This window comes from Prionailurus bengalensis, chromosome D1, assembly GCF_016509475.1.
Source record: "Prionailurus bengalensis isolate Pbe53 chromosome D1, Fcat_Pben_1.1_paternal_pri, whole genome shotgun sequence".
Lineage (NCBI taxonomy): Eukaryota > Metazoa > Chordata > Mammalia > Carnivora > Felidae > Prionailurus > Prionailurus bengalensis.
In genome coordinates this window covers 39,684,036-39,972,393 of record NC_057346.1, presented here as the reverse complement: position 1 = coordinate 39,972,393, position 288,358 = coordinate 39,684,036, and the positions used below count along the sequence as shown (strand labels likewise).

Below are 288,358 nucleotides of genomic sequence, written 5' to 3'. Positions count from 1 at the left end.
CCCGGCAAAAGATCAAGGCCACACGGTGAAAATGAAGACACAGGTTTATCCTGCAGGCCCTGCCAGTCTCTAATCCTGTGATTTGCTATAAATTGTATCTGCAGTCCTTCATTTAAGGACGTGCAACGCTTCTGTACACGTTAGTGATCAGACTGAGGTTTAAGAAAGCATATACCTCTCTATCCTAATGCCTAAACTTCCTTTAAGCAGTTTATACAGTGCATGGGACACTTCAGTGCGCGTTTTTGGAAAATTCACTGAGCAAACATGTTGAGTGTGAAATCAGTGCACCGCGTCCTCTCCCTTCTGACTGTACCACCGTAGTGGAAGGAGAGCCTCATGTCTTGCCTGCAGTCTCTGCTTTCTTCAATCCATGTCTTCTCTTCTGTGGGGCATTAATCTACTCTGATTGCCCGGTTCTCCCTCTTTTCCACAGCTGACCATTGCATAAAGCCTGTCCTCTTTCGTCTGGCATTCAGCACCTTTCTCCATCCTTTGTGGTCTCACCTTCAACCTCGTCTCCCAGCCCTCCTCACCCCTCCCGTCTCCTAGCATTCTTCACCCCCCACCACCCTCACCCCGTCTGCCCCAAGTTCCAGCCCACTCCACACCGTTTCCCATCTGAAGAGCATGCACCCTCTGCTTCTCTGACCGCTGCGGACAGCCAGTCACGCCTTCGTCCTGCAGCTCTCTGCTCTTGCCTGGATGGCAGTGCTTACCCAGTCGTCCAGCTTGGTCTGGAAAACTTAGGTATGTTTCCCCAAGGCTCACCTGGCCTGCTTTTCATGTGGTCACTCAGCCTACAAATGCACCCACGTCTAGTGACCGTATGAAAACCTGGCCTGTTAATCTATAAATATTGACACAGTTAAGCGCTCACTACTTACAAAGAAGTGTACAGGAATCGTTTTAGCATTTTACTTAATATTATTTTTTTAAGTTTATTTATTTATTTTGAGTGAGAGAGACAGAAAGAGACTGTGCACACGCACGAGTGGGGGAGGGGCAGAGAGAGACGGGGAGAGAATCCCAAGCAGGCTCTGCCCTGTCATTGCAGAGCCCAGAGTGGGGTTCAAACTCATGAACCGTGAGATCATGACCTAAGTCGAAGTCGGACACTTAACCGACTGAGCCATCCAGGTACCCCAGCATTTTACTTAGTATTCTTTCTTTTTTTTTAATGTTTATTTATTTTTGAAAGAGAGAGAGAGAGAGAAACAGAGCGTGAGCGGGGGAGGGACAGAGAAAGAGGGAGACACAGAATCTGAAGCAGGCTCTAGGCTCTGAGCTGTCGTCGGCACAGAGCCGGGTGCGGGGCTCAGACCCATGAATTGTGAGATCATGACCTCAGTTGCAGTCGGACGCTTAACCAACTGAGCCACCCAGGCACCCCTTCGGCCACATTCTTGAAGTAAACTCATCGGTCCATTCACCAAATACATTCGGAGCATCTCCTCTGTTCCATACACAGCTAGACACTGGTGATAGAGCAGTGAGAAAGGCAGCGGTTAGCAAACTGCCAAAATGGAGCTTACAAAACTTTCTAGGTGGGAAAACAGACAAACACGAGAAAAGGATAAACATGACCCTGGCAGGCTCTAATAAGTCCTCATCGGCAAGGACTCATCAGCAGGGAAGGACATGGTGATTGCAGGGAGCTGCTTAGATGGGTGGCTCAGGACAGCCTCTCCAAAGAGACGATATGTGCACTGACACCCGATGAAAGCACAAGGCCAGCCATGGGAAGAGCAGGGGCAACAGCATCCTGGGCCAAGGGGAAGGAGATGCAAAGATCTGGAGGGGGGAAAGGGCGCTGTGAGCATTTGGAAGGGAAAGGAGCAGAGTGAGGCTGCTCAGGAAGCTCGAGAGGAGGAGAGCTAGGGCTGTCGTAGGGTTAAGTTAGAGTAAGCATGTGGGGGGCGCCTGGGTGGCGCAGTCGGTTAAGCATCCGACTTCAGCCAGGTCACGATCTCGCGCTCCGTGAGTTCGAGCCCCGCATCAGGCTCAGGGCTGATGGCTCAGAGCCTGGAGCCTGTTTCCGATTCTGTGTCGCCCTCTCTCTCTGCCCCTCCCCCGTTCATGCTCTGTCTCTCTCTGTCCCAAAAATAAATAAATGTTAAAAAAAAAAAAAATTAGAGTAAGCATGTGGGGTGTTAGCGGCTGCTCAGTGAATGCTAGTGGTCTGTCAATCATCATCATCATAAGTCTGGGAAGACAGAAGGTGGATCATGCAAGTCACTACAGCGCATCGTAAGAAATCTGGGTTTCAATCTAAGAGCAATTGTGAGTCACTGATGGGCGTCTAGCATTGCTCCCCTGGCTGCTGGGTGGAGAGAGATCAGAGTAGGACAAAAATGGAAGGGGGGAGATGAACTAGGAGACCCTTATAATAATGGGACAGGAACATAATATAGAATGTTTAAGCACTTACCTTCTATTTTGATCTTAATATGAGTCTTAAAAATGAAACTGTGCTTCTGAGTCAGCTATACTCTTGTGACGGAAGATGCGTGTACCTTCTGATGTCCACGTTTAACGATGGACAGATTTATGTTGCTCTCTCAAGAACGCCACTGGCTGTTTTCCAATGGCAACTACCAGATCTCTGGTTCTCCGGTCACTGTCTGGATGTCCCACAGTTCAGTTCAATTCTGACACTAACTTCCGGGGGTTAGGATCAGACCCCACAAATTAAACAGCTCAGTTTCACCAGACTGCCCTCACTTCAGACGTCAGTCACGAGTCCTAAGGCGCCTGTACTTCTGACCGGCCGGCCGTAAGCTGGGGGTTCCCACCCCCACCCCCCTCAGGTTCAATAATTTGCTAGAATGGCTCCCAGAACTCAGGAAGACACTATTCTTACTATTATCAGTTCGTTATAAAGGATACAGCTCAGGAACAGCCCAATGGAAGAGACGCATAGGGCAAGGAAGTGGGGGACAGTGCATGGAGTTTCCATGCCTTCCTCGAACATCTTCCAGCACCTCAGTGTGCTCACCAACCTGGAAGTTCTCCAAACCCTGTCATGTAGGAGTTTTATGGAGATGTCATCACGCCCTCATGATCCACGCAATCTCCAGCCCTCCTACCTCCCCAGAGGCTGAGGTGGGAGGGGCTGAAAGTTCCAGGCTTCTAATCAAGGTTTGCTCTTTCTGGTAACAAGCCACCATTCTGAAGCTATCTGGGGGCCTACCAAGCGTCTCTTCTTTACAGCAAAAGATATTCTTAGCATCCCTAACACTCAAGGGATTCCAAGGGATTTAGGATCTCTATGACAGGAACCAAGGACAAAGGCCAAATATATATTTTTTACGATGCCACACCCACCATTGGACTAATTTAAATATTTTATCTGAGAAGAACACTCTTGCTTATTGCATCTAAAATAAAATACATGGATAAATAAAGCATGTTAATTTCCAGTGGCATTTTTTTTTAATTTTTTTAACATTTATTTATTTTTGAGAGAGAGACAGAGTGTGACTAGGGGAGGGGCAGAGAGAGAGGGAGACACAGAATCTGAAGCTGGCTCCGGGCTCCGAGGTGTCAGTGCAGAGCCCGACACAGGGCTGGAACTCACAAACCGTGAGATCATAACCCGAGCCGAAGTCAGACACTTAACTGACTGAGCCACCCAGGCACCCTTTTCCAGTGGTGTTCTTGAGAGGGCAGCATAAATATAAGTAACTGCTAAGATCTACCTGAATGACTTATGTCATGCCCAGTAGACCTGGTTGTTTTGTAATAACCCATTGACTTCCCTGTACATTACCCTCATAGCCCTATTAGTTCATAAAAAAACAGATTTGGTTTTTTTTAATGTTTATTTATTTATTTTGGGAGAGAGAGAGAGAGAGAGAGCAACCCCTTGCATGAGTGGGGGAGGGGCAGAGAGAGAGAGGGAGAGACAGAATCCCAAGCAAGTCCCTCGCTGTCAGCACAGAATGGTACGCAGGGCACGAACTCACAAACTGTGAGATCGTGACCTGAGCTGAAACCAAGAGTCGGACGCTTAACTGGTGCCCCCAGGCTTGATTATTTTCTGTGTGTGTTTGTATAGACAAATATTTAACACAGTCCTTGGCACTTAATAGGCGTTCAGTAAATGTTTCCCAAGTGCATGAAAGAAGACTGTGGGTTGTGAACTGAATGTTTGTGTCCCCTCCGCAATTCACATGTTGAAATCCTAACCCTCAATGTAATGATTTTAGGAAGTGGGGATTGGGGGAGGCGATTAGGTCATGAGCATGGCATCCTCGTGGACGGGAACAGTGCCATTATAAGAAGATCTCTCTCTCTCTCTCTCTCTCCCTCTGCAAGAAGCCACCAAGGAAGGCCATGTGAGTTCATAACCAGGGAAGAAGGACCTCACCAAGAACTCAACCCCGCCGGCATCCTGACCTCCAGCCTCCAGCACTGCTAGAAACAAATGTCTGCGTTTACACCTCCCGGTCTGTGCTATTTGTCACAGCAATCCCAGCTGACTGAGACATTACGGAAGCACCTCCACCTAAGACGGTCACTTCCCTCCGGAAGCTTCTAATCCATTTGGGAAGAGAACGGAGACACGGACACTTAAATAATAATTATTTTCACAATCCTCATGGGATAAAGGAGCTGATATGTGGTTGGAGTTAACCTGGGCTCCCAACATACTCGCCGTGTGTCCCCTGATGTGTTACTTGTCTCTTACACTTCCATCATTTTCTGTTAATGGGCGGTTGTGAGAAGTAGATAAACCACAGAGAACGCTTAGAGCAGAGCCCAGAATGCAGCAAACGCCATCAATCTGAACCCCAAAGAGGATATAATTTTTGCGCTGAGTAGCACGAGGGTAAGGCTAAAGGGATTGTTTGGGTTAATAAGAAACAAGATGCATAATGAGTTGATGGAAAGCCTGTGTGATTTGGCATCCTGTGAACCTTGGAGGCTTCACCTCAACCCGGCAGAAATGTCTCTGGTCTTCAAAAGAGCAACTCTCGTTGGCAGCCCCTTCTACGACACCGGGACCTTGGCCGGGTCCTCCGCGGGTCCCTGCTGTGGAGTGTCAGCTTGGGCAGGATCCAGGGCACGCTGTGACTGAACCGTCTCCAGGAAGCCAGCTAGTCTGCGTTCGGCCGCAGGGAGGTTTGGGAGCCCACTACTGCCAATTCCAGCCGAGTGCTGGCCACGCGCTGGCAGTGAGGCTCTGGGAAGCTGTGACCTCTTATTTTATTAGATTCCGCACAGGCCCGTTTCCAAAGCTGGCTTTTGGCCCCCGCCACGGAGCTGGTGCAGAGCAATGAAGCAATGGCTGCTTCACAGGGAAGGGAGATTGATTCATTACCCGGGGGTCTACACAGGTGATTTAGTGGCAGGCAGGCTACCCTGCCCACCTGGCTGCTCGCCCCTCTCCAGCTGGAACGCGGCGCCCTCCCGGCGCTCCACCCCCCCCCCCCCCCCCCGGCCTTGGCAATACCATGGATTTAAAACGCTGGGAACACGACTCAGAGCCAAAGCGCTACTCTTCCCCCTCGCACGCCTCACCCCTCCCACGCCTCACCCCTCCCAACCACCACTATCAAAGGCATGTCACACTTCAGAAAACCCAACTGGAGAAGCCCAGCAGAAAATAAAGGTGATGTGCCAAGCCCTTGACACGTCAGATTCTTCAACTGCACTGAAAATGGTATCTGACACATTTCTAGAGCATGACATTTTTACGTAAGACTGGATATGATTATGAGACTATCTGCCCATCTTCTAATGCTTCCCTTTGCTGCCCCATATCTAGTTCAATGACACAGTCTGTTGCTCTTGCTCTCCATTATCTTCCACTTCTTCTATTTATACAGCATAATCGTTTACATTGGAATTTATCATATATTTTATCGTTATTGGAGGGGGGCAGAAGATCACAGCGACAGAGTCTTGATTGCCTGGGTTGGAATCGCCACCTCACCGCCTACTCGCGGGTGATCATAACCTCTCCGTGCCTCAGTTGCTCGATGTGGACAAATGGGGTTTCTATGGGGCACAAATAAGATCATACGTGCAAAATACTTATGGGAGCGTCCGAAATGTAGGAAGCCCCTCCCTCCCTCCCTCCCTTCCTCAGTGAACGTTTGCCAGGGATCTCCTTATCCCCAAAGCCTCTGGCCAGTTACTCAGGTCACCACCTCTTTCCTTTGTTAGCTCCACTCATTACAAACATAATGGGTATGTCATTCGTTCATACAACTTTTTCAATAGAATTGTTAAGTATCTTAACTTCTGAGGATTATAGAAATAACACGAAATGGCAGCAGTTAACATATACTTAGTGTTTCCTGCATGCTGGGCTCTCTGCTCAGCTGTTTACACATATCACCTCATTTAATCTGCCTCATTAATAGTTTCCAAAGGCTGGACGTGGGCTCGTGCTAGCACAAGACTAAACTTGTCACCAGTCTCAGATAGAGACATCAGAAGACATTTTTTCTTGGGGCACCTGGGTGGCGCAGTCGGTTAAGCGTCCGACTTCGGCCAGGTCACGATCACGCGGTCCGTGAGTTCGAGCCCCGCGTCAGACTCTGGGCTGATGGCTCGGAGCCTGGAGCCTGTTTCCGATTCTGTGTCTCCCTCTCTCTCTGCCCCTCCCCCGTTCATGCTCTGTCTCTCTCTGTCCCAAAAATAAATAAAAAACGTTGAAAAAAAAAATTTTAAAAAAAAAAGAAGACATTTTTTCTTAAAGATATGTTCATTTGAAGAAATTAATCCTTCCTCCCTTTTTTGGTCTTAAAATACTCTTTCTTTTATGGTGAGGGTAGATGACAGTTTCTTTTCTGGAGCATTTCTAGTTGGAAAAATAAAAAACTGGCAATGATGTGTTAGTCACTAGACTTCGTTTGGTTTTGGTCCATTAAATCCAACAGTCCCAAACTGTTCCTCACCACAAATCGGACGGGTAGATATTATTATTCCCATTTTAGAAAATGAGAAGCCAAGGCCCAGAGAGTTTATGGGACTTGCCCAGGGTCACACAGCTAGCAAAAGGCAGAACTCAGCATCCTAGCTCTTAAGTTCTTGGCAACAACATTTACTGAATACCTCCCACATGCGGGACACATATCTCATTTCATTCTAATAGCTGCTCTGTGAGGAGGTATGAGTCCCCAATTTATAGAATAATGGAACTTGAGGAGGTTAGGTATCTGCCAAGGCCCTAGAGTCTGAAACATGAAAGCAGGATCGGAGCACACTTCTCTGATTCTGATTCATTCTTTCTGCACCTACCGTGTGTCAGGTACGGAAGCTAAGTCTTTCACAAACAGCTAAAAACTGTGCTCTGACCTCAAGAGGCTCATAGTCTGAGCCAGGAGACATTCAACTTATCACGACGCCCTCTGATAAGCACTGTACTGAGGTGTGTCTAAGGTACTTTGAGAGCATTAGGGAGGGAGAAGTTTGTTGTGACAGACATTTCTGGCAATATTGTAATATCTTGCCATATTGTATTTTAAAGCACGCTTTATGAAACTCAGGATTTCAGGTATCTACTTTTTATGAACATTTGCCAGGAAATCTTTTCCACTAAGAGCATATTTCTTGTGTTAGATATAATAGGATGCTCTTGGTGAGGATTTTCTGAGATCCTATAGACTAACACATTTTATTTTTAAGATTGAAAAAATACTTATAACATATTTAATTTTTGTTAATTTAATAAATCTTATTAATTTAATAAATTTAATTTAATATATACTTCATATATAATGTATTATATATAATAGGATGCGTGGATGAGGATTTTCTGAGATCCTATAGGCTATAGGCTATAGATCCTATAGGCTAACACATGTGTTATTTTTAAGATTGAGAAATATTTTGGGGGCGCCCAGGTGGCTTAGTCAGTTGAATGTCCGACTCTTGATTTTGGCTCAGGTCATGATCTCACTGTTCGCGGGTTCAAGCCCCACGTCAGGCTCTGCGCTGAAAGTGTGGAGTCGACTTAAGAGTCTCTCTCTCTCTCCTTCTCTCTCTCCCCCTCTCTCTATGTCCCTCCCCTGCTCATGCTCAAAATGAGAAAGATCTCAAAATAAATATTAAAAAAAAAAGATGGAAGAATATTTTTAATAATACAAAAGACATAAAACACTTTCAATCTGAAGCCTCTATTGTATCCTGAAGTGCCAACATGTTTCTCCCTGTGCCTTTAACTGTATCAGTTTGGCACTTTTGCAAAAGACTGAAGAGCACTTGATTCTGTGCCCCTCCCCCGGTCCCACCGCCTCATTCAGATTTTTACCTAACAGTCTACAAATAGTAAAATAGGAGGAAGCACGAACAGCAAATGAAAGTTACATTACATTGGGGCAAGAAAAAAAAGTATTCAGGCTGAATTCCACTTTAATCCCCACAGAGGTAGCAGGTGAGATGTCCTTAGGCCAAATTCTTCTCTCCCAACTGCACTGTGGAGGCTGAGTCAGACACACCGGGCACAAGGATCTCCCACTGACGTCAGTGCACATTTGGAGAACAGGCTATTAAAACCGCAGGCAGGAAGACAGCCTTACAGCAAAGTCGTGCCCTTGGACTTTGCCTTTGCAGGTTAATGTATCACCACGTTTTCAAAAGTGTGGGCCGCCAGCTGGCTTCTGACATAGGGTATTGACATAGTCCCAGCCTTTGGGGAGGATATTTCTCCTGGCCTATCAGGGCACATGGTCCACAATTTACGGTGTCCTTGAATCCCGTCCTTTCAAAGTAAATGATTATCCAACCCAACATTCAGAAGCTGGGCTTGCATCATCCTATAGCTCCATTTTTTAAATACATTTCCCAGGGGCTCATTCACTCTTTAGCAAATACTTATTGAAGGGCTTGCTATAAGAAAGGTTCAAATGCATGGAAAAGCAAACATAGACATACATGGTTCAATCCCGCATCAAGTTTAGAGTCTAGTTGAAAGCCAGACGATCAATCAAATCAATCACACTAGTGAATCTGTAATACCAAATAGGAATTAATAGACTCAGGAGGAGAAGAAAGCTCTTTGCGAGTGAATAAGAAGGGAAGCTGAGCTAGATTGAGGAGTTAGGTGTGAAGAGGGCAAGGAAGAGATCTCAGGCAGAGGCCAGGATGCAGGAGGGACAACGAAAATGGAGAACAGAGACAGCTTGGTGAAAAGCCAAGAGCTAGGCAGAGCCAGTCCAGGCGGGGGGCGGCAGGGCAGAGTTAAGGATTTGATCCTCATCCTAATAATAGGAGCTTCCAAAGAGTTCTAAGGTCAGGGTCATATTTGATGTGGTCAGACATGCCTTTTAGAAAGATGTCCCAACGGCTGTGTGAAGAAGAGAAGGGAAGGAGGGTATCAGATAGTACAAAGACCAGTTAGGAGACTACTGTGGTGGTCCCATCAAGACCCAGTGGTACTGCCTGGGATGGTGACAGTGGAGGGAGAGGAGAAAAGATACCTCAGGTAAATGTGACTGGATGTAAGCAGGAGAGAGAAGGAGATTTGGGGGATGGTGCCTGACTCGGCCTCCACAGTGCGGTTTGGAGACAAGAATTTGATATGTAAGATACATATATATTTTTGGAACATGTTCTCTGCTTACACAGAGTTGGACTACATCTAGTTGAAGATTTATGCAGGCATATTCCTGAAGTCACCCATTTAAATTAGAGTTACATGGGGGCACCTGGGTGGCTCAGTCGGTTAAGCGTCCGACTTCAGCTCAGGTCATGACCTTGCAGTTCGTGAGTTCTAGCCCCACACTGGGCTCTGTGCTGACAGCTCAGAGCCTGGAGCCTATTTTGGATTCTGTGTCTCCCTCTCTCTCTGCCCCTCCCACTTGTGCTCTCTCTTTTCTCTCTCTCTCTCTCTCTCTCAAAAATAAACTTTAAAAAATTTTGAAAAAAATAAGTAAGTAAAATAAATTAGAGTTACATGTATCAACACGGATCAGTGTAAAAATATGTTGAACAAAACAAAAAACAACTTGCAGAATATGTGTAGAATTATATTATTTGCATAAAGTTTTAAGATATGTAAAACAATACTATGAATTATTTATGAATTCATCCATACATGGTTTAAGAATATGCAAATCAATGATAAACACCAAATTTAGGAGAAGGATTGCCTTTGAAAGGGAGAGAAAGGACTGGCTTTGGGAAGGGGTCCTTGGGAGCCTTCCATTGTATCTATAAATGTTATATTTATTTAAAAAAAATTTTTTTTCAACGTTTTTTATTTATTTTTGGGACAGAGAGAGACAGAGCATGAGCGGGGGAGGGGCAGAGAGAGAGGGAGACACAGAATCGGAAACAGGCTCCAGGCTCCCGAGCCATCAGCCCAGAGCCCGACGCGGAGCTCGAACTCCCGGACCGCGAGATCGTGACCTGGCTGAAGTCGGACGCTCAACCGACTGCGCCACCCAGGCGCCCCTATATTTATTTTTTAAAACATCCGCGGCAAACAGAACAAAAATGCTAAGATTTGACAAGGCGCTTAAAATTAAGATGAAGATTTCTAGATGCTGAAAATATTTCAAATTTTTTTAAAGCTCACAGGGCAGTGGGGAAATAATAAGTGATACAAGAGAGGCATTGGTAAAAGATTACGGAAGGATTGGAGAGGAAAAAATTAACTCTAGCAGGAGAATTTATGTCGCTAACTTTATCGTCAATAGAAATACGGGCAATGAATTCAGTAAACATTAAGTGCCATCGCGTTAGCTCTCAGAGACAAGGTGTGACTATGGCACTGTCTGAAACATCAAGGCAGACGCAGACTTCACAGACACAACGAAGTGATACCAGCCAATGCTATGTTAGGCTTGAGTGAAAGGTTCTGAGATACCTATGTCTGCCTGGATACATGGCAAAAAGCTTCACAGAGCAGGAAATCTCTAAGAAATAGAAATGCATAGGAAGAGAGAAAAGGAAGGCCAAGAGAGGTGGCAGCTACAGAATGTACAAAGGCGTTAAGTTGTGAACACGCAGCATGACTAAAAATGAGCCTTGAAAGGGTCCAGTTTATGAACGGCTCTGCATGAAGTGCTAAATGCCTGCCTCTTCCCAATAAATATTGGTGGGAGGGAAGGAGGAATAAATCTGTATCTCGATCTTTGGACAAAAGGCAACCAGTGGAAGTATTCCATCAAGGGAGTGGCAGGATATGATCGGGAGCGCTAAGAAGGGAAAGCTTGGCCGGAGTTGAGGAGAGCAGGGGTGGGGAAAGACAGGAGGCCCTCACATTGGTGCAGGGGGAGAGCTCCTGTGGACCTGAAGCCAGACTTGGCAATGGAGAGCGAGAGAGGTGAGAGGGAGAAGATTCTCATTTGACAGCAATGTTGAAAGTCTAAGTCAGGAGAATCGAATAACTTATTAGTCGTGGGAGGTGACAGAAAGGAAGAGGTGCAACACCCTTTTTTTTTTTCCCAGCTGGCTGGTTAAATCGACTTCCTAAAGATATGCTTTTCATAAGATAAAACTGCATCTACTTTAAGTATACGGTTTGATAAGTTTTGACAAATGTATACACCCACAACCAAATGTAACCACAAGCAAGACAGAATATTTTCATCATCCAAAAAGCCTCATGCCCTCTGCGGTTGGTAAACAACTCCCCCACCCTCCCCCACCCAGGTAACCACTTACATGCTTTCTGTCCCAATACATCAGCTTTTCTTTTTTCTAGAATTTCATATAAATCGAATCATACAGTGTGCGCTCTTTTCTGTCTGGCGGATTTCATTCGGCATAATGTTTTTGAAATTCACACAGGATGTCGTCGATATTAGCAGACCGTGCCTTTGTTCTGCTGAGTATTATACTATTGTGTGGCTGGACCACACCTTATCTATTCAGTCACCTAGTGATGGATGTTTGGTTTGACTTCAAGTTGAATGAAATTGTTAGGGACATTTCTGTGAATGTCTTTGTGTGGGTTATGTTTTTATTTCTCATGGGGGATATAACCAGGGGTTGATATTGCCAGACGATGTGGTAAATGCAAACTTAACCTTGTGGGAAACTGCCAAACAGTTCTCCAAAGTTGTTATATCCTTTCATAAGCCCCACTAGCAACATATATGTTCCATATCCTTGCCGACACTTGCACTGCCCACCTTTTTTGTTTTAGACATTTTTGTGGGTATATAATGGTACCTGGTGGTTTTAATTCTCATTTAAGACCTGGTGATGGTAAGCATCTTTTCATATGCTTGTCCATTTGTATATATTCTTTTCTGTGTCTGTTCAACCTTTTGGTTATGAGTTCTTTTTTTTTTTTAATTTTTTTTAACGTTTATTTATTTTTGAGACAGAGAGAGACAGAGCATGAATGGGGGAGGAGCAAAGAAAGAGGGAGACACAGAATCGGAGGCAGGCTCCAGGCTCTGGGCCATCAGCCCAGAGCCCGACGCGGGGCTCGAACTCACGGACTGCGAGATCGTGACCTGGCTGAAGTCGGACGCTTAACCGACTGCGCCACCCAGGCGCCCCTAAATTTTTTTTTTAACGTTTATTTATTTTTGGGACAGAGAGAGACAGAGCATGAATGGGGGAGGAGCAGAGAGAGAGGGAGACACAGAATCGGAAGCAGGCTCCAGGCTCTGGGCCATCAACCCAGAGCCCGACGCGGGGCTTGAACTCTCGGACCGCGAGATCGTGACCTGAGCCGAAGTCAGACGCTCAACTGACTGAGCCACCCAGGCGCCCCATGGTTATGAGTTCTTTACATATCTTGAGAGGCTGGAAAGATGGAGCAAGCATCAACTGAGATAGGGAGCAGTGGGGGGAAAAACAGTTTTGAAATGGTGGGGGAGGGAGGCAGGGGCAAACACAGTTTTGAGCCCCCGTGGTTAAAGCACAGATAAAACATTTAGGTTGAAACGCGGGACGAATACTGGAAATAGCCTTCTGGAGCCCAAGACAGAGTGACCCAGAAACATGTTGAGTTGCAAGAAGTAGAGGCCCATCTGACAGCGTCAAATGTCACGAAAAGGTTGAGTGAAGAAGACTGAAAAAGAAAATGGACATTTGGATTTCAGCCATGGTTTTGCGATTGTGGGTGAGAATCTGTTGGAAATCCATTTAGTGGAGCTTTACCAGCTTTTTAAAAAAAAAATGAGATAGAATGGAAAAGTACATTGCAGGTACTAAGGTTAAGTGTAGTTTCATGAAAATTTTTGTTATGTGTGTGCATTACATACTGGATTAGAGTGCAACATATATTTTTTACCTTGGACTAGGACAAAAGGAGACCTTGGAAGAAGGAAGTAAGCTCCAGAGGTCCTTGCCAATGTTATCCTAATATCTGGTAGTAGCCAGGGATCTGGACTTGGTGGGATCTGGGTTCATCTGGTTTCTTCCTCTTTGTTAGATGTTGAATAAAGTACAGAAATTCTTCAATTCTCATTTTCTTAAATTAGATTGGGAATAATGATGATATTTACCCCAAAGTTGGTGACAAAGCTGATTTGTGCACACTGGCGCCCTCCACCTCTCCCTCGAGACAGAAATCTTGGCTGCTTGTCAGCCCCGGACCCCTCTGATGGGCTGCCTGGTGTGATACCAATATGTGCAGGTTTTTGCCTCATGAGGATTAAACGGGGTCATGCTTGTAAACCACTGTGCACAACGCCTGGGACAGGCAAGCTCTTTATAACCATCGGTTGCTGTCATTCGATTAAGGAAATGGAGACAACGCATGGGGGTTAAAAAGCTTGGTTGAAAAAAATCCAAGGCAAATGTCTATTAACTAATGAGCCAAATGTGGTCCACCCATGCGATGGAATATCACTCAGTCACAAAAAAGCAGGGAGTGCTCATAGGAACCGGATGAACCCAGCGAAGTGAGAGAAGCTAGTCACAAGAAGCCACAGACGGAATAGGACATACTCAGAATAGGCAAATCCAGAGAGGCAACACGTAGATTAGCGGCGGCCAGGGGTTGAAGGGAAAACGGAATAGGGAGTGACTGCTCCACGGATGTGAGGTTTCCTTTCTGGGTGATGAAAATGTTCTGGAACTAGACTAGTGGTGGTGGTTGCAGGGCATTGTGAATGTTCAAAATGCCGTTAAAGTATGCACTTTAAAATGGTTAATTTCAGGGGCGCCTGGGTGGCTCAGTCAGTGTCCCACTCTTGATTTCAGCTCAGGTCATGATCCCAGGGCCAAGGGATCAAGCCCCACGTTGGTGTCGGCGCTGAGCGTGGAACCTGCTTAGGATTCTCTCTCTCTCTCTCTCTCTCTCTCTCTCTCCCTGTTCCTCTCCCTACTCATGCCATAAATAAATAAATAAATAAATAAGGCTAATTTTATGTGTATTTTACCACGATTTTTTTTTTTAAAAGCCTCGTTCAACTTAAGGAGGCTTCACGGCCCTTTTGGCATCTCCCCAGCCTGTTCCCAGAAAACACAGTTCGGTTGGGAGCATGATAGAAAGCATAGCTCACGAAGACAGTAGTGCTGAGAGAAGGTTTGGGCAGAGGAGGGGAGGGGAACCAGGAACAGGGAAAGTGTTTGAGGAAAAGGGAAACAATTTCTCCAGTGCAGAAAACGTCTGGCCGTCTCCCCCAGCGGCACAAATTTCTGTGCAGCTCTGAAGGCTACTTAAGGGCCCAAGTTATCTGCTGAGCAGCCTTCGGTGACAACTAGGACAATCCCTCTGTCAGAAGGACCCTGGGAAGTGAGGTGGTCACGAGTGGATCCTTCCTGCCCTCATTAGATGTGGGGCATATACTGTTGGCGTTCCTAAGGGAGAGAAGAATAATTGGACAGATAATTAATAATAATCCCCCATGGCCGCGTCTCTGACAGGTGTTTGGCTATGGCCCCAGGAGCTTGGAAGCTAAATAAATCTTTATTATAAACTGATTTCTCAGTGAATGGGACTATTGGTATTAATAATTAGAGTCAATTTACCATTACGTACACTATTGAGTGGAACAACAACGCGTATAATCTGGAGCACAAGGTGATTTCTTTTAATGCTTTGCATTGTGTTACAGGTATTTGATTCTCCTTCAATGTATTTACTTTCTTAATTATGTCTGACTTGAGACCATTTGAAAATCATTTTGCATTCCTAGAAGCGGGCCTTCTAGATGTCCTTCTCCTGGCTACTTTCCTCCCCTAAACGTGCTCGGCCCTCCCCATCCTAAGATATTTTGACCTTAAGAGTAAAAACCGGTTTTTAAAAATTGTCTAGACAAAATCACTAAGAGCAGGATATGTTAGAAGGATCATGGCAGAATTCATGATTCTCGGCCAGACTTGCTATAAAACATGCTGGCAATATCTCCCAGTCAATAATATTTAAATCTCCTTGTTAGTCATTCATTCAGTAAACAATTTTTGAGGGCCATGTAGCAGGTGCGGAGATGCAGAAACAAACAAGATGTGATCATTGCTCTCAACGAACCACGTTATAGTAGAGGGAACAGACATAGAAACAAACATTTGCTCTCAAATTTAATAAATATAAGGAAAAAAAGCAATCAATTCAGCCGGGGGTCAAGGCCTTCAATAAAGATGTACATGAGAACTATCTCAGAGTATTGCCTTCTGTAGCCTTGAGATTTCACGCCTATAGATCCACCCCAATCAGAGATTAAAACTCACCTGTGCACCTCAGACTCTCTCTGTTTAAATTATTGTGGATATTTTCTTTCTTTCATTTATCGTCACTAGTTTTATTGCCTTATTGTGGGTGCTTTGACTGAACACATTCCATTGTTGGTGGCGCCTTTTTTTTTTTTTAGTGTTTACTTATTTTTGAGAGAGAGAGACACAGACAAAGTGTGAGTGAGGGAGGGGTAGAGAGAGAGAGAGGGAGACACAGAATCCAAAGCAGGCTGCAGGCTCTGAGCTGTCAGCACAGAGCCCGACGCGGGGCTCAAACTCACAGACCGTGAGATCATGACCTGAGCCGAAGTCGGATGCTTAACCGACCGAGCCACCCAGGCGCCCTGGTGGCACTTTAACTGAACACATTCCAGCATCTTTCCATCAACCTAAATGAATAAGTTAAAAAGCGTACCTGCTTATGTAGTCCCAGCAAACGTCTGAGGCCTAGAGTTTACAAATGAGTGTTTTTGGCCATCTGCAAGAAGACTCAGGACCACACCCAGACTCCAGCTGTGGGCTCATGTGGACTTGGGACATTTGCCGCCCTCTGTCCATGACCTACCTCGGGTAGTAGAGTCCAGACACTCAACGCCCAGGGCCTACTAAGACATTGCTGGGATGGCAAGAGAGCATACATTTCATTGCTCCCAGGTGTCCAGGTAGATATCATGGGGGGGTTGGTGGTCCACACATTTTATTCATTCCCTCTGGCTGGGAAGAAGCCTCTTAAACACCATCCCCATGGAAGAATAAAGAAGGAAAAAGCGGATTGAATCTGAGGGTTGGAATGGACCTTAAAGGTCCTCTCGACTCCTCTCACTTATTTGGTCATTTGTTCACGCGGCAACAGTTACTGAGCGCCTACTGTATGCCAGGCACCGTGTATGGTACTGGGAACAAAATGTACTATGTAGTTCGCTGATCTATGGAATTTACAGTCTAGCGGGGGAGAAGGGCAGGAAATCAGGAAACAGATAAATAAATGAGGTAATAACATATCAGTGTAGGAGGTGGGGGCGGGAAGTGGCAGGCACCTTAAAAAGAGTGGTAAAACCAACAAGGGCCAGGAGATTAGGGATTAGGAGATTAGATATCACCAGAGTAGGGCTGGGAACTTGGGCTAGAGATGTGGAGAGACTATAAAAATAAGAGTTCAGCTGTCCCACAGTAGTCTATAAGCAGACTCAAAGAGGAGCCTGGGCCTGGAAAGAGGTATTACCTAGCTTTCATGGGTCACAGAATTTTGGAGGTTATCTAAATTTAGAGATTATCGGATGTTAGAGGCTAAATTGTAACTCCCCCCCCCCCCCCCCCCCCCCCCCCCCCCGCCCAGGATCCGTACGTTTAAGCCCTAACCCCCAGTAACCTCTGAACGGGATGGTAGTTGGAGACAGGGCCTCTAAAGATGTGATTCAGTTAAAATGAGGTCATCAGGGTGGGTGGTGATCCGATCGGCCTGGTGTCCCTCTGGGGACTAGGACACTCAGAGGCTGTGCACCTCAGGCTGTCTCTGTTTAAATTATCACTGACATCAGGGATATCACACAGGGACGTGGGGATGCCCACCCAGAAGAAGGGCCCTGTGAGGACACAGCAAGAGGGCGGCCTTCTGCGAGCCAAAGAGAGAGGTCTCAGGAGAAACCAACACCGTGATCTTGGACTTCTACCCTGCAGAACTGTGAGATTAATCTCTTGTTTAAGCCACTCCGCCTCTGGTATCTTGTTACGGCAACCCAAGCTGACTGCTACACCAGCCTAGCGTCATATCAGACACTTACTAATAAACAGAATCGTGTTGAGGGGGCACCTGGGTGGCTCAGTTGGTTAAGAGTCTGACTCTTGACTTCAGCTCAGGTCATGAGTCATGATCTCACGGTTCCTGAGATTGAGTCGCACATAGCGCTCTGTGCAGACAGCACAGGGCCTGCTTGGGATTCTCTGTCTCCCTCTCTCTCTGCCCCTCCCCCACTCATTCTCTTGCGAGAGAGAGAGAGAGAGAGAGAGAGAGAGAGAGAGAATTCCCAGAGAGAGAATCTTGGGTCCTGTGCCCCACTCCAGACTAACTAAACAACAACTTGTGTGGAGAAGGGAATAGAAATCTGGATTTGAAACAAGTGCCTCTCCAAATGATAGTAATAAATAGTACATGATTCTCATCCACACTGAAGTTGGAAAACTACTAGCACGTAGACCCACTTGTTCATTGTATGGATGAGAAAACTGGAGTCCAAAGCAAACAAGGGAAAGCAACATGTGGCCCAGGACCTGCAGGCCCGGTCTCCCAATACTGAGCTCGCTATTCCGTCGGCCGCCCCGGCAGGGGCCTGGGAAACGTGCTGTTGGAAGTCAAATCTAGCCTCGGAACATAGACTTCCCAGCAATGTCCATTAGGCTCCAGTACTCTGCCTGTTGGGAACTCAGATTGAGCGGGTCTGGATGTGGTGTAAGGAGGGCAAGGAATTCCCTTCTCTCAGCCCTTTGCTGAGACAGCCTAGTCACATGACTCTTAAATATTCTTTGGGGCGCCTGGGTGGCGCAGTCGGTTAAGCGTCCGGCTTCAGCCAGGTCACGATCTCGCGGTCCGTGAGTTCGAGCCCCGCGTCGGGCTCTGGGCTGATGGCTCGGAGCCTGGAGCCTGTTTCCGATTCTGTGTCTCCCTCTCTCTCTGACCCTCCCCCGTTCATGCTCTGTCTCTCTCTGTCCCAAAAATGAATAAACGTTGAAAAAAAAAATTAAAAAAAAAAAATTCTGTAACGAGGTTCTGTTCTAGCCTCTAAAGTCTTCCTGCTGTGGGTGAAAGCTATTTCTTATTCTGCCTGGCAGAGGAAAACTATTGTTTATTTTATTTTATTTTATTTTAATTTTGTTAACGTTTATTTATTTTTGAGACAGAGAGAGACAGAGCACGAACAGGGGAGGGGCAGAGAGAGAGGGAGACACAGAATCGGAAACGGGCTCCAGGCTCCGAGCTGTCAGCACAGAGCCCGACACGGGGCTCGAACTCATGGACCGTGAGATCATGACCTGAGCCGAGGTCGGAAGCTTAACCGACTGAGCCACCCAGGCGCCCCGGAAAACTATTGTTTATAACAACCTCCATTTAATTAAAGACATGAGTGATACCTTCCCAATTTTTTTCCTTGAGCCAACAACCATCTTTTTGGGGACTTGAAGCAAAGCCCCTTGCTTTACCCTTTCATCTATTGGTTTGTTTTTATAGTTTTCCAAATTCTTCCTATACTGTGGGTCCCCAAACTAGCTATAATAGAATGTGATACATTATTTTTAAATAATTAGATGAACAAATAAAGGAAGGATTATCCCTTTTTTTCCCCTCTTCCTGTCCAGGTTATGAGTTTCTGTGGTCAAAAAAAATAATAATCTGTAAGAACAAAAAAGACCTCAAGCAGTTACTCACAGAAAATCTGTCATGCAGAATGTTAGCTTTTGAGAAATGCAGATACATTGCGTCAGTCTTAACACATAATTACCAGCTGTGCTGACCCGGCATCTCCTGGCCTTCTTCCGTTCTCCAGATGCCATGTTCAGTTTCTATCTTCTGATTGCCTTGTCTTTTGCCTCAATCTTGTTTTCATCACCTTTCATCATAAAGCACTTTCTTTTGTCTTTTAAATAATGGAAATTGTAGTCATGGGAAAACCTCAGTTCTGCTCTTAGCTGTAGCAGGGGCTCATGGACAGGGAGGAAGGGATCTTTAGGGACAGGAATAGATCCCAGGCACATGATAGTAACTATGTAAATAAGCAAGGGCCTGAATGAGATCAAGCTGGCTCTATATTTAATGATTTACCAAAATATAACTGGATCCTGTCACTCTCTTGCTCAAATACACACACACACACGCGCGCGCACACATAGTTTAACACAGATCTTGGCATGGGTAAGTATTAAATACATGGTAGCAGGGGCGCCTGGGTGGCGCAGTCGGTTAAGCGTCCGACTTCAGCCAGGTCACGATCTCGCGGTCCGTGAGTTCGAGCCCCGCGTTGGGCTCTGGGCTGATGGCTCAGAGCCTGGAGCCTGTTTCTGATTCTGTGTCTCCCTCTCTCTCTGCCCCTCCCCCGTTCATGCTCTGTCTCTCTCTGTCCCAAAAATAAATAAACGTTGAATAAATAAATAAATAAATAAATGGTAGCAATCAAATATGAGAAGAAGGAAAGGGAGGTGAGGGGGAAGGAGAACACTTTCCAGGCAGCCAGCGCATGCTTTCAAAGATAATGGAAGAATTTGTTAATGCACACGTCTGTGAGGGAGAAAATGCTTGATGAGGGGTATTTTCAGGGGCTCTAAGGTACGAGACTCGAGGCGTGCACCATCGAAATCCTAAGTCCTCAGGATCAGGAAAGCTGGTAGCTAATATCATCAGACAGTCCATCAAGCATCAGTTCTGCCCACCAAGAGCTGCCCGGCTGGATCTGTCGCCTGGTCGTAGAGTCACAGAGTCGGAAGGGGCTCTCGAAACCACTGCACCCAGTATTCCACCCAGATGCAGTAACAGTACCACCTCATTGGATTGTCATGAGAATCAATGGGTTAATGCAAAACACTTGGAATAGTGTCTGATACACAATAAGGCCTTTGAGAGTGTCAGTTAAATACCATTTGTCGAGGTCTCTCTAAGTGTGGGCGCCAACCAAGATACTGCGCATACTTCTCAACATGTAACCTTCTGCTGGACCCTTACCCTATTTTATACGTGGGGGAGCTCAGCAAGATGAAGTGACTTGCCCAATGTATACCCTTAGTATGTGGAGTCGCTGGGATTCAAACTCGGTTTGATTTCAAAATCCGTGGTGCTCTTACTGCTAACTGTGACATTCCAGAGCCCACGACAAGGAGCATCCCCAGGCCTGCACACTTTCACAGCCAGAGAATTCATCCTTGTAAGAGTGGCCCATCTTAGGGGCGCCTGGGTGGCTTAGTCGATTGAGCGTCTGACTCTAGATTTCGGCTCAGGTCGTGATCCCAGGGTCATGGGATGGAGTCTGCGTTGGGCTCCGTGCTCAGCACAGAGCCTACTTAAGATTCTCTCTCTCCCTCTCTCTTTCTCCATCTATCCCCTGCACTGCTCGCATGTTCTCTCTCTCTCTCTCTCTCTCTCTCAAAAAACAAACAAAAAAGAGTGGCCCATTCATAAAAAGTCTTTATACTGAGCTGAGATTTACCTCAAATGGTTTGTTCCCTTTGGGCTACACAGACTGAGCATCCTGCTCTTCCATTCCACAGGCCATCAGATACTTGCAAACACTATCAAGAGAGTTAACAGACCCCGAGCCTGGAAATCACTCTTCAGATCAGCGTTTGAGATTCTCCCGCGTTGTAACTGTGGGTTGGGTCAGACTGGAAGAGAAGGGTTTGAATGCCAGGCCACTGTGTACTTTAGTTTTTGCTTTCCACACACTCGGGGGGCCCTTCTCCAGATGGTTAGACTACAGCAGGGACCGGCGATTGTTGCTGTGGTGTGATGGGGGCAGAGCGAGGGGGACTCCCGAGGACATGGCTCCTGCCAGCTTTCACCTGCCAGAGCCATAAGCTTTCACTAAAACGAGCCCAAGGCTCCACAAAGGACGGCCTGCGCTATCCCACTGGTGTCCAGTAGGGGTCGACAGAGAAACCACCGGCAGGAGGTTTTCTCTCTGAGAACGTTCAGAGAGAAAATGAACCCTCGCTGGCTGCCAGTAGGATCCTGGTTATAAACCAGAGCTCTGGAGACGAACACATTGCATCCTGAACCCAGCTCTGGCACCTAAATAACCACTGACCTCAGGGATCTCTGCTTCCCCACCTGCCCCCTTCCCCCCTCTGCATAAGGAGGGTGGTAATAATGGTTCCTACTCCCTACAGTTGTTTTTAAGGATTTCCTGACATAACCACATCAGGTGTTTAGAAACGTGCGTGGCATTGCCCAAGTGCTCGATTAACATTACTTGTTGTTACCTGAAAGTTTCCTGTAGATGTAATTCACAGAGACACTTGGAGCAAATGTTACAAGCCCCATTTGATAGCTCAAGAAACGGAGGTTTAGAAAATGAAGTGGCTTGGCCAAAGACACTGAACTACGACGAACTGAGGAGTGCCATCACGGAGAAAGCTAGCAGACCCAGGAAATCAGCCCCACCAGGTCGAGGGCTGAGGTGTGGAGAAGAGGGAAAGGGGGAGGGAGGAGGGAACAGGGAGGAACCTCATCCTGGCAAGCAACCAGGGAGCTCAGTGAACAAGAGGCCAAAGGAAAGCCTGACCGAAAGAAGGCATGTTCACTGGCCTACATGAAACCATAACAAAAGGGTCACCCGGAGGGTGTGCTGGGCAGATGACCAGTGACTTGTTCCAGGAAGAAAGCCCCCCAAAGCCTCCACTCCCTTAACTCCCTCATCCGGGCGGGGGAAGTAGTCCTCGGCAATCCAGTCTGCATGCCCCAAATACCCCCACCCCAGCTGTAGGGCGGGCTGTACGAGAGTCCTCTGATAAAGTACTGACGGGGATCTGAACACGCCATCCCCAAATAACGCCTCATTAGCATAAGGAGTATTTTGAACCGAATGTTCTCCCCCTATCTACAGGAATGCAGATCAACATTTCCCTTTGTGAAGGCATTCTCCCTCCTGTCTCCCATACCAGGAGAACAATCCTGACTGGAGGCAGAGAGTCAGCACCAAGATGAATCTACACACACCTTACGAAACTAATCCTCATCAGGGCGCCTGGGTGGCTCAGTCACTTGAGCATACGACTTCGGCTCCGGTCATGATCTCACGATTCGTGGGTTCAGGCCCCACTTCGGGCTTTGCACTGACAGCACAGAGCCTGCTACGGTTCCTCTGTCTCCTTCTGTCTCTTCCCCTCCCCCACTCATGATGGCTTGCTCGCTCTCAAAAATAAACATTAAAAATTTTTTTACTAAAAATAACAAATAACTAAAAATAAAATAATCCTTATCTTCCATTATATTTAACCTTATATTTACTTTCCCTCAATTTACTGCCCCCAATAGTCCTTTTCCTTTGTCTTGTTTCTTTTCTTCAAATATATTATCTTTGGGGTGCCTGGGTGGCTCAGTCGGTTGAGCGTCCAACTTCGGCTCAGGCTATGATCTCACAGTTCGTGGGTTTGAGCCCCACGTCGGTCTCTGTGCTGACAGCTCAGAGCCTGGAGCCTGCTTTGATTCTGTGTCTCCCTCTCTCTCTGCCCCTTGCCTGCTCACACTCTGTCTGTCTGTCTCTCTCAAAAATAAACATAATAAAAAAATTTTTTGAATATATTATCCTTGTTAAAGTGGCATATAAGCCCCCAGGTCTTTAATGCCTCTCTGGGTCTTTATTTCTTTTCTATGATGATCTAAGCACACATAAAAATTAAAATAAAATGTGGGGGCTCTTGAGTGGCTCAGTCAGTTAAGCATCTGACTCCTGATTTCGGCTCAGGTCATGATCTCACAGTTCGTGAGTTTGAGCCCCACATCGGGCTCTGTGTTGATAAAGCAGAGCCTGCTTCAGATTCTCTCTCTCTCTCCCTCTCTCTCTGCCTCTCCCCTGCTTGAGCTGTCTCTCTCAAAATAAACTTAAAAAAAATTTAAATAAATAAATAATGAAAACATAAAATGTATTTGCATTGTCTCCTGTAATTTCTCTTCGGTCTATTTAATCTGCAGGCCCCCATAATATTACTTAAGAAAGTAGAAGAATACATTTTTCCCCTCTCCTAAAATTGGAGGTATTTTATTCTGCAAACTGAGAAAATTTAAAAGCAGATACCTTGTGGAAGGCAACACATTGACTTCAAAATTATACTTTTGAACTGTAAATATACATAACTACTTTATTGGTGAAATGCCAGCACATAGCCTGGCACTTAAAAGAATATATATATTCATTTGTAAATTGACAAATAAATAACTGATCCCAAAATATTGTCTGAAAACAGGTTCTCTGGTGTGAAAGACAGTAAGTTCTCAATAGATGTGGAAATTAAATGCTCTTGTTATGGGAAGGGCCCCTCATGAAGGCAGAGAAGATCAGATAAAACCAGCTTCACAGTTTTGTTGAACCAGTTCAGGTAGAACTGCTCTTGGCTGTTTGTGTTAAGACTTGACTTCTGTGCTTTCCAACTGTGTAGGAAGAGAAAAGAGAATGATGAGAAGGAATGGTATACTTGATTGTTGTTATATAAAAGTAATGAAAATGTGTGTGTGTCCAAAGATTTGGGGAACTAATTAGCAAGGGATAGTTCTAACAGATCACATAGACTGAGTAGCCTTGCATATTGTAGGGCTCAATAAATGTCTGGCAAGTTAGCTGAACAGAATTGAATATGTACATGGAACTGAATTTTTTTTTAAGTTTATTCACCTAGTTTTTTTTTTTTTTAATTTTTTTTTTCAACGTTTATTTATTTCTGGGACAGAGAGAGACAGAGCATGAACGGGGGAGGGGCAGAGAGAGAGGGAGACACAGAATCGGAAACAGGCTCCAGGCTCTGAGCCATCAGCCCAGAGCCTGATGCGGGGCTCGAACTCACGGACCGCGAGATCGTGACCTGGCTGAAGTCGGACGCTTAACCGACTGCGCCACCCAGGCGCCCCATAAGTTTATTCACCTAGTTTTGAGAGAGAGACAGCAAGAGTAGGGGAGGAACAGAGAGAAAGGGAGACAGAGAATCCCAAGCAGACTCTGCAACTGTCACCAGAGAGCCTGATGATGCGGGGCTCGAACTCTCGAACCCTGAGTTCACGACCTGAGCCGAAACCAAGAGTGGGACACTCAACTGACTGAGCCACCCAGGCTCCCCTATACATGGAACTGAATTTAAAAGAGAGTTCAGGCTGGTCTTGTCCACTTCTTGGGTTAGCGCATTATTTTGGTCAGTTGAAGAGTTTGTTTTTTCCTGAGCTCAGAAGTAATTGATAAGCACTTGCGTTGCCATGACCCGAGCCTCACCCTCCTCTTCTAATCCATTTCCTTTCTTTTCTTTCTTCTTTGTTTCCTCCCTGTTCCTTTTCCCTCTTATTCTTTTGAATCGATAATATTGCCTCCGTGATTTTTCTGTTTGCACACGCAACATCTGTGTTAACCGCAAGAAGTATTCATTCACTCACAATTGACTGTTTCTCAGAAGAACTGCCTCGGGTTGTGGTTCCGTTCTCACGGACACTCTGAAGTTGCTCATTTCCCTTTCCTCAGAGACACATTTCCCCACATTTCATTTGGGTCTTGAGAGTTGCTAGACTTGTAGGAATGATTTAAAATCAATTAGAAATCAGGCCATCTAACACGGCGGTATTTCCCTGATGTCTTCATCTCGTAACACCTCAGCCGCATCAAATTTTGTTGGATGGATAAAAATAATGAACACGTAAATGGTTGATGAAAAGAATGAAATAAAAAAAAAAAAGAAGAAAACAGTGGGTTTTTTTCTGGCTCTGCCTCAAATACAATTGTCCTTATTAATAAAACTGAAAGGCAATGGAAACTCTACTCCAAAACATTTTGATATTTTAGATATTTTCTCCACCTTAACATAAGTCCATTGGACACAAATTAATCTTTGCTTGATTAGTCAGAGTCCTATTTCTCTGTGCTACAATGTAGAAATACACTTGGGGATTTTTTTTAATTTTTTTTAACGTTTATTTATTTTTGAGACAGAGAGAGACAGAGCATGAACGGGGGAGGGTCAGAGAGAGAGGGAAGACACAGAATCCGAAGCAGGCTCCGAGCAGTCAGCACAGAGCCCGACCCGGGGCTCAAACCCACGAACCGTGAGATCATGGCCTGAGCCGAAGTCGGACGCCTAACCGACTGAGCCACCCAGGCGCCCCTTTTGGAGCCCTTTATCGTCCGCATGCAGGCATTGAGTCTAGGTGTTTGCTAGACGTAGTAGATTCTATCTCCTCCTTCTGTTAGCAATTACAGCCTCCACGACCAGCTCCCTAATGGAACAGGTTGCTTCTAATCTCCAGCTGGCTAAGAAACCAGTCATTCAAGCAAGTTAAAATTGTGTCCAATAGAAGAGTAAATCGATTCCGAGTGAAGAGTCATGAAACTCTATCGTAAAAAAATACACGAGCTTAAGTTTGTTGATTTGAGGCCATCTGTTTTAGTCGCGCAGTATTTGATTTTGCTTCCGAGTTGCTGTTGTTGTTGTTGTTGCTGTTGTGGTGGGGGTGGCGAAGTTTTTGCCTTGATTCTGGGTCACCTACTTTGTTTCAGTTGGGCGAGGCTACCTAAGTGGTCCCTGACTCCTTTTCTATCCTAAGGGCTAGTCCCAGCTTCTCTTTCAAGGAGGCCCATTTGCTTAGTACAAGAATTAGATGATTAGAACATCAGACTACGAGAATTCCTGGACTGGGACTTAGAACTCCTGGCTTCAAATATGAAATCCCCCAATTCTAGTGCCCAGAACATAGCATATATTCAAAAAATGTTAAAATTTAAAATAATAATAATAAAAACAAATGTAATGCTCAAATTCACTTCCCTTGAAAGCATTCTCGGAACTTATATGACACTGTGGCCTAGGATTTAACATTTCTTTTCCTCCCTCCTGGGTTAAAAATACAATGGCTTCTGGGGCGCCTGGGTGGCGCAGTCGGTTAAGCATCCGACTTCAGCCAGGTCACGATCTCGCGGTCCGTGAGTTTGAGCCCCGCGTCAGGCTCTGGGCTGATGGCTCAGAGCCTGGAGCCTGTTTCCGATTCTGTGTCTCCCTCTCTCTCTGCCCCTCCCCTGTTCATGCTCTGTCTCTCTCTGTCCCAAAAATAAATAAACGTTGAAAAAAAAATTTTTTTAAAATACAATGACTTCAAACACACATACACATATGCAGGTATACAAATCAATCCTACCTAATTGAGGTCCCACCAAATTTGAATTCACGAAACGGGGACATGACTGAAATTTATTTCTGGAAAGTTACTTACTAGGGTAAACAAAGTCCCAAGAAGAATGTTGGAGATTGGAAAGTAAACAATGTGCTGAAAGACCACACTTTAGAAGCATCCACTCACTGCACACATAATTGCTAAGCTAATTGCGGATCATGGTCAGCTCTCTTCCCACAACTGGCCCTCCCAAAGCATTCACTTGGCAACATCTGCACCTGGTCTGAGCTACTATCTGTATTAGGAGTATCAAAAGTGCGTTTCTTTGGAAACATTCCCTAAATCAGACGTTTCTTCTCCCTAGTTAGTCTCAATAAACAAGGTTTGACAGAGCAGCCTAGAGAAAGGAATTGAACCAGAGCAATGCCGAGTCTACATTTATTCTTTTTTTTTCCCCTTTCATTTTACAAAAGGAGAGGGATTCTAATCTTTTGATTTGCCTGATGTACTTTGACAGCATGGACTCCTCGCTGCTCTTACAAAGATGCTAAGTCCCAGGACGGTCCTCCATTCAAACCATTAGTCCTTTCCCCCTGCTCCTTCTAAGCCTGGCATCCTCCACAGATAATTATCCTTCTAGATAAAGCAGGCTATATTTTAAGAATTTCTTACGTAGTTCAATCGACATAATGGGTATACTGCCGGGGAGATGCATTTTAAAGTATTATTACCAGGAGAGAATTTCCCAAATCCCTAAGTTATAAGGATAGAGACAGCAATTTAGAAAGAGTAGAGCAGAAAGTCTTTATATGTGCATTTCATAAAATGGATTGTACTTCATGAATTTCAATGTGGCAGGATATTCACTCTGCTGTCCTGCCATTACCAAACAAGATGCTTGTTGTAAAAAAGAAATATGCGTGACTGTTCAGGATGTTGTGTTATTAATGACTGTGTTCTGCACTCTGTAAAATACTTCATTGGAATGTTGTCACCTGCACGGAAAGATATGCACAAACTTTCTTACCTAAATTATCTTCCTGAAGACATTCAGAATATGCTAACTCCACAAATCCCCAAATAAAAAGCCAGTTTAACAAGCCCCCACGTCCTTAAATTTAACGTAGGAATAAAATACCAGAATCCTGACATCTACGGATGACTCTTCTCCAGTGAGTTGCAAGATATTTCTTTTTATTAATTTGCTCCATGCAGTTAGTTTTAATAAGCAGAACTGGGTAAAAACCTTTTTTTTTTTTAAGTTTGCAACTAGGCAATTTGCTTATGAGGCAGTGTTCGTGGTGAAAATGGTATGGTGCTAATCAGTCTGAGGATAACGTGTACGACCTCCACAGAAGGGGCCAGGATTTCCTCTGCCGGGCACAAGAAAGGGGAGTGTGTATTTGCGAAAAGAATATATGGGTCTTTTTTCTAACACTAACCGCTCCTTCTGTTGAGCTCTTGATTCCACCTCTTTCCACCCCTTTCAGGAATGTGTTTGTTTTAATATGTCAATCTCTTCTTTTTCCACTGGCTCCTCCTTCTGGGCGTATAATTCTACCCAAGTCTACCTCTGGTTGAAAATGTTTCTCTCGTTCCCGATGCTGGTCAAATTGCTCTATTAGCCTACAGGTGCACCCCTCACTTTTTTAACCTGCCACTCATTACTGAATGCCCAGAGACCTGCCTTCACCTCTACCTCTCATTAGAAATCACACTATGCAAAAAAAACACAAATGGCTCTGTGCTCCCAAATCTAATGGTAATGTCCTAGCCTCTGTGGAGCATCGAAATCGCCGGTGTTTCCCTCACTGAGACTCTATTCCTATCCCGGAGCTGCTCTTGGCACTCTGTGCTCATGGTCCTCTGCACTCCTTCTATCTCTGAGCTATCCTCTGTGCCTTCCCTCTTCGAGCCCCGCAACGGTGGGCACACGCCTGGATTAAATCTGTCTCTCAGAATCCACCTAGTCTCGTGGCTCCCAGAAATCCTTCCACCTGTGTGGCCATCCAGACTTTTCTCTGAGCTTTTCCCAAGAGCCTGTGTAGTGTTCCCAGCTGCTCATCCCTCCAGGACCTAGGACTGATCAGGTCTAAAACTGGATTTGTGTGCTGTCCTCCAGAGCAGGTCTCGTTTCCAACCTCCCTCTCTCGTTCTCTCGAATGTACCTCAGAGACTAGATGAGACATGGTTTGACCTCATCTATTTTGCCCCTTCATCCATCTAGCCACCAATCCCTGCCACTTTGTGCCTTTGTGGGGTGTTTCTCAAGTCCTCTGCTCATCCCCGCTGTCACTGACAGCAGCAGTAAGTGCCGTGTTGATTTGGTTAAGCCAGAACTTAATCCATTTCCCTCCATGGTTCCAGGTAAGAGGTAATGAAGAGAAGAATAGGGTGGTCATAAGAGTGATTTCCAAATAACCAACATATTCACACCTCCAAATGTAGGGAGTGAATTAACTGGCCCCAACTGCTGCTCTCTGATATCCATCACCACATAGACACCTGGCCACAATTTCCATGAACCGTCCAATGACTGAGCGTGACAGGAATACTGAGATAGGCTCATACCGAGGAGATGGGACATTCCTCAGATGGGCAACTTTGGCCTGACGACTCCCCAGTGGCCTTGAAAAACTCTCTTAGAGTTGCAATGATCCACCCAACCTTCCTTTCTTGTCTCTCCCCTTTTCCCAGGATGAGACCTGCACTGTGGTCTGATGGCTCTTTCAGCCTCCCTACTACCCTTGTTGTCTGTCCATTTTCCTTCACAGATGTTCCCCTTAAAAAGTCTCTTGTGAGGCACCTGGATGGCTCAGTCGGTTGAGCGTCCGACATTGGCTCAGGTCACGATCTCGCAGTTCGTGAGTTGGAGCCCCGCGTCGGGCTCTGTACTGACAGCTCAGAGCCTGGAGACTGCTTCGGATTCTGTGTCTCCCTCTCTCTGCCCCTCCCCCACGTGTTCTCTCTCTCTCTCTCTCTCAAAAATAAACATTAAAAAAAATTTCTTTTAAGTATTTTGTATAGCAAGTCCTATTTGGCTCCTGCTTTCCCAAGGACCTAGAGCTACACAAAGAATTTATGCAAGTTTTGGAAGATAGAGTGTATTAGCAGCCGTTACTCTCTGAAGGTCATCATGGTTAGAAGTGGCCATGATGCGGCAGACAGATGCAGAGGGGCAGGTGCATTCCAGGTTGTCCCTGCTCTCCCTTACTTGACATTTAGCTCTCCTTGCCAACTGCTGGCCCTGATGACTAACAGTAGCCCATGCCCACTACCAGATGTTTGGCTGCATACTTACAAAAACAGGAGATACACAGAAGCGACAACTTTCCATAGGCTTTTCTACTACCTCTCCTTTGTGGTCCCACCATGGAAGCTAGACATAGCTACCCTCCAGATTCCCCAAGAAGCTCCAACTTTTCCACTCATACCAGTAACAGGAGACCTAGTTAGAGACTCTTCTCTGACCTTCTAACTTTCCTTCCAGGGCCTTACTTCCATAGCTTCTCTCACAATAGTGTGAGGTGTATTACTATAGTGAACCCTCATTCCACAGTGGGTCTGCCTTCCTGATTGGACCCTAACTGACCCACCAGCCCTACATGCGCCTTTATTATCAACACTCAAACCACCGAAATAATGGCCTAACTCTCTCATCTTGACCAGCTCTGCTAGACTAATCTTTATAACTATACTCAAAGGATGAAAGGTGACTCTCCATTACCTGCACAATAAAATCGAAAGCATGGACGGGATCCTCCACAAGCTAACTCTCCTGGTTTATGTTCCTCATTCTCCCTACATGAATCTTTCTCTGCCAAATTAATCTACACACTTTCCCCTGATATTCCTTGTTCTTACCCATTCTATCTGTTCCTTGACTCCATGTCTCATCTTTCTCTTTCCCTGATCCACTTCTGATCCATTTATTCAAATCTGATACATTCTAGACAAGTCAGTTCAAACCTCACCTCCTCTGCAAAGACTTTTCGATCTCAGCTAGAAGTGATTGCTATTTTTACAGAGCAACTTCCTAAAGCAATTAGGCCTTCTCTTGACATTTCTCTTCTATCATATGTACCAGAATGTGGATTCTGAAAACTCGTTCTCTATTTGACATAAGATGAAATGAAACTATAATATGCATTTCATTTAATAGGCCTTGGTAAAAAGGAAACAAGCATCATATGCTGTTGAAATTTATATGCAAACCAAATAACATATATTACTTATATGAATTTTTATAACTCCTATCTTATGAAATTAATTGGGCTCCCCTTTCTCTTGTTCAGTGCTGAGGATTCAGCTGAACAGCCATTGAAGTCGGCAGGGCTAGGGCCAAGGATTAGGGGAACAGGGTCAGGGTGATGGGGCCAGGTGTGGGAAGACATCCTGCATGGTCAGAAAACTACTTACATATGGAAGGATGGAGAGAATAAGTAAATATATTAAGGATGGTGGGAGAGGAAAGACTGGAATAAGCCCATGATGATTAGATGGAATTGGAAATAATGGTGTGGATTCACATATTTATAAGTATAGGTGCAGATGTCTCTGTGTGTGTGTGTGCGTGTGTGTGTGTGTGTGTGAAACAGAGAGAGAAAGAGAGATGAATTTTTGAGTGTGGTGTGTTTATTAGAAATCAAAACCTGTGGAAGGAAACAGATTGGGCACAAGGGGACATCGAACTGCAAGGCAGACCTAAGTCACTCTGGAGCACACGTGGCCTGTCAGAGTTCCTCACTGCACCAAAATGACCAAGCTTTATACCCTTCCCTTGACCAGTCACTAGAAGTGGGCTGGCTGCCCCCAGAAAGGTGGGACATTAGGCAAGAAAGTTCTCAGCGAGTCTTTCCTTGAAGCGGAACCTGAGTGGTACATTTTCGTGTCCATCACAATGCTTGCATGCACGCGCCCATGTGTGAGTTTGTGCGTGTACATATACAGTAGAACCTGGATTGCAAGTAACTTGTTCTGTGAGTGTTCCAAAGACAAGCAAGCATTTCTGATAAAGTTTAACTTGATAAATGAGTGATGTCTTGTGAGACAAGTCGGACGCGACGCCAAACATCACATGATCACAACTGAGCCAATGGTTCTTCTCTCTCTCTTTCTCACTGTGGGATTGTGACTGATCATCAATGCACTGTCACATTTCCACAAAATCCTCAAAAGGAGGCAAAAGCAAGTGTCATTGGATAGGTTCCTTGTTAAAGTTGCACAAAAAGAAAGATTCCATTGAGCCAATAGACAGCAACGATTCCATTAGTGATACGGAAAGTCGTTCCTACACAATAACCCTCCTCTCTCTTGTCTCCCTCACACCAGCCCTGAAGGTTTTCAAAGGTAAGTGCAGGTTACTTTGTTTGTTTTTCTTTATATCTTGCATTGTCTTCATTATTTTTTACCATATTGCAGTATTAGAATCATTTTCATGCGGGGGCGCCTGGGTGGCGCAGTCGGTTAAGCGTCCAACTTCAGCCAGGTCACGATCTCGCGGTCCGGGAGTTCGAGCCCCGTGTCGGGCTCTGGGCTGATGGCTCAGAGCCTGGAGCCTGTTTCCGATTCTGTGTCTCCCTCTCTCTCTGCCCCTCCCCTGTTCATGCTCTGTCTCTCTCTGTCCCAAAAATAAATAAACGTTGAAAAAAAAATTTTTTTTAATAAAAAAAATAATAAAAATAAAAAAGAATCATTTTCATGCGAATATTTTTGGGTCGTGGAATGAATCATCTGAGTTTCCATTATTTCATATGGGGAAATTCCCTTTGATATACAAGTGCTTTGGATTACAAGCATGTTTCTGGAACGAATTATGCTTGCAAAGTAAGGTTTTACTGTAGATGTCTTCTACGTGTATCTGAGAAGGCCCAGAAGCAATAAGACCCCAGTAGAATGATCATATTTAGTACCCAGATCTTGGTTACTAAATACCATTCTTTGCTCACCGGGCTCCTCAGAAAATGGCTGATTCCAGAGCTAATGTAGTAAAGGTACAAGATGCACCTGGGCCAGTTTGTACCACAAAGCCAAGATTGATCCAAGAATGATGAGAACCTGTCAACAGAACATAGGCACCATCTTGAAGAGGCCTAATCTGGCCAAATATGCAGTATTTCGGCATAAAAATAAATAATGACAGCCAGAAATTATAAATCACTGAGTAAAATAGGGATCCATGAGTCCATACTAACATAAAGAAACTGAGGGAAGGGGAAGGACCTGACTTAAAGTCAAATGACAACTAATAACAATTATAAAGGATTGACGGAATTAAAGAATCACCATTTGGCAATCATAACAGGAACAGTCAAGGCAAGGGTCAGCAATGAATGCTAAAATTAGCAAATAAAACTTCATGGAGGAACTAGGTATTTAAGTAGCCTCAAAATATCACCCCACAGTCAACTATACTGCAATTTAAAAAACTATCTCCCTGGGCACCTGGGTGGCTCAGTCAGTTAAGCATCTGACTTTGGCTCAGGTCATGATCTTGCAGTTTGTGGGTTTGAGCTCGGCATCGGGCTCTGTGCTGACAGCTCAGAACCTGGAGCCTGCTTCGGATTCTGTGTCTCCCTCTCTCTCTGCCCCTCCCTTGCTCATACTCTGTCTCTCTCTCTCTCTCTCTCAAAAATAAATAAACGTTAAAAATGTTTAGAAAAAATTTTTAAAAAGTATCTCCCCATAAAATGCTTATTAAGTAAAGGATAAAATACTATTTATCTTTACAGTGGAGAAACCTGGTCAGACACTATCTTACCACGTGATAGAAGAATGGGGTAACTCTTTTATCATCTCTAGTAATGGGGCTAATCAACATCATGTGCCTCTTGATCTGATGCACAGAGAAGAGCACAGCATTACTTCTGCAGTATTCCTGCCGCAAAGTGCATAAACTAAGTGTAAACATGAAGAAGTATCAGACGAACCCCAAATGAAGGACAGAGTAACTGGCCTGTACTCTGAAAAAAATCCCATCAAGTCACAAAATAGGAGAGACAGAGGAAGCCAGTGGTATATTAGAGCCAACTGGTATTGGCTCAGACCCACTTGAGAAAATCAATTGTGCGCATCTCTTCCTGACTCTACACTTCAGTGATAGTGACATGAAGTTGGTAACTTGAAATTGGCCAGAATGGGAATATTGACACCATAAAAACCAGCAGCCACTACAAATCAGGGCTTCTTTTTTCTCCCAGTGAGCTGGTGTAGCAGCACAGCCCTGGGACGTGCCAGATTAAAGGAGACGAAGGAGACATGACCGCGAAATACAGCACGTGAACCTGGATTTGATCCCAACTGTAAAGGACACGATTGGGACTCTCGGAGAAATTTGAATGAGCCTTGGGAATTAGATGATAGTACTGTGTCAGAGTTTATTTCCTGATTTGGATGGCTACACCCTGGTTTACAGTATAGCCTTGTCTTTAGGACATTTACATTGAAGTATGGAGGAACAATGAAGCATCATGTCTGCTTATCCTCCAAGGTTCATAAAAAGCCTCTAACGCGAACTAGATGGAAAGAGGGAGAATCACAGGGCAAACATGGTAAAATGTTAATACCGTGTCAGGGCATTAGGGATTAAGGAATAGCGTAAAGGCTGTATGAGAGTTTTTGTACTATTCTTGCCTTGTACTTTTCTGTAAATTTGAAATTATTTCCAAAAAATTTCTTAAGGACTTGAATTTTAATCAAATAGTGTTCAGTCAGCATTTGGTTCCTCTCCTTTTCGTCTTGGGTTGGCTAGGGGTTCAATCCCTTTCACATTCAGCAAAGTTAGGGAAACACTAAAGGGGAAAACGGAGTTTAGTAAACCTTCACTTGCGATGCTGTGTAACTAAATGCAATCTCTACGGGGCTGTGCCCCTTCCTGGGTCTGCAGAGAAGTGGGAAAGCTTCTGTTTCATTTCTCTCCTCAGAAACTCGCGGATTTGTGGATATGGGAAGACTTTTATTTTACTGCCATTATAAACAACAAGGACAAGGGCCACCTGGGAGGCTCAGTTGAGCCTCCACCCCTCGATTTTGGCTCACAGTTTGTGAGTTCAAGCACTGCATCAGGGATGCTTGGGAGTTCAAGCCCTGCTTGGGATTGTCTCTCTTCCTCCTCTCTCTGCCCCTACCCTGCTCATGCTCTCTCTTTCTCTCAAAATAAATAAACTTAATTTAAAAAACTAAAAACAGGGGCGCCTGGGTGGCTCAGTCGGTTAAGCGTCAACTTCAGCTCAGGTCATGATCTCGCGGTCCGTGAGTTTGAGCCCCGCGTCGGGCTCTGGGCTGACGGCTCAGAGCCTGGAGCCTACTTCCGATTCTGTGTCTCGCTCTCTCTCTGCCCCTCCCTGACTCATGCTCTGTCTCTCTCTGTCTCTCTCAAAAATAAATAAATGTTAAAAAAAATTTTTTTTAAATTAAAAACTAAAAACATAAGCAATAAGGATGAGAAGGTGGGTAAAAGAGGAGCTTTTTAAGGGAAACGCTTTTGTTTGTTTTGTTATGAGCAAAATAGGTATTCAGATATTGGTAGTATCATGTTCTGAACCCTCACCAGTAGGTATTAACTGTTGTTTCTTAACAGGCTAAGAATTTATTAGTGTAAAAAATTAAGCATGGAGCCTCTCGTAAATTCCTTTCAATTCAACGTAAAAATAGTGAACAAAGATCACGTAGAGAGCAGTGATTTTTATTTCAAAATCACCCCCCTTTTTCCTTCCATCCTTTCTCCGTGGCACACGAGCACCGTGTGAGGTGTAGTCCTCTTGGGCAGGTGCAGTGCTCCCTGAGGTAGGGACCACGGCTTCCACTTCCTTTGTCCCCCATAACACGTGCCAGTGCCACCAGCCTTTGCCATGGGTGAGTGGGCTGCTTGATGAGACAACAAAGTGTTCCGCTAATGCTGCAAAAGACAGCGAGTCCTTCTCAAACGATAATCTGAATTGTCACCATAGTTGATCTGAGAGTCAGGATGGAACCAAGAGCCTGACAAAGAGCCTCCATCGCTTGAGTGGGAACAAAGGTCTTCACCCCTTCCATCGTCACAAAGCGATTTATAATGGAAGGCGGGATGCGAGGCACTGGCTGTGAACTCATTTAGCAACATTTTTTCTCTTGGCTGTTCAGATTTGCCAAATGCTCTCAACTTGACATTTTAATGTTTCTCTTTAGGGAAGATTAATAATGCCAATCAGGCATTTCTATGCCTATTTACCTGTTGTCAGTTAAGTTCCATCTCTATCCTAAGTTCTAAAAACAGCAAAGACTCAGAAAGCTCGCAGTTGGTTACCTGAGTAACAGTAAGTGCCATTGGGCGAACACCACAGTCACCTACAGGGACAGGGCAGGGCCTGGCGGACTTGGATGCGTGCTCTCTGATTCCAGCCGTGCCTTTTCCCAGCTTGTGGGACCAAATATGGACAACCAAGGGGCCTTGGACTTGAGCATCCAGGGAAGGATTTCTAGCAAAAACAAATAAACTCCCACTAACATAGTGTGTGGACTAGTCTAAACTCATAAATACATACATTAAATCAACTTACTTTTTTCCAGTCTATAAAATGCTTTCCTCCGCATTTTGGCAACTCCCTAGTGACATTGTAACAGAGATGCTTTTGCACATAAATGGGCCTTCACTTAAATGTTGCTCAGGGAGCAGGAAGAAGCATTTGGACTTCCCTTAGCCTCTTCCTCCTCCCCACCAAAATATTGTACAGACATTGACCAACAATTAAAACTTTTACTCGCAATATAATTTATATGCAGTGAAATCAACAATTGAAAATCTTAAATTATTTTAATTGTATTAAATAAATACAACAACAAAAGGGATAATCCAGGCATATTGGATTTTATCTTCTAAAACACCATTATTTGGTAGTCTCAAAACTTACCCTATTTCCCTAAAAATTTATACATATTAACCAGTAACTTTTGGTAAATACAGTGTACAGTAAATTATTGTTTTATGTAAACAAAAACGCAGAAACTGGAATATAACCCTTTCAGTACGCCCTAGGGATTTAATTTTAAATGTTTAATCAGATGTTTTACACGTATTCTAAATGTGTCTAGCTTTTAAAAAATTCCTATATTAAAATTGTTCCTCTCTGCCACCTTTTCGTAGCTGGTAATGTTTAGTAGCCATTTAAAGCAACTTTTAATTACATACTGCCAATCAAAATCTTGGCACCGTGGGCTGTGTTTTAGTCTCAGGGAAGACACCACTCTTTAATTACCGGTGCATTGTTTCTAATTCCACTTCCAGAGTATATCCTCATCTGGAGTGACAAGATGTAAAAAAAATTCTTACATTTCACATTTGGCAATTACAATCTAAACCGCACAGGACACAATGGTAATCAGACTATATTGTTTCAATCCTACACATAGCAGAAGTGGGAGATGGGGCTCCTAATGGAAAGAATTAATCACGGGCTTTTTTGATATTCATGGAAGGGGGAGACAGTGACATCCTTTTGAGGGAGCCCAGCTTCTGGCTGTGAAACCCATTCCCATGTGATTTCTTCCTAACAAGCCGAGGAGCTGCTTTAATCTTTAAACATGAAGCATCGTGCTTACAGTATCAAAGGTAGACAAGTTCTCCCACTGAGGTTCAAAAGCAGATAATAAGAAGAACCTGGTTGCTAATGTCAGGCTGATGTCAGCTCTGAAATCACTTTTCACTTGATTGAGCCATTTTGTCCTCAGAATCGCTCTGTTCTGTTCCACTGAATTTTTTCCAGCCCTTAATAGTAAGCAGTACATCCAATGCTTCCCTGGGGGACTTTCTGTCAGAAGTTAGAGCCCCTGCGCCATAGACGTGTTATTTCATATCTAAACTCGCGTAGCCCGGGGACAGCCGAGCAGATCCTCTCCACGCAGCCCCAGACTCACTCTTCCGGCTGCCTCCCAGGCGCCGACACCCCCCTAGTCTGCTGAGGAGACTATGTCCACTCCCACCAGGCAGACCCCCCAGATCGCCAGACTTTCCTTTTTGCCTGAAAGGCCCACCAAGATGCTGGATTTCACAAAGACTTTCACGGTTCGCTTGTGCCATTTGAGGAGCCATCCTGGAAAAAGTCTCCTACTAAAAACAAAGGTAAGTGAAACAGAAAACGATGCTCAAAATGACGTTCCATTGAGACTCTTCAATACAGGAACAAACTAAGGGTTGATGGAAGGAGGTGGGGTGGGGGGGATGGACTAGTGGGGGATGGGCTCGAAGGAGGACACTTGTGATGAACACAGGGTGTTGATGTAAGTGATGAATCACTGGGTTCTACTCCTGAAACCAATATTGCACCATACGTTAACTAACTAAAATTTAAATAAAACTTTGAAAAGAAAAAAAAGAATAAAACCTTTAAAACTTTGAGGAAAAAAATGAAGTTCCAGGCGAAGCTGAGATAAAAGAAAGTCAAAGTGAATCGATGCCTCCACAGACCATTAGCATCCAACGTTTTTGCACACACACAACAGCAGACAGAGAGATTGCACAACCTGCAGTGTGGGCATCATTCAAGTTTGCGGGAGTCCCCAAACTTCTACCGTCAGGCTCAAACTTACCTTAATTTCTTTAGCAATTAAGCAAACAAGTTGTCTGGGACTGTCTTTTGGAGCCCAGTTTTGGACCACAGTTGCATTCCTCAAGTGAGTCAGATCCGGCACAGCTGTGAACCCTCCTCTCTGCCCCTCATACCATTTTGCCTCCCTGTTTCTATTGGTTTCTTAGGGCTCTTATACCAAATTACCACAAATAAGTGGCTTACAGCAGCAGAAATTCATTCCCTCCCAGTTCTGGAGGCTAGACGTCCAAAATCAAGGCGTTGGTGGAGCCATGCTCCCTCCAAAGGCTCAGCAAGAATGTGTTCCTTGCCTTTCCAGCTTCTGGTGGCCGCTGGCATTCTTTGACTTGTATCTGCGTCACTGTAAGCCCTGACTCTGTTGGCCACATTCCCTTCTCTTATCTGTGTCAAATTCCCCTCTTATAAGGACCCAAATTGCATTTAGTGCCCCCCAGATAATCCTGGATCTCCCCATCTCAGGAACCTTAATCTAACCCCATCTGCAATTTTTAATTAAAAAAAATTTTTTTTGCCATATAAGTAACATTCATAAAGTCCACTATTGAGACAATAATATCTTTTGGGGGGGTGGGCGGATGGGGGGTATTACTCAGCCTACCACACTGTTACTGGTTGCTAAAACAACTTTTTTTGTCACTTGAAGGCAGGAACTGGCCAATAGAAGAAAGCTAAGTAGTATATCCCAGCTTGGGACACCTCACAGAGCATCCCAGGCTCCTAGGGTCCTTTATGATTAAACTATCCAATAAGACAAGATACTCAGTTTCTAGTCAGGTCGAGAGCCTCCAAAGAATAGAAGTAAATTATAGAAAGTTTTTCAAGCTACCATAAAACCTTCCTTAGTTGGATCCACAAAGAGCTATCTAAACTGGCCTGTGTTTGATTCAAACAAACATATCATGTAAACTAAAAAAGTCCCAGGCAGTGTCCACATCTGAAGATTCTAGGAAAACCATACCATATCATTTCATTATCTTTCAGGTAATGAAAGCAAATCCTTAATCATAAAGGGACTCAACAACCTTTCAAGGGGTTGGACCAGAGGCTGGTGGCCTTCCAATGTTTAGATTTGGCCCATGAGTCTTGGACGGTCTCTAGCACGACCTTAACCTAAAATCCACTCTGACCTAATTCACCCAGCCTGCTGGCCTGTGCCAACCAAATATACTGGGTAATTATGCAGTGTTGGACTTTGTCTCAGTTGGGTACACACATTTAGCTTATTTAATCAAGAGCGGTAATGCAGCAAGGCAACTTGGAAAAGAAGAAACACCAGAGCTCGGCTCAAGTGCTGGATTTAATGGACAATGCATAAGTAATGAGAAAGGCAGTACATGAAAAATAAAAGCAAGGAACCAAAAAACCTTGCTGGTGAGACTTTGAAAACTTTCCTTACGAATGTCAAAGCCTGTTTGTTTTTCTTGCAGCCTAGCTCCAGCATGAGCTGCTTGGCAGTAAAATCTACTCTGTATTAACTCTGAGTCCATTCATATCGCAAAATGGCCAATAATAATGATGTCCCTGAGCTGCTAATTGATTGTGAAATGCTTTAAGAGCTTTATGACAGCAGGAAGGTACAATTAGTTATTATTAGATCATGCAATTCATTAACTTAAAGGGCAAACAAAACTTCAATGGCAAGTGTTTCTACATATCTTCAATGGCAAGTGAGAAAACAGACTTGTCAGGCCACTGTTGTCTGCTATTAGCAATGTCACTCCTCCCCAGAATGCAATTTGCATATTTTGTCACAATACGAGGTTTTCTTACAAACATTTTTCGGAGCAGAGATAGAAGTGTGTTAATCTAGATGGGATGCTTTATCCAAAACATAATTTGGCCATCATATCTAATAACCAGCACTCAGTTGTAAATGCTTTTTAATTGCGTTAAATATCTGATAGTTGAAAGCAAAAAAAAGGAAGTCATGAGTTGGACACTGTTAAGAAGCCCATCGAAGAAACTCCACATCTATAAAGAAAAAAAGGTTCAAAGTCACAAGGTTACTTTAAAGAGAAATATTTAAATGGCACTCACATAATAAATTTCCTGTATGAATTAATATTGATACTATCCCATTTTCTGTTCCCTAAAACATCTTACCAATGAAAGGCACAATATTTTCCTCTAAGAACCACTGGCCCATAGCTATAGACTAGCTGCTGCTCTAAATAGGCTCACTAAAATTTAGGGAAACACAACTTTAAAAGGGCTCCAAAGAAACAAACCTAGAAATGTAAGCTTTTGGTCTGTGGTTCATTATCCCACCAATTAGATAGAAAGTTTGCTGAACGTGTTCGCATTACGTCTAGTGGGGGATCATCTGGATTCTTTGACTGCCAGTGACAGGCACCCAACCCCACCATCCAAAGCTAGGGGATGTACTGGATTACATGGTCATGGAAGGAGTAAAATGGAGCTGGTCTTAGGGACGCCCACAGTCCGGGACTCAAGTGCTCTGGACACTTCACTCTCTGTCTCTGCATTTTTCTGTATTTTGGCTTCATACATTTTATTGCAGGTGGAATTTCTCCACATGGCAAGGGAGACAGGAGACAAAGCACAGGCTGCTCTGGGCTTCCAGGCTTCTAGCTTAACGATCCTCAAGGAAGGAGAACTTCCCCGTCCTGGAGGTAGTTGAAAACTTCCATGGAAGGGCGCTGGTTGGCTTAGCTTGAGCGACATGACTATGCATGAACCAGTCTCTGAGAACAGGGGAACAGGCTATTATAACTGCTCCAGACAGAGTCATGTGCCTATAATACTCCCATGATTAGTAGGGTAAGGTCTGCTTATTTCAACATAAGTAAACTAGTGAGTGAAAATAAGAGGGGATAGCATAACGAAAGCCACAGCAACAGTCACTAAGGAAATCGTGGTGAGGTGAGTAGGCGAGTACCATGCACCCCCAGTTTGTACCCAACTGCATTCCCTGTGCACACATACAGTGTGGCCACTCCAGGCACACATCCCTATTTTGCAGTGGTCTCTGACATCAGACAGAACAGCGTTCAGTCAGGGAGAAGAAACATCTTCTTGGACAACAGCCCCCTCAGAATTCATATGTGAAAGCCCTAACCCCCAATACCTCAGGATGTGCCTCTATTAGGAGATAGGGTCTTTAAAGAGGACATTAGTTAAAATAAGGTCACTAGGATGGGCCCTAATCTAATGTGACTGGTGTTCTTATTAAGAAGAGGAGGACTTAGACACAGGCCAAAGAGAAAAGCCTGGAACAGGTTCTTCCTTCAAAGCTCTCAGTAGAAACCAACCTTGCTGACACCTTGATCTCAGTCCTTGAACTTCCAGATCCATGAGAAAATAAATCTCTTCCTTTTTTTTTTTAAAGTTTTATGTATTTATTTTGACAGGGGAGGGGCAGAGAGAGAGAGAGAGAGAGAGAGAATCCTAAGCAGACTCCTCATTGTCAGTGAAGAGTCCGACTTGGGGCTCAATTTCATGGTTCAGGAGATTATGACCTGAGCTGAAATCAAGAGTGGGACGCTTAACCGAATGAGCCACCCAGGTGCCCTGAAAATATATGTCTCTTATTAAGCTATCCCATGCATGGCACTTTATTATGGCAACCCTAGCAAACAAGTATATCTCCACATTGTCACCCCTGTCACCAGCAAATGAGCCTCTCTGCCTCTTTCCAAGGAAGAAGAACCCACGCAACAACTAGTTGTTGTACGGTAACCAGTAGGATATCAGGCACTGTGTGTAGGCACAGGAGCTACAAAGGAAAGTGATATAAGGATGTGTGTTCTTTTCTTTCTTAATTCCCCACCTATCCAGGAATAGCAAATTCAAGGTATGTATATATACATATCATTATACCCCAACTCTCATGACCATGATCAAGATCCATAGTCAACCCTTGCACTCTACCCACTGAGCCCAGATTATTGCCTCAGAAGCTTGCTTCACACAGTGCTCTAGGAAATCACTAGAAAGAAATCAAAATTGCCACTTGAGGTGAAACTTATTTACTCCAGGAGGAAGAAGCCGCTTATTGCCTACCCAGTATCTAACTATCTTCTTACTTAGTGGGGCAGCCATGTTTTTATTCAGTAAAGGGAATATTTTTCACCTTCTCCTCTAACACTAGTCAATAAAATATAATGGGAGATAGTGATTGGAAGACTCCTCAAAAAGACAATTGCCTGGGGTGTGGTATGTTGCCTTCCCCTTCATCCTTCCTGCTTTCTGGAATGAAACTGTGATGTCTAGAGCTTCAGCAGCCACTTTGGTTTATGAGACCACAATGAGAATGGAAGCTAACACCAAAGATGAAGGAGAAGAAAGAAGGAATCTGCTATCTTAATGATTGCGGATCCTCCATATCAATCTTAGATTATCTACATCCAGACTCTTATGTGTTTAAACCACTATTATTCTAGTTTTCTTGTTGTATGCTACCGGACCTTGATTTAGAATGATGGTATTTTAGAGGTATTGTAGAATGGCTTACTCAACACCAGTGATCGACTTCTTATTTGTGTTTTTCTCTTACAAAGGCTTGAAACCTATGTATACAAATACCTATCTCCCTTCCTTGCAGCTAGGAAAGCCATATGAAATGTAAGCCAGTTCTGGCCATTGAAATCAAAGGAGAAGTCCACTGGTGATTTTTGAGAAAGACTACCGTTTTGTTCCTTCCTCTTTCTGCCTGGAAGGCAGATGTGTAGCTGAGTGGCTCCATGGCCATCTGGAGATCATGAAGCAACAAGGATGAGAATAAAAGGTGCTGACAAAGCTAGAGACGGAAGGGTAGAAATATGGGACGGGCCTGGGTCCCCTACGGCATTGCTCAACTACACAACCCCCAGACTGCTTTCCTCTGAACTTTTTGTTATGTGAGAATAAATGAACACTGTTTGCTTAAGCCACTTTGGATGGGTCTTCTGTTATTTCTGGCTGAACGCATTCCCAGCTCTGTCTCTACACAAGCCCACTAACATTTCGGCCCTCAGCTGAGGCAACACCCCCACTGGAATCACCCCAAGCCTGGTGAATATTTTGCTTCCTGGGACAGCCAAAACAAATTGCCACAAACTGGCTTAACACAACATAAATCTATTCTCTCATAGTTCAAGAGGCCTGAGGTCCAAAATCAAAGTGTCAGTAGAGTTGATTGATTCTCCATTGATTTTTCAAGAGGCGCTGAAGGAGAAACTATCCCCCAGGCACTTTGCCTAACTTCTGGTTACTCCCAGCAATCCGTGGTGTTCCTCAGCTACAGTTATATCACTCCAATCTCGGCCTGTGTCCACACACCCTTCTTTCCTGTGTGTGTATTTCTGTCCTTTGTCTTCTTAATAAGGACACCAGTCACTGGATTTAGGGCCTACCCTTTACATCTGCAAAGATCCTATTTCCAAATAAGGTTACATTCACAGGTACTGGAGGTTAGAGCTTGAAACCGTTTTCAGAGGACACAATTCAACCCACCTACAGTGATGGACTCCCTCCCATTGCCCCCTTGGGGACCCATAGTATTACATTACCACATACGGCACTCAACTCATTATTTCAGAAAGAGCCTCAAGCTGGGACTTCGGACCAAGTTCTAATTTCAGTCACCTCACTAATCATTTCAATGCCCTCGCCAAGTAATTTAGCTCTTCGGTGACTCGGTTTCTTTATCATAACACAGCAATAAAAACACCTGCTCTGTCTACAAGCTTGATGAGAAAAGCCACTGAGATAATGTAGATGACACAGCCTTGAAAACCACGAAGATTTTCAAGGAGTAAGGCCTTCTGGACTTCCTCTCCTTCTTCAAGAGCATCATGATCATTCATCTCTGGCTTTCCAATGTCTAAGGGTGAAAAGGAAAAAAGGAATGAGCTTGGGGAGCTGGAATCAGTAAGTCGAGACATCTTCTGCTTGCGGGGGGTGTTCCCGAAAACAGAGCAGGTCAGGACAAAGGAAGAGAGTGGTTGGACCATGGCTGAGTCTGCAGGCAATGACCCCGAGATGGAAGGGCGGCAGGCCACCAGGCACTGCACAAGCTCTTCCAAATTGAAGCTTCCATACTGCCCTGGACCTCACAGCCTTGTTATCATTCTTTAGGGATTCTAAAAACATTCACTTTTTAAAATGTAAGAAACATATAATAAGTTAATGAAAGCACATGTAGCCTCTACCCAGATTTAGCACGTTAATATTTCACCATCTTCAATCCATATTCTCTTTAAGAAACAAAATATAAAAATGCAACTGAAGCCCCCTACACATAAAATCCCATTTTCCTCCCTCCTTTCCATTACTTTGAAGATGGTGTGTATCTTGCTTGCATGTTTTGATGTGTTTCTCCAAATGTCGATAGCTAGATTAAAAAATGCTCAATGTCAGGGCACCTGGCTGGCTCGGTCCGTAGAGTATGCGACTGTTGATCTCAGGCTTGTGAGTCTGAGCCCCACACTGGGTGTAGAGATTACTTAAAAATACAAACTTAAGAAAAATGCTCAGTGTTGTTTCCTACACTGAAAACTTTTCATAAAAAAGCATCATTCTGTGCATATCCTCTTGGACTTGTTTTTTTTCACTCACCATGATTTTGAAATTTATCCGTGTGGCTACATAGAAATCTATTCATTTCAACTGCTAAATATTATTGCATTACATGAATAAACCACAGTTTGTTTTTCCTACTCCCCTGCTGAGGAACAATTAGGCAGTTTCTAATTTTTTATATTATAACCAACGCACCAGTGAACAACCTTTTGTGTTCCTTCTCATGCCTATGTATGAGAGTTTGTCTAGATCTACCCATAACCCAAATTGCTGGGTTATAGGTATGTGCATCTTCAACCTCACAGACATTGAGTGTTAATGCCATTTGAATTAATCATTTTCTTCAAGAAGGTTTGAACTGTAGGGTCTTATTTAAGAAATCCTTCTCAACACTTATGGTTCTAGAAATAGTCACATATTTTTTTTCACCTGTTTACAATGAGGCCTTTAATCCACCTGAAATTTATTTTTGTGCCTGGTGCAAAGTTAGTATCTAATTTTGTGCTTTTCCATCTGAATGGCTGGTTGTCCAGAACCATTCCTGGAAGTGTCCATTCTTTCTCCAGTGATTCGTGCTTTAACCTGAGGGGTAACCGTTCTAAAGCAGGGGTGATGCTCACCTTGAGCTCTTTATTTGGTCCCACTTGTCTTCTTGAGAATTCATAGCACATTTTTATTTTTTTTAAGGTTATTCATTTTGAAAGAGAGAGAGAGAGAGAGAGAGAACACAAGCAGGGGAGGGCCAGAGAGAAGGAGACAGAGAATCCCAAGCAGGCTGCACGCTGCCAGCACGGAGCCCAGTGCAGGGCTTGAACCCACGAGCCAAAACCAAGGGTCAGACGCTTAACCCACTGAGCCGCACAGGCATCCGCTCATACCACATTTTTAAATTAATGTAGTTTCATCATAAAGCCTTTTTAATGTTTATTTATTTTTGAGGGAGAGATAAAGAGCCAGAGAGGGGCAGAGACAGAGGGGGATAGAGGATCCAAAGCAGGCTCTGTGCTGATAGCAGAGGACCCGATGTGGGGCTCAAATCCACGAACCATGAGATCACGACCTGAGCCAAAGTTGGTTGCTCAACAGTCTGAGCCACCCAGGTGCCCCACTTTATAATAAGTCTTAATAGCTACATAGCAAGTTCCCTTCTAACGTCTTCCAAATTCCCTTGACTTTTCTGGGCCACGTGACTTCTTAATAAAGAACTTTAACTCAGTAATTCAAGAGTAACTGACAACTTAAAGGAATAACATATTAGATGGAATAAGTTTAACTAAAAACCCATTAGTACTTCTTGTCACTGAGCAAAAAGCAGGCTTAGAAAGAGTCTCAGGGCACCTGGGTAGCTCAGTCTGTTAAGCATCCGACTTCGGCTCAGGTCACGATCTCACGGTTCATGGGTTCGAGCCCCGTGTTAGGCTCCGTGCTGACAGCTCAGAGCCTGGATCCTGCTTCAGATTCTGTGTCTCCCTCTCTCTCTGTCCCTCCCCTACTGTGTGCACTCGCTCTCTCTCCCTCTATCTCTCTCTCAAAAATAAATAAACATTGGGAAAAAAAGATCCTCAACATAAGAGGCCTTCAGATAGGGACCGGTGACGAGAGTCAGGCAGGTGAAGAGCTGAGATGGGGCAATGTGGAAAGCTGGTAGGGGGTTGGGTGGGGGAGGGGTGCAGATGACATCCAGCCTGCGCTGCTGGAGGTGCAGAGGGCCTGGGGGATGACACCCCTGTGGGGAGACAGCCTACACAGACAATCAGAGGCGCCCTTGCTGACAGTCAGCACCCACACCCCAGTCATGTGAGAGAGGCCTTCATGGACCTTCCAGCCCCATCCATCTGCCAGCTGAACGCAGCTGCAGGAGTGACCTCAAGCAGCGCCACATGTGGCTGAAGAATCGCCCAGTCGACCCACAGGACAGAGGAAAATAATAAATCATTGTTATTTTAAAACACTAAGTTTGGGGTGTTTTGTTACCTCGCAATAGATAACAGAAACCATCAGAGACATAACCACTTAAATATGATTGCTGCATTCCCCCAAGACTAGCAGGAAAGCCCGGTTAAATCGCTAAACAGGACGCACTTTGCAATGCGAAATAACAGAAAATTCTATGTACTGATCCAGAATGGCGAGAAAATTCAGGAGGGCCCTGGGTTTTGACATGCAAATGAAGACAAGAGCACTCCCCATCAGAATCAGACAAACTAGAAAAGTATTCACAATCTACTTGAATTCCTAGTCATTGCCCTAGAGCAATCTGCTTTTTAAAAAGAGAAGAAGAAAGAAAGGATCTTTAAAAAAAAAAAAAAAAAAAAACCACCCTTCAGTTCCACTTTTCAAACTTAGGCAGAACGACTTTCACTGCTTCACTCAAGTTTGTCAAAAAGTAATTTTCTACCTAATTTACTTTCACAGGACGAAGACCTTCTCAGAGGCCAGAGGAAAAATCCCTTTCCGACAAGGGTGAGAATGGAACTAGATTTCCTCCAAGGTTCCTTTCCTTCTGTCTCCTGGGCACGTGTCAGGGATCCCAAGGACAGGCCTTGCTTATCCCCGCAGGTGACCCGGTGTGTGGGAAGCATGGAGAATCCCTCCGTGGCACGGCCAGGAGCCTGCTTTTGATTCCCCGCCATCACTGATCTCTTAGCCCTAGAGTCATGGTCAATTGGAAACAGAAATCCTGGTTTCCTGGGAGCTGTTACACAGCTAAGAGTGTGAGAAAATCCAGTGTGGTTTCTTGTTTACACAGGGGTCAAATGGAGGTGGAACGAACTGAAAACCAATTTTGACTCCAGCTTTACTAAGTAATTTACAACAATGCCAACAGAGATAAAAATCTTCCCAGGAAAGGAAAGCAGGCAGGTAAATTACTGTGGCTTTCTAAGTGAACTGCAGGGTTTTTGCTTATCTTCTCTTTCTGCATTCTTCTTCAAACAGCTGCTCCTTTGCTTCATTATTTCCGTATATAAATGGGAACACTTTTTATTAGCGAATGACTCTGAAGGGTGATACCATTTCCCAGCCCAGACATCTCTGTGTGTGGTGTCCCCACACATACCAGCACACCCCAACCTTTTCCTTTGTGCCCCAGATCCAATTGCGGGCTGTCATGAAACATCAGTGATTTTTAATTACGGAGTCTAATTACAGTGGTAGAAATTATCATGCAGAGAATAAGCTGGCGCCTGCACCAGCCCACTCAGACCTTTCCATCGTGATTCTACTCGCATTCTTGGACTCACTTATAATTTATGTGCTGTGGGGAAACGTTGAGAAGGTGGCCAAATTCCCTTGCAACCTCCGAATTAAGATGCACGGAAGAGAAGCAGTTTCGACATAGCGGAGAAGGTAGGATCTTTGCCAGACCCTGCACTTACATGGCCCGTGGGGAGGCTTGCTAAGTCCCAAGCTCGGATTTGCCGGAGAGGAAAGTCGGAGAGAACAGCAGGGGAGAGGGACGGGATGGGGCTCCTCTGCTACGTTCGGCAGCACCTCTTGTGGACTGCGCTAGACACTTTGTACAGAATCTTCACCATTACTTTCCACGGCAGCGCTGGGAGTGGGGTGTTCCTAGCCCCGTGCTCTGAGTGGTTACCTCACTTCTACCAGGAACACCTTCCTCCTTAACCAACCCGAGTTCCCTTCACCTGGTTAACTTTTTTTTTTAAGTTTGTTTGTTTGTTTTGAGAGAGAAAAGAGCGCGGATGGGGTGGGGCAGAGAGAGACAGAGACAGAGAGAGAGAGAATCCCAAACAGACTCCACGCGGTCAGTGCAGAGTCTCTTGTGGGGCTCGAACTCATGAACCGTGAGATCATGAACTGAGCCGAAATCAAGAGTCAGACACTTAACCGACGGAGCCCCCTAGGCGCCCCCCATCATCTGGTTACCTTTATCCTTAAGGACTGGCTCGGCCCTTACCACCTCTCCGCCACCTCCTCTCGCCTGGGCCTCTGAACACTACAGCAGTCTGCGTTGAGCACTATTAAAACCCTTGTTTTACGCTCTGAGGAAATTCCTTGTTTATTTTTCCGCCAGACGCTACTAGAGCCCTGCAGAGAGGAATTTGATCTTACCCATCTTTGTGTCCCTCAAATTTAGCACAATGCCTGGCGTATGGTCTGTGCTTGGTAAGTGTTTCGGGAATGGACTGAGTGAATTGCCCATAGGTACACAGTTAGTAAGGGGTGAGGCTTCTAACACACCAGTTCAGGTCCGTTTGATTCCAAAGCTCTATTCGAGGCTTTCTATCAAGGAGTAATAGTATGCAGAGCATTGTTTCAGCAAAAAAAAAAAAAAAAAAAAAAAAAAAAAGAGAGAGAGAGAGGAAAACTCATTATCCAACTTTAAATTGAGGTAAGAGGTCACGGAATCTTCTGGCATTCTTGGAGAATGGGCATTCAGTGATACGTTGCTGGTGAGAACAAGGATTTGGCGGTCTTGTGCAGGATGAATTGGCTGTTTGTGAAGACACCAGAGCAATTCTGTCCCCTTTCTAATCCTTCTGTGCCCCTGGGGGTCACTAGGACCGGGGGATGACAGCATCTCCTGCCGCTGATTTCAGAGGCACCCTGAAAAATATCCAACACAAGAATTTAATCTTGGATTAAAGATTAAATTCATTTGGATTAAATAAATGGAAGGAGTAAAATTGGTCTCCCCCCTCACCCCAGAGCTCGTATGTGGGAGTCCTAACCCCCAGAATCTCAGAATGTGACTGTATCTGGAGATTGAGTCTTTAAAGAGGTAATTAAGTTACAATGAGGTCGTTAGGGCGGGCCCTGATCCCACCTGACTGGTGTCCTTATAAAAAGAAGAAATTAGGACACTGACACAGAGAGAATATGACGTGGAGGCACAGGGAGAAGGCAGCCATCTACACGTCTCAGAGAGAAGCCTCGGAAGAAACCACTCTCGCTGATGCCCGGATCCCAGAATTCCAGCCTCCAGAACAGAGAAAATAAATTTCTTCTATTTAAGCCATGCTGTCTGCGGTACTCTGTTATGGGAGTCTATCAAACCGATGCATTCCCAAAAGTAAAAACTGAACAACTTTAATTTTCAAACACGGGCGAGGTATTCTGAGTGAGTGACGGCCTCTAAGTGGTAGATGGCCATAATGAGTCTGGTTTCCTCTGTACCAAGAAAGCATAGGAAAAGGAACTTAGCCTGACCAAACTCTTTGTAACGATAGAATGTTCAATCGTCATTGCATTTCAGTGGGCCATATTGCAATAAAAAATGTTTTGTTTCTTCAATACGGATTTTTTTTTAATGTGTTATTTATTTTTGAGACAGAGAGAGACAGAGCATGAGCAGGGGAGGGGCAGAGAGAGAGAGGGAGACACAGAATCTGAAGCAGGCTCCAGGCTCTGAGCTGTCAGCACAGAGCACGATGCGGGGCTCGAACTCACGAACTGTGAGATCATGACCTGAACTGAAGTTGGACGCTTAACCGACTGAGCCACCCAGGCGCCCCTTCAATACGGATTTAGGTAGGTGTATGTGTTATTAGTGTGCAAGTGTGTCGTTAGTGTGCAAGTCCTCAGAGTTGTACGTAGGGTCTCTCAGAAGACTGAAGAGGCCCCTCTGCACCTCACCTCAGCTAAGAGAACTTGGGAGGGCCAGTTAAAGTCCATCCTGAACTATTCCGTTGAATTTGAGACCAGACCACACAACTCAGAGCTTGTGAAATGTACTGATGGGACTTCCACGTTGCAGCTTTTTCAGGGTCAGGGAACTGATCTGAGAGCCGGAAAACCCCTAAGGGTGATGGTTTTGTGACCTGGGAGTTTTGAAGAAGAGAGTGTGCTCCACCTCAGGATGGGGATGACAGCGGGGAACTGGGGCGTACTCCTGAGCATCCCCTTGTGACCGAGTGGACTTTGTTCATGCTTTCCCATTGCCTTTCAAGACAGTCACTTAGCAGTTTTTCTTTAAGATCTTTTCCCCTTCCGGGTGCCTGGTGGCTCAGTTGGCTGAGCATCAGACTTCGACTTGGGTCGTGATGCCGTGGTTCATGAGTTCGAGCCCAGCGTGGGGCTTTGTGCTGACACTCAGAGCCTGGAGCCTGCTTTGGATTCTGTGTCTCCCTCTCTCTCTGCCCCTCCCCCACTCATGCTCTGTGTCTCTCTCTCTCTCAAAAACAAATAAATATTTTTTAAAAAGATATTTTTCCCTTCATGCCCTATTTATTATAATTCCCTTTCGTTATACCAGCTCTTTGGTAATGTCTGACACACTCACTCATCGACCTTTGGGTGATGGTGCCGTGGGTAGCAAAGAGTTGGACAGTAGAGGGGATAGGTACACTACCCAATCGTACCCCTCTGTGGATGCCCACACAAAGGGGTGCGTCCTACTGGGAGGACTGTACTCCGGGGGGGGGGGGCAGGTAGACAGCCCAGTGAGAGGTGACCCACACCAGGGCTGGGAAGCGGTGAGGAAGGATGGGTGACACAGAAATGAGGATCTGGGTGACTCCGGGGCATGACTGGAGGGAAGTGGCCTTCAGGACACGAGCCTGGCTTTAGGGTTACAAGTGTGAGTTGCAGGTGGGGGGGGAAAGGAATTGTCCTAAGTAGTCTTTTCAAAAGCGGGCTAAAAATTCCTCATGAAATGATAATTAACCTGAATTGCTTTTGTCTGACTGTTACTTGTCATCTTGAATGGAAAGAGCTAGATTTAACGTGGATCATTTCTGCTGCATGCCGGGCAGTCTCGGCCTGGCGGTCCTCAGGACACAGCTCTGTTCAGGAGAGGACAGAGACCCACAGAGACGTGCTGTTCTCCACGACCGTGTGCGGACCCTTCGGCCGTCATGGGCGGTCAGCGGGGTCCACTTGGAGCCCTCCACTGAAGTCTATCGAGTCTTGCTAACAACACGAGACCCAGGGACAGCATCTACTCCCCAGGCACCCTGGCAGTCTTCCCAGCCCTGGCCCTGACTGCTAGGGAATTCACAAAGATTTATTCTGGCTCACACTGTCCGCCGCTGCTTTCTTTTCTCTTTCTCCTGCCGTAAAATCTGCGTCATCTCATGTAATTCTGGCCCTCGATAAACCATATCTTTTCTGTCCTCTGTTTTCAGGGAAAAGAGGTAAATCACTGCTAAACAGGCTAAGATTGGGAATTTACTATTTTCATCATTTTTTTGCAGGGCACAAAGGGGGGCAGAAGTAAGAGGTTACTTTACAAAGCCTTGGCAGAGTGTGATTTCATGTCTGTTGCCTCATGGTCGTCTCACCACCCTCCACGACAGGAAGGTCAGGTATTACCTCCAATTACAATGAAGGAAACTGGGCTTTGGAGAAATTGATTTCGTCCAGGCCGTGTGGTTAGAAAGTGATAAACTGGGCCTCAAAGCGTCGCTGTGACACCACGGTCCACACTCTCTAACAGCCAGTCGCGTTGGCATTTATTGAGCGCCTACTGTGTCCCAGGCTTCACGCTGAGGAATGAGCTTTAATTCTCTACACTCCCTGCTGTTAAAAAATCTCCAATTCACCTCCACATGTCTACATTCAAGGGGACCAACACTCGGAGAGGGTGCCGCATAGGTCCCTGTTCAGAAGCTTCTCTTCTGACGGCTCAGGGCAAAGAAACAATGCCAATTATAGTGGTTCCTGGATTTTGGAAATCTGTTCCAGACTTAGGATGTTGAAGTTGACATGAAGTCAATCCCTCACTTTTAGAGTCTAGACCCGTGCTGAACAATAGAACTTTCTATGATGATATGGAAATGCCCTAAATCTGCCCTGTCCAATACGTTAGCTGCTAGCCACATGTGGCTATTGAGCGCTTGAAATGTGGCTAGTGGGACAAAGCAACTAAATTTTAAATTTGTATTTAATATGTTTTTATTTAATATGTGTTGCTTTATTTTATTTATTTATTTTATTTATTTTTGAGACAGAGAGAGACAGAGCATGAACAGGGGAGGGTCAGAGAGAGAGGGAGACACAGAATCTGAAGCAGGCTCCGGGCTCTGAGCTGTCAGCACAGAGCCTGACGCGGGGCTCAAACTCACGGACCGCGAGATCGTGACCTGAGCCGAAGTCGGCCGCTTAACCGACTGAGCCACCCAGGCGCCCCTAATATGTGTTGCTTTAAAGTTACGTTTAAATACCCACACATGACTAGTGGCTACCATATCGGATAGCACAGGAGTCTAGACAATCGCATCAGGCAGACTTGAATTCAAATCCCAAATGTGTGTGAGCTAACTTCTCTGAGCACCAGTATCCTAAAATGGGCATAATAAGATCTACTTAACAGAGGTAGTGGATGTGAAGTGTCCATGAGAAGGCCGAGGTGCTTTTTATAGGTCACAGCGGTGTTCTCTTGTTAATGTCTCCAATCCCTGCCAGACTATAAACTTCATGAAGGCAGGGACTCTACCTTATTTACATATGCATCCCTAGCAATAAGAACAGTATACAAAGTAGGCGTTCAGTAAACATTTCTTGAGATGAATTGAATAAAAGTTGGCAAGATGTCCTGAAGCAAGGCCAATGAAAAGAGAGTGGTACCCACTGCCCCTTTGTCACCTTAGGCACTTTTCCTGAATTACCTGAATAACACCATCTGCCTGTATCAGAAGATAATACAAGAAACAAGAAAAATTTGTGGTAGTGCTACTATAAAAGATGTAGTTGAGGATGTTGTTCACTGTGTTAAGCAGTGAGATTTTATGAAGATGTTCAGAATAAATTTCTTTCTCTGGGTAGACTATCACTACTTGAGCAGTAATATTCTGCTTTATCCCATGACCTTCTTATGAACATATAACGAGGAAGTTTTCACATTTGCATCAGCTACCAAAGGATGTCTGAAACATCTGAAAAATGTGGGATAAACTTATTTTTAAACAGAATGTTAGTTACTTTTATTTTTTTTTTTCAACGTTTATTTATTTTTGGGACAGAGAGAGACAGAGCATGAACGGGGGAGGGGCAGAGAGAGAGGGAGACACAGAATCGGAAACAGGCTCCAGGCTCCGAGCCATCAGCCCAGAGCCTGACGCGGGGCTCGAACTCACGGACCGCGAGATCGTGACCTGGCTGAACTCGGACGCTTAACCGACTGCGCCACCCAGGCGCCCCTGTTAGTTACTTTTAAAAACAATATGCTAACATGGCTTTGTGTCCAAATTAGACGCACCATAGAATATCAGACTGTTCATGTGAAAAAAAATTATAAGGACTACCCTATTGTCCTGGTGTTTTGAAATGGTTTTTTGCCACTTCTGCTGTATATTTATTGTATTTTCTTTCCAGGCTAACAATTGGATCCACTGCTTAAAATTTAGAGGTACTTCACCTGCAAAGGTGTCTGGAGGTCGAACATGTTATGTGAAAATGTAACCGATGTACTGTATGAAAATAAGCTTACTCTGCATTTCCGGACTTTGAACATCCTGTGGAAAGCTGAGAACCAAATCTGATGTTCAGATTTACTCAAGGGTTGTTCTGTTGTAAAGAACAGGACCCACTCAAGCTAACTCAACTGAGAAAGAAAGTTTCTGCAAGGAAATATCATACTGACATTAAGAACTGTCTCTCTCTCAGGAGACAGAATCTGATTAGCTCTATCCAGCCAACATTTTGCCCACCCTGGTGCCCAGTTTAATCTGCACTGGCTGATTAAATACAATACAGTTGGCCACACAGCAGAGAGCAAGGGAAGAGGTGCCTGAGACTGGTTTATCGTTCAGTAATGTCTCCTACAGCGTAGTGTCTCTTTATATTCTAGGAATCCTTGGAAGCTATCTTAAACACTTTTAGGAAGGGATGGGAGAGAGTGGGTAGAGAGGCTGAGTATGTTGGGGAGCAAATATACAATGATCATTTATTTAACAAATGTTTACTGAGTGTCGACACTACAAAACGGGATAAGAAACAGTTCTAATAAATCCAAAATTTAGTCTTGGTGCCACCTTTGGCCCAGGTCACAGGCTGCCCATATCTGCTGTTCAGATTTTATATTTTCAAGCCTGTAGGATAGAGGCCAGCCTTCAGAGCCATGACCCAGGTACCCAAAGAGCTTCTATCACCAAGAAAGATAAACTTCCATGTCCATCGAACTGTCTGAGGGTGGGAAAATGCACTTATCCAGTTGGAAATAATTTTTAATAAGATCAGGACGAAAGAGGCTTCATGGTTAATTTTCAGTTAACCTCTTACTAAACAGAACACTTTGTTACCCCATCGAAGCCCCTACTGTAAAAGATTTGCGTCAATGGGAGTAGACAAGCAAAAACAGAACAGTAACAAAAAAGAACCTCATGGAACAAGATAGTTTGATAGTACATACAATCCGATTAATTGCTGCCTGCGTGACCTACAGGCACCTGTTAAACTGTGTTACGACGTCTCAAGATAGGGAAACACCAAACCGAGCCTACTGTTTTTATGCATCTGACTGAGGAACTTCGGGAAAATCTTACCGGGGACCACGGCACAGTAATTATAATGATAGTTAACACACCAGGCACTACAATGTTAGGTACTTAGTATATAATATCTTATGGAAATAAGACACATATAGACATATACATATATATACACACACATATACATATACACGTACACATACATATACATTTATGTCTTATATATAACTCTGAGAAGTAGGGGTTATTGTCACCCTCAGTTTACAGATGAGAAAACTGAGTCTCAAAGACTGAATAAAACCTTTTGATTACCCAACCCAATCTGATTTTAAGGACTTTTTGTGGCCTACTAAGTCAATGTTTAAAAGGCAGAAAATAAAAGTGAAAAGTGTCCAGAGACCCCACCCAGATGATTCTGACCCAGAAATGGATTTTGGAGGGTCTGAATTAGTCATTCCTCTAAATGGGTTTTAATTTAAATCAGCAACAACCTCCACCCCCAAATCATGCAGAGAGGTGATGACCACTTATAAAAATCCATAGGGAGTCTGACTCTTGAGTTCAGTTGTGGAAATAAGCCAAAAGGCGTTTTAACTCAAACACACGTGTGGTGGGGGTAGCATAATCATACCGAGTCAAGATCAAAGCTGACAACAGGGAAAGTCATCTACTAAAGGAAATCATTCAAAGATCACAGCAGAATTGCTTGTTAAAAGCGATCATAAGCCATGGTGCAAATATTGATGTTTCATAACATTTTTATTATTGTCATTTTAAACGGATGGCTTAGCAGACTATTTATTGGTCTGTTCTGGGGTCTCCCGACTTGCCTCTAATGAGTTGACCTTATAAAATTAGTGAAATCAGAGCATGCTGTAAAGTGAAATCAGACCAGTCCTGTGAGGGCTTCCCCACAAAATCAACAAGCGAGAAACGCTGTGTCACTGGACGGGGACAGCGCCATGTGGAATGGCAGAAGGAATGAAGTCACCTTTGGCAAAAATATAAGATTAGGTAGTTTGGGGCAACAGAAGAAAAAGCATTTATGCTTTCAGCTTCGTTCTCACCAACCTCCGTGAGTGACACTCTGTCCCCTGCATTTCCTTCTGCCTTCTCCGTTGAGCGTTTCCTTTCCTCGGCCCAACAGACCTTTTCCCCAGGCTCTTAAACCCAAGGAAACACACCTCCATGCCTCTGCCCACTCACTCCTCAGCACGAATGCTTGCTTTTCTGCCTCTCTTTTCCTCACCACCGTGTTGGCAGAATTTAGAATTATCTCGCTTCACTGAGGTCTGGGTCATAGGGAGTGAGGGGATCAGAGGGCAGGAAGCAAACGTCCCCGGTGGGAGAGCCGGTGGGCAGACCGCCCTGGCGCGTGGGCAGGACACTCAGCAGCCGGCCCGCTTGCGGCTCAGGTTCGTTCCTCCCTACTCCACGTTCTTGTGTTGAATGCTCCCCAAAGCACAGTGCCCTGTATTTCTGAGCAGCTGGCCGAGTCCTAATTGGACCAGCTATGACAGCGTGTGGAAGTTTTCAAAAAAAAAAAAAGTGTGAAAGTGATTTCAGACTAGAACCCTGAGAATACATGTGACTATATAAGAAGTTGGTTGTAGGGGTGCCTGGGTGGCTCAGCTGGATAAGCATCCGGCTTCAGCTCAGGTCATGATCTCACCGTTGGTGAGTTCGAGCCCCGATCCGGCTGCTGCTGTTGGTACAGACCCCGCTTCAGATCCTCTGTTCCCCTCTGTCGCTGCCCCTCCCCCTGCTTGCACGAGCACGTACTCCTTCTCAAAAATAAACATTAAAGGGGCGCCTGGGTGGCTCAGTCGGTTACGCGTCCGACTTCAGCCCGGGTCATGATCTCGCGGTCTGTGAGTTCGAGCCCCGCGTGGGGCTCTGTGCTGACAGCTCAGAGCCTGCAGCCTGCTTCTGATTCCGTGTCTCCCTCTCTTTCTGCCCCTCCCCTACTCATGCTCTGTCTCTCTCTGTCTCAGAAATAAATAAACATTAAAAAAATTTTTTTTAAAAAATAAACATTAAAAAAATTGCTTGCAGTGGTTGCCTCTGGGGAGAGGAACTGGAAGACTCGGGGGTGGAGGCAGAACTTGAATGTCAGTGTCTTTAAATCCTCTTCCAGAGCTCGGATTTTGTATTGTGTGTTGGTCTTTTTCTTTTTTAATCAGGTTTTAAAGGACCTCGAGGGTCATTTAGTTGAAGCTAAGATGTCAGGCACGATTTTTTAAAAAGAGGATCCTTGACAACTGTTCACCTGCCTCTCCCCTAGACCTCTCTGAAGTCCTCTCGAATGGGGACAGTCCACCGGCCCAAGCCCCGCATTTGCCCACAGGACTGTCTCAAGAGTGGGGGAGTGGGGGCGTGGGGGGGTGGGCTGGGGTCAGGGTCCTTCATGCGGCTGCCAAATCATTGCTTGTGCATCTTCAAATAAAAACTCGCCCTTCAAAACTCTTGCACTCTTGCTCATATTATTATGTGCCAATAGTATCAACATTTATTGAGATTTTACTCAATGTATAGCATTCTGAATGCTCTAAATAATCCAATTTATTCTTATTTATAGATGGGCAAGCTGAAACAAGTAAAGTTAAGTGACTGGCTGGCTACCGTGTGCTAATACTGGGGTTCAAACCCAGGTGTATCTAACGCCTGCACTCCTAATTCCATCATGATGCTCCCTTCCCTTCCTCGTGGGTTGTTTACTGCATCACCCCCACATTCACTGAAGAGTTTTCCGGGTGACATGGTGTTTGCATCTTCTCCTGACCTCACCTTTATCCTGGAGTGAGGGACGGGAGTGTGGAAGGGCCGGGAGGGAAGGTTGGAGGGCCACTCTGGATGGAGGGAAGCAGAATTAAAACAATAAGGAAAAAAATCACTACTACGAATATCCAAGCACTGCCTCCTCATTGTCTATCATCACATCTTCCCCAACATGCGCACGCACATGCGCACACACACACACACACATTCATAATCACAAACACCCACGCTGAAGCCCGACATCCATAGGTTCCACTGTTCAGACTTTTGTTTCCCTTCTTCCTAGGAGTTTGTGCTTTGACTTTTTATTTCATCTTTTATCAGGAGCATCACGAAAAGACTCCCTGGAAAGGGGAACAGAAAGACATACCTGGTGGATTCCCGCTGAATGGACCAAAAAGAAGACCTCCTCACGTGGGGAGGCTGCGCGGGATTGGGAGCAGGTGCCGTCCAGAGCAGAACAGGGCATGGAAACAAAGGCTGGCCAGCAAGAGGTTAAAACAGGAAAGAAGAAAAGAACCGGGGTCTGGGAAGTTCAACCGGACAGAAGGAGGAAAGGACATCTTTTTCTGCCTTCCAAATGTGCAAATTAATTCAAGACATAAGAAAGTTAATCATCTTCCTCCCCTTGCCCCCTCCCTAATCAACAAACTGAAAATAAATAACTGAAATACTGTCCTCTCAGCCTTTACACAGTGAAAAAAAACTACAAGCAGAGGTTACGTCCTGGAAAAAAAAACAAAAAGCAAAAAAAAGCCCACCGAGTTTATCTTTGGTTTTCAAACTCAGAAGGGGTCATCACAACCCTACTAAGGAACATGCACACCACAGAGGACTTAAATACAAGTATCTAGATAGGTATCTTTATATCACTTAAGTTTCCTATAGCTTGTATCTAGGCAGAAGAGGGGTGTCAAGTTTCTGACGGGGGACTGGCATACAAGAGAAACTCTGAAGGATTTAAACAGCTTTCTGCACAAGGCAAAACTCAAAACTGTCAAGAAGATTTACATTGTTTTTCTTTCTTACTTTCCCTCACCCTTCTTTTCATTTCTCTTTGCTTTTTTCCTTTCTTTTCTCCCCCAATGCACGCCCTTCTCTTTCCTTTTTCTACTCTTCTTCTCTTTTTTCTTTCTTTACAAAAAAAAAAAAATAAGACAGAACAGCCAATAACATTGCTTTCCCTCTATCACAGTGTGTGGGAATCAGAAAAAAATAAATGCCATACCTCATTAGGAGACCGTCAGCCCAGAAAGAGGGATCCAAATAAGAGACCTGGAAGCAGAATACCAGGAGCTGTCAGAGAGCCACTCACAATCACTGGGATGGGAAGGGCTGCATCCTTGGGGGCCCTTTTGTTTCATCGGCTGAGGGGATGGAAACAGATATTCACAGATCCTCAGAGTATGTTAACCGAGGTTAACACCATGAGCACATGGCCAAGCTTGCGCCAGTTCTCAATAAATAGTATTTCATTCGGATACCTGGACGGAACATATACGCAAGGTCTCCAACATGATGCCGCTGATCTGCATGCCAGTGTGACCCTTGTGTCAGAGACGACAGTGACAAAAAGAACCCGGATAATTTTTAGCAGTATGATTTCTGTGGGTTTGAGCATCCGTGTGGAAACCTCAGGGGGACAGTAAAGAATACCGGATTGGGAGTCAGGTAAAGCCAACGACGTGCGCTGTGTGCCAAATCTATGGGCGCAAGTTTGCAGACCCTCGCCCTGGAAGCTGCAAACTCTGCTGGGGAGGTAGCATGTTAATAGATATAGATATAGATATAGATATAGATATAGATATAGATATAGATATAGATTATATATATTATGTTAATAGCATGTTAATATATATATATATACACCTTTATAAATACACACAAACACACTTATATGTGCAACAATAAAATTAAGAAAATATGGAGACGAAGTCACTCTGCTTCAATGAATAGAAACAGCTTCCTAACCATCTACGGCCCCCAGTCTTCTGCCCTAAGCAGCTGCATTCCGTTCTCACCTCCAGCTCCCATGTGTGGGCATATACCCACCCAAATGCCATCATGACTTCTGCCAAGAGAGCTGCAGGTTCCTCACTTCTGAGGTCTCTAGCCTGTCCCTGACCCTGGCAGCTGATAGCCCCTTGGCCTCTTGTGGTTCCCCAGGCTTTTCACTTTTAGCATACTTCTAACCAGAATGACCCATTCATTCCTTGGCCCCTGCCTGGACGTTAGGGACGGCTGACTTCCGGCTCTTCCTGTCCACTGATATCCCACTCTCGCAGATTTTTGGCTCACCCCCAGCTAGTGATCTGGCTAATGCCCAGACTTCAACACTTCCTACCTTCCCCTGCCCTCGGCCTGATGGAGTCCGAGTCTATGGCTTGTCGGTGGAATGTCAAGATCCAACCTTCTTGCCCCAGTTAAGTGAGGTACATGATAATAATGGAAAAATAGGGAAATTACCCGACCAACCAATCCCTTGAAGATTTGGCATCCAGAAATAGGCTTCTGTGGCTTTAAGAGACCAACCAAGGAGTCACCACACCAGAGTGAGTCTCTGCCTTTCTCTAGTTACAAAATGAACTAACACCACAGAGGAAGTCAGCAAGTATTGCCTACCTTGAACTACACATTGAAAAAGTCCGAGAAGTACCACAGCTAAAGCCCTCTAAATGTTTAGGAGCTCGAGCAGGCTGGGTTTAGTGAGGTCTGATTGTGTGGCTTGGGTCTGCATGAGGAAGGAACAGTGGAGCCAACACGGGGGACAGTCCACGCTAGCTGCCTTCCTTCTCTTTTTCCTGATAGGTACACTAGATATAAGAATGCGGGACCTACTCTGCAGGGGGATGCCGAGGAAATATTGTCAGTGTCCCCACTGGATTAGAAGCCACTAGGCTGGAGGCAGCAGCTTACATATCTCCATACCCCCATACTTAGGCCAATACCCAGTATGTAGTAATAGCTTGATTAATGTTTGATGAACAAATGATTAAGACTCTGTTTCACTCCATTCTGAATCTTCCAATTAAGTATTCCTCCAATTAATACTTATCAACTCGAATTCAAGTATCACTAACAGAGGTAGGGAGCCTTTCTAAAATCGTGGCTTAGGAGACCCAAAATGTTTAACTAAAGCAGTGGTTTTCCTTCTGCTTAGGAAGCGTATATCTTCGTTGGCACAAAATAAATTAATTTGGATCCAATAGAGTCTGGATCTTAAGGTTTCCTTTCGTAAGGTTGGTGTCACTGAGCTGTGACCCTCAGATAATAGTCTAGTATTCAGAGGTCGGAGCCTCAGGTCCAGCTAAGGTTAAGAGCAAACAATTGAATGGAATTGACTGAGAATTTTTCATGTGGACAAATTTCAAACAATGATGTAAAAATTATATTGTGTTTCCTGCTAACACGATGGGAATGTTAATGGGGAGATGCAGGACGCGCTCTCTCTCTCTTCTCTCTCTCTAAAGAGTAATTCCGAAGCACTTAATTGGATTCTTGAATAACAACGATGACTTGGATATGGCTTCTAGAAGCAGGGGCAGTGCCTGAGAACCACTTTATCTGAGACTGAAATGCGTCTACCTCTTTCATGAAACCCAGACAGTGTTGCACACGTACAGGGGACCCACTGAATATTAGCGGAGCCAGGACCCTATCCCAGGGGGAAAAGCTGTCATATTTTCCTCAAAATATCAAGCTGTTCTCTCAGAGAGCATGCCCAGATCCAGGGAGTTAGTCAGATATTTCCTAACCCTCCAAGTGATCTGCCATACTGCAGTCTAGTCTGAAAGATCCCCTCTGCTTACCAAGACTTGGCTGCTTCTTGGTGCAGACTGACTCCAGGTAAAACTGTAAAGATGCCCAAGTTTGTCTTTGTGGCCCCTCCAACTCAACTTTCTAGCCCCTTCATGCCCCCTCCCTCTGTCCAACCACCCTTAAATAGGCCTTCAGATACAAGTCCCCAGGAAAGACTTGGTATGCAAACTCAGGTGCCTAGATTTCCTATTCCAAACAGTGTTCTCTGTGTAATGAACGACTTTGTCCCTTCTAATTTAGGTGAAGAGATGTGTATGTTGTTGTGGGCACATGCATGTGTCTACGTGCCTAAGGAAGTCCTTTCCCAGGACCTTTCAATTTCAACAAATGTAAGCACTTTGGAAAGGCAGAGCGGTGAGGGGAAGTGACTCTCAATCTTGACTACAGATTAGCATCATCTGGGATGCTCCTGAAACTTACCAATATCTTGCCCTTACTCAGTCCAGGCAATCAGAGTCTTGGCCAGGGTTTAAAACCACTGGCACGATGGAACACACTTGGGCGTGGCGGGTTGTAGGTTCAAATCCCATCCGTGATACTGACGCGGGGCATGATTTTTAATAAATCATTTAACTTGGGTATGTCTCAGTGCCTTCACCAGGAAAATGAAGTAATGGTACCAATCTCACTGAGGTGTAGGGCAGTTAAATGACAAGCAGGGCACCAGACCCATAGTAGGGGTACAGTACCTTTGGTTCTTTCTTTGCCACTCTGCCAGGGGTCGAGCTAGATGCTAGAAATCACACGTACAAAGAACCAATTACCATGACAGTATCTAGCCCTTCATAAAGATACCTCCCTTTGGATGAAAACATTTTTCCCCCTAGCAGTCCTGAAAACTTCTACCGGAGCAGTGACTTCTCACTTCTGGAGGCACATGAAAGTCACTCTCGGAATTTTTTCTTTTTAATGCAGATGAATATTGGCTCCATTTCAAAGATTCTGACTTAATTGATCTGGGATAGGACCTGAGCATCAGGATTTTTAAAAAGCTTCTAAGATGAATCCAGGATTGAAAAGATACTGTCCTAGAACAAGGACAGATATATTATTCCAGAAAGAGTAATAAATAAAATGGTTCTGCCCTCCAGCTCTGCCACTTTCAGTATGACCTTGGACACATCATATAGATTCTCCAAAATTGAAAATGGAGATAATATTATTTGGCTTAAAGGGTAGTCATACAGATCAAAAAAGATAACGTAGGCGAAAGTGCTTTTGAAACCATCAGACCTTGTGCAATTTTAAGTTATCATTCCGGAGGCGACAAAGTCTTGGGTTAGCGTCATGGTTAACTACAAACCTTCCCAAGATTGTCCAGGCCCTGGGGCCAAATGGAGAGTTGGGATGGAGAGTCTGGGAATACAGGGGGACATGGTGTTGACTGTAATAAGACTTTGAGAAAGATGTTCTCCAAATAAGAAAAGAGTAATTTTTTTCTCTGGGTCAAAAATCCATCAGACTTCAAGGCAAATTGAAACAGCAAATTCCTCACCGTCCCAAACAACGATTTATCTGATACATAAACAGCTAGTGGGACTTTTTGTTTTTGCAATACGGTTTCTGCTTCCCAAATTTGGCTTCCTCCAGCTCCTACAATGCTCCCCCACCAACAGGTCTTTGAGGTAGATTGGAATGGTTCATTATTCTAATCACGCAGGCCCTGGGTATTGAGTTTAATTTAGCTGCCTGTGCGGTAGGATGCTAGGATATTTTCAAATCTTTAGCCCCTGGCGCTGTAAATCAGCCTGAATGTCAGCCAAGAAAAGTGTTGCGATGTAAGCCAGCCCTGCGTTCACAAATACTACCCATTACTTCTGTTATAAGGGAAGACAATAAATGTCGCATTTAAACACTACTTTGTGGAGGGTCTTCAACAGCCAGAAAGTTGCAGTGAGGGACTGTCACTGCACGCTGTTCCAACATTTCCTTAGACAGTGGCACTCAGTCTTGGCCCCATCGCTTGGGAAGTGGTAGGAATCAGAGTCTCAGGCCCCACCTCTCACGCTTAGAGTCTCCGAATCTGCGTTTTTAACCTGTATTTCCCCACAGGTGATTCTTATGCCAGGAAGCCCTGTCTGACAGAATTGTCTCATCAAATCCTCACAGACCACTGTGGCAGTTATTTCTCCATCTCACAGATGAATCAACTGAGACTCAGATGGGAGCAGCTAGGTCCAGGACTCAGTCAGCACCACACCATTATTTATGGACAAACCGAGACTGTCCCAGATCTGCTGATTCCAACAGCAGAGCACTTTCCGGCTCATGACATTGACCTTGTTGTAGGGTTTATTTGTTTGTTTGTTTGAACTATCACTGAGGGCATGGTGTCTATAATTTATTTTGCATCCTCTTTAGCGCGAAGCAGCTTCGCAGGGATTATCCTTAACAGATAAACTGCAAGTGGAAGTAAAAGAGAAAAGTTGTGGGAGACACAGCATCCAGAAAATAAAGATGACAAAAAAGTAAGATTTTCACCAAGAAGGACCTCTACAAGAAAGCTGGAGAAAGGCTTCAATGTATGGATTTCTGGTAACCCTGGAAACCTGCACCTCTATAGAGCAAGGATAAAAACCCTCAAAGGACTGGGATGAAGATTAGTAACATAATTAGATAGAAGGCAGACGGAACCCTTTGAGAAAGAAATCAATACGTACACAGATGCAGAATACCAATATAGGAAACACCCTGCCCCCCTCACCCCTGCTGCTGGGGTGATGTTCTGCAGCAAAACACTGGCCAGGTCCTAGTTGGGCCAAACGCGGGGCAGGGGCTCTGACTGATGGTATCACCCCCACCATCTTGAGTTTTTGCCCTGCCTGATCCAAACTCTAAGCACCCACGATCCAGGCAGTGCCAGAGGCTGAAGGAGTAGCACTGAAAAGCACTGGAACAGGTATGGGAAGATGAACTAGCTGTGTGACCTTAGATAAGTCACTTAATGTCTCCAGATCTGTTTCTGCATCCTTAAAATGGAGGGTAACAACCCTGTCTTGTCCGCCACAGATTCTTTGAGTGTTAACTATGTTAGATTCTTTGAGTATTAGCTATGTTAATCCACGCAAAAGTGCTTGGGAGTTCATGATTTTATCATCATGGAGTCTGATAATACGTATAGCATTATAATTACTACTTTTTTCTTGGCCATGCAGGCACAGACACTTGAAATTCACACTGGTGCTGAAAAATGGCCCTGCGCTATGCAGAAGCCATTAGCCTCTGGGCTGCTTGAATTGTGTGTCAGACTAGGTGCTAACAAACACTAGAGGGTGTAATAAACACAGGTTGTTTAGAAGGGACAGGGAATAATCCAGAAAAGCCCCCTAAGGCAGCCCCACTGCAAGTCACATTGCCTCACATTCCACTATTCTGGTGGTATTTGCTTCCCTGAAGCATTGTCCTTGGGAAGCTTTGAAATGCAAATATTCCCAGAAAAGGTTAACATATTAACTACTCTCTGGCACTTTAGTCTGAATTGGTCTATCCACGGATTCCGCAGATAATGTTCTTAAATTTCCCAACGAAGGGAATTGAATGGTGATTTCGATAGTGGAGAAAAGAGAGAATTTTGGAGGCTGAGACCCTGCCTTGAGACCCACTACCTGAGTAGGGATGCGAGGGGCCCCTGGGTGCCTCACGGGAGGTAAAAGCCCCAAACCATAAATAAAAGTGTGTAGAGAGTGCTGAGCCGAATTCACCCTATACTTTTTCTCAAGGTCTAAAAGGAGAAGAATTGGATCCTGTAGTCCCCTGCCTGATCTGCCTCCCTCTTTGGGCCAATTATTTGCCTTTTCCTCTTTGTGGCAGAGTTTAGCTTGCTATTGCTCCAGAAAGTGGGAAAACAAAGCTAATCTAACAATCCCGACTGTTGCTCATTGTAAATCATTATTTATCGCGGACGAGCAATTATCTGTTAAGACTTGCCAAGTGTACCTTGTTTTTATCAAAAAGTTCTTTAAAGTGGGTTAGAAGGCTTTGGTCCAATATAAGTTACCTTCAAAAAAAAAAAAAAGGCATCCAGGGTTCTAAATGATCCTCAAAGGCTGTAGGCATGGGAAGTGTTCTAGAACCCTTTAGGGGTGTAACATGCTACCTCAGTTTTCCCAGGGTGATCAGTGTCTGGCGAGCTAAAGATCAGACTACAGAGGACATCACTGATCCAAGCAAACACAAAATGAATAGCTCACACTTCCCTAATGGATGGACCCTAATGGGTTCTGTCCCCCAAACCTGCACACTTGTGAACCTTTAAATCAGCCAGCCAGCTCCTCCAGGTCCCAGCCAGTCGCTGGTCATGAACACAAATGATCCAGGGTATCCATGGCAATCACCCTTGACCCCACTGTTGCTCCAAATTCCTTTGCTCCTCCAGTTCTGGTGGGTTCTAACCTCACTGGTCTTCCCTCCCAATTCTGGCCTTAGAGTAACTCACTTGACCTCTGAATTGAGATCCCAAATTTGATGCTCAGAACTCTGCACTCATTGTAATATATTGGATTTACTCATCACCCAATATTCTGATTCTTCTCCCCGAGAGAGAGGATTATAAAAGCCTGCCCTGTGGAACTCCAGAGTAGCTATAGGCTCACTTGGCCCATAAAAAGTGGGCAGAAAGGACACTAGGAACATTCCCTCTGTCTCAGTGACAGGAAACATTCAAGGGAGAGGCAATTCCATCAGCCTGGTCTCAAGATGCAGATGTGAGAGTGGCAGCTGATCCATGTAGGATACAGAAATGAGAAATAAACATTTGTTATCATAAACATTGAGATTTGGGAGTCTTATTTGTTACTGTAGCATAACTGATTCACATCCCTTTGGATTCCCACCACTTATGGCAACTTTAGACAGATTGCCAGACAGACTGTCAGACTTGGCTCTCGCCCCAGTGCACGATGATATTCAGAAAGGGAGGATAGACCCATCAGCCAGGGAAAAGCAACCTACTCATGTATTCTATGACGGTTCAGCACCTGGGTAGCGGTATGTAATGTTCTGAGTCCCTGGATTTCATCTGTTTCTCTGGGTTTAAGTCCCTTAACAAAGTCTCATCCCAAAATCTAGAACCCTACATGATACTAAGGTCCCCTGTGGGTGAGCTAAGGTAGAATGTCATGGCATGGGTCTCTTTCAGGCTTTATAAGAGGGAATCATCCATCTGGCCTTGCCCAGACCATCTACTTGTCTAGAAAATTACCAAACTCTATCCGACGCTACAGAGATGAATTTTCTAAGAACCCAGTAGTAATCATTAGAGGTGTTCCTTTCTATGTCAAGTTTTCTTCACGTATAGATTTTCCTTTCTTCTCTTTATCACGTTCTCAACCATAAAAATAAGGTGGCAAGGTCAAAAGACCATAGCTCTAGGATCTGACAAACATATGTCTTGATTATGCCATGTTCCCCCAGTGTAACCTTGAGAACATCTGTACCTTCCTGGGGCTCCCGTTCCTTGCCTGTAAATCTGGGGTAACCGTTCAGAGACTTGCTGGGTGGTGGTTCTGACACCGAGTAAGAAGGCATTCCCAAAATAGGGGCTGCTCACTGTACCACATTTTCCAAGCCCTGCATTTCCTCCTTACTGTCAACAGATAAATTCCAAAAAGCTATCTTTTAAGGAGACCTTTCCTTCATTAAGGTAATGTGTTAAAATTGTGTATTTCAGTATTTTCTCTCCTACCCTCACCCCACACCTCAGGAGGATAGAGGCCGTAATAGACTCAAGTAGCTACCAGATGGCTCAGAGTGTAATAAATGTTCAGTACGGGCTGTGAAATAAAATAACGAATGAATGGACCCAGAATGGTGAGCCTTACAAAATAATATGCAACTACTTATTCCTTCCACTTCTTCACCCTTAGTTCTCCTTCTGTTCGTATGTCAATCCTGTGTTCACTTGTGTCAGTCATCAAATGAAGGAAATGTGAATGTGTGTGCATGTGTGTGTACGTGTGTTATGCCCTGAGCTCTTCAGGAGAGTCTTGTGTCAAAAAGAAAAAAAAGAAGAAAAAAGGTATGTCCAAAAATGTATTCTGTTAAAGTAAAATTGGAGAGGAGAGCCCCTGCACCCACGTGGCGAGTCACAGCCTACCCCACTTCGACTCCTCCATGTCCCCCGGGTCCTGCAAACAACACATCGATTCTGCTGTGTCGGCTGATCTTTATTGTGTTCAGAGTGTACACAATTTATTAGCAGGACTTACAGCCATCCAGTGATCTAAATTATACATGAAATCATAATAAAAATTTAAAAAGGTAACCAACACCCCTGCCTGCAATTTTGTAGATTGTGAAAAATACCAAGCGTTTGGTTTTGTTCTTAAATAGATCTCAGATCTTCCCTGGCCTCGGTGTCTGCCCGGCATCCAACCAAACCCTGCTTTGGTACGTGTGTTCAGCTGTAGTGGGACTCTTCCACGCTCTCTTCTGAAGCGCGGCATGGGTTCCAGAGGCTTCCAGGGGATCTGGGTCCATCTAGGTGGGAAAAAAGTCTTTATCACAGTCAGCCAAGCCCTCGTTTGGAAGTGCTTTGGAAAAGCGCGTTGGAAATAACACGGTGGTTCTCTCCCCAAGAGCGCATTCAGAAAGGAAAGTGCAGTGCTTTGCAAATCGTGTTCCTTGACCACGTGCCTCAAAATCCCTGGGATGGGTGGATTTCAGTGCTGATTGCTGGGCCCTACCCCAGATGGGCTGGTTCAGAATTTTAAGAGAAGGAAGTACAGGGATCACTATTTTGAATAAGCATCCTAGGGAAATCTTCAGCACATGCAGTTGTGAAAATCATTAGTATATCTGTTTGGAGCCTGGGTTCCAGAGTCAGATGGGACCTAGTTTGAATTCTTACTAGCTACGTGACCTTAGGCAAGTTACTTAACCTCCTTAGACCCCAGTGCCCAAACACCCGAAAAAGTGCCCCACAGTGTGTTGGAAAGATAAAATGAAATGCAATTGTGCATATTGTACTTCTCCAACTCCACGTAGATAGAAACATCATCTGGGGATCTTTAGAAAGTGCAAATTCTGACCCAGGGAATGTGGGTCGGAGCCTGAGATTCTGACTTTTTCTAATAAGCCCCCTGGTAAAGCCAACGCTGCCGGTCCCCCCCGGGCCACACTTGGAGAGACTGCCCGACAGAGTACATTCTGAATAAATGTTAACTGATCCATTTCAATTGCCCCCTTATTCATTGTTTCGCTTTCCAGGGTCTCGGTTATCTGTGGTCAGCTGCGGTCTGGAAGCAGGTGATCCTTCTGACCTATGGTCAGAAAGTCAATGGTAGCCGAACGCCACGTCACAGTGCCTATGTCATTCGCCTCGCTTCATCTCATCACGTGGGCTTGTTATTATTTCACGTCATCGCGAGAAGGGTGAGTACAGTACCATAAGATACTTTGAGAAAGAGAGGCCACATCATATAACTTTTATTACAATATACTGTTAGAATTTTTCTGTTATGCTTACTTACTGTTGTTAATCTCTTACTGTGCCTAATTAATTAATTACACTTTATCATAGGTATGTAGGTACAGGAAAAATATAGCACATGTAAGTTTCAGTACTATCTGTGGCTTTAGGCATCCACTGGGGATCTTGAAACATATCCCCTGTGGCTAAGAGAGGCAAGGGCCACCGTACAAGAACTCGCTGGGCAAGGGTGAAAAGATGGAGCAGTGTCATTGTGTTTTAAACCCTGATCATCCATTATAATCACCCGTGGTGTTTTGAAAAGATCCCTGGGCTCCCATCTCCAAAGATTCTAATTCAGTATTTTTATGGTGGAACCTAGGAATCTATGTTTTCAAAGTAGGACAAATGAAGGGTGCCTGGGGGTGGGGGGATCAGTCGGCTGAGCGTCCGACTTTGGCTCAGGTCATGATCTCGCGGTCTGTGAGTTCAAGCCCCGCGTCGGGCTCTGTGCTGACAGCTCAGAGCCTGAAGCCTGCTTCAGATTCTGTGTCTCCCTCTCTCTCTGTTCCTTGCTGCTCATGCTCTGTGTCTCTCAAAAATAAATAAACATTAAAAAATTTTTTATAAAGTGCAGCAAGTGAGCCAGGATTGAGAAATCTTGTATCTGAAGTTGTAAGTATCTTTGATGAAATTTATTTTGCATCCACTGAGAGAATGTCAAAATGTCCCCCTAGAGTCTTATTCACTCTTGCTACAGATTGAATGTTTGTGTCTTCCCCGACATTTATAGATTGAAATTCTAATTCCCAAGGGGGATTGTATTTAGAATTGGGCCTTCGGGAAGTGATTGGGTCATAAGGGTGGAGCCCTCATCAATGGGATTACCGTCCCTTACAAAAGAGGCCCCAGAGAGTCGCTTTGCCCCTTCGACTGTGTAAGCATACAGCAAGAAGACAACCCAGAAAGAGGGTCTCTACCAGGTACCATAGCTGCTGGTGCCTTTGTCTGGACATCCCAGCCTCCAGAACTGTGAGAAATAAGTTTGAGTTGTTTATAAGCCACCCTGTCTGTGGTATTTTGTTATAGCAGCCCAAACATACCGACACTATGATGCCAGTCTAAAGTGTACTGCCCGAGTCATGGCCATTAGTAGGGAAAAGAGGGAAGAGTGGTCATAGCCCCTAGACTGTTCTGCAATTCGTTATAGGGCCGGTCTCAGTTCCTTTCTGTGCCTTAAGGTACAAAGGAAGAGAGGGCCGCAGGAGGCAAACACCACAGGGCGGCCAACTCCATCACTTAATAGCTATGGCATCTTAGACACGTGTTTCAACTCCATGCTCCTCAAACACCTCATCTATAAGCTATGGAGATAACATCTAGTCTACCCACCTCATAAGCTCGTTATGAGATTCAAAGGAATACTCTAAAGCCTTGCTACTCAAAGTGTGGTCCGTGGACCAGCAGTATCAGCATCACCCAAAAGGTCGCTTAAAATGTAGACTCTCTGAGCTACCGAATAAGCCTCTGCATTTTAACAAGATACCCCTACCCACCCAGTGATTCCAATGCAAAGTTTACAAAAGCCTGCATTATGCTGAAAAAAAAAAAAATTGGAGGGAGATATTATAAGAAGAAATAGCCCTACATTCTCATTGGAAAGGAACAAGCCTTACATTATACATGAACAATGAGAGATGAGGACGAAGCCACCCAAATCAAGTGCTCGCTAGTGTCCGTACGTTTCCAGAAAACGACAGCAGCAACAGCACCATTAGCTGACATTCTTTCCAGCTCTGATTATAATAGTCAGCGCTTTCCACGTGTTTTCGCGATCGAGGAGCAAATAATGATAATAGTTACACATTGCGGTGGGATAAAAGGATGGGATTGTTCAAGCCCAGATCAATTGTCTTGGGCACAGCTTCTGAAAGTTAAATGGGCAGGCAATCACTAGGTGTCTTGCAAGAATGCAGATTTTGAGATGACGCTTGAAGCGTTGCATTTTGTACAAGCTCCCAGATGATGCCCGTGCGTGGACAGTACTTCAGGGAGTAAGCTGTGAGGACCCAGGTCCCCCAGGCCCCATACCGGCGGCCCTGAGGGCCAGGGAAAAAGAAATATCTGAGTACACCTTAACACATCCGGGGTACAACGGATAGGAAGCTGTATCTTCACATTAATTTGAGGGTCGCTCCTGCTCCTGGGAACATCTTTCGTCCTAATGCACACAAGGTGAGGGTGGCTGGCTGGGAAGACACCTGCCCGGTGCACAAGTATAAGCACCACTTTGTGGTGAGATGCATGTCCGTCAACAGCGCTGACAGGGAGGGAAATAGCCAGTGATTACATGGCGGTGCCATCTGGGAAACCCGTCCAGGTAAACGTTTCTGGTTCCCCAGAACCTCGTACTTGGGTTCATTTGCATATGTTTCCTTGGAGCAAGACCATAAGTGCACAGTTTCCAGAAGCCGCGCGAGGTTCTCTCCCTGGCACCTGCTGTACGCGTAGATGTTTAACAACCGTGGCAGCTCACCCTTCCGCGAACTCCCTAGGGAACTGGTTTCATGACACTTGGCCTTGGTAGAGCGTTCCTACTTCCCAGGTTCCTGGGGGTATATGTCTGATGGGCCGGGTAGTGTCGTACCACCTCCTTCTACCTGGATTCATAATACTTTAGCAAGAAATTGACCTCCAAGAAGACAATGTCCCGAGTAAACACTACTAAGAAAGCCTCGGCAAGCTCAATATTCAAACATTCATCACATAACTATATTCTTATTGGAGAAATCAAAAACCACCAGGGAAAATGAATACATGTGACTGCATAATATATCGTTAACTTCTTTTTGTCAAAAACACCTAAAATAAGGATGAAAGGCAAATAAGAAACAGGAGAAAAGGTTGGCAATTTAAAAAAGATTTAATACACAAAAAACAAATCAATAAGGGAAAGACTCCTCGTGGAAGTGCAGATGAAGGACATCACCTAGGAATTCACACAAACAACGCATGTACAAATGCTCGATAAATCTATACCTAAAATATGCAAATAATCCCAAAATGCAGGCGGAAAGAAAATATTTTCCCTATGAGATTACTAAAGATGAAAAGTATTGACAAAACCCTTTTTAATGAGCATCGAGCCTATGGCACTGTCAGGTCCCGATGGGAACATAAATTGGTCAAATATGTCAAATAACGACGAAATGTGTCAAATGTGTCTTTAATATTCATACCTTTTTTAAAAAAATTTTTTTAACGTTTTATTTATTTTTGAGACAGAGAGAGGCAGAGCATGAGCAGGGGAGGGTCAGAGAGAGAGGGAGACACAGAATCTGAAACAGGCTCCAGGCTCTGAGCTGTCAGCCCAGAGCCTGATGCGGGGCTCGAACTCACGGACCGCGAGATCATGACCTGAGCCGAAGTCGGACGCCCAACCGACTGAGCCACCCAGGCGCCCCATCATACCTTGTTTTAGAGAGAGAGAGGGCACACGTGAGAAAGGGGCAGAGAGAGAGAGAGAGAGAGAGAGAGAGAGAGAAGCAGAGCTCACCCGAAGTGGGGCTCGTGTTCACTAACTGCGAGATCATGACCTGAGCCGAGGTCCGATGCTTAACCGACTGAGCCACCCAGGGACCCTAATATTCATACCTTTTGAGTCGGTAATTCAACTCCTAGAAATCTACCCTAAGGAGATACTTGCACTACAAGATGAGTATTCATTCATTTAACAAATATGTATCGAGCTCCTATAGTTGTCAAGCATTAGATGAGGAGTTAGAGTTATAACCAAAAAGAAAACAGACAAAATGCCTGCCTTCAAGGAGCATATGTTATAGCCAGGGGAGACAAACGACAAATAAATTGTGTATGTGTTTGATGTGCGTGTGTGTGTGTGGGGGGGGGGGGGGTGGTGGTGATAATGGTAAGAAAAATAAAGCAGGGCAAAAAAAGAAAAAAAAGGTAAGGGCAACAGACGGTGGAAAGTATTGCTCCCAACAGGGTGATTAGAAAGGCCTGTCCGGCAAGAAGACACTGAACACACCCTTGAAGGAAGTAGAGAAGCAGGGTGTACGGATACCTGGGGAAAGATGATTCCAGGCAGAGGGAAGGGTGGCAGCAAAGGCAGGCCAGTGAGGAGGCCAGTGAGACGGGAGCAGAGTGGGGGAGGGGTAAAGATGTGGAACCTTTACCAGGTTCCACAGTGCCAGAGACAGGGCAATGCTCTGAAATCACTCAGGGCCTTGTCAGCCACAGTAAGGCCATTGGGGTTTTACTGTCAACGAAATAGGCAGAATCAGAGGGCTTTGAGCAGAGCGATGATGGTCAACGACATGAGTTTGTAAAGACTCTCTCTCGCTGCTGGGTGGAAAATAGGGTGCAAGTGGCCAAGAGCGTGAGCACAAAGACCACTTGGTTGTAATTGCAATAAACCAGCTGAAATATGATGGGGGAGGGGACAGTGGAGGCGGCTGAAGGTGGCTGAATTCTAGATACGTTTTGGAGGTAGAGCCACCAGGATTTCCTGACAAAGCAGATGTGAGTTAGAAGAGAAAGGAGTCGAGGGTGACTCAAGGTTTTGGCTGAAAAGTATGATATTTATCAAGATGGGAAAGCCGTTAGGGGGAGAAATTAGGTGAAATGAAGTCAGAGAAACAAAGGGCTTTCAACTCAAGTGTGTGGTATGTATTAGACTTTGCAGTAAAGACGTCAGGGAGGTAGTTGGATTAGGAATCTGGCGCTCAGGGACAGGTCCGGGCATATAGATAGCATTTAGTCCTGAGGCCAGATGAGATCACCTGAGGAATGAATGCAGACAGAGAAGAGGTCTGAGATGTGAACACTGGGTTGCTCCAAAATTTAGAGATCAGGAAGGCCAGGGGAAACAAGCAGTGTGAAGAGCAGTAGCCAATGAAACAGGAGCAAAACACTCCTACTAGAAGTGGTTTTCTGGAAGGCTGGTGAAGAATTCCAGGAGAGAAAGGAATGGTCAGTAGGTGAAATGTTGCGAGAGAGATATAAATGGAGGACCAACCACTGGGTCACCAACTGGGGACCTTGACAAGAACTGTTTGTGGAGGAAAACCCGATTGGAGTGTATTCAAGAGAAAGTGAGTAGAAAGTGAGTAGAAAGTGAGGCTGGCAAGTATAAACAGTGCTCTCAAGAATTTCTAGGTGTCTAGGTAAAGAAGAAAACAGGCTGTAGCTAGAGGGGGGGTGACATCAGGGAAGGTTTTTTTTAAAAGATGGAGCTATTATCTGAATCTTGCTCCTAAAGAAATGATATGACAGAGAAGAAAAATGACAAAGGAATTCAGAGAGATAAGATGGGATCCAATTAACAAAGGTGAGACTCTCTTGGATAGAACTAGACACAAAAAATGGTTACGCAATTATTTATAATGGTAAAAAAAAGGAAAGTAATGAATAGTTTATCAATAAGAACTGGATAAGTGATTTAAAGGATCTAAGTACAATAAAATAAAACACAATCTTTAATATTGATAGTGAGGATTCGGTATTTATCTACATGATAACATATCCAAAAAAACCCCCAAAAAACAGTATAGTAGGATCCTGACTAAAAATGATTAAAAATGCTTTGTCTGGATGATAAGATTTAAAGGTTGTTTTCACTTTATTCTTTAGATATTCTGTGTTGATAACATTTTTTTTTTTTTACAAAGAACACATATAATTTGCTCAAAGGTATTTTCTCCACTTAGAGCTGCTAAAACAGAAAATGCCCTGCCCTGAAGCCCTCTTAGAGGCTTTGAATGGTGATTTACCATTTAATCTCAGGCCCTTTCAAGACTTCTTTTCCCACTTAACTCCTTCCGCACAAACATCAATTCAAATCTGTCATTTATTAGCTACTTGCTTTTGAGCAATATTTTTTAATCTTAATAAGCTTATTTCTTTATTTGTAAAATAATAACTTAAAAATTGCTGGTTTTTTTTAACGTTTATTTTTGAGAGAGTTTGTGTGCACAAGTTGGGGGGGGGGGGGTGGTGGCAGGCAGAGAGAGAGGGAGACAGAATCCCAAGCAAGCTCCGTGCTGTCAGCACAAAGCCAGATCTGGGGCTCAAACCTACGAACTGTGAGATCATGACCTGAGCTGAAGCCAGACGTTCACAGACTGAGCCACCCAGGCACATCTCCTCGGAAGTCTGTTGTGAGGATCAAAGAAGATAATGTAGGTAAAACGCCTATTATGGTGCCTGCATATGGGCATATGGGCATATGGATAGTACATTAGGCTATTATTATCTGGTGTGGTCCGGTTTCCTTCCCTAGGGCAGTCCAACTACGCTATACGCACTTAGAGAAGAAGATGATGAAGGGGACCCACTCTTATCCATAACACTGGCACTGCCTTTGCTTCTTCCTATTTCTGGTGACCCTGCTCTCTCCTCTGTCTAATGCAAGGGGACTTGTGAAAGGAAGAAAAAAAATTCCTAGTTTCCCATTGTCCGCAATCATTTCAAAATTTGACAAATCCGCCCTCTAGTGGCAGACATTATAATTTCTACCACTTACCCCCCCAAATTGGAGTTGAACTATCTGAGGTGCTGCCTCTGTCCTTCCTGACTAAGGCACCTGAGAAGGTGCCTAAAACTGGCTCATTGCTCCCTTCCTTGGGTTCAGGCTTTGAAAGACCTTAAAATGCGAACCTGTGCCTACGCCTTCAAGGAGTGGTCCGCCTGTGAATCTTTGAGCTTGGATTAGACAGCCAGAGGAATGAAACCTAGTAATATAAGGGTCGAGAAGGTCTATGGGAAGTTAGCCATTCAGGTGAACCCTAAAGGGGACTGTTGGCTATTCAAAGGACGGAAAGCAGGAGGCATGATTCCCCCAAATGCTTCCTCTGTTCCCTCAAAAATTGTAATTGTCTATCTAGGAGTAATACCTCAAAACAGGAGTTAATGTAATAACACTGGAAATTAGGTCTTGAAGGAAAGGGATGCAAAACTTACCTCGCCTGGAAGGTGACTGTCTTTACTATGTTAGTGTGCATTCGTGCCGGCATAAAAGGACCTATGCTACTCATCCCATTGACAAGATGTGTAATACCAGGCAAGCTATTTAGTCTTTTTGAGCATGAGCTTTCTCATCTGTAGAATGGGGACAATGGTGATCACCGTGCTCTCGGTGAGATACTTGGCAAACCATAGATCATGTAATGGTTTTGTTTGTTCCTTTAAGTCTTCCTGAATGTGGTATGTTTGTGACCAGTGTTGAAGATGGGGGCACGTACCAGAGAGGGGGTATGCACACCTCTTCTGACCTGGGCCTGGTGCCTTGACGACATCAGGGGATAGATTATGAAGCCCTTAGGCTCTTGGAAAAACTAAGGAGAGAGAGTGTAAGATGAGTAGATCTCTATTAGAAGATTTGGGTGCAATTCCAGTAGTAGAATCCCAATAGTGAAGTCTTAGGAGCAAAGATGGGAGGGAAGAGAAAGAAAAGGAGAAAAAAGAACACGGAAGCTTGAAATCTAGGAAAAGCTACTGGAGATGAGATTCAACTCACAGAAATAGGATAAGGGCTTTGTCTACAGAAGAGTCAACAAAAGCCCAAATGTGAAACCCACAGACATGGTCTGAGAGAGATAGAAACTGCTGGAAGGGGCTCGGGGAGCTCCAGAGAAGGTGGTTCTGTAACAAGTGGTGTCAAACTCATTCTTAACTGATCTGACGGAATAATGGGTCATCAAATGCCATTCACTTACAAATAAGTCGAGGAAAAAGTGGTATGCCAGAAATGGTCTCATGGTCAAAGTTTTATCACATGAGAAATATAGAGGGAAATATAGCAATTCATTGCTAACCAATGAATTAAAGCCCAGTTATTTCTGAAGCTAGATCATCTTATAATAATCAGAACACAGAGCTGAAAACAGTCTCATATCTAGTGTTTGTGGGTGCATACTTTCTTTCACTTATTTATTAGAAATATATTTAGGACCACCAGTGGTTTGAACCCTGTGCTCTACCCAGCCCCATACAAGTGCAAAATAAATTAGACGTGGCAGTTTCCTCCAAGATGTTTGCAGTCCACCAGAGGATATGGCACAGTTATAAAATAATTATAAAACTAGATAGAAGGGTTGTTAACGTCGAGCAGAGAAAGTTTGGGATACAGTCGGATCATAGCTGGCTAGAAGAGAAACACAGGAAGTACAGAGCATCGTTTACACAACTACTCAGTAAATATGCACTGAGTGATTAGAGAGGAATGGAAAACATGGCATTAACAGAGAGGAATGGGAATATGGATTTGGTGTTGGAAACATCTGGGTGAAAACCTCAGTCCTGTGACTTAAGCCACGTACTCCAGGCAGCATAAGGGCTCAATAAAATGGTAGCTATTAGGATGTTGTAGCCTACGGGTGCCTGGATGGTTCAGTCGGTTGAGCTTCCAACTCTTGATTGCTCAGGTCATGATCCCAGGGTAGTGGGATCGAGCCCGGCATCAGGCTCTGTGCTGAGCATGCAGCCTGCTTAAGATTCTCTTCCTCTCCCTCTGACCCACTCCCGCACTCGTACACTCTCTCCCTCCCTCCCTAAAATAAAAAAAAAAAAGAAAAAGAAATACTAAAAAAAAAAAAAGACTATCTTAGCCTTGAAAGATGGGCAGATTATAGATGAGTGGAAAAGAAGGGAAGGGCATTTGTGTCCCATGACTTATCAAACATACACTTGTCTTGATACTCGGAGGAACCATCCTTGTCGTCGAGATGTTCATATTATAAGCTAGCAACACAGAGGCATGGTAGGAAGAGGAGATCAGCCCCGGAAGTCATACAACATTGGTCCCACACTACTAGGGAACAAGGAATCCCGCACCACACTTTGCACCTCTCTAATGTTGTGATTTTATCCTGTGAACCCCTGAGTGATGAGCCAATGAAGAGAGTTGTCTCATGTATTTCACACCCTTGCACTAGCTTCAGGAGGAAGCATTCTCGGTTGTATTGTACCCCCCAAGCATATCTGTGTTGAAGTCCTAACCCCCAGCACCTCAGAACGTGACCTGGTTGGGAATAGGGTCATTGCAGACATAACTGGTTAAAATGAGGACACACTAGGGGTAGAGTAGCCCCTAGTCCAATATGGTGTCTTTGAGTGGTGTCCTTATGAAAAGGGGAAATTTGGACATAGACACACACACAGGGAGAACACCATGTGAAGCTGAAGGCAGAGATCAGGGTGATGCTTCTACAAGTCAAGAAACTGCCAGAGGCTAGCTGAGAGGCATGGAATAGCTCCTTCCCTTCAGAGGGAAGATGGCCCTGCTGACACCTTGATCTCAGACATCTAACCTCCAGAACCACGAGACAAGGAATTTCTGTTGTTTAAGCCACTCAGTTTGTGGTTCTGTGTTATGCAGCCCTAGGAAACTAATACTGAAAGGTGCCAAGAATTTGAGAAAGGGGGGCGCCTGGGTGGCTCAGCCGGTTAAGCATCCGACTTCGGCTCAAGTCATGATCTCACTGTTCGTGGGTTCGAGCCCCTCGTTGGGCTCTGTGCTGACAGCTCTGAGCCTGGACGCTGCTTCAGATTCTGTGTCTCCCTCTCTCTCTGCCCCTCCCCCACTCGCCCTCTGTCTCTCTCTCTCTCTCTCAAAAAAGAAATAAACATTTTAAAAAAATGACTCTGACTCTGAACAGCAACAGGTAACAGTACTACCAAGATAAGATCTGGAAACATGAGACTGGCACTGAGGAGTCTGCCATAACCCAATGTCAGTTAGGAAATGACCATCAATGGATCTGTTGATTCCAAAAGATACAGTATAGCATCAAGCTTAGGTGTTTCACTTTGGACTAAAAAGTCCTAACTTGGAAGTCTGTTGTGCTCACTTGCTAGGATGTGACCTCTCTGAGTCTCGGCTTCCTTGTTTGTAAAATGGGAATCTCAAGGTGACCCATTTCCTAAATAAGTAAGTATCAGAGCTAGGGTAAGAACTCCAAACCCAGTATACTCGCTCGACCACCCACCTGCCTGTACCAGCAAGTGGCCAAGGTCTACATCAGTAAAGGAAAACACTACCCACGTTTTAGATAGTGTCATGATCTACCTCTATCACTTATTCATATTGGGACCCATTTGCTTCCCCTTCTCTCTTCCTACTTGGGACATAATAAATTGCTCTGTCGTAACTTCACCTCACATGGGGCCCTGTGTAGGGCAGCGCTTCTCAAATTTCAATGCGCGTACGATTGCCTGCAGATCTAGTTCAAGTGCAGGTTCTGAGTCAGTAGATCTGGGATGGATCCTGAGGGTCTGCATTTCTAACAAGGTGATGCCAACGCTTCTGATCTTTGGACCACAACTTGGGAAGCATGGGTGTAGATTACTATTACGTTCACAGGTAAATGAAAATGATTTGGGATGAAGGGAACTCTGAGCAAATAGTGATGATTCGTATGTATAAAGCTAGATCAGTTAAAGCAGGTCAGGGGCGAGTGACTCAGTTGGTCAAGAGTTCGACTCTTGATTTCGGCTCAGGTCGTGACCTCACGGTTCATGAGATCCAGCCCTGAGTTGGGCTCTGCGCTGCCAGCATGGAGCCTGCTTGGGATTCTTTCTCTCACTCTCCCTGTGCCCCTCCCCCCTCTCAAAACAAATAAATCAACGTTAAAAAAAAAAAATAAATAAAGCAGGTCGAATGGCAGTAACAAAGAAACCTGTGAAAATTGCCTGCCCCAAGCCTGTACAGGTGGCCAAGCTGCAGTACGATGTTTTTAGAGTTATGTTTTTGCTTTTATGTAGGATGTTTACAACTTAAATTTTAGAAATGTAATTTTCACAACTTCTCCGCAAGATAGCATGGGTGCTAACATTCCTGGCACACAGAGTGCCTAATAGACGTTGGGTATTTCTATTTCTATTTTATATAGAGAGGCTGAGCCTCAGAGAGTTAACTGTTTGTCCAGCAGATGGTCAAACCCACATCAGCTGCTTCCAGCTGCAAAACTCTTCCCACGCCATCTCCTCAACTGCTATGTGCTTGTCTGGGTCGTACATAATCTCCTTCCCACTCACCCCACAACTTTTCACTTAGACTTCCCTCACTTTTTAGGTATGTAACTCACAGTCTACCCACTAATGGCTTAATAAACATTAGTATATTAATAAATACTGTATTAGCGATGTGCTAAAAAAGACTGAAAATATGAAACGCGACCAATCAACTTCCCCAAACTCTCCTCTCCTTTCTCACTCTCCTCAAATAAATGGCCCAATTCCTCACCACCCCAGAACTACCCACACACCTTTAAAAAAAATATTTATAGCTTTTAAAAGCCTTTCTCAGCCCATCTTTCCTCTCCCGCCGGGCACTCTCAATCTCACCGCTGGTAGCAGTTCTAAATTATCCTCTTGAGATACTATCACTTGTTAAACTCTCGTGGTGTTTATGCCAGAGAGAGAGAGAGAGAGAGAGAGAGAGAGGGCAGTTGGCAGATGGTAGGATGGTTAATTATTTCTGTTCTTGCAGAGATTCTCTTTCTTCCGGAGTTGACACGTGACAATTATTGAGAGTGTCCCTGCTCCCCACTCACCACCACTGTAATTGACGTTCCACTCACACTGGATGTGGGCAAAGGTTCCTGTGCATTCAGAACAGTAAAGCTCCTGACATCTGAGAAATGTCTTAAAGGGCTCCAATCCTGGAGGGCTCCAGCTGCGTTTTAAGGAGGGGCAGCATCATACGGCAACTCACTAGACTAACTCAAGTCATCACTGCCTACGGCCACTCTTCCTCTTGATCACCGCACACTAACATTCATTCCTGATGCCGAACAACACTCAAGAAGCTAAATACACATGCCTCTACCCCACAAAAGACAAAAGGACCTAATTAAAAATTAAGCCCAAAACACCAATAGACACTGAAATGCGGTTGGGGTTTGTGTGTGTGTGTGTGTGTGTGTGTGTGTGTGTGTTTCTGTTTTTGTTTTTTGCCTCCTGTCGTCTGAAATAAATGTATTAAAATAGAAGCCAAAAAACTTAACGTTTATCGCATACTTTGTGCCAGGCATTGTCTCAAGAGCTTTAAACCTCACAACAATACTACATCCTTTTTAAAGCCGAGCACATTGACTTTTGAGGAGGTTCGGGAACTAGCTCAAGGTCAGAGAGTTGTTAAACCAGAAATTTAAATCTAGGCAGTGGGACTCGAGGTCCAAGGTCTTAACTATTATTCTATACTATTTCCTGGGATGCCCAGATGTTGTTTGTCCACGAGAACTTAAATATAAATCTACAGGGGCACCTGGGTGGCTCAGTCAGTTAAGTGTTCGACTCTTGATCTCAGCTCAGGTCTTGATCTCAGGGTCGTGAGTTCAGCCCGCGTTGGGCTCCACACTGGGTGTGAAGCCTACTTCTAAAAAATAAAATCAGGGGCTCCTGAGCGGCTCAGTAAGTTAAGCGCCCAACTTCAGCTCAGGCCATGATCTCACAGCTCGGGGGTTCGAGCCCTGCATCAGCCTCTGCATGGACAGCTCAGAGCTTGGACACTACTCTGGATTCTGTCTCCCTCTGTCTGCCCCTCCCCCACTCATTCGCTCTCTTTCAAAAAGAAATAAACTATAAATAAATAAATAAATAAGTCTACAGGCTCTTCCAATTTGCATAAAAGGGGGTGGATTTAATAGCTCCTATCAGTAAACTAGAGAATGAACTGTGTCCAGGGACTTGAACATTCAGGATTCTCTGTGTTTGAGATGAATGTCAGTCTCATTCTTTCAACTACCGCATGTTAGGAACCTCGCTGGAGAAGCTCCAGTGTCATATTGTTTTTGTTTTTTAAGTTTTTTATGTTGTATTTTTTATATTTGAGAGAGAGACCGAGAGACAGAGAGCGAGTAGGGAAGGGGCAGAGAGACAGAGACAGAATCGGAAGCAGGCTCCCGGCTCCGAGCTGTCAGCACAGAGCCCAACACGGGGCTTGAACTCACAAACCGTGAGATCGTGACCTGAGCCGAAGTCGGACGCTTGATCGACTGAGCCACCCAGGCGCCCCATCCAGTTTCATATTCTAAGATTAGCCCAGAGAGGAAAAAATTCATCCCCTCTGGCTCCAGGAAGAAAAATTCCTGTGAAAGATTCTGACTGGCCTGATTTAGGTCATGTACTCATCCTTTCATCAATCCCAGTGGCAAGGGGCAGAGAGGACTGTAGTTTGCCCAATCTGGGTCACTTGTCTCCCCCTGTGGCCTGGAGGGGTGGATATATACCAGAGGAGGAGAGAAAGTTGCTAGACAAAATGTAAAATAGCTGTTATATTACGTAACTTGGGGATACCTCTTTGGAGTGTGCAAAATGCTCTCATGATTCCTGCCTTTTGAGTCTCACAACCAGCCTACAAAGAGGGCACGCTGAGTATTACTTAAAAAAAAAAATTGGTGATGGGGGCGCCTGGGTGGCGCAGTCGGTTAAGCATCCGACTTCAGCCAGGTCACGATCTCGCGGTCCGTGAGTTCGAGCCCCGCGTCAGGCTCTGGGCTGATGGCTCAGAGCCTGGAGCCTGTTTCCGATTCTGTGTCTCCCTCTCTCTCTGCCCCTCCCCCGTTCATGCTCTGTCTCTCTCTGTCCCAAAAATAAATAAACGTTGAAAAAAAAAATTTTTTTTTAAATGGTGATGAATGGCATTAATTCTTTATCACTCTCTCCATTGAGAGACAGGGTTCACTTCTCTTCTCTTGAATCTGGGCTTGCCCTGTGATATTTAATAAAATACGGCTGAACTTGCAATAACTACTTATCGGTTTTGTCTTTAAAAGGCCCTGCACGCTCCACTTTCTTTCTCTGGGAATACTCACACTTACGATGCTCCCTTTTAAACTCTGCTAGTAAGAAGTCAACCCACAGAGAATGGCCGCAAAGAGTCATACCATTCACCAGATCCAGCTGAGCCTTCCACTGACAGCCAGAGTCAACTGCCAGCCATAAAGAGTGAGCCATTGTGGGCATTCTAGGGTGGTTTGGCTAGCAACAACAGAGAACCAAAACAGAAACTCGGGCTCATTGGCTTCGTGTCCTACAGTTAGAAAGTCTCAGAGTTGTAATGCTAAACCAGATGCTCTGACTCTAAGCCCACTGGGCTTTCTTTGATTCCTAACTGCCTTCTATTGAAAACAGAACAAGCCTTAATTTAAAATCTCCGATTGCAGAATTTCTGCCCAGGATGCAGGTTGGGGAAGTGAAGCATATAATTCACTCAGCAAGCATTTAAGAAGATGTATGTGGCCAGCAACTGAACAAAATGCACTACTGGTTCTTGAGGAACTCAGAGTCTAATCAATAGAGAGGCCTATTGACAGCTCATTTCAATAAGAACTGGTAAGTGCTATGATGGGAAATGTACAGAGTACTTTTGAAAAACATGGCAGGCACTAAACCTACCCAACAGCATGATATAATGGGCACATCTTTTGTTGGGTGTAAGAGGGTATCTCTGAGTCTATGTTGAGGATGTTGAAGAATATGTTTAGAATGAAGCAACTATTCATCATGATAACTATGACAGGAAATGGAAAGGGAGGAAAAATTCTAGTATTTAGGAAAAGGACATGAATTCTAGTCCTGGTTTCACCCTCCACGCACATGTGCTTTTGGCCAAGTCACTGAATTTCCCCTTCACTTAGCTTCCTTATTTGCAAAGCTGAGGTGGGATCACACTATTTATTCTTTGTGTCCTTGGACAGTTTGTTTCTCTAACTCCCTTTAAGTTTTGATGTTCCTCAGAGTTTGGTCCTTAGTTCATTGTTCTTCTCACTCTGCAAACCCTCGCCAAGTGATCTCATCCTCTGGTTATCACTCTGCTCTGGTTGTCACTCATATGGAAATGAACCCCAAGTCTATATGCTAGCCCAGCTCTGTGGGCTCTCTACCTCTGTAGTCATCCACTACTGCCCATCACTAAATGTTCCACAGGCAAGTAAAGTTCAATGCGTCCAGAGCTGAGCTCGTCTCCTTGCCCACTTTAACTGACTCCCACTTCTGATTTCTCCCTTCGTTGGTGGCACCACCTATGAGATTAATTTCACTCTCAACTTTCCCCCCAACCTCACCCATAGTCCTTTGTCAGTACTACTAATTTTGTCTCCGAAATATTTCTACAATTCATTCCTTTGTCTAGATATCCCATAAAAAGCTCAAATTCAAAATATTCAAAACTGAACTCATTGATTCCCCCTCAAATCTGCTTCTTCTCCTGAGTTCAGGCAGGATGTTATCCTTATCCACTCACTGCATGTTGCCAAACATACATAGAACTTAGGCATCATGGTTGATTTCTCCCTCCCTTTGCTTTCCATAACCAGGTAACCACCAATTTCTGATGTTTGGCCTCGTTTGCTTCTTAAATCTACTCATTTCTCTCCATTCTCATTATGATCATCTTTCACTTCCTGTAGTAGTATCCTAAATTGATAGTTTTCAGCCTTCAGTCCCTTTGGCCTCTTCTGCACAATGATGCTGAATCTGATCATGGCAGCAACTTCCCTCTTCCCCACTCTCCATTTTCTAATTGTTTGATTTTTCGTGTTTTAACTGCAGCCTACAAAATCTAGGAGAGGGGCCATAATCTGTTTACCCTGGTCTCCCCTGCACCTACCACACTGTACCTGGCACATAATAGTTGCTCAATAAATACGAACCTGGACGCATTCCTTTTCTGATTACAGGTTATTTATAGTGAGTAAATTTGTAACATGTTCTACATGTATCGGACCTTTGGAGGCACAGAGTGTCATGATACGGTTCAGCGTTGTACAAACTGGAGGCCTTGAAGGAACGCTGTGAGACACTGCAGCATAATGTACCGAATGAGTTGTGTAGGCAGTGCACAAAAGGATGTATATCCCAAGGCATCTTCATAACAGGGCTTAAAACTAAAGTCACCCTCAACGCTCTGGGCAAATATTTTCCCCTTTCTGGACCTCTGCCTCCTGATCTATAACAAGAGCGCATTGAGAGAAAGGCAGCAAACTTCAAACCCGCGCCAGGTATGAGGAATAATGGACCGATGCGTAGGGTTTGACGCGGGCGCGGGCGCGGGCGCGGGCGCGGGCGCGGGCGCGGGCGCGGGCGCGGGCGCGGGCGCGGGCGCGGGCGCGGGCGCGGGCGCGGGCGCGGGCGCGGGCGCGGGCGCGGGCGCGGGCGCGGGCTTTTCCGGCGCGGCAGTCCCGGCTGTCCTCGGGGGAGGCGGGACTAGGCCGATTCCCGCGGCTTGGCCCAGCCATTGGCGGGCTGTTTGAATGACGGAAGTGACGGGAGGTCGGCGATGGCTGCCCCGCAGGCGCACAAACGGCTGTTGGGAAGCTGGTGGGCCCCTGGCGCCGGGGCCTTTTCTGTCTGAGCTGTGATTCCTGACCCCGGGTTTCTGGTTCACGGGTGAGTGACGGACGCGCCTGCTTCCCGCGGCCCGGCCGTGCAGAACTCCTTAAGCCCCGGAACTCGAGGTGTGCTCCTCCGGAAGGGGATGCCTTGAAGGCCCCGGGCCCTGCCTGGGGTCGGGCTGGCGGCGGTGAGGAGTGGGGGGACTGGAGGTGCGTCCGGACGCAGACCCGCTGCTTGCTGCGAGAGGCTGCTCCCGTGACCTTAGGCGCGTGTGGCCTTGCGCCCCCTTCCGGGGTGCTGTCGCGCGAGGTCCTTGGGCTTGCGAATCGGGGGCAGCCGGGAAGGCCTCCGCGGTTGCTGCTGTAAACGAAACGCTTTTCGGTGCGTCCTGCCCTCCCTTCCCGCGTGTCAACCGCGGACTTGGCCTGAAACCTTGTACCCGTTTAAGAGCACTGCCTGGAATTGTTTCTTGCATACAGCGTGCTCTGTTTTGGTGTCTCTCACCTTTAATTTCTCAGGTAGTAAGTCCGGCCGCAAGCTGAGCTTTTAAAACAGTGGGGGAACGTTTGAGTCTTTAATACTAATACAGTATTGGCGGTTTCACATTCATTAAGTCACGTAATCATCAGAACAACCCTTTGGGGTAGATGCTGTGATTTCCAATATAGTTTAAGAAAACGAGACCAAAGTAACGTAAGTGACTTGGCCAGTGTCTTCCTGCAGTAAATGGCCATGATGAGTCTTGAACGCAAATCTTCTAGGGCTAGTATTTTGTGACTACAGTATGTGCCATTTAATCCTCGGGACAAATCCTTAAAAGATAAATTAGTGTCATCTCTGTTACTGGATGGTATTAATACGCAGAATTTAAAAATCCATATTGATAGGAATAAATGATTTAATGAATAAGAGAAGGAGCAGGGGAAACTTCCGTACAGTAGGATTGCGATTGGTAAGTGTAGGAGGAAGAATGGAAATAGAAAATGCTTCTTGGCAAACGCCACAGTTAATGTTTCAAACAGCCATCAGTGGTTACTCAGGAGCAAACGTATAGTAAGGAACATGATACTTATATAGCCTCAACTGTCTCTCCACCAGATACTTAACAAAGGAGAAGCGGAGAGACCTGGTAGACACCACCCAACCAAGTGATCAAAATTAACATCAGCAGCTGGCAGTAAGACATGTTAACACAATTTAATACACCGAGAAAGGTCGCATCATCACTTCTGCGGTGTTCTTGCCAAAAATGCATACTCTCAGTGCAACTACAAGGAAAGATTAAGTGACTCCATATCGAGGGACGTTCTACAAAATAACTGACCAGCAGTTTAAAAAAAAAAAAAAAATCAAGAGGTTGAAAAGAAAGGCACAGACTCAGGAACTGTCCCAGATTAGAGGAGTCAAAGGAGGCATTATGATTTCAGCAGTGGTGAAAATGTAGTTCACCGACCTTCAGCTCCCGTATTCTGAATCCATTTGCATGGCTGCTTCTGGCCAGTGGCTGAACATGGCATGGACATTAAGGCAGGCCTATTCCTGAGACACAGGGACTTTCGCTTAAGAACTCCTCAGAGGTCTTACTGAATCAGTCTCTTTAGGCTGCATGGTGGTCATCTGCCCAAATTTCCCTCTCTCCATTAATTGTCAGATTTGCATGGAAGTCTGTCTGAAGTGCTCCCAGCTTTTACTGGCTCCCTCCCATTTTACCTCACACAGGCATCTCCTAACAAAATCTTTGTGGGTTTAATCCTGTCTTTGTCCTCTGCTTCTTGGAGGATCCAGAGATCTACAACTGTTGAAAGCAATGGGTTGTCCTTGAATTGGGTCCTGGTTCGGAAAATGGACATTAGTGGAGTACTTGACAAAATTTGAATAAGGTCTGTAGATTAGTTAAAAGTATTGTGCGAATGTTAATTTCTTGGTTTTGGTCGTTGTGCTGTGATTGCCACTTAGAGGAGCTGGGGAAAGAGTACAGTATATGGGAATTCTAAGTCTGAAATTACTTACAAATAAGTTAAAAAATTAAGAAAATTATATGCAAGAGAAAAGTCACTCTATCACATCTAAGGAGGTAAAAGTAACCTATGTTTTCCTATGCTCCTGAAGCAAATAAGATGAGAAATACTCAAAGCAATCTGAAAAAATAGTGTCACCCCCCCCCGTCTTTTGAGGTTTAACTTAGAATGAAGTATAACCATCCAAATGTAACATGTGAGGAATTTTTACATATGTATACACCTGTGTCATCATTAGATCAAAATACAGATCATTTCTAGCACCCTTGCAGGCTCCTTGTGTCCCATCCTAGTCATTAACCTACAGAAAGATGACCCCTATTTTAACCTCTCTAATCATAGATTGGTCTTGCTTGTTTTTGAGTTTCATACAAATGGAATTTTGTAGTGTGTTCTCTTTGTTGTCTTTTTTCCCTTGATACATTGTGAGATTTATCAGGTTTGTATATGAATTTTCAGAGACCTTCAGAAAAATTGTGAGGACTGAATTTAATCTTGCTCATTTTTTCCTTGTTTAGTACTTCCTTGTTCATCAGTCCCCACTCACAAAAAATACTGGTTTAAGCCAAAATTTCCTCATTCCACATGTTTTAGCATGTCAGAAAGTTAGGAGCCATATGGAATAAGGAAACCAGATTCTTCCTTTGGATCTGCCAACAGATCCTGTCGCTTAGGTCAAGTCCTTTAACCCAAAAGGCTTTTTGATTCTTCATTTGTAAAATGAGGAAGACAGGGTCGCCTGGGTGGCTTAGTTGGTTAAGCATCTTTAAGCGGTGGACTCTTGGGGTGCCTCAGTCGGTTACGCCTCTGACTCCCGCTCTGGTCATGATCTAACGGTTCATGAGTTCAAACCCCGCATTGGGCTCTGTGCTGACAACTCAGCCCGAAGCCTGCTTCAGATTCTGTGTCTCCCTCTCTCTCTGCCCCTCCCCCACTTGCACTCTGTCTCTGTCTCTCTCCCTCTCTCTCAAAAATAAACAAACATTTAAGGGGCCGACTCTTGATTTTAGCTCAGGTCATGATCGTGTGAGATCAAGACCCCTGCATCAGGCTCTGCACTGACATCGCAGAGCCTGCTTGGGATTCTCTCACGCTCTCTCTCTCTCTCTCTCTCTGCCCCTCCCCCGCTTGCAAAAAAAAAAAATGAGGGAGACAGCACTTCACCTACTGTTATCAAGGCCCTGTGAATATCAGATAAATGGGATGCATTGGAAAAGATTTTCAAATGCAAGCCATTATTTCTTTTTGGACTCAGAGTCCTATTAGATAACTTTAAATCCTCCTAGCCCAAAACAATATCCATCCATAGCATGTGCAATACTGCCTCGTAGTTATTTGTTAAATTAGTTTGAATATTAAAATAAAACGATAACCTCTGTCCTTCAGTTGTTAGGAATCTAGCTAGAAAGGGCACACTGTAATAGATGAAAAACTAGAGGAAGGTAATACCAAGACAACATTAGATTGGTCCCCATGTGAGTGTAAAGGTAATATTCATCATAGGTGAGCAAGTCAGGAATGGGGTGGTGGGTGGGTAAGGCAAAAATTGATAGAGTCTCATGAAGAAGTGGGTCATAAGCTAACTTCCGAAAGCTCTGAGTATCCATGTTATAACCTAGGGTGGAGAGTGACAACACCTGGTCAACGGCATTAGAAGAGTAGATCTGAGAACCTAAACACCTGACTCATCCAAACAACAGAATTATGCTCAGAAAATTTTTAAATGGTTGTTGATTTTTAAAAAAATCACACCATAGTAATTATTACAGAATTGTTGAAGGTTGATGTGATTCCATATGATACAGTGACACTTGGCAATCAAGTGACTCACAGCAGACTGAGAGTTGAATCTAGGGAGCAGGAGTCTTTTACAATTACAGCAGTCTTGCTGGTTATGAACAAGTTATCAGCGTTCTCGAGTGTAACATTGTAATTGTGAAAACATTTATGCTAACACATTTTTTTAAGTCTTTGTGCTTTTTTTACATTTAAGCTAGGTAAACTCCGTAAATCTTGATCAGAAGTCAGGTTCCAGATACTCTAGATAAACACACTGCTGTAATGGGGGAAAATGTTTCCAAGTAAATGCTACTTGTAAATATAAATCGACTTAGTCTATCTAAATTTTTTTTCATATGTATATAGTCCTTTAAATATGAACTGTTAAATACATTTTAAAAATTGTTCTAATCTTTGCTACCCTATTTTAATAGACATTTTTTTTTCTTTTCTTTTTTTAAATTCAGAATCTCTAAAGTACCCAGAAATGAAAAGAAAGGTAGGGAATGCTGGCAAGCTGAGATTGAGTCCTAATGAGGAAGCTTTCGTTTTAAAGGAAGATTATGAAAGAAGACGAAAACTAAGACTGCTGCAGGTAAGATTTCATTTAGAACAATGTTTCAAATTCTTTGTCTTCCCCAAATTATTAGTGGGTTTATAGTAGAGAGTTCTAAATGTTGCATTTAAAGCCCTTTCCTGGGGCGCCTGGGTGGCTCAGTCAATTGAGCGAGCATCTGATTTTGGCTCAGGTCACGATCTCACAGTTTGTGGGTTTGAGCCCGTGTTGGACTCTGTTGACAGGTCAGAGCCTGGAGCCTGCTTCGGATTCTGTGTCTCCCTTTTTCTCTGCCCCTCCCCTGCTTGTGCTCTGTCTCCATCTCTCTCTCAAAAATGAATAAACATTAAAAACATTTTAAAAAATAAAGCCCTTTTCTGGCTGTACAAGAGCCCTGGTTCTTGTGTATTAACTAGTTTTGGAAAATTCGAAAAATAGGCTGTAATAGTAAACAGATGAAGAAGAGTTTGAGGTTAGGGATTATTTGACTTGATAATTATTTGAAAATCATTCTTTAAACATTTTTTAAATTATGTGTTATTGATGAGGATTCGAGTAGGAAGATTAGAATGGCTTTGAAGACTTACTGGAAAGATTATTAGCTGCTGCAACAGACTGATTAAGAAGTTGTAGATTATTCTTTTCTAGAGGTCTTCTCAGAGTAAGAAATTTAAGTCCTCGCGAAGCGTGTTGTAGGTGCCCTTCTGTCTAGAATTGGGGATGATGTACCACAAACATGGACTTCTCATCCAGCTCTGTCTGTATTCACCTGGACTGGAAATTTTGTTGATCATCCTTACCTTTTTAACCTCTTATAGGTTATTAAAATGACCATGGTAATCCTGTTAGTGCTTAGATTGGAGAGGAGAAGATAGTAGCTAATGAGTTAGAACTTTAGAAGTAGTCTTGAGGGTTTAACTTCTTACATCACTTGGATTTTCTGCTTTCCGTAGGCCTTACCTAATATATGGATATTCAGGAAAATTGATATACCTGAGGAGAATTCATTTAAGTTCCTATTTCCAAGTGGCTTTTCAGAAAACTTGAAGTAAGCCTCTTTTCATATAATCTGTTAAATATGCATTCTTTAGGTTCGAGAACAAGAAAGGGATATCGCCTTTCAGATAAGAGAAGATATAAAACACAGGAGAAATCAGCAATTAGCCCGTTTGGCAGAGGAACTAAGGACAGAATGGAAAGAATCACAAACTCAGAAAATAAAGACCTTGGAAAAACTGTATTTGGCAAGTTTAAGAAATATGGGAGAGGGACACCAACAAGCCATAGAAAATGTAAGTGAACACTTACCGCCTGTCTGGTAGTAGTAGTGGTTAGAAGTAAGTTACAGTTATTCAGTGTTGTCTGGTATAAATGTTTGCACGTATAGAATTTATTTGGGGCAGCCTAAACTTATGTTTTCTACAGTCTTTTTCTTTATTTAAAGAGGTTGACATACAATATTTTATTAGTTTCAGGAGTACGACATTGTGGTTCAACAATTACCTTATGCGGTGCTCACCCTGATAAGGGTAGTTACCGTCTGTCGCCTACAGAGTTATCGCGATAGTGTTGATTATATTCTCTATGATGTATTTTTTCATTCCTATGACTTATTCTATAGTGACAAGTTTGCACCTCTTAATCCCCTTCACCTATTTCACCCATCCCCCACCCACTCACCTCTGGCAACCACCAGTTTGTTCTCTATATTGATTAGTTGGTTTCTTATTTTTTTGTTTGTTCATTTGTTTTGTTTTTTTAGATTTCACATACAAGTGAAATCATAAGGTATTTGTCTTTCTCTGTCTGAATTATTTTACTTAGCACATTACCCGTAGGCTTTCCATGCTGTTAGAAATGGCAAGATCTCTTTTTTTTTTTTTTTTATGACAGATATTCCATTGTATATATACATACACTATAGTTTCTTTATCCACTTATCTGTCAGTGGACACTTAGGCTACTTCTGTATCTTGGCTATTATAATAAATCTGCAGTAAACATAGGGGTACATATATCTTTTCAAATTGGTGTTTTCATTTTCTTTGGGTAAATACCCAGCAGTAGAATTACTGGTATTTTTTATTTTTAATTTTTTGAAGAACCTCCCTACTGTTTCCACAGTGACTGCACCAATTTACATTTCCACCAACAGTGCGCAAGGATTCTCTTTTCTCTATATCCTCACCAGCACTTGTTATTTCTTTTTGATACTTGCCATTCTGACAGGTGTCAGGTGATACCTCATTGTGCTTTGGATTTGCATTTCTTTAATTAGTGATGTGGAGCATCTTTTCGTGTGTCTGTTGGCCAGCCATGTGTCTTCTTTGGAAAACTGTCTAAGTCCTCTGCATATTTTTAAATTGGATTATTTGATTTTTGTTGTTTTGGGTTGTATGAGTACCTTATATAGTTGAGATTAATGCCTTATCTGATATATCATTTATCAGTATCTTCTCCCATTCAGTAGATTACCTTTTCGTTTTTTGATGGTTTCCTTCACTGTGAAAAAGCTTTTTAGTTTGATGTAGTCCAGTTGCTTATTTTTTGCTTTTGTTTTCCTTGCCTAAGGAAACATATCCAGCAAAATAATGCTGAGGCGGATTTCCAAGAGATTACTACTTATGTTTTCTTTTAGGAATTTAATGGTTTCAGGTCTTACATTTAGGTCTTTAATCCATTTGGGGTTAATTTTTGTATCTGGTGCAAGAAAGCGGTCCCGTTTTAATCTTTTGCATGTGGCAGTCCAATTTCCAACACTATTGAAGAGACTGTCTTTTCTCCATTGTATATTCTTGTTTACTTTGTCACAGATTAATTGACCATATAAACATGGGTTTATTTCTGTGTTCTGTATTCTGTTCCATTGATCTGTGTGTGTGTGTTTGTGTCACTACCATACTGTATTGATTACTATAGTTTTGTAATACAGTTTGAAATCAGCAAGTGTGATGCCTCCAGGTTCCTTCTTCTTTCTTAAGATTGCTTTGGCTATTTGGAGTCTTTGTGATTCTGTACAAATTTTAGAATTATTTGTTCTAGTTCTGTGGAAAATATTGTTGGTATTTTGATAGGAATTGCATTGACTCTGTAGATTGCTTTGGGTAGTTTGGACATTTTAACAATATTAATTTTTCCAGTTCTTGGACATTGTATACCTTTCCATTTATTTGTGTCATCTTCAGTTTCTTTCATTGGTGTTTTATAATTTTCAGAGTATAATTCTCTTCACGCCTTGGTTACATTTATTCCTGAGTATTTTATTCTTTGTGATATAATTGTAAATGGGATTGTTTTCCTAATTTCTTTTTGTCCTACTTTGTTATTAAGGTACAGAAATGCAACAGAATTGTGTATATTAATTGTGTATCCTGCAGCTTTACTGAATTCATTTATTTTAATAGTTTTTTGGTGGAGTCTTTAGGGTTTTCTATATGTAAAATCATGTCATCTGCAAATACTGACAGTTTACCTGTTCCTTTCCAGTTTGGATGCCTTTTATCTCTTGTGTGATTTCTGTGGCTAGGAATTCCAGTACTTGTTGAATAATAGAGTAGCCGTCCTTGTTTCTGATCTTAGAGGAAGAGCTTTCAACTTTTCACCATGGAATATGATGTTAGTTGTGGGTTTCTCATAAATCGCCTTTTGTTATGTTGAGATATGTTCCCTGTGAACCCATTTTGCTGAGAGTTTTTGTCACGAATAGATGTTGAATTTTGTCAAATGCTTTTCCTACCTCTGTTGAAATTGATCATATGGTCTTTATTCTTCATTTTGTTAATGTGCTGTATTATAGTAATTGAGTTGTACTTTTTGAACATCCTTCATTCCTGGTATAAGTCCTATTTGATCATGGTAAATAATTCTTTTAATGTATTGTTGAATTCAATTTGCTAATATTTTGTTGAGGATTTTTGCATCTATGTTGATCAGGGATTTTGGCCTATGATTTTTCTTTTCCTGTAGCTTCTATCTGGTTGTGGTACAGGGTTATGCTGGCCTTATAGAATGCATTTGGAAGCATTCCTCCCTCTTCTATTTTATGGAATAGTTTGAGAATGGTAAGTATTAATTCTTTTTTAAATGTTTGGTTAGAAATTCACCAGAAGCCATCTAGTCCTGGACTTCTATTTTGGGGGAGTTTTTTTTTTTTTTATTAATTCAACTTTAATGTTAGTAATCAGTCTGCTCATGTTTTCTCTTCCTGATTCAGTCTTGGAAGATTGTTTCTGGGAATTTATCCAATTTTTTCTAAGTTGTCCATTTTGTTGGTGTATATTTTTCATAGTAGTCTTTTCTAATTCTTTGTTTTTCTGTGGTGTAAGTTGTCTTTCAGATTTTATTTACGTAAATGCTCTTTCTTTTTTCTTGATGAGTCTGGCTAAATGTCTCTCAATTCTATTTATCTTTTCAAAGAACCAGCTTAGTTTCATTGATCTTTTTTTTAAATCTCTATTTCATTTATTTCCACTCTGATCTCTATGTCCTTATTTTTACTAACATTTGGCTTTGCTGCTTCTTGTTTTTTAGTTCCTTTAGGTATAAGATTGGTTGTTTATTTGATATTTTTCTTGTTTCTTGAGAGAGGCCTGTATTGCTTTTAACTTCCGTCTTAGAACTGCTTTTGCTGCATCTCAGAGAATTTGTGTTTCCATTTTCATTTTTCTCTATTTTTTTATTTCCTCTTTGACTTTTTCATTGACCCATCTGTTGATTATCTTTAGTGTGGTTGGTTTTTTTTTTTTTCTTACCCCCAGTTTTTTTCTTGTAATTGATTTCTAGTTCCATACTGTTGTGGTCAGAAAGGTGCTTGATATGATTTCACTTCTTAAATTTAATGGGACATGTTTTGTGGCCTAACATGTGATCTATCCTGGTGGATGTTCCATATGAACTTGAAAAGAATGTGTATTCTGCATTGTTTTTTGTTTTTTGTTTTTTTTAGATAGAATGTTTTCTCTCTATATTTTAAGTCCATCTGTCTGGATGATCTATCTGTGTATGTAAGTGGCTGTTAATATTTACTTTATATATTTATATGTTCCTATGTTGGGTGCATATATATTTACAGTTGTTATAGCCTCTTTTCATTATGTAATGCCTTTCTTTGTTTCTTGGTATAGTCTTTGTTTTAAAGTCTGTTTGTCTGATAAAAGTATTGTTACCTGGCTTTTTTTCCCTTTTTCTTCCATTTGTATAGAATATCTTCTTCCAGCCTTAACTTTCAGTCTGTATGTGTCTTTAGATCTGAAGTGGGTCTCTTGTAGGCAGCATGTAAATGGGTCATAGTTTTTATCCATTCACCCCATGTCTTTTTTTTATTATGTTTATTTATTTTGAGAGAGCGTGAGCGGGGGAGGGGCAGAGAGAAAGGGAGACAATCTGAAGCAGGCTCTAGGCTCTGAGCTGTCACCACAGAGGGGCTCCCACCCGTAAGTTTTGAGGTCATGACCTGAGCCAAAGTCAGACGCTCAACTGACTGAGCCAGGCGCCCCAGCGCCCCATGTCTTTTTGATTGGAACATTTAGTTCGTTTACATTTAAAATAATTATTGACAGGTATGTACTTATTGCCATTTTGTTATTTTCTGGTTGTTTTTTGTAGTTTTTCCTGTGTTCCTTTCTTCCTCTCTTGCTCTCTTTGTGTTTTGATGACTTTCTTTAGTGTTATGCTTGGATTTGTTTCTATTTTGTGTGTCTATTATAGGTTTTTGGGTTTTGGTTATGAGGTTCATATATAGTATTCTGTGTATATAGCAGTCTGTATTAAGTTGATGGTTGCTTAAGTTCAGACATTCTAAAAACACTAAATTTGTACTCCCCCTTTTACATTTTATGTGTGGTATAATATTTTACATTGTTTTATTTCATGTGTCCCTTAACTAATATTGTAGATATAATTGATTTTATTACTTTTATCCCGTAACCTTCATACTAGCTTTATAAGTGATCAACCAGTGGAATTTTTTGCTTTCATAGTTTTCTTGCTTCTAGTTATGGCTTTTTCTTTTCCACTTAAAGAAATCTCTCTAACATTTCTTGTAAGGCTGGTTTCAAGGTGATGATTTAATTGTTGATGTTTTAATTGTGTATCTTGGTGTGAGCCTCCTTGGTTTCATGTTGTTAGGTCCTCTGTGTGCTTCCTGGACCTGGAAGTCTGTTTACCTCCCTAGGTTAGGAAAGTTTTCAGCTATTGTTTGTTCAAATGTGTTTTTCTGTTCCCCGTTATTCTCCTCTGGGACCCCTGTAATGTGAATGCTATTATGCTTGAAGGTGTCTTGGGTCCCTTAACCTGTCCTCATTATTTTTATTATTATTCATTTTTATTTTTGCTGTTTAGCTTGGGTGCTTTCCGCTACCCTTTTTTCCAGCCGACTGATTCATTCTTCTGCATCCTTTCATTTGCTGTTGATTCCCTCTAGTGTATTTTTCTTTTTCTTTTTAAGTTTATTTATTTGTTTTGAGAGAGAGAGCATGAGTGCAGGAGAAGGGCAGAGAGAGGGAGAGACAGAATCCTAATCAGGCTCTGCGCTGTCAGCAAGGAGCCATGCACAGGGCTTAAACTCCCTAACTGTGAGATCATGACCTGAACCGAAATCATCTTCACCAACTGAGACACCCAGGTGCCCTGTGGCTGGTTCTTTTTTATATTTTCTATCTCTTTTTTAAGTTCTCACTGAATTCATCTACTCTTAAATTTGGTGAGCTTCCTCCTCACCATTACTTTGAACCCTTTACCAGCTATATTGCCTGTCTCCATTTTGTTTAGTTGTTTTTTTTTCTTTCTGTGGTTTTGCCTTGTTCCTTTTATTTAGAACATATTTCTCCATCTCCTTCTTTTGTCTGACTTTCTGTGTATGTTTCTGGGAATTAGGTGGAACAATTCCCTCTCCTGGTCTTGAGGGAGTGGCCTTATGTAGGAATGTCCCCAGAGTAGACTGAGTGTGCCCAGCAGCTATTGCTGGCCAGCTGGAGCTGGTGTGGTCATAGCCCAGGGGCCTGATGCGCTGTACTGCAGGGCCGCCCTGGCACGGAGACTGAACTGGAGCAGGCTGGGGTTCCTGGGGTGCTCCATGCTGGGGCTGCCCCATCAGATCTGCCTCAATTTTTATATATTAGTATAATTTAATAATCCTGCTAGATGCATTTCCTAATAAGAATCAGTTATTAGGAAAGTAAAATCTGTCTTTAACATATGATGTTTAAATTGGAAGTATTCTCTTCCAGTACTTATTTATCTGGGTAAATAAAATAACCTTCTGAATCAGAAGTTGTTTGTTGCAAGCATTTTGGACAGATTTCATTGGGCTGAATGCAGATTTCCCATTTATGATTCTTCATACCTCTAGAACATGTATAGTTGGAATATGTATACACTTGGATTTCATTCACAAACAGTAACAGTTCTTTGATGACTTTCAGAAAGACAAAGTAGAACGTAGTATTTAAGACTATTCCCAAGCCATGTGTTGTTTATTGTGATTTATGGTTGGAAAATACTAGATTGTGGTCCCAGATACAGTCGCACAAAATAACCAACCTGGTTCCAAAGAAGGAAGGTCTTTGATATCAAACAATTAGTGAAGAAAATAAACATCCTTGAAGTATGTGACAATGATATGTGGTCCTTGGTCCCTGAGATTAGTCTGTTTTCAGTAATAGCCTTAGGATTGTGACATCTGATTTTTGTAGTTTTATTTATGCCACCGTTAACTTTGTGCTTTAAGTGCAGTGTTTCCTAAACCTCAGTCATTTGAATACCTTTGTGATTTTTGCCCTGGCTGGCGAACCACCCATATTATTTGTTTGGCATGTTAATCTTGTTTAACATAACATTTTAAGTAATATATATTTTTAGGAACCTGATTTGAATGCTCTGGCACAGCGGGCAGCAGAAAGAAAAAGAAAAGCAGAAATGAGACATAAAGAGGCTCTGAAATTACAGAAAAATCAAAAAGAGGAACTGATGAAACAAAAAACCTGGTAAAATAATAATGATTTTTACCATATTTTCCACTGAAACCGATAGGGCTGGAAGTAGAGAATACATCGGATACTATTTAAACAGATATTAAATATAAGTCATGTGGTATATCAATTGATTTGTTCAACTTGGTTTAAAAATAATGTCTTGGGGGGCTCCTGGGTGGCTGAGTCGGTTAAGCGTCCAACTTGTGATCTTAGCTCAGGTCTTGATCTCAGGGTTGTGAGTTCAAGCCCCATGTTGGGCTCCATGCTGGGTGTGAAGTCTACTTAAAAATAAAATGAAATAAAAATCATGCGGTGGGCGTTTGGTTTGCCTAGGTGAGCAAATTAACAAATGAGCTTTCTCTTCTAGTATGACTTTAGCAACTCCTTAGTTTCTGGAAAAATGTATGGCTAGTTCAGAATGAATGTCCCCCCCAAATCTGTCTGCCTCCGATATAATAAAAAGAAAAATCAGTGCAGTTAAGAGCATGGAAAGAGACTCAGACTATTGACAAATCATTTAATGTGTATTTTTGCATGTTTTAAAAGTGATGGAGCCTCTTACTAGTCAACAGTGCTCATTGTGTAGAGACTTTTTATTAAACGGCATATTGAGCCTGTGGGATCCAACTGGAGGATTTCTTGAGATCCTCTGCCTTTTATATTTTAGACCTTAAAGGTTGTGCTATAATATTACCTGGGAGATTAATTTAGGACATCTCTTGTTTTTTTCAAGGCATATAACAGCTCGAAAGGAAGCATTACTTGTGGAAAAAGAGAGATCTGCCAAAATTACAAGTCTGCCACCACCACCTCCAGCTCTTTTTGAGGTGAATTACTTTGAGTGTTGAGAAGAACTGGCTTATAATAATTCTTTATTATTAGAATTCAATGCAGGTCAAAATTTCATTTGTTTAAACTTAATTCTTAAATTTGCAGGTAACACACGTCTAGAGTATTTAAAAATAATCCTAGATACTTTTTTACCCCTTCTTTAGTATATATCTCTGATGTATAAGGATTTTTTTTTTAAGCACAGTACTAATATTCGTGATATCTAATACCCAGTCTGTATTCAATTTTCAGCAGTTGTCTGTATTTTTTTTTAGTTGTTTCAAAAGCTATGTTTTTGATTTTTAAAAAACTATAAATGGTTTGGTCTTAAAAATGCCCTTTATTTATTGGGGGAAAAAAACCTGGATTACTTACCCTGCCAACTTTTTACATTCAAGATTTGGGCATTGTATGGGGCGCCTGGGTGGCGCAGTCGGTTAAGCGTCCGACTTCAGCCAGGTCACGATCTCGCGGTCCGTGAGTTCGAGCCCCGCGTCTGGCTCTGGGCTGACGGCTCGGAGCCTGGAGCCTGTTTCCGATTCTGTGTCTCCCTCTCTCTCTGCCCCTCCCCCGTTCATGCTCTGTCTCTCTCTGTCCCCCAAAAAATAAATAAACGTTGAAAAAAAAAAATTTAAAAAAAAAAAAAGATTTGGGCATTGTAAATGGTTAGCCTCTTAGAGGTAAAGAAGTTTGGTTTAGATAAATTAATAAATTTACATGAGATTACATAAAGTAGATGAGAGATGTCTATTTCTCTGTGGGAATAATATGTGTGCTTTTGTGATTTGGAACTTATTTTAGAAAAGACAAAGTGGAAATTAATTTTAAAAGGTATTGGTTCTTTTGTTTTACAATAGTTTGTTGTAGTTATTGAAATGGCTGTTTGGGTGATTATCACAATTACATAGTTATTTTTATCTAAAAAGTAGAAATTAAAAAACCATTACATACAGGGCTATCTAATTTCATTGCATATACAAGTATATCTTATGTAGGTAAGATCAGCAGAGGTACCAGATGTTGGCCTCTTAAGGCTTTGATTTTGTCAGCCTTCCTGCTTTTATGTGGAGCCATCTGCCATGTGACATTTGATCCAAAAGATTCAAATGGGAGCATTTCAGATTTCGCTCACTCCCTCAAGTACCGTCTCCCTCAGTACCTCGTTAAAACACAAGCAGTCGGGGCGCCTGGGTGGCGCAGTCGGTTGGGCGTCCGACTTCAGCCAGGTCACGATCTCGCGGCCCGTGAGTTCGAGCCCCGCGTCGGGCTCTGGGCTGATGGCTCAGAGCCTGGAGCCTGTTTCCGATTCTGTGTCTCCCTCTCTCTCTGCCCCTCCCCCGTTCATGCTCTGTCTCTCTCTGTCCCAAAAATAAATAAAAAACGTTGAAAAAAAAAATTAAAAAAAAAAAAAAAAAAAAAACACAAGCAGTATTTTATCCATGATGCCTTTTGATTACTTTTATTGTAATTCCTGATGTTCTAACAAGTCAGGGTCAAATACTTACAAAAAGCAAACAAAGCATTATCTGTGTAAGTGATTTGGCAAATAGGGATTGTATACAAATGTGTAGTTGTACTTTTCCCCCCAACTTTTTATTACGAAAATTTTCAAAATACAGAGAAGTTAAAAGGCAAGTACAGTACAATGAATAGTTGTTTACACCTATGTGTGTGTATAGATTTCAAAGAGTTGTGTGTATAAATGCATACATTTGAATATAAATTGTAGCATATTTTATGCTTCTTATAAGAATAAGGACATTCTCTTATGCAATGACAGTATCACACTAAGGAAATTAATACTGATTTTTTATACCATTTAGTATATAGTCCATAGTTAAGATTCTCCAGTTGTCCCTAAATTGTTTTACTTTACAACTTCGTTTTATGTTTGCATTTATATTTATATTTATATTTATATTTATATTTATATTTATATTTATATATGTATAAAGTCTATTGTCAAGTTAGCTTATAGTGTATACAGTGTGCTCTTGGTTTGTAGAAACAACTTCTTTCTTTTTTAAATAGGATTCCAGTCGGGCTTCACCCATTGCTTCTGTGTGTTTTGTCTTAGTCTCTCTCAATCTAGAACATCCTCTCACTCAACCCTACTCAATTTTTGTATTTCAGACTTTTTGAGGAGACTAGTTTCTTATATTCTGTTTGTCTCACTTGGTTATGGTGGTGAATACAAGACATCTCTATTAAAAAGGTATATTTTGCTCTGTTCAGTTATCAAGTAATCTGGGAGGTGATACTTTGGCACCAGACAGGTGTCTATCATCCATCTACGTTTATTCACTGTCCTACTTCTGTTTGAAAAAGGACAGCTTTCTCATCACTGGGCGTGCACCACCATAACCAAGTGCTCAAACTTAGAATCCGTAATAAGGGAGCAACTTGCCATTATGTACCTTCTGATGTGATGCAGTAAACTACACAGCATCACCAATTTACTATTCTTGCTTAAGTATACTTTAGTTTCTCAATCTATATTCCCCATTGATAGAAATACAGTGAATGATTCTCATGTAAGAAAAATGAATAAGAATAACTGGTTAGATACAAAATTACTTTTTTTTATTGGGTTCAGCTTTAATTGAAAATACTGTTAACCTAATAATCCATTGTCTACATTCCTTTTTCAGAACATTGAATTAAAGAAAACTTCTCATGTGAAAACCAGTAGTTCTACCTATCATCACCTCCACACTTTTGTGAATAGAGAGATGGACACAAACCAGGTGATTGACTTATTGTTGTTCATGATCCTCACTTTATTTCTGTTCATTGAAGTGAGTTATATGTGTAATTTGGCACTATACACATAAGCATAAACTATAGGAAAACAACTACCAATGTCATCACCAAAGAGTAATGTGATTCATACATTAATGAATTCATTGTAGCCTTTGTATATATAAGTATATACACATACTTTTCTTTTTTTTTTTTTAATTTTTTTTTATATGTAATTTATTGTCAAATTGGTTTCCATACAACACCCAGTGCTCATCCCAACAGGTGCCCTCCTCAATGCCCATCACCCACTTTCCCCTCCCTTCCACCCCCTATCAACCCTCAGTTTGTTCTCAGTATTTAAGAGTCTCTTATGGTTTGCCTTCTTCCCTCTCTGTAACTTTTTTTCTCTCCCTTCCCCTCTCCCCTCATCTTCTGTTAAGTTTCTCAGGATCCACATATGAGTGAAAACATACAGTATCTGTCTTTCTCTGCCTGACTTATTTCACTTAGCCTAACACTCTCCAGTTCCATCCACTTTGCTACAAAAGGCCATATTTCGTTCTTATTGCCAAATAGTATTCCATTGTATATATAAACCACAACTTCTTTATCCATTCATCAGTTGATGGACATTTAGGCTCTTTCCATAATTTGGCTATTGTTGAAAGTGCTGCTATAAACATTGGGGTACAAGTGCTCCTATGCATCAGCACTCCTGTATCCCTTGGGTAAATTCCTAGCAGTGCTATTGCTGGGTCATAGGGTAGATCTATTTTTAATTTTTTGAGGAACGTCCCCACTGTTTTCCAGAGCAGCTGCACCAGTTTGCATTCCCATATACACATACTTTTCAAAACATAATTTTTATAGGCATCATAGAGTTTATTTAACCATTGTTCTTTTGTTCATTTCTTTTTGCTTCTGTAAATAATGCAAACATAATAATCTTGTAAATTTTTGTGTATAATTCTGAGGTATATTTAGAATAGACTCATGGAAGAGAAATTATTGGATCCAAATTATAACATTTGATACAGATACTTGATATGGATCATTAAATTGCCTTTTAAAAAGTATCAGCAACATATGAAAATGGGCATCTTATCATACCCTTATCTATTCCCTTGTATGGATTATTATGGTTTAGAAATTATTGCCAGTCTCAAGAGTGATAAATGGTAATCCTTGTTTTTATAATTGCTATTTCTTTATAACTGGATTTTAATTTCTTTTCATGTTGGATATTGGCTACTAAGAAAACAAACTTTCCCAGTATAGCTTTCTTATGAAGTTTAGAGTGCAGCAAATACACATTTTGGTTAACTACTTATTGGCAGATGTTAAAATCAATATTCAGTTCAAACCTGAGATGGATGAATATTCTCATCATAGAATTAACTTCTAAGAAAAAGAATAAATCTTGATTTGTTTAAAATCGTATTGTTATTACAGCTTTAATAGTATTATAACATAGGGACAGTAACTTCAGTCTGTGGCTAACTTGTTTTTGTGGTTACTATACCACATTTTGCAGTATTAAGTAGATGTTCTCTCTCAAATAAGATTGATGAAGAAAAACTTTTTTTTTTTTTTTACCTAGCTGTTGTATAGGGTACCGCTGATGGGGTTACAGTAAGTTATTAAACTTTCCTCTTTGATAGTAAATAAAAGACCTCTCTCCTCTTTAATTTCTGGATTGAAGATTGGATCAGTACTTGTAGTTTTATAAAAACAGTCCCATAAACTAAAGCATTCTGATATTTGTTTTATTTGCTACTTTATACCATTACTTAGGGAAAAAAAATCTGTCTTTAAACCTTGGGTTTAAAATGTGACAGTGGAGCAGCGTATTTGGTTTTCAGGATAACAAAATTACCTCTGAATTTTCATCTGCATCTTGTTCCTTTTTTTTTTTTTTTTAATTTTTTTTTTAATGTTTGTTTATTTTTGAGAGAGAGATAGAGTGTGAGCAGTGGAGGGGCAGAGAGAGAAGGAGACAGAATCTGAAGCAGGCTCCAGGCTCTGAGCTGTCAGCACAGAGCCCAATGTGGGGCTCAAACTCACAGACTGAAATCATGACCTGAGCCGAAGTTGGATGCTTAACCAACTGAGCCACCCAGGCGCCCCTTATTCCTTTTTTTTTTTTTTTTTTTTTAATGTTTTTTACTTTTGAGAGAAACAGAGCATGAGCTGGAGAGGGGCAGAGAGAGGGGGAGACACAGAGACACAGAATCAGAAACAGGTTCCAGGCTCTGAGCTGTTAGCACAGAGCCCTACATGAGGCTCAAACTCACAAACTGTGAGATCATGCCCTGAGCTAAAGTTGGACACTTAACTGACTGAGCCACCCAGGTGCCCCTGCATCTTATTTCTTTAGCAGCTTTCTGTAAATAAACAACTTTCATATGTTCAGTCAGCCTTTTTAACATGTACAAGTATAAGATGTTTCATTTGAATAGCCTGATAAAGTAGTTCTAAAATCTTTTATGTCATAACATTTGTCTTTGGCTTAAGAATGATGAGGTAGTCTCCTGTATCCCCACTTAGAGCCAGTTATTCTCTGAATTATGTTTAGCTACATTTACTTTCTATGCACACAATAAAGAAAAACATGTTTGCGTTTTCTAAATTACTCATGGCCTTCCTTGTGTTTGTTCCTTTGTCCATGACAGTTGCATAGCAACTTGTTAAAAATGGATTTTTTGTCCCTAGAAGTATTTTTCCAATCAAATACACTGTATTGTTTGCTGTGAGACCCAGAAATGTCTGTAGACAAGAAAAGCAGAAACAGTTGAATTCATCAGTTAGCCTGCTGTCCTACTTAAAAAGATTTCTGTCCAAATGTCTGACGTACAAGATGCAGAAGTAGCATATTTAATAATATCACGTTGTGTGCACTGCAGATTTTAATTGATGGAAGAGTTTTTTAGAAACATGTTTTCTAAAAAGAAAATTTGGGATTCACAGTTTTTGCAAATTTCATGTACCTTTTGAGTTCAGCTGCTAGAAATTTAATCTAACAATTATTTCAACAAGATTTTTGTCTAAATTTTGAGTGTCATTAACACAAGTCTATAAGGGATTGTCTTCCTAAAGCATGCTTGTAAAATCTTGTTTTTAAGTTTGGGCACTCTAACCCTTTATTTTCTTCATATCTTTTATGTACCTCATTGTGTTTGGACTGAATATTGTGAATGTTGTGTATTTTTGAAATTTTTCCTTCCCTTAAAGTTTTGGTTTAGCAAAATTGACATTCTGCTATTAATTCACTTCAAATGGTGTGGTGAATTCCCAAAAAACACTTCTTAAAAATGTCATGGCCTGGTGTGCTTGGGTGGCTCAGTCGGTTGAGAGTCTGACTTTGGCTCAAGTCATGATCTCACTGCTTGTGAGTTCGAACTCAGCACTGGGCTCTGTGCTGACAGCTCAGAGCCTGGAGCCTGCTTCAGATTCTGTCTCCTTCTCTCTCTGCCCCTCCACTGTTCGTGCACGCGCTCTCTCTCTCTCCCAAATATAAAATAAAACATAAAAAAAATTTTTAAGTCATGGCCTAAATGGAATGAAATGGTGTTCTTAAAGATTACTTTATTTAATTTTATGCATTTTAATTCCCTAAATAAATTTTTTGGAAATTATAGTATTGATTTAATATAACCTTTGTTCTGCCTGGTGTTCTGTTTAGATTTGCACAAATATTGATTGACTCAAAAGGGATATAATTTTTCTTGAATTGTATTAGAGTTTATATGTTTGCCTTTCTTCTAGCCATTATGCACCCACATAAAAGCTTTATTTTCAGTATGAGATAAAAAGTTATTTTGCAAATAGTGCAAAGTTTTCATGCTTGCTGTTGTAGCTGCAACTATAGCTATATAAATTTCCTTTTCTTCTTTAACCACGGTTCTTACTCTGGATTCATTTATCCTGAAATGGCAGGCGAGCACAGCTGCAGCCCGCAATCCGCAGGACATATGAAGCAGTGCAACTTTTTCTTGTAATACCATGACTTTTCCTTGCTTCTTGGGAGTACTTCCAGCATCTCTAGTGGTACTTTGTATGGGTCCCATGATGTTACGCAAGGTTTATGACACTGCCCTAATAAACATGATGAAAAATACACAAGAACCACAAGACATCACTCTTTACCACTTTTTACCATATGCAGTTAACTGGAGAGGTAAATTGCTCATGTAGAAATGATTGGTGGCACAGTGTTTTAAGCAGACACAACATTTGTGCTCACTGCAATAGCAACCAGAAGTGGCTAAAAAATTAATACAGGGTGCCTGGGTAGCTCAGTCTGTTGCACGTCTTGCTCTTGGTTTCTGCTCAGGTCATGATCCCGCGGTCATGAGATTGAGCCCCGCATTGGGGCTTAAGATTCTCTCTCTCTCTCTTAAGATTCTCTCTGTCTCTTCCTCTGCCCCTTTCCCCTGCCTCTAAAAAATACAGATAAAAGATAAATAAATAATGATGATAGTTCAGTACGTGCTACAGTTAATTTTATGCAGTTATGACTTAAACATTAAATCTTTATGTCTGTTTACATTTCTCGACCGTGAGTGCCTCCACATCTGGTGTATAAGTGCTTGTGTGTGTGAGTTTTGATAAATTTTAACTTTTTATATCGGTTATGGTAGTAAATGATAGACTAGTACCTTACATATATTTTACACATTCATGACATACCTAACTTTTCTTAATATTTTTGATATTTCTAGGCTACCTGGTTCATCTGTGAGTTTTTTCAGATTGTTGCAAATCTCCAAAAATTTTTCAAATATAATCATTGGAAAAAAACCCATGAATTGGACCTGCACAGTTTTATACCTGTGTTGAGTCAACTAAAACAGCTTTCATAGTCATCGTTCTTAGCTCACCTTAGAATTTCAGCATATAAAGTATGCATTTACTATGCTTTTTAAGATGTTTACTTAAAGACACATTTGTAATGCTTAAACCTGTACTTGAAAGTGAACATTCAGGTTCAACAGTAAATCCAGGTTATGTACCCTTTCCCCTCCTATTTACTACCACTGTTAGCTTGGTGAGATGATAGCTGACTGTACAATCACATAATCTCTGATTATGCACAAGTTTTAGGAAATCAGAAATTATCTTAAAGTAGCTGTTTTGGTAACTTGGCCTCCCTGAGGTTGAAGTGAAGCCGCAGCTGTTGACTGAAAACCAAAGACAGATCTCAGTGCTTCCCTAAATGACCTTTGATGCGTGTGGGTTCTTCACTGCTAGCTTTGTGAGTGCTGACAACGCTGTTATTTTAGTGGAGTTTTGGAACAGAACAACAACGGAGGAATGTGTTTGGAGGAGTATAGTGTAATCTGGCTTAAAGTGAATGAATTTGTTCAACTTTCACTAACAATTTGATATTTTACATTTATACATACAGTTGATAATTGTGGGCATTTAAAAATACAACTCTTCCTATTTTATTTAAATAGGGAAGCATGATTTTAAAGTTATTATTTAGTTATCACTTTGTTTCACAATTTTTAAATTTTCTGAAATGTACTGATTGACTGCTAGCCAGATCCTCGTGTGGCTGCTGAAGAAGAAGTGAAAAGACTGGAAGAACGACAAAAACAAGCAGCACAAGAGAGAATGGAACAGTGTGAAAAGGCGCATGTACGGGGTTTCCAAGCAATGAAAAAGATCCACCTGGCTCAGGTAAGAATCCTGGCTGTAGACGTACCAGTAGGCTGTAGAACTGATTAGTGGACGGGCTCAGAGGTCAGAAGTGTGAAGAACGTGCAAGTACACTCTTTGACTCCTGTCTTTGCAAATTTCCCATTTCACATTCAGGTTGGATGAAGCAGTTCTCACTGACAGTATATTGCTGTTCTAACATTTTTTGCAATGATGAATTTATTAAAAGTTTAATATTTTAATCAGCCAAAAATGGCCTGAAGAGAAATTAATCACTTTTCTCATTTAATGAATTGCATTTGTGCTCTGCGAATTTTGGGATTCTGTTTACTAAATATTTACTGAGCAAAGCACTTGCTGACTTTGCAGAGTATGATTCAGAAGTAGAGTCATGGTTCTTCCTATCAGGGAGCTTTGAAAAAGTGTCACAGAGCTCTAAAATATGTATAATGAAGCCTGGCTTTATAAGTTTAGCTTTACTTCTGTCATGCTTATTATCGTTCAGTGTTTATCCTTATCCTTGGAACATAGCAGAAAACAATTCATTTTAGAAGTCAAATGATTTTATTTTATGTATTTGACTAATGCATTTGGATGTTTTAAACACCCATGTGAAGAATGAGTTTTTAAGTGCTTCTGTGGGAATTAAAAGCCTTAAAGTGGGACCACTGGGTGGCTCAGTTAGTTAAGCGTTGGACTCTTGATACTGGTTCAGATCATGATCTCACGGTTTGTGAGATTGAGTCCCGTGTTCAGCCCTGCGCTGACAGCGCAGAACCTGCTAGGGATTCTCTCTCTCCCCCTCTGCCCCTCCCCAACTTGCTTGTGCACACTCTCTCTCCCTCTCAAAATAAGTAAATAAACATTAAGAAGAAATAAAAGCCTTAAAATTCATTGGTATAGTTTTAACTGATTCATACACGACCTTCTCAGTTAAATTTTTAGGTTTTTATAAACTGGGAGTAAATTATGACTAAAAGAACTGATTATCTGAATTATTACCAATACTTCTCATCCTAAGACTTAAACTGATAGAAAAAAAAAAATGTGAAAGACAATCAAACTGAACACATTGTTCCACAAATCAGTAATGTTTAGTGGTTAAGAAGGTAGACTCCACAGTCTGCCTGGAAATTTCTTCTCTTCACTGCTTGGCTGGTTGACCTCACGCAAATTACCGAACATCTCTGAATTGTTTCATTGTCTGTTTTGAAGATTACATGAGTTTAATAAGCCCTTAGAATTGTGCCTGGAATTTCATAAGCTCACAGCAAATTTCATAAGCTCATCACCACATCATCAGTGGTGATGGAAGATGTTAATATAGATGATTCGAGTAGAATAATATGCCGTACTCGCGCTGAGGTAGAAAGAGTATATTCAAAGAACTTTGAAGTTAAATTGAATGGGATTGTTTGAATCTTAATATAAAAAAAATGAATCATAAAACTTGACATAAGAATAAGAACGAGTAGTGTTGTGGGGCCCCTGGGTGGCTCAGTTGGTTAGGTGTCCGACTTGAGCTCAGGTCATGATCTCGCGATTTGTGAATTCGAGCCCCACATCGGGCTCTGTGCTGAGAGCTCAGAGCCTGAATCATGCTTCGGATTCTGTGTCTCCCTCTCTCTCTGCCCTTCCTTTGCTTGCTTTCTGTCTCTCTGTCTCAAAAATAAATCAACATTTAAAAAAAATTAAAAGAAAGAATAAGTAGCGTTGTGTCTATCACCACTTGGCAGACACTGTTACACGGCTCTCTCTCTGCCTTTTTGTAGGCTCAATGTCTCTTACATGAGCATGGTCATCAAAACCACTGGTAGAGGATTTCCTTTTCCCTGTGTGAACCTTTTTGCTGCAGACCCCATTGTGTCCTGGGATCTCATTTCCTGCTAGTGTCTGTTGTAAATAGTATTTGGCCCCTGCATACCTCTCCAATATTATCTTTTTCCCTTAACCATCCTTGCCCTCGGTACCCTGTCTGTCCATTACCTATAGCAGTGTATTTTCTCCAAATGCCCCATGCCTTCCTCTCTATACCTCCGTGCTGCAGTAATTATTTCTTATGTGTACTCCTCCACCCGCTTTTATCTTCCTTAATCCTCAACTCAAGGGATGAGAGGTCTTCCCTTATCCTCCCTTACTATCTTACACCACTAAAATTCAGTTAGATAACCTCACTGAAACCTTCTGCTTAAACTTTCATATTAGCCTACCTTCTTAGGCTTAAAGACCTATAGATAGATCCTGTTTCATCATGGGGATTCACAAGAGTGTGAAGTAACACGAAATATCTGTTAAGCAAGTCACTCTGGGTCTTGGTGCTCCTCTGAGGCTGTTCTATGAGACTCCTCTAGTCTAGGAGTGAGGTCGTGTTCTGGCATCGAGCATGGTATCTGGCTTCCAGTAAACTTTTTTGGAGTGAAGAATTAATGACTTTTTGTGGTAGAACACAGGAGGGGGGTGGGGAGGGAACCCCAGTCCCTGTTCCTCGTGACTTCTCCACTTGGCCCTTCCTGTGAACGGTCCTGTCTAAGGTCTGTGCCTCCACTGGTGTTGATTAAGTCTCTCCTTTCTCGAAGACTCAGGAGAAAGTAATGAAAGAACTCAAACAGCTGCAGCAAGACGACCTGGCACGCAGGAGACAGACTGTGGCACAGATGCCCCCGCAGCTAGTTGAACTTGCGTACAAGCGCAGTGAGATGAAAGAAGACCGGCAGAGGGAGCTGGAATTCGCCTTTGAAGACCTGTATGACGCAGACAGGAGTAAGACCCTTTCAGTACGCTTTCCACAATGCTTTTAGAAGTGTTTGGGTGGGAAAATACATTTGTATTGTTGAAGCAGTCGTTATTTTGAAATGACTTCTCAGGTTGAAAGAAGCTCTCAGGGGTTAGACTTGGAAACCATGACGGCCTTTAAATTATATGCTCAAGTTCTTCTTGGTCATTTCAGAATGGAAACATTCTCTCTCTATTTCTTTATTGAGAGGTAAAAGGAAACCTGATTTTGCGCCTTGAACCAGAACCTTTGCCTGCTGTGACTGATCCGATCCAAGATGAAGAACTGGACCTCTCAATGGAACAAGAAAATTTAGCAGAAACTGAAAACATTCCAGTGACAGAAGCCGAAATAATATGTTCTAGTGAAGCAGACGGTAAACACTCCTGGGCTGAATATTACAATATTTCATAGGAAAAAATGCTAGTAATTTGCCAGTAGGAAAGTCTGGTCTAATTTTAGTGCAAACAAATAACTAATACTGATGGGAGTGACGGAAGAAGGAAACCATGTTTTTAGATTTCCATCATTAACGATCCTTTTCATGTATGTGGGAGGAAAGTCATTTTGTTCACATGTACATAGGTTATTAGATTATTTAAGTTAGATACTCAACTCTAAGTTCATTTGAAAACTCAGCATTATTTTTAGACTTGCATCAAGTCACCACAGGTTTCTACTCTGTTAATAGGAAAAAAACTAGTAAATAGTTCATGTATCATGATGAGCAGCACAAATTTCAGCCTCTCTTCTAAACTTCCCCTCTGTCTCCACCATTCTTAACTTTGTCACTTGGCTGTCTCACAGTTACTTAAAACTCCCTGTCTGATGATAAATCTATCCTCCCTTGTCTACTGAAACGTTGTCTTCCTCAACGTTAGCGAATGGTCCCAGTCTGCAGTTATCTAAGCCAGCCCGGTGCGACTTACGTGTAACACTGCCCCCCTTACTTCACATCTCTTTAGAGACCAAGTTCTCTTTATTTTGATCTCTTTTTTCCCTCCATACCTTTGTTCAAAACCACTCAAGGTTTCTTTTTTTTTTTAATTTTTTTTTTCAACGTTTATTTATTTTTGGGACAGAGAGAGACAGAGTATGAACGGGGGAGGGGCAGAGAGAGGGAGACACAGAATCGGAAACAGGCTCCAGGCTCTGAGCCATCAGCCCAGAGCCTGACGCGGGGCTCGAACTCACGGACCGCGAGATCGTGACCTGGCTGAAGTCGGACGCTCAACCGACTGCGCCACCCAGGTGCCCCTAAAACCACTCAAGGTTTCTTATCATCTTTACCCCACACTGGTTAGGTAGCCCTTCGGTGTTCCAACTTTATGTGGGTCCCCTGTTAGATTGCTGGGTGAGACTGTTATTAAGTTGTAGGCTCTATCCCTGTCCCCTGTGCCCACACTGCCCTCTGGCCACTGCAGAATCTTCGATTTTCTTACCAGATCAGCCGTGCCTTGAGGAAGATATTTTTACTGTTTCATCCAGCCCTTTCAGTTTTTTAATTGGGAGTACTATTCAGACCTCTAGTTTGTCAGAATTGTAATTCTTGCCGTATCCAAAGGAACACTTACTTTTCAGCCCCTGCAGTTCCCATTTGGAATTGCTCGCTTGGTGTTGCCAACTCTCTTGATTTTTCGAAAGCATCTAGGAATCTCATTGGTTTAAAAATCCTTATTTTCAAATATTGGCCACAGATTTAATTTCTTAAATATGAGTGAATCACAAACTAATGGTGAGTAAAAGCAGCCAGACAGAAAAGAATACCTAAGTATAATTCTATATTTGTACGAAGTTAAAGTAAACAGAACTAATCTAGTTTCAAGGTTAGAACAGTGGTTATCTTTAGGGGTGTATTGACTGGGAAGGAGTATGAAGGAGCCTTATAGGTGTTGGTAATGTTCTACATCATGATCTGGATTGTATTACGTAGATATATGTAAAATTTTTTCAGCTGTACCCTTGGGTTTTGTGTACTTTATTGTTTGTAAGTTAAAATTAGAACATTTTTTTAATGTTTTTATTTATTTTTGAGAGAGAGAGAGAGAGAGAGAGAGACAGAGCAAGCAGGGGAGAGGCAGAGAAAGAGAAGGAGACACAGAGTCCACAGCAAGCTCCAGGCTCCGAGCTGTCAGCACGGAGCCCGATGCGGGGCTCGAACTCACAGACCATGAGATCATGACCTGAGCCAAAGTCAGATGCTCAACTGACTGAGCCACCCAGGCGTCCCATATTATAACATTTTTTAAAAAGTATGTCAGACAAAACCATAGTTTGCCAGTTTTTGACTTCAGTAGATTGCTTTAATTTTATTCCTTGATTAAGCCATAGAACTATGTATTTGCAACACAGTTCTGTCCCCTTAGAGAGTTGTTTTTACTATACTGAGTTTTGGTGTTGTCCTGTTAACCCATATGGAAGGATGTTTGGGGAAATAAGAATCTTGTTTTTGACTGAAGGGATCTCTTTATGAAGGTAGTTGAGCGAAATTTTCCCGATCGTACCGGGGATAATTCGGGAGCACCTGATTGTCTTTTAAGGTTCTAGCTAGTTCTGTTTTCCTCTGTAGCCTACTAGGAAGTACAGGGCCCGGGCAGCTTTTTGGCTCAGGTGGTTGAATGTCCAACTCTTGATTTTGGCTTAGGTCATAATCACAGGGTCATGGGATCGAGCCTCATGTCGTCGGCTCTGCGCCGAGCGTCCCATATTTGGGTCTTGTCTCTAGAATAGAGTATAAAACCTTATAGAACGTATTTTGAATGCTAATCTTCCACAAGTTAATTAAACGGTATGCATTCTGTCATCGTTTAGCAAACAGAAAAACATCTTCCTGAAAACATTTTTAAGTTTGAAATTTGTGTTGCGTGCATATTGTTGGAAAATAGTCGAATTTTGGTGTTTTTGTTTGAATTTAAATTGAAAATTCTTCCTGGTTATAAAATTGTGATGGGGGCCAAATAGCATTGTATATGCTGCTAATTTATAAATGTAGAGAATAATAAAGTGCTTTTATTATAACTAGTGAGTGTGGCAGGTACTAAGTATAATGGTAGAATAATTTGCTTGGTATATAACAGATGCTGAATAAGTGTTTTTCTTTTCTTTTAGCTTCCTTATCAATGAAGACCCACCAGGTTCCTTCAAAAATTCTTTTTAAAAAATTATTAAATAAGATCCGAAGCCAAAAATCTCTCTGGACAATTCAGTCCACGTCTGAAGACGAAAACGAAGTGATTACCACTGCTAGTGAGACTGAGAGTAAAGCCCCAACAGTCGAATCAGGAGCAATTGCTGACGAAGATAAAACATTATCCTCTGGGCAGGAACAAGGTGATTCTCTCCAAGAGTCTGATTTTGTAGCACACAGACCCTTTTTAAGTTGTTCAAAAATATGATACCTGAAAAATCAAAGAATAATTGGTCAAAGGAAGAAAATGCTTTAAAGCCCATGATGCTGCTACTTCAAGGCAGTAAATGTTAAAAACCTTAGTGAATCTCCTTCCATACACACTAACATGGTAGTATTGTTTATATATGGTTGACCCTGGCACAAAACACGTTTGAACTACGTGGGCCCAATTATACGTGGATTTTTCCATAAACATATTAGAAGATTTTTTTGGTGATGACGATGATTTGAAAAAACTCACGTACAAACTGCGTAGCCTAAAAGTACAGAAAAAATTAAAAAGTTAGGTATTTAAGAATATAGTATATAGGGGCATCTGGGTGGCTCAGTCAGTTAAGCATCCAACTATTGATTTCTGTTCAAGTCATGATCTCACGGTTTGTGGGATCAAGCCCCGTGTTGGGCTCTGTGCTGACAGCACAAAGCCTGTTTCGGATTCTTTCTCTCTGCCCCTCCCCAGCTCATGGTCTCTCACTTTCTCAAAATGAATAAACTTAAAAAAAAAAAAAAAAAGAATACAATATGTAATATCTATAATATTCAAAATATGTGTTAGCTGACTGTATTATTGGTAAGACACCCGGCCGTCAGTAGGCTATTAGTAGTTAAGTTTTGGGGGAGCCAGGGGGCACCTGGGTGGCTCTGTCAGTTCAGCATCTGATTTAGGCTCAGGTCATGATCTCACAGTTTGTGGGTTTGAGCCCCACATCAGGCTCTGTGCTGACAGCTCATAGCCTAGAGCCTGCTTTGGATTCTGCGTGTCCTTCTCTCTGCCACTCCCCTGCTTATACTCTGTGTGTGTGTGTGTGTGTGTGTGTGTGTGTCTCTCTCTCTCAAATAAACATAAAATTTTTTTAAAAGTTTTGGGGGAGTCAGAAGTTATAAGTGGGGGTTTGGCTTCTAACTGTGGTGGTGTTCAAGGGTCAGCTGTCTATTTTAGGTCCAGTAATTGATGAACCAAAATTAACCGGCTTGCTATGGTTAAAATATTTAGCGTATTTCTAATTTTTCTTGTTATTTTTTGTGCTGTAGAGAGCATCCTTTTAACAGTCTTTGCTCACATCTTTATTTCCTTAGGGACAACTCTCGAATTCCTGAATCAAAGAATATGAACATGTTAACAGCTTTTGAGTATATTGCGTCGCGTGTTTATTTCACATTCCCACCAGAGATTTGGCTTCTTTGTTACTCTTCAAGAATTTAGGGGGTTTTTTTGGTAGATAAAAAGGTTATTTTAAATACATTTCCAGAAGTTACAAAAGTCAAGCACAACAGCATCTGAAGTTACAGACTAACAAATGAATCGTGATGACATAACTCCTCTTTGATTTGTTTTTTTCCTTAGAGCTTTATCTTCTATGTATTTTTTTTTAATGTGATGGGATTTGTATGGAAATATTTTGCTACCAAGCTTCTGAACCAAGTGACTTATAGCTCATGTCTAGATTTTGGATTTTATCCTAAGTACAACAGGAAACCTTCTGGAAATAGTTTCTTCCCTTGACCTCTTGACACCACTTTCTCTTGGTCTTCTTACCTTACTGGCTCCTCCTTCATAATTTCCTTCGCTGCTCTTCTCATCTCTACAACCACGAGTCCTTGCCCCCTGAGCTTGTTTCTCAGATCTTTTCACACTCCCTAAACGCCAATGTCATGACTTTATGTTACCATCTTCGAAGTGTGTGTTTCTAGCCTTGACCTCTCCTTGGAACCCCACTCATTTACTTAAATGTCTTATTTGACATCTTCCTGGGTAATCGGCATAAACTTTTCCAAAACCGGACTCTTACTATCCCCTCTAATAACCACCTGCTTTTCCTACACCCGTCCACATTTCTGTAAGTGGCAATAAAGTTTTCTTGCTGAAGTCAAAAAACCTGTCCTTCTGGTTCCCTTTTTTATATCGTACAACCAAATCGTCACAGATCTTTTAGTCTCATTCTCAAAACCTGTCCACAGTGCCACCACTTCTCACCACCTACTGCCCTAGTTTAAGCTAAATTTCTTGTCCAGTGCGGATTCTTGCAGCAGCCTGCTAACCGTCTTCTGTCTTCAGATTTTGTACCTTCCTGCTGTGGTGTAATCCCAGAGTCATCCTGTTAAAACACAAATCACCTGATGTCATTACTCTCAGGGAGGCCCTCCAACAACTACCCAATTCGTGCAGTTAAAACCAACGTGCTTATAGTGGCATCAAAGCCTTGCATAATCTGCTCGCGCACGCACCTCTCTCCCACCACCTCTCTCACCCTACTTCCTCTTGACTTCCTTTCCAGCCACACCTCCCTCCTGAGCCACTCACCATACGCACTGTCTTCCTGGCTGTTCCGTGCACACAGCAGACATGACTCACGTGGTCTTTGCAGATTGCTGGTCTTGGCTGGGATGCTCTTGGATATTTCTGTGCCTTACTCTTCCTTCAGATACTTGCTGAGACCTGGCTTTCTCGGAAAGGCCTTCTCTGTTCACTCTATACAAAATGGCAAGTTACTCCTCTCCCCCATTCCCCTTACCCTTCACTCCCTATCCCCTCTACCCTGCTTTCTCTCCATAGCTGTTACCAGCATCTCCTAGACCATAAATTTACTTTCTTGGCTTATTTGCTTCTTGCCTTGACACTCTGTCCACCCTGCACGTCCTCCAATCCTGGTATAACCTCCATTGAGGGTAGGAACTTGGTTTTGTTCATTGCTGTATCCCCAAGGCTTAGACAAGTGCCTTGTACATAAAAAAATGCTGTTAGTATTTGTTGAAATAATTGAGTAGCTTAAAGCAAGAGAGGTAAGTTTGGAAAGTCAGATGTATATATGTATTTAAAGCCATGGGAACTCTTTCAGGGGAAAGAATTTGGTGAGAAGAGGACTTAGGAGACCATTTGAGGGACTCCGGCATTTAGCAGATAACTAAAGAAGGGCAGACAGCAAAGTAGTAAAAAGGACTGGCCAACAAAGTAGGAGAGAATATGATTTCGGAATTCAGTAAAAGGGGGATTCATCTTCAGTCATAACCAAGTTAATTTTTTGAAAGGCCCTGTATGAGTGGGCTTTCTCCAGCTTCATCTTGCTTCTTTCTCCCCCTTGTCTGACTACACCTGATATTCATTCTTAGACATCCCCACATTCTCTACCCAGCTGATTCCTCCTTACCTTTCAGATGTCCGCCTAAATGTCATTTCCTAAGACAAATCTCATCTGAGCCCCTAGCCTAATTCAGATTCGCTTATAGTACTCTACTATCTAATCCTTTATTTCTCTTATATAGCACCTACCAGTTTCTAGTTTTATAATTTTTTCTGAAGATGAAAGGTGAATACGTAATGTTTCGGTCTGCCCACTTACCTGTAAAGCCTCCTGTCCACCTTTTTAAAATGTGCCACTGTGTCCCCAGCATGCAGCACATAAGTAGGTGCTGAATAAATGAGTGAGTGAGTGAATGAATGAGTGCTTGATGCAGCGTTCCTGGCTCCCCTGATATGATCAGAAAAACTGATTTAACTTCCTTCTCTGCTCTGATTTAATAAATAACCAAAATCCTGCTATCTAAAAATGTCAAGGAGGGTACTTGGGTGGCTCAGTCAGTTAAGTGTCTGACTCTGGGTTTCAGCTCAGGTCCTGATCTCAGTTTGTGGGATTGAACCCCTCTTTGGGCTCTGTGCTGGTGGCATAGAGCCTGCTGGAGATTCTTTCTCTCCTCCTCTCTTTGCCTCTTCCCCATTTGCACTCTCTCTCAAAATAAACTTAAAATAAAAATGGACTTTCCTTAAACTTCTCTTTTTTAAACTTTGGTACCTTGCTTATTCTACTCTTTTATGCTTTTCTCTTGTGTTTGGAACTATCAGTACACCTTTTTAATCAGTTCTTCATTTTTTCCTTTTGGTTCACAATTTTCGTCTCCCATCAGTCTTCTTTTATTAGGCTCAAGTTTAATGGATAAAATATGTGGTCATCTGGAACATGACTGGATCTTAACTAAATAAGACATATAGATGAACCAAAATTGAATTGTTAATCTGAATGCAAGTTGTTTTTTTTGTTTGTTTGTTTGTTTTACTTTGTTCAGATTTAAGCTTGACAGTGATAATACATTCATAATAATGTATCTTTACAGTTGCTGAAAGTGATACTTTAACAGTTGACTCTGGACCACTTAGTAGTGAAGAGAAACCACTTGCATTGGATACAGACTATGAAAAGGAACAAGGTATTTTTATCACATTCTCAGATTAAGCTTGCTTAACATTCTTTGTTTAATACAATTACATATGTAACAAATGAATAAAGAGAATAATAGTGGTGTCAAAATTCTAAATTATTGAAACTAATTTTTGTTTTGGGGATTCTCCTAGAAATAAATGAGACTCAGCCCATCACAACTGTAGCTCAGAGTTCGGTTCTGCTTCATCCTCAAGAAGAAGCAGCCAGAATTAGAATGGCAGCAAGGCAGAAACAGGTAATCTGAACTTTTTATTTGTAGAGGTTTCTTTCTTCGGCTAGGTACCATAATTTTGTTTGATCGATGAAATTTGTCTTCCTATCTGGCTACTTTTGATACTGTTTCTTCTACCTTGTTAGAAAGGACTTCATCTCTGCTTATAAACTATTCATTTAACCCTTATTACATTCTGTTTTGTATTTAATACTTTTGTATGTATCTTATTTTCCCTGTAAAACTTACCATTTTTCTTTAAAGACAGAGACTGTCTTTTTTAAAAATTCAATTCATTTTACATAGTTTCTGGTTCAGTGCCTTATACATAATAGTAAGTGCTCAATAAATGTTCGTTGAATAAATGAGTCCCTGTCATAATATTAGATACTCAGCTAGGCTTTATAAATCTCAAAAGTTTTTCTGAAATACTCTTTTTCAGAAGAAAAATTGTAAATTCAACCTCCTTAACTATAATTTTGGTCCCATCAGCTTTAATAAAAGATTTTTTTTTTTTTAACACAAATTACCTTGAAGGTGGTTAATTGTTACTAAGCCAGTTTATAGTCATAGTTTTTTATATAAATACAGTTGGGGAGTGAGAATTCTATGAGCCAGTATTCTCAGATAAGTGTTTTCTAATCAATATTTTAAAGTGATATTGTCCAATAGAGCTTTCTCTGCTGTGGAAATGTTCCATATCTGTGTCCAGTATGGTACCTGCTACATAGGCTGTTGAGTACTTGGCATGTGACTGTCGCCACTGAGGAACTGAATTTTAAGTTTTATTTAATTTTAATTCATTTACATTTTAATAGTCACATGTAGCCAGTGTACTTCTAGAGGTACTACTGAAATATAAACGGTCCAAATTCAGTGGCTCCTATGAGTGAGGGAAAGAAAGGAAGGTGAAGACAAGAACTCGGCCGTAGCCACTACTGCCTGATCAGGAATAGGTAAAATACCACATTGAGACATTTTTTGTTTTCAAAACCAGATCATTCTTCATTATCTCTAGTGGAAGTGTTCCTCTTGATAAAACTTCACATTCATTCCTTGTTCTACTTATTCAGTAAGTATTTATCTGTTATGTGTGTTCTAGGGACTGTACGAGATGCCCTCTTTAGCAGGCAACCAGTCACACTAGTCCCGTGCTCAAGAAGCTCGAGGTTCCTCTGGCATGTTCTAATTACTTGGATCTGTGTGTGTGTGTTGGTGTAATTATTAGAGTTTATGTGTTACCCCTCTGCCATTGTCTTCATCTGTTTCATGTCTGACAGAAAAGACACAGAATGTTGCTCATGTTTTATTTGGCCTCTAGTTAACTGCACCCCTTCATGGGTGGGCCTAAGAAATCAAATTATTTGTGAGGCCTTAGTATTTAATTTCTCTAGTCATTTTTCTTACTGAGAACACTGGAAAATTAAAGGTGTGAGCACAGAATTTGGTCGAGCATCATAACAGATAAAACAGTGGCAATAAGAGAGAAAACATTACCACTTTCTTCTCGACAGCTGGTACTCTTGGTGATGAGATCAGTTTCCTTTCAATGTAATGCATGTAAACTTTTGTTGAGTTTGTCGTTAATAGATCAGTAGTATTTTTGTTACTTAGATCATGGAAATCGAAGAGCAGAAGCAAAAGCAGTTGGAATTACTTGAACAAATTGAACAACAGAAGTTACGATTAGAAACTGATTGCTTCAGGGCTCAGCTGGAAGAAGAAAAAAGAAAAAGAACTCAACAGACTGGGGTAAGATGCAGGAAATCTCATCCCTACATAGATTGTTGAGGGATAAGAAAATATGAGCAATCTTAGCATTCAGGAAAGTGAAATGCATTTTTAATCTTATTTGGTAATTTTTTTTCTTTTAGTGCTGTATGTATGTGTGTGTGTGTGTGTGTGTGTGTAGATATAGGTATACTTACACAAATCTGATGGCTTTTACCTTTCAGTTTCTAGAGGGTGCCATCGTATATGACCATGATTTATATGTAATGTGTACATTGAGCTCTTGGGCTTGGCACTAAAGGAGAATGGTGGGTTACTTCATTTCTTCATAATGGAAGTGCCAGTCTTTTGTATGAAAAATAAAGCTATGTGAAAGTTTACAGTCATCGAACTTCAGTTTATGTAAAATACTTTAGGACTTGTTTCTAGATTTGCCTTTCAACTAGTGGCTTTGTCTTTCATTAGGTCGGCACTGCTCCAGCATCACACGCCGTCAAATCCGATGAAGATAATCACAGGCAGATGATTCGTAACTATCAACATCAGCTTTTACAGCAAAACAGGTATTAGCTAGGGTACGGTTTCTTGTGATAGTGTGTGGCTGCATCTGCAGGATTTATTATTTGGTTTATATGAAGATCAAATCGGGATTCTCTTGGAACTACAACATAGAGGTTTCTCAGAGGTCAATATGAATGTTGTTCCTTTTTTGTCATAATAGCCAACCCTGAATTGCTGTTGGTTAAATTTAATACTTGGGTTAATTGAACACTTGGGAATATAGGGCATGTTTTCCTCAAGAAAGAACAATGTTTGTTTTTTGTCTTTGTTTTTGGTAGGTTTCACAGACAGTCTGTGGAAATAGCCAGGAAGCGATTACTCGAATATCAGACTATGTTAAAAGCAAAGTACCCACCCGTGTTAGCCACTTCATTGGTATCTGATTCTGTTGTAACAGTACCACCACAGAAATCTGAAAGACCCACTGTTATATCAGAGCATCGAGACCAAGGTCAGAGACCCAAGTTGAGTTCAGATGTTTTAGCCAAGCAGTCTCTGGAGTCAGAGGAACAGCCTAAGCAATTCTCACGGAGTGAAGTACAACAGGGAGACTATAAATTGCCTCATAAAGATTCTCATACACTTTCAAAGCCTTTGTCATATGATAGACCGCGAATATTACACGATCCTAGAGAAATAGCTGAAACGTCTACGGCAACAACTTCTCAAACTTTAGACTCCCAGCAAAGATTCTCAGAGAACAATGAACATATACCCTCTAAGCTAACTGAACATTCTTCATTCCAACCACTGGCAGCTGAGCGTGCTTTTAGTTCTCTGCCTGCTACAGTGGAATCTGGAAAAATCCAGGAACCCTTTCCAACCATAAGCAAAAGTACAGTTCCTGTAAGTCCTTCTGTAATCAGCCAAATACAGGATAAGTCTTTGCCATCCTCAGAGAATATCACAGCCCAGAAGGGTAATTTGAAGGCTCTCCAAGAACAGTTAGACCGACAGAAGGAAATTCTTCGGTCAAGACAGGAAGCTCAAGAACAATTGCATTTGCACAAACGAAAAGAATTGGAAGGACAAACTGGCCTCTCGATATCCCTTCCATTAGTACCTCTGGATTCATTTGCTACACTGCCTTCTGCCAGAGCTGAATCAGGGAGAATCCAGGAATCTTTTCCAATCAGAGATGATACTGCAGTTTCCTCAGGCCATCTTGGGGTCCCACGACTTCAGGATAGGCTTTTGAGTTTTTCACAGCCTGTCTTATCACAGCAAGATAATTTTAAATTTCTCCAAGAACAGTTAAATATTCAGAGGGACAGCCAACAGGCTAGGCGAGAAGCCCAGGAAGTATTATGTGTACATAAACAGAGTGAAGTGGATGGAAGAATATGGTCTGAACAGACTGAACCCCCCTCTTTCCCATCTCAGGTGGCTCAGCATACATTGACTTTGCGACCTTCTGCCGGCACTCATTCTGGAAAAATCCAGGAGCAGTATTCATCTGAGAGTGAGAAGGGACTTCTCTCAAGCCAGCCTGAAATCCAGGAATCTCGGGATGGGTCTTTGAGTTTCCTACAGCAGTTCCTACCTTTGCATGATAGTATGAAGCTGCTCCCAGAACAGCCGACGGCACAGAAGGGCGCTCTTCAGGCGAGGCCTGAAGCCCAGGCGGAGTTGCTTTTGCAGAGACCAAGGGATTTGGGAGACAGTATGTCTGGGCAGATGAGTTCTGTATTCCCACCAGTGGTTGTTCAGTGTTCAGTTGCTTCACAACCTTCTGCTAAAGCTGAGCCTAGAAGAATTTCTTTATCTGAGAAGGAGAGTACCGTTCCTTCAAGTGACTTGGTACTCCCAGCATTTCAGGACCAGCCTCGTAGTTTGCCACAGTGGGAAAATTTGACAGCACGTCAAGAACAGTTACACGTGCAGAGGGTGATACTTGGTGCTAAACAAGAAACCCAGGAATTTGTACACAAACAAAGTGAATTAGAAACAATGGTTTCTTCTGAACAGACTGGCACCTCTTTATCCCTGTCCCAGGTAGCAGAGTCTGAAAGAGTCCAGGAGTTTATGTCAGTCCAGAGTGATAGTACAGTTCCTGTAAGCCATTCTAAGATCCCGAGAGTTCAGGAAAGACTTCTGAGGTTTCCACAACATATACTACCTCTACAGGATGATTTGGAGGAACACCACAAGTGGCTAGGCCTGGGGAAGGAGGCCCTTCATTTTAGCCAGAAAACCCAAGGGAATCTATCTTCTGAACAGACCGACTCCTCATTCCTGCCCCAGTTAGGACAGCCTTCATTTACCTCATTACCTTCTGCTGAATCTGGTACAACCCAGGAAGCCCTTTCAACAGAGAGTGATACTAAAATTCTTTCAAGCCATTCTCAGATCCCACAGTTGCAGGATAGGCTTTTGAGGATATCACAACTTATCCAGCCTCAACAAGATAATTTGAAGGCTCTTGGAGAAAGGTTAGCTATACAGAGAGAAGCTATCATTCGATCTAGACAGGAAGCTCAGGAAGAATTACTTTTGCATAAACAGAGTGAGTGGAAGGAAAGAATATCTCCTGAACAGGTTGGCGCCTCTTCCTTCCCCCCAGTTGCACAGCATTCATTTGCTTCATTACCCCTTAGTGAATCTCGAAGAGTCCAAGAACCTTGTTCAGCTAAGAGTGATAATTTGGAGATACCAAGATTGCCTGACAGGCTTTTAGATTTATCACAACCTGTTTTAACCCAGCCAGATCACCTGATTGCACTTCAACAAGAACACTTGTCTGCACAAAGAAATCCCCTTCCGTGCAGCAAGAAAACCCAGAAAGAATTGGTTTTGCCCAGACAGTATAAATTTGAGGAAAAGTTACCTGCTGAGCATTTTATCCAACCTCACCAGGGTGATTTGAAGGCACTTCAGCAGCAGTTAGATATACAGAGGAGATCCATTCGATCTAGACAGGAAGTCCAAGAAGAATTACTTTTGCAAAGACTAAGTAAACTGGAGAAAAAGGTCTCATCTGAGCAGACTGGCTCTTCACCCTTATCCCAGGTAGCACCGCCTGTTGCCAATTGTGAAAGAATCCAAAAGCCTTTTGTACCCAGATGTAACAGTACTGTTCCTGTAAGTCACCCTGAAATCTCAACATCACAGGACAGACCTTCGAGTTTATCACAGCCCGTTCTGCCTCAGCAAGACACTTCGACAGCACAGTTGGACTTACAAAGGGAAGTGGTGCTTTCTAATGAGAAAGTCCAGGAAGAACTTCTATTAAACAAACACACACAGTGGATTGAAAGTGAGTCTTCTGAGCATGCTCTTTCCTCTTTGTTTTCAGCTCACAAAAGAGAGCATTCATTTATTCCGCTGCCTTTTGCTGAAGTTAAATCTAAAAAACAGTTGTGGATTGTATTCCTCTAAGAATGAACATGCAGCTCCCTCCGGCAATTCTGTGATCCCCAGATTTCAAGATAGGCTTTTGAGTTTTTCACCACCTGTCTTAACTCGGCAAGATAACCTGGAATTTCAGAAGCAGTTGGATCTACAAAAGCAAGTTCTGCATCACAGCCAAAAAGCCCAAGAAGAGTTGCTTGTACAGAGACAGACGACACTGCAGCAGCAGATACAGAAACATCAAGAGACTTTGAAGGATTTCTTTAAATACGGTCAGGTATGTAATTAAACTTGAATGCCTAGAAATTAAATAATGGACGTAACCCAACCCAGACAAGCTAAATGTTTTTTAATCTCAGGCCTGAATAAGTTCTTAGTTATTGAGAATAAGTGGTTTGACCTTAACTGCTTTATTTTTCTACCTTAAACAATGTGGAAATTAAAAAGTAAGAATTGATCTACCGTGCATGGTGTTTCGGAGGTTAATAGTTACTGGAAGCCCAACTGATTTCGGCCAGTAGTTTGACATAGCCAAGTGCAAACACCATTAAAAACGTAGATTGTCATTTGAAGTTTTATCATAAAGGGTTTTGAACTTACCAAAAGGTTAAATTGCAGAATAGCGGAATTTCTTTTATGCAGATAGCAAGTCTTGTGCTTTCTGTGTAGCACTCTGTGGACAATTGTATATGAATCAAAATTAGTACCATCTTTTTCCTTAAGTGATCATATTACCGCATGATTTTAGGGCTGATGGACAGTTAGAACTGCTGCCTGTTACTGAATTAGAGGGCAGACTCTACCACGGTCACGTAGACATCCATGTTCTCAGTAGGGGAGACAGGAGTATATTCTGAGTGTGAAGGTGTCTATTTTATTTTAAAAGGTTACTTCCTAAATCTATGGTTTAGTCTAAATAGAACTCCTTAAATCCTTTGATGTTCAAGAGAAGCTTGAGTTGAGTTCATGAGTTCATGAATACTTGAGTTCTAGGGATTTACTGGTCTTTTTAAGGAAAAGTAATGGGGAAAGAAAAGCAGGGGGGAGTACTCAAGTAGAATGTCTTATGAAAGATACAGTGGAAGCTGAGTTTTAAGTCCAACATTGTACTTTTCAATGGAATATGGTTTCTGTATAAGAAGCATTTCTCATCTTTTTTAATGTATAAAGCTGTAATAGTGTGAGTGATGGAATTATTTATTTGCTTGAGGTTCTAATTTAAGAAGGGCAGTACACATCTGATGAATTCTTCACATGATCTCTCATCTTGTGTCATCCCCACCCTCAATTGTCCACTTTTTCAGATAAGTCAGCCCACAGTTGGAAATGACGTGCAAAGTCAGAAGCTCAGAGAGTGGCTTCCTCGTCCCCAAGACCTAGCAGGAGACGATCAGGAAAACATTAGGCCTGTTACTAGGAGCAACTCCGATGACAATCAGCTGCTTTCAGAAAGTAGTGCCAAGCAAAGTGGTAAGATAATTGCATTTTATTGTTAACTGTCTGCTGGTTACTCTTTGCTTTCACCTCCCGCAACCCTCTGGCTGAAGAAAAGTTTGTCGTATGTTAACAGATCTGTACTATGCCTAACTTTGTCTCTGACTTGATAGGCAAGCATCTGGACAAAGAACTGGGCAGGAGATCTTCCAAGCCGCCTGTAGCAAAAGTTAAATGTGGATTGGATTTGAACCAACACGAACTTAGTGCTATACAAGAGGTAGAATCACCAGCAAGTGGCAGAACTTCTCTACTAGGTAAACATACGGTTTGATAAAATAGGGTTTTGTTTTTAATTTTTTTAACATTTATTTAATTTTGGGAGGGGGAACTAGCACTAGTGGGGCAGGGGCAGAGAAAGAGAGACAGAGGATCTGAAGCAGGCCCTGTGCTGTGAGTGGAGAGCCCAATGAAGGGCTCGAACCCACAAACCGTGAGATCATGACCTGAACCAAGAGTCCGAAGGCTTAATCGGCTGAGCCACCCAGGCGCCCCAATAAAATGTGATCTGTTTAATAGTTTGCCGGTTTTCTACATTTTTTTCAGGATGCTACATTTTTGTTTTGAAGATACAGACTGCGAATACTCATGAAAGAAAAAAATGGGTTTACATAAACAGTATTTAAAATTTGGACTTAAAGAAATGTGGCATTAGGGAACTAATTTCTTCTTGTGTATGGTGAAAACCTATTTACTGTATTCCCTATGGTTCCTTTCATAGCTGCCTTCTAAACCTGTTTCTTTAGGAGTAACTCTTTTTTTCTCTTCTTTGCTGCTTTTCTACTTCAATACCTTCACTGCTCTTTTCGTGTATCTTTTGAGGATAATTATTATGCTTAAAATTCTGGCTTTATGAACAGTTATAAGCAGGTATAGTTCTTCTCTCTACTTCTTCCTAGATGCAGTTATCTGGAAAATTCCTCCCTGCGATCTTTAGTAAATAGCCCTGTTTGAGTTATATAATGATTTTTAGATTTCAGACTCAAGCAAATAATTGATTGAGTTTATCCAAGCAGATCCTTGTGTCGATCTCTCTGACACGCAGTAACCCATCACCACTTCTCAGTTCTTGTTCCGCTCTGGCACCTGCCTGTTTCCCTGCCCACTGCCACTCACTTCATGCAGACTCCTGAGTGGCTGCTACAGCTTCCAGTGTTCCCTGTTTCCAGTCTAGCTTTACTCTCATTTTCCCATGGTAAATTCAGAGTAGTCTCCCTCTGCATCTCCGTGTTTGAAACTCTTCACCGGGTTTCCCTTCGAGTCGAGGAGTAAGTCTAAATTAAGTCAAAGTCCCTACTGTCACCTGCAGGCCCTTCGTGATCTCGCTCCTTCCTTCAGGGTGGGGTTCACTGCTACTTCCCTGTAAATTTGTCCTGAGCTATCAAGTGTCCTGCCCCCTGCCTTTGGGAGCTTTTATCCTAGCCTTTATCACACTTCTTTGGGGAATACTTCTAGTCAGAATACGACAGGCACACAGTTTAAAAAGGCAAAAAGCGCTAAAAGGTTATAACATGAAACAGCATGTTTTCCTGCCCCTACCCACCCTTCACCCCTTAACTTTACCAGAGACAGCCACTTTTCAAGTCTTTTATGTTTCTTCTTATATTTACCACTATCCTTGGCAATACATTTCAGGAAAAATCCAGCTAAGTTACTATCATGCTAACGTGTTAAGTTTTTTTCACTGTTCAGTTAGTGTGCTATATTTCCTTTTTTGTAAAATTTCTTTTTTTTTTTAATGTTTATTTTTGAGAGAGAAACAGAGTGCGAGTGGGGGAGGGGCAGAGAGCCGGAGACACAGAATCCAAGCACGCTCCAGGCTCCAAGCTGTCAGCACAAGAGTCTGACGTGGGGCTCAAACTCACAAATGGCGAGATCGTGACCTGAGCTGAAGTTGGATGTTCAACCAATTGAGCCATTGAGCCACCCAGGCACCCCCTAAAACTCCTTTTTCTATAGTAAATTGTCACTTTTTATTTGCTTAAAGTTTCTGTTGAATGTCTTCTTACGCTAATACTTCTGTTAAATACCTCTAATGTAAGGGAAGATCACACTATTTTCTCTTGAAACACCTAGTTGGAAGTTGGAGGACAGCTGTTCTGCATTGTTAATAAGGGTGTTAGTGCTTCCAGAAGGGACAAAAACTGCTTCTTGGAAAGGTACCAAACCACAGTTGTACAGAAAAAGATAAGCAGTAGGTCTGTAGTTACTAAAATTTCATGGAGGTAGGAGGCAATTAGAGCAAGAAATAATGACTACAAAGACTGATGATAAAAGTAATGTTGAGAAACACTGATCTATATCGATCCTCTAATTTTCTTCTCTATAGTTCATTTCTTTTGGTTTTACTTTCTGGAAGAATTGCCTCAGTGTATTTCTCACTTACGAATTTTTATTTTGACAATCACATTGCACTTTCTAAAAGCTTACTCTTCCTGTCTTTTTCATTTTTCTTAGCATCCTGCTGTTGTGTCACCAATGCAATTAACTACTTTGAATATATATATATATATATATATACATATATATACATATATATATATATATATATATATATATATATATATATATAGTGTTTTGTTTGTTTGGGTTCCTGTATTTTCTCTGTCCAAATTCTTTTGTTCCTTTTTTGTTGTTTCTGATTTTTTTAGAGGCTTTTCTCTAATATCTTGCATATTTGAGTGGGATGCTCATGGCTAATTAGAAATTCTGGGGGTGCCTGGGTGGCTCAGTTGGTTAAGCGTCCGACTTCAGCTCCTGTCATGATCTCACGGTTTGTGGGTTCGAGACCCACGCCAGGCTCTGTGCTGACAGCTTGCTCAGAGCCTGGAGCCTGCTTTGGATTCTGTGTCTCCTTCTCCCTCTGCTCCTTCTCTGCTGGGACTCTGTCTCTTTGTCTCGAAAATAAATAAATGTTAAAAAAAAAAAAAAAAAGAAATTGTGTAGTTGGCGGCCCTGTTTCCTGCTGGACTTCATTAGAAAAGGTGGTTTCTCATGAGGCACCCTCAATTTAGTATCTGTGGTTCTTTCCTTGAGGCAGTTTAGAGTTTAGTTTCTTCAAGGAAAGATCTGCCAAGCTTGATACAAGTCTGGCTGTTGCTGTTATGGAGCCAGACCTGGGGGGAATCTGCATTGAGGATGCAGACTTTACTACCCCTGACTTCCTTTTGGCACTCTTACTTCCTCCCACCCTTGTTTTCTTTCAGTGCCGAGCCCCCCCTGAGTTCAGAGTGTACTGGATTCAGTTTCTCCAGAGCATAAATCGTTAGTCTCCTCTGGGGATAAATGTAGGCGGTGGGATGGGTCTGTTCGCAGTACATGTTTTTAAGCATTGTCCCTGTCTTCAGTTCCCTGGTGCACACTTTCCTTATGTAATATTCGGTGCCTTTAACTGCCAAGTTTTTCTAAGGTGGTGCACAGTAGATTAGCTTCTACTTTTGGGTATCTCCCATGCCTCTATTTCCTTACTTGTTCATTATTATATTTGTATCAAAGTATAATATTCAGAGAATTGCACAAATCATAAGGGTTTATTTCAGTGATTATCGCTGTAATAGCCATCCCCATGTAGCCACCACTCAGGTCAAGAACTAGAGTGTTACAGAACTCCGTAGACTGTCCTCTCGCGTCCTCCCAACTATGGCCTCTCAGTTCTCTCCAGAGCAAACCTCTGTCTTGATGTCAAACCACAGATTAGCCATGGTTATTTTGACTTTATGCTATCAACACATACCTTAGAATACTATCAGTGGTTAGTGAATTCTCCAGGAACTTGATCCTGTGATTGGTCAATACTGAAGTATTATCTGGTATTTGAACTAGGAGCAGCCTTAAAGTTAGGGAAATGGAAGTGAAGTAATTTAAAGGCCTGTGTGAAAAACTTAAGCGGTTATTATTTCCTTGCTACATACATCAGGTGTGTAAAATTTCAGATTTTTATCTGTAATCTCTATTGCCTTTTTTGTTTGTTTTGGGGTTTTTTTTTAATTTTAATTTCTAATTTTTTTTAAGTTTATTTATTTATTTTGAGAGAGAGATGGCACAGGGGAGGGGCAGAGAGAGAGGGAGACAGAGAATCCCAAGCAGGCTGCATGCTGTCAGCACAGAGCCGGACACAAGGCTTGAACTCGTGAACCATGAGATCATGACCTGAGCCAAAACCAAGAGTCAGGCACTTAACCAACTGAGCCACCCAGGCGCCCCTAAATTGCCATTTTTGTTTTAACTAACTGTGGAAATGTAATGAGTCCATCTTTTTTTTTTTCCTTGCAGATTCTTGTCAAGACAGGGATCCCCTGAGGGTCTCAATAAGCCGAGAACAAAGTTTCTTTGGGAGCCCACTGGACTGTGAACCATTTGGTTGTCTTTACCCGGTTGCCCAGGAGAACGTCTGTGGTGCTAACTCCAGTGAAGCAGGTGAGAGACCAGTGGAATTCCTGTGCACAGAGATATTTATTGTAGTGTAATTTATAATGACAAGTGGTAGATAACTTTAATGACGGTTGGGAATAGAATCCTTATGGCGCATCCGTAATGTGCAGTTCTGTGTACTTGTTAAATTAAGGGGGTAAAACCTGTCTTTATGGTGTAAAAATTGTATGGAATTATCATCACCAAAGTGTTGGTACAGGTTTACCTTTGTTGGAGGCCAGGTTTCACTTTCTATCTTATATGCTTATGTATTGTAGGGTTGTTTGTTTTGTTTTGTTTCATAAAAAGCATGTACTGTTTACACAAAAAGTTGAATGAGGGAAGTGGAGTTTATTTAGAGAATGGTAATTTTGCTTTTAAATTGTTTCACTAAATAAATGCTGATGGGAAGCATATGAGGATATAAAGTTTTCACAGTTGGCAACCTCTGCAAATTTTGTTTAAGCTTATTTGTAACAATCCACATTTAACTTAATACTGTTAAATATTATCTTTAAAAAATTCTGTGGTATTCTAAATGACGTGCTTTATGTTCACTTTTAAATATTTGGAAAATAGAGTTGCAAGGGAAAAATTTTAAAGTACTTAATCCTGCCACCAAAACACAACCAGATTAATTTCTTCACTTACAAATTTCTGTTTTATAGGTATAATATTGCTTGCCCTACAAAGCATAGTTTCAGTGCTGCTTCATTAGTGCCAATACTTTTCAGCAGTTACCTTTTCCAAGCAGATTTCTTTTAATTTTAGCCATCACTGTCGTTTAATAGAGTGAGAGATGAGAGAGAGCCATTCTCTCTTTACATCTCTTTTTAATTGGAGATTGAAATACCTGCAAAGGATTTAATTTCCAGTGAATTAGAGTTTTTGATATTTTATTTATTTACTTTTTTAAAAAATGTATTTACTTATTTTTGAGAGAGACAGAAACAGCACAAGTGGGGAAGGGGCAGAGAAAGAGGGGGAGAGAGAAATCCAAGCAGGCTCCGTGCTGTCAGCTTAGGGCCCCATGTGGGGCTTGAACTCACAAAACGTGAGATCATGACCTGAGCCAAAACTGAAAGTTGGATGCTCAACCAACTGAGCCACCAAGGTGCCCTGAGTTTTTGACATTTTAAAATGAAACTGTTACCATTCTTCTAAATTTAGCCAAAGAATACTTGTATTTCCTTTTTATTCTACCCGCAACCATCCTCTAGCCAAAGAGGACCAGGAACATAGCCATAGTTGAACAAAGTGGAATGTTCTGACTTGTTGCAGGGAGGTAGAATGCCCAGCACAGGGAGCTGTGAGGTGTTGCAGGACAGGTATTAGAAAGGACTTACCGTAAGATTCGGGCCTGTATTTGGTGATCTGGGGGAGGCTTTAAGGAAATGGGCCTTGCTTATGAGTATTGGATGTTATCAAGAAGCAGGGGCACTTCCACTATTGGGTACCATAAAAACGTATCCAGGAGGTAGGAATGATGGTGCAAGGCTTATGAAAACTACGCTTAGTAAAGAAGCAGCAGTTACTCAGAAAAAAAAAAGGCAAGAGAGAAAACACCAAAGTGCAGTAAGTGGTTGCTTGTGAATGGTAGGAAAAGGAAGAATTTTATTTCTTCATAACTTTTGAAATCGTAACGAGCATCTATTGCCTTTATTATAAATTATCCAAGGTTTTTCGTTTTGAGAGAGAGAGAACGCGCAGGAGAGGCAGAGAGAAAGGGAGAGAGAGAGAATCCCAAGCAGGATCCACAATGTCACTGTAGAGCCCGACACGGGAGCTCTAACCCATGAACAGTGAGATTGTGACCTGAGCCGAAATCAAGAGTCAAAGTTAAGACTCTTAAGCCAAAACGCTTAACCAACTGAGTCACCCAGACAGCCCTCTAAATTATCATTCTTAGTTATGTCTGACAGATTAAACATATATAAAAATTACACTTTCTGTCTCAATAATTCAGGCCATGGCAAAGAGATGCTTGATCATTTTTATGGTTTGGATAATACTCATGGTTTTGTTTATGTTTAGACATGCATACCAGTGGCCTGATTTTTGTCTTGATCCATCATTGTCACAGAATGGCCTTTTCTGTTGGTACCATGAAATTCCTCATGTTTAACAGAACACCAAGGCCTCAGTGATAGTGCTGGGTCAGCTCCTAGCTCTCAGGGACTGCTTTTCTCTTATAATCATCCCTGGATTCAGATCTTTTCTGTCTTAGAAAAGAAGGTCCTAGCTTTCTACTTCTTCTCTGTTCCCTCCCTTCCTCTTTATCCAGGTCTTCATCACCTTGCCTAAATTTCTTTAGTAGGTTAAGTGGGATCACTAACTTCAAGCTCTGTAGCCTTTGCTTTTGTAGGAAAGCAGGAAATGGGGCTTTGCTTCTGAAGGAAAGCAGGAAATTCTTGGGTAGCATGGGAAGATTACTCTGCTTAAGGCATTACCCTGCTTTCGTGATGCTACTTCCCTTTTTGAGTAATCTCATCATGGGCCCTGTCTATCGGGGACAAACCAGTGACCCTTTTTTCTCTGCCAACTGCCTTTGGGGACCTGTCCATTGAATTCTTCAACATCGTTAATTACTCTGACCTTGTTCCTTTCTCATTTTTATTTTTCACCTCTTACCAGTACCCAAATCCTCCCTCTTGGGGAGTCTTCTTGGTATCCGTGTAGAGTTGTGATTATGAATTGAAAAACTGCAGATTAATTTCCTATCTCCCAACTAGCTTTTGGAATGAGCTGCCTAAGAAAAAAATAACAACTTACCCTGCAATTCACCATATCTTAGTTTCTTTACTGAAAATTGTAGTGTGTATTGAAGAAACCGAGTAACAGTTTATTGGTTAGAACAGTTAGGTCACAATGATATATTTTTTAATGAACTAGAAGAGAATAAAAAAGTGTTTAAGAACAGATTGTACTTACTCTAATATTTGGTATTAGCTTTGCTTCTGCTTCATTATCCATAATATAAATATTATGAATATATGAGTAATATGCATGTGTGGCCTGGGTTATCTTTTAGAACACACTTCTCACACAAACATTTAAGAAACATACTGTTAATGTATATGGTATCTTGTAATAAAATCACGGTGATAATGAGACACGAAGTTTATGTATTTGGTGGCACAGTTTTAATTTTATTCTGTTTTAGAGCCACGGATCACTATACGCTTTGGCCAGTTTTCTCATAAACTCCTTTGGAGTAAGAGAGAAATTAACTCAGAATACCTGAATTATCAAGTGAGGCAAAATAATGTTTATATATTTTTAATACATCAAATATAATTAAGAATCATTCATAATAAAAGCAGTATGTGCTCATTGTGATTTTAGAAAGCACCAAAAGTAAAATTCCTCTTTTTCCTACCACTTGTTGCACTTTGATGTTTTTGTCTTTTTTTATATGCATTTTTCTCAACTTTGAGATCATCTTGTATTCATGATAGAATATTCTTCACTTAATAACAAAAGCATTTCCCATCATACTAGCAGTTTTCTATTTTTCATAGAGTAATAACAAGTACAGTTTTCCAGGGAAAAGATGACTAGGAAATGTTTTTAATGAATAATAAAATGAATGTTTTTGTTTCTTTTTGGTCTAAGATAAGGCAACCTTACAAAGCAAAATATGAAAGAAAATTGTCGGAAAACAGAAATGATGTCCTTTGGTGCTAAGAACTTGATTTGTAATAGTCTAAATTCTCTCCCCTCCCCTCCATTTCAGTCAAGGTCAAGGAGGCTGTGACCGAGAATGACGCAATATTAAGTTATGCTGTGGAGGAAGAACATACGTATCTGAGTCCACCTGTGAAGCCACATAATGTTAGTAATGTCTTAATGTGTACCCCATTGTTAGACCTGTTTGGTTTTACGTTGTCTTTAGTTTATACATGTTGTGAAATGTCAAAGTCTGTGTTCTCTGAGATCTACTCTTCCTGAAGTGGATCAATGATGAAAATAGCCAAATCTGAGCATCAGAAGACTTTGCAGTCTATCTGATGCATGATCTCTGTAGTTCTGAGAAGCAAAAGTAATTTCAAACAGTAAGGGCCTATGTCTGGCATGTGTGTGTGTGCGTATGTGTGTGCGTGTGTGTGTGTGTGTGTGTGTGTGTGTGTGTGTAAAGGTGATAGTATATAACCAAGAACTTGATGAATGAGATAGGGATGGGGTGGAGGAGATACGTGTGTGTATGAAAGTCTAATCAGTTCTGAGCAATGATGAAAAGGTTTTAGTACTGACCTTTACAGCTATGAAGGTTTCTACACTTGATCTGAGCTCAGAATTGATAACTGCTAAAAGAGAACTGTTACTGATTTGAGTTTTTTCTAGCTATTACTTCCTACATTGTAGTCTAATGTTCCCCTTAATTTTTAGGCTGAAACAGAAGAGATTTATCATGAGCCATTATCATCAATAACTGTTTCTACTGGGAGCTTTTTAAGTTATGAAAACACAGATTTGAGCCTTACAGATGCAGGTAATAATGTCAAAATGTTTGTAAATAAGTTGAAGGACCAGCATCAGTGGCGTTTGATAGATTGGTGAGAGCAAACATTGAGAGATCATCCCAATGTGCTGAGAGGGATTGTTTCTTTAAATCTCAGGAGTAAACTATTCATGCCTGACAGAATATTGGACAGTATAATACTCTAACCATGATTGGAAGTCACAGGCCTGCAGACCCACAGAGATGCTCTGTGGATCTCCAGCTACATTTTGACAATTATCTGCTATGGTCATATTTTCCCATTCAGTGGGAATCTATCTGAGCAGATTTCTTCATTGCCCTGCTCCCTTATCAACATATATTGTTGGGCCTCCCAAAATGTGTCTCTAAGGAAGTGCCCAGCCATTAAATATTTTCCCTACACTCAATTTTCAGGGTCATTTTCAGAGCATGCATCGGACCACAGGGAACAAGAACCTACCACTGCTAAAGAAGAGGAAACAAATGTATTAAGTTCTGTAGTTCCTGCATCACAAGTCAGTTATCAAAGGCAGGACCCTGGGGAAGTTCATAAACCTGTGTTGCCTGCGGTGGAAAAATTCACATCTGGTCAGACACACCTTCAGCAGATGATGGAAAAGCACATAAATGAAGCAAATTTGATGACTGAGAAGACAGACTTGCGGGGTAAAATGATTTTGAACAATACTTGTATATAACCTTTCATCCTTTCAGTTTGAAGGAGTGATTGAGCTTCGTGTTTTTGTTTTTTAATGTTAATTCATTTTTTGAGAGAGGGAGACCGAGCGGGGGAGGGGCAGAGAGAGAGAGAAGGAGACATAGAATTCAAAGCAGGCTCCAGGCTCTGCGCTGTCAGCACAGAGCCTGATGTGGGGCTCAAACCCACGAACTGTGAGATCGTGACCTGAGCCAAAGTCAAGACGTTTAGCCAACTGAGCCACCCAGGTGCCCTGAGCTTTATGTTTTTATGGACTGCTGCAGCAGTTATGACATGGACACGGCAAACAGGGCATTTAGTGCAAGAGGGGATCTGGGACAAATCAGACTGAAGAACATATAGAAGAGATCAACAAATCTTCCGTTACCATTGCAAAGTTAGCTCTAACAGCTGAGGCCCTATTGCCGTATTGAGAAAGGAGTTCACAGATGAGACCATTGAGTCCTAGTGTGATCGTTTTTAGCTGTGACACCATGGGCAGGCTGCTTGTTATTCTTTCATCTTCTCTAAAAGAGGGATGTTGGAGACTAAACAAAATGATACACATGAAGTACAATGCCTGACCCATAGTAACACCCAGGACAGTGAACAAGGATTTTTTTTTCTTTTTTTCTAACGTTTGTTTATTTTTGAGAGAGAGCCCGAGCAGGGGAGGAGCAGAGAGAAGGGGGCGACAGAGGATCCGAAGTGAGCTCTTTGCTGACAGCGGATAGCCCAGTGCAGGACTCAAACTGTGAGATTGTGGCCGGAGCCAAAGTTGGACACTTTTTTTCTTTTTTAAAATCATTGATCCTAAAATGAACTGAGAATAACAAAGTTTATAGCAAAACAGTGATCATAACGGCTTCTTACTCCTAATTATTAACCTCTTACTTTAGAGCTAGTAAAAATGGAAATGTTGTCAAAAGGTTTTGGTCATTGAGTATCCTCATGTTTTGTATGTTGGACATGATGATAGGACTTAATTTGAAAGCATCTACTGGTAATGAAAAAAAAAATGGAAAGAATTTTGTTGAATTGGGAGTTACCTAAAACTAAATTTTATCTCTTTTTCTCAAAATTCTAACAGTTGACCTTGACTTTCCGGAATTGGAACACACTTTTCCAAATCTGCATCATCAGCTATTTAAACCCTTAGAACCACATCCAGATTTTGATATGTTATCATCATACTCTGGGATTTCTCAAGACAGCAGAGACTTTCACCAGGTAAAGTAATATAGATGCTTCATTGCTGTGAGTTTCCAAAAACAGTTTTTCTTCTATTAGAGCAGAACAGTGGTTCTTAGCCTTGGCTGCTGATTAGAATCCTGTGGAAAGTCTTTAAAAATCCCAGTGCTTGGACTGTGCCCAGAACAGTTAAATCAGAATCTCCAGGAGTGCTTTAGATCATCAGGATTTTTTTTAGGCTCCCCAAGTGATTCTAATGTGGAACCAAGATTGAAAACCAGCTGCACTAGAATTTTGTCATGTGAGCCTTATCTCCAGCTAAGGATTATAATCCATAAGATGCTCAAGAACGTTTTTATTGTCATTTGTTATTAATATTTTTAAGTTTATTTACTTTGAGAGAAAGAGCAGGGGAGGAAAGAGAGGGAGGGAGAGAGAATCCCAAGCAGGCTCCTCACTGTCAGTGCAGAGCCCAGTGCGGGGCTCGATCTCACGGTTCGTGAGATCATGACTTGAGACAAAATCAAGAGTCGGATGCTTAACTCCCTGAGCCACCCAGGTGTCCCTGTTATTTTATTTTTTTGATTTTTCAAAACTAATGCCTCTTCCTACATAGTACAGCAGCTGAGATTCAAATCATGTCTTTTGCTCCCATACCCTGACCTCCCCAGCTGTCCTTACATAATAGTTCCTGCTTTTAGAAGACGATCTCATCATATTCTAAACTCTTATCTGGTTAATTTGCAGTTTGTTTTCTAAATAATCTTTTTTTAAAAAGCCTCTTTCATATTGACTGAAATGGAAGAATGGGTTTAAATAGTCAAATTACTAGTGTGAAAGAGAAGTGGTAATTAAGGAAGAGTAGTATCATAAGAACATGATTATTGATTCGGTTGGAAATACATAATCAGTATTTCAGCCTTTCTCTGTTGTTTTCGTCAGAACTCTGATTCTTCATGGGAAAGCCACCGTACTACCGTTTCATCCAAAAGTACAGCTTCCTTTACAGCGCTGAGAACCAGCCTGAATCCTTCTAACACAAGCCCGAACCAGCAACCTGACCCTCACTTGGCTCATGCTGCAGCTCAGATTTTTGCTACAGAAAACATTACTGAGGGTGTGTATGATTAAGTTAGAAAAAGTTAAAGAAACTCCACTGCTTTTTCCATGGTTTACATCCATTTTCTTTGGAAATTGTGCCTGGCAGGTCTTGGTATGTCTCCACTCCTGCGGTCACCAATCCCCAGTGTTACAACTTCTGTTTCTCTGTGTATCCATCCATTTAAGTAACAGGAGTAATAATGCTGTTTGCATTTTTACAGTATGGAATTTGATAAAAGCAAAAGCACTACCTCTTGTTCCTCAACTTCCTTACCTCAGCCCTTCCAGTTAACAGTTTAAGTATCCTTATGAAACTTTTTATACAGGCCAGTAAAGCTTCCCGGTTAAGTGTCTTACCCTTAATTTCAGCTCAGGTCATGACCTTACGGTCATGAGATAGAGCCCTGTGTGGAGCCTGCTTAAGATTCTCGCTCTTTCTGTCTCTGTCAGTCTCTTCTCCTTCTCTCTTTCCCTTTGCCCCTCTTCCCTGCTCACGCTTTTGGTCTTTCAAAAAAAAAATACTTCTTGTACAAATTCGTGTATACACACATATGCACACCTTTTATATATGAGGTACATAATGTGTGCATTTAGTCTGTTATTAAAATCGGCATTCTCTCTTAATGAGGGGAAAATCCTCAGCATATCTAATAACCATATTTTCTTTATTAGACTAGGAGAAAATACATGGTATGAGCAGTGGAGTTATTAAAAATCACTGTGACCATCCTTTCGTTCTCTATTCATGTATACATACATCAGCTTCCACTCCCCAAGTAGTAGGAAGTAAGCTGAATTCATTATTTACTCAAACTGTTATCCAGGTTTTACAACATGTAATTATGGTTAACTTATTTCTTACAGGCTCTGAACAGTCTTTTCAACAGCTTCTGCCAGAATTTTCTTCGCAGGAGGGGAGCCAGCATGTTGATCTACCAAGTATTTTTAGCATTGAAGCAAGAGATTCTTCCCAAAGCATGGAAAATCATTACTACTCTGCACAGACTGAATTACAAAATAAGAAAAAAAGTGTTCCTTTCCAGCTCTCTGTAGGAAATTTACAAAATTCAGGCTTCAGGTCATCTGATGAGGCTAATGGATTTCATCACTTAAATCTACAGCATAGCACTCCCTGTGGTTCTACCTCTAGTGAATGCTCAATAAAAGCCCAACCAGAAGGCAGAGAAGAAACACTGGGCTCTGAAAAACTGTCAGAAAGAGGGATCGATACAATGTTACAAAGTCAAGGACTCAATGGAGACAAAAAGGAAACCTGTGGGGTTTTAAATATAAATTCACAAGTAGAGGAAATCGATTCACAGTTGTGTCTGAGAACAGTGGAGATGGGAACTTCAGTTCAAGCACCATATTCTGTTCAGAATGAAAAATATTTTGAGAATTCAGCTAAAGCAGAAACTCCAGAAATCCTAAGAAACCTCTCTCAACTAGCACAGTCAGAGCTCTTTTTAAGTTCTGGATCATTACAGAGCTCTATTCCAATGTGGGTAAGTGAAATCTGTGTTGTGTGGAAATAAATTCATTTCCAAGGAAGACTTTTGAAACAAATTTAGAAGCAACAAAGCTACTTAACATTCCTGAGCTAGTCAATCATGTAATCATTGGAAATTTCCAATGAAATGAGCAAACTCCCAAATTTCAAGTTTGTTTTTTTTTTTTTTTTTTTGAAGTTTGAGAGGGAGAGGGCACATAGGGGGAGGGGCAGAGAGGAAGACGACAGAGCATTCCAAGCAGGTTCTGAGCTCAAGTTTTGAGCTGACCTTTAAATTTTACAACCAGTCTGCTCCCAATCGACATATCCCCCTCTCATTTCCCTGAGGAATAGCTTGGCCTATGCTTCAGCACTTTCAGTGTGGAATTTCTTGGCACTGCATTGTATTAATCTGCTTGGTTTCAACTCCGGTCGCCTGAGTATTACCTTTCAGTATTGTCCTTCCACAGATGAACATGTAACAGATTGAGAGCAAGAATGACATCTAGGTCACAGATATTTTGCTCCTTTTGGGGTGTTCTTCTGCAGATTCTTACTCAGTAGTTGGATACTTCCCTCTAAAGATGTAGTTTGAGAACAGTCCACTAGCTCCTGCTCCTTTAGATAGGTCAGTTACACCCTCAGGTTCTGCATGGCTGCCTGTCAACCTGCATCAGCCCTATAATATAAACACTTGGGCTTCTAATTCTTACAGTAGCTATCTTCAGAAAAGTCTTCAGTATTTCTAAAAGTGGGTTGGGATGGGGGAGGCACCACATTGTCAATGTACATCACTTTTACATTTTTACTATTTCAAGGCTGTTACTTTGAATATGGTTTCTTTTTCAATTTTATCACACAGTTGACAGAGTCTGGACATGGTATAATGGAAGAGCCAGAGCTTACATTAGTAAGCACCAGTGATATCAGTATTGCTGAAATGGAGTTTGCAAACTTAACCCTAGAAGAAAAGAAAGAAAATGAGGCAGAAAGCAGCTTTCAGGTAAAGGCCATAGCTCCCTTTAATGTGAATACACTTCATTTACACAGCAGCACACAGCTGAGAATAAGGAATTATTTATGATTCTGTAGATTTCATTAGGGCTTAGAAGGGCTGAAACTCATGCCTTCCATCGCCCAATAAAAGATGTAGGAACTCTAGAAGATACATAAGTAAATCAGACCTAATGGGTATACAGAGTAAGTGCTATTGCAAGTTTATTTTCAAATTATCAACTTGAGTACAACAGATTTATAGTCCTATTAGCTGCAGGTTCCTTGTACTTTTCTCCACTGCAAGCGGACCATTCCTATGGGGCTCACTTCAATTCTTAGAAGGTAGTCATTGGAGGAAATCCTGCTGTAAAGCTTATAATAGATGAATTCATGGATTACAACAGAACTACAGTTGGAAACTGAGCAAGTCTAAGTCACCACCCATCAACTGTTTCAGTTATTAAGTTGCCCTGTTACCAAAGTCCCAGGTTGTACGTGCTACTACCGTGGCAGGACTAATGTTTTTGTAGCCTGATGCTGAATTAGAGAATTCATCTTAAAAAAATAGTTCCACACCTAGTATTTGTTTCCATGATTACTGAGAAGGGTAATGGGGAGGCAGCAGACAAGTGCAGATGCAGAAGTGGTATAGAAGCACTTGACAAGAATCAGGTGAGGAAAAAAGCTTTGGGCTAGAGGAGGCTGGGCAAAAGCCATTCTCTAACAGAGCTGGAGAGTAAAGCATTTTAATAGGAATAGAACTGTAAGGACTTTCCCTTCCCAGAAAACTCCAGCCCTGCCATTTAGATGTGAGAAACCACACAAAGCGGTGAAAGCAGAATAGGAACTAAATTCATTGGACGCAGATTCCTACACTGTATTTGGGGATTGAGAATAGGCATTCAGCTTCCCATCTCCCCCAAACAGCAAATCTCCCTCTACCAAAGGGAACCAGGGGTTTAGGAACTGTTAAGGTTAGTGGAAGATCATTTACCTATGATTTTATCTATGATTTACTTGCAATTAGGTGAATGAATTTCTGCCTCTTATATCAGAAAAAGAAACCTCAGATTATCCAGTATCAGAGCACTGTGTGGAGGAGCCAGTGGCAGTTTCGGCAGGTATGCCTTGAGCATCTGAAAGGGTCCCCTGCTCAACCTCTCAGCCTTCACATTCCCCACAATCTTGTAGACTGCCAGCACAAAAGCGTCAATGAGCTAAAAATAAGCTTCAATTTCATCTTTAAACAGAAACCCTGCCGAAGTTTACAGCTATACCTGGGAGCTTACAAGAAGCATTTGTAAAGAGGAAAAAATCATTTATACAGAGATCTTCCCAGAGACAGAAAGAAATAAAGAATAAGATTTACCTTTCTGAGAAATCTCAGATCAAAACAGCTAAGGAGAAACCAACAGGTATGTTCCCCACATCTGCATCAATTCTCACAAAGAGCATATAGCAGGGCAATATTTGCCAGATCACTTATTCTCTGCTCAGGCTCGTCTGTGAGTCGCCTGAAGGGTGTGAATAAGGTCAGAGTGTCACTTCCTGAAGACAGAAAGACTGCACAAGCCCACATGCGTCAAAGGGCTTTAAGGTATGTATATGTTTCTGTGTCATGTGTGGTTACTCACATTCCTTAAGTATTACTGAGAGTACGAAGAATATGTAAGAATAAATTTCTTACAGATTATACAATCAGTTAGCTGAAGTGAAACAGCAAAGGGAAGAGAAAGCAAAGCAAGATGCATATGCCCAAAACCGAGCAAGGGCAAAAGAGTTTCATAAGGTGAGTGAGGCCCCCTATAATCTTTCCAGGTCTAGGGCACTGCAACTGTTAATTTCATTTTTCTATTCCCTCCACAGAAAACACTAGAGAAACTTCGAGCCAAAAGTACGTGTTGACTTTCTACAAAATGTGTAAAGATTCTTTGTTTAAATTATGTGTAACATAGGTGAAGTTATTTAAAGTCAATAAATTTTTATTTAAGAATTTTAACATGGGATTCCTTCCACTCCCAAGCACCGTCGTTCCTCCGAGTCAGAATCACATTCTTCAAAATAGCCCTGAGAACGAGAGTATACATGGGTTAAATTTGGGAGACGTTTCTTTCCCACATGGCTGTGAAGGAGCTAAATCTTGTATCTCCTCAGGAAAACATAGCAACACTGAGTAACTATTATATCCTATGGAGAACTTCGATATCTGGTCACAGCGTTAAGGGCTCTTGGTTTTAGCCCCACAAGCCCTCTTTGAAATGACCTATAATTTAGACCTTTAAATTTTTTCAAATGTGTACATACCTTTTAAAAGGAGCTTTTGTTCAATCCACAGTTGTCACCATCAGTTCTATCCTATAGAAAAGGAATAGAAAAGTAAAACTCCATTTCCAGAGATGATCCTGTAAATAAAGCCAATCTCCCTCTATTAGATCTATTATTAATATTACAAGTTGCCCAGTTACTAGTAACAACAGAGATCTAGGCATGCACCATTCAAAATACTATGTATGGTCAGATGAGAATTTGAAATATGGCTGTTGTAAATGTTCCCAATAGGCTGAACGCTAGCAAAGTAGCATAAAGAAAGCAAGCCTAGTGGAAAAATTTTTTATGGTCATGTCCACAGCAAATGAGAAACTACATTCTCAAAGCCTTGGTAATGACCATTATACCATTCAAGATAAGATAAAGAACTAACTTGCCAGAGTTCTTTCCCTTGGGCTTCTTTAATCTCCACTTGAATATGGACATACTTCAGGTATTCCCCACCTACGGACGATTTTATAGTGTAGGCTAAATTTCTCAAAATGTGGTTTTAATTAGGTTCCAAAGTAGCCGGATACCCAGTTCTGAACTAATACGTATTGAAATTTCCAGGCTTAAAAATGCAGAGTTGGAATAATTAATTTTTCAACCCATTCCATTTTTTAATGTTTTTTTGGGGGGGGGGGGGCAAGAGGAGGGAGACACACTTCAAGCTCTGATCTGTCAGCACAGAGCCCAACGCGGAACTCAAACTCCTGAACCACGAGATCATGACCTGAACCAAAGTTGGACACTCAACTGACTGAGCCACCCAGGAGCCCCCACTTATTTTTTAAATACTGTATTTATTTTGGGAAGAAAGAACATGCCAGTGCGGGAGGGGCACGAGAGAGAGGGATAGAGGAGCCCAAGCAGGCTCAGCGCTTATCAGCCCAGAGCCCAAACTCAAATACACCAACCATGAGGTCATGAGCTGAAGTCACTGAACTGACAGAGCCATCCAGTGTCCCCCAGATTTCATTTAGATGGATGTTCAGAAAGGCTACTTTCATTCAGCCCAGTCAGAGCAGTTGAACATTTTGCCCATCATCATAACATCACAAATCACTGGCAAGTTGTATAAACACACATTAATATCTAGGGTTGTTTTTTTTTTAATTAGGATACAATAAACCACCAGGATTAGCTGTTGCCAAAATTAGGTAAACCAAAGCATTAGGAACATTAATGAAGTGTTATGAAAGAAAAAGCTTTCAACTCCTGTAAGATTGGGCACTTGAGGGGAAATCTTACCTGCAATCTTTGGGATCCAGTTTTTTTTTTACTTTAGGGCCCTAGAAATCAAGTTTTAAGAATTACACTGATTGCTGTTTTGGCAAATGATCTATAAAATTGTTATCCCTTAATTGCTTCCAATATGGGAAAGTCTTGTTACTTCCACTCTACTCCACAGGCCTAGCAGAAAATGTTACAGGTCTCATTGTCACCACTGCAATAAACTTGCTGTGATGCAAGCATTACCTGTGTCTCAATGTAGCCACATTAACAATTCCTGGACACCATGAATGATAGTGCCCACTTCCACCTTAGAATGAATGAGGCTTTTAAAAATTTCCTCTCAAGCTTATGTATAAGCTATACAAAGGTTTCTGATTCCATATAGAAGTCCTGCTGTTTGCTAGCAATAAAAGCACCCACCAGAAGCAACAGAAATAGAAAGCCTTACGTGTTTAGGGTCAGACTACATGGACCCCTGGTTCTCAATTTCAAACACCCTAGAAAAAAAGAGAAGCATTAGTTCCTATCAAAGATGATCTCAAATTCAGTAATATGAAAAACTATAGGAATACTGTTTCAATAAAAATACCAGGTTTAACATGCACGAAGCCAAGAAAACCAACGATGCCAGATACTGAATTGATATTGCACTGTCCTTTGAACACCCAGCAGGAACACGCTGCTGAATGCAGATACCATGCAGTGCAATCATGACTGAATTGTAAACCCCTGTACTTCAAGGTTGCAACACCACTGAGAAACTTATCTCTAGAGATTTAAGTTCTTGTAATATGTAATTTGACTTTTATTCCTAATTATCATTCCAATGAGGCAACTACATTAACTGCATCTGAAATTATAAATCTAGTCCCCATTATCTTTATCCTGTCTCTGTATTATACATACAGAACTATTAAGTCAAATACTAAAAGAAATGATGCATTAGAAATCAAGACTGTGGCTTGTGGATTGTGAAATCAATCTGTAGCTCAGATTGCTATCAGGCAGAATTTAAATTCAATATCCGTACTGTAACATATCCAAAGACACAGGTTATTAGGATGAACCATAGCAATGGTTTCATAAGGATACAAGACAGGAGGGGGCATTTTCATGTTATTCCCTAGACATGCAGTCTCCTCAGTTTGTCCAATTCGGTGTATAAATATCATGGCAAGTACCTTTGCCAAGATCTCAATACCTTTTTAATTTTAGAGAACACACAAGTGGGGGAGATGGGAGAGAAAGAAAGAAAACCTCAAGCCGGCTCCCCGCTCAGCACAGAGCCTGACACAAGGCTCAATCCCATGACCCTGGGATCATGACCTGAGCGAAAATTGAGTCGGACTACTCAACTGACTGAACCACCTAGGCACCCAAGATCTAATACTTCTGTGGCATACCCAAATAACTACGAGGCACAACAGTAATGGGATACCGTACTCACAACTCACATTTTTTCAGTACTTTTGAATTCTTAATAAATTTCAACAAAAATTAAACATTCCACCTACCTCTAAACGTAAATGAGTTCAAATCATATTCACCCCTACAGATAAAATACCAAATAAAAGATTAAGAACAATTTACATGTGTGATTAAAATCTAAAATAGGTGCTTAGCATCCAAATTGACAACCACGGGGTTTTTTTTTTTTTAAGCTATCGTCAGCTCCGTCAGAATCAAGTTTTAGTTCATGTCTGTAATCATTCAGCAGTTGAACAGTTAAATTCATCATGTGAACTGTAATGGTGCCCCCAAGATTACACTGTCCCCAACAAAACTTACCTAAACTAGCATGCCCTGAACTATACAGATTCTTGGGATACTCCAATACCTAAGATTTAAAATATATGACCATTAGGTCTTTCAATGTTTTAGCAGATAGATGTCTTGTAGTTCTTTCCCACAGATCTAACACATAGTTCTGTGAATAAAGGAAACCACACATATACTCTATGAGGCGTTTCCAACGATGTAGGTCTACAGAAAAAGCCCCATCGGGATAGACCTCAACCACTGTTTACAGTTTTAAAACTGAAGATTCCACAAGAAAACAATTAGACCTGTGATCTGCTCTAAATCTGAGTTCAAAATTGTGCAAAAAGCCAAACATCCTATTTACAACAAACTTATTCCATAATTTAATCGCATGATAAGGATTTTCTGAATGGTTGGTTACAAGAGTGTATACCGAGATAGACATGCAAAGTACCAAGTAGCTATTCTAGAACCACCAAAGGAAAAAGATTTCCATGTCTAAAGTCTTGATTTTTACAAACTCCAATGAAATTCCCAGGATTACAGCAAAATGTTTAAGATTCTGCCTCATTTTAAGAACTACAGTTATTTGACTTAAAAAATTTCAGGAAAATATTAATATGGCTGTACTTATGTTCTTCCCATTTAGGAATCCCTGGAAGATAATAAAACAAATTGGATGATTGTGAATTAATAACCTTTCCATCATTCAGATTTAGGAAATCTCGTGTAATCATTTCTAACATTACACTATTAAGTCCTAAACCTCATTTTAGATTATGCATTAGTTTAAGCTAACGTAGATGCTTAAAGTGGGAATATCCTGCATTCTGATTATTGCCATAACCTAAGTTACAGTTTGGGGACCCCTTCCTGCAAGTGAAGTAAAGCTTACATCTGTCACTATAAAATGTATGAACTCTAAAATCTTTTTCTGAAATCACGTCATAAACAAATTAAAACTGGGAAAATGACTTTCAACAATGAAACCTGTAGAGGTTTATATTATCTGATAAAGTACATTTAAACAAATCTGATCCAAAAATTCACCAAAAGACATTCCTTCACTGAAAGCAGAAGACATACCTTTAAGTCCAGACATTGTGCTCTCAAATGAAAAGCCTACAACAAGAAGGCATCTTTGTTTTATGTCAACATTAAAATCGTAATACTAATTCACCATAGTTGAGAATTCCCTTTTGTCTTGTGCTTTAGTCATTCTACAGTCCTGAAACCAACTTTCAAGTTTATCAAACCCCCCACCATCACTTTAGTTGGTTGTAGGGATCTTGTTCCTTCTTACATGTATCAAAACTCATATTGAGCCATGAGTTCTGGGTTGCAAAAGAGGATTTATTTTCTGCACTTGTCTAAGTCTTTGTCCACAAAACTGAACAAAAACAAGCACAAGTGCAATCAATACAGCGTTATTTAGTGGCATAATCAGCAATATACAGTGGTGATGAGAAGAAAATTGTAGTTGACACAGTCTAGGTAGTTAGGAAGTTCTTATTACAATAACACGTTTGACACTAAAGGTCTTTGTTTGAATAAAACTGGGATAAAAACGGCTTCAGGTATCCTGAGGAGATGTCAATCATTAGTGATTACATTTATAATAAAGGTTTTCAGGAGATAATCTCCATACTTCTTTGTTCAAAATGACACCTTTAAGCTCTTGCTCTGAAACAAAGTATGGGCAAAAACAGTAGGATCCTGTTTATTATTTATCAGGTGATTATTTTTGCTATGCAAGTCTTAATTCTTTTCTACATGTAAACAATTCCACAGCTTTAAAATGCTTTTCCTGATAATTCAGAGTTTCACTAATTTGTTCAGGTTCTTTTTATTTTCTCCTTAGATTCATTTTTATCACTGACATATATATTTGCATTTATCATCTTTATTTTCTACGAAAAGCTGTTTTTCTGTGCTGTTTACCTTAACATTCATATTCCCATCTCCTTTTCAGACCATTCTATCCTCTGTCCAATGTTTTTGGACCTTGATGTTCTCCTTTTAGACACAGCTGCTTCTTCAGTATATTCCTCTTGTTCTAAATACACATTCTTCTTCTTTGGTACTTCAGAACTTACTATGAAATAATTATGGTCCTGCATAAAAAACATCCATATTAAGCAACAACTAAATCTTACTGCTTTTGTTATCCCACATAACTTAACTCTAGGCTACTGAAAAAAACCTGGAGACGGTCTAAATGTTAAAAATCCAAATTCAGCTTCTTTTCCTCACTAGACATCCTAATAGCAATTACTGAAAAGCCCATGTTCTCACCAGGTGAGTATCCAAATAATCCCTATTTTTATTTCCTGCACCAAATCTATTAAGCTTTTCAAAAACTAAATTCAGAATCTAAGATAGTAACTAGTAGAATAAATTCTTCCTGTACCAACTGCTATTCTAAGACGAAATAAGACAAAAATGTCACTTACCACCAATTTGATATCACATTCGTCATCATGTTCAAGATTTGTTGCAAGATCATCCTCTGCTCTGTAACATTAAAATATATCCTCACTCAGATGACAAAAACTTCTAGAACCCATTAGTAGTATACTATCATGATGCACAACTGAAACATCAATACTAATTAAAAAGAAAATTTACGCTATCCTGTGTAACACCCCAAAATGGATGTCTCATGTGCCAAACTCATAGCTCAACTACCAACCCAAATGGTTTACTGTAAAATATAAACAAATTGATAGCATGATATGGAACATTAAAGTTCAAAAACTTTAATTTAATTCGACAAAACCTATGACCAAAATTATTTCACGTGAGTAAACTTACTCTGACTCAATAGGAGAGAGAGATCCATCATCATCCAAGTATTTATATCTACGACTGTCAAAATCTTCTTTTTCTAAATCTTCACCAACATTCATTTGTTTCAAGGATTCCTTGAGGTAGTATTCATACTTCAGCTTTTCAAGGTAGTTGAAAAATCCTCTTGCCACTGCTTGCTACATAAAAACGCTGTATTGTAAGTAATGGCCTCACAAAATAAAAAACTTCCCTGACTCAGCAGATGCCTTATGTTCCAAAATAAAGGATCCCTCTGCTAAAAACTCTTATATGATCTTTAGTTACTCTGCCATATGTGGGCCACATATGCCAGATGCTGGTTTTAAAAGGAATTCGTGGTCTACCTAGCACATTACCAATTTACCTACGTTGGTATACCAAGAAAACCTAAGCACAGATCTTGTTTGCATTAAAAAATGTCTTTAGAAGCTCCCAAAGAAACAAATCTCTATAAGAGAATTAACTTAAAACAAAAGCTTAGAGAATATTCTTTCAAATATATCAACTCTAGAGCAAGAGACTTATGAATTGTGCAGTCATTTAACTAAAATATTTGAGAGCTTACTGCTAAGTAATTGTTGGGCAGTTCCATCAGAAATTGAGTATTTGGTATCAGAAGAAAATGGCCTATTCTAAAGCCACTGCACATGGAAGGTATGGATAGGTTTGGCTTAGGTTACCATAAAACCACTGGGAATCATTTCAGTTTTAGGAGTGTTTAACGGCCTGATTAAATCAAGTGATTTTATATAAACAGCCTTGAAACACCTCATATATGGATATGTTCACTGAATAGACCAGTGAAGAATCCACCCAGGAACCCAAGTGGTATTTGTGCTGAAGGATGGGTTGTGGTCTTGAAGTGGCAGTTAGTACAGAAGAGTATTAACAAAGTTGCAGATTTTATGTTCTAGGTACATCTCAATTCTAAAAGTGGCCACCAAGGGGAGCCTGAGTGGCTCAGTTGGTTGAGAATCTAATTCTGGATTTAGGCTCAGGTCATGGGAGACTGGCTGTAGATTACTGCTAGAAAGCCTAAGACCGACTGCAGGTAACTTCTACAGTGAAAACTACTTCTGGGAATGGAATATAAAAAACAAGAACCACAAGTCTTAACTCTGTTCAAGTAAAGGGAAAGACCATGCTTATAGCTGTGCCAATATGAGACATGAATTCCTTACACATTTCGTCACCTACAAACACAAGTAGTTAACTCTGGAAGAGACTACCAAAAGAATAAAGAGATACAGTTGAAAGCAAAGTAGTGTCTGACCTTATTTATCCTAAATCAAGCAGGGCTAAGTTCTAGAGAAATCTAAATCCAGACATCTCCTGGAATGCTTGTGTCAAACTCCCTGGAACGGGGCTGGCAAATGTTGAGATTGAGCCCCACATTTTTCCGGCTCACCACTGACAGCAGAGACTGCTTGGGATTCTCTCTCCTCCCCTCTATACCTCTCCCCAGCTCGCTTGTGGGCTCCTTCACTCAAAAATAAACTTTACAGGGGCACCTGGGTGGCTCAGTTGGTTGAGCGGTTGACTTCAGTTCAGGTCATGATCTCACAGTTGATGAGTTCGAGCCCTGCGTAGGGCTCTGTGCTGACAGCTCAGAGCCTGGAGCCTGCTTCAGATTCTATGTCTCCCTCTCTCTGTCCCTCCCCCACTCATGCTCTTTCTGTCTCAAAAGTAAACACTTAAAAAAATAAACTTTACAAAAAAGGGGGGGGGGCACTTAAAAGTGGCCAACAAATCATTTCAGGCATTTTGGCTATGTGTATCCACATTTATAAAATACTGACCTCAAAGGTTAAAATCTTCCTCCAAGGTAGTGGTTTTCTTTCATTCTCTGATTCTAAAAATGGGAACCCAGATCCTTTGTCTCTAACTTGTTTCCTATTTATTTGGGAGCATCTAGTATTTTTTCTTCCTTTTGGTCTTCCCCTTGGTCTTCCTGTTGGCTTGTATTTCCTCTTTTTACGTTTCTTTTTTTTGAATCTTTCAAAAATAGCTTTTAAAGTCAATGGTCTTGGTTCTAAAGATGAGTCACTAGAGGAATCCTTTGCTTGAACACTTTCAGGTGAATAAACAAATTTTCTGATAGGGTTTCTTTGCCTCGGTTTAGGTGAGGAAGGGACACACTGAGTTTTAAATAAGCTGCTACCAGATGAAGAATTATCACTGGAAAAAAAAGGGGAAAAATTAATCACACCCTCTTGTATTACTGAATACTGATTACTGTAATACACTTTTCTTCCACAGACCAAAAGCAGGAAAACATGTTCAGAATAATTTTTAAAAAGATGGGCTCAGTACTAAGCCAACTATTTCGTTCTAACTACTGAAAATGGCCTATAGTGCCATGATCTCATAGCATTTACCAAAAAATGATCTCCCAAAAGAAAGAATATTAATTTCCAAAGACGGTCTTGTTTACTGCTAGAACTTGCTCTAAATAAAACTAGAGGAACAAAGTAAACATTTGACTTGAATACAGTATAAATGCCCATTTCATTTCCCTTGTTAACTAGATATTTCCATCATATATATACATATACATGCCAGCATTCTCGATAATGTGCAGTATCACAAAGTAATTTTTAAGCAAGATCACCCACTGATGTCCATTGCCCGTTTGTAGGAGTAATTTCGTCAGGAAGAGACACCAAACTGGCCAAGAGTATTGCTTCCCTGGTTAAGAATGTATCCCACTGTTAATTATATAAACAAGCCGAAGACCTGTAACAGGTTTTCCTTTTCTTCTAATTCTTGAAAATTACCTTTACTGCTTACTAGGTAATTCAAATACAGTAAACATTACCATCAAATTTAGTCAGCTTTGTGATAAAAATCTAGTAATGGGTGATTAAAAAACTTAAAAAGCACTTACCTGTGATTTTCAATTTCCACAGCTGAATCAGATGCCATTATAGGGTTCAGAGAATTCATTCCTGTTATGTATTCTCCAAGCCCCTCTCCAAATTAGTCATCACTTATTACTTGCTTCAGATTTCCGACAACTCGGCAAACATGATGTGGCTTCTCCGAACGAATGCTAACACAAACAGCTATTATCTAAACAAAATTTCACGTAGTCAGGTAATGCCGTTTTATGTAAATTAAGGAAAAAATCAAATACAAGGCCTTTAATATTTTTATATAGGAACTATCCATTTCAAATCAAAAATTCTAAAATCTAGAAAGTGAATTCATGGTTTCCATCTTTCAGCTGTGTCTTCTCAATCTATCCAAGTGGAATAAGATTACAGTACATTTCCAAAAAAAAAGTATTAAACATCTTCCCGTAATACAGAATGTAAATTCACTAGCCATATTGTGTGCAAGTATTAACACACCGTTAATAGCCAAAAAGCCATTTGTTAAGAGCAGATGAGCACTCCCAGGAAAAACTACATACGAAGGCAAGAGGCAATGCTGCCTCAGTGTATCAGGAGAAATAATCCCCACGATTTACTCTGTCAATCCAAACCGCTGGCCTCATTTTTTATTTGTAGCCTCTTCTCATTCATACTGTGATTCCAAGTCACTGTGAAATTTCTACCTCGGCATATAGGATTTCCTGATAAGTCCTGAATTCTCAAACTTTTCAAGGAAAGGCTAACAGACTACACAATGGTGCCTTTCATCTCTCATTTTAACCTCCTTGGAAGCTCTTACAATAACAAAGCAAAAACTGTCTTATTTATTAGTTTGCTACCTCATCTCCCCCATAGGTGATGCCTACATTCTTCCGCTCTTGCGTTTAGTCTTTACTTGGGAAGGACAACTAAGGAAGAAAGGAATCCTAGAATTAAATGGCAAAATATCTCAACTCAGGAAATCCTTAAAGTCACACAGATCTTGTATCTGCAAAACACCCAACGGACTCGTGGTAATTTTCAGGATATGTCTTGTTGCAGCTTTGCATTTTCAAAATGCAAAATCTACGAATTCATGAATTGCCCAAAAACAGCAATTTAACAAAAATTGGGTCCAATGGCACTGATGGGATATACCGGAGGTTAAATCTGCCTTTTAAATATCACAGTGGCATTAACTCAAAAAACACATTTTCGGAAACGGTTTAGAAAGCATTCCTGGGGCCCCTGAGGGGCTCAGTCGGTTGTACACTTCAGCTCAGGTCATAATCTCACCGTTCCTGAGCTCGAGCCCCATCCTGTCTCCCGACTCTGCCGCTCCCCTACTCGACACTCTCAAAAATAAATAACCATTAAAATAAATTTCTAAAGAAAGCACTCCTAAGTGTCGCTTCCGTCCCACGATCCGGCGCTCTTGTGTGGTGGTAACAACCCCTTCAACCACTCACTATGCCTGACCTTCGAGCAGAGGGTCTCCAGGAAGCACCCAACCTCATGCAAGGAAAATGGCGTCAGAAATGGTTACCTTGCACTTACGAAGATTAACAAAACGTGTGCTCGCCCGTAATACTTAATTTTAACAACTTCACTAACATACAACGGAGCACGCCTACAAACGCGTAGGTGTGGGCCGCCATCCAGCCACTAGGCCCACAGCCGCGAGCCCACCACCCTCAGGGCCTGCCTTCTGCGCTGTGGCTGCAACCTGCCGAGCAACGCGAGGATCCCGGGGAAACCGAGCTCCTCCCTCGCTCACCAGGCCCCGACGATCACGTCCTCTTCCTACCCACCCAAACTGGCAAACGGCTTGCACCAGGAGCGCCGGTTCGGCACAGGCTGACCAACCCAGGCCTCGGAGGTCCGCATCCGGCAACCTCCTGACCGCAGCACCCCAACGCGCCTAGGACCACCTACCTCCACAGCCTCTCGAAAGAAAAGGATGGCCCATCGCACGACCCAGCTAATAGTGGGCCCGAAATCTCGCGAGAACACTTTACGCCACGAGGAACGTGAAAGGTGGGAAGCAGCAAGATGCGGGAGCGCCATTTTGATCGCCGCGAGGGGCGGGGCGATTGGGGTGGGCGGTGCCTGAGCTCCCTAACGCGGAGGAGGCGGGGTTGACAGACGCATTTCTCGGGGTTCAGGAGTCGGCTCGGCTAACTGAATAGGTAAATGGAATAGCCAAGAACTTTTCGGCAAATGGGGTCAACTTTTCGGAGTGGGTGTGAACTGCCAGGAGGCAGCCACTCAGCCTGATCTGTTTCCGGTGTCTCGCATTTGCTGAGCCGCCGTCTGATTTCCTAAAGCCTGGTCAGGGGTGTGTGCGTGGATGTGAGTGTGGTGCCGGCTGTGTTGTTAGATCTACTTCTGTCTTCAGAAATCTCTTCTGTGTGAAACTGTGACAGACCCCTGCCTTGACCGTGACTCAAAATTTGTAACCTTTGTACTGGAAGCCGGTGTTACTCCATTGCACACCCGGTTCCCCTCTCCACCTTTGGACTTGTTGTGTTAGCTCACTCTTTCCCTCCAAACTGAGGGTCAGCCTCCTGGAGCTGGGCAACGTATCGCAAGAGACACCAGTGGTGGATTGTTTTTTTCTTCTGGGTTTTTGACTTCGTTCCCCGAACGGCTACTGAGTGTTAAAACAGTTTCAACTAGTCTAGTTTGGGTGGTTTTTTTCTCTCTCCTAAAGGAGTTACAAAACTTTCAGATCTCTTGTATCATATGATAGACCCGTAAAGTTGCCTAGTCCCGTAGAGTCAGTGTGATCTCAGGATTGAACAGACCTTGAAGGTAAACTGATCTCTTTACACAGTTTCTCTCTACATACTGAAAAATTCCAGGCATAGAAGTCGAATCCCTTAGGTAGGCGGGCATTTCCACAAGTCTATGAACTACTAGGAAACGCCACGACAGGTATGGTCGTGTTACTCGCTGTCATATTTGGGAGCAGCCCTGGCCATGTAATTTGTGAGACTCCGTACAAAATAAAAATACAGGCTCCCTTGTTCAAACAGCAGGGCGAAGCGCCACTAAAGGTACTAAAAAGTAAGCTCTCTCCTTTCTTCTGGTATCTCCTTTGGCTTGTCACGGTGTTTCAACTAATAGCATCAACTTTCTATTAATTATAACAGCATGTTAGTATTCACTTGTTAATAGAAATTTGCTATTTAATGTCAAAATAAAAATTTGGGGGCGCCTGGGTGACTCAGTCTGTTAAGCATCGGACTACGGCTCAGGTTATGATCTCCCAGTTGGTGAGTTCAAGCCCGATGCATTGGGCTCTGTTGCTGACGGTTTGGAGCCTGGAGCCTGCTTCAGATTCTGTGTCTCTGTCTCTCTTTCTCTGCCCACCCCCCACCCCCACCCCCATTTGCACTCGGTCTCTCTCTCATAAATAAACATTAAAAATTTTTTAAATTTAAATTATTAGCATGTTTTACTTCTATCGTGCAGTGCCAGTTTTAAATACAGATGAAAGAACAGTCAACTCGTATGCAGAATTGCTTAAATTTCACAATATGTATTTTGTAGCTCATACAAACATGTATTTTGTTCTTACCAGAACAGTGGAAACTGCACAAAACTAACATATTTTTTTTTACTTCTTGATGTATGCAAACCAACACTATGTAATCCGGGGACCTTAAGTCTCCCTGAACTCCCACAGATGGTGGGTCCACTAGATTTCTGTGTTCTTGGGGCTTCACAAATGCATTATGGGAGTGAAGTAGCAAGGAATGGTGGTGGTGGACATGCCCGATGCACCTCCGGCCTCTGATCCTGCACGTGCTCCATTGTCCTAGTGGTCCTAAAAGTTCAAATATAAAGTTAAGAATTGCAGGGTGGTGGACAGCAGAGCACTAAACCAAGTGCTGTTCTGAATACATGGCCCTGTGCAATTATACTAGTTGCACACCCGCAAGCCAGCCCTATCCCAGAGACTTATGTGTCTGACACGTTGTAAACGTTCAATAAATAGTTAAGGCTGAAATGGTGCCCAGTAGGAAGGCACTCGGAAGACAGATAAGAGAGCCCTAGGCCTATCTTCAAAAAGATCACTGCCTAGCAGGAAGAAACAAAGCAAACAGATGACACCTCTGAGTGCTCTCAAGATGACTGTATGCAAATTCTTCCGTCTGTGAGCTGAGCTGTGTCATTCTGTCTCAGGTTAACCTCGGAGTTCTGGCTTTACAGTGGGCTACATTTGATTTTCAATTATTTTTTTTAATCTTTCTTTTAATAGCTGGGTGATCTCAAATAATACATTCTCTCTGGCCTATTCCTCTTTTGTAGAATGAGAAATGTATTATCTCTTTGGAGTGAGAGGTTTTGAGAGAATGTAAAGTGGCATATCGAACGTACCTGTTAATATAGCATGCACTCAATAAAAAGTTATCAGCTTGGTTGCTACAGTTGTTCTACCCTGTTAGGCATTGTCTCTGCAGTTCCACTTACCCAACTGCCTTTTATTTATATTTTTTCCATCTCTAGGCCCTACTGCTGGGCCAGTGACTGCCAGGAATGGAATCTGGAGGGTAAATATCCTGTGCCTCCTTACAGCCCAAAGCTGTCCTCCTAGAGCCACTCTTGAGTTTGTATTAGAACCTTTTTTTTTTTTTTAATGTTTATTTATTTTCGAGAGAGAAACAGAGGATCTGAAGTGGGCTCTGTGTGGAAAGCAGAGCTCGAACTCACAAACCATGAGATCGTTACCTGAGCCAAAGTCGAACGCTTAGCGAAATGAGCCCCCCGGGTGCCCCTGTATTAAAACTTTTCTGGGGTTCCTGGGTGGCTCAGTCAGTTACGCTTTTGACTTCTGCTCAGGTCATGATCGCTCAGTTCGTGAGCTCAAGCCCCACGTCAGGCTCTGTGCTGACAGTCCAGAGCCTGGAGCCTGCTTCAGATTCTGTCCCCCTCTCTCTCTGCCCCTCCCCTGCTCACACTCTGTCTCTTTCTCAAAAATAAACATTAAAAAAAAAAAAACCCTTTTCTAACCCCTTTCTCTCATCACTCCCAACTCCAACCTCCAGCCCTACCTCCCACATAAACACACACACACTACCGCTGCCTTCTGGGCTGTTGGCTAACCTGAAGTTCTACATTTCCAAACCAGTTATTCAGCTGTAGCCTCCTGGGTTTGGACTTTGTTTCTGTTTTGGTGAGGAAAGAAAAACAAACGAACAAACAAAAAAAAACGACAACAACAAAAAAAAACCCTGACCTTTTAAAGGTAGCACAAAGTATAAAATCAGGATTATACTTGAATTTAAACTTGTCTTTATTATTCCTACTATAAATAAAAATATCTAGAGTGCTTTTACTTTCCTCATTATAAATATAGTATTGAGCAGATTTTGACATGTTCTTGATTATTACTTGCTGCTTTCTGATAAAACGTAAGATGTTAACATTTGGAAAATCTAGGTGAAGGTATACAGGAATATCTGTGTGTGTTTTCTGTCCATCTGAAATTAATTTCCAGAGAAAAAGTTAAAATGTCTCATTCCTGAACAATTATAAATTGTTCAACTGAAAAAACATGCTTGAGATCATTGAAATATGATTATATAGGACTCAGGGCCCATTATCAACAGTTTATATTTTATTTGGGAGACTAGATTATGCATATAATCAAAGGGTTATAAAAGTTGGTATTTGATGAGGTACTTATGTGAACATTAAGTCCTACATGTATGCGCTAGCATGTTTGTTGAGGATATGTTGTTTGAAATCACCACCAAAACCAGAAGCCCAGTTTCTAAGAAACCTGCGAAACTTTGGAAAATTAAAAAAAAAAAAAAAAAAAAAATGGGCGGGGAGAGAGAATTTTTCAAGTGATGTTGAAAGACCACCTTCCATTTACTAAGCAAGCCTGTATCGAGACTGTTCAGGTTAATAATTAATGAGATGTTCCATTAACAATTTTAATGAGAATCTGAATAGTGTTCTTAGAAACACCCTTAAGAATGTTACCAGCATTCTTTGTTGCAGTTGGCCTAGAGCAGGATCCCCTGCCCACCTTACATTATTTTTGCTTGGGTTTTAGGGGTTTTTTTTTTCCCCTTCATTTTATTTACCTCCCTCTGCTTGCACGCTTCATCACCTCACCTGAACTCTTAAGGTAAGATACTAATCTCTGTGTATATATGTTTCCCTATTGTAAAATATACTTAGCATATATTTTTAAAACATCAAACTATAATCAGGTTAGAATAATTGAACGTTAAAGCTGCTTACCAAGAAAGTATGTTTATTTGTAAGTAAAAGTAATACTTTGAGTTTCAGTAGCTACTCGTTTGCAGAATTTTGCACTTTTCTTAGTAATTTAAAATTTCTTTTGCAAAAGTGGTAGTCTAAGAAACTTGCTTAATTTTTAGCCTATATGTCAAATATAGAAGACACAAATTATCTATGAGAGAATGAATTCCTTGAGCATCTTATACTGTTATCTCTAACCGTTTAAACAGTTATCTATAAACCTTAAAAACTTTTTGCCTCAGGACCTATATTCCTTAGATCAACCATTAGAAAACTACGTGTTAAATTCACATATATGACTAAAGAATCATGTGCCTTCTTGGTTTGGCATTTCCTCTTGTCTATTTTAAGTGTTGACTGTTTAAAGAATCAGTATTAAAAAAAGGTTACTTGTGCATTTCTCGCTTGGAATATTAAATACCAGAAGCTGTGATTGCCCTTCTATGAGGATAGAAACCCAAATGCCCTTCTGCCCTTTTTATATAACTGAACTCTTAGTGTTTCTTTCCAGAACAACAGCTGTTCATGCTTCGTTTACGGGGAACTCTTGTGACCATTAACCTCCCATAGCTTTACGTGTACATCCTTGCACCTCAAGAAGAAATGGCTTGCGCTGAGTATTCTTTTCACGTGCCAAGTCTTGAGGAGCTTGTTGGAGGTAAATACAATAGTAACTGAAGGGTTTTTAAGTTATTCTAAGGAAAACAATTAAAGATAAAAATATTGTAAGACATAATTTATGTGATAGTATTTTCAATGCAGAGCTCATTTTCCTTTTCGGTGTCTCTTCTGTACTATTTTTATTGAGAAAACCCGAAATTATGCCCCTCCAAAAAAAAAAAGAAAAAAAAGTAAACTCACCACTTGAAGATTCTTGTTAAGGTACCAACTTTACAGAGTGAAAATGAATATAGTAATCCAATACTTAAGTATGTGTGATGCCCGAAAAGTCACACCATTTTAGCTTTTTACCAGTTACAATATTCTTTAAGTATAAAATCTGTGGTATATTAATCATGTTCCTAACATTACTGCTTTTTCCCCTTCTCCTGATATGATAGACTGCCAATGAACTCGCTTAGATTTCTGTATATATTTTTCTGCATTTCCCCTTGTTCAAATAGGAATTTAAGGCAGCTTCGCAAGATGAATCAGGTGGGGTGACAGATAAGAAAAAGAAAGTAAAAATAGGACTATGAAATGAAGCCAGGAATAGTACTAAGCCAAAACTGTATAGCCTGTCAGAAAGCTAACATTTGATTGATGGCCTCTAGCTTGTATTCTGACGGCGAGGATAAAACCTACCCTTACTTTTCAAAGTGCACCCATCCTGACAGTTCATCTGTCTTCCTGATTAAGGTTGAAGTCAAAAAGCGTACTCAGGTTTTGCTTGGTTATGACTCTCTTCTTCTGACCTTCCTAGTTTTTCCTCAGTGGGATGGCAGCTAACAAATCATCTGTATGACTAGTATTCTTTGCCTGTATTTTCTTTCTGTCAGTCTTTCTGCCTTCCCTGTTATGAGAGGACAGCTAGGAATCTTTTCTTTGAGGGTCTTTCTACATCTATCTTCGCTTGTGTGTCTGTGTTTCTATATGTTCTTTCTATATGTACAGGATATTTTCAGTACAAAATAGATTGGAATCTAAGTTTTTTGGCTTGCAATTGATTTTCAATTTTACATAAAGTCCTATAGCAAGAATTTGGTCTCTTCGAAATCGGTAAAAAATAGATTTAACTGTATTTCCACATGCTGAAATATTATAATTTCCATATTGATAAGTCTGCTGTCATTAGTTTAGCTAGGGGAATTTTCCAGGCAATTTGGTTTCTGTTTTCATATGGATAAAAGATCTGGTATGGAATGTCTATGTGGCTAGATTTAGGATGACTTCATGTTTTGGAGAGGTTGATTCTACAAAACTTAAACTAATGGCTGACACTACTATCAGAGAAGTTTTTATGGAAACTTTCCATCCTTAGAAGTACATTGCTCCTAGCATTGTAACTTTGAAATATGTTTCTTTTTTCCCTTTTTGTATTGAGTTACAATATGTCTGCAGTAAAGGGCACTAATCTTAAGTGTACATCTTGATGAATTTTAACATGCTTACACTCATGTCACTACCACCCAGACTGAGATATAAAATACTTCGGCATTCCAGAAGACTCCTTCAGGTATTTAGCCAGTCACTATCTCTACCCAAAGAGGTAACCACCGTTCTGACTTCTGTCACCTTAGATGAGTTGCCCGATTTTGAAGTATGTGTAAGTGAAGTCCTATAAAGTCTTTTGTGTCTTACTCCTTTTGCTCAACGTTTTCTCTTCAAGTGTCCATGAAGTTGTTACATGTAATTGCTTACTGTCTAACAATTTAAATATAGACATTTCAATAGGTCTTTGGAATTCTGTCTGCAAAAGAAAAGTAGTCCTCACCTTAGTGCAGTGTTTAAATCTCTACAGATCTATAGTGATTTTGATGGGGATTATTTGTGTTTAATTCTGTCTTGTGATTGTGTGTTGGTGTCTAATTATATTAATTAATAAGACCTTGTGATTGTGTGCCTAATGTCTAGTTATATTCATTAGTAAGACCATTTCCCTCTTTTTTTTAATGCTTATTTATTTTTGAGAGAGAGAGAAAAAAATGCAAGTGGGGGAAGGGCAAAGAGAGAGGGAGACACAGAATCCGAAGCAGGCTCCAGGCTCCAAGCTGTCAGCACAGAGCCCAATGTGGGGCTCAAACCCAAGAACCGTGAAATCATGACTTGAGCCCAAGTCGGACGCTTAGCCAACTGAGCCACCCAAGCACTCCTCCCTCTCTCTCTCTCTTTTTTTTAAATTAAAGTAAGCCCTGCCCAACATGGGGCTTGAACTCATGACCCCAAGATGAAGAGTCCCTTGCTCTACCAACTGAACCAGGCCCCTCCCCTTGCCCTCTCCCTCCCCCGCCTTTTAATTATACAAATTTAGACTGAGAGCGTGATACCCAAAATGTTGAGGGAAGGTTTGATATATGGTGGCAAATTTTTACCTGATGTTAACCCTTTTCCTTTTCTGTCAGTTCTGCAGAAGGGCCTCAAAGATAACTTTGCTGATGTCCAGGTGTCTGTGGTCGATTGCCCTGATTTGACTAAGGAGCCATTTACCTTTCCTGTAAAAGGTAAACAGTTTTTGCAATTCACTTTTTTCAGTCCCCATCTTCTTCTGAAACTAAAATTATTATGAAGGATTGTCTTAAATTACCTACAAATAAAGGATATTGTCCCAAATTTTAGACTAAATTGTGCTGAATTTCTGTGCAGTTTTCTTTTTTTTTTTTTTTTCAACGTTTATTTATTTTTGGGACAGAGAGAGACAGAGCATGAACGGGGAAGGGGCAGAGAGAGAGAGGGAGACACAGAATCGGAAACAGGCTCCAGGCTCTGAGCCATCAGCCCAGAGCCTGATGCGTGGCTCAAACTCACGGACCGCGAGATCATGACCTGAGCTGAAGTCGGACGCTTAGCCGACTGCGCCACCCAGGCGCCCCTGTGCAGTTTTCTTAAATTGAGCAAATTTCGTTTTATTCCTTTGTGGGAAAATGCTGTTTTATTCACTTATGTTATTTTCACAGGTTATATAATCGATATTCAGTAGGCTAGAATCCTTGATATCACATGAGAGTTTTGTTTTTTAACTGTTGGAGCGACTGTTAAGGAAATGTAAATTTCGCTGTTTATTTATTCAAGACCAGAAGGAATCTTGAAAGCCTTGTATTTGAGTCTGTTAAATTCTTATTTGCCAAGTGATCATCCAGCCGATGTTTAAAGTAAGAAGGAAGGGAAAAAATATTGGTTGAGTAAATATAATTTGTATGATAGATAAACACCTATATTTGGTGACTTAATTTTGACAATAACCCTGCAAAGTAAGTGCTCGCCCCAGTCTAGGAATGAGAAGACTGAAGCTCAGAGAGGCTAGGCAAGATCAACAGTAATCATAATCAGGATTCAAATCCAAGTCTATCTGTTCTGAAAGTCTGACCTTCTCCCATTATATCCTATTGTGATGAGGAATTTGGAGATAAACACTCACACTTCCTCTTTGATTATGTTACTGACATAATTATAATTTTTTGTTAAAAAGTAATTTTACACAGAAGTTCTAGACTCTGCTTCTTTCTCTGCCACGCACAGATTTCATTACCCTAAGGAAGCCAAGTAATATATTTGGGCTTCAGATATATTAAAATGGAGAGATTTGGCTTTCATTTTCTTTCTGGGTCTTTCCAGCTTAAACAGTCTCTGATTTTAAGTATTCTTGTAAATTCTACATGATCTCACGGCTCGTGAGTTCGAGCCCCACGTTGGGCTCTGTGCTGACAGCTCAGAGCCTGGAGCCTGCTTCATATTTCATATTCTGGGTCCCCCCCCCCTGCCCTCTCCCACTCATGCAGTCTCTGTGTCTCAAAATAAATAAATAAGCAAACAAACAAGCAAGCATTAAGTATACTTGTAACTTCTGGAAGTTTTGTGTACCAGAGGTAATATATTCTCCCCACTAAATAAGTAGTCAATGGAAGTAAAATTAAAAAATCAGAAAACACAGAAGAGTACAAGGAAAAGGAAAAATGATTCATCTTAATTCTGTCATCCAAAGAGGTTTCTAGATGATAACTTGTAAGCCTTTAAATTGCAACACTAAGGAAGCTAGATATGTACGTTTATATGTATCTTATCTTTTACAAGTGTTAGGTGCTTTCTACCTGGTCTGACTGAAGTCACCAATGACTTTGATATGTTTACTAGTATTATTTGGTTTCTCACATATTTCATAGTATTCGGCCATGGCTGCCTGACATTCTGTCTCCCCTTAGTTCTCTCTCCTTTTTCCTTGATTCTTTTGCCTTCTCTTCCTTGGTACCTTTCCGACTTCCATGATGTTCTTTCTTCCTCATTTTTCCTAGCTCCTTTCTCTTTCTGGCAGGCTCTTAAAAATCCTGACATTTTCTGGAATTCTTTCCTCAACCTCTTCTTATTCTGTACAGTCTCTCTGCATTTTTCCATTTACTCCTGTGATTTTAAATTTCTGTGTGGATACAAGAACTTGAAATCTGCACATCTCACCTAGGTAGGTCTGTCTTTTTCTTGGCTATAGATGAGTAATTCCAGCTGTCCACAGGACATCTCCACCTATATATGCTAAGGACAACTTGAGGTCAGCATGTCTAAAATTTAGCTCAATCCTTCACCATAGTTGTCTATTCTCCCTTGTCCTCTTTCTTAATCTACTCTTCTCCATCTCTACAGTCCCCATTTTTAGCACATTACTTGTCTTTTCCCAGGACTACTAAAATAGTCCTCTAATGGTTTCTTTAAATTTCAGTATTACTATCACTTATGAGAAAGACTCTTATCCATGAGTAATTTCTGCTGATCCCATGGAAGAAATTTCTAAAATCCCTAATTATAAATGGGATGTATAAAAATCCTGTACATCTTCCTTCTGCATAGCTAAAGAAATAGCGACGTATGTGTATACTTTATTTTGGGATATTGTTAGTATAAAACTGACAAGACTGCTTTTTTCCAAACAAAAAGTAATTATTTTCTACTTTACATTAAAAAAAAAGAAGGTGCCTTTCCCAAGTTGTGTCTAGCTGTACCTGTGATGTTAATTAAAAGTGTCAGTAAAAAAAAAAAAAAAAAAAAAGTGTGAGTAGAAAGTTCCCAACGTCTGAAGTTATCTCTAATTACTTGCATTTCTATAAAACAACCTTGGGAATAAACAACTTTGACAAGAGGATCTCCCAATATGGATTTGTTTAATTTTTTTTTTAATGTTTATTTATTTTTGACCCAGAGAGAGAGAGCATGAGTGGGGGACTGAGCCACCCACGTGCCCCACCCAATATGGGTTTCTTAAAGAACTAATATTCTACTGGAGCAAAATACGTTATACTAAAGTACAATTTTAACCAACTCCTTCTCTACCAAAAGCACAGATTTTTTTTCAGTTTTTTTAATGTTTATTTATATTTGAGAGAGAGACAGAGACAGAGTACAAGAGGGGGAAGGGCAGAGAGAGGGAGACAGACTCCGAAGCAGGCTCCAGACTCTGAGCCACAAGCTGTCAGCACAGAGCCCGACGCAGGGCTCAATGTCACCAGCAGTGAGATCATGACCTGAGCCAAAGTCAGATGCTTAACCGACTGAGCCACCCAGGTGCCCCCAAAGCACAGATTTTTAAAGGAATAGGTCATGACAGACTAATTGTAGAATTCTCATCCTATCTGAACTTCGGCTTCAATTCTAGCCCTTGCTCTATTAGCAACTTTCCGTTGCCTTTATGCTTGATAACGACAGTATTAGATGTATTAAGTAGTTAGAATAGGATAGGGATCATAGCTATTTCTGTCTTTCAATCCCTACTATTTGTAAAACTATAAGAATGGAAGAGTTAGGTACCCTTTAAATAATAAATAAGTTAGTGCCTTTTGGCATTTTATACTTAAGTTAGAGGTTTGCCTATTTTTTTTTTTTAACGTTTATTTATTTTTGAGACAGAGAGAGACAGAGCATGAATGGGGGAGGGTCAGAGAGAGAGGGAGACACAGAATCTGAAACAGGCTCCGAGCTGTCAGCACAGAGCCCGATGCGGGGCTCGAACTCACGGACCGCGAGATCATGACCTGAGCCGAAGTCGGACGCTTAACCGACTGAGCCACCCAGGCGCCCCGAGGTTTGCCTATTTTTAAAGCTACTTTTTTTTTTTAGGCATCTGTGGGAAAACTAGAATTGCAGAAGTAGGAGGTGTGCCTTACTTATTGCCTCTTGCAAATAAAGAAAAAGTAAGTGTACTTTTACTCTTCACATTCACATGAAGATTATTAGAAGTTGAGTTGATTCCTCTTTTTGTTATTAGAAGACCCATTGACCAATGTGGCATGGAAGTGTTAATGGACTCAGTGAAAAAAAGTACAGATTTGTATAAGTTGTGATTTAAATAATATTTTTTCTTCTTGTATAGGTTTTTGATGTAAATAAGATTGCAAAAGACATTAAGCTTCCTGGAGCTTTTATTCTTGGAGCAGGAGCAGGCCCATTTCAGACTGTTGGGTTCAACTGTGAGGTCAGCATACATATAATTATTTTACTTTATTTTATTATTATTTTTTAAATTGTTTTATTATTTTATTATTTTATTTTATTGATTTGACGTTTAGTCTACCTATTTTTCTTTTATTGCCCTACCCGAAAGTCTGCTTTCTGAATGAATTGGTATCCTCTTTCTTTATAGATTTGATATTGTTTGGTACCGATTTGGACTATAGCCTATGCTCCACTATAATGGAGCACCAGCCCCTAATTTCAGATTTTCTAGGGTATGCACTCCGTGTTAGATGAGTCTAACATCCTAATGTGGTCTGCTGAGGTCCCTGGATTGTGCAAGATTTTAATCCTTTATCCATCAGAGAATTTCTGCCTTCACTGTAAATCTTTCCTTTTGATATGAAAGCAGCTTTTGATGAGAAGATGAATGGAGTATTTAATGATCTCATCAATTCCCTCTTTCAGACTAAATAGCAAGGACCTACCCCAGTGGTATAATGATTATTTACAAAAGATACTATCGATTCCTGTGTGTGTTAGTATATTTACAGCATAAAAACACCACGGTCTCTTCCCATCTCTGGACCAGAGAAGTAAAAGACCTCTTAAATCTGCCCATTCCCTCATCTCTTCAGATGTGACCATTACTTGATAGGCATACAAGGTTCTTTTGTAGAAAGAGTAATATAATTTACCTAGTGTTCAAGATAGAAAAAAAGTCTAAAATTTAAAGCCCAGTTTACAAGGTTTTTGAAACACTGTAAGAAATACTAGACATTTTATAAAATGTTTTTTCAACTTTTTGATGTTTGTAAATCTTCAACATTTTGAATCTAAAATTAAATATTTCATACTTCATGTTTTCTTAATAGGTCCTGAAATAAAATATCTTAAGTCAAGGATCCTCAAGATATTCTCTTCGGATATTGATGCCAGGATTGACTAATTTACTTTTCTTATTTACATTTCTTTTCAGTTTATGCCAATTATTCAAACAGAAAGTGAACACAAATCTCCAGTAAATGGAAGTTACTTTGCCCATGTTAACCCGGCAGATGGAGGGTGTCTGCTCGAGAAATACAGTGAGAAATATCACGATTTTGGGTGTGCATTACTGGCTAATCTTTTTGCCAGTGAGGGCCAACCTGGAAAGGTGATTTTTTGTTCACAAAAACACAGTATTCTCCAGAAGTTCTCAGATGGCTAAAAATTTGAACTTTAACTGCCACAAGTACGGTTTTCTTAAAAGTCAAAACCAGCTGAGCCAAATTTTATTACAGATTCAGAGAGTACTACAAGTAAGGTGAAAGTCTTATTTAAAACTGAGGTGAAGAATACTTAGTAAGCAATACCTTGTTTTCTGAGGAATAAAAGGTAATGCTATTCATGTGCGGAGTGAGTCAAATAGATGAACCACGCAGCTGAAATAGACAGATACTACCTACCTACAGTTACTATGTAGGTAATTTGTTCATTGCTGATTGATCAGACGTTGGTTGAGCTAGACAGAAATTGTGGTAGCAAAATATTACATCAAGAAAGAGGTAAAAAAAATTAATGCCTCACCTCGTATTTACTTCCTGTTAGAACACGAAAAGATCATTTCAATGTTAGCAGTTGTGGGAACTCTCAGATTTTTAAATAGAGGGAGCTACTTCGGCTACTTTGAGAAGCCAGGTAGTGAAGTAAAAAGACCTAATTAAGTGGAGGTAACACAAGTCCAGAATTTTAAGGGAAAGGAAAAGATGTAATCACTTTCTCCTCCCTTCTGAACTACCAGAGGTTAACCCCTTTGAGCCAGGAATTCTCAACCTTTTGCCGCCTTGACATGTAAATGATAAGAATCTCTAGAGCTCAGTAGAAGACTTCGCTATAACTCTCTCTGTCCAAGAAAACATGAATAAGACTTATTAGAGTAAATGATAACTCATCATACACACACACACGCACGCACGCACGCACGCACGCACGCACGCTATGTATTGTTGATCAAGACAGGATTGAGATATCTCACTCGACTCCTATGTGTGTGCTCCAAGCAAACAAGTGACTGCTTAATGGCATTAGATTATATGTTTCATTTTGATAGTTATTCACATAAAATTTTGCAGCTTAGAGCAATGGAATGCATATTTATGTCCTCTCTAGGTCATTGAGGTGAAAGCCAAAAGAAGAACTGGAAAACTTAACTTTGTGACTTGTATGAGACAGACTCTTGAAAAACATTATGGAGATAAGCCTGTAGGGATGGGAGGTACTTTCGTAATTCAGAAGGGAAAAGTGAAGACTCACATAATGGTAAGAGTCTTTGTGTACATGTGTATATGGGTATTATGTATGTGCACATACTTAAGATCTTGAGATTTTTTAATATACATTGAGAATTCTACCCTTAAAACACCCTGAATGCTTTTACTATGATTGTATTAATTTTACTTATTTATTTATTTAATCCTTTAAGTTTATTTTATTTTGAGAGAAAGAGAGAGCAGGGGAGGGGCAGAGAGAGAGAGAGGGAGAATTGAGAATCCCAAGCCAGCTCCACTCTCAGTGCAGAGCCCGACACAGGGCTCAATCTCGCAAACCATGAAATTATGACCTGAGTGAAAATCAACAGTTGGACACTTACCTGACTGAGCCACCCAGGTGCCCCATGTATTACTTTAAAACTTAAATGACAAACAATACTGTAAATCATACTGTAAGATAATGTCTAACTAGAGTCCTTTCTTTATGTTAATATATTGGAACTTTGTGTTTTTAAGATGTAGATAGACATGAGTATAAGCCTTAGAAATAGATTATCAATTTTTTTTGGATTATCATTTTTATTGCCAGAATCCCAAACTGCATATGTTGACTTTGCTATCTAGATGGTTGTGGTTTTGGGAAAAGGAGTCATTATGAAAATTATAATCTTATGGGCTAATTATATAAGTTTATAAGACAATAAGGATGGAATACCGTATGAAGCAAGTCCCAGGGCATTTTTTTTTTAATTTTTATTTTTTTTAATGTTTATTCTTGAGAGAGAGAGCGCACGTGCACACACACATGAATGGGGGAGGGGCAGAGAGAGAGGGAGACAGAATCTGAAGCAGGCCCCAGGCTCTGAGCTGTCAGCACAGGGCCCAATGTGGGGCTCGAACCCACAAACCATGAGATTATGACCCGAGCTGAAGTCAGACGCTTAACCAACTGAGCCACACAGGCACCCCAAGGTTTTAAAATAATGTTTTGTAGGTGAATGAATGAATCAAGTGTAAAAGTAATTACAACTTAATTTCCTTTTCATTCTGTCACTAAACTCATCAAAAATGTTTGGTTTTAATGTTTTTTATCCTGATAATTTTAAATGGCAAGTCAGCTGATTTTGCAAAGAAGGACACAACATCTACGAAACTACTTAATTTTCCAAATTGTTAAAAACAGAATTGTAGATAAATCTAATTGCAAATACCAAATAATTACAGGCATTTTTAAAACTCAAGTACACAATACTTTATTATTAACTATGGGCATATCTCATTTTATTGTGTTTCACATTATTGCATTCGCAAATACTGCATTTTTCATACATGAGTTTGTGGCAGCACTGCATCAAGCAAGTCTTTTGACACCAAATTTCCAGCAGCATTTGCTCACTTCCCCTCTCTGTGTCACATTTCGGTAATTCTCGCAATATTGCAAACTTTTTCATTGTTCTTATTATATTTGTTATGGCAGTCCGTCATCAGTGATCTTTGAAGTAATGATTGAACTTGCTTTGGGGTGCTACAAACGGCACCCGTGTAAGATGGTCACCTTAATAAATGTTGGTCTGTTTTGACTTTTCCACCAACCAGCCCTGTGTCTCTCCCTCTCCTCAGGCCTCCCTATTCCCTGAGACACAACAATATCAAATTTAGGCCAGTTACTAACCCTACAGTGGCCTCTCAGTGTTCAAGTGAAAGGAAGAATCACACGTCTCTCACTTTACATTAAAAGCTAGACATGATTAAGCTTAGTGAGGCAGGCATGTCAAAAGCCAAGGGAGACCAAAAGCTGGACCTCCCATCCAAATAGCCAAGGTGTGAACGTAAAGGAAGAGTCCTTGATGGAAAATTAGAAGTGTTACTCCAGTGAATCCACAAATGGTAAGAAAGCAAAAATAGCCTTGTTGCTGATATGGAGAAAGTTTTAGTGGTCTGGATGGAAGATCAGACAAGTCCTAACATTCCCTTAAGCCAAAGCCTAATCCAGAGCAAAGCCCTTCTTCAATTCTATGAAGGCCGAAACGGGTGAGGGAGCTGCAGAAGAAAAGTTCGAAACTAGCAGAGGTTGGTTCATGAGGTTTAAGAAAAGAAGCCATCTCCATAACATAGCAATGCAAGGTGAAGCAGCAAATGCTGATGTAGAAGCTGCAGCAAGTTATCCTCCAGAGATCTAGCTAAGGTAATTAATGAAGGTGGCTACACGAAACAACAGATTTTCAAGGTAGACAAAACAGCCTTCTATTGGAAGAAGATACCGTCTAGGACTTTCATACCTATAGAGAAGTCAATGCTTTGCTTCAAAGCTGCAAAGGACAGGCTGACTCTTCTGTTAAGGGCTAATGCAGCTGGTGGCTTTAAGTTGAAGCCAGTGCTTATTTACCATCCTGAAAATCCTAGAGTCCTTACGAATTATGCTAAATCTACTCTGCCTGTGCTCTATCAATGGAACAGCAGAGCCCAGACGATAGCACAACCGTTTACAAAATGGGTTACTGAATATTTTTAGCATGCTTTTGACAGCAACTGCTCAGAAAAGCATATTCCTTGCAAAATATTACTGCTCATTGACAATGCACCTGGTCACCCAAGAGGTCTGATGGAGATGTACAATGAGATTCATGCTTTCATGCCTGCTAACATCGCATCCATTCTGCAACCCATGGATCAAGGAGTAATTTCAGCTTTCAAATTTTATTATATGAGAAATACATTTCAGGGGCGCCTGTGTGGCTCAGTCGCTTAACCATCTGACTTTGGCTCAGGTCATGATCTCATGGTTCGTGTGTTCAAGCCCCATGTCATGCTCTGTGCTGACAGCTCAGAGCCTGGAGTCTGCTTTGGGTTCTGTGTCTTCCTCTCTCTCTGCCTCTCCCCTGCAGGCACTGTCTCTCTCTTAGAAATAAATAAACATTAAAAAATTAAAAACAATACATTTCATAAGATTATAGCTTCCATAGACGTATGGCAGCTCAGGGCAAAGTCAGTTGAAAACCTAGAAAGGATTCACCATTCTAGATACTACTAAGAACATTTGTGATTCATTAGAAGAGGTCAAAATGTCAGCATAAATAGGAGTTTGGAAGAAGTTGATTACAATTCCCATAGATGACTTCGAGGGGTTCAAGATGTAAGTGGAGGAAGTAACTGCAGAAGTGGTAGAAACAGCAAGAGAACTAGAAGTGGAGCCTGAAGGTGGGGCTAAATTACTGCAATCTCATGATCAAACTTGAACAGATGAGGAGTTGCTTCTTAGGGATGAACAAAAAAAGTGGCTTCTTGAGATGGAATCTGCTGGTGAAGATGCTGTGAAGATTGTTGAAATGACAACAAGGGACTTAGAACATTACATGAACTAAGTTGCTGAAGCAGCTGGAGGGTTTGAGAGGATTGACTCCAATTTTGAAAGTTCTGTGGGTAAAATGCTACAGAACAGCACTGTTCACCACTGTGGCACCCTGATCACTCAACCCTGAGCCATCAACACTGAGGCAAGACCCGCCACCAGCAAAAAGTTTATGCCTTGAAAAAACAAGTTTATGACTTGCTGATAGCTCAAATGATTGTCAGCGTTTTTTGGCAATCAAGTATTTTTAAATTTAGGTATGTACATTTTTTAAGATATAATGCACACTTGATAGACCACAGTATAATGCAAACATCACTTTTACATGCAATGGGAAACTAAAAAATTCATTTGACTTGCCCCTATTTTATTGCAGTGGTCTGGAACTAAACCCACGACATCTCCAAGGTATGCCTGTAGTTAACCATAAGGTGCATTATATCTCTAAAACTTACCCATCTTGTAACTGAAAAATGTTTGTACCCTTTGACCTTCACCTCATTTTCCCCATTCCCCAGCTCCTGGCAACCACCACTTTATGTGTCTGTTTCTCTAAATTGGACTCTTTAGATTCTAGTAAGTGATACCATGCAATATTTGTGTGTGGCCTATTTCATTTTAGCATAATGTCCTCCAAGTTCATCCATGTTGTTACGAATTGCAGGATTTCCTTCCTTCCTAAGCCTGGATAACATTCCTTGTATATGTGTGTGTATACATATGTCATAATTTTACATATTTACACACACATATATATAATCAAATCACACATTTATACACACACACACACACACACACACACACACACAACAGTTTCTTTATCCATTCATCCATTGATAGACCCAGAAGTGGGATTACTGGATCATATGGTTCTATTTTTTGAGGAACCTTCATACTGTTTTCCATAATGATTGCACTGGTTTACATACCTACTAACAGCATACAAGTGTCCCTTTTTCTCCACATCCTTGTCAACACTTGTTATCCCTTGCTTTTTTGATAGCAACCATCCTCACAGGAATGAGGTGATATCTCATGGTTTTGACTTGCATTTCCCTTCCCTGATGATATTGAGCACTTTTTCTTATACCTGCTGGCCATTTATATGTCTTGTTTGGAGAAACGTCTAATTTAGTTCCTTTGCCCATTTTTTAAGTTGGTTGTTTTTTGCTATTGAGTTGTAGGAGTTCCTTGTATATTGTGGATATTAACCCCTTATTGGATAAATATTTTTTCCCATTCCATAGATTGCCTTTTCATTTTGTGGCTTGTTTCCTTTACAGTGCAGACGTTTGTAATTTGATATAGTCCCACTTGTTTATCATTCCTTTTGTTGCCTCTAGTTTTTATGTCATATGCAAGAAATTATGGTGAAAATCCCACGTTCTGAAACTTTTCCCTTAAATTTTCTTCTAAGTTTTATATTTTAGCTCTTACAGCTAGGTCTTTGATCCATTTTGAGTTCTTTTTTTGTACATGTATAAATTAAGGGGCCAGCTTCACTCTTTTGCACATGAATATCCAGTTTTCCCAGCACCATTTTTTGAAAAGATAGTCCATTTTCCATTAAGTGGTTTTGACACCCTTATTGAAAATTATTTGACCATATATGCAAGGGTTTATTTCTGGGATCTCTGTGCTATTCCGCTGATTTGTATGTCTGCCTTTATGCCAATGTTACACCGTTTTGATTACTTGTAGTAAGTTTGATATCAGGAAGTGCTAGGCCTCCAACTTTTCTCTTTTCCCCGAAGATTGGTTTGGCTCTTCAGGGTCCCTTGAGATTCCACATGACTTTTACGATGGATTCTTCTATTTCAGCAGAAAACTTTATTGGGATTTTAATAGGGGTGGCATTAAATCTTTAGATTGCTTTTGGTAGTATTAACATCTTAACAATATTGTTCGATTCATGAACACAGGATATTTCTCCATTTATTGGAATCTTTTTAAATTTCTTTTATTTTTTAAATGCTTTATTTTTGAGAGAGAGAGAGAGAGAGACAGAGAGACAGAGAGACAGAGTGCCAGCAGGGGAGGGACAGAGAGACAGGGAGACACAGAATCCGAAGCAGGCTCCAGGCTCTGAGCTGTCAGCACCGAGCCCAACGCAGGGCTCAAACTCACGAACCTTGAGATCATGAGCCATAGTCGGATGCTTAACCGTTGAGCCACCCAGGTGCCCCCTTGGGGTCTTCCCAAATTTCTTTTAGCAGTGCTTTGTAGTACAAGTTTTTGTTTGTTTTGTTTTTGCTTCCTTGAATAAGTTTATTTTATTCGTTTTGATGCTTCTACCAACTTCTAATGCCTTGTTCCCCACCCACACACCCCTCGATGTACTGGTAGCAGTAATGAGATTTAAAATTAGGATGAGGATAGATTTCCAGGAAAACTGAGAAGCTATGAAAAATAAAAAGATAGTAGGCTCATTCTTTCATTTATTCATTCATGCATTTTAGCTTATACACTTGATTGGTGATCCTTTTGAAAACTATGGTATATAACTTGTTTTGATTCTAAAAATAGTCAAATGTATAAGAAGGCTTAAATTTCTAATGTAATGAAGTTAGATACAATTTACATTTTAATTATCAATAATATTCTATATATTTAGCATGATCTTTTATTGTAGCCCACAGAATTTTCTTCCTGCCCTTTGAACTCTGATGAGGAGGTGAATAAATGGTTGCACTTTTATGAGATGAAAGCTCCTTTGGTTTGTCTGCCAGTTTTTGTCTCCAGAGACCCAGTAAGTTTATGTCTGTCTTTTATATTGCAGTATAATACAGTGATTATGCTTAGGTTTTAGGATATTCTTTTAAAATTAGGCACTTTCTGAGTTGTCATTTAAGAACTAGGATAGTCTCCAGAATTATCTTGAAAGATGAGGGAGCAGGTGGCTAACGCCCCTATGAGTTAGTTAGGCAGGGAAGATTTTACCTTCGAGCAAATCAAGGCACAGGTATTTTACATGATACCCAAAGTCATGTTATTAAATAGTAGAATCAAGACCAGGATTCGGGTCTCCTATCACCTTATTTGTTGCTCATCATACCATTCCTTATATTCTAACACTAGACACTAGAAAAAGATATGAGAGAGACCAATTCAGAGAAAGTAGCTACCACAATACTGACTTTTGATCCAGCGGTTATGTGTCTAGGAATGTATCCTTAAATATATGTGTAAGTATTTAAAATTATTAGTTAAGAGGTTATTCATAATAGAATTACTATAATAGCAGCATTGGACATAATCTAAATGTTAGTTGAGAATTGGTGGAATCGGTATGTGTGTACAATAGAATGCCATGTAGGTGTAAAAGAAAGCAGAAGCTCTTTTATGATCTAATATACTAAGAGCTCAAGCTATATTTTTAAATGAAGAAAAGCAATACTCATCACAGTATGTACAGAGTGAAAATTTGAGTAAAAATTACAAAAGTTAATATTTCTGGAAGGGTATATAAGAAACTCCTTACACCGGGTGCCTGCAAGGAAAGGAAGGAAGGAAGTAGTAAAGGCAGAAGATGGAAAGACACACTTTACGGAATATATCCTTTTTCACTCTTTGAATTTTGAATTAAGTATATATATTGCTTACTTAAAAAATAAAATAAAAACTATTATAACAAATAAAAAGGTCTCCCTCCCCCTTAAACAATTCCTATCCAGGATAATTTAAATACTGACAGATAGCTTGTCTGTTGTCCTAGGGGTTTGATTTGCGATTGGAGCACACCCATTGTTTCAGTCATCATGGAGAAGGTGGACACTACCATTATGACACTACCCCAGACACAGTGGAATATCTTGGATACTTCTTGCCTGCAGAGTTTCTGTATCGCATTGATCAACCAAAAGAGACCCATTCCATTGGGCGAGATTAAATCAAATGAAAAAGACATAATTAAGGTTAAGTAATCAACTCATTGATTGATACTAATATAAAATCCAATAGCAATGATCTCACGACTTAAATCCCATTGTTTTGGCCATTAACTGAAAGGTATGTTGACCTCTGTACTCTGTATTATCTGATATATCTTAGAGATTATTGGGAACAAACATACATAATGAAAATGTTCATTTTTTTATTCTTTATTCACAGCAAAATCAGTCTTATGTTTATACCTTAAATATAACATGATCAGGAATCACGTGATTATACCTACTATCTACTGGTAATAACTTATATTTGTATAACATTATTAAATTTTTCAAAATACTCTCACAAGTCCTAAGTGGATGTTTCTGGGTATTAGAAAAATCAGTGTTGCAAATGCTGATAGTTATTGAATCTATAGTATTAAATTTTAAAAATCCATTTCAGAAATCAGAGTATACTTTTTTATTTTTGTGGAATAAGGTGGGCAGAGGAAGCAAGTTTCCCCGTTTTGGTGGGGTTGAGCCATACTCAGGAGTTCGCAATTTGACTTTCACAAACATTGGCAACTAGGTGGTTAGCCATGATGCCTCCTTTGTTTGGGTTGCCAGTTGGAAGCAGTTTGTATCTTGTTGGCTATTTGCCAGAAGGAAAGGGAAAAGAAACATCCAAATACAACACTGAAGTGGGTATACTTTAATTTATAAGTGAGGCCGTTGGTACACATGACACTGTCCTTTGTGAAATAAAAAATTCTACTCTTTTACTGATTGAAATTGTTGACATTATCCTCAGTATTCTTCTTTAATAATCATTAGCCAGAAATCAACTGTCTAATCGTAATCTTGCTAATGCTAAGCATGTGCAGATTTAGGAGCTCTTTAATGGCAAACACATACTAAATCTTCAAAAAATATTTTTTGATTGTCTTCTTTGGATGTTACCTATAACCTGTCCTGTGAGTAGAAATTTGTAAATGTTATTTTTACAAGAAGCACTAGTTTGAAGCAAAAAATGAATAAAAAGTTTATATTCACAATATGCTGTTTCTTTTTAATATCTTGCCTCCAGACAGGAAAAAAAGAGCTTTGTTTACCAGTGTAGCACTAATGCCTTTAATAGTGCCTGGCCAAAGCAGGCACTCAATAAATATTTGTTGAATGAATGAGTGTACAGAAGATTATGTCAGACACTTCACCAGATGCGGGCCTCTATCATTCAATCGTTTATATGGGGGGGGGGGGTAACTAACAGTAAACAAATGTGTTATATGACAGGTAGTATTAAGTCCTATGAAGAAAAATAAAACACAGGATGGATTGTAAAACAGTACGCTATTTTTTTATTTTTTTTTTTAATTTTTTTTCAACGTTTTTTAATTTATTTTTGGGACAGAGAGAGACAGAGCATGAACGGGGGAGGGGCAGAGAGAGAGGGAGACACAGAATCGGAAACAGGCTCTGAGCCATCAGCCCAGAGCCCGACGCGGGGCTCGAACTCCCGGACTGCGAGATCGTGACCTGGCTGAAGTCGGGCGCTTAACCGACTGCACCACCCAGGCGCCCCATACGCTATTTTTTTAAATGTCAATTTATTTTTGAGAGACAGAAAGAGACAAGGTGGACAGGGGAGGGGCAGAGGGAAAAGGAGAAAGAATCCCGAGCCATGCTGTCATTGCAGAGCCCGAGGAGGGACTCAGTCTCACGAACCGTGAGATCATGACCTGAGCCATGACCTGAGCCAAAACCAAGAGTTGGACGCTTAACCGACAGAGCCACACAGGCGCCCCCAAGGAGGATGCTATTTTGTTGAGTCCATCCCACATGAGACAGGATGGACTCATCACCCCAAATTAGGTTTGGATGTCAAGACTGATAGAGTCACATACACCCCAACAGGGTATGAAAGGATTTGCCGCTTGCATAATGAGGCTTTCTGGGGAAAGCAGGACAGCTCCCAAGCAGGTCCAAAAATGGCTGAGAGAACAGAGAAAGGAGCCTGGTTTGGGGTTTCTGTGGTAATGAACAGTTAGGGCCAAGGTGATGGTTCCATATGCAGTTTAAATTTCCCACAAGTGTCAAAGAAGGAGCAGCCAGGCTTGCTCAAATATGGAGCAGAATGGGAAGAGAGGGGAGTGAGGCTTAACAGCTGTCAGCAGTCAAACATAAAAAGTGGAATTAGGTTCCTTATTACACATTGTATATAGGGAGATCAGAAAAAGACTCTGATAAAGAGACACTTGAGCAAAGACCTGAAAGAAATGAGAAAGTGAGCTATGAAGTTATTTGGAGAAACATCCTTCTTGGCAGATTCAAAGGTCCAGGAACAGGAGGGGATTTGGTATGTTTGAGAAGCAGTAAGAGGCTGGGGCGCCTGGGTGGCTCAGTCGGTTGAGCATCCAACTTTGGCTCAGGTCATGATCTCACAGCTCGTGAGTTTGAGCCCTGTGTCGGACTCTGTGCTGACAGCTCAGAGCCTGGAGCCTGCTTCTGCTTCTGTGTCTCCCTCTCTCTCTGCCCCTAACCCACTCGCATTCTGTCACTGTCTCTCTCAAAAATAAATAAACATTAAAAAAAAAAATTAAAAAAAACAAAAAGAAGCAGTAAGAGGCTGTTGTGAACAAAATAGACTCACCTGACTGGGCAGCAAACATCTAGTGCATGCTCTGAGAAGCATGTAAACGTAGTTTTGTAAATGCTATACATGTATTCAGAAAGTTTTATGTTAATGCCATGTTTACTTTAAAATTCGAAACATGACAAGTATGTCCAATATCATCAACTATTGGAGGTTCTAGCCAGGAAGAGCAAACAAGAAAGAATAATGACTGAAAAGGAAGACAAACATTTTTGGCAGAAAGCATGATTGATTCTTAGAAAACCCAAGAGAGTTTCTAGTGGAATTACTAGACTGTATTCAAGAAGATTCCAAAATATAAAATCAATGTATAATAATGCGTTACATTTCTTCATACCAATAAGAAATAGTTAAAAATGTAAATTTGAAAAAGATATCAATTACAATGCTATCAAAAGCACATAGCAATATTTTCATTTACCAAATATTATATATAACCATCATGGGGAACATTATAAAACTGTTGAAAACCTAAAAACATGAAAAATAAATGCTTCTATCTAGGAAAATGCAATATCATAGAAGCATCAGAAGCCTTTCTTGTCAAATCTATAAATTCAATTCAATGCCAGTCAAATGCCAGTGGGCCTTTCCATAGAACCAGTTGATTGGAAAATGTATGGGATAGCAAAGGGCCAAGATAAACAAAGGTGATTTTCAAGACAACAAGGTCAAGGGCATTTGATATCAAAATTTATAAACTTGTGAAAGTAAGAGTGTGGTTTTGGCACAGTGATGACAATCAAACCAATAGACTAGAAAATCATTTCCAGTTTCTGTTGAAGCCTTTCATCCATTTTCTCCATTTTCATCTAACATTACTGTTCAGTTATTTTTAAGTTCTTGCCTACCATCTCCAATGTTTTGATCATCCATGGATATGTTCCTATTGTTTTAGGTTTTTATCATCAGTCACTCTTGCCTGCCTTTTTACATTTACTGCTATTATATGCTGGATACTGTGTGTTCAGGTATCTTCCACGGTGAGGGTTTCCATCTTTCTTTTGTTAGGTAGATAAAGTGAGAGACCGATTTCCTCAGTGTAATCAGAGACTGAGCTGGAATAGGGTAGGGCTGCATTTTACTTTTTTAAGTTTATTTATTTACTTAGAGTACCCGTGGGCGAGGGAGGGGCAGAGAGGGAGGGAGAGAGAGAATCCCAAGCAGATTCCGAGCTGTCAGGGTGGAGCCTGACATGGATGGGGCTCAATCCCATGAACCGTGAGACCTGAGCTGAAATCAAGAGTCAGGTACTGAAATCAAAAGTCAGTTGCTTAACTGACTGAGCCACCGAGGCACTCTGGGTTACATTTTAAATAAGACTCAGGCCACCCCTGCTTATAGCCTGTTATTCCTTGTGTTCTGTGGAGTTTTAATTGAGAGCCTAGCAGATCTCTGTCTCCTCACCCCTTAAGGATGGTTCATCTCTTCCCTTTGGAAGATTTGAGCTCCATGAACCCTCAAAATGTGACAAATATTTTTTCATAGAACACTTCTCTTTAAGCAGGACTTAGCCTCATATATATATCTGAGTCTGCAGAAGACTTCACTTTTTTTTATACTTAGATCTTTAATCCAATTGGAATTTTTATTTATGGTGTGAGATAGGGGAATGTAACTGGATTATTTTCCATATGTGACAGATTGTTGGCCTTGATCCTCCCTTTATCCATATCGCCTTTCCATGTAACTCTGCAGTTTCTGCAACTGAAAAGGCTGAGTGTCCCCTCTCCTATCCTTGACTTTTAGGCTTGGCCATGGGCCATGTGATTGTTAGACATGTAATGCAGGCAAAACCTCTCTCTTGTACCTCGGCCATCACCATAAGAACACACCCTGAGCAGCCTGCTAGTCCAAGAAGAATGAATGAAAGCCACATGGTACAGAGTCATCTGAACGACCCGGAGACATATCTTGAAGTAGAACCCACCAGCTGAGCCCTGCCTCAATTCTGATTCTCAGGTGTGTAAGCTAACCCAGATGAGATAGCAGTTGCCAGGGCCAAAATGCAGAAGTATGAGCACCTTAAAAAGATAAAATGAAAAGTATGGTTAAAACCAAGCACACTGGGGCGCCTGGGTGGCTCAGTCAGTTAAGCGGCTGACTTCGGCTCAGATCATGATCTCGCGGTCTGTGAGTTCGAGCCCCGCATCGGGCTCTGTGCTGACAGCTCAGAGCCTGAAGCCTGTTTCGGATTCTGTGTCTCCCTCTCTCTGACCCTCCCCCGTTCATGCTCTGTCTCTCTCTGTCTCAAAAGTAAATAAACATTAAAAAAAAATTTTTTTTTAAACCAAGCACAGTGATGGGCACAAAATTTAAAATAAAGTATTAAAATCTTTTACAAACTTATGCATAGAGTACAGTGGTTCTCAAACATGATTGTGCAAAAGAATCACTTGAGCTTGCCAAAAATAGGTTCCTCTCTTGAAAATTCACTTTCCCAACACACTCCCACATATTGTTTCCTTAGAGACTGACACCAGGGAAATCTTATTTTCCTAAACACCTTAGGAAATAATTAAAAAACTTAAATGTATCTTGGTCAGTACAAAACTTGAAAAGCCTCATGATTGACGTGGGGTCGCGAATGGTCAGGGAAGAATTCTTGAGACGTTTTTGGTGCAAAAAAGGTGCTTTTCTTATAAAACGGGGCCAGGACCCCATGGGCAGAAAGACCTGCACTTCGGCTTTGTGAAGCTGGCGCTTATGTATGTACTTAGTGCTCAAGGGGGGACACGCAGGGAGTATTAGATCCTAAATGTCTTCTCGAAAGATTTCTCTGGTGCGTATCATTCAGCTCGATACTAACTATCCGTGAGATGTAGAGGCAGTCATGAGACCTTTTAAGAATGCAGCAGTCAGCATCTATTTGATCTTTATCAAAACTATGCACACTATAGGTCAGCCTTCTGGGCTAAAGGTGAACACTTTTCTGCTCATATCCTTCATCGATGATAAATGGTAGACACAATTCCTTAAATAGTTTTGCGATATCCGTCCTCCTCTGTGGAATTAATACGTATGACATAGTCTCGGGCACTCAGACTGTTAAGTTTTACCACTGCTTCTTCACCCTTTAAGTATTGCTTATCTCCATTACTCAGGCATAAAATAAAAATTAAGCTCATATTACATGCCAGTGTCTATTATTAAGCTTGCTGGAGATAGTCCCTCTCCAGGAGTTTACCAATAATGGGAAAACAGATAATTAATTATGCGGTACATTTTTAAGTAGTGATAAGCACAATGTATTGTTTTCCTCAAATTACGTCTTCGTTTTATCACTCTTCAGACATGTTTCTTGAGGTGTAAGCCCTCAAACCTCAGCATTCTCAGAAGGACGCTCATTGCTAAGACCCAGGGACCCATTCATTTCCTTTTCCCGACTTCTTTCCGGCCTTCTCCAGCTTTCCACCTTCCATCGCTTCAAGCAAGTAACTTTTAAAACGCAGACGAACACCACGGACCAGCCCGCCCGCGCCCTCGGCACTAAGATCCCTCCCCACCGCCCTCTGCCGGCCGCGCCTCCTTACAGACGAGGAAGTTTTTCCCGGCGCTGCACTGGAATTCACCGGAAGCGCTCCCCCCGGAAGCGTGGAGAGCCAGCGCCTGGCAGTCGGGTTCCGGGAGACTCCGAGCGGGGGCGGGGAACTGCAGTGCATTCTGGGAAAGCCGCCAAGCCCTCGGCTTTGTTTCCCGCCCCAGCGCGGCGTTTGGTTTCCGGAGGTCCGCAGAAGCCCTGAGGTTCCCGGCTTGCGGGCTTTCCTCGGAGGCGCCTCTCCTTCCCACCTCGGGTTTCGGCTCGCGCGGCAGCCCTCCCGACGCCGCAAGCATGTCTGGGGTGCGCGCTGTGCGGATCAGCATCGAGTCGGCCTGCGAGAAGCAGGTCCAGGAGGTGGGCCTGGATGGCACTGAAACGTACCTGCAGCCGCTGTCCATGTCGCAGAACCTGGCGCGCCTGGCCCAGCGGATCGACTTCAGCCAGGGTTCGGGCTCCGAGGAGGAGGAGGCGGCGGGGGCCGAGGGGGACGCGCAGGACTGGGCTGGCGCCGGGTCCAGCGCAGACCAGGACGACGAGGAAGGTAAGGCCCGTGTGTGCTACTCCACTCCGCGGGCCGGTCTGGGGACCCCGGTACCCGCCCAGGTGATGCCACCCTGCGTCTCCCGTGCTAGACGAGATGCGGTGCGTGGGCGAACTTTGAAAGTAACTTCAGTGCGGAAGAGTGATCGTGCTCACTGTGGTCTTTTCACAGCCTGACGATTTAGGGCGCTGCCTGCCTCCTAATACTCCTTATCCTTCTGCACGTTTTCTTGAATTGGAGCATTTGAGGCACTGTCACTGATGAAGCGTTTAAGTCTGTTATGGGGCATACTTGGTGAAGAAGCCTGCGGTTCATATCGCGGCTCTGCCACGTCTAGTCGAGTTACTTTGCTTCCCTTTGCAATGTGGATGATGCTAATTACACCTACTGAAAAGAGAGAGAGGTCTGTATTGACTGGAATATAAGATAAAGTCTAAGAGGTAGGCTGGGACCAAGTCGTGTACAGCCAGTAGGCCAAGATAAGCATGTGACTTTTATTAGAAAGCCAGCTGAAAGCTTTTGAAGGATTTTAAGTAGACTGATGATTCTGTTTTAAAAGAGATTATTTTGGGGCACCTGAGTGCCTCATTGGGTTAAGCGTCCAACTTGGGCTCAGGTCACGATCTCACAGCTCCCTGAGTTCCAGCCCTGCGTGGATCTCTGTGCTGACAGCTCAAAGCCTGGAGCCTGCTTGGGATTCTGTGTCTCTCTCTCTCTCTCTCTCTCTCTCTCTCTCTCTCTCTCTCTCTCTCTGCCCTCCCCTGCTCGTGCTCTGTCTCCCTCTCTCAAAAACAAATGAACATTTCTTTTTTTTTTTTTTAATTAAAAAAAAATTTTTTTTTTCAACGTTTATTTATTTTTGGGACAGAGAGAGACAGAGCATGAACGGGGGAAGGGCAGAGAGAGAGAGGGAGACACAGAATCGGAAACAGGCTCCAGGCTCTGAGCCATCAGCCCAGAGCCCGACGCGGGGCTCGAACTCCCGGACCGCGAGATCGTGACCTGGCTGAAGTCGGACGCTTAACCGACTGCGCCACCCAGGCGCCCCTGAACATTTCTTAAAAATTAAGAAAAAAAAGATTATTCTGGATCCTATGTAGCAAATGGATTGCAGGGAAAATGAAACTGGAAGGAGGGAGACTGGTTAGGAGAGAATTATAGAAAAAGTGTGAATGGGTTTTGGATTTTCATTATTGTCAGGAATAAAAAAATAGTCACAATGATTTAGGTATGTGCAACAGACCCTGTGTAAATGGGAATTTAAAGATGGCATTTCAAGTCAGTGGTGTTAGGATAACTGGGGGTCCGTTTGGGAGTAAAAAGCAAATACCGCCTCCGACTTCACACTCAGATTAGTTCCACAAGGATTGAAATACAAATGAAGAGAATAAAGTAAAAATTGGAAGGAAACTATAATCATAAAACTTTGGGAGTAGAAGAGACCTTCTTAATCAAGATAGGAAATACAGAAAATATAAAGACAAAGAGATTAATTACATAAAAATGTAAAATAATAACCGAAAAAGGTGCCATGAACAAAGTAAGAAAATAAATGACTGGGAAAAGTATTTGCAACATACAGGACACATAGTAGTCATTATCCCTGCTATTCAAAGATTCCCTTCAAACTGGGGGGGGGGGGGGGGGGGGGAGACAAGGCCCTGGAAAAACAGCCCAAAGGCATAAACAGCTCACAGGAAAAGACTTCAGATCTCACAATTAGGGAGAGGCAAATTAAAACACTAGTCTGGTGCATTAGCAACATAGTATCCAGTGTTGGAAATGTGAATTGGTAAAGCCTTTTTGGAAGGCTTAGCAGTTCAGTATGTGTCAAAAATGTTAAATGCGTATCTCCTTTGTCCTACTAAATCATGGCTAGGAATTTAACCTACAGAAAAAGTTGTCCACATACACAGATATGTGTTGAGCATGTTTACCATTACTGACATTATGGAAAGCAACGTCCGTGTCCGTTAAATAGGAATGGTTAAACTTAGTGTACAGCTATGCTCCAGAATGTCAAATAGCGTTAAAAGAATGAAATAGATCTATGTACTGACATGGAAGTAGCTGTAGGACATATTAAGTGAGGAAAAAAAAAAGTAACAGAAACATGGAAGTAAATGTATATAAATGCATCGAAAAACAGTTGGATGGGTACACCTCAACTGTTAATATTGATTACTTCTCGGGATGGGACAGAACTAGGGGTGGGGAACAAAGGAAAACTTTTACTTTTTTACTCTATAACTCTATTTGAACTCTATATAATGAGCATGTATTTGGTGGAATTTAATGAAGTGATTTAAGAGGTTGGAAGGCATGTTAACAGTTTTTAATATCGGAATGCTGCCCTTATAGATCATTTAAAAATTTTTTTTAAGGTTTATTTTGAGGGAGAGAGAGCGAGCCCGCATGTGCGTGGCAGTGCGGGGGAGAAGGGCGGAGGGAGAGAATCCCAAGCAGGCTCCTCCCTGTCAGCAGAGAGCCCAAAGTGGGGTTGAACTCAGGAATGTTACCCAAGCCTACCTGAGCCAATTCTTGGCCTGAGGCAAAATCATGAGTCAAGTCATTTATCTGACTGAGCCACCCAGGTGCCCCTGTAGGTCACTTTTATTTTTGTACTTGAACGTATTTTGGAAATTCTCTCGTTATTCAAGTTTTGTTGTTTTTTTTTTAATGTTTCTTTTTGAGAGAGAGACACACGGAGTGTGAGTAGGGGAGGGGCAGAGAGAGGGAGACACAGAATCCGAAGCAGGCTCCAGGCTCTGAGCTGTCAGCATACAGCCTGACACAGGGCTCAAACCTACGAACCGTGAGATCATGACCTGAGCCGAGATTGGACATTTAACCGACTGAGCCACCCAGGCACCTTTCCAGTTACTCAAGTTTTAAAAGCTGGAAGAAAAGGGGTATTTAAAAGTCTTGCATATGTTGAAAAAAAAAATACTGAAATGCTTACCTGTAATGTTGGAATGTTAGATTTAAGCTGTGGAAATTAGATATCATGTTTGTTTTGCCATTGTAGGAATGCTAGCTTAAATATTAACACAAAGATTCAAGAAAGGGTACATGGAATGGGATAAAACAGGAAGCAATTTGAAATGAAAGTCATTGTTCTTTTAGTACCTACAACATCTCAGTGAGATTTCTGCCTTCTAGTCAGTGTAACTCATACCTGTGTGTTTCTTTTTTTCTTTCTCTTTTTAGGGTTGGTAAAATTTCAACCTTCTCTTTGGCCCTGGGACTCAGTGAGGAACAATTTGAGAAGTGCCTTGACAGAGATGTGCGTTCTCTATGATGTCCTTAGTATTGTTAGAGATAAAAAATTTATGACTCTTGATCCCGTCTCTCAGGATGCACTTCCTCCAAAACAGGTATTTGTGGGCTTTAATTGAATAATGGTACCATTTTATTGAGTCCCAGGACCACTCTTCAGGCTGTGTGCCTTCTGCAAAATTAAGTCCAGATGAAGCTGTGAAGACTGGTTCAAAACAAAGGTGTGAAACCCCATCTCCTTTATTTATCATTTTATTAATGGTCCTGAGACCCTTAGAGGAGTTAAGTTTCATTAATAATATAACACTTGAAAGTTTCCCAGATCTTAACAAATTCTTACAGCCCGGATCATTGGTCTGTAGTGTATTACACAAAAATGTGATAGTGAAATGGCTGTGGAGTCAGACAGACCTGGGTTCAAATCCCGCCTCTGCCGTCATTAGCCCTGGGTCCTTCAGCAAGTGAGTTTTTTCAAAGTCTCACTTTTCCCCTCAACCTGTTTCTAGGGCCTGGTTTAAAAAGGCCAAATTATGAAAGCTAGGTGAGATTGTTGCAGTTTGAGGAAGAGCGTGTCTAATTTTTGAGCACGAGAGGATGAAAGGGAGGCAACAGAAGGATGCACTAGTGAATGGAAAGTCTGAAATTAAGGAGGCCACTTGGGAGGTGCTCAAGGAAAAGCAGCATTAGGTCCACGACCAGGTTAATCGCGAGAAGAGGAAGTCATGGTTGTTCTTGCGCATTTGTACGTAAAGTGCATTGAATGTAATTACTCATGTGGTAATAGTTTCAGAATCTAGTAACGCCATGCTGGAAGACTTTAACTTAGAGATCATTCAGCCTGGTTCCTTCGTTGTACAGAGAGAACACCGAGGCCCAGAGGGATGCGTGACACATTCCGAGGCAGCACAGCCCGTGGTTAGAGAGCCAAGACCACAACTCTGGCACCTTATTCCTAGCCCACGGCCTTTACCTGTGCTCTTCCCAGAGAGGGCTCTCCAGGAATTTCTTGATCTCTCCAAAAATTTAGAATTCACTTCCCTGACACGGCCCAAAGATTATTGTGACCAGCACTATTCTTTAAACCTGTGGATGGGAAATTTCCCCGTTCTTGGTTACGCTGTAGTGCGAAAGAATTCCTGGCTCTTTCTCTTGCACAGCTGACCTGCCATTCTGCTGTTGCTATGTAGAGTTAAGGAACATAACTATCAGAAAGTTAAAAATGTATTACGTTTTAAAAATTGACAAGGGATTATTGTGACATTTTCTGAAACTTGGTGATTTTGATTCATGCAGCCAGAAGACTTTTCTTTTGTTAAATTTGGCTTATTTGGAAGTGTATCCGGTTACTAGAGTACACAAATCGGTGGTGATTAATGGGTATTTAGGTATGGACATATAATACATAGATTATGCTGTCTCATCAGTTTTCCGGAAATCAGCCTTCAGTGAAGTGCATTAATTTTAATGCTGTGTGGCTTCAGTCTTTATTCCAAAGGCACATTGGTAGCTTGCCATCGTGTAATTATACAGCTGTACTCATTGGGGTCATTCATTTATTCCAGAAATCAAGTAGTAGGTGCTGAGCATTGTTCTAGCGTCCATGGACATAGTGGGTCTCGCCATCGTGGGTGACTTTGAAGCAGGGATTACAGAGAAGGGTATACACGGGGCCGGGGGTGGGCATTTGAACGACACGAGAGGGGAGCCCCATCTAGACTGGGCAGAGTTCACATGAGTTCTGATTTGTAGTCCAGTGTGGTGTTTGTGGTTTAACAGAAGTTCATTTGAGTTGACGGGAGAAATCGTTAAGGTTGTTATTTTTCAAAAAACAGTGCTTTTCTTTAATTTCTTAATTTTCTCCTGAGTAGGTATTTTATTATTGAGAAATGTTGAAATCATTTACAAATACAGAACTGTATGGTTGGATTGTTTTTGCTAGAACCCTCAGACACTGCAGTTGATATCTAAAAAGAAGTCGCTGGCTGGAGCAGCACAGATCCTATTGAAGGGGGCAGAAAGATTGACCAAATCAGTCACTGAAAACCAAGAAAATAAGCTGCAAAGAGACTTCAACTCTGAGCTTTTGAGATTACGGCAACACTGGAAACTCAGAAAAGTTGGAGATAAAATTCTTGGAGATCTGAGCTACAGAAGCGCAGGTATAGATCATTGTTAGAAACGGTCCTTTTAAGCTATAGCTTGTCACAAAACTATACAGGGTTGACTGATGTTTATGTGTATGGCTATAATGTATGGCTTCTCAGTTACAGGTTACATTTTGAAATTTTAATTTCTCTACACATAAGCCTGATAAGCTAAAATTACTCATATAGCCTTATAAGTGAGTATATAGAGAGAGGGAGGGAGGGATTCAGTTTGAAAATCTTTAGATGCATTTAACAGAAAGCTTATGTGCTAACGCACCCGGAACCATAATTGACATTTTCGTCAGAGATAAAGGAGCTAGGACTGGACTCGATCAGGGGCTCCTTTGTAACCCTAAAAAATTAAGCAAAAGGGGCACCTGGGTGGCTCTTTCGGTTAAGCATCTGACTCTTGACTTTGGCTCAGGTCATCATGTCATGGTTTGGGAGTTCAAGCTCCACGTCAGACTCTGTGCTGACGGTGCAGAGCCTGCTTGGGATTCTCTCTCTCTCTCTCTCTCTCTCTCTCTCTCTCTCTCTCTTTCTCTCTCTCTCTCTCTCTCTCTTCTCTCTCTCTGCCCCTCCCCCATGCTTGCACATGCTCTCTCTCTCAAAAAATAAATAAAAAGAAGCTTAAAAAGTTAAAAAAAAACAAAAACCAACTGAGCATAAAAGGACAAAGAAATGTTTCCATTCCACCTTAATTCTTTTTTTCTCCATTAAGTCATCTAAGCTGTTGTCACATCCTGGGTTAAGGGAGAGAGTGGTGAAAACACTTTGCCTTTTGCCCCATTCTACCAAGGTTGCAGGAATATATTTTGTTGGCATATACCAAAATTTGATGATCTTGAATTAGCATCTGTTTGTACAGACTTTTTATTGTTGACCTATAAGACGTTTCCGGAGGTAATCATGCTGCTGTCTTGTAAGCCACTAAGGTGTATTCAGAGGAGCGACACAGTAAAGGTTTACAAGACTCCCAGCTCAGTGGAGTAAAAGCTTTGAGTGCCAAGGGACAAAGCAAGGAGCCCTGGCTGTGATCACCGTGATTAACAGGAGAGTGATAGTTTAAAAAGACTCATTTGCCAGAGGGAGCCATCGTTGTCCTACCATTACAAGCAGGCAAGGTGAGGTGGTTTAAGTCAGTACCGGAGAACCTAAGTGTCTCAGCATTTGATGTAAACTGGGGAATTCTGAAGGTAAAATCCCATTTCAAGATGACCAAGACTTTTTTCTGGTTTTTTTTTTACATATTTTTAAAAATTAATTACTTAATTATTTCATTTACATCCAAGTTAGCATATGGTGCAATAATGATTTCAGGAGTAGATCCCAGTGAGTCATCCCCTCTGTATAATACCCAGTGCTCATTCCAACAGGCGTCTTCTTTAATTTCTCTTACCCATTTAAAATGCCCATCCCCCAACCCACAACCCTCCAGCAAACCTCATTTTAGTCTCTGTATTTAAGAGTCTCTTATGTTTTGTCCCTCTCCTTGTTTTTATATTGTTTTTGCTTCCCTTTCCTTACGTTCGTCTGTTCTGTATCTTAAAAAGTCATATGAAGTCAAGATATTTGTCTTTCTCTGACTGGCTAATTTCGCTTAGCATAATATTCTCTAGTTCCGTCCACGTAACTGCAGATGGCAGGATTTCATTCTTTTTGATTGCTGAGTAATACTCCGTTGTGGATGTGTATAAATATATATATATATATTTATACACACCACATCTTCCTTATCCATTCATCCATCGATGGACATTTGGGCTCTTTCCATACTTGGGCTATTGTTATAAACATTGGGGTGCATGTGCTCCTTTAAAACGGCACACCTGTGAAATATTATATACTTAAGGTATGTTAAATTTATGTGTTAACTTGTTTCTATTTTCTTGTTTTTAATAAATACCCCATTAGGATCTCTCTTTCCCCATCACGGTACATTCGAAGTAATAAAGAATACAGATATTGATCTGGATAAGAAGATACCTGAAGATTACTGTCCCCTCGATGTACAAATTCCTAGTGATTTAGAGGGGTCTGCATATATCAAGGTATTTGCCGAAGTATTTTTTTTTTTTTTTTTTTTTGAATGTTTATTCTTGAGAGAGGGAGACCACACAGGCAGGGCAGGGGCAGAGAGAGAGGGAGACAGAGAATCCCAAGCAGGCTCCATCTACGCTGTCAGCACAGAGCCCGATGTGGGACTCAGACCCGCAAACTGTGAGGTCATGGCCTGAGCCGAAGTCTGACATGAGCCGAAGTCAGACACTCAACTGACTGAACCACCCAGGTGCCCCTTGTTAAAGTATGTTTCAGTAATTTCTTCACCCAGAAGTTAATTTGCTAACATTTTTTCATGTTTTTATTGTCCCATAGGTTTCAATTCAAAAACAGGCTCCAGACATAGGTGACCTTGGCACAGTCAACCTCTTCAAACGACCTTTGCCCAAATCCAAACCAGGTGCAGTTATGTTCTGTCCTCTAACTTCCGGTCCTGTCTGAGCTTACATTCCCAAATAAACTGGTGATAAACGTAGATAGGAAAAGTCGGTACTCTGGAGTAAGGACAATTGGAAATTTATTATTTATAATCCGTTAATTAACCGTTGGTGAATAGCTGTGCAATGTTTTTTTTAAGATCGAACTTCTTTACCAGTTTTCTATGTAAACGAAAGGAAAATTTTTGAGTTTTGGGAAAGATGTGCTGTAATACAGTGTTTTCTGAACTTTTGTCGTATGCATTCAAGTCCCCACTTAAGCAAATTAATGTATAATCCGGTCAGATAATTGATATATACATATGTCCCCTGTCTTTCAGGTTCCCCACATTGGCAGACGAAATTAGAAGCAGCACAGAACGTTCTCTTGTGTAAAGAAATTTTTGCGCAGCTCTCTCGGGAAGCCGTTCAAATTAAGTCACAGATCCCTCACATTGTGGTGAAAAACCAGATTATCTCTCAGCCCTTTCCAAGTAAGAGCAGCCAACCCTTTTGAGTTTATAAATAGGACTTTGTGGTTTGGGGAACAGGGCAGAGGGGCTAGTTACGTATTTGGCTGCGTTGAGGGAACAGTAAGAGCAAAGCGGTAGCGTGCTGTCCATAATGGTGGCTCATAAAGCGCGCAAGACACAGCACGTCTCCAATGCTAGTCTGTGTCCTAAGTAGTGTCACTCCTGGATTTTAAACCACATACGCGAAAAACGTGTACTAGCAAGGGTGTTATTCAGCAACAGTTGCTTTGAGGTGTCTGCTGACACCGTTCGTGGACTATTTCCCAGGGATCCTGTCCTGCTGGCTAAATAAGATGTCAGTCAGACAGTGGTTATTAAATGCCCGTAATATTCCTAAATTTGTGGAAATTGGGATTTTAATTATATTATTATTCAAGAGCAGTTGGAATTGCCCTGGAGGTCAATTTGTTGTTAGCCGTGTCACTGATTTTTGTTTGTTTTTAAAATTGTGAGATGTAGCTTCTTGAGTCTTGTCAAAGGAATGGGTTTTACAAGTGAAAAATTCCATCCATGCTTTCATGGCAGCAAGGAAGAGTATTTGTCTTTTTTCTAATCAGCAAGACCAGATACCCACTTGGTGGGGTTTTTTGTTGTTGTTTTTCCAAGGTGTTGTTTTTTTTTTTTTAATATTAATTTTTGAGAAGAGAGAGTGAGCATGGAGTAGGGGCAGAGAGAGAGGGAAACAGAATCAGAGGATTGGAAGCAGGCTCTGTGCTGACTGCAGAGAGTCTGATGTGGGGCTTGAAGTCATGAACCGTGAGATCATGACCTGAGCCGAAGTTGGACGCTGAACTGACTGAGTCCCCCAGGCGCCCCAACTAAGTGTTTTTTGTTTTTTCAAAAATGGTGTTGTGTTTTTTGTTTTTAATTTAAAGGCAAGAAGAAACTAATTCACATACAGTTTCTGTTGAACTCTCTTTATCCACAGCTCAAAGTCAACAGCCACAATGTAGGTCAATAGAACTTGAATTGTTAAAATACGTGATGGTTGATTATATTCCTGAATAGTCATTTTGGTGTGAAAATGGTAATCGTGAAGCCTGATCTCCAAGTTTAGAATGCTCTTTTTTTTTTTTTTTAATTTTTTTTTTAATGTTTATTTATTTTTGAGACAGAGAGAGACACAGCATGAACGGGGGAGGGTCAGAGAGAGAGGGAGACACAGAATTGGAAGCAAGCTCCAGGCTCCGAGCCATCAGCCCAGAGCCTGACGCGGGGCTCGAACTGGCGGACCACGAGATCGTGTCCTGAGCTGAAGTCGGACGCTCAACCGACTGAGCCACCCAGGCGCCCCTAGAATGCTCTTTTGAGAAAGGGCTGTGATTATACTTCATGAAGACAGTTGTGCTTTTCTATATCTTCGGTTATTTGCATCTGTCCTATTTCTTTTTATAAATAGGCTTGCAGTTACTGATTTCTTTGTGCCATTCCTCAAATGATAAGAAATCCCAAAAATGTGCTACTGAGAAGCAAAGTCCGGAGGACCATCTTTATGTCTTAGAGCATAATTTGCATCTACTAATTAGAGAGGTAACGGAATAAATGTCTCTTCTTGCGTTTTGGTAAGCATACCCAGTGCGGTGAATGTGCACAGGCTCCTCTCTGCTGAGTCCTCGTTATTCCCCTAGTGATGGCTTTCACCGTCTGTGATGTGAAGGATCCTTACTCTGTGTTGGGGGAATATGCCGATAATCAGAATTCTCAGTCTGTGTTCACAAGCTTAACTTCTAGTGGTAGAAATAAACCTCAAGCTTGATACAGACGCACCAGGAAAGTGTGCAGGGTACAGAGGGAAAAGTGATTCTGATTGAGTGATGGGGAAAGTGTCACGCCAGAGCCTGTGAACAGGATAGTTATTTCAGGACATATTCTGCTTACACGTTAACTAGAACTGTGTTTGCAGAGTGCTGGCTCACAGTTTAGGCTAATTTCAAAAGAATCCCCTGAGAAACTTAATAGAAGTATGTATTCCAGCCTCCCCTGCCTTAAATATGTAAGTATCAGTTGCTTTAAAGAAAAAAAAAGTTTTTTAAATTTGCAATTGTTTACGGTGACAGATGTTAACTAGGATTATTTTGAATCATTTTACAGTATATAGTAACATCAGGTCATGATGTTGTCTGCCTTAAACTAATACGTTCTATGTCAGTTATGCTTCGGTATGAAAATTAATTGAAAACGGCTCTTCTTGTTACAGTTTCATAAACAGACCTTGAGTTCCATCACGATGCCTCATCCAGCAAGCGCACCTTTTGGTCACAAGAGAATGAGACTTTCGGGTCCCCAGGCTTTTGATAAAAACGAGATTAATTCATTACAATCCAGTGAAGGGCTTCTGGAAAAAATAATTAAACAAGCAAAGCATATCTTTCTGAGGAGCAGGTAAAGATGAACAAAGTAATGGTTTTTCTTCAAAGCCTCAGTCATTTTTCCTTTATTACTTACCTCCTATGCATTATTTTTGGCATGCTCTATGTAACCTTTTGTGCCAGGGAGAGGAAGCGGGGTGTGGGATAAGAGTTGACACGGATGGTCCTGTCAGGTGTGTGGGAAATACAAGATGGCTTCTGACGCTGGCTGCAGTTTCGGAAGGCACCTGACTAGGAGTATGCCCTGAACCCCACACCTTCTTCAGTGATCCATCCAGGAGATACTTGTTCCTGAACTGATTCTAATCTTTTTTTTTTTTGAAGCTTTCCCTATTTTTGGGGGCTGTCTCACGTTTTAGGACTTGGGAAGGTGCTTTCCCATATGTTGACTTCTCTAGCTTTTGTTCTCTGGCATCAGGTGGTATTAGTTATTTTCAGTGATGAGAAGGTTCCAACTTAGAGAAGTTGTACAACTTGCTCCAAGTGAGACTTGTAAAGAGTAGCAAAATCAAGGTTCATGCCCAGCTCTGTGGAGCTCTGGAGCTCATTTTCTTCCATGCACACGACAGGAAAACCTTGGTCTGTGAGCGTAATTCGTTCGGAAACATGCTTGTCATCCAAAGCACTCTTCTCCTATCAAAGCGAATTTCAGGAACCATCGGCTCAGTTGTGATCATGTCACACTGGGTGTCACGTACTGTTCCAATTGTAAGACACGCTCGTTTATCAAGTTAATATTTGTTAGAAGTGTTTGCTTCTCTTGGGGAACACTAGCCGAACAAGTTACTTGCAACCCAAAGTTTTATGTTTACAAAAGAACTTGTACTTAAACGTGCCTTCTTCACATGCTAAAGGTTTGCGCGCCTGAGTGGCTCAGTTTATTTTGAGAGAGACAGAGACAGTGCAAGTGGGGGAGGGGCAGAGAGAGAGGGAGGCAGAGAATCCCAAGCAGGCCCTGTGTGCCAGTGCAGAGCCCGATGCCGGTCTCAAACTCACAAACAGCGAGATCATGACCCGAGCCAAAACCAAGAGTTGGATGGTTAACCAACTGAGGCACCTAAGTGCCCCAAGCATCTGACTCTTGACTTCAGCTTAGGTCATGATCTGGAAGCAGGGTCATGAGATTGAGTCCTACATGGGATTTCTCTCCTCTCTCCCCCCCCCCCCCCTTTCTCAATCTCTCAAAACAAATAAATAAACTTTAAAAAAGAAAAAAAGAAACATGTTGAAGGTGCTCTTGTATTTTAGTATTGTTCCTTGGTGAAGAGAGCTGTTTTTTTACTTCATTTAGAATGGTGCCTTGATAATATTCCAGACTCTCAGGTGTGGGCACACTGTGCTGTGGATGAGTGTTTATTTTTGATTTTTATTTTTTTCATGCTAATACAAGGCATGGTTTTCTTTTTAAATTTTTTTTTAATGTTATATTTATTTTTGAGAGAAAGAGACTGCATGAGTGGGGGAGGGGCAGAGAGCGAGACACAGAATCCGAAGCAGGCTCCAGGCTCTGAGCTGTCAGCACAGAACTTGTATCCAAGAACTGTGAGATTATGACCTGAGCCAAAGTTGGATGTTTAACCAGCAAAGCCGCCCAGGCTCTTCTGCAAGTCATGGTTTTAATGGCACATACGTTTGTAGTCTTTAAATGGAAACCTAAGCCTGAAGCTTATAGTAAAATGAATTAGGAGGACATGTTCTGAGAAGACAGCATGGTGCAGTAAAAGGAATAAGAAATTGGGGTAAAAAAATGTGCTTAAACCAGGGCTCAGGAGGCGCTTGGGTGGCTCAGTTGTTTGAGCATCCGACTTCGGCTCGGGTCATGATCTCACGGTTCCTGGGTTCGAAACCTGTGTGGGGCTCTGTGCGGTTTGTGGGTTAGAGCCCCACATTGGGCTCTGTGCTGACAGCTCAGAGCCTGGAGCCTCCTTCAGATTCTGTGTCCCCTTCTCTCTGCCCCTCCCCTGCTCGTGTTCTCTCTCTCAAAAATAAGTAAACATTAAAACAACAACAAAAACAGGGCTCAGTTACTTGCTAACTAACTTTGGGGCGTTTTTTGTTTTTTTAGTTTAAGTTTATTTATTTATTTTTAGAGACAGCATGTGCATGAGTGGGGGGTCGGGGGGCAGAGAGAATGGGAGGGAGAGAATCCCAAGCAGGTTCCGCTCTGTTAGTGCAGAGCCAGACGTGGAGCTCAATCCCACAACCGCTAGTTCATGACCTGAGCCAAAATCAAGAGTCAGACGCTTAACTGACTGAGCCACCCAGGCGCTCCACTAGCTTTGGTTTTCATATCTATGGCCCTCCACCTATTTCTCTGCCAGTTAGGGATATAGGAGTCTGGTCTTCGGGTCAAATGAAATAATATATGCAGAAGTTCCTTATAAACAATAAAATAGGGTAGGTTACTGTTGTCACTTTCATTTGTACGTTTCAGTTATAAAAACCTTTAACCTAAAGTCAGGGGAATGAAGGTAGCTATTTTTGGAATCCTCATACATTTTCAGAGTATTGTTATAGTGTTGGAGGCAGCAAAGCTTTAAAAATATTCCTGCGTTCCCCAGTTATAAAATAATTTTCCAACGTATCAACCCCATCTGTATAAATACCATACACAAGCAAGACCTGTTATTAACATGCTCATGTATTTTGATATATATGTGTGCTAGGGTATGTGTATCTTTTTTTTTAAAATCTGGAATCGGGGCGCCTGGGTGGTTCAGTCAGTTGAGTGTCTGACTCTTGATTTTGGCTCAGGTCATGTGCTGGGGATTGGGATCTACCTCTGTGCTGCTTAAGATTCTCTCTCTCTCTCCCCCCCCTCGTGCTCTCTCTCAAATTAAAAAAAAAAAAAAAAAAGGAAAATCCAGAATCACAAAATTTTATATCCTGCTTTCACTTAATATTATAAATGTTTTTATCTTTCATTAAATGCTTTTCAGAGATATTTTAATAGCTGTGCAATGTCCCATTATGTAAACACTCCATGATTTCTTTTACCAATTCTCAGTCACTAGATACTTTTTATTTCCAGTTTATTGAGGCATAATGCTAAGATCAGTGCTCACATACATATCTGTCTGCTGTAGGAATTTTTGGAAGAAATTCTGTCAAGGAAACAAATCCCAGAAAAGGAAGAGAAAGTTGAAGGGGTTGAAAGAAACCAGTACTGGAGCAGAAGCAGTAAAAGAGCAGACCCCAAACCCATTTATGTAAATGGCCTCTTGTCCTCAATGGCAGTTTGCATTTCTTCCCAATCAAGTACTGGGGAATCAGATAACTAGAAACCGGAGACCTCCAGTAGTCTCATTAAGTGTCATGAATTATGCTTTGGTTCTGGGTAGTAGCTGTTTGATTAGTATGTTAGACTACCGGTTATATACCTCAGCTTATGTCTGTGTCACCTTAGGCAAATTACTAAGTGTGGCTAGACTGAAAAATAGAGGTGATCATAGTGTCTACTTGACAGGGTTGTTAGTGAGATGAAACGATACAGTTCATGAAAGCACTTACTATGATCTGTGGTACATAATGAGGAGTTAAATCATATTTCTCATGTACATGTTTATCTTTCTTGGAGTGTAAGGTTTTCATTGTGCAGAACGGCTCCCTGGCTTCTCAGGAAAATGATTGTAGTTCCGTGATAGTAAATGGGCCTCCACTGTGGGTGTGCCATTTGTTACCAGGGACCAAATTATTAACATCCATGAATGATTTCTGTTCTCTTCAGACCTGAGGCATATACCCTAAAAGTACCCTTCTTCCTCTGTTCTGATGAGTTTTCCTGAGAGAAAACAAATTGGAGTTCAAAGGAAATAAACCTTTTTTTAAGAAAGGTCTTTGCTTTTCAAATGTAGTATTTTTGAAATGTAGTCCTCCCGTTTTCAAATAGCCATAACATTAATAAAGTGATTTATAATCTTACTATTTAAAATGGTAGCTTTTTAAAATTTTCACCTTCTTTTCTTTAAAAGAGCTGCTGCAACCATTGACAGCTTGGCAAGTCGCATTGAGGACCCTCAGATACAGGCTCACTGGTCGAATATTAATGATGTTTATGAATCTAGTGTGAAGGTTTTAATCACATCACAAGGTTATGAACAGATATGCAAGTAAGTGTCAAAAATAAGTTGTTCGTTTCAAACGTTAAGTTGCTTTTTATATATTGATGTTTGTTGAATGATTATATCGAGATTTGGGGTTTTATTTGCTGCGGTGCCATAACATTCCAGTAAATTCTATCAACTGTAGAGGTTTTGCGCAAATGAGAAGTAAGAATGTTTGAAATAGTCTCCGTAAGGTAAGTGTCACATATTTGAGTTGTGGCAAAAACGAACCTCATCATTGAGCGGCCACGCCTTACACTCTGGTCCGCTTCAGTTCTTGCTCGAGGCGGTGGTGAGTCTGGGGTATTTGAAGTGAGCAGGGCCGTTTGTATTAGAGCCTATACTCTCCATATTGTGCCTAAAACAGCCTAAGTTTTGTAGCTCTCCTGGCGGGGGAGATTAGAGGATTAAACCTGTGTCCAGTCCAGTTCATGATTATGCTCTTAAAATGGGGCTGAGAGCTGTGTCTGTAAAGGGGGTGAAATGACTTTTGTCCCGACCATTCACAGAGAAGCACTCTCCTTCACTTACATTCACAAATCACGGGCTAAGATACACAGGACAAATTGGTGGTTGCCAGAGGTTGGGAGGCGGGGTGGGCAAAAGGTACAAACTTCCATTTGTAAAAGTTCTGGGATCTAATGTACACCATGGTGACTATAGTTAATAATACTGTGTTGTATATTTGAAAGTAGCTAAGAGTAGATCTTGAAAGGTCTTATCACAGGAACAAAAATGGGCAGCTTATGAGGTGATGGGTGTTAACATACTACGATGATCATTTCATAAAATATATACACTTATTACATCATCATGTTCTACATACACCTTAAACCAATCAATGATGTGTGTCAATTATATTTCAATAAAGCTGGGGAGAATAAACCAAGTTAATAAAATTAAGCTTGTAGCCACGGAAGGCATTTTGGCCTCCGTTTGAGCCTCTTTTGAAATTTAACAACTGGGGTTCCTGGGTGGTTCAGTCAGTTAAGCGGCTAACTCTTGATTTCAGTCCAAGTCATGATTCCAGGGTTATGGGATCGAGCCCCATGTCAGGCTCTGCACTGGGTGTGGAGGCCGCTGGGTATTCTCATTCTCTCTCTCTCTCTGTCCCCCCCTCCCCCCCCCCCCCCCCCGCCCCTCTCCTGCTTGGACTCTCTCTCAAATAAAATATTAAAAACTAAAATTAACAACTGACAGGATATAGTTAAGTCCCCTTCCCCAGGTCAGTCTGAGAGAGCCATTAGCAAACATTTATCAATGTCGGTGAGTACCTTTTCTTTTTCAAGTTTTAGTTGCTTTATTTCAGGCAGACCTAACTAGCCACTGTGCTCTCTCCGTTGAGCAAAACACACTGAAAACAAAATCACCACCCTCAGGAGTAGGAGAGTATAATACCCTTAAATTGTTGTTTGTTCATTTATTTATTTATTTAATGTTTGTTTATTTTTGAGACAAAGAGCGTGAGCAGGGGAGGGACAGAGAGAGAGGGAGACACAGAATCCAAAACAGGCTCCCGGCTATGAGCTGTCAGCACAGAGCCCATTGTGGGGCTCGAACCCACGAACTGTGAGATCATTACCTGAGCTGAAGTCGGACGCTTAACCGACTGAGCCACCCAGGCGCCCCTTAAATTGTTATTTTTTTAAATTTTTTTTTAATGTTTTATTTATTTTTGACAGAGAGAGACAGAGCATGAGCGGGGGAGGGTCAGAGAGAGAGGGAGACACAGAATCTGAAGCAGGCTCCAGGCTCTGAGCCATCAACACAGAGCCCGATGTGGGGCTCGAACTCACGGACCGCGAGATCATGACCTGAGCCGAAGTCGGACGCTCAACCAACTGAGCCACCCAGGCGCCCCAATTGTTATTTTTTTAATATAGAGACTTTAATTCACTATTTTTCAAAAATGAAAAATCGCTAGGGAGCATGATGTAAAAGATCGGATATAGAAGATAAAGGAATACACAGTGGAAATCAGTCTTGCAACTTCCAGGAAAAGATGGTGGGGTGAAGGTGGATCATGGTTTTCTTCCCCTATACTATAGAGAAATAAGGAAACAATTGAGGTGACTTGGAGTGTGGTGGGAGAGTAGCCGTTGAATAAGGTAAAACAAGTTTGGCATGCATTTTAACTGTTACGGCTAGGTGATGGGGCCATTGGCTTTCATTGTATTTCATTGCATTACTTTCGTATATATTACTATATATGCAAAATCTGCTATGTACTTTTGCTTAAAATTTTCCACCATAAAACATTACGAGAAAGAGTACAAAGGAGTGGAAAAGAAAAAAAATTGTCAGCATTGAGTTATTTACGTTTACAAGACCAAACAAATGTGAGATTATGGTTTCAGAGCCCGGGGTAAAAGTTCTAAACTTCTGAGAAGAAGGGTTGTTGACAATGTATCCTTGACAGCATCAGGAGGGAAAGGAAGTAGTAGAATGCCCTTTTCCTCATCTTTTATAGCTGGGGTCAACTTAGGTTATTTAAAGTTGAAAGTAATTCTCTTAGGACTTCCCAGAAGCATCTAAAAAGTTTCTACACATCCGTCTAGGAAAGTCTGTGCATTTACAAGCATATATATCCTACTTTTTTCCTACAATATTGTGTGCTTTTAAAATATTGAGACATAATTCACATAAAAAATTTACTATTTTAGAGTGTACAGTTCAGTGGATTTTAGCATATTATTTATGTTGTATATCATCACTAATTCTAGAACATTTTCCATTATCTCAAAAAGAAACCCTATACCTGTCAGCAGTCATTCCCAATTTGCATGTTTTTTTAAATATTATATTGGTGATGGGGCGCCTGGGTGGCGCAGTCGGTTAAGCGTCCGACTTCAGCCAGGTCACGATCTCGCGGTCCGTGAGTTCGAGCCCCGCGTCGGGCTCTGGGCTGATGGCTCAGAGCCTGGAGCCTGTTTCCGATTCTGTGTCTCCCTCTCTCTCTGCCCCTCCCCCGTTCATGTTCTGTCTCTCTCTCTGTCCCAAAAATGAATAAACTTTGAAAAAAAAAAAAAATTTTTATAAAAAAAAAAATATATATTATATTGGTGAATTACATTATGTTATATTGGTGAATAAGCATTCCTTACCACTACGTACAGATTTACTTCATTCTTTTTACAGCTTCATTGTGTTCATTGTATGTACCATGACTTCTAATCAGCCTTCTGTTGATGAACATTTTATTGTATTTTTAAATATTTATTCATTTTTGAGAGAGCGCAGGTGGGGAAAGGGCAGAGAGAGGGGGATAGAGGATCCTAAGTGGGTTCTGCACTGACAGCAGTGAGCCTGGTGTGGAACTCAGACTCAGAGCCACAAGATCATGACTTGAGCCGAAGTCTGACGCTCAACTGACTGAGCCACCCAGGTGCCCCCTGATGAACATTTTAGTTGGATGCCAGCCAGGTAACTTGTACACATGCAAGTACATCCGTAGGCAAGTATATCCGTAGGATAAAGCCCTCCAGGTGTAATTGCTGGGTCAGAAGATAAGGACGTTTAAACTTTGTGTTAATGTTACCGAATTGCTTTTCGAAGCGGTTGCCACAACTATGCTTCTACCAATAGTAATCATAATTTTTTTTAAGTTTATTTATTTTGAGAGAGAGAGAGCATGCACAAGTGGAGAAGGATCAGAAAGAGGAGGAGAGAGAATCCCGAGCAGGCCCTGCATTGACAGCGTGGATCCCGACACAGGGCTCAAACTCACAAACTGTGAGTCGAGCCAAAATCAATAATCAGACACTTAACTGACTGAGCCACTCAGGCGGTACTCAGTACCCAGTCACCCAGTACTCAGGCTTTTTACCATTTGGTTAAGTTTGTAAGTTTTTCCTTTTAAGCCTTCTGAATTTTGTGTTTTTCTTTGAAAGAAACATGTAAACTTTTAATACATCAAAATTACAATTTTACATAGATAACTGACACAGTGTTTTATTCCTAAGTGGTCACTGTAAAGTCAAGTCTAAAAAAAGAGGTATTTTCAAATGTGAGGAGATATAATGCTATTTTATCCTTCAGTTCATCTAGATGGTTTGATTTTGAGAATTTCATATTTCTCGTAGATGTTGTATGCTAGTGATAAAAATTTGTAAATTGGTTTGGAAGAGGGTCGTTATCTGCATGTTGTTTTATGAGTTTCTTTATTTGACCTAAGCCAAGTTAATAGAGTATATATTTTGACTTGTTTGCCGATTATTTCAGGAGAGGGTGTGGAGTTAATAAAAGCTTTTCCCTTTCCGTATGAGAATTTGATCTTCGGTTAACTCTTTAGCTATTAGCTATAATCCCCTAGTAACCTGCTAAGAAAAGATGCCACCTGTGTTACTAGGCAACATTGCTTTTGGCAAAAATGATCCCAAACTGGTAAAGTGGATCTGGACTGGAAGGAATTATAAACACCTGATGGAGGTGCCTTTGGCTTTTCCCAGATGGAGTGACTTCTCAAACTGGGCAGTATCTCCTGAGGGGGGACTGTGGAGACCATGTCTATGGAGTTGTCATGAGGACATGTGGCTCTTCTACGGAATGAGGCTTCTAAGTCGGGGCAGGTCCCCCACATGCCCAGCATAGATCTCATCTCAGTGCAGCAAAGGTGTGCAGATTGTCAGAGCAGAGTGGCAGTGGGTGTTGGCCGGCTGGCAAGCTGGGCTTCCTCTCCTGCATCCTTCTGCACGCATGGGTGACCTAGGGGCATCTGGTGGGAGTCTGACGGTTACCTTGAACCTAAGACAACCCCTCTCTCCCATGGGTGTTGGTGTAGGTTATCAAAATTGTTATTTTCGGTTTCTTTGGTGTTAAGGTTTAATGTCTGTGGCATCGTATGAGGTAATTTTGAACATTTCTGATTTTTAGTATATGTGTCTATAAAGGTCCATTCAGCTGCAGTTGAATATCGGAGTTGAGCAGATCCGAGTTGTACACAGGGATGGAAGAGTGATCACACTGTCTCACCAGGAGCAGGAGCTACAGGACTTCCTCCTGTCACAGGTAAGAGTTATAGACCGCAAGTCTGGGGCCTCTTTGCCCTTGTCACTGCTTAAAGAACAAAATGAGTAAGGAAGAGTTAAGGTATATTATAAAAAGAAAGCTATTTTTGTCCACCATCTTGCTTAATTTCTAGTGCACATTTTACAACTTAATGGCTAATTGTGAAACTTTGATAAATTGTCCTAGATATATTTCCAGTTAGTTTGTGGTTAAGATGAAGGAGCAGCTCGGAGACTGTAAACTTCGGATTTCTCACATTTGCCTGGGTTTACAGCCCCTTTGGGTCCACACAAAAGTGGAGAATTACCCCAGAAAACCAGAGGAGAGATCAGATACAAAACTCTAGTGACCCTCCATGATAATAAGTGGGATATTTTACTTAAACCCTCAGATATAGTTCTTCCGTGTTAAGGAGCAACCTGGAAAGTGCTGGGTTCTAGTCCCAGGTCCACCACAAATTTGCTTTGTGACACCGGACAAATTTCTGGACCTTCCTTTCCTCTTCTGTAAAGCTAAGAATAGTATTTCTCCTGTGTTCTTCATGGAGTTATGATCCAGTGAAAAATTGACTTGTGGGAGAAAGGGTAGGTTTAGAGAAGCTAATACACTTTTCACAATACACACATTTATATTTCACATAAAGCTGAAAAAAACATGCTCTCCATCCTAGAAGCAATAATCTTCTATACTGACTTCTTTCTTTGGTGCCAAGTAAATAAAATGCATTTGTGAGATACGGCAGTTCTTGGTTGATTACACTTAAACTGACTTTCGTGTCACACACACACACGCACACGCGCGTACACAGAACTATATTGGGAGGCTGTTGGGTAGCTCCGAGAACCAATGGAAAGTCTAGAGGACAAGGCTGGCAGGTGGCGGAGATCAAAGGAAGCTGCCCGGTGAGAAGCACAGCCAGGACAGCGGCTGCTGTCAGGTGCCATCCTGACACTCCCACTGCCTTCATCGCTAGTGGCAGAGCGCGCTCTAACTTGCCCCTGTGTATTAGTCAGGATTTTAGTAGAAAATAGGTGGCACTCAGTAATTTTTCTAAGGATTTACAGAAGTGTGGGTGTAGGAGAACCACCAGGGAAAGTGTGGTAACCTGGTGCTAGTACCAACCAGGTAACCAGGCCGGGGGGTGCTGAGTGGTCACCAGTCCTAAGCCAGAGGGATAAGGGGAGGGCTTGTAGGTGCCCTAAAGGGGGAGAGTCATGTGGAACAGGCCACCTTGGAAAAACACTAGTCGCCTTTCGTCACCGGATACAAGCTCACGGGGAAGGGTACCGACCTTGCTTTCCTCTCTCTTTCGCCATCCTCTGGCTCCCATTACCTTGGTTGCTCCCGTTATCTGAACCCACCCTGAAGCCAAATGATGTAACCATATGGGTCATCCTCTCTGGGTGGAGTAGGGTGGAGAGTGGATTTGCAGGGGTAACTGGAAGATACCCAGCACACCCCGCTGCCTTTGGTACTGCGCCACATTCGGTGATCCAGGTGGGAGTCTTCGGTTGGCCAAGTTTAGGTCACGTGTCTGTGCTCAAGCTGCCATCGGGCAGGGAAGGCGAGCATCAGGCTATTTTAGCCTCTGCGGTGGAAGGTGGGATCCTCCCCCGGTAATCACAGAGGAGGGTTCCTCACGCAGAAGATAGGATTCCTGTCTGTGCTCGGCAGCGGACACCCCAACAAAAAGTTCACAGTCGTGATGTCAAGCTACCGCAAAGTAAATATCCATGGCAATTACACATAAAGTTTCCTTTTTCGTTCACAGATGTCACAGCATCAGGTGCATGCAGTTCAGCAGCTCGCCAAGGTTATGGGCTGGCAAGTGCTAAGCTTCAGTAATCACGTGGGCCTTGGACCCATAGAGAGCATTGGCAATGCCTCTGCCATAACGGTGGCCTCCCCGAGTGGTGACTATGCTATCTCAGGTACTGGCTGCTGCTTGGAATGTGAAGAGGCCTTTGGGAGTTGGGTCTTAACATTTACCTGTAATAGACATACTTGGGAGTCATTTATCTCTGCAGTGAGTTCATATAGCAGTTATGCTGAGCTTTTATCTGATCATGGCTATTATTCAGAGCAACAAATTATTCTCTTCTAGTGGTCTTAAAAATGTTTTGCTTGGTGACACATTTTCCTAAGAGATCTGAAAACTGCCATCAGTATCGTTACTCCTAAAGTTCAAAACCTTTGATGGATAAATGCTTTTTGAAAATGTACTGCAAATTGGCAAGAGTAATATCGGATCCTAAGGACATGACGGGATGGAACAGAGAAGAGAGGTGTTTTTGGAGTACTTGCGGCTTTAGTGTAGTCTTTTCTTTCCTTCTTTCTTTCTTTCTTTTTTTTTTTTTTTTTACCGTTTATTTTTGAGAGGCAGAGAGAGACAGAGCACAAGCAGGGGAGGGGCAGAGAGAGGGAGATACAGAATCTGAAGCAGGGTCCAGGCTCTGGGCTGTCAGAACAGAGCCTGACGTGGGACTCAAACTCACAAACTGGGAGATCATGACTTGAGCCGAAGTCGGACACTTACCTGACTGAGCCACCCAGTCGCCCCTAGTGTGGTCTTTACTAATACCTGTTCTAAATATTTGAAAGAGTGAGCAATTAGAAATTTTTCCCCCAGAACCATGGTCTGAATCTGTAGTCTTGGTCATTTGGTGGATCTTTATTGATAAGAGTTTCAAAATACCCACTTCTTCTTCGCTGAGTAATGAAGCCTCATTAAAACCTGAAGTTCGTAATTCAGAATAATCTTGCCTTCTCCCTCCCAGTCCTGATTCTGAACGTTTGAGTTTCCTTCTATATTAGATGTGTATCAAGTGTTTTAGAAAAAAAATAAATTGGTTTTCTGAAAATATACAGGACATATGACTTTCCTAAGCCAGAATTCATCTTGCCACATTTTTATGATACAAACAGTAATTCGTGAATATTTATACCAGCCTAGTATATATAAATCAGCAAGGTTTGTTTGGTTTTTTGCATATGAAAACGGACCAGTGCTTTTAAACAAGAGCTTTTAAGTGCATATGCAGAAGAGGTTTTTGTATTCGTGGTAGAATGAAGTTGTGGGACGCTTCCTTGTTTTCTAGTTTGGAAATTGACCATACTGATATTTTGGTTTTGCTCTGCAGTTCGCAATGGCCCTGAAAGTGGCAGCAAGATCATGGTTCAGTTTCCCCGGAACCAGTGTAAAGACCTTCCGAAGAGTGATGTTTTACAGGATAGCAAATGGAATCATCTTCGTGGTCCGTTCAGAGAAGTTCAGTGGAATAAGATGGAAGGTCGAAACTTTGTCTATAAAATGGAGCTGCTTATGTCTGCGCTCAGCCCTTGCCTGCTATGATCCTTGTTTCCAGCATGGTCTCTGGATTGTTTTTTGGCAGAGAAGTTTCCAGAAACGGACTTGAGAAGATGAACCATTAAGCACAAGGAAGAGAAATTTTCCAAAGGAGTATTGTTTTAAAAAAATAATTAGCAGATGTTTACCTAGCATTTTGAAACCTTTCACTTTATAAGTGATGAGTGCTTTGAAATGCAGAAGCTTATGTACAGTTATAGGGTATATAGTATAGGGAGATGCAAAACAACTTTTTTTATGCAGTTAACTTGAAATGTTACTAATTTATGGGTTTGAATTAACTTTTTAAAATATTCCTTTGATGTTGACATCAAATAAAGCGTATGGTTAAAAATTCCAGATACTCGTTGAACTCTTAACAACCTAAATGAATGGTCTTTTTTTTTTTTTTTTTAAAGAGCACTGATGATTTTAAAGTTTATTCATTGAGAGAGAAGAGAGCAGAGGAGGGGCAGAGAGAGGAGAGAGAGAATCCCAAGCAGGCTCTGTACTGTCATCGTGGAACCTGTCCCTGGGCTTGAGGTCACAAACCGAGAGATCATAACCTGAGCCAAAACCAAGAGTCAGTTGGTTGCTTAACCGACTGAGCCACCTAGGCACCCCCAAATGAATTATGTCTTTTATCAACTCATCTCATTCTCCTATTCGTTAAAAAGATTGCTTAAGAATATACAAACGCTCTTACGACCCAGCTTTCGTACAGAGCGTGCTCACAGTGAAAGAAGACTTCTTCCCCTGAAGTGGAAGGATCTACACGCTGGCAGGAAGATCCTCTCCCCTTTCGTAGCAGAGCTATTAAAGCTACGCTTGTCTTGGCAAATCGACTTCCTCTTCCTCCAATTGCCTTTATGTATGCCTGGGTCCTCTGAGAGCATCCTGGAAAGTGCTCAGCCAAAGGCACAGAGGGCAGAGTATATTTTTAGGGTTTTCTCAGGTCCCTTTTTTGTCTCTTCCGCCACTTGAATGACCTCTGTCCCTTAAGACGGCCAGTGCTCACACCCCGCCCCGCCTGCCCCTGCAATTCTCCAGCCTCCACCCAACAGCTCTGGATTCCTTCTTTCAGTGAAAGTATTGTCCTGTCTCACGCCATAAAGCGCTCTTTCTCCAGGGAAAAATACGAATGGATCTGTGGATTGATTACATTTTACAAATAACATATTTGAACTTTCTGGAAATAGTGCCCCAATCCTAAAATGCACCTGAGTTACTTCCCTTAATAAGAGACTTAGGTTTATATGGGTCTTTTGGAACAATTATAAATAATACATAGGGAGTGTATTCCTTATGAGAAAGGCTTTCAATTTGTTAAAGATACCCTTTTAATAAGTTATGACTGTAAAATCACTTCATAAGGTTTATATTTCTCTTTTCTTTTAAAAGAAAAATGGAACTTGTAAGCCACAAAGTACCATAACATCTCTGTGTGTTTGTTTTCCCCTTCTGATCGAGATGCTGCATCTTTCTATCCATGGAAATTCTAAGAAACTGTTAGGACTCTACAATTATAAAGCTTTATAAAAAATAAATCTCTTCATGGTGGCCCACAAAAGTTGCCTTAGCTAATTATCCTAAGCTAATCCATACAGATCGACTCACATGTGGAGTCTTCTGTAATTTTGAAGGCTCATACTCAAAGGACTTTTGCCAGGAGACTTCGTTTTGGTGGGGGTTTTGTTTTTTTGTTTAATTTCCATCCACTACAAATTGATAATTTGGTAAATATAATAAAAATGAGTTATTAGAAGAGTTACAGTTTAAAGAGATCCAGAATAAAAGCCCCCCTCTTAGACATAAAATGGCTATCAACTAGAAAAAACGAACGCTTTGTTGTGTAGGATTATCTGGTCAGGAGCCAGTGCCACGACCACACCGAGTGGAGCGGAGAGCCCAAGGTGTAACCACGGGCTCTCTTAAGCTTCATCCGAGGACAGTGGAGCAACCGCACGCTGCCACGATCTTCATCGCTGGGGAGTGAAGAGCCATCACCCGCCACTTAGAAAACAGTGGAAAAGGAAGGAGAGGCAGGGGGAAGATGGCAGCTCGGCCACTGGGCCAGCAACTCGTGTGCCTTGTTGATTCACATTCTCCAGCTGAATTGTTGCAACCTGGATGACCCGGCAATGGAAGAATATACCGTGAAAGTTGGGAGGCCAGCGGGAGCAAACCAGTTAGTCCCTAACCGTGTGTTTAATGGGCTGGCAAAAGAGCTGGGTTCTGATGTCGGTTCTACCCCTGCTTAGCTGTCTCCGTTTGGCAACGTTACCCCGGCTGCACCCGGTCCCTTACGTGTTAAAACAAGGACAAGAATGCCCCTGCTCACCTCAGTGGTGGTTCAAAGGTCTCAGTATGGTTGGTAATGGATGTGAAGTTCTAAAGGGCTGGCAGATAGAAAACATTAAGTGACTGTTCTCGGAAAGTCCAGCGTTTTAGAAGTCAGTGGTTAAGACGCCGGCTTTATTTGTATTTATCCATAGGAGAGAGCATTTTAGAATGTCCTGTTTTGCTCAAATTTACAGGTGATAAAGACAACAGTGAGTGCATCTGTGGCCATGAAGATTTTTGTTTTTTTCCAGTTCATTTTGAAAGCCATGCTCTGTGGTCAATTTCTTTCCATACCTTGGTTCACTTCTACTTCGTACTCCAATTCTTCGTTGCCTTGGGACTAAAATCTCTGACTCTCACTTCAGGGTGGGAACTGACGTTGACAGGCAGTTCACAGCTGAGAAACCCTGTGTCTGAAATAGCAAGTGCCAAGTGCTACGCGAACTTTGTGACTGGAGCTTCGTCTTCGTTCTCAAGTTTGCTGTTTGCTCTTTCCTATTTACAAGTCTACCTCTAGAAATTCATCCTCTAGGCATACTTCGCAAAGGACAGAGTCACAGAGATCACCGTCTGCAAACTGAAAAGTTGAGACGGATCTAAATACCCAAAAAAGGAAATGGCCTAAATTATGGTAAAGGAGCCCGAAATAACTGGTGCTCATTTTTACTTCTTTAAAAGTTGAGCTCACCACATGGCCAACGTGTTTTTCTGCTCCCAATATTCTGGCTCCCCTTGATGAGGAACCAGGAAAACTTCTGTATTATACTTTATTTCTCTTCCTATTTACTGATTGTGAAACATTTGTTGTAGAACAGACTATATTTGGCTTGAAATGATAGATGAGGGAGAAGTTTGAGATATAAAAGTAGCACACGTGCAACAGGATAGAGAGCCTGGAAATAAACCCATAGCTACATGGTCAGTTAATCTAGGACAAAGGTGGCAGGAATATGCAATGGGAAAAAGTCTCTTCAACAAATCGTGTTGGGAAAACTGGACAGCGACATGCAGAAGAATGAAATTGGACCGCTTTCTTTCACCATACACAAAATTAACTCAAATGGGTTAAAGATGTAAATATGAGACCTGAAACCATAAAACTCCTAAAAGAAAACATAGATAGTAATCTCTTGGATGTCGGCCTTAGCAAATATTTAAGGATATGTCTCAAGGGAAACAAAAGCAAAAATAAACTACTGAGACTTCGTCAAAATAAAAAGCTTCTGCACAGCAAAGGAAACTATCAACAAAACCAAAATGCAACCTGTTAAAGATATGTGCAAATGATATAGCCAAAGGGGATTAAAATCCAAAATATATAAAGAGCTGATAAAGCTCCACACCAAAAAAAAAAAAAAAAAAAAAAAAAGCAACAACCTGATTTAAAAGTGGGCAGAGGAGCTTAATAGCCATTTTCTCAAAGAAGATATACAGATGGATAACAGACTTATGAAAAGATACTCAGCATCAGGAAAATGCAAATCAAAACCACAATGAGATGCCACCTCACACCTGGCAGAATGCCTAGTATCAAAAAGACAAGAAATAACCATGTTGGTGAGGATGTAGGGGAAACGGACCCCTCCTGCACTGTTGGTGGGAATGCAAACTCGCACAACCACACTGGAAGACGGTGTGGAAGTTCCCAAAAAAATTAAAAACAGAAATACCTGTGATCCAGTATTTCCACTGCTGGATATTTACCCAAAGAAAATGAAAAGATATGGATCTCCTGTGTTTATTGCAGCATGATTTACAATAGCCAAGGTATAGAGGCAACCCAAGTTTTCATCAATAGATGAATGGATAAAGAAGAGTGGTGTGTGCGTGTGTGTGTACTTCTATATATGTATATACACCTATTATGCTAAGTGAAACAAGTCAGAGAAATACCATAGGATTTCACTCATACGTGGAATCAAAACACAAAAGAAGAAACGGAAACAGACTCGAATACAGAGAACAAACTGGTGGTTGCCAGAGGGAGGTGGGTGGGGGAATGGGTGAAATTGATAAAGGGGATTAAGAGGTACAAACTTCAAATTATGAAATAAGTCACAGATTAAAAGTACAGTGCAAGAAATACAGTCAATATTGTAATAACGTTACATGGTGACAGATGGTATCTAACATGGTGAGACCTGAAACTACCATAACATTGCGTGTGGATCATACTTCAATTAAAACAGAAACCAAAGTGGGGCACCTGGGTGGCTCAGTCGGTTAAGCGTCCGACTTCGGCTCAGGTCATGATCTCACGGTCCGTGAGTTCGAGCCCTGCGTCGGGCTCTGTGCTGCCAGCTCAGAGCCTGGAGCCCGTTTCAGATTCTGTGTCTCCCTCTCTCTCTGCCCCTCCCCTGTTCATGCTCTGTCTCTCTCTGTCTCAAAAATAAACGTTAAAAAAAAAACAAACCAGAAACCAAAGCTTTCTGAGGTTAAAAATGTACATTTCTCTTAGTAGAGTCTTGGCTGTATTTATTCATGTAATTTAACCCACCCCCCCCCCAAAAAGTAACATACAATCTGCAAAACTTCCCAATAATTTAGATGAAGCCAGTGATGTGTCTCTTACCTAAATCTATTCACAGCTTTTCTTTTGACGCACTTGACAAATGCTCCCAGTCCAAGCCCCTTGGGACCCAAAAGGCACTAATAGAGAACTGTGATCTGTGTTTAGTATTTGAAAAAGCCTAAAGGCGATCACACATTTAACCAACAAAACTTCACCATCAGATTTCTTTTCCAGAACACTATCAAAGTGATACCAATGATTTCGTTTTGACCAGGAATCCTAATTGACACTTTAATATTTGTGATTAATAAAAACAGGAAAATAAATAATTGTTTAATAAATTCATTTTGTTTGGCAAGAAAAGAAATCGTTCAAACCATGAGGTACCTGAAGGAAAAATACTTTTAGCATTTTTAAGGCCAGAACTGCCCAAAGCAAACCCTGGTCTGTTGCATCAAAGGAATGTAACCTACCTGTTTCCACTTTATAAGGTGACATCTAAAGCTGAAACTTTAGGGGCGCCTGGGTGGCTCAGTCAGTTGAGTGTCTGACTTCAGCTCAGGTCATGATCTCGCGGTCTGTGAGTTCAAGCCCTGCATTGGGCTGTGTGCTGATAGCTCAGAGCCTGGAGCCTGTTTCAGATTCTGTGTCTCCCTCTCTCTCTGCCCCTCCCCCACTCATGCTCTGTCTCTCTGTCAAAAATAAACACACAAAAAAAATTTTAAAGCTGAAACTTTGGATTTCTTTTACATGAACAATACTCTTTCTCCCTCCTCCAAATAGTCCCTAAGAAGCTTTACAGTAAAACCCACCAGGGGCGCCTGGGTGGCTCAGTCGGTTAAGCGTCCGACTTCAGCTCAGGTCACGATCTCGCGATCTCACGGTCCCTGAGTTCGAGCCCTGCGTCGGGCTCGGGGCTGATGGCTCAGAGCCTGGAGCCTGCTTCCGATTCTGTGTCTCCCTCTCTCTCTGCTCCTCCCCCATTCATGGTCTCTCTGTCTCAAAAATAAATAAACGTTAAAAAAAATTAAAAAACAAAAAACCCACCAATATTATGAAACAATCACTCTGAAGTCCTGAAAGAGTAAAGGATTCCTAGGGAAGAGAGCTGACTGTGTTAGTTAACAAGAAGCAGCCACCTTGGTTGAAGGAACAAGTCTGCCATTGAAAGAAAGATGGCTCAAGATATTTATTTTTGTATATATCATTTGAAATAAAAAGTACCTTCTGAGTGAACAATTGTAATGTATCCATGCTAGGGATTGCACTGTGCAGGCAATAAGAATGAAGTTTAGGAATAAGTAGAGACACGAAATACTGCCTAAGAAACATTAAGGGAAAACAAGCCAATTGTAGGATAACACGTATCACAGAAGCCCATTTGCCTAAAAAGAAAACAGATGGACTATTGGGATGTGTGCATGGAAAGAAAGAGAAAAAGAGAGAGAGAGAGAGAGAGAGAGAGGTGTTCACAGATGCCTACGGCTAGAAGGATACATGCCCAATGTAACTACTCCTCCCTCTGGGGAGTAGGACTTGAGGGAGAATTTTACTTTTTACTTTATATACAGACTTGAGTATCTTTTCAATTTTAAAGAAGGATTTCTCACCTTTGCAATGAAACCAAGCCCCAACGCCCACCCGATTTCTAAAAGGCAGTGGAAGTGGTGTCCTGAGCCTCACCACGCGTGGACTGGAAAGGCCGCCACCCCTTGAGAAGTTGCGTGGTGGACAGACGCGCCCACAGTGGCCACAGGGCTGGCTCTGTGTCCCTAAACCCGAGGCGCTCGATGCTTCCCTGCAGCGGCCAAAGAAACCCAGGCTGGGATATGAAACCGATGGGAGAGGGAGGGTTCCCCTTGCCCCAGGGTTTGACAGCAGGCTCCTGCTCAGGGCAGGTCTCAGAACTGGCTACCTCGCACTGCGCACCTCCTCACCTTCCGGTGACTTCTATCTCAAGGGGGCGTGGCGTGCTGTGCGTGCCTCCCACGGGGGCCTCCGCCGTCCTTCCAAACCCGGAACACGATGAAATGAGAAAGTACGGTGTATACCTTTTTAATTTTCTTAGATCGCAATCTGAGAGGACGTTCTGTAGACAGAGCATGTTACGTTCCGTGCGGCATCTCACGCACTGTTGAACGCGGTGGTACAATGGTCACATCTTTATTTCAGCCCTTTCCGAAAGCAGAAAGGACTCTGTTGAATTATGGTTAATATTCTGGAAGCAAAAACTTCCAATTAGGCTTCTGGGAGGATGCAGGGCAGAATGACGGGCAGGTGTTTTTCAGAATCACTAAAAAATGTTTACAGTTCCTCGTCATTTAAAAAAGGTGCCAGACCAGGATGTGGAGAAACAGGAACCCTCTTGCACTGTTGGTGGGAATGCAAATTGGCGCAGCCACTCTGGAAAACAGTGTGGAGGTTCCTCAAAAAATTAAAAATAGACCTACCCTATGACCCAGCAATAGCACTGCTAGGAATTTACCCAAGGAATACAGGAGTACTGATGCATAGGGGCACTTGTACCCCAATGTTTATAGCAGCACTCTCAACAATAGCCAAATTATGGAAAGAGCCTAAATGTCCATCAACTGATGAATGGATAAAGAAGTTGTGGTTTATATACACAATGGAATATTACGTGGCAATGAGAAAGAATGAAATCTGGCCCTTTGTAGCAACGTGGATGGAACTGGAGAGTGTGATGCTAAGTGAAATAAGCCATACAGAGAAAGACAGATACCATATGTTTTCACTCTTATGTGATCCTGAGAAACTTAACAGAAACCCAGGGGGGAGGGGAAGGAAAAAAAAAAAGAGGTTAGAGTGGGAGAGAGCCAAAGCATAAGAGACTCTTAAAAACTGAGAACTGAGGGTTGAAGGGGGTGGGAGGGAGGGGAGGGTGGGTGATGGGTATTGAGGAGGGCACCTTTTGGGATGAGCACTGGGTGTTGTATGGAAACCAACTTGACAATAAATTTCATATATTGAAAAAAAATAAAAATAAAAAAGGTGCCAGACCCATGGCTGTGGCTGGGGTTTTTCTAATGCCCACGGGTGATGGAAACCTCACCCAGGGCCTCTGAGCGCTTGGCAGGACTGGGCTCACACACAAAGGGCTGGGGCTTTATTTTCAGGCTTTATTTTGTTCTTTACAACAATTTTTTTTTTCACAGTTTAAAACATAACTTATAGCTTAACATTTCCAGTGGCCAACCTCTGGAATTTCAGATTTTCTTTTCTGAAAAATAGACAAACACTTCAGGCTCTGGAATCAAATACTTTCCACAAGACCGTTCAGGATGGAGGGAGCTTTAAAAGTGCAAAATAAAGAAATGGAGAGGCAGGGGCATAACTTTTCATGAGCTATGGGGTGGGGGGCAGTTTAATTTATATTTGGGTTTGCCATGAAGGCCTCTCACTGGTTCCGGTTTTCCATTTCTCCTTTTATTCTGGAGATTACCACCCCTGACTTCTGACAAGCTACAAGCACAGTTCTGGAAAGCAGGTGGTGTAAAAGAGCACACACAAATGCCAGCAGGTGCCCGGATCCAAACAGGTTTCCTGCTGATGCGCTTTCTGTGGGAAAGAGAAGAAAGAACTAATCAGATTATCCTTGACCCCCTTTTTATTCCCGTACTCCCACCCTGCTTCTTCATGATAGTGGGGACTTGTATGAGGAACCCATCCCGGGGGGGACTGGTTCCTCTGACTGCTGCCGGGGGAAAGGGCACAGGTGTGCGTGCTTACAAGTGTGTGCACAGGAGGTGGCCTGGGGGGTGAGAACCTTCTCTGTGCAGGTGCTCAAGCTACAAATCAGTTGTGTAGACCAACTACTCTCTTGCCTTTTGAATCAAGTAATGCCTTTAGAGACTTTCTCTAAGAGCACAGAGCTCCTGTGTGACTACTCCAAAAATCCCTTCTTGTTACCCCGGATTATTTACAGAAAGGCCTAACTTCTCCAGGCAACTTTTTTTGCCACATGGGAAGGAGAAAAGATATTGACACTGGGGACTTCAAGCGAAGAGAGGGGCACCTGAGTGGCTCAGTTGGTGAAGCATGGGACTTCGGCTCAGGTCATGATCTCACAGTTCATGAGTTCATACCCCAAGTCGGGCTCTCTGCTGTCAGCACAGAGCCCATTTGAATCTTCTGTCCCCCTCACTCTCTGCCCCTCCCTGGCCACCCCCCCCTCTCGCAAAAACAAACATTTCAAAAAACAAAGAGAAGAGAAGGGAATGCTCCACTAATTGGCCTGGTGCGTTTGGTCTGTAGCTAAGAGTGTTGGAGAGAGAAAGGATAATGGAAAACAAGTTCATGCCTATTTAGAGCTTGCTAAATGGAAGTCGGGGTGGAGAAACTTTCAAGTAAACACGGTGACTGACAAGCCGAGAGCCTAAGAGCCCAGGCCACTTGTCCTCCAGTCCCCAGGTCCCCGTGGAGCCCCGGTACACCAGAGCATGTATCAGTTTACAGCACTCGGTAGCCTGCTTGGCTTTCCAGACCCTTGAAGAATCCTCCTGCTTTCCTGAAATTGCTCAGTGAGCTCTGTGCATACTGTGGGCTTCACCTGGTACCCCGACTGTGAGGTAGGTGAGCGCCAAGTATTCCTAAGCCCACTTGGGAGGGAGCAAGGGCCTGACTTGAGACAAAGTGTTGGTGACGAGGGGCACAGTCATACCACCCACCACACAGGCTCACTTTCATAGGTACCAGAACCTGGCTTGTCGGGAAACCATTTGGAGGCCAGCTGCTGCCCACAGTGGAGATGAACATCTGTGTTCCTCACTCTGGCCTAAGTAGGGGCCAGAGGAGGCAAAATCCAACTAATGTTGGGCTACAAGAGGAAGAGAGAGGTCATTTTCTCCCTATTTCTTGCTTCTGACATCGATCCCTCAGGAACAAGCGGAGCCCCTCTCCCTAACCAGGCCCCGGGGTCTGCTCCAAGCACCTCATTAGGGCCCAGGCTCTCCCCCTGCATGGCAGGCAGATCATCTAAAAGCCTCGGGTTTTCTCACAGTAGCTCCCGCAGCAGAGGCTGGAGGGACCAGCAGAGCAGAAAGGAACACGGAGAGCCTGTCCAACGCTGGCTGCACGCTCGGTCCGGGGCCGCTCCGGCCTCGGACACGGGGACACCTCCAGCGGCCACCCCCAGGGCCGCGACGAGTGTAGCCAGCAAGCGGCCCGACCAGCACGAGGCCACTGGCGTGGGTCCGCAAAGCGGCAGCCGAGCGAGGCTCTGGCCCAAAGCCTCAAGCACGCTTCTCCTTGAGCTTCTTGCAAGCACTAGAACGGACTTTGTCCAATCCAGAGTCCTCGAGTCCACGGAGTCAATTTCGCAAACATCCGCAGTCCCCTCGGGACCGTGTGGCTACTGGCCGGGCGGCAGGAGGCGGGGAGGGCGGATTGGCGGCGTTCGCGCCCTTTGTGGAAAATACTCTTCTCCTCTTGAGGTAGGAATGTAACTGGGCGCAGCCTTGGCTAACACTCCACATCTTGCAGCTCAATCTCCTCAGTGGTGCTCTCTGCAAAGCAAAAGACAAGCCGGTCAGTTGCCCGCCAGCCACAGGGGGGGTTGGTTCTCGGTGAGACCAGGATAACAAGAACCACCTCCAGCCATAAAAGCGTGAATGGATCACCACAGGGCCCAGAGAATTACCTTTGAGTTTGTGTCTTCTCTTCCTCTGGAATTTATACGCACACTTATTACAAACCCACATGAGGCTGATTAACAGCGCGGCCACGGCAGCGAGCAAAGCAAGGAAGACAGCCACAAAATGGAGGTCTTCGTAGAGGATCTCTACGGGGCGGGCAGGGCAAGGGGAAGATAACGGCTCTTTTAATACCACGAAGTCGCTGCCCCACACGTGGGCAGTTCAGAGAGGTGCCAGGCCCCGGGGGGGCTGCCTTACCCGACACGTGCAGCACGATGGTGCCAAACTGGCTGCTCCCCAAGCGCTCCGTCACCGTGATGATGTAGTAGCCCGAGTCCCTCACGCCCACGCCGAAGAGCTGGATGGAGCCGTTGTCGAAAGTGCAGAGCCTGTCCTTGTGGCTCTGGGAGATGTTGGCCTGAGTGCCCGGCTTCCACTCCACGATCTTCTGTGCGCCCCAGTTGGAGGTGTACTTCCATTCAATGGTGGGGACGCCATGGCAGGAGTACTCAACCGAGAGCAAGATGTCTTCCTCCACCGTGGCATTGATGGCCGACTGGGGGATGTACAGGGACACACCCTGACCTGCAGGATGGAATGCCAGACGTGGGGCAGCGTCTGTATGAACTTAGAGGAAAGCGGACTTCCACCACTCGTTGATTTATTCAGCAACTATTTATTGAGTGCCTAGCACATGCCAGGCTATCTTCTAGGTTCTGGTGCTGGCACTACAGTGGTGAACATTATGGACCGAGTAATTGTACCCCGCATCACGAAACTCCCATGTCGGAATCCCAACCTCCAGTGTGACTGTATTTGGAGATGCAGCTGCTAAGGAGGTAATCAAGGTGAGGGGCACCTGAGTGGCTCAGTCGGTTAAGCGTCTGACTTCGACTCAGGTCACGATCTCACAGTTTGTGAGTTTGAGCCCCGCATCGGGCTCTGTGCTGACAGCTCGGAACCTGGAACCTGCTTCAGGTTCTGTGTCTCTCTCGGCCCCTTCCCCACTCACACTCTGTCTCTGTCTCTCTCTCTCTAAGATAAACATTTAAAAAAATTAAAAAAAAAAAAAGAGGAGGTAATCCAGGTTAAATGAGGTCATAAGGGTAGGGACCTGATCCAATAAGATTACTGTCTTCATAAGAAGAGACACCAGAGAGCTCTCTCTCTCTCTCTCTCTCATTACCTCTCCACGGGAATGCAAGGGGGAAATGAGAGAAAATGCTATGTGAGGTTGCAGCAAGAAGCAGGAAGACAGATTTCACCAGCAACTGAACTGACTTGTGCTTAGACCCGGGATCTAGGACTGTCCATCCTCTGGAACTGTGAGAAAATAAATTTCTGTTGCTTAAGCCCCTCAGTCTGTGCTATTTTGTGTGTGTGTGTGTGTGTGTGTGTGTGTGTGTGTGTATACACACACATACATATATATACATATATATACACACACACACATACACACACACACACACACACACACACACACACACCCCGTGAACAAGATCCAAGGTGACTGTTTACTGGATGAACAGTAAACCTCCCTGGTGACTCCATTCTAAACGGGAGGCACACAAGGATGAAATGAACAAATGAAATCATTCTGGATAATGACAAGTGCTTTAAAGACAATAAACCAGGGCACTAGTGACCAGTGGGGTAAAGGTGGCTCTAGAGAGAATGGTCAGGGAAGATCTCGCAGAGGAGATGACCTTTTTTTTTTTTTTAATTATTTTTTTTCTTAAATTTACATCCAAGTTAGTTAGCATGTAGTGCAATAATGATTTGATTTCAGGAGTAGAATCCAGCGATTCATCCCCTCCGTATAACACCCAGTGCTCATCCCAACAAGCGTCTTCCTTAATAATGCCCATCGCCCATTTAGCCCATCCTCCCACCCACAACCCCTCTAGCAACCCTCAGTTGGTTCTCTGTATTTAAGAGTCTCTTATGTGTTTATATTCTTTTTGCATCCCTTCCCTTATGTTCATCTGTTTCGTGTCTTAAATTCCATACATAAGTGAAGTCATATGATATTTGTTTTTCTCTAATTTTGCTTCGCAGAATACACTCTACTTGCATCTATGTTGTTGCAAATGGCAAGATTTCATTCTTTTTGATAGCTGAGTAATATTCCAGTGTGTGCGTGTGTGTGTGTGTGTGTGTGTGTGTATTCCACTTCTTTATCCATTCACCAGTCGATGGACATTTGGACACTTTCCATACTTTGGCTACTATAAACAGTGGGGTGCATGGGCCCAGTAGAATCAGCGCTCCTGTTATCCTTTGGATAAATACCTAGTAGTGCAATTGCTGGGTCGTAGGGTAGTCCTATTCTTCATTTTTTTGAGGAACCTCCATACTGTTTTCCAGAGCAGCTGCACCACTTTGCATTCCCACCAGCAGTGCAAAGGGGTTTGAGGAGATGACCTTTGAATGGAGACCTGAATGACAGGCATGCAACGTGTGGAGACTTGAGGGAAGAGCAGGTCAGGCAGAGGGAGCATGTGAAAAACTGTGAGGGGATGGTGAGTGCTGGTGTGTCTGAGGGACAGAAGGAAGGCCAGCATGTCAGAATGCAGTGGGGAGAGACAGAGGTGGGGCTGGAGAGCTGGCAGGACACGGGCCACAATGTGAGGGTCAGGAGTGGGGTTCACTCATGGCTGATGGGAACCACAGGAGGGCTCGGGCAGGAGGGGACATTCTCCGCTAAGCTTGAGAATGTCTGCTGTGGAGAACATTCTGGGGGAGAGGGGATAAGCCCAGATGCAGGAGGAGCAGGCAGGTGGCTGCTGCAGGGGACAGATAAGAAATGGAGGTCAAGGGGCACATGGGTGGCTCAGGCGGTTAAGCGTCCGACTTCAGCTCGGGTCATGATCTCACGGTCTGTGAGTTCAAGTCCCATGTTGGGCTGTGTGCTGACAGCTCGGAGCCTGGAGCCTGCTTTGGATTGTGTGTCTCCCTCTCTCTCTCTGCCCCAACTCTGCTCATGCTCTGTCTCTCTCTCTCTCTCAAAAATAAATAAACATTAAAAAATAAAATAAAATAAAAAGAAGAGATGAGGCATAGCCTCACAGGGCATGAACGGGGAGAAGAAACATGCTGGCGAACTAGATGTGGGCAGTGGGTGAGTCAAAGAGGCGTCAAGCAGAAGTTTCTGCACAAGTGTGTACTAGCACCGTTGACTGAGGTCATACATATATGCCGTCATACGTGTAGTAAGCGGGTGCCATGCACAAGCCCCGTGCAACCACCTGCACAAATTGCCTCATTAATGTCTCGCACACAACCTACTGCAATTCTATCGAGAATGGAGCAAAACCTCATTGTCAACAGGACTAACTAGCTTGTCCAAGTTCATTCTGCAAGGCTGAGAGTCACACAAGCTGGCTCCAAAGCCCACATATTTAATCTCTATGTTCAAACCAGTCATCACTGGTTGGCAGTGGAGAGCACGGAATGTGACAGATGCCCCCGCACCCTCCCTGAGAGGACCGGCCAGAGACGGCTGGACATTGGGTAACGAACAGGGCAGGACTTAAGCCCAGAGCCCATCCCTTGGTTTCCACCCTCCACTTCCTGTTTGGCCCCTCAATTTTGGGTGTCCAGGTGCTCCAAGGCCTCTGCTGTGTGGCTCTAGGTAAGCACACCTGTTAACTTTTCCAGACATTTCTCCCTGCCTTCTTCCATCCCCAGCATTTTCCACTAGTGTTTCTCTCCGAAAGGCCTCGGCTAGGTGACTAGACATAATCTGATAAACATCAAGGCGAGACACTGGGAGGTAATAATGGTTCTCACGGGTTACAACTGCCGAGTAACAGAGATCGATTTTCTCACCAACTCTGGACTTTAAAACATGTTAAATTCACAGCAAAGTTGAAAGGCAAGTACAATTAATATGTACCTTCTCCTTAAGTCACTAATTATTAACATTTTGCCACATTTGCCCCCTCTCTCAGGAAGAAAACAGAGGTCAAATTCCAGGTCAGCCCTCAGAGGGCAGGAGTTATGTATTTTCTTCATTTTTGTGTCCCCCAGCAGAATTCCGGACACAGAGGGATTGGTCAGTAAATCTTTGTTGAGTTGAATAAGTGAATGACAAATATTTATAGCAACAAGAAGGGTAAGATTTCCTGAGAAATGCTGCTGCCGAAATGGTTTGACAAATTTGCATATCTAAAAGGTAACACGCGGGGCGCCTGGGTGGCTCAGTCGGATAAGCGGCCTGCTGACTTCGGCTCAGGTCATGATCTCGCGGGTCCGTGAGTTCGAGCCCGCATCAAGCTCTGTGCTGACAGCTCAGAGCCTGGAGCCTGTTTCAGATTCTGTGTCTCCCTCTCTCTGACCCTCCCCCGTTCATGCTGTCTCTCTCTGTCTCAAAAATAAATAAATGTAAGAAAAAAAAATAATAAAATAAATAAATAAAAATAAAAGGTAACACACAAGTAGGAAAGAGAACTATAATTTAGGCAAGACTTCATGTGCCAGTTACGATAATACATACTTACGTGCTTACCAATCCTTCTAATTTTTTACATGAGTCAGCAACATGCCCATGTAGCTAGGAAATGGAAAGGATGGGACTTAAGTGCAGTTTTGTCTTATTCAAAACTTTTTCCTAAAGACACCACCAGAAATGTAGCAATATTAAATGAATCCCGTCATTGCTGAATATAGAATATATAGAAATCTGTTGCATTTCTATACACTATGATACAGTAGCACAAATAGAAACTAAGAAAACATTCCATTTGCAATTGCTCTATAAAGACTAAAATACCTGGGGGTGAACCTAATCAGGGAGGTGACAGACCTCCATGAGGAAATCAAAAAGAAATAAAAATATCCATAGAGACAAGAATGAAAACACACCGATGGAAAATGTTTGGAATACACACACACACACACACACACACACACACACACACACAATGGAGTATTAGTCATAAAAAAGGATGAGATCTTGCCATTTGGGACAACACAGATGGACCTTGAGAGTGTGATGCTAAATGAAATAAGTCAGACAGAGAAATTCAAATACCGTATGATTTAACCTACATGTAAAATTTAAAACACAAAACAAACCAACAAACAAAAAGCAGAAACAAGCCCATAAATGCAGAGAAGAAATTGATGGTTTCCAGAGGGGTGGGGGTAAGGAGATGGGTAAAATGGGTGAAGGGGAGAGGGAGGTACAGGCTGTAGTTATGGGACAAGTCATGGGTACAGCACAGGGAATGTAGTCAATGCAATAGTGTTGTATGGGGACAGAGGGTAACTGCATTTGTGGTGAGCACAGCATAACATAAAGACCTGTGGAATCTCACTGTGTAACATTGTACGTCCACTATACTTCCATTAAAAAAGCAAACATACAAAAAACTTTTTCCCACTTCACCTTGTGACCATCATTTATCTATGTTTTCAGATTTCTCTGACCCCAAATATGAACAGTTGGAATATGATTACCATAAGATTTGGAGAACCATATTTAGAGCTAGTGATAAACCTGCATCGCAACATGTGTATTTCACGCACGCTCATGTTAAACATGTTGGTCAAGGTTACTGACAGATTAGTTTCCTGGGATACTGCCAGCCCTTTCAATACCCTTAGGGACCTTCATTTTGAGTCTTATAGGTACTCTGGCCCAAGAAATAGCAAAACTGAAAAGCAAACAAACAAAAATAACAAGCCCAAGTTTCTGAGACGCTGATACAGCTGGAAACTGGTCGACTAGTCTGTATTTTCCTTTGACCGTAAAAACCTCCTCCTGGGGTATGTGGCTGGCGAGGTCAGGGAAGCATGTGACTCTTGATCTGGGGGTTGTGAGTTTGAGCCTCATCTTGGGTGTAGAGATTAACTAAAAAATAAATAAATAAATAAACTTAAAAAAAATAAAGATTTTAATATTAAAACCTCCTTCTAATCAAACCAACCAGGCATTTAACTAGGTTTTTAGAACAAAGAGTTCCTTTTCCTATCTATCTATAATTAGGAGGGAAAATTAACAGTTCTAAAAATTTAAAGGCAAACTGCTTGTCACCTTAGTTTAAAAAGTTGAATTAATGAGTAACCCGCCTCTGTACCTCATGCTAAGATCACTCAGAACAAGTCCAGAGAAAGTTAGTAGCTAGACCAATCCTTAGACCTGGCTCAAAATGTTCTATCCAAGGAGGTTGGTTTAATAAATCAGATTTCACTTGGACAATGGATGCCAGGCAGCCATTAACAAGGATAAGTTTTGCATGGACAAGGGAGAGTGTCTACAACATGTTACTAGGTTAAAAAATAGATTTATAAAGCAGCATAATATGATCTTATTTATGTTTGTATAAATAGGTACCTATTACATACAGAAAATGTTGTAGTAATATATGCTCACTGTCAACAGGGATTGCCCCTTAGAGACTGGATGTCAATGGAATTTTATTTTCCAAATTATACATTTATAAGTTTTGAATTTCAGTTGTTTACTGAATAAAAAAATAAAATGTATTTTAAAAAACCTTTTTAAGGTTCTCCTGATTAGACCAAGCAATCTGGTGGACAAAGTTTAAAGAAAGGTTAAAAGCTGACCTTGGTTTATATCTTTTTTTTTTTTTTTAATTTTTTTTTCAACGTTTATTTATTTTTGGGACAGAGAGAGACAGAGCATGAATGGGGGAGGGGCAGAGAGAGAGGGAGACACAGAATCGGAAACAGGCTCCAGGCTCTGAGCCATCAGCCCAGAGCCCGACGCGGGGCTCGAACTCACGGACCGCGACATCGTGACCTGGCTGAAGTCGGACGCCTAACCGACTGTGCCACCCAGGCGCCCCGTCCTTGGTTTATATCTTCACTTGCTTTCTATGTGAAAAGCAGAGAAGAACTAAATTCCACCCATTTCCCAGATGCACATCCCTCCTTTAAAGAAGGCATCACAGAATTAAAGATTTTTAATAAGGCAGAAGTCACTGGAACCTGAACCAAGGTGCTCCCTGAAAGCCTGACTTCCTGGTACTGGGGAGACCCACTTAGAACTAATCAGAGGGAGGGGCACCTCTGACTCTCGATTTCGGCTCAGGTCATGATCTCACACTTGGTGAGATTGAGCCCTGTGTCAGGCTCTGGGCTGACAGCACAGAACCTGCTTGGGATTCTCTCTTCCCCTCCCTCTCTCTCTGCCCCTCCACCGCGCGTGCTTGCTCGCACGCTCTCTCTCTCAAAATAAATAAACATTAAGAAAAAGAAACTAATCAGAGGGAAAGTGCCAGCAGAAATCAGCTACTAGGAATGGGCTGGAATATACTACTCAGAATGGTTCCTTACTCCTTTTCTGACAAATAAATTACAGAGGTTGTATTTTGCTGCTTTAAAGAAATTGATGATTGAAGATGATCTATTTCCTGAAATCACAGCAAAGGTCAAGCCTATTCAGACCACAATCTCGATGAACAAGGGTATCAACTAATGGACGGATGGCTGGTGCAGACTCTGGGTGTCAGGAGTCATGGAGGCCACCTCTATCGGGACAACTCATCTTATCTGGAAAGCCACCTGTGCAGCCAGCGTGACCATCTGACACAGCCGAGAAGCAGCAAGTGTTGCTGTCACCCTGAGCGAGCCTGTGAGCAGTAAACTGGAAGTCAGAAAGCCTACATCAGGAACACTGCTGGAGCAGGGCGGCGGAGCGAGGAAGCACAGGACAGAAGTGTTATTCCAAGGGGCGGGGAGGTGTGGTGGGGGCTCATGATGTGAGCAGATCCATGTGGACTCAACCCGGGGGGTGTCCTCCCCGTGGAGAAATCCCTTCACCTTCGAGAGCCTCAGCTTCCTCTGCTGTGGAAAGAGGACCGAAAAGCCTCCAGACGAAGGCTGTGAGGCAGGGGAGGGCGGGTGACAGGACACGTGTGAGGCCCCGCAGGGCACAGCACTCGGGCCCCCATGCTTGCTCTCCTCGGCTCAGGTCTGTGTCACTAGCCTTGGGATGACCAGCCCTCCCGGGGTACCCAGGGGTTTTCCCAGGATTGGGGAGTGTCAGTGCTAGAAGCAAACCAGGACTGTCGGCTACGCGGAGACTCACAGAAATGTTGAGGAGCAACGAGAAAACTCAAGAGCTGATCTCTGAGGCACCCGAGGGTGGGGGGCAGAGGCAGAGGTGAGGGAGGGCCAAAGCCACTCTTCCCTTAACGCTCTGCCTTCCTAACGCATCTCCAAGGTCAGCAATCCCACTGCAGTCCCACAGTCACTGAATGCCACCCCAGAACGCCATCGCATTCTCCGCAACGGGGCGCTGGCTCGCGGGTGTGACCTGGTGAACAGTATTATTATTATCCCCATTTGACAGAGTAGCACATGTTAAGTTCACTGAGGTTACAGAATTTGTGCAATGTCACATTAAGTGGCTGAACTGAGAGTGACATCCAGTGTGCATTTCACTGCCCTGGTACGAGCCAGGGAGTTTGCAAGGAGCTGGAGAAGGGAGCAGACAGACACAGAATTTGTGCAATGTCACATTAAGTGGCTAAACTGAGACTGACATCCAGTGTGCATTTCACTGCCCTGGTACGAGCCAGGGAGTTTGCAAGGAGCTGGAGAAGGGAGCAGACAGACACAGAATTTGTGCAATGTCACATTAAGTGGCTAAACTGAGACTGACATCCAGTGTGCATTTCACTGCCCTGGTAGGAGCCAGGAAGTTTGCAAGGAGCTGGGGAAGGGAGCAGACAGACACTCAATGAAACGAAGCCGCAGGGCACCTACGCGGCTCACTTGGTTAAGCGTCCAACTTTTGATTTCAGCTCGGGTCGTGATTTCAGCTCAGGTTCATGGGTTCGAGCCCCGCATCGAGCTCCACATCGACAGCACGGAGCCTGCTTGAGGTTCCCTCTCTTCTTTCTCTCTCTCTGCCCCTCCCGCGCTCATGCTCTTTCTGTCTCTCAAAATAAATAAATAAGCTTAAAGAAAGAGAAAGAAGCAGAGCCTTGAAGGATAAAATTTTAAAATTGTGGGAAAGGGAGGAAGCGCCATCCTGGCTGGGAGAACAGTGAGCCCACCCAGGGAGGCAAGAAGGATCCTCCGCTCCCTCCGGCCCTATTGAGTAAAAGGGTGGTAGGTAGCCTGAGGAATCCGTAGCAAGCTGGAGATTATCTGAGGGACTTAGCCCTCGGGCAGGGAGGCCCTCAGATGGCATTTAAGTAGAGGCACAGCATGATCTGAACAGGGCTTCCTGGAGGGCGATCTGGCAGCAGATCGAACATTTACACGCACATGGCTCACACTGCCCTGAGCCCACCACATGCGCCTGTCCTACACACCTTCAGGACAACCCACGACTGAGCCCCAACAGTCGAGAACAACCCCAGGCACTGGCTTTGGCCTGTACTTGGCGGGGAGCGAGGGCAGCAGGAAGTGAGCGTGGGCACAGTAGGTCTGCCTGGAACTCGTTTTCAGTCATTTCAGAAGCCCCAGAGCCCAGCACAGTGCCTGGCACTTTGTGCGCACTTAGAATATACTGGAATGGACGAATAAAGACACGCATGCCCTGCCTGTCAAACTGCTGCCCCTCTGGAGGGATCAGGAACAGGAGGATCTGTGCCGAGCTGAGGGGGATGCTGGTGAGGCCCCCTTCCCCTCCAAGTCTGCTGAGGGCCAAAGAGCTCAGAGGAGAAACAGCAGTTTTAAGCTGCAACTAAAATATTTACCTCGCTGCCTAACTTTTGCCATTCTTCTTCTTTTTAATGTTTATTTATTTTGAGAGACAGAGACAGAGCACGAGTGGGGGAGGGGCAGAGAGCAAGGGAGACCCAGAATCTGAAGCAGGCTTCAGGCTCTGAGCCGTCAGCACAGGGCCCGACTCAAGGCTCGAACTCGCGGACCGTGAGATCGTGACCTGAGCCAAAGTTGGACACTTAACCAACTGAGCCACCAAGGCGCCCCTAACCTCTGTCATTCTTGAAACAAGTAGCCTGGAATTTTGGAGACCGTTCTACGTTGGAGGCCAGCATGGCAACCCTAAACATTGGCATTTGGGTTTAGACGCCATGAATGGTGTTGAGGGTGGACATGTGTGCCCAGTTTACAGGGTATCTATCCCTCCTATTAGCTCAGGTAGTAATTCTCCCTCTCAGTGCCTGATTACTCAGGGACCAAAGCTCAGCTCGCCCCTGATCATCTTACTGTATAATGAATGGCCTTGAGGAGTCACCCAGTCGTCAGCCAAATCCAAACAGTATGGACAGGCGAAGGCTTGCAGGGGCCTCCCCTGCATCAGGTCCCTGTAGTTGTACCCCAACCAAAAAAAAAAAAATCACTCCAAAATAGCATTTCTGTGGGTCACCACCTGTGACCACCTGTCTTATGCAATTATCACAGCTCAGCAAAACCCCGGCTGGGAAAGCTGAATGGCTTGGCCGCTATCCGCTGGGAAAGACGAAGCGGTCTGATAACGTTACGTTGTCAGAAGCAGGATGAAGTTATACTCCAACATTACTGTGGGGATTTGTAAATGGGTGTCACCTTCTTGGAGGGCAACATGGTAAAATCTATGAAAATAGTATTAGCACACACCTCTTGACCCAGAAATTCCACGGTTATGAACGGATCCTACAAGTAATAAGGGAACACAAATGTAGGTTTTGTTACTGAAGCACAGTATAGTCTTTTGTAGTAGCAAAAGACCAGAGGCATCCTGTATGCTCACCGGTAAGAGACCAGTAAGGGAAAACGGGCTCTTACACTACTCGTAACTCTTCCAACACCAACTACCCGCAGAGAGAGCACACCCCACCCCTAAAGGGCTCCGTCTTATGAGACCGCCCCCACTTTAGACACCAACTACAAGTCCAGGCCTCTGTACTTCCTTTTTTTAAATGTTTATTTATTTATTTGGGGGGGGGTGAAGGGGCACAGAGAGAGGGAGATAGGGAACTCCGAGCAAGTTCCGCACTGTAGGTGCAGAGCCCGATGTGGGCCTAGACCTCACGAACCTCGAGATCATCACCTGAGCCGAAATCAAGAGTTGGATGTTTAGTTGACTGAGCCCCCCAGGGCGCCCCTGGGCCTCCTGTACTTCTGACCAACTGGCTATAAAACAGAGGTTTCTGCCACCCCCTCCTCAGGTTCAATTGTTTGCTAGAATGGCTCACAGAATTCAGGAAAGCACTCTACTATTATCTGTTATTTTTATAAAGGATACAACTCAGGAAGAGCGACACGGAAGAGAGGTGTAGGCAGGTATGTGCAAAGGTTCCATGCCCTCTCCAGGTGTGCCACCCTCCCAGCACCTTGATGGGCTCACCAATCCAAAATCTCCAAGCTTCTTCAGTTAGCATCTGGGGGGAAGTTACCTTACTTGGGAAGAGTTGATAAAGTCATTGGCCATTGGTGATTGACTCAAACCCTAGCCTCTCTCTTATCTCCAGAGGTTGTGGTGGAAGGAGGTTAGGGCTGAAAGTTCTAACTTTCTAATCCCATGGTTAGCTCCTCTACCAACCAGCCTTCATCTTCCAAAAGTCACCTCATTGGCAAACAAAAAGACAGACTTATCACTCTGGAGATTCCAAGGGCCTCAGTTAGCTTTTGTGTCAGGAACCAAGGAGTAAGACCAAATATTGTAACAGGAGACACTCCTATTACCTAGTAAATGACTAGGATATGAGGGGCTCTGTGTGAGGAACCAGGGAGAGGTGACCAAATATGTATTTCTTACTATGTCACAACTGGTTAAACAAAATTATCAATATTCATATTCTAGTACTACAGAGACATTTAAAGAATGAGACACATCTATATGCACTGATATTCGATTATCTAAAAAATAATGAAAAAGCACAAGGCATAACAGTATATAGAGAATATTTCCATTTAAGTAACAATATGTATATACATACACACATAGATTTATCCACATAACGACATAGAAAATCTCTGGAAGGATACTCTAAAAACCAGTGATGTGCTCGTCTTTGGGGACGGACTGTGTGTCTGGGGTTGAAGAAAGCCTTACATTTCATTTTATACCTTTTTGGACAGTTGGGCTATTTTAGCAAGTTTGTGAATTACTTAAAAAATAAAAAATGGCGTGATCCTCAAAATAAATAAATTGCATGCCAATCTCAGCCACGGACTTTTCACATTGGAAAATGTTAGTAATTCACAGGTACTATCTCCACCTGGGAGGCAGGCAGGCAGGAGACCTGGGTTAATATGCTTCACAGGCTGCCTGGGTGGCTCAGATGGCTGAGCGTCCACTCTTGATTTCAGCTCAAGTCATGACCTTAAGGTTCGTGAGATTAAGACTACCCCCACCCTACCCCACCCCCACCACGTTGGGCTCTGTGCTGACAGTGTGGAACCTGCTTGGGATTTTCTCCCTCTCTCTCCGCCCCTCCCCCACACATCTGCTCCTCAAAATAAATACATAAACTATCAAAAAAAAAAAAAAAAAAAAAAAAAGAACTATGCTTCACTTGCTTATTTACTTTACATTACTTTCCGGACAAGGACACGGAGGCCCAGAGGCGTAACACAGAGCCCAAGCTCTCACCAACTAGAAAATCAGAGCTGAGGCTGGAACTCAAGGCACTTTCTTTTCTTTTCCTTTCTTTTAACATTTATTTATTCTGGGGAGAGTGCAAGCGGGGGAGGGGCAGAGAGAGGGGGACAGAGGATCTGAAGCAGGCTCTGTGCTGACAGGCTGACAGCAGTGAGCCCGATGTGGGGCTCGAACTCATGAAACCCGAGATCATAACCTGAGCTGAAGTTGGACCCTCAACCGACTGAGCCACCCAGGAGCCCCCCCAAAGCACTTTCAATGCTCCGCAGACGCCTCTAATAAAAATAAAACACTGAGGACAGAGGTGGATTTTTACACCTCTTTTATATTTCCCCACATGGCACATGGCTCAGTGCTGGTAAAGACTTGCGAGGCCCATGTCACCAGAGGCAACAGTCCCGAGCTGGGCTTGCCAGTACGTGAGCTAATAGCCACACATGCAGCTATTGGGCACTTGGAATTGGCCAGTCCGAACGGAGATGTGCCCTAAGTGTAAATACACCCCAGATTTTGAAGACAGCATTTAGTATGTTAAACAGAAGGCAAAATATCTCATTAGTAATTTTTTTACATTGATTAGATGTTGGAATAATACCCTGAATATATTGGGTTAAAAATATATGATTAAATCACACCTGTTTCTTTTTACTTTTTTAATGTGGCCACTAGAAAATTCAAAATTACATATATGGCTTGCAATATATTTCTTTTAGACAGCACTGGTTTAGACGATCACTTTCCGCTGCCTTGCAAAATCAAATCTGTTCTCTTGCAGTTAGTCATTCCACCCTCTCCCCTCAACAGCAGGAGAAATCCCCTAGTCTTTCTTCTTCTCCTTCTCCTTTTTGTAAAAAAATTTTTTTAATGTTTATTTATTTTTGAGAGACAGAGAGACAGAGTGTGAGCAGGGGAGGGGCAGAGAGAGGGGGAGACAGAGAATCTGAAGCGGGCTCCAGGCTCTGAGCGGTCACCACAGAGTCCAACGTGGGGCTTGAACTCATGAGCCGCGAGCGAGATCATGACCGGAGCATGACCTGAGGCAAAGTCGGATGGTCAACCAACTAAGCCACCCAGGCGGCCCTTCTTTTTTTTTTTTTTTTGAGACAGAATGAGAGAGAGAGAGAGAGAGAGAGAGAATGGATCCTAAGCAGGCTCCACACTCAGCACAGAACCAGACTCGGAGCTTGATCTCACGACGGTGAGATCATGATCTGAGCTGAACTCAAGAGTCAGACGTTTAACCAACTGAGCCACCCAGGCACCCCTCTTCTTCATTCTCCGAACACACTGGCAACTCTCCTGTGGGGCTTGGCATCGCTGTAAGCACCTCCAGCATCCCCCTGGACAACCCATCCAGCACCCTTGCCTACCAGAACATTCACCCTTGGCCTCCAGTAAAGCAGCCTGCCCTGACCACAGCCTTTTCTCGTTCCTGTTTACTCTTCAACTGCTCCCACTGGCCTCATGCGTCCTTCCCTTCCGACTCCTTCCACTTTTCCCCATCCATAATCCTCACTTCCCTCCCTAGCCAGCCTGGGTACCATGGCCTGCCATGTTCCAAGCACTCTTGTCAGTTCTTCCTGCTCCACTGGTCTCTGTGTTTTCATCACATCTGCCGAGTCTGGGTCCACAGCTCTCTACTTCCTCTCTGCTCAAACCCGAGCCGTCGACACTGCGGGAGAATGTCCCTCAACAGACACCCTCCAGAGCAAAGCACACGGTTTCCAGCACACATTCACGATCACCAAATTCAAGGGGACCCTCCATACTGCCAACCTCACAACGCTTTTTCTTGTGAATGTACTCCCTTTTCCACGATTACTATGACCAGCTCCCTCCAATCTCTTTAGACCTCCAAATTCCTCTTCCTTCTCAGCAAACGACCTTCTCCTCCTGGGCACCGCTGGCCACCTCTCCTACCTGAAGCACACTTGTGCCTTCTGGACTGCCACACTCCCCGGGTATCCTGGCGTCCCTTCTGGCTTCTTCTCTGACCACACAGAGAACACTCCGCAGGCTTCCTCAGACGCTGAGAAGGCACACCTGCCTGCCGGAGCGGAGGGTGGCAGAGAAGGGCAGGATGTGGGCCTGGGAAGGTCACTCTACTCACACTGTGTGTAACGAAAAGCCACAGGTGCCATTTGGGTGGCACCACACCCTGGCTGGGTGACTCTGCAAAGCCTTTTATCTCTCTGCCCCTCCATTTCCTCATTTGTAATTAGGGACCATGAAGGCTTGGCTGTCAATGATCCAATAAACCCCCCCCCTCCAAAACCCTTAAGGGTGTGAGAAGCTGATAGGGGCACAGGGGGAGCTCCCTTCCCTGATTTCTCACCCAGATGGAGCTCTGATTCCAGGCCATGAGAATCCAATCGCGTCTCCTTCCATTCAACAAGCACTTAGGAAGGGAAGCCAAGGGGACTAACATTCACAGAGCACCAATTCGGGTCGTTCGCTCTGCGTGGAAGGCCATTATTAGTTAATGTGGTGCCTGACCAGCTCCACTGCTATCGCTCTCAGAATTCCCATGCAAAGGGCCTTTCAGCCGGCCTCCCTGGCCACAGCTAACTGGACCCAAGTGGGCCACTTGACCTAATCTACTCATTCACCATAGCCGAGAAGCCTGATTGAATCCTGACATCCTTGATTGAACATTAGATCATCTGGGGAAGCTTTTAAGAATCCTACCCCTTTGGGTAGAAGTATTCAGAATCTTTTGGGGGGAAAGGAAAGAGGGACGGAAGCCTCTGCGATCTTTAAACGTCCCCATGTGGGGGGCATGTAGGTGGCTCAGTGGGTTAAGCATCTGACTCTTGATTTCAGCTCAGGTCCCCATCTCATGGTTCGGTTCATGAGTTTGAGCCCCACATCGGGCTATGCAATGACAGTGCAGAGCCTGCTTGGGATTCTCTCTCTTTTCCTCTCTCTCTGCCCCTTCCCCGTGCTCTCTCTCTCAAAATAAATAAACTTAATAATATCTAAAATAATAAAAGTTCACATGTTATTCCAGTGTGCAGCCAAGATTGGTAACTACTGAGTGAATCCGCACTAAGGGGCTAGCCGCTGAAGGCTCATAACCCTTCAAAGAAGCACTTAACAAAGCCTAAAGCCAAAGCAATGGAGGCCTGCCAGGTAAGAGGGATGTGTGGGGCACCCGTGCCAGCTCTTTCTGGGAGAAATGAATTTTTTCTGGCATCCTGCAAATTTTATTACTTCTAGGGATGCTTTGGGGGTTAGGGAGGAAAGTTAAATAATTCCATTTGCCCCTCCCCTTTCTCCAAGGCTATAATGCAGTGGTTCTCAACATTTAGCTGGATCAGAATCACCGGAGGTCTTGTTAAAATGCAATTACAGTCACTTAAGCGTCCGACTTTGGCTCAGGTCGCGGTTGGTTGGTGAGTTCGAGCCCCGCGTGGGGCTGACAGCGCGGAGATTGCTTGGGAGTCTGTTTTCCTCTCTCTCTGACCCTCCCCCGCTCGCCCTCTCCCTCTCTCAAAAATAAATAAATGAACATTTAAAAAATAAAATACAATTGCTAGGCCGCATTCCATTTCTCATTCAGTAGTCTTGGGGGACGGCCTCAGAGTTTGCATTTTTAACAGGTTTCTAGGTAATGCTGCTGCTGGTCTTGGGACCGCATGCTCAGAACTTTGGTAGCTGTGAATCTGCAAGCCCTGAGGGGCACTGAGGAGGCTCCCAGGATCCCTGCAGGCCGGCCCCTCCTCTCCTTCTCCGACACTGCTAACACCTCTTACGCCACCCACGCAGGGTTGGGGGGGGGGGTACCGCCTCTGCTGCAGGACATCTCATCTTGGAGAAAGGAAGCTTTGGGACGCCCAGTCATTGCCAGAATGAGGATCGGTGGGTAAAGATTGAAATGAGGAAGGTTCTGGTAAACAGAACTGAGGCCATGTGGGTGTAATAGATGCATTCATGGACTCTGGAGTCAGAATTTAGGTCTGCCAGTAATGGCTGTGTGATCTGGGATAAACTCCTCAGTCTTCCAGCGTCAGTTACGTACTTATGAAATAGATACACTACCATAGTGCTGTGACCCAACCTCCTGCAGCAGAAAGAAGTTTCAGTGAGACAATACCTATAAGGAGCGTATCACAGTTTCCAATGCCTGGGGATCACTCAATAAATATTAGCTATTATTAATGAAAATTCTCTGACGATCCACTGAGCTGCTTACTGAAGTAGTGAGCTCCCCATCCCTGGGTGTGTGCAAACAGAAGCCGGAGTTGTACCAGGGACCGGAGCTGGTTCTTCCAGCCCAAATCCCATAGCAGGTATAGACTGGAATGAGCACTTGTAAGTCTTATGATTTCCTCACAGAATTCCTTTTGGGATCTCTCTACCACAAGCAAGAGCCACCCTTGCTGCAAAGCTGAACCCTTCTGAATAGCCATGGGCTGCATTTCTACCCGGATGTCAAGGAAGCCAGCCGGGCATGGTGGAGGCGGGCTGCCTGGCTGGCCCTGCACAGCCTTGTGGGGGAGGGGGGCAGGGTGCCGCAGGGTTCGCTGTCGGCACAGCGGGGCTACAGGACTTATGGTCGGGCCTGGGCCAGTGTCCAGCCTGGGGAACTGGAAAGTGGGGTTCTCAGGTAACTCCACAGTTAATATGTGTGGAACAGGAGGACTAAGGAAGAAATGGAGTGGGGTGACTTCCCAATGGTTCTTCGAGAGGTATTTATAGGATGCCTGAAGGCCCTTGGAAGAAAGGTATAGAGCAATGAAAGGATTTAGGCACATTCATGACTAGGTACCACAGTTAGGGCACAAAGTTCCCCCTTCAGAGGCACTGAGGGGCCGATTCCTCTTCACCCTGTAGATTTTACCTATCACTTCTTCCAGGAAGCCTTCCCTGATCGCTCCACTCTAGGTTAGGGGGCCCAGCTCTGTGTTCCCATAGCTCCCCGTTCCTGTCTATCAACACACTTATCCCGGTCCGTGGTAATTCCTTGTGATTAATGGCTCATCCTCCTCGATCAGCTGTCAACTATGAACATGGTGGTGGGGCGGGCAGATCCATTTTCTTCACTGTTGAGTCCCCAGGGCCCATCACAATGCCTGGCACTGTGGGCTTTCCAGAAGCGCCTAGTGGAATGAGTACCTTTAGGCAAGCTCCTCAACCTCTCTGAGCCTCAGTTTCTTCATCTGTATAATGGGGGCCAATAGCCAACAGCACCTATTTGCAGGATTATGTGAAGGTGAGTGGAAGCCTGCTGTTTGCAGTACCTGGCACAAAGCAGGTGCTCAATAAACAGCCACACATAGCGTTGTCTTGTCACTGTTATTAGCAAGTATAAAAACTCAGGAGAGACTGCCTTTTCTTCTCTTCGGTCAGCTGGAGTGATCTTCTAGACCACACACATGCTTGTGTCTCCCCTGGCTCTGAAAGTCCTCAGTAATCTGCTCTCAACTTTCTTTTCCATCCCCATCCCTCAAGACTCCTCGCCACCCAGTTCTAGTTCACCAGACTACAGACCTCTCCCCTCTGGGCCTTTCTCCCCTCGTTCTCAGCTCAGACTCCCCCGTCCCCTATCTCAGGTGTGTGCTCACTCAAGGTGCCTCCTCCGTCAGGGCCCTCCCCCCGGGATCCTGTAACATAGTTCCCAGCCTGCATTGCGTTCATGTCAGACGACTGACTGCCCACCTCCCTGCCGGAAGGAGCAGGTGAGCGCCCAGCATGTGCTGAGGTCCGAATGGACAGAGCCCAGTGACGTGTAACACGATGGATGGCTCATGCAGGCTGAGGCGGTCTCCTCGACATGAAGGAATAAGCTGTGGTTCAAGAACCCCTGAAATCCCATCCTAACATATATAGAAGGCTTGGTTGATGGCAACAGGAGAGATCAAGCCTGCGCTTCTGCTTCTGGGCATTGGCTTCCAAAAGGAATGTGATCTATTCCCCTAGTGAGCCCGGGAGAGCGAATGTTACATTGGTAGAAAAGGGCAAATCGAGAAGTCTCACGTGAGGTCCCCTGGTCACTGCCTGGGGCCAAGGGACCCACATCTCCCTCCCAATTCTCTGGCAGTAGTGTAAGGGTCTATCAGAGGAACTATTCCAGCTCGCTCAACCTATGATCCAGAGCCAGAGCCTTCCCAAACTCTGTTTCTTTAACTTTTACAGAACTTACAAGATTGCATAGGAAGAAATTGGCCAAGTGTTGGAAGACCTGGTTTAACCAAAGAATGGTCACCTGCTATTGGCGCAAAGGGAGGAAAGAGGGCAATGCTGGGTCTGTGCTTCTTAATTCCTGTTACTCAGAACAGCCTCCCTCCTTGCTCACCTGGCTACCCCCTACTTGGCTTTCCCCGGTTTCCTCTTCTAGAAGCCTCTTCCCAAATCCAAACAAGCCAGGTAAATCCCTTTCTCTGTGGCCCCAGGGCACCTAACATCCAATCATCAGGCTAGGATGTGACTCACCCCGCCCTCCCCGCCCCTGCCCTGCCCCAGGCCATGCCTTCCCCTCCTGCTGAGTATCCTGGCCTCTCACACCCTGGGTACTCAGGAACTATTGAGCAAACCGAACTTCCAAGCTAGGCAGCCTTGCCTTCCCGACCTAAGCCTGGTGGGAAAGTATCTATAGGTTGGTCAGGATAAAAACCACAAATAAGGCATAAGTGAGGCTCCGCTACACAATGGTGGGTGTTCTGAGACCAGAAGGTAGGAGAGACATGTACGCTTCCTGACTGTTTCCGTGGGATGAGACTCATGGAGGGGACATAGAAATGGCCTAGTCCAGGAGCACTGCCTGGTCACACATTAGGATCACCTAAGGAACTTAAAATCAGAACACAGCGGTACTGGCTCCCGCCCTTGGAGATGCCAGTTTGACTCTCTAGAGTAGGGTGTGGGCATCTGTAGGTCTTACAAGCCCCCCACGGGGTTCTAATGTGCAGCCTTGGCTGAGAACCACCAAGCTCACTGCCCTGTGCACTCAGAGAGGACGGGGACTTGCACGGGTACAGGGTTTACAGCCAGCGCTGGGACTGGGACGAGCTCCCCGGGCTCTTCCTTTTCTGCCAGCTAAGGATTCCTCAGGAAGTCCCAGAGCAGCCAGGCTCCTCTGGGGTCTGCATGGCACAGGCCATAGCTGTCCCCAGGGCGCGACTCAGCAGGAGGAAAGGGCAATGTGCTTCCTGAAGCACACTCGAACAAGGAACGTCCAGTGCTCCCGTTACGGTCCAGTGTGCTATTTCTTCTTTGCCCACAAGGCTGACTGGGGCCTTCCCAGTTACGGGAGAAAATCATTTTCTAACTTTGAACTTGCCAACCTGGCCTCTCTCCTACCCCCATTTACTGCTGGATAAGTAAATACTTTCCTGTCCAGGGAAAACGCAGGTGCGGGCAGACCAGGCTCACGAATGCACTGGACCAAGGAGGCGCAGTGTCAGCAGGGTCTCCGAGTGGGGTTTGCGCTAAGATCCTGGTAGATGCAGGGTAAGGCAGCAACACACTTCCCCTTCCCTTGCTTAGCATGTCTGGACCCTTCTGGGCCAGGCCCGAGAAGGAACCGGGCACCTATTTTTTGAGTGCCTGCTGTATCCCTAGAATTGTCTACTCCTATCAGGGGTGCCTGGGTGGCTCAGTTTGTTAAGTGTCAGACTTCGGCTCAAGTCATGATCTCGCGGTCTGTGGGTTTAAGCCCCATGTCCGGCTCTGTGCTGACAGCTCGGAGCCTGGAGCCTGCTTTGGATTCTGTGTCTCCCTCTCTCTCTGCCCCTCCCCCGCTCATTCTCTCTCTCTCTCTCTCTCTCTCTCAAAAATAAAAAAATTTAAAAAAAAATGAAGAGGGGCGTCTGGGTGGCTCAGGTGGTTAGGCGTCCGACTTTGGCTCAGGTCATGATCTCACGGTCCGTGAGTTCAAGCCCCGCGTCGGGCTCTGTGCTGTCAGTTCAAAGCCTGGAGTCCGTTTCAGATTCTGTGTCTCCCTCTCTCTCTGCCCCTCCCCTACTCACGCTCTGTCTCTATCAAAAAATGAATAAACAGGGGCGCCTGGGTGGCTCAGTCGGTTAAGTTTCCGACTTGGGCTCAGGTCATGATCTTGCGGTCCGTGAGTTCGAGCCCTGCATCGGGCTCTGTGCTGACCGCTCAGAGCCTGGAGCCTGTTTCAAATTCTGTGTCTCCCTCTCTCTCTGACCCTTCCCTGTTCATGCTCTGTCTCTCTCTGTCTCAAAAATAAATAAACGTTAAAAAAAATTAAAAAAATGAATAAACATAAAAAAATTTTTTTTAAATAAAAAATTGAAGAAATAACAGCTGAAAACCCCTAATCTGGGGAAGGAAACAGACTTGCTGATTCAGAAAGCACAGAGAGCCCCTAACAAGATTAACCCTAGGAGGTTCACACCAAGGCACACAATCATTAAAACGATGGCGATGCCGAAAGAGAATTGAACCTTTAATTTGAAAAGCAGCAGGAGACCAGGGCACCTGGGTGAGTCAGACAGTTAAGCATCCAACTCTTGATTTCAGATCAGGTCATGATCTCCAGGTTTCGTGGGTTTGAGCCCCACATTGGGCTCGTGCTGACAGTGCAGAGCCTGCTTGGGATTCTCTGTCTCCCTCTCTTTCTGCCCCTTCCCCCCCTAGCGGTGTCTGTCTCTCCCCAAATAAATAAACTTAAAAAAAAAAAAAAAAGCAGCAAGAGAAAAGCCAGTTACATACAGGAAAAACTCCATAAGGCTATTGACTGATTTCTCAGCAGAAATTTTATAGGCCAGAAGTGGCATGATATATTCATATGCAAAGTGCTAAAAGGGAAAAACTACAACCAAAAATGCCCTACCAGGCAAGGGAATCCTTCAGAATAGAAGGAGAGTTTCCCAGGAAACAAAGGTTAAAGGAGTTCATCACCACTAACCCAGGCTTACCGAAATGTTAAAGGGAATTCTTTGAGGGGAAAGAAAAGGCCGTAACTAGAAGTAAGAAAATTATGAAAGAGAAAGAATTTCACAAGTAAAAGCAAACATATAGTAAAGTAGTAGATTAACCAGTTGCAAAGTCAGAATGGAGATTAACGTGCAAAAGTAGGAAAATCGATTATATCTACAAAAATTAGTCACGGGATAGGCCACATAAAAACATGCAAAATATGATATCATATACAGGACACATTAGTGCTTTTAGAATGTGTTCCAACTTAAGCGATCATTAACCTAATATAGACCGCTATACATATAAGATGTTGTATTTGAACCCAATGGTAACCACAAATCAAAAATCTATGATAGGTGTGCAAACACCAAAGAGAAAGAAATCCAAGCACAACACTGAAGAAAACCATCAGACCACAAGGCCAGAAAACAAGAGAAGAAAGGACCCAGAAGGGTCCAGACATGCTAAGCAAGGGAAGGGGAAGTGTGTTGCTGCCTTACCCTGCATCTACCAGGATCTTAGCGCAAACCCCACTCGGAGACCCTGCTGACACTGCGCCTCCTTGGTCCAGTGCATTCGTGAGCCTGGTCTGCCCGCACCTGCGTTTTCCCTGGACAGGAAAGTATTTACTTAACCAGAAAACAATGAACAGAATGGCATTAAGTACCTACCTATCAATAATTGCTTCAAATATAAATGAACTAAACGCTCCAATCAAAAACATAGGGTGACTGAATGGATTAAAAAAAATACCCATCTATATGCTGCCAACCAGAGACTCATTTGAGACCTAAAGACACATACCTATTGAAGTGAAGGGCTGGGAAAACATATACTATGCAAATGAGAGGAGAGAAAAAAAGCCAAGGTAGCAATACTTCTATCAGACATAATAGGCTTTAAAATGAAGACTGTAACGGGGTGCATGGGTGGCTCAATCGGTTCAGTATCTGACTCTTGATTTTTGGCTCACGTCATGATCTCATGGTTTGTGAGATCAAGCCTTGCATCTGGCTCTGTGCTGACAGTGTGGAGCCTGCTTGGGATTCTCTCCCTGTCCCTCTCTCTCTGCCCCTCTCCATCTCTCTCTCCCTCTCTCTCTAAATAAATAAACTTAAAAAAATAAATGAAGGGGAGCCTGGGTGGCTCAGTCAGTTAAATGTCGGCCTTCAGCTCAGGTCATGATCTCACAGTCTGTGAGTTCGAGCCCCACGTCAGGCTCTGTGCTGACAGCTCAGAGCCTGGAGCCTGCTTCAGATTCTGTGTCTCCCTCTCTCTCTCTGCCCCTCCCCTGCTTATACTCTGTCTCTCTGTCTCAAATATAAATAAAAACATTAAAAAAAAATTTTTTTAAATAAAATAGAAAAAATACATTAAAAAAAACCATGAAGACTGTAGCAAGACACAAAAAAGGGCCCTACATAATGATAAATGTATCAATCCAACAAGAGGATATAACAATTGTAAATATTTATGGACCCAACACAGAGTTCCTAAATACATACAGCAATGATTTTCAGGCATAAAGGAAGAAACTGACATAATACAATAATAGTAGGGGACTTTAACACAGCACATACATCAATGGGTAGATCATCCAGACAGAAAATCAACTATAAAATAATGGCTTTGAACAACAAACACATTAGACCAGATAGACTAACAGATATGTACAGAACTTTCCATCTCAAAACAACAGACTACATATTCTTCCAAGTGCATATGGAACATCTTCCATGTTAGGATAGATCACATGTTAGGTCACAAAACACGTCTTAGTAAATTTAACAAGATTGAAATCCTATCAAGCATCTTTTCCAACCACAACCATATGAAACTGAAAATCAATTACAAGAGAACAACTGGAAAAAACACAAACACATGGAGGCTAAACAACATGCTTCTAAACAACTCAATAAAGAAATCAAAGAAAAGACGAAAATACATGGAGACAAGTGAAAAAGAAAATACAACCATCCAAAATCACTGGGACACAGCAAAGCAGTTCTAAGAGGGAAGTTTATGGCAACAGGTCTACCTCAGGAAACAAAACAAATCTCAAATAAACAACCTACCCTTACCCATAATGGAGTCAGAAAAAGAAGAACAAAGCCCCAAACCAGTGGAAAGAAGGAAATAATAAAGATTACAGCGGAAATAAATGAAGGAGACAGAAAAAACAGTAGGGGAAAAAAAAAAAAAACAATGAAACCAAGCGCTGGTTCTTTGAAAAGATAGCATTGACCAACCTTTACAGCCAGACTCATCAAGAAAATAAAGAGAGAAGACTCTAATGATTCAAATCAGAAATGAAGCAGAAGAAATAACAACCAACAGCACAGAAATATAAAGAATTATAAGAGAATATTGGGAAAATTTATATGCCAACAAATTGGACAACCTAGAAGGCGTGGGTAGATCCCTGAAAGTGTACACCCTTCCACAACTGATTCAGGAAAATCTGGACTAATCAATTACTAGTACTAAAATTGAATCAATAATAAAAAAAAAACTCTCAACAAACAAAAGTCCAGGACCGGATGGCTACACAGGTGAATTCTCTGACTCATTTAAAGAAGACTTAATACCTATTCTTTTCAAACTATTCCAAAAATAGATGAAGGAAAACTTCTTAATGGATTCCATGAGGACAGCATTACCCTGATACCCAAACCAAACAAAGACACTATAAAAAGGGAGAAAACTACAGGCCAATATCTCTGATGAGCAAAGATGCAAAAATCCTCAGCAAAATATGAGTAAACAGAATTCCACACCACAGTAATAAAGTCATTCACCATGCTCAAGTGAGATTAATATAAAGATCCAGGTGGTTCAAGATTTGTAAATCATTCAAGGTGATACATCACATTAACAAGAGGAAGGGTAAAAACCATATGATTAGTTTAATAGATGCAGAAAAAGCATTAGACAAAGTACAACACCTGTTCACGATGAAAACCCTCAATAAAGTAGGTCTAGAGGAAACATACCTCAACAGAGCAAAGGAAATCTATGGAAAACCCACAGCTTACATCATGTTCAAGGGTGAAAAACTGAAAGTGTTTCCTCTGAGATCAGGAACAAGACAAGGATGTCCACTCTCCCCACTTTGATTCAACATAGTCCTGGAAATCCTAGCTGCAGCAAGTGGACAAGACAAAGATTTTAAAAGGCTCCATACTGGTAAGAAAGAAGAAAATTGCCGCTATCTGCAGATGACATGATACTGTGTATAGAAAATCCTAAAGACCCCACCAAAAAACTATTCAAACTGATAAATGAATTCAGTAGAGTTGCAGAACACAAAATCAATATGCAAAAATCTGTTGCATTTCTACACACTAATAGTAGCAGATAAAGAAATTATGAAGACGATTCCATTTACAATAGCACCAACAAGAATAAAATACCTACGAATAAATTTAACCAAGGAGGGGAAAGACCTAAACTCTGAAAACTATACTGATGAAAGAACACTGATGAAAAACTGCATTGGTGAAAGAAATTGAGGACGACACAAACGAATGGAAAGATATACCATGCTCATGGATTAGAAGAATTAATATCATTAATTCTTATTACCATTAATCCATATTACCCAAAGCAATCTACAGATTTAATGCAATCCCTATCAAAATGCCAACAGCATTTTTCACAGAACTGGAACAAAGAATCCTAAAATTTGTATGGAACCACAAAGACCCCAAATAACCACACAATCTTTAGAAAGAAAAACAAAGCTGAAGGTATCATAACCCTGAACTTTAAGACATACTGTAACTATAACTATAATAATCAAAACAGTATAGTATTAGCACAGAAACAGGCACAGAGATCAACAGAACAGAATACAAAGACCAGAAATAAATCCAAGATTATATGGTCAATTAACTTACAACAAAGGAAGCAAGAGTACATAAGAGAATACTTGTCTCTTCAACAAATGGTTTCGGGAAAACTGGACAGCTACATGCAAAAGAATAAAACTGGAACACCTGCCTAAACAATACACAAAAATGAACTCGAATGGATTAAAGACATAAATGTGAGACCTGAAAGCATAAAACCTCTAAATGAAAACAGAGGCAGTAATCTCTTGAATATCAGTCTTCACAACATTCTTCTAGATACGTCTCCTCAGGCAAGGGAAACAAAAGCAAAAATAAAGACTCAGGACTACACCAAAATAAAAACCTTTTGCTCTACAAAGGAAACCATCAACAAAACAAAAGGGCAACTATTGAAGATACTTGCAGTGGTATATCTGCTAAGGGATTAATGTCCAAAATATATAAAGAACTTATACAATTCAACAGCAAAAAGCCCAAACAACCTGATTAAAAAATGGGCAGAAGATCTGAATAACCGTTTTTCCAAGGAAGACATACAGGTGTCCAACAGACACGTGAAAAGATGCTCAACATCACTAATCATCAGGGAAATGAAAATCAAAACGACAGTGAGATACCACTTTGCACAGGTCAGAATAGCTAGTATCAGAAAGACAAGAAAAAACCAATGTTGGTGAGGATGTGGACAAAAGGAAGCCCTCATGCATTGTTGGTGGGGACGAAAACTGGGGCAGCCACTGTGGAAAACAGTATGGAAGTTCCTCAAAAGATTAAAATTAAAACTATCATGGGTTCCAGGATTTGCGCTGCTGGAAAACCCAAAGAAAACCAAGACACTAATTTGAAAAGATATATGTAACCCTATGCCTATTGTAGCATTATTGTACAACGGCCAAGATATGGAAGCAACAGACGTGTCATCAATAGATGAATGAATAAAGAAGGAGTGGTATATATCTACAACGGAATATCACTCAGCCATAAGAAAGAATATCTTGCCATTTGTGACAACATGGATGGACCTAGAGGGTATTATGCGACGTGAAATAAGTCAGACATGGATAAGACAAATACCGTATTATTTCACTTATATGTGGAATCTAAAAAACAAAACAAATGAACAAACAAACAAACAGAAACATACCCTTAAATACGGAGAACTGGTGGATGCCAGAGGGGAGGAGGCTGGGAGGGTGGGGACACGGGATTAAGAGGTACAAACTTTCAGTTATAAAGTAAATGTCACGGAGATGAAAAGCACAGCATAGGGAACGCAGTCAATCATCTTTTAATAATGTTGTTGGTGACAGAGGATGACCACACTTATCTTGATGAGCACTGAGCAATACATAGAATTATCAAATCAATATGTTGTACACCTTAGGGGCACCTGGATAGCTCAGGCGGTTAATCGCCCGACTCATGGTTTCATTTCCGGTCACGCTGTCATGGTTCACGAGTCTGAGCCCCACATCGGGTTCTGTGCTGATGGTGCAGGGCCTGCTTGGGATTCTCTCTCTCTCCTTCTCTCTGCGCCTCCCCTGCTCGCTCTCTTGCTCTCTCTCAAAAGAAATCAATAGACTTAAAAAACAATTTAAAAAATCTAAAAAAAATGTATTGTACACCTACAGTAATATTGAATGCCTTGTATGTCCATTATACATACATACATACATGATAAAGAAAAAAGTCCAACAGCAAATAGGGTGTCACATATAGGTGTCCTCAGGTCCTGGTGGTAATAGAGAAAGGAGGGTCTCCTGTCTGCAGCCCCCTGCCAGACCAGCATGGAGTATGTCAGATCTCCCGTGGAGATCAGAAATGAAGGAATTTGGAAGACTTCCTTTTTTATTTTTATTTATTTATTTTTTAAGTTTTTTTTTTTTTTTTTTTTTTTTTTTTTTTTTTTTTTTAAACGTTTATTTACTTTTGAGACAGAGAGAGACAGAGCATGAACGGGCCCTGTCCTGGAATGGTTTCTGGGCCTTTCCGGGGGCTTCGGTGAGATTCCCCCTACACTGGCTCTCCCGCCCCTTCCCACCCATCCCGTCCCCAGCTAAGCCCAGAACCCACAGCTCCATTCTAGCCGTGGTGGCTTCTGGCCTATCCACTCCCTCCCCAGACCAGACTCAGCCTGCTCCTCTGTCCTCCTGGGGACTGGGCCACGAATGACTCAGTGGGGCCAGTTCTCCAGTCTGGGTTCTGAACGTCCAGGGCTCCCAGAAGGTTTGCACTTCCTGCCTCTCCAGACTCACCACTGCAAGCTGGCACTGTCGTTTGCTTGTCTGAGGGCACGACTCTGAACTAGGTTCCCCACCGGGGCCTGCTTCCTACAGGCAGAGGGGGCCCTGAACGAGTGAGCGAATGAATGAATTACACACTGTGGCAATTGGCTGGCGCCTGAGTCTTGGGAACATCTGTTGTGTAAGAATGGTGGTTGGAAACGTGTTGGAGCCTTGAAAAACAATTGAAAAGGTCACTGCCAGGCCAAACACACCCACCTACCTGAGAAATAACAATCTGTTACTTCTCCCTCAACAGGCAGCCAGAAGTGCATGCCTGGTGCCAGTCTTTCTGGGTTTCTGAGATGTGCAGGCTCCAAAGCTGGGGTCTAGTCAGAGAGGTGTAAGGGTGCAGTGCTAGAGTGCTCGGGTTGGAACCCTGGCACCCCACCCTCCCCAGGAACAGCCGGTGACTTTGTGCAAGTAGCAACCTCTGTGTCTCCTTTCCTCACTTGTGAAACAGAAATCGAGTAGCACTTAAGAGGGTTGCCTTGTGGATTCAAGGACAGAAGTCTTGTAAAGTCTGAGGGATCGCGAATGCATCCATGCTTAGTGAGAGCTGGCTCTTACTATTGGCCCTCCCACCTCCAATGGCCCTGCACTGGTCACTCTGAACCTCACTTAGCTAATCTGTAAAGTGGGAATGACGATAACGTTAATGACTAGAGGAGAAAGTAAAACTTACAGTCTGTAGTTTGTGCCATTGGGAGTTTGTGCAGCTGTGACTTACATCCAGACTCCCCATACTAGGGAGATTCTAGGGTCACCCAAAGCCCGCCACTCGGTGCACAGTGGCAAGGGCCACCTCAAGCCCCAACACCCAAACCCCAACCCCCAGAACCCCTTTACTTCAAGAGTCTGCTGTGGGCTCTTCTGCTTTTAGGGAAGGCCTACAGAATGTCCTGGTGACCGGGGAAGCCCGGAGGAGGACAAGGGGTCCCCACAGTAGGGGGCGGGGCCCGCGTGCCTTGGGGTCGGAACACCTCAGCTGCAGTCCGGTCATTCCAGGAAAAAGAAATAGAAAATACTGCAGAGGAGGCGGCCGCCCGGGCCCGGAGCCGGTTATCTCCCCGCCGGCTTCCGGCTCTGATAACGCCCCGCCGGGCGGGGCCGGGACGGGCACCCCCAAGTGGCCCAAGGTGCCAGGACCGGAGAGCCTGCGGTTTGCTCGTCCCCTCCGGCCGCGATCGGCGCCGTAGGGGACGCGCCCAGCCCCGCCGGGGAGCAGCGCGTCCCCTGCCAGGCGGGGCCCCCAAGGTGGGCTAGGGCCTGTGGCCCGGCAGCCGCGACACCCGGGACCCGAATGCCGCCCCACGCCGCCCTGCGGTCCCCCGCCGCGCCCCGCGCACCCCGCGGTCCTCCGCAGCCCCCCTGGCCCCGCCGCCCCGCCGCGCCCCGAGCCTCCCCGCTGCGCTCGCCCCGCCGCCTCCCCCTCTCCGCCGCCCCGCGCTTACTTTGCAGACAGCAGGCTGCGGTCAGGCAGAGGGCGAGGAGCCCCAGGGATATGCCGCGGTTCTTCCTACTCCCGCTCGGCAGAGGCCTCATGAGCAATCCCGGCCCGGCTCCGGCCCGGCATGGGCTTCCAGGCGGCGAGCGCGGGCCCGACTGTGCGCTGTCACAGCGCCGTGCGGCTCCCGCCCGCCCGCCGCCTCTGCCCTCCTCCTCGGAGTCTGGCAGGTCCTCTAGGGCCAAATGCAGATGAGCTGATCCTATTGTGGTTGAGCCAGTTCCCAAGGAGTGGGAAGGAAAAGAGAGGAGAGACAGAGAGAATGGGAAAGCAGTGGGAATGCACACGCTCAGAAGTAAATAATGGCAAATAAAGAGCAGGCTCCTTCCGTTCACACCCAGCGTCCTGGTATTGATTCCAGACTCAGCTGGATGCTGGATACAAGAGGGAGGGAAAGTACTAGCTGTTGGCTGAGGACCAAGAGAGACCATCTAATGGCTCCATGGGCAACCAGAAGGCTTTTAGGAAAGTGAAGTGACAGCCTGGGCTAAGAGGGGTGGGAAGAAGGGGACAACAAGAGAGCCTCAGGCAGCTCTGGGTGGAGTCATTGGATACTAATGAGATCCACCCGCCATCCATCCATCCATCTGTCCACCATCCACACATGGGTCCATCCATCCATCTACCCACATACCCATCTACCCAGGCACCAATCCATCCCTTCATCTATCCAAGTGTTCTTGGACAGCCTATTTGTTTGCAAAGGGCCTGGCCCCTGGGAGATACTAAGAGAGCATTGAACCAGATAGTGTTTGGTTCAGGGATGGGCACATTGGCCTTTGGAGGCTGCCCTGACGTCATTGCTGGGATTGCTGAAATCAGAGGATACAAACCTGAGAATACTGGGGAGCCATCTTGCCTGTCACGTGGAGAGCCTGTGAATTAAGAATGAAGCCAACGGACACAGATTGAGCCAGCTGGGAGCTGCCAAGAAAGACTGAGCCCTAATAACATGGTCTGACCTCTGGGATTCTGCACATTTGCCTTTGCCAATTACGAGCAAGTAAATACCCTCTCTTGACAAAGAGAATTTAAGTTAGATTTCAATGACATAGAATTGAGAGAGTCCTGACTAATACAAGTGGTCTTCTTGACATTTTTCTGTTTTCTTGATACATGAGTGGCGATTTAGGAATCACTCGTATTTGTTTATTCATCAACCTTTATCAAATCTGCCTTTACACCAGGCAATGTGCTGGGCTCTGCAGCTCCAAAAATAAATAACTCGTGGCTCCTGGTCCCAAGGAATTCACAAACTAGTGGAGCCCAAATGATCCAAATTGAGAAAGGCATCCAGGTTTGAGGGCTCTTCTTGCTGAGGCCAAGGTGAGAGGAAACTGGCTGTTTTGCTCACTGCTGTAGACCTGGCACAGGGTAGGTGCTTAATAACTATTTGCTAAATGCATATATGGACGAGAAAAACTGAAGTCTGAGACATTTACGAGAGAAGAAAGAATATCGTGAGATCAAGAGGTGATAAAGGCTAGAATGACCCATCACTTACAGTGATGCTGTAAGTTTATATCCCGCCTCTGTCACCTCCCAGCTCTCCAGCCATGGAGAAGTGACATCAACTCTCTGGACCTCTGAGGGGACTGGGCTGTGCCAGAAACGGTCGACCCTGTCTGCACATTAGAAACAAAGCACCAGGGGATTGAATGTTACAATATGGAACTGGGTGTCCCTCCAGTTCAATGAATCAGATTTTCAGGGTGGTGGGGGGCAGGGGCTGGGCATTAGTGTTTCTCAAAAGCTCTCTCAGTGATTCTGATGTGCAGCCAGGGTTGAAAACCACTGCTCTGGATTAGTTAGAAGCTTCTTGAGGTCATGTTTGATGACACTTAGAACTTAGTTTATCAGATCCTTTCTTTAAATTTTTTTTTTTAACGTTTATTTATTTTTGAGACAGAGAGAGACAGAGCATGAACGGGGGAGGGTCAGAGAGAGAGAGGGAGACACAGAATCTGAAACAGGCTCCAGGCTCTGAGCTGTCAGCACAGAGCCCGACGCGGGGCTTGAACTCATGAACCGCGAGATCATGACCTGAGCTGAAGTCGGAGGCTTAACCAACTGAGCCACCCAGGCGCCCCTCAGATCCTTTCTTTAGAGTAGGGTTGCATAGAGGGGAGCAGGAAGATAGCATGAGTCCATTTCAGCCATGATTATATTTACCATTTCCTTTTCTCTCTCTTTCTTCCTTTCCTCCTCTCTGTCTTTCAACAAATATCGGTTAAATGCCTACAAGATCCCAGGCATGGCATCAGTCTGGTTGAGGCAGAGAAGGAGTGGGAAGGAAGACCGGAAAAGTAGACTGGGACTAAGACTTGAAGGGCTGATATACTGAATACTGAGTGAGGGTGCTTGTTTTTGCTAAAAGGATGTAATTCGAGAGTCACACCTAATCCGATATATTGGCTCCTTCTTTGCCATCTTTGGCATATATTACAGCAATTAGGTATTTGGTAACTCTTCTCACCAACCAACCACTCTGGAAAAGAATCAACATCCACCAGTGCTTATTTTCTCAAAGGCTTCGGAGCCACTTTTCACTTCCAAGAGAAACAAATGATGTGTTTACAGTGCCCAAGGTTATGACAGCCCTATAGCTGCACACAGTTCTTGTTTTTGAGGACAGTCCTGATTTTACATATGCTCTTCCATTGTTCCTGTACGTACATAAGAATTTGTGAGGCGATATATCCTGGTGTTTCTGGAAAATTGACCCTATGTCCAGATGATCTGTAGCTTCTTGCTTCTTTTGTCTCTCTTGAAAATATGCTTATTGTTTATCACGAATGGACGTTGGTAAGGTGCCAGGAGGGTGGCGGGGCTGGGAGGGGATTGAACGTTACAATATGGAAGACCTACCCAAGCTTCGTTAAAGTTGGTTCCTTGGAGCTGGGTTTTTATGGTGCTATATAGTGTACTAAGGCTCTTAACACTGGACTGGTTTGGTCCAAACTGCCTGTATCCTAGAGTGTAGTCTCTATGACCTACATTCCCAATGAGCCTTAAGGGTGTGTGCCAATGCTTATTATGTTTCTCTCTCTCTTTTTTTTAGTAGTTTTTTTTTTCCTTAAGTTTATTTATTGAGAGAGAGAAAGAGTGTGTGTACTCATGGGAGAAGAAAGGGCAGAGATTGAGGGAGAGAGGGCACCCCAAGCAGGCTCAGTGCAGAGCCCAGTGAGGGGCTGGAAACCACGAACCATGAGACTATAGCTTGAGCGGAAACCAAGTCTGCCGCCCAGGCTCAACCAACGAGTCTGTTCTTTTTTATCCCGATTTTGAAAATTCCTACTGCCTGATAATAGAGAGGCTGGAGACACAGTGCACAAGAACTCCAAACTCCAGTTCGGGAGTTGGACAGACCCAGGAAAAGCCCAGCTCTTCTACTCCTGGCTGTGTGACCTTAGGCAGACTATTTAACATTTCTTTACAGCAGTCTCCTTGGCTGTGAAGTGGGATTTCAATATTCTTACCTACTGGTGCTGCTGTGAAGGTCACTAAGACACAGGTGTGAAGGGGGTGACTGCACGGAAAACTCTGGATCCTTTATCACAGAGTCGAGATTATTAGTGCCTTGCATAATAGGTGCTCAGTAACTGAATAAATTTCCCTGTGGTATTCGTGCTTTTTAGTTTGGGCTCAAAGATTGTACTTCTAAAGGACGGAGACCATTTATTCTAGATCTTCTATGGGTTATCTCTTCCTATATAGCACTGAGCATGTAAAAGGTGCTCAGTACATATGCAGTGGGGGCACTGGGGCGGCTGGCAAAAGTCTAACTTGAATTCTGGTCTTAGCTGTTCCATTGTGGAAATGATTTAATGTCTCTGGGTCTCAGTTTCTTCCTCGGTAAAAATGGGATATTAGGCATTGGGTACATGGTCTGGAGCAGATGGCATGGGCTTGATCTCAGAATGTGGTCTGCATATTTTCAGACAAAGGTAACAAAACAAACATGAAAATTAGAAAGACAGATAAACAGGGGCACCTGGGTGGCTCAGTCAGTTAAGTGTCCGACTTTGGCTCAGGTCATGATCTTGCCGGTCGTGGGTTCAAGCCCCGCATTGGGCTGTGCTGACAGCTTAGAGCCTGGAGCCTGCTTCAGATTTTGTGTTTCCCTCTCGCTCTGCTCCTCCCCCACTCATGCTCTGTGTCTCTCTCAAAAAAATAAATAAACATAGGGGCGCCTGGGTGGTGCAGTCGGTTAAGCGTCCAACTTCAGCCAGGTCACGATCTCGCAGTCCGTGAGTTGGAGCCCCGCGTCAGGCTCTGGGCTGATGGCTCGGAGCCTGGAGCCTGTTTCCGATTCTGTGTCTCCCTCTCTCTCTGCCCCTCCCCCGTTCAAGCTCTGTCTCTCTCTGTCCCAAAAATAAATAAAAAACGTTGAAAAAAAATTAAAAAAAAAAACATTAAAAAATTAAAAAAAAAAAAGAAAGACAAATAAACAAACTGGTTTTCCTGAACTGGCTGGCATTTGTAGTTGGCTCACAGGGTCTGATATTACCATTTTGTGCCTGGATGGGCTGGGCATCCTATGGACAAGACAGGCTCTGAGCTGTTCAAGTCTAATTTCAGTAAAAGTCAATGAAAACGTCATGAAGGCTGGGCACCTTGAGGGAGTCCTGCCAAAGAAAAATAAGTGTGAGACCAAAGCTTATCAATCGTATTTTAAAAATCGCAGTTTACCACTATATTCAGTAACAATTACTGAGAACCGTGTGCCACACGGAATTTTCTGATCCCGTGAACCATTACAGAAGACAGTGGCTGGTGTAGGGGCGGTCTGCTCCAGCAGGAAAGAGCATTTTGTTTTGAACTGCCAGTGCCTGGTGATCATCAAAAATTTTAGGTGGGTCTCATTCTTATTTTTTCATTCTCTTTAGACGCTGAACCTCCTCATTTTGCAGCAGGGGCCAGTTGCTGGTTCCTGGTTCGCCATGGATTGAAAACATTTAGGTGCCCTTGGACTACACCTCTTTGGTTCCTTACACCCTGAACATCCTTCTCATCACCTAGTTCTCAGCACAAGCACAGTCATTGCCCTGGTGTTTTAAAACCACCTTTACTGAGGTTTCATTAATGTGCGGGAAACTGCATCCATTGAAAGCGTGCAGTTTGAGGAGTTTAATTATGTGGATACACCCATGAAACACCCACCACAATCAAGATACAGAATGTTTCCATCGCTCTCGAAGCTCCTCTGTGCAGTCAGTCCTTCTCTCTGCCCTCAGCCCCAGGCAGCCATTGGATTGTTTTTGTTATGACACATTCATTTGCATTCTCTACAGTGTTGTATAAACCGAATCATACAGTGCGTAGTGTTGGGTTTTTTTCCATCCAGGATCATTTTGAGATTCGTCCTGTTGTTGAATACATCAGCATTTCATTTCTTGTCCACAGCGTGTGTATTCCTTCCCCTGTTGATGAACATGTGGGTTATTTTCAGTTTTTGCCAGACATCAGTCTGTTTTACTGTCTTCGGTGCATAATCGCTATCTGATATTATCTTGTGCTTTTCTTTGGTTGTTTTTGTGACTCCCTCTTCTCCTGAGCTAAAACAAAAAGTGATTTAGTCTCTTGTCCTTTATCGGTAGTGGGAACACATGATAGGAGGTCATGAATTCATTCATTCCAGGAATTTCAATGTTGGGCTGTACTTGGAGCGTTCCTGAGTTCAAACACCAAGTCTGGCACCATTAGGTTTGTGACCTTGAGCAAATGGCCTCACCTCTCTGAATATCAGTTACTACATCTGTAAACTGAGTAGGAATCATACTGTCTCACAAGCTTGTAGCGAAGATACACATAAATTACTAATAATGGAAGGTCAGTGCTGTCCACATTGTCTTGTAATAACTCACTTAATCATTTAATCCATTAATCACTTCCATGCAGAAAGTACTCTATCACTCTACCCATTTCACAGACGAGAAAGTTGAGGCACAGAGTCAGTAAGTGCCAGAGCTTCACTTGGACTCAGGCTGTTAGGCTTATGAGACTGCTCTCCCCGTCACTCTGTTATTCTGCTTCTCTGTTATTAAATGACACAATATGTGAAGTGCCCAGCACAGTACCTGACATATACTAGCTTCACAATAAATAGTAGTTTCCTTCTTCCTTAGGTGTAAAGTCACAGAGAAAGGTGCCAAACATCCTAGCATTTACCTATAATTCCGGAACAGTATGTGCAACGTTGCAGCACGTAAAATTCAATGGAATTTTATAGACCGGATGTACTGCATTATTGTCAACCCATTGACATTTTAGTTTCTTAGCCTACGATATGATTAGAAGTATTGAGAAGGTTGATAAGTTTGTCCAGTAAATCAGTGTTAATATGTTTTTCCAGTAAATTGTGAACCCTCGTTGGTACATGTGGTCTAGGAGACTCCTGAGACCCTTTTAAGGCAAGGTGAGGGCCGGGCCTGAGAGCCGGGTCTGCCCCAGAGGGGGTGCAGGTGAGCACTGTCAGCAACTTGTAAACAACCACACTCAATGTCAAATGATCAGTGTGGGGGAGGTGCCATCCCTCAGGGATGGGATGGTTCTTTTCTGATTTGGACCATAAAGCACTTTACAAACAATAACTGTTGAGGAATATTCTTATGTTTGTGATTCATTGTTTTATATATTTGGGGGCTCCTGTATTCGGCGCATAGACATTTATAACTGTTAGCTCTTCCTGATGGATAGACCCTGTAATTATTATATAATGCCCTTCTTCATCTCCTGTTACAGCCTTTAATTTAAAGTCTAGTTTGTCTGATGTAAGTATGGCTACTCCAGCTTTCTTTTGACTTCCAATAGCATGACAGATAGTTCTCCATCCCCTCACTTTCAATCTGAAGGTGTCCTCAGGTCTAACATGAGTCTTTTGTAGACAGCAAATAGATGGGTCTTGTTTTTTTCCATTCTGATACCCTATGTCTTTTGGTTGGAGCATTTGGTCCATTTACATTCAGTGTTATTATTGAAAGATATGGGTTTAAAGTCATCGTGATGCCTGTAGGTTTCATGGTTGTAGTGATGTCTCTGGTACTTTGTGGTCCTTGCAACATTTCACTCACAGAGTCCCCCTTAGGATCTCTTGTAGGGCTGGTTTAGTGGTGACGAATTCCTTCAGTTTTTGTTTGGGAAGACTTTTATCTCTCCTTCTATTCTGAATGACAGACTTGCTGGATACGGATTCTTGGTTGCATATTTTTTTCTGTTCATCCCATTGAAGATTTCCTGCCATTCCTTTCTGGCCTGCCAAGTTTTAGTAGATAGGTCTGCCACTAGTCTTATGGGTCTCCCTTTATAAATTAGAGGCTGTTTATCTCTAGCTGCTTTCAGAATTTTCTCTTTATCCTTGTATTTTGCCAGTTTAACTATGATATGTCATGCAGAAGATCGATTCAAGTTACGTCTGAAGGGAGTTCTCTGTGCCTCTTGGATTTCAATGCCTTTTTCCTTCCCCAGATCAGGGAGGTTCTCAGCTATGATTTGTTCAAGTACACCTTCAGCCCCTTTCTCTCTCTCTTCCTCTTCTGGAATTCCTATGATACGGATATTGTTCCATTTGATTGCATCACTTAGTTCTCTAATTCTTCCCTCATACTCCTGAATTTTTTTTATCTCTCTTTTTCTTAGCTTCTTCTTTTTCCATAATTTTATCTTCTAATTCACCTATTCTGTCCTCTGCCTCTTCAATCCGAGCTGTGGTCACCTCCATTTTATTTTGCACCTCATTTATAGCATTTTTTAACTCCTCATGACTGTTTCTTAGTCCCTTGATCTCTGTAGCAATAGATTCTCTGCTGTCCTCTATACTTTTTTCAAACCCAGCAATTAATTTTATGACTATTATTTTAAATTCATGTTCTGTTGTATTGCTTAAATCATTTTTGATCAATTCGTTAGCTGTCGCTACTCCTGGAGTTTCTTTTGAGGAGAATTCTTCTGTTTGGTCATTTTGGACAGTCCCTGGAGTGGTGAGGACCTGCAGGGCACTTCCCCTGTGCTGTCTGGAGTAACTTGTGTTGGTGGGCGGGCCGCAGTCAGACCTGATGTCTGTCCCCAGCCCACCGCTGGGGCCACAGTCAGACTGGTGTGTACCTTACCTTCCCCTCTCCCAGGGCAGAGAGTGGTGTGGAGTGGCGTGGCCCCTGTGTGGGCTGCTTGCACACTGCCAGGCTTGTGGTGTTGCTCTGATGGGATCTGGTGTATTAGCCGGGGTGGATCTGCAAGGTGCACAGGGGTGGGAGGGGCAGGCTTAGCTCACCTTGCCGATGGTGATCCCCTGTGGGAGGGGCCCTGCAGCACTGGGAGGGAGGTAGGCAGACCCGTCGGAGGGATGGATCCGCAGAAGCACAGCGTTGGGTGTTTGCGCGCGAAAGCAAGTTTGGTGACAGAAACTGGTTCCCTTTGGGATTTCGTCTGGGGGATGGGCGAGGGAGATGGCCCTGGCCAGCGCCTTTGTTCCCCGCCAAGCTGAGCTCTGTCGTCCGGGACTCAACAACTCTCCTTCCCAGTGTCCTCTCACCCTCCCTGGTCTCCGAGAGCAGAGCTGTTCACTTTTAACATTCCAGATGTTAAGTCCCGCTGGCTGTCAGAACTCACGCAGTCCGGCCTCTCCGCTTTTGCAAACCAGACTTCAGGGGCTCTGCCTTGCTGGGTGGGCTGCCCCTTCACTGCCCTGCTCCTTCCCACCAGTCCGTGTAGCGCGCACCGCCTCTCCCCCCTTCCTACCCTCTTCCGTGGGCCTCTTGTCTACACTTGGCCCCAGAGAGTCCATTCTGCTAGCCTTCTGGTGGTTTTCTGGGTTCTTTAGGCAGATGTGGGTGGAATCTAAGTGATCAGCAGGATGAGGTGAGCCCAGCGTCCTCTTACGCCTCTTACGTCATCTTTCCCTGGATCTCCTGTTGAGGAATATTCTTAGAGCTACCACCCGTGAACTCTGTTCACAACCTGTTATCCGAGGATCCAATCTGAGAGAGGCCTTCAGATCCAGGGAGGGGCTGGAGGGAGGGGGAAACTGGCTGATGTTGCCCACAGCAGCATTGCTCTCCCTTGGTGGAGCATTAGCCCAACAGAGGTAGGTTCAGGACCGGTGACTCAGGCACGGGCCCATTCCTGATCTTGGGGGATTTATCCATGCCATGCCCCTGTGAGAACTGGTTGGGGGGAAATAACAAAGGGATCACTCTCCTGTCCTCTGGCACTTTCCAGTCTCACGGAGGCAGAGGAGCTAACAAGACCAGCGCCTCATTGTAGGACAATGTGTGAGGGAGTTTTAAGGCACAGAGTACGGCGTACTCCTGATGAGGGAGCCTAAGGCAGGCTGAGGGCAAAGCACAAGCTAGCACACCGCACCTCCCAAGGTGGGATAGTGTGATATTCCTCAGGCACTCCTGGCTGCCCAAGGACAAAGGAAAGGTCAGAACACAAATGTTTAAACTGATAGAGTCTCCAAATATCTTAGTACAATGACAAGGAAAGGACAACCTTATCAACAGCCTGATGCCCAGGAACTCCCTGCCGTTTTAACGTTAATGCTCTGCTAGAGGGAAAAACAACCTTAACCTTGACAATAGCTAGGCCTCCAGTAACCTGTGAGTCTTTAGCAGATGAAAATCCCTTTAAGAAACCTCCTTTCAAGCTATCTCCCCCGCAGACTATGAGTCACTCCTCACAACCCCACTGCAGCTTTTCTGCCCACAGCTCCTGTCCCCAAGCTTTAATAAAATCACCATTTTGCACCAAAGACATCTTTGAGAGAATTCTTTCTTGGCCGTCAGCTCTGAACCCCACCGTCATCCCAAAATACCTCATCACTCCAGTGCTGAGGGGATGAGAGTTTGGGTGTCAGGGTAACCAAGTGTGGTTTCTTGGAGTAGTTACGTCTTGAACTTTGCCCGATCTGTCCTTGGGCTGACTTCATGGGTGTATGACCCACGCTCAGAGGCCCTCACACTCTTGGATTAAAACTCTGCTGTCACCATCTTGAAATGCTTAATGATTTGTGAACAAAGCGTACCACATTTTCATTTTGTACTGGGTCCCGCAAATTATGTCCTGATCATCCTTATCGGGTTACTTCCACCAATTACTATTTTTCCTCCCAAATAGGCTTCTCCTTTTTAGCTTCCTCATCTCACCAGAACACACCAGCTTCTTCCCAGTCCTCTGGACTTGAAACCTCAAGGCAGCTGTTAGCCTTGCCTCACCCTCCACAGCCAAGACCTGAGGAGTATTCCTTCACATGCCCTGATGTCCTGCAGCCTCGTGCTTCTTACCATTTCCAGAGTCATACACGCAGTCCAGTCCCCCTCGGCTTTTGCCTGGAGTCCCTAGACCCTTGCTACTTTGGGTGGTCTAGGGATCATCAGCACCAGCATGAAGTGGACCTTGATGGGCATGCAACACCTTGGGCCCCACCCTAGATCTACATTTTGACCAAAAACGTAGGTAATTCTAATGCGTCGTAAAGTTTGAGAAGTCCAGAAAGCAGACTCTGGCTATATTTTGGAATCACCTGGGGAGATTGGAAAACCACCGATGATTGGGTTCTATCCTTAGACGTTCTGATATAATCATTTAACATCAGTATTTTCTTTAAAGCCCCTCTTTCCCACTTGTTTTAGTTCATCTATCGCTGGGTAACAAATTGCCCCAGCACTTAATGGCTTCAACCAACACATACCTGTTACCTCACAGTTTCTGTGTTCAGGGATGCAGACACAGCTTAGCTAGATCCCCTGCTTCAGGGTCTCTCATGAAGTGGCAGTCAAGGTGTTGGCCTAGGGTCTCTCAGAAGACAGTAGTCAAGGTCCAACTGCAGCACGATCTGCTTCCGAGCTCACTCAGCTCCCTACGGGCCACTGGACCGAGGGTCTCAGTTCCTTCTTGGCTGCTGGGGGGGGAGGCCACTGTCAGTTCTTTGCCACTTGGACCTCTCCAACATGGAAGCTTTGCTTCATTAAAGTCTGTGTGTGAGAGAATCTGCTAGCAAGACAGAAGTCACCATCTTTTATAACCCATTCACGGAAACAACATCCCATTACTTTTGCCATGTTCTATTCATTAGAAATAAGTCACTAGGTCCAGCCCACTCTCAGAGGAAGGGGATTCACAAAGGCATGCCTACCAGAGGCAGGAATCACTGGGGCTCTCTTGGAAGTCCGCCTATACCACCACCACCAGGATTGAGAACCATTGCTCTAGAACAAGGATGTAAACAAACCTTCCTTTATCTCCACTCAGATGAAACAGTGATTAAAGGGATTTCAAAGCTATAGCTGGGCTCTACGGGGTCAGTGTGGATATCGAATAGTGCCATCTGACAAGGTCAAGGTATAGGTCAAATATAGAATATGCCATCCCTGGTCTAGACTCTGCCAACCCAAACATAGACTTTTGGGCAGTTGAGTAACCCTCTCTGATCTCCTCCAGTCCTCCAACAACAATAATTTCTAATTTGTTTGCAACATCAATTGTTCTAAGCCCAGTTGTAGGTCTTTCCTCAAACAGTCCTGTAAGTAATTGCTAACACATGTTGAGGGCTTCCTAAATGTCAGGCAGTGTTCTAAATGTCTTACATTTATGACCCCACTTAACCTCACAGTGTAGTGAGGGGAGGTACTATCAATATCGTCACTTCCAATGAGGAAATTGAAGCAGAGACAGGTCGGATAACTGCCTGGGTCACAAAAAGCAAGTGGTGAGACTGAGATTCAAACTGAGATGGTCTGGGCGCCAGAGTCCCTGCTCTTAAACCACTTATTCAATGTAAAAAATCTTCATTATGTACACATTTCCATTTGTGTTGTCATGACATTGCCATGTACAATAATGAAAGATTGGAAACAACATACCTGTCCAACAATAGGAAAGTGGTGAAGTAGATTATGATGCATCTTTATGGTGACCTATTACATTCATTTACAAAAAGGCATGCTTTTCAAATAATTTTGAAGACGTGGAAAAAATGCACAAAATGTTTTTAAGAGAAAAAGGACTGTGTGGGACATTTAACCATAATTATGAAAACAGATCTGTATGTGAATAGAAGTGGAAATATAACACTACCTTTCTGTACATTATGTAATTATGATTGTTTTTAAAAACAATTTTTAAAAACAAACATAGGGGCGCCTGGGTGGCTCGGTCGGTTAAGCGTCCGACTTCGGCTCAGGTCATGATCTCGCGGTCCATGAGTTTGAGCCCCGCGTCGGGCTCTGTGCTGACAGCTCAGAGCCTGGAGCCTGTTTCAGATTCTGTGTCTCCCTCTCTCTCTGACCCTCCCCCGTTCATGCTCTGTCTCTCCCTGTCTCAAAAATAAATAAATGTTAAAAAAAAAATTTAAAAACAAACATAATTTATACACAATAGAATGCCCAGATCTTAAGTGTCCAGGTCGATGAAGTTTGTGAACTACATATAACTGTCACTGTCATCCAAAATGATAGACCATTTCTATCATCTGATGAAGCTATTCATTCCCTGGCCTTCTTGCCAGTCCTACACCATGCCTTTTATCACAACAGATTGGTTTTAACGACATGGAAAAATGGCCCTCCGTTTTAGAGTCTCACAAAGCTGCCGTCAAGGTCAACTGGGGCGATTTGTTTGTTTTTGAATTTTATATGAATGGAATCATATTCTTTTGTGTTTGGCTTCCTCCACTCAACGTTTTGGAGATTAATCATTACACTGCATGCTCCTTTTTATTGCTGAGTGATATTCCGTTGTGTGAATATACCATAATTATTTACCTATCTTCTTATTGATGGACATTTGGGTATTTTCTAGACTTGGGGTAGTATGAATAAAACTGCTATGCGTATTCATGTTTTGTTTTTATGTGATCAGAGATTTTCACTTCTCTTGGGTATATACCAAAGAGTGGAATTGTTGGGTCAGGGAGCAGATGTATGTTGAGTTTTATGAGGAAAGAAAAGGACAGTTTTCCAAAGTGGTCGTAACATTTTGCACTCCCACCAGCAATGTGTGAAACTTCCAGTTGCTTCTACATTCTTGCCAAATTTGGTCAAGTCTAATTTTTAGCCAGTCTTGTGGGTGTAAAGTGATACCTTATTGCGTTATAGTTTTGAGGGGTGGGGGAAACTCCTTTTTAACCTGGCTTCAAGTTTGTAGATAATTCAAATACCTTCCCAGATCCCTCTATGTGTCTTGTGTTCCTTTAGAACTGGACTTTTCCTGTGCCCTGAATCCCATGCTTTCCTGCCCCCGGAATGGTTGCAGTTTTTTTTTTTTTTAAATTTTTTTTCAACGTTTTTTAATTTATTTTGGGACAGAGAGAGACAGAGCATGAACGGGGGAGGGGCAGAGAGAGAGGGAGACACAGAATCGGAAACAGGCTCCAGGCTCTGAGCCATCAGCCCAGAGCCTGACGCAGGGCTCGAACTCACGGACCACAAGATCGTGGTTGCAGTTTTAAGGCAAGGAGTTAGGAGTGGAGAACAGGAGGAGCAGAAGACAACTCAGAAGGGAAGACAGGGACAGACATATACAAAGGGACAGAAAGAGGCAAAGTGGCAGAGAGATGGAAATCAACCAAGACGAGAAAGACAACGATAGAGAAGGAAGGGAGGTAGGCGTGGGATAAAGGGGGAGAAGGACAACGAGAAAGCAGGAAAAGTGACAGAGTAAGAAGAGGTGTGAGGGGGGAGGGGACGAAAATAAAGTGAGAGGGGGACAAGGAAGGGAAGGGAAGGGAGGGTAGAGATGGGAGATGGAGGAAGGGAAGGGACTGATGTGAGGGCGAGAAGCCAAATCCTTCCCGTGCCACCCATCCAGCAGGCAGCCTTGGAACGGCCTGGAAGTGGAGGGAAGTGCACTTGCCAGTGACATCTGTCTGCTTCTGGAGGGCTGATACTCAGGGAGCAAAGCTGAACTGTGCTGAGAGCATCCCTCATTAATATCAGAGGCCCCAGACAGCCTTAATGCTCCTGAGCCTGTGGGCTGCGAAGAGACTGGAGTGCTAACATAATGGTTGGGTGCATGCCAGGCTGTGCTCATAGAAATGGCATCGCCCTGGGCCATCCTGGGGTCTGATGCCAGGCCAGGGGCTAGAGACTGCTGAGTCGTCTGGAGGACACGGAGTAGTTTGTTTGGGGTGATGGAAAAATGATGAGCACGCTTCCCTCTCCTGGGCCTGACCGGGGTGACAAGAAGCCCCCGCGAGTGTAGCTAATGGTCAGAGAAGCACTCGTGGCAGCTGTGTTATTGAAGACATGGTCAGTTGTTTGGGTCCGTTTGGTCAGTCAACAGGCACTGAACCTTGCCTGGATCCCACGTGGCCTCAAAAAGCTCACAGTCTAGTCAGTAGGAGGTGAAAGTCAACTAAATTACTAATAAGACTGAACTATGTCCTATAAGAGATAAATACTGTAGCCCCTTTCAAATGTCAGGACTCAATAACGTTTATTAAATGAATGAGGGATTGAAGGGATGTTCAACCCATGTATCTAGTATCATAGAGGAGGACAGGTTATTTTTGAACTAAGTTTCTCAAAGTTTATTTTCTTTATTTTGAGAGAGAGAGAGAGAGAGGGAGAGAGTGGGTCTCATGAACCATGAGACCGTGATCTGAGCCGAAACCAAGGGTCAGACACTTAACCGACTGAGCCACACAGGCGCCCCTGAGCTAATTCTTTGCACTGGGATTGAACACATGGTAGACTAGGGATCAATTCAGTTTCATTAAATGAATGGCTGATTACATTTCACTGCAATCAGGAATGTAATACTCTCCAGAAAAGTACCACTCTGAGCTGCAGTTCTCCCTGGTACTTTATTATTTTTTTATTTTAAACAATGTTTATTTATTTTTGAGAGGGAGAAAGAGAGAGAGAGAGAGAGAGCGCGAGTGGAGAAGAGGGGCAGGGGAGAGAGAATCCTTTTTAAAAACGTTTATTGATTTATTTATTTGGAGACAGAGAGAGAGCAGGGGAGGGGCAGAGAGAGAGGGAGAGAAAGAAACCCAAGCAGGCTCTGTGCTGACACGGGGCTCGAACCCACGAACCGTGAGATCATGACCTGAGCTGAAGTCGGACACTTAGCCGACTGAGCCACCCAGGTACCCCCCTGAGACAGGGAGAGAATCTTAAGTAGGCTCCACGCTCAGTGCAGAGCTTGACGCAGGGCTCGGTCCCATGACCCTGGAATCATGATCTGAGCCAAAACCAAGAGTCAGACGCTGAACAGACTGAGCCATCCAGGCGCTCCTCACTGGTACTTTATTTTATTTATTTTTTTCAACGTTTATTTATTTTGGGGACAGAGAGAGACAGAGCATGAACGGGGGAGGGGCAGAGAGAGAGGGAGACACAGAATCGGAAACAGGCTCCAGGCTCTGAGCCATCAGCCCAGAGCCCGACACGGGGCTCGAACTCCCGGACCGCGAGATCGTGACCTGGTTGAAGTCGGACGCTTAACCGACTGCGCCACCCAGGCGCCCCTCCTCACTGGTACTTTAATACAAACTTCTGTCCTTTTTTGCTGATGTTTATAAATCACATTCCCTCCATTCTGTGAGGTGGGCAGGGCTCGAGTCGGCATCTGTCTTTACAGATGAAAAACTGATGGCCCAACAGGCTGAGCGTTGTGCCCAATTGAGGCACTTGCTAGAGCCGCAACCAGAATGCAGGGCTCCTGAAGCTCATCCAGTTCTCATTCCATTGGTCCACATGGCCCTCCTCATGCCCAGTATTGGCTAATGGAGGGGCCTCTGAGGCAACTGGGGTTTTGGGGGGGGAAAGATTGATGGTGGTGGATGTGGGAACTATGTGCTGGCACGAATGTCGTAGCTGGATAGAAATTATTTCATTTAACTATTACAATGACCTTACGAGGTGGGAATTACTATCCCTATTTTAGAGATAAGGAAATCCACGTTTAGCAACATCGAGTAACTTGTCCAAAGTCAGAACGGGGATTCAAATCAGATCTGTTGCACTTCAAAGCTTACACTTTTTCCAGGGCGCCCTGGTTACCTGAGGTAGTTTTGGAGAGCGAAGAACAAAATGGTAGCACGAAGCTCCCGAGACGCTTCTAGCAAGCACGGTTGCTCTGGGGCAGGATGGGAGTGGAAGGAAGACTGTGCATCTCCAGGCGTCAGGGACACTTCAAGATTTCTTCCCTGTGGGTGAACACCCTGGATTTTATCTGGCTTCTTTTGCAGAGCTAGAAAGAGTGGCAAGTTCTCATTCATTGGGGTAGCTGGCCTTCCAGGCAGATTTAGGAACCAACCAACCAGTCAAACTTGCTGGGACAGAGTAGGGAGAGGTTCTGAGGGGAAAGAAAACAATTAGCTCGTCATTCTCTGAGGTAGATTTCTACTTCATGCCTGCAACTGGCTTGGGGCATTTAAGTGCCTGGAAGACAGCTGAACTTCTCAGTTCAGCCTTCTCCTTTTCAGTCCGTCTGATTCAGCACGGCTCCCACGGCCCCACCCCATGACTTTGCTGTTACCAAGAACAAACCTACTTCTGACATCTTAAGTGGCTTTCTCCTTCACACTGCCATTTTAAAATTTATGGAAGCCTCTAGAGACTGGAATCCAGGGTCTGATCTGTCTGGTATCCGTTTTTTTTTTTTTTTTTAATTTTTAAAAAAATGTTTATTTTTGAGACAGAGAGAGAGACTGAGTGTAAGCGGGGGAGAGGCAGAGAGAGAGGGAGAGGGAGACACAGAGCCCAAAGCAGGCTCTAGGCTCTGAGCTGTCAGCACAGAGCCTGATGCGGGGCTCGAACCCACAAACTGCGAGATCATGACCGGAGCCAAAGTCAGATGCTTAACCGACTGAGCCACCCAAGCACCCCTGGTAGCCTTCATTCTGTTTGTCATTGCACGTTATTAGTCGGCGCTTTTCCAGAGGCAAATGCTAAGACCCCACATTAAACTTGCTGAAAGAAAAAAAAAAAGTTTTGAGAACAGGCATGCAGTACCTAGGGTCAGAAAATGTCAGGCTTAGGATCCCTGCGCACAACTGTTCAGGTTGTGCACTGCACAAGGGCACCACATCTAAGAGACAGCCCCCTCCATGGTATTATATGTGAAATACATGCCACTCACGTAATAACCCAGGACAAGCCCTGGACAAGCCCTTCATAGCCCTGGACAAGCTTAGGAGACTATGTACACACACGTGTGCAACTGTGCCCTGTTCCGACCACTGCCTGCCTCCCCTGAGACTGCTTCTCTTACCCCATAGCTCTCAGAGACACATTCCTGTTCTTCTGCCCCTCAGCTCCAGCATTCCTAAGAGGGGAGGACAGCCACTAGGGTAGAAAGCTTCTTCAGAGTGGCCCATGTCTAGAGTCACTGACCATGGCAGAGGGCACAGATACTTCTATTCCCGTTTTCAGGGCCGATGACTTATGGTTGCTTAGGTTGTACAGGGATATATTGACAGAATTAAAAAAAAAAAAAGAAGAACACGTGAGGCACCTGGGTGGCTCAGTCAGTTAAGCATCAGACTTCAGCTCAAGTTACGATCTCACGGTTCCTGAGTTCAAGCCCTGTGTCAGGCTCTCTGCTATCAACACAGAGCCCACTTTGAATCCTCTGTCTCCCTCTCTCTCATTGCCCCTCTTCCGCTCATGCTCACTTTCTCTCTCTCTCTCAAATAAATAAACATTAAAAAAATTTATTTAAAAACAAAACAAAACAAAACCTTTTTTCGGGGAGGCTGGGTGGCCTAATTCATACAAAGATGCTATGTAGGCTGGGTTGACCCTGGCCAGTCTTTTACTCTTCATCTCTCAGGTCAGCTTCTAGCGTTTCCCCACTGTCACGGAAGGGCTCCTCTCTACTGTGGGGAGGATGCTTCCGGGGGCCCCAGACTCTCACACTTCCAGTGTGAGTCCTCCACCAGCAAAAGTGTGGCTTCCAAGCTAGTTCCAGGGGAAGCATTACAAGGAACACTGATTGGCCTGCCTTGGGTCACATGACTGCCTTTAGGTCTATCATTGGGTCTCTCAGGAGGATGGAGTCCTCTGATTGGACAAACCTCCATCATGTGACCACTCTTGTCACCGGGAGAGTGGGCGTATCCATCCAGAAGAAGGGGAAGGTCTGCTGGGGAGTAGAATCAGTAGCTCCTCTTTTAGCAAAAATGTATTGAGTTGTCAGTTTGGTTCAGGCCCTACACTATGCTTCCTTTTTACACAACCTGAACCCTGTGGTGAGTCATCAGAACTCTCTCGCCAACGACCTTCACTCTCTGGGCTGATACGGCAAAATTCTGACTCTGCATCTGTCTCATACACTGTGTTTTCTGCTCCTCTACTTGGTCTGTTGCGGGTTGGCGTCTTTGCAAACTCATGATTTCGCATCTCAGCCGGATCCTCAGTGCAGCTCGATAATCTATTTGTCCCTGAATACCTCCTTCTCTCATTCATTCATTCGTACAATAACATCGGATTTACACGTTAGAAAGATCGCTCTGGAGCCTGATAGTTTGAAGGTGGACAGACAGACAGAAATCAGTGATGCCTATTTGGATTTGGAACCCAATGTTCCCATGACATCCTGGGTATGTCTCTATCACAGCACTTTATCTTGTTGATGCTGTCTGTCTGTTTTCCCCACCAGTTGGTCTGTTCTGGGAAGACAAGGGCTATGTCTAATTCATTTGTGCATCCCTGGGCCTGGCACATGGAAGGGAATTGAACTGATCTAAACCGGCCTCTGATCCATGAAGCTTTTCTAGCCACTTCTCTATGGAAGCTTTACTAGGCACCATTTTTCTTTCATGCGCTTAAGAGCTGCAGCCTTTGCTCCAAGAGAGTAAAGTACATTTCAGTCCTGCTGGTGCTGCACTGGGTTTCCTGCTTAAGCCATAGATAGAGCAGATGTCCTACAGAGCTACCCGACAAACCACTCATTGCCTTCCTGGTCCGTTCTTGTCATTACAGCTCCTAGCATACAATCCGAGAGATAGACATGTCCTGGCATTCAGAATCACACCTCCCCTCCATCATCATGACTCCCCACATTCGAGGGACTCTTCTATTAGGATGAATGCTTTCCCAGGATGGTACTTGTTCCTGATGTAAAACAGGCCCCTGGCTCGCAGTCAGTTGCCCAAACATGCTTGGCTAGGTCTGCACCACAAGTAGGCGTGGCTTAGCTTTTGAAAGCAAGGGACTCACTTTCACAGGAGGTTGGTTTGAGCACGAGTTTTGAAATTCAGAAGAAGCTTATTTTCCTTGGAGATCCTTGGTTGACGAGTACTATTGCCCCACCAAACAGTCCAGGGAGAGTCTCTGATCTGATGTGATTGTTCTCAGAACCTGGACCACCAGGTTGTGTGAAAAGAGAGAGAGAAAGAAGGCTTCTCTCTGTAGACTTTTGAGTCGCAAGATGGCTGCTGGTTTCTTGTGCCCAAAGAGAGGAGAGGCCTCTACTCACACAGGAATTTTCATTATTTAGCATTTCACATCCCTAATACAGTTCTGTTGATCAGTCTAGAAATGAGTTTCCAGGAACAGTTCTTACAAAGGTATAATGGGGCAACACTGTAGGGCCCAAGTCTGGAAGGCTTGCCCATAGCTTTTGGGCTGCCCCTGAGGCTGGAAGAGAGAAAGTGAAGGGGCAACCACAGAGAGTGGTGTGGCAGGGAGGAAAGAGCTAGCAGATGGGATCTGGACCTAGACTTGATACCTGGGAAGGTCATTTTTTATTTTATTTTATTTTATTTTTTATTTTATTTTTTAAATTTACATCCAAGTTAGTTAACATATAGGGCAACAGTGATTTCCGGAGTAGATTCCTTAATGCCCCTTACCCATTTAGCCCATCCCCCCTCCCATAACCCCTTTGTTCTCCATATTTAAGAGTCTCTTATGTTTTGTCCCCCTCCCTGTTTTTATATTATTTTTGCTTCCCTTCCCTTGTGTTCATCTGCTCTGTGTCTTAAAGTCCTCATATGAGTGAAGTCATATGATATTTGTCTTTCTCTGACTAATTTCGCTTAGCATAATACCCTCTAGTTCCATCCATGTAGTTGCAAATGGCAAGATTTCATTCTTTTTGATTGCCGAGTAATACTCCATTGTGTGTGTGTGTGTGTGTGTGTGTGTGTGTATCACATCTTCTTTATCCATTCATCCATTGATGGACATTTGGGTTCTTTCCATACTTTGGCTATTGTTGATAGTGCTGCTATAAACATTGGGGGGCATGTGCCCCTTTGAAACAGCATACCTGTGTCCCTTGGATAAATAGCTAGTCGTGAAATTGCTGGGTTGTAGGGTAGTTCTATTTTTAATTTTTTGAGGAACCCCCATACTGTTTTCCAGAGTGGCTGCACCAGTTTGCATCCCCCCCCAGCAGTGCAAAAGAGATCCTCTTTCTCCACATCCTCGCCAACATCTGTTGTTGCCTGAGTTGTTAATGTTGGCCATTCTTTTTTTTTTTTTTTAAATATTTTTTTTATCAACGTTTATTTATTTTCGGGGGGACAGAGAGAGACAGAGCATGAACGGGGGAGGGGCAGAGAGAGAGGGAGACACAGAATCGGAAACAGTCTCCAGGCTCTGAGTCATCAGCCCAGAGCCTGACGCGGGGCTCGAACTCACGGACCGCGAGATCGTGACCTGGCTGAAGTTGGACGCTTAACCGACTGCGCCACCCAGGCGCCCCAATGTTGGCCATTCTGACAGATGTGAGGTGGTATCTCATTGTGGTTTTGATTTGTATTGCCTGGATGACGAGTGGTGTTGAGCATTTTTTCATGTGTCAGTTGGCTATCTGGATGTCTTCTTTGGAGAAGTGTCTCTTCGTGTCTTTTGCCCATTTCTTCACTGGATTATTTGTTTTTTGGGTGTGGAGTTTAATAAGTTCTTTATAGATTTTGGATACTAACCCTTTATCTGATACGTCATTTGCAAATATCTTCTCCCATTCCACCAGTTGCCTTTTAGTTTTGCTGATTGTTCCCTTCACTGTGCAGAAGGTGGAGGACAGCGTAGTTCATTTTTGCTTTTGTTTCCCTTACCTCTGGAGACGTGTTGAGTAAGAAATTGCTGTGGCCACGATCAAAGAGTTTTTTGCCTGCTTTCTCCTCAAGGATTTTGATGGCTTCCTGTCTTACATTTAGGTCTTTCATCCATTTTGAGTTTATTTTTGTGTCTGGTGTAAGAAAGTGGTCCAGGTTCATTTTTCTGCATGTCGCTGTCCAGTTTTCCCAGCCCCGCTTGCTGAAGAGACTGTCTTTATTCCACTGGATGTTCTTTCCTGCTTTGTCAAAGATTCGTTGGGTTCTCTACTCTGTTCCATTGATCTGAGTGTCTGTTTTTGTGCCAGGGAAGGTCATTTAATACAGCCTTTTCTCGGTTTCCTCACTGCACAATGAGAACACTAATGTGTGGTCCATGCTTCCTACCTGAGCCACTTGCCTACGTTTACTTAATCACTGCATGTGAGGCGAGAGTCAGTCAATACTGGGTGCTCATGTCTAACTGTGGTTAATTTTATGTGTCAACTTGACTAGGGTATGGTGCCCACTTGTTTGCTCAGACACTAGTCTAAATACAGCTGTGGAGGTATTTGTGAATGTGCTTAGCAGTTATAATCAGTTGACTTTAAGTAACGCTGATTACTCTCCAATATGTGGGAGAGCTTCATCTAATTAGCTGAGGACCTTAAGAGCAAAGACTGAGATTTTCTGAAAAAGAAGCAGTTTTGCCTCCGGATTAGAACATAGAAACCCTGCTTGAGTTCCCAGCCTACAGCCTGCTCTGCAGAGATCGTACTTGCTGGTCTCTCCATCATGTGAGCCGATCACACGACACTTTCTCTCTATGTCCTATTTGCTCTGTTTTTCTGGAGAATCTGGACCAATACATTGGCTCACCCGTGTCCCAATCTCATCTGCACTGTTTACTAATCTGTGACCTTGGACACATCCCTTGACCTCCCCGATTTTCAATGTGTCGATCTGTAAAATGGAGATTTAAAAAAATATGTATGTAAAAAAAAATCTTTTTCTTGCCTTTGTACATAGCTTCCCTGCTTGCTTCCCCTGTGTCCACAAGGGAGTGTCTGAGGGGTGAAGCATCGGAGAGAGTGCAAACCGGTTGTCATCTCTCACCATCAGGCCTGTCTGTCCTGCCTCATTCTGACCTGTTCTTCTCCTGCCCGTGGCCCTCCCAGGCTGTCCACTGGGCTCCAGTGAAACCCATGGCAGTGACCCTTCAGGCCCAGCCCCCATCAGAACCCAAAGAATGTGGCAGCCTTCTTTCTTTCTTTTTTTTTTTAAGTTTATTTATTTATTTTGAGAGAGAGAGAGAGAGAGGGCGCGCACAAGCAGAGGAGGGACAGAGAGGGGGAGAGAGAGAGAATCCCAAGCAGGTTCCACACTGTCAGGGCAAAGCCTGATGCACGGCTCGAACTCATGAGCCATGAGGTCATGAGCTGAAATCAACACTTAACCGACTGAGCCACCCAGACCCTCTGGTAGCCTTCTTTCCACTGCCCAAGGCAGCTTCCAACCAGGATGGTTCCTTCTGGTTCAGGAGCCCCTCTGCCTTTGAAGTCCACACATCTGGGCATGACCAGCCTCCCTGTTCTTAGGGGCATCATCCCCTTCCCTTCCGATCCTCTCCCTTGCTATCTGAGCAGGACATCATCACCTGCCTACCTGCCTCTTCAACCCTTTTCTGTACCATTGTTTTTGTCGACTGCAGCTGATGATCTATCCAAACCCAGTACCCACAAAAAGGACATAAAACATCACACACAACTTGTCAAATGAAAAACACAGATGTGCAACTTAACAAATAATGATAAGACAAACACCTGTGTTACCACTGTCCAAGTCAAGAAATAGAATATCGCCAGAGCCCCCAGGGGTCTCTTTCGGGTCACAACCCCCTCCCTCACCCAGAGGTATCCATGCTCCCGACTTGTATGTAATGATTTTCTTGCATTTCTTTGTGGTTTTAAGGCCGTTTATGCATTCCTGAACCCCATAGTATATATAAAAAGAAATCTATCTCTGTGAATTTTACCCATGATGTTTATAGATGTGATGTGTAATGTGTGCATGTATTTGTTTCGCTTCTTTAGCTCAATGTTATGTTTGTAAGATTCATCCACAGCGTTGTAAAGTGTGATCCATTCATTTCCAATGCTGTATCATTCTCCTCTGTCTCAGGGATTGACAAACTATGGCCCACGGGCCACATGCTGCTGGTGACTGACAGGTTTTGTATGGCCCATGAGCTAAGAATGCTTCTTACATGTATAAAGTTTTAAAAGAAAGAATACCACAAAACCAAGATTACAAGATAGAGACCTGCAAAGCCTAAATTAGTTACTCTCTGGCCCTTCATGGGAAAAGTTTTCTGACCTGGCTTTACATGAATATACTGTAACTTACTTTTCCGTTACATTCTGGATGGGTATTTGAACAGCGTGCACGTTTTTGGCTCCTGAAAATGCTGCTATGGACATTTTTGTACATGTTTTGTGATGCACATATACGTGTGTTTTTCTTTTTTCTTTTTTAAAAATTTTTTAATGCTTATTTTTGAGAGAGAGAGAGAGAGAGAGAGAGAGAGAGAGAAAACTAGCAGGGGAGAGGCAGAGAAAGAGGGAGGCACAGAATCCGAAGAAGGCTCCAGGCTCTGAGCTGTCAGCACAGAGCCTGACGCGGGGCTCGAACTCACAAACCACGAGATCATGACCTGAGCTGACGTCAGACGCTTAACTGACTGAGCCACCCAGGTGCCCCTATACATGTGTTTTTCTAAGATATGTATCTAGGAATAAAAGTATACATATATTCAAACTTAGCCGATAACCCCAAGCAGTTTTCCCCATCAGCCGTATCACTTACATTCCCAACAGCATTATATGAGCATTCTAGTTGTTCTATATCCTCAACAACACTTAATAGTATCAACTTTAAACATTTTTGCCAATTGGTGGGTGTGTAGTGTTATATCATTGTTGTAATTAGTATTTTCCTGTAATGAAGTTCAGTGAGTATTAATATATGTATTTTTTCTTTTGGCAAAATGCTGGTTCAGTATGTGTGTGTGTGTGTGTGTGTGTGTGTCTGTGTATTTGTATGTGTGTGTGTGTGCATATAAATATATGTACATATATTTGTATGTCTATTACATATACATATACATACATGTATTTGTATGTCTATTACATATACATATGCAAATATACATTTGTATATATGTGTGTGTATTTGTGTGTGTGTGTATGTGTATCCTTTTACGTTAAAAACTTGAATATACCTGGAATTGCTTTCTGTTTAACTTATATGGATAGCTACTTGTCCTAAGCAGCATTTATTAAAAAAGCTTTCCTTTGCCCACCTCCATCAAGTGCTCATATAATACAAAGTTCTCTTTCTGGACTCTACTTTATTGGTCTATTTATTGGTTTGGACCCATGTATTGTTTTAAATATTAGAGCTTTGTAAAAAAAAATCTTGCTATTTGATAGTGCCACTCTTCCATTTTTATAATTCTTCCTCGAGCGTATCTTGGCTGTTCCCTGTCCTTTGCATCTTCATATAAACTTGAGGGTCAACTTGTCAACTACTAAAAATCTGTCGGGATGTTGACTGGAATTGCACTGACTCCATAATGGATTTTGGAAGAATTGACTCCTTTACATATTGAGTCTTCTGGTACACAAGCATGGTGTATCTCTTAATTTAATTGTCTTTAATGCTTCTCAGTAAGTTTTATAGTTTTCCTCATTAAAATTGCGTGCAACTTTAGTTGTATTTATTCCTGGGCAGTTCCTATTTTTTTTTTTTTCCCAACGTTTATTTTTTGGGACAGAGAGAGGCAGAGCATGAACGGGGGAGGGGCAGAGAGGGAGGGAGACACAGAATCGGAAGCAGGCTCCAGGCTCTGAGCCATCAGCCCAGAGCCCGACGCGGGGCTCGAACTCCCGGACCGCGAGATCGTGACCTGGCTGAAGTCGGACGCTTAACCGACTGCGCCACCCAGGCGCCCCAGTTCCTATTTTTTTTTGATGTGATTATAAAAGGTGGAGTCTGCCTGCCACAGATACAGAAACCTTTTCTATGTAGTTTTGATTACTTGCGAAATAAAAAAGCATCTTTGGTAAGGCCTCTGCATTCCCTTTGCCTTGCCCTCGAGTACTCGGGTCAGTGATGACCCACCAAGGACAAAGGGATCCAGTTTTCCTTTAAGGAAGGTACCCTTCTATGGCCTAATAATAACAATAACCAAAACTTGACCGGCACATCGACAAGTGTTTCCCATTTTATTTAAAAAAAATTTTTAAGTTTTTTAAAAAAATGTTTCTTACTTATTTGGAGAGAGAGAGACAGAGAGAGAGACAGGGGAGGGGTCGAGAGAGAGGGAGAGAGACAAAAATCCCAAGCAGTCTCCATGCTCAGGATGGAGCCTGACGCGGGGCTCCATCCCTCAACTGTGAGATCATGACTGAGCTGAAATCCAGAGTTGGACGCTTAACCGACTGAGCCACCCAGGAGCCCCTATCTTATTTAATTCTTATAGCCATCCTGAAAAATAGGCATTTTTATTTCCATTTAGCTAGTGAGGAAACAGAGGCTCAGGACACGTTCACATGGCTTTTGTCAGCTCAAGTTCAGGACTGTTGACTTCAGTCTGGTTCTCTTTCCCCTGCCCATAGTTGCCTCCCCTGTAGGCACCTTTGAAAATGTGGGTTTTGTAGTGTTTTGTAGGGTCTGCTCAGAGTAAAATTGAGGGAGCTCGAGAAGATGGACTAGGCTCAGGAGAAAAAAGGTCTCTACATAGGTGGACTGGATTTTATATTTTCTATTTGACAATGGATGCTATGGTCTCTTCTATGAGAAACCATAATTCAGCCAACAGATCAGAGTTCTCATTAAATTTGCTTTCATATAGGCTCTCAATTCCCAAATTAATATAAGTCCTCATAAACAAGTAATTTTTTTTATTATATTGGAAGAAACTTGAGGCCATATATTCATACTCCTTGTGCCTGTTTTGGGCAGTAGATATTGCGCAACGAATACATTTTTTCTCCTCTTACTGTCTAGAACTCTTTCCTCCGGAAGCTAAATGTTGAATACCTTGAAGACCCACTAGGTGGCGTTCCAAGACTACAGAATGTACCCCCCCCCCCGCCCCCCCCCCCCGCCCCGGGTGACTGTTCAGCATTGACTCTTGATTTGGACTCTTGATTTGGCTCAGGTCATGATCCTAGGGATTGAGCCCCATGGCAGGCTCCATGCTCAGCTCCATTGTTTAGATTCTCTCTCTCCCTCTGCCCCTTTCCCCTGCTCCTGTGCTCTCTTCTCTTTGTAAAATAAAAAAAAATTAAAACAAAAATTAAAAAGAAAAGACTGCCTAGTGTAGATCGTATTTGCTGAAAAAGAATTCTGGGCACAGAGACGAGGAACTGAACTGTGATTTTTCTTTTATATATTTTTTAATGTTTATTTTTGAGAGAGAGAGTGTGGGGGGCGGCAGAGAGAAAGAGAGAGAGAGAGAGAGGGTGGGGATCTCAAGCAGGCTCTGCACTGACAGCAGAGAGATCAATGAGGAGCTCTAACTCACAAACTCACAAACTGTGAGATCATGACCAGAATTGAAATCAGACATTTAACCGACTGAGTCACCCAGGCGCCCCTGAACTGTGATTTGTAGTTTGAAAAAAGGAGGAGAGGTATAGAAGAGAAAACACCTTTGGTCTTACCATTCTTTGCATTTACAGTTGAGCCACAGTATGAGATTTCCTGTGTCTTAACTTAAGTGTTCATGACTCCCTCACATTTGATGCATTTTCTAGCTTCTCCCAATCAGGGGCTCTCCTGTTTTTCTTTGTACTCAATACAAAGGTCCAGTGCATTGTAGGAACCTGGTAAATACTTGTTGACCTGAGATGACCAGTTCCACGTGCAAGTCTGCTCCCCCATAACTCTTCTCTGCATTAGGCTTCCTCCTCCGTCCATTCCCTTTCTTGGCTGATGGCATCTGTTCCTCTCTGATGCCAACCATGGTATCACAGTCGAACCTTAGAGCCACCTGCTGCCAGCCCTCGATGAGTCTCTGGTGGGCATTCAGTCTGGCTCCTTATGATAACTGTTTCAAACCTTCAGTCCTCCCCTCACCTTCCCCTCCTCTCTCTTGGCACCCTTCCAGACATCTTGTGGAGACTCCCTCAGCTTCCTACCTTGTGCCTTTGAACTTCCTCAGATTCCCGTCTGCCTTCCTCTACTCTCCTCCTGTGAAGCTAGTCTTCGATTTAGGTCAGGGCAAATTCTATCCACCTAAACCCTTTCATTCTCTCATTTCATGTGTATATCCATTCTTCAAAAAAAATTAATTATCCCTATGTGCGAGGTTCTGGGAAAACAGGGGTGAGTAAAACTGACAAAGTATAGTAGGAGGGACAGCTGTTAATTGAATAACCAACCCTCTAGATGAGGAGGGGTCAACATTTTCATGCTACAATGAGATGTGCTAAGAAAATAAGGCTTTTCAGTTCCTGTGACTGATGTGTCTTCCTCACAAACCAGCCGTGATACCTCAAGACTAAGGAATCAGACGAAACACACCCAAGTAGGCAACTTCCTCTGATAGAACCACCTGCACTGCTAAGGGAGGCCCCTGCCTGTTTTGCTGGGTACAGGGGCAAGGAAGGCCCACCAAAAGTCTGGTGACTGTGTTTGTTACATCACACCATCCTTATGTCTGTGGTTCAGCTCTCCTCATGGTGTCTATGTATTGTGGAAAACAGAGGGAGACTGGGTGGGGGTAGAGTAGGTGAGTGTGATAGTTATGGCTACAATCAAAGCAAAGGATTCTGGGAACAAGGAGGCAGGCTCAGCGGGTTTTCAGGCCGGGTCCATGCCCAGAGTTATTAAATCCCAGAGGTTACAACCTGAGGATGGGAGTCAAGATGGGAACCAAACAAGTCAGTGACTGAGGGGACTCAAGTGCGAGGAAGCTTTCAGCAGATGTTGGGAAGGCAAGGCCAGGTTGAAGGGTTTGAGTTGAAGGGTCAGAATCTGCTTCACGGCTTCCTGGTAACTGCCACTCCTATCTGCAACTCCACCATTAGCTACTTACATAATGAAAGGGAATTTAAAAGGGAAATGGAGTTAAAAAGGGAAATGTGTTAAAAGGGAAATGGAGTGAGGAAATGGGTGTCTGCTCTTACTTCTTAGACTCTTACCATTCGGTTTAGATAATATTTGTTGAATATGAAAGGGATTAATGCCCTTATAAAGGGGACCTCAGAGAGCTCGCTCACCCTTTGTGCCATGTGAAGAAGACACAGCGAGAAGACAGCTCTCTATGAACCAGGCTCTCACCAGACACTGAGTCTGCTGATGCCGTGATCTTGGACTTAACCAGCCTCCAGCCCTGTGAGAAATTAAGTGTTTGTTGTTTAAGCCAGTCTGTGGTACTTTTGTTATAGCAGCCCGGATGGACTTAAACACATACACTTTTAGAAATGTAATGCCCACAACAACACTGTGAAGGTAGCATTGTTACTTTTATTTTGGAGATGAGGAAATTGAGGTTCAGAGTGGTTGCCCCTGCCATGTGGCTGATAGTCCTCAAATCTGGAAACAAGCAAACTGTTGAACTGCTGAGGCTTGGGGATGGGTACGTGAGGATTTCTCTTGACCTTGTGTCTATTTAAAATTTTTCAGGGCGCCTGGGTGGCGTAGTCGGTTAAGCGTCCGACTTCAGCCAGGTCACGATCTCACGGTCTGTGAGTTCGAGCCCCGCATCAGGCTCTGGGCTGATGGCTCGGAGCCTGGAGCCTGTTTCCGATTCTGTGTCTCCCTCTCTCTCTGCCCCTCCCCCGTTCATGCTCTGTCTCTCTCTGTCCCCAAAATAAATAAAAACGTTAAAAAAAAATTAAAAAAAATTTTTTTTCTAGAAGTTTAAAAAGAAAACCCAAAGAACTTTCCGCTTTTCTGTTATTTCTTCATTTCTTCTTGTAAAGTTTCTGTTCTTGAGTCTTGTGATACTAATCTCTGGAGCAGAAGGTGAGGGAAAAATAATACAAGCAAGAAGGCCTGAGACGGAGCATCAGCATACCTTCTCCGCATCTGTTTAAGTTTATAGTTGATGGGATTGCATGGTTGAGCTTTTCGCTGATAGTTGAACTGCCTCCCTCCATAACCTGGAAGCCTAAATTAAAATCCCATTCCTGGTATTTACTAGTTATGAGAATTGGGGCAATATTCCTAAATATTGTGAGTCTTTTTTTTTTTAGCCATAAAACTGGACATTGGTGTCTACCTTGTTGGATTATTGTGGACCCGAAATGCTCTGATGTGTCTAGCAAAGGGCCTGGTCCATAACAGGCGTTAAGTGTAGATGGAACTTCTCTCCATCTTCTCCTTACTTGTATCTTTAATTTCCACTGACTAGACAGGACAAACACCTGTGGAAGGGCAGGGTCTGGTAGTCCCTGTACCCAGTGTCTAACACAGTTCTTGTACCAGTAGAAGGCATGCTCAGTGTTTGTGGAGCGAGGAGCTAACAAAGGAGGGAAAGAGGAGACAAAACTGGATGAATCGATTTTTCCCAACTGTGGTAGCCAGCGTCCGAGATGGCTCCAATGATCCCTGCCTACTGGTTTGCACACACCTTGGTCTGTGTGACCAATAGCACATGGCAGAAGTGATGGTATGTCACCACTCAGATTAAGTTATTTATTTATTTTTTTTTTGAAATTTATTGTCAGATTGGTTTCCATACAGCACCCAGTGCTCATCCCAAAAGGTGCCCTCCTCAATACCCATCACCCAACCTGCCCTCCCTCCCACCCCCCATCAACCTTCAGTTTGTTCTCAGTTTTTAAGAGTCTCTTATGCTTTGGCTCTCTCCTACTCTAACCTCCTTTTTTTTTTTTTCCTTCCCCTCCCCCATGGGTTTCTGTTAAGTTTCTCAGGATCCACATAAGAGTAAAACCATATGGTATCTGTCTTTCTCTGTATGGCTTATTTCACTTAGCATAACACTCTCCAGTTCCATCCACGTTGCTACAAAGGGACATATTTCATTCTTTCTCATTGCCATGTAGTACTTCATTGTGTATATAAACCACAATTTCTTTATCCATTCATCAGTTGATGGACATTTAGGCTCTTTCCATAATTTGGCTATTGTTGAGAGTGCTGCTATAAACATTGGGGTACAAGTGCCCCTATGCATCAGTACTCCTGTATCCCTTGGGTAAATTCCTAGCAGTGTTACTGCTGGGTCATAGAGTAGGTCTATTTTTAATTTTTTGAGGAACCTCCACACTGTTTTCCAGAGTGGCTGCACCAATTTGCATTCCCACCAACAGTGCAAGAGGGTTCCCGTTTCTCCACATCCTCGCCAGCATCTATAGTCTCCTGATTTGTTCCTTTTGGCCACTCTGGCGTGAGGTGATATCTGAGTGTGGTTTTGATTTGTATTTCCCTCCACTCAGATTAAGTTATAAAAGACTTGGGCTTCTATTTTGGGTGTCTTCCCCCTCTCTGTCTTTAATCTCTCGCTCTGGGTGAAGCCAGCTGCCATGATTGGGAGCAACCCTATGGAGAGGCCCACGTGGCAAGAACTGAAGCCTCCGGCCAATAGCCAGTGAAGATCGGAGGCGTGCCAATAACCATGAGAGTGAGCTTGGAAGAAGCATCTTCACCCCCAGCCAATCCTAGAGATGATAGTGGCCTTGGCTGTCAATTGATTTGACTAATATCTTGTGAAAGGACCACCCACAACCATCCAGCTCAACTGCTTCCAGATTCCTGACAATGGGAAACTTTGAGATAATAAATGCTCTTTGTTTTGAGTTGCTAAGTTCTGGAGTAATTTGTTTTAAAGTAGTAGCTAATTAATACAGATTTTGGTTCCTGGAGGTTGGGTGCTACCGTAACCAAAACCTAAAATGTGGGAGCAGGCTATGGGATTTTGAAGAGAATGTTAGGGAAAGCTTTTGGTGCCCGTGGGGTCACAGCATTTTGGACTTTGAGGAGGTTGCAAGCGAGGGCTTAAAAGAAAGTAAGGAAAATTTCACTGGAAACTTGAAGAAAGGAGATCCTTATTACGTAATGACAAAAATAATAAGCAGCACTCTTGCCTGCAGCGATGTAGAAAGTAGAAAATAAGCTTAATGCCGTGGGCGAGCTACTTAATGGGGTTTCCAAGTGAAGGGTTGAAGGTGCCTCCTGATTTCTTCCTGCTGCTTATTGTAAAATGTGAGAAGAGGGGTAAGTTGTAAAATGTGACAAGAGGGCTAAATTGGTGGAAGGACTGTTAAGCAAAAAGAAGCCGGGACTTCCTTGATTGTTTTGAACATTCTCAGCCTCTGCAGATGGCAGCTGGTGCTAAAATTAAGAAATGGCTTTCCAGCAAAGGTCAAATCCAGAACACTGCCGGGAAGCATGAAGATGAAGTGTGACTGTAAAACCTGTTGTTAAGATCTCAGAAGTATCAAAGATGGCGCCTCTGAGTACCCCAGATGGCCATCTCTAGCCCCAACTCTGACCTCCGGACCCCTGCTCTCAAGCCCACTGGGCACCTGCACTCGGGTGCTCTGCAGGGACCTCAGAGGTAACATGTCCCAGTTGAATCCCGCAACTCTCCACCCATACCTGGGACTCCTCTTGGGCTGTCAGAATACAAACTACTCCAAAAATACAGACGTGATTGTGTTTTCTCACCGCTCCCATCTAATGATGCTCTTCTGTAAAATTCTGTATTTTGGCTCTTACCACTCCCTCCTCCTTCACACATGCTGCGTATCATCCACAAAGGATGCCTTGTGTTCCTCACACTTGTGCCCTCTCTCACCTCTCAACCTCACGCTGCCGTTACCCTTGACTGAAACACTTCCCTTCTCCATCCCTCTGCCGCCGGTCTCACACTCTGCCTTTGAAGAGCTTCCTCGGGTCCCCAAGACTAGGCTAGACATCCCTGCTGCGTGCTACTGTGGTGTGAACAGTGGAAAATGGAAGATGAGGGGCAATGGGGAAGACACTTGGAGAAGATAGAGCCCTGGTCATTAGGAGGACCTGCTGTGCAGAATCTCTGTGGTTCAGATTTACCTTGAGACCTGACTCTGTGACTATCGAAAGGAGCATCTTGGTCAGGGCCCAAGGCACCTGAGTCAGAGCCTAAGCTCTGTCCTGGGCATCCCGTGGATCACTGGCCACATCTATCCTAAGGGACAATGACCAAAGCATGAGACTATTCTGCCTTTATGCTTTCTATAAGTAGGCTACTTTTCTTTTTTTAACAGCCTGGGCTAAAAGTGATCAATTCCAGCTCCCCCTAGATGTGGCATCACAATAGCATCTTTGACCCTCTCCCAGAGCTCAGTCCTTCAGAGAGAAGAGCCAACAAGAACAAGGCAGCTGTGGGGCGCCTGGGTGGCGCAGTCGGTTAAGCGTCCGACTTCAGCCAGGTCACGATCTCGCGGTCCGGGAGTTCGAGCCCCGCGTCAGGCTCTGGGCTGATGGCTCGGAGCCTGGAGCCTGTTTCCGATTCTGTGTCTCCCTCTCTCTCTGCCCCTCCCCGGTTCATACTCTGTCTCTCTCTGTCCCAAAAATAAATAAACGTTGAAAAAAAAAAAAAAAAAAGAACAAGGCAGCTGTAACCTTGACCTGGAGGGCAGGAATTGCTTGCTCAGCCACTGGCTTATGTGTGGCCCCAGATAATTCACTCCTCCTTCCTGGTAGTCCTTTATTCACCTGTAAAATGGGTGTAATAGTTTTTACCTACCTCAGAGGTATGTTGGGAGGTATAATTAATGGTGGTTAAAATACTTTGAGAGGCACAGATGAAAGGCCTTATGTAAGTACACATCATTATTATGACTAATGGTATTTTTCTTCTTCGAACGCACTGGGAAACAGCCCTCTTAATTGGAGCCATTTAGCTGCATCTCAGATCCCCATGCAGATAAGAGACAGCAGGTGCAGCCTCCCGGCTGGCCACACAGCAAACCTTTAATGCTTTGGAAATCTACGGACATCCTGAAAGTGATTTGACTCTCTCTCTTATCCGCCCTCTTTTGACATTTCCTTAACATGACCTGACTTGAAATTGGCAGGTTTATGTATTGTGAATAATCTGTTTAATCCAAAACATTTCCCCAAGTGTGAAAGAAGGAGAGAAAAATGCTCATTATTGTTCACATGCACTGATTAACCCAGCATGGGCTCCAGCTTCTCCCAGACCACGGAGAAAACCCAGACATCTGTGAGCCAACAAGGGACCTATTTCCCAAGGTAGGAACCAAATTGATTTATACGAGGCCAGCACTAAGATCTTGTTGGGTACCGGAGTTCCTGGGATTTGGGACCCCTGTGAGAAGGGACTTGCTTTGTGACCCCCACCCTGCCCCTCCAGCCCTGTCTTGCAAAGCATGATGTTTAGCGCAGGCTGCAATCAGCAACGGCCCAACCAGTACCCGCAGAAAGGAAGACCAGTCAATCATCTTGGAGCAAACTAATAGTCGTAATCACTGAAGAAAAATAGCTTTAGATTTGGAATGAAATGAAACTGAATCCTCTGGGTTTATAGCTTTCTGCAGTAAGCACCATTATTATGTGTTGTTACTTGCCAGATGAGGGTAGGAAGATACAAATCTTGGGTCCTCCACGGAATTTATGGGCCTCGAGGCTGTTATCCCAGCCCTGGCTCCTTTTCACTCCTTTTGAAATGTCCAAGAGGCTGGGTTTAGATGGTAGATTTTATCTATTTTTCTGATGAGCTTTGAGGACAGCTTCACATCGGGTATAATATGAGGAATTCTCCCAACAGTGTGAGCTAATTTTGCCCCAGTTTTTTTTTTTTTTAATTAAAAAATTTTTTTAATGTTTATTTATTTTTGAGAGAATGAGTAAGAGAGAGAGAGAGAAGGAGACAGAATGTGAGTGGGGGAGGGACAGAGAGAGAGGGAGACACAGAATCTGAAGCAGGCTCCAGGCTCTGAGCTGTCAGCACAGAACCCGATGCGGGGCTGGAACTTACGAACCATGAGATCACGACCTGAGCCAAAGTCAGACGCTTAACTGCCTGAGCCACCCAGGCACCCCTCCGTGTCCCCATTTTAATAAAAGTGATGATTAAAGATCTCAGACCAAAGCATTTCTTCGCTTGCCATTGCTTCGATACTTATATGTGAGGGTTGGAGCTTCATGTCTGGGCCAACCAAGTCTTCCAGTGTTATGTCCCCCGTCTCTGCTTTGCCCAGAGTGCTTCTTGCACACTCCCCTGCCAGGATAACGGGAGCGTGGCTGGGGTGGGATGGTGGCCATGAGCCTCCTGGTTGTGACACCATGGCCCATTCCATACACGATGGTGGTTACCAGCACAGGATCTGGGTCAGTTACGCCCCCACTGAGTCTGGGTTCTGTCGCTTACAGTTGGTGACCTTGGTAAATGCTTTATCTCTGAACCTTCATTTTCCCATCTGTAAAAAGAGACTAATGACATCAAATATTTGCTTCAGGGGATTGTGGTGAACTTTCCTATTGGCTAATATTTATCGAGCATCCAATCTGTGCCGGGCATATGTTAAGTGCTTCACCTAAGTTTCCTCAGGTAGTTCCCACAACTCTGTAAGATTGATGTTATTATTAGTTCCATTTTACAGATGGGCAAACGGAGCCTCCAAGAGTAATCAGTCCAGTTCAAGATCACATAGCCATTACGTAACAAAAATGGATCAACACCTGCATCTTTCTGATTCCAGAGGTAACCTCTTAACCACATAATGAGATATGAGAGTATAGTGGGTGCTCAAAATAAGCTACTTACGGTGATAGATAGAATATATGGAGTATGGCGAGATTGATTGTTCTTTACCTTTGGGGGACGGAAGCCAGAGACTCACCTCAATCCCTGCCACTCTCTCTTGCTGTATTTGCCCTCCCAGGGATCATCCTACACTCTCTGGAAAGGGAGAAGTCCTCCCTACAACAACACAGCTGCTTCCTTGTAAAGACTGCGCCTGGCTAGCTCACTGAAGGCTGAATGAAAGAAGTACACGGATAAAGGGAAACCGCTCATCCATCGGACCCTACAGGAGAGGTGATCGTGTGAGGTTGGGCTGCAGGAGATGGAGCTAGAGTTCAGCCTGTGGCTAATATTGGGTCTTCCACTCACTGTCTCTGGAATGAGGTGGGGCCCAGCGAGTGTTTGCAAAGGGTCTCTGAGATGAACGGCCATGCCCTATTTTCCACGGAGCTTTGCTAGTTTTCGTTGCTCTGTTTGTTATTGGGGATAGAGGGCAATTAAATCATCTGTGAACATTAAAGACACGTTGCACCACTCTGTGCCCTCACCGCCTCCGTGCCCTATGTAAAACAGGCACTCTATAAATGTCCGTTTTCACTGATGAACGTGGGGCTCACCTGGCTTTCCTTACCGGCTCTGCTTTTCTCCATCGACCCCTCTTCTATTAATTGGGTGCTCAGTTGTGAGGTGCCACGAATGTTTATGTGGGGGGTGCAGGAGGGATGGACGTGGCAAGGGGGGAGGAATGGCACACTCTTCCGTTCGTCTTGTACATGCCAGGGCGTATAACGGTCAGCCCAGTGGAGTTCCTAGCACTAGAGGCTTGTGTGTGGGTTGGGGTGTAGAAGGGAAACCAAATGCAGAACAATAAAATCCCCAATTCTAAACAAATTAGAATTCAGGGGCGCCTGGGTGGCTCAGTCGGTTGAGTGTCTGACTTCGGCTCAGGTCATGATCTCATGGTTCGTGAGTTCGAGCCCCGCGTCGGGCTCTGTGCTGACGGCTCGGAGCCTGGAGCCTGCTTTGGATTCTGTCTCTGTCTCTGTCTCTGTCTCTGTCTCTCTCTGTCTTCCCCTCCCCTGCTCATGCTCTGTCTCTCTCTCTCAAAAATGAATAAACTTAAACAAAAGTTAAAAAAAAAAAAAAGAAATTAGAATTCACTGCTCCAGTGAAAGTTCTGAAGGGCCCGTGAAGCTGAGCTAAGCATCTGGGCCAAAGAAACCAGGAGAAGTAGAAGAGAAGTAGAGAGAGGAATCCCAAGCAGTCTCTGCCCTGTCATTGCAGAGCCCAGTGCAGGGCTCAGTCTCACAAACTGTGAGATCATGACCTGAGCCGACGTCAAGAGTCGAACCAACTGAGCCACTCAGGCGCCCCTATTTGTTTCGTTTTGGTTTTTTTTCTTACCGTTCCCACTGGCTTAGCGTGAGCAATGTTGTCGTTCATGGAAAAGCTTTGGGTATTCCAGGCCTTCATTTCTGGCGGTTCTCATTTCTTCTTCATTGTGAACCATTGGCGAGGCTCTCCATCGTCCTCAGTTTGCCTTTGGGTTATCAGGCCGCCCAGCATTTCCACCAAATTGCAGGATTTCAGATGAGGTGAGATGCGATCTGTGGCCAGTCGAGTGAGGTGTCTGGGCTGGTTGGGTTACTGATGTGGGGCTACGGGGGATCTGAGTATAAAGTAGTTTCTGAGTCTTCCCCGGAAGGTCTACACCACCAGCCAAACTGATAAACTAATTTATGCAAAGGGCATCCTAGGGGGGTGGGCAGAGGCCTAGATTTTAAATCAGAAGACGTGGGTGTAAATAATGGCTCAGCTAATCGCAAAGCGGTGTGTAAACTGACCACCTCTCCGAATCTTGCTTTTTCTCCCTTAGTGACGGGGGTATATTCATCTCTCTCTGTTTCCACAAGCCGGTTGGGGAATCAACGGGATAGTGAATGTGAGTGGAAGGGGCCATGCGGGGGGGGGGGGGGGGGGGAAGGGATTTGTGAATAGTGTCAGGAGAGGGTTGGAAGACTAACCAACATGCCAGCGCACGTCCACATTTTAGCTACGTTTTCTGAGGATGTTCTCTTCGTTGTCCAGCACATATAACTCCACTTCTGGCAACTCTCAAGTCACACAGGTAAGAAGCCAGTGCTTAGAACAACAGGCAGTGTATGGCAGCCACTTAAACATTAGTTGACGAGGTGACATAATAATTGGGTGTGATATGTAGGTGCCTCCTGGGTATCGCGGGACCATTGACTTACTGGGCTCAAAAGCATACCTTTAAGTGGAGGAACTCAGATCCATTCAAACTAACTATGGGAAGCTTTCGGTTGCTCAATAGGGAATTTACAAAATACTATGTATCAGAGATTACAAACCCAGTATTATTCTTAGTAATTTCAAAATAAGGGAGTGTGTCAGTTATTAAACTATTGTCTCCCAGCATCAAATCCGCTCTTCTCCATGGGGGTCCCCCCCTTACCCGCGGTTTTGAGTTAAACTTTATCATTGGTATGCATGTACAGGAAAAAACAGTGAATACAGGTACTATCTGCGATTTCAAGCCTCCGCTGGGCGTCTTGGAATGTTGCCGGCATGGATGAGGGGGATCTGTTGTACTTGGCTCTGGGGCGGGGCTCTGCAAATCCCCGTTCTCTTCTGCCAGCTGCTCCAGGGTGGCAGCAGTAGGGGTGCCAGAAGAAGGCTAGAAGAGGAAAAATGGACATGGACGTAGCCCTGTTCTTGCTTCCGGCGCCTCTCAGCATGACCCCAACAAGGCTGCTGCGTCACCGTGGCCACTCAGTTTGGTCCAATGGCAGCGGGTGAATCCAACTCGCAGTTTCCCCAATGTTTGCAGAATCAGCCTCATGGCGACACTCTTCCCCGCCTGACCTGGGCCAACAGCTCCAGTTGGCCAGCCCCTCCCACTCTGAGGTCTGGATCCCAGCCCTGTCATGCCTCTCCTCCGAGCTTCTAGGTATTTCTCGTTCCCACCTCTTCTCTTTGTTTCCCCAGGCCTAGGGATGGGAGCTACGTCTTGCACTTGGTACTGCAGAGATAGCTTAGACTTTTCTTTTTGCCTTTTCACCTCTTCCAAACCTAGCTAACCATTCTCTCCATTAAATTATCTCTAGTCTTGGGACGCTTGGGTGGCTCAGTCGGTTAAGTGTCTGACGTCAGCTCAGGTCGTGATCTCACTGCTGGTGAGTTCGAGCCGCACATCAGCCTCCGTGTTGACAGCTTAGAGCCTGGAACCTGCTTCAGATTCTGTCCCTGTCTCCTCTCTCTCTGCCCTCCCGCTGCTCACACACTCTCTTTCTCTCTCTCAAATATAAATAAACATTAAAAAAATTTTTTTTTTAATTATCTCTAGTCAAATAACTGCGGTGGTAGTTGGTATGGTGAGGACTGTATTCTGACAGATGTCCTGAGTCTTGGAAAACTGAGAGCTTTGATGAGAAGTCTCTCCCTTTGGTGGGTCCTCTTTTGATAGCCACCTTTCTGGAAGGGAGGCACAGGGGGCAGGAGCAGCTAGATATATGAAGAGGTGCTGCTTGTTCCAGAACGTTTGTGGAGACATCTAGGAGGCATATCTTTAGTGGGGGATGGAATTACAAATATCTGTATCCTGGAGTTTAGAACTTTTTCTCTAAAAAATAAAAAAATTTAATGTTTGTTTATTTTTGAGAGACAGAGAGAGACAGAGTGTAAGCGGGGGAGGGACAGAGAGAGAGGGAGACACAGAATCCAAAGCAGGCTCCAGGCATCGAGTTGTCAGCAAAGAGCCTGGTCCGGGGCTCGAACTTAGGAACTGTGAGATTATGACCTGAGCCGGATGTCAGATGCTCAACTGAGCGAGCCACCCAGGTATCCCTCTAGTGTTTTTAAAATAAAAAGCTGGAAGAGGCTTTAAGGACCACTTAGCTCAATCTCTTCATTTTATAGGTGCAGAAACTAAGAGAAGTTGATACTTGCTTGAGTTCAGTTAATTAAAGCCATTGTCTGGCTGGGAACTCGTGTGTCGAATGCTTATTCTGAGCATTTGTCATGACATTATGCTATACTGAGAAACTCGCCTTGGCCGATTCTAAATCAGATGGGTCTCAGACACATGTGGGCCACCTGGGGTTGTACTTTCTGGGGTGATTAGGCAGAGGCTGGCTCTTCAGGGCTGCGCTGTGACATGTGCCTTGCATTCTTGCTGGAAACCTGACATCTTAGATGCTACAGAGAAATGATATTCCGACGATGGGGAGGAAAAATAGGTTTGCACTGCTGGCTTCTTGCCTTCTAAGTGTTGAAGTCCCCTAAACCTCAGGCATTGAACCTGTTCTGTAGCTATACTCAGATCTGTGGTGATCTCACCTAGTTCTGACTTGTAAGTTCATTCTTTTTTTTTTTATTTAATTTTAAAAAATGTTTATTTATTTTTTTTGAGAGAGAGAGAGACAGAGTGTGAGCAGGGGAGGGGCAGAGAGAGAGGGAGACACAGAATCCGAAGCAGCTCTAGGCTCTGAGCTGTCAGCACAGAGCCCGACACAAGGTTCGAACCCATGAACTACAAGATCGTGACCTGAGCCAAAGTCGGACGCTTAACCGACTGAGCCACCCAGGTGCCCCTTAAGTTCATTCTTTATTCCAGATTTATGTCTTCAGTCCTGACCTTTATGCTACCTTCCAGACGCGTAACTTACTGCCTATGTATCATCTTCCTGGGGCTGCCAGTAGGAAACTCAGACTTGACGTGCCTGAAATCAGACTTTCATCTTCCCCCCTGTTCCTGAGCCCGTTTCTCCCTCAGTGTTCTCCATCTCTGTCAATAGGACCACAACTCACCTTGCTGTTCATAGCAAAAAAGCCTGGATTTTTCTTTTTCTTTCACTTCTACCTATAATTCCCCTGCAAACTCTCTGGGTTCTACATTCATAATCTATCCGGAATCTAACCTGTTCTCATTTCTTCCATTGCTCTACCCTACCCTTCCCCAGATTATTTTATAGTCTCCAGTTGGTCTCATGTTGCCAGTCTTGCCATCTTTCATTCTATTCATATAACAGCCAGACTCGACTTCCATTTATTTTTATTTTTTATTTAATGTTTATTTTATTTATTTTTGAGACAGAGAGACAAAGTATGAATGGGGGAGGAGCCGAGAGAGAGGGAGACAGAATCTGAAGCAGGCTCCAGGCTCTGAGCTGTCAGCACAGAGCCCGATGCAGGGCTCCAACTCACGAACCGGTGAGATCATGACCTGAGCTGAAGTCAAACACTTAACTGACTGAGCCACCCAGGCATCCCCAGATTTGACTTTTAAAACCACAAATCAGGGAATTAAAAGCACACACAAAGAGCCCGAGAGTCACCCCAGCTTGCTGCCCAGAAGTGTTTTCCGGACCGTGGTGCAGGGGGCAGAATCCAAGCAGAAGGTGGCGACCTTGCTGAGCTGAGGAGAATTCAAGTTTGGAGGGGCTAAGGCGGCTAAAATTGGCAAAAAAGAGGAGTGAAAGGGGGAGGGGAGCCACACAGAGAAAGAAATCTTTTTAGGGGTTCCTTTGAGTCTGTTCCTGAGTACCAAACTGTGCATGCATAGGGTAACCTCCAGGAGGCCAAGCAGAGGATGGCTAGATCCTAGACATTGAAAAACTGCCAGCGCTTATACCTGGAAAGCTGGAAGATGTTTGTGTTCTAATCAGCTGAGAGGGTGGTACTATTCAATTCCTTGGGCATTTAGGAAAGACCTCAAAGGGTTAACGATGCATTTATGAGGCTAAACTAGCCCTAAAGTGAAGACTACTTTAGACCTACACTAATAAAACCTAAAAACAAGGCTCGGAAGGATCAAGTTGAACTCCAAGTAACTTGTCTACCCTACTGGAAAAAAATCCAACACTTTTTATAGAACCAGATTCAACACTCAATACTATAAAATTCATGATGTCTAGCTTCCCAACAAGAATGACTAGCCATTCCAAGACATCGGGAAATGTAACCAGAGCTGTTGCGGTTTTAGGGTCTTTGCATTTGATGCTCTCTCAGCCTAGAACTCTCTTTCCCAGATGTCTGCATAAACACGTCAATTCATTTATGGGTCTGTTCAAATATTACCTCCTCAGAGAAAGCTTCCCTGATATGCAAAATCGTCTTCATCTGTTAATCTCAGTTCCCTCATCCTGTTTTTATTTATTTTTATTCACAGCATTTGGTCATTAGATTATATATGTCTCTGATACAGCTTTGCTTTGATATGTCTTATATAAAGTATATATTCAATGTACGCATTGAATAATTGAGTGAATTGATACAACTGAATGAATTGATATTGATATTGACATTGAATGAATTTATATGCAATGAATGGAATTCAATGTCAATGAATTGATATTAAAATTGAATGAATATGATAAAGTAGTTTAGTCCCTTTGGGCAAGGCTAAACATGGTTACTTAAATTTCTAATAAACGCTAACAGGATTTTTGTGTTTATAAAAGGTAGTCTGGCTTTACCTAGTTATCTCATCAAATGTTTCCCACGTTATGAAGTTAGTATTATTATATGTGTTTATATGCGCCACTGATTTCTTTGTTCAAAAAAACATATATGGAGCACCTACTATATCTGTCTACATATGGCAAGCCAGGGTCAAGTCTACTACCTTGAAATCTCACATTTGTGTAAGTAAATGGCTTGTATTAACTGTGGTGCAGCAAGATACTGTGAACCCAACATCCAGATGTTAGGACCAGTGATAGGATCTTACATGGCTCTTATCCTGGCCCTAAAATTGTACGAAAGGCAGCAAACCCTCACTTCCAGGCTTCCTTGACCCAGCAAATTCCTCCCTCCCTGCAGTCTGCTGACTCTCCTGAATTTTGGACACTCCCTGTGAGAATCAGGGAGTGTCACTGACCATTTGCATTATTATGTACCCTTGATTTTGTGTGTGTGTGTGTGTGTGTGTGTGCACGTACTGAATTTATCTCTTCTTACAGACTTCTACTTTCTGAGTTACTTCATTTAATAGCGTCTCCTTCTCAATCCTGCTTCCAATCAGTTACTGCGTTCTGTTACCGTAAGGTCTCCCGATTCTGTCCACTCCTCTTCAAGCCACTGCCACCGGCCTGGTTCGAGCTGTCGTCTTTTCTAGTCCGGGAAACTGCAACCTCTGACTTCTTTCACTCATCTCCTGCCTCTGGTCTTGTTCCGTACAATCATTTCTTGAAAACCGATCACTTCCCTCCTCCCTTCTTTCAACGATGGTCTCTTCAGAATAACGTCTGAAGTCCTTGATGTCACCGAGCAGAGGATGGCATTGTGTTGTGTGTGTTCTCTGCATCGCCAGCTGGCCGAAGTGCTGGAAAAGCAGAGTAAAAGCAGCCCTCTTGAGTCAGAGTTGCCATTCTTTCTAGTCTTTGAACCTGGGGTCGCTCCTGTGGTCTTGCTAAACTAAACCCCCGAGAGGGGAAGAATGCCAGGCAGACGATGACAGCACCAAGCAGTAAGTGCCATCATAAAAGCCAACACTGGGTATTCTGCAGGAAGCAAAGAAATAGATGCTTGACTATTCGTGGAATGGCAGGCGGGGGCGTTGAAGGAAATGACGTGTAAGTTGAATCTGAAGGAATGAGTTGGAGTTTTGCAGGTGGTCAAGGTGAGAGAGGGCCTTCTAGGCTGGGCATACGGCTCTACCTACGCACAGCAGGGGTGCAGAGGTGTCAGATGATGAAGGGTTTGATACGTCGTGTGCGTGAAATCGGGACATATCTTGCCAAAGGGATCACTGGGGGATTTTTGAATCAGATTTGTGTGTCGAAAGATGACTTTGGCAACCGAGCACAGGGTGGATTTAGGTGGGGATTGGAGGCAGGAAGCCAGTTAAGAGAGCACTGCGATGGCAGTAGTCTAGGGGCAGAAATCACATCGCTAGCTAACATTGACTCGAAGCTTGCTATGCTCTCAGCACACAGTCGGTTCCCATTATTTATCTCGTTTTATCCTAACAACCTTCCTATGAAGTAGAGAAAGAGACAGTGGTCCCAGAGCTCAAGTTCTACAACACAGGGGATGGACTCTTAGGATATTAAGTAATTAAGGGATCGGTTTTCATCTCTCTTCCAGAACAGTCCAACCCAGAGTGCTTGATTTGGCTTGTGGGAGTGTCAGCAGAGGCCAACCCACCCTCCCCTGGGCACGGAGGCCATGAGTCAGGCCATGTGGGCTGATGGCTGGGCCGGTTTTGTGTTTCCTCTGAGTTTTGCTTGCTCTGTTTCTACTTGGTCACACAATGCCGCTGGATTTGAATTATGAGAGTTTCTGTGTCAGGCTGGTGCCAGCAAGTTGCATGACAAATGCACTCTCAAAATTGGAAGGAATGTTCCCTGTGGGCTAAGCGTAGGGTACATGTGATTCATCAGAAGGGCCAGAAAAGGATGGCATTTAAGATTTATCTGTAAGGCAAAGCATATGTCTGTTTTCTGTGAAGAATTAAAAGAGAAGGAAATGGATTCCCAACACCCGCAGCTCACCAACGAGGTAGACCTTAAGACCAAAAAATGACACAAATTGTTGAAGTTTGCATTTCCCAGATCCTTTCAACCTAATAGAAATGTGAGTTAATTTTAGGCTTTAAAACCAGGCACACTCACCATCTATTAGTGATGACTATATCATCACGCGTCTTTTGCCAAAATAAACCTGTTTGTGCTCCATTGGCAGTTGGCTGAAGCAGAAGTAAGGCAAGCAGGAAGCGTGCTCCTTGAGAAGCTCTGCAGGTGTCTGAGAAAAGGCCAGCAGCTCTGGCGTCCGCATGACCTGATTGGCTTGCGACTCTTTTCTTTTGGGACGACATTCCCCAGGGCACTTGAACCTACTAGACCGTCTGTGTCTTGCAGCCTAAGTCCTCTGCCTCAACCCACGTTAAAGAAACAAAAATCTCTACAAATTTAAACAAAAATGAGTTAACTTCTTAAAATTTCAAAAAAGTTTCGTTGGCAGCATTTTCAACGTGTTTAAATCTGTAGCTCTCAAAGAATCACTGCTTCGCTCCTGGTAGGTCTCTGACCAGAGCCTCCTGACCACTGAGTATAAATAGCAGTGTTCCTTTGCCCTGTGCGCACCATTACCCCCCAGCCCAGTTGCCCTGGTTAATTTTCTCCTTGACACTTATCAGTGCCTGATAAATACATTGTTTTTCATCGATTTCTCCTTTCTTACAAAGTTCCGTGAGGGCAAGGACTTTATTTTATTCACTGATCTATCCTCAGTATCTAGAATCGTTCTTGGCACATAGTAGGTGTTCCACAGATATTTATGGAATGACGGAATAAATGACTCCCAGCTGATTTCTAGTTCCATTAGGCTATCGCATATTTGGAGTCCACACTGAGCTCCAGGCTTCGGATGTACTCAGAAGCTTTCCATTTCCTCCACCCCTTTTCCTGTATTTTTCTGGTTGCTACACATTTGCCAGCTACAGCACTCCTTACATGTGCCAGAGTTTTCTTTGATTTTTGGGAATCATTTCTTTATATGTGTATTTATTTTTGAGAGAAAGAGAGTGAGTGGGGGAGGGGTCTAGAGAGGGGGGAACCGAGGAGCTGAAGCAGGCTCTGTGCTGACAGCAGCCAGCCCAATGAGGGGCCCTAACTCATGAACAGCGAGATCATGACCTGATTAGATGCTCAACCTAATGAGCCACCCAGAATGTCAAAGGCCTCAGCCATTAGAACGAACAACATGATCCTCTCCTTATCATTTGTAACCTCCTTTTTTTTTTTTATTTCTACCTTTGTTTTCATTGAAGGATGCTTCTTTCCTTAATAATCTTAGAGAAGACTTCAAACTCTTGAGGCAAGGGAAACAAAAGCAAAAATAAACTATTGGGACTTCATCACGATAGAAACTTCTGCACAACAAAGGAAATAATCAACAGAACTAAAGGCAACCTACTGAATGGGAGAGGATATTTGCAAATGACACATCTAATAAAAGGTTAGTAGCCAAAATGTATAAAGAACTTATACATTTTTTGGGTAACATTTATTTATTATTGAGAGACAGAGAGAGAGCATGAGCAGGGGAGGGGCAGAGAGAGAGGGAGACACAGAATCCGAAGCAGGCTCCAGGCTCCGAGCTGTCAGCACAGAGCCCGACTTGGGGCTCAAACCCCCAAACCGCGAGATCATGACCTGAGCCAAAGTCGGACGCTTAACCAACGGAGCCACCCAGGCACCCCTATAAAGAACTTATAAAACTCAGCACCCAAAAACCAAAAAATCCAGTTAAGAAATGGGCAGATGAAATGAGTAGGCATTTTTCCAAAGAAGACATCCAGATGGCCAACAGACACATGAAAAGATGCTCAACATCATTCATCATCGGGGAAATGCAAATCAAAACCATAATGAGATGTCACCTCACACTTCAGAATGGCTAAAATCAACAACACAAGAAACAAGTGTTGGTGAGGATGTGGAGAAAGGGGAACCCTCTTGCACTGTTGGTGGGAATGCAAACTGGTGCAGCCACTCTGGAAAACAGTATGGAGGTTCCTCAAACTGTGATCCAGCAGTCAGTTTGTGTTCACGCAAAAAATCAAAAACACTAATTTAAAGGGATGCATCAACCCTGATGTTTATAGCAGCACTATCTACCACAGCCAAGATATGGAAGCAGCTCAAGTGAAAATCAACTGATGAATGGGTAAAGAAGAGGTGATTGGATACGGGGGTGGCTCAGTTGGTTAAGTGTCTGACTTCAGCTCAGGTCATGATCTCATGGTTTGTGGGTTCGAGCCCCATGTTGGGCTCTGTGCTGCCAGCTCAGAGCCTGGCGTCTGCTTTAGATCCTGTGTCTCTCTCTGCCCCTTCCCCTGCTCATGCTCTGCTTCTGTCTCTCTCTCTCTAAAAAATAAATAAAACATTAAAAATTTTTGCAGAAAAAAAGAAGAGGTAATACACACACATATTCAGCCATAAAGATGAATGCAATCTTGTCATTTACAATAGCAGGGATGGAGCTAGAGAAAATAATGGTAAGTGAAATAAGTCAATCAGAGAAAGACAAATACTATATGATCTCACTCATATGTGGAATTTAAGAATACAAATGAGCAAAGAGGAAAAAAGAGAGAGAGGCAAACCAAGGAACAGACGCTTTCTAATTTTTGACGTTTATTTTTGAGAGAGAGAGAGAGTGTGCACACGCGAACAAGGGAGGG

General features: G+C 43.0%; 5 protein-coding genes and 11 non-coding genes across 45 annotated transcripts; 6 read left to right on the top strand and 10 right to left on the bottom strand.

Moving 5' to 3' along the window:
- The first annotated feature begins 85,196 nt into the window (after positions 1-85,196).
- Positions 85,197-140,966, top strand: CEP295 (centrosomal protein 295). Its single transcript, XM_043579939.1, is given in 31 exon segments — positions 85,197-85,347; positions 89,558-89,685; positions 90,738-90,938; positions 97,504-97,628; positions 98,350-98,443; positions 101,099-101,194; positions 106,737-106,877; positions 109,433-109,616; positions 109,838-110,005; positions 112,738-112,959; positions 117,146-117,238; positions 117,384-117,487; positions 119,078-119,215; positions 119,660-119,757; positions 120,034-123,103; positions 123,105-123,383; positions 124,411-124,576; positions 124,714-124,857; positions 128,873-129,016; positions 132,747-132,844; positions 133,400-133,502; positions 133,908-134,159; positions 135,281-135,420; positions 136,324-136,498; positions 137,347-137,987; positions 138,834-138,974; positions 139,995-140,088; positions 140,218-140,382; positions 140,465-140,564; positions 140,657-140,756; positions 140,834-140,966. Coding segments are annotated over 30 exon segments (7,623 nt in total). The 5' UTR covers positions 85,197-85,347; positions 89,558-89,577; the 3' UTR covers positions 140,873-140,966.
- On the top strand, positions 132,966-133,045 carry LOC122484596. The gene has a single exon (XR_006297652.1). It is a non-coding gene; the product is annotated as a small nucleolar RNA U2-19 (small nucleolar RNA).
- Positions 133,235-133,304, top strand: LOC122484595. The gene has a single exon (XR_006297651.1). It is a non-coding gene; the product is annotated as a small nucleolar RNA U2-30 (small nucleolar RNA).
- TAF1D (TATA-box binding protein associated factor, RNA polymerase I subunit D) lies at positions 140,932-152,003 on the bottom strand. 22 transcript variants are annotated; one of them, XR_006297331.1, is made up of 14 exons: positions 151,894-152,003; positions 149,991-150,175; positions 148,903-149,281; positions 147,089-147,261; positions 146,728-146,788; positions 146,216-146,388; positions 145,361-145,396; positions 144,302-144,350; positions 144,028-144,062; positions 142,962-143,010; positions 142,529-142,569; positions 141,669-141,739; positions 141,272-141,322; positions 140,932-141,034 (listed from the first exon to the last, which is right to left on the bottom strand). XR_006297331.1 is itself a non-coding variant. In XM_043579947.1 (8 exons), exons 2-6 carry the CDS (start codon positions 150,047-150,049, stop codon positions 146,224-146,226), a joined length of 837 nt encoding a protein of 278 aa, XP_043435882.1. In that variant the 5' UTR covers positions 150,050-150,175; positions 151,894-152,003; the 3' UTR covers positions 144,301-144,350; positions 145,361-145,396; positions 146,216-146,223. The 22 variants fall into 22 exon arrangements, 2 of the variants coding, with proteins under 2 accessions (XP_043435882.1, XP_043435883.1); XR_006297333.1 differs by having other exon boundaries at positions 151,736-151,894; XR_006297332.1 differs by lacking the exon at positions 151,894-152,003 and adding an exon at positions 151,505-151,702.
- Positions 141,106-141,232, bottom strand: LOC122484585. Its single transcript, XR_006297641.1, has one exon. It is a non-coding gene; the product is annotated as a small nucleolar RNA SNORA25 (small nucleolar RNA).
- Positions 141,512-141,636, bottom strand: LOC122484592. The gene has a single exon (XR_006297648.1). It is a non-coding gene; the product is annotated as a small nucleolar RNA SNORA32 (small nucleolar RNA).
- On the bottom strand, positions 142,263-142,335 carry LOC122484582. The gene has a single exon (XR_006297639.1). It is a non-coding gene; the product is annotated as a small nucleolar RNA Z40 (small nucleolar RNA).
- Positions 142,699-142,838, bottom strand: LOC122484587. The gene has a single exon (XR_006297643.1). It is a non-coding gene; the product is annotated as a small nucleolar RNA SNORA1 (small nucleolar RNA).
- Positions 143,083-143,220, bottom strand: LOC122484583. Its single transcript, XR_006297640.1, has one exon. It is a non-coding gene; the product is annotated as a small nucleolar RNA SNORA8 (small nucleolar RNA).
- Positions 144,185-144,257, bottom strand: LOC122484603. The gene has a single exon (XR_006297659.1). It is a non-coding gene; the product is annotated as a small nucleolar RNA SNORD5 (small nucleolar RNA).
- On the bottom strand, positions 144,400-144,530 carry LOC122484593. Its single transcript, XR_006297649.1, has one exon. It is a non-coding gene; the product is annotated as a small nucleolar RNA SNORA18 (small nucleolar RNA).
- LOC122484597 lies at positions 145,563-145,689 on the bottom strand. The gene has a single exon (XR_006297653.1). It is a non-coding gene; the product is annotated as a small nucleolar RNA SNORA40 (small nucleolar RNA).
- Positions 151,902-173,854, top strand: CD1H11orf54 (chromosome D1 C11orf54 homolog). Of its 6 annotated transcripts, none has more exons than XM_043579944.1 (9): positions 151,902-151,995; positions 156,752-156,898; positions 159,303-159,401; positions 162,997-163,070; positions 163,250-163,351; positions 164,309-164,485; positions 165,481-165,630; positions 171,563-171,679; positions 172,646-173,854. In XM_043579944.1, the coding sequence occupies exons 2-9, from the start codon at positions 156,844-156,846 to the stop codon at positions 172,817-172,819; spliced, it is 948 nt and encodes a 315-aa protein (XP_043435879.1). In that variant the 5' UTR covers positions 151,902-151,995; positions 156,752-156,843; the 3' UTR covers positions 172,820-173,854. The 6 variants fall into 6 exon arrangements, with proteins under 6 accessions (XP_043435879.1, XP_043435876.1, XP_043435880.1 ...); XM_043579941.1 differs by lacking the exon at positions 151,902-151,995 and adding an exon at positions 152,060-152,147; XM_043579942.1 differs by lacking the exon at positions 151,902-151,995 and adding an exon at positions 152,154-152,310.
- Positions 173,855-179,071: 5,217 nt separating this feature from the next.
- Positions 179,072-203,155, top strand: MED17 (mediator complex subunit 17). Of its 3 annotated transcripts, XM_043579936.1 has the most exons (13): positions 179,104-179,534; positions 182,745-182,911; positions 184,753-184,972; positions 186,875-187,011; positions 187,337-187,421; positions 187,779-187,931; positions 189,370-189,500; positions 190,168-190,352; positions 193,426-193,548; positions 194,311-194,448; positions 199,332-199,449; positions 201,221-201,380; positions 202,590-203,155. In XM_043579936.1, the coding sequence occupies exons 1-13, from the start codon at positions 179,285-179,287 to the stop codon at positions 202,799-202,801; spliced, it is 2,079 nt and encodes a 692-aa protein (XP_043435871.1). In that variant the 5' UTR covers positions 179,104-179,284; the 3' UTR covers positions 202,802-203,155. The 3 variants fall into 3 exon arrangements, 2 of the variants coding, with proteins under 2 accessions (XP_043435872.1, XP_043435871.1); XM_043579937.1 differs by lacking the exon at positions 193,426-193,548 and having other exon boundaries at positions 179,072-179,534; XR_006297330.1 differs by lacking the exon at positions 202,590-203,155 and having other exon boundaries at positions 179,103-179,534; positions 199,315-199,449; positions 201,221-201,328.
- Positions 183,880-184,015, top strand: LOC122484586. The gene has a single exon (XR_006297642.1). It is a non-coding gene; the product is annotated as a small nucleolar RNA SNORA46 (small nucleolar RNA).
- A 7,615-nt stretch (positions 203,156-210,770) lies between the features above and the next one.
- Positions 210,771-242,781, bottom strand: VSTM5 (V-set and transmembrane domain containing 5). Of its 2 annotated transcripts, XR_006297329.1 has the most exons (5): positions 242,319-242,781; positions 213,563-213,889; positions 213,310-213,450; positions 212,602-213,175; positions 210,771-211,229 (listed from the first exon to the last, which is right to left on the bottom strand). XR_006297329.1 is itself a non-coding variant. In XM_043579935.1 (4 exons), the coding sequence occupies exons 1-4, from the start codon at positions 242,407-242,409 to the stop codon at positions 213,132-213,134; spliced, it is 603 nt and encodes a 200-aa protein (XP_043435870.1). In that variant the 5' UTR covers positions 242,410-242,781; the 3' UTR covers positions 210,771-213,131. The 2 variants fall into 2 exon arrangements, 1 of the variants encoding a protein (XP_043435870.1); XM_043579935.1 differs by having other exon boundaries at positions 210,771-213,175.
- Positions 242,782-288,358: the final 45,577 nt, after the last annotated feature.

Coding starts and splice junctions, on each gene's coding strand:
- TAF1D (XM_043579947.1), bottom strand. CDS start 150,049: ATGAATTCTCTGAACCCTATAATGGCATCTGATTCAGCTGTGGAAATT. Junction 147,262..148,902: donor GGAAGATTTTAACCTTTGAG/GTCAGTATTTTA, acceptor GTTTTTATGTAG/CAAGCAGTGGCAAGAGGATT. Junction 146,789..147,088: donor CTCTCTCCTATTGAGTCAGA/GTAAGTTTACTC, acceptor TTAATGTTACAG/AGCAGAGGATGATCTTGCAA.
- CD1H11orf54 (XM_043579944.1), top strand. CDS start 156,844: ATGGCTTGCGCTGAGTATTCTTTTCACGTGCCAAGTCTTGAGGAGCTT. Junction 163,071..163,249: donor CTCTTGCAAATAAAGAAAAA/GTAAGTGTACTT, acceptor CTTCTTGTATAG/GTTTTTGATGTAAATAAGAT. Junction 165,631..171,562: donor AAGTGAAGACTCACATAATG/GTAAGAGTCTTT, acceptor CTTTTATTGTAG/CCCACAGAATTTTCTTCCTG.
- MED17 (XM_043579936.1), top strand. CDS start 179,285: ATGTCTGGGGTGCGCGCTGTGCGGATCAGCATCGAGTCGGCCTGCGAG. Junction 179,535..182,744: donor AGACCAGGACGACGAGGAAG/GTAAGGCCCGTG, acceptor TTCTCTTTTTAG/GGTTGGTAAAATTTCAACCT. Junction 194,449..199,331: donor GGTTATGAACAGATATGCAA/GTAAGTGTCAAA, acceptor GTGTCTATAAAG/GTCCATTCAGCTGCAGTTGA.
- VSTM5 (XM_043579935.1), bottom strand. CDS start 242,409: ATGAGGCCTCTGCCGAGCGGGAGTAGGAAGAACCGCGGCATATCCCTG. Junction 213,890..242,318: donor CGCAGCCTGCTGTCTGCAAA/GTAAGCGCGGGG, acceptor TCCATCCTGCAG/GTCAGGGTGTGTCCCTGTAC. Junction 213,176..213,309: donor GAGAAGACACAAACTCAAAG/GTAATTCTCTGG, acceptor TTTGCTTTGCAG/AGAGCACCACTGAGGAGATT.